General features: G+C 47.4%; 30 protein-coding genes and 2 long non-coding RNA genes across 65 annotated transcripts in view; 13 read left to right on the top strand and 19 right to left on the bottom strand.

The window, feature by feature from the left end:
• LOC119126660 (transducin-like enhancer protein 4) overlaps positions 1 to 6,221 on the bottom strand; it is a 21,779-nt gene extending 15,558 nt beyond the window's left edge. The window contains exon 1 of the mRNA XM_037257937.1: positions 6,202 to 6,221. The gene's annotated coding sequence lies outside the window, so the exon portion shown is untranslated. The remainder of the gene's footprint in view (positions 1 to 6,201) is intronic.
• Positions 6,222 to 12,184: 5,963 nt separating this feature from the next.
• Positions 12,185 to 16,932, bottom strand: psat1 (phosphoserine aminotransferase 1). The gene is made up of 9 exons (XM_037257991.1): positions 16,736 to 16,932; positions 15,833 to 15,893; positions 15,614 to 15,683; positions 14,961 to 15,166; positions 13,708 to 13,880; positions 13,351 to 13,520; positions 13,071 to 13,199; positions 12,610 to 12,747; positions 12,185 to 12,494 (listed from the first exon to the last, which is right to left on the bottom strand). The coding sequence occupies exons 1-9, from the start codon at positions 16,928 to 16,930 to the stop codon at positions 12,392 to 12,394; spliced, it is 1,245 nt and encodes a 414-aa protein (XP_037113886.1). The 5' UTR covers positions 16,931 to 16,932; the 3' UTR covers positions 12,185 to 12,391.
• A 224-nt stretch (positions 16,933 to 17,156) lies between these two features.
• Positions 17,157 to 18,788, bottom strand: isca1 (iron-sulfur cluster assembly 1). The gene is made up of 4 exons (XM_037258046.1): positions 18,634 to 18,788; positions 18,113 to 18,166; positions 17,910 to 18,015; positions 17,157 to 17,743 (listed from the first exon to the last, which is right to left on the bottom strand). The coding sequence occupies exons 1-4, from the start codon at positions 18,784 to 18,786 to the stop codon at positions 17,595 to 17,597; spliced, it is 462 nt and encodes a 153-aa protein (XP_037113941.1). The 5' UTR covers positions 18,787 to 18,788; the 3' UTR covers positions 17,157 to 17,594.
• A 689-nt stretch (positions 18,789 to 19,477) lies between these two features.
• Positions 19,478 to 23,487, top strand: rsrc2 (arginine/serine-rich coiled-coil 2). 5 transcript variants are annotated; one of them, XM_037257993.1, is made up of 10 exons: positions 19,478 to 19,616; positions 20,055 to 20,196; positions 20,308 to 20,348; positions 21,225 to 21,385; positions 21,487 to 21,615; positions 21,674 to 21,790; positions 21,941 to 22,011; positions 22,082 to 22,359; positions 22,475 to 22,564; positions 22,640 to 23,487. In XM_037257993.1, the coding sequence occupies exons 1-10, from the start codon at positions 19,611 to 19,613 to the stop codon at positions 22,823 to 22,825; spliced, it is 1,221 nt and encodes a 406-aa protein (XP_037113888.1). In that variant the 5' UTR covers positions 19,478 to 19,610; the 3' UTR covers positions 22,826 to 23,487. The 5 variants fall into 5 exon arrangements, with proteins under 5 accessions (XP_037113888.1, XP_037113887.1, XP_037113891.1 ...); XM_037257992.1 differs by having other exon boundaries at positions 21,487 to 21,618; positions 21,671 to 21,790; XM_037257996.1 differs by lacking the exon at positions 19,478 to 19,616 and adding an exon at positions 20,800 to 20,873 and having other exon boundaries at positions 21,202 to 21,385; positions 21,487 to 21,618; positions 21,671 to 21,790.
• Positions 23,488 to 23,803: 316 nt separating this feature from the next.
• si:ch211-110p13.9 (uncharacterized protein LOC562347 homolog) lies at positions 23,804 to 25,490 on the bottom strand. Of its 2 annotated transcripts, none has more exons than XM_037258016.1 (4): positions 25,122 to 25,490; positions 24,815 to 24,938; positions 24,562 to 24,695; positions 23,804 to 24,497 (listed from the first exon to the last, which is right to left on the bottom strand). In XM_037258016.1, the coding sequence occupies exons 1-4, from the start codon at positions 25,233 to 25,235 to the stop codon at positions 23,853 to 23,855; spliced, it is 1,017 nt and encodes a 338-aa protein (XP_037113911.1). In that variant the 5' UTR covers positions 25,236 to 25,490; the 3' UTR covers positions 23,804 to 23,852. The 2 variants fall into 2 exon arrangements, with proteins under 2 accessions (XP_037113911.1, XP_037113910.1); XM_037258015.1 differs by having other exon boundaries at positions 24,815 to 24,942; positions 25,123 to 25,489.
• A 1,094-nt stretch (positions 25,491 to 26,584) lies between these two features.
• arhgef28a (Rho guanine nucleotide exchange factor (GEF) 28a) lies at positions 26,585 to 51,202 on the bottom strand. 3 transcript variants are annotated; one of them, XM_037257909.1, is made up of 39 exons: positions 51,082 to 51,202; positions 50,520 to 50,566; positions 48,298 to 48,439; positions 47,716 to 47,825; positions 47,377 to 47,563; positions 45,936 to 46,119; positions 45,518 to 45,719; positions 45,291 to 45,366; positions 44,356 to 44,402; positions 43,708 to 43,765; positions 37,610 to 37,731; positions 37,095 to 37,423; positions 36,899 to 37,016; positions 36,544 to 36,691; positions 35,952 to 36,029; positions 35,565 to 35,607; positions 34,841 to 34,930; positions 34,311 to 34,434; positions 33,801 to 33,933; positions 33,609 to 33,664; positions 33,055 to 33,112; positions 31,685 to 31,820; positions 31,455 to 31,576; positions 31,248 to 31,388; positions 30,906 to 31,156; positions 30,704 to 30,829; positions 30,511 to 30,628; positions 30,136 to 30,390; positions 29,813 to 30,068; positions 29,627 to 29,745; positions 29,364 to 29,555; positions 29,115 to 29,225; positions 28,918 to 29,039; positions 28,784 to 28,831; positions 28,546 to 28,650; positions 28,332 to 28,484; positions 28,021 to 28,272; positions 27,526 to 27,901; positions 26,585 to 27,366 (listed from the first exon to the last, which is right to left on the bottom strand). In XM_037257909.1, exons 2-39 carry the CDS (start codon positions 50,550 to 50,552, stop codon positions 27,176 to 27,178), a joined length of 5,412 nt encoding a protein of 1,803 aa, XP_037113804.1. In that variant the 5' UTR covers positions 50,553 to 50,566; positions 51,082 to 51,202; the 3' UTR covers positions 26,585 to 27,175. The 3 variants fall into 3 exon arrangements, with proteins under 3 accessions (XP_037113804.1, XP_037113805.1, XP_037113806.1); XM_037257910.1 differs by having other exon boundaries at positions 33,801 to 33,945; positions 36,544 to 36,658; XM_037257911.1 differs by lacking the exon at positions 35,952 to 36,029 and having other exon boundaries at positions 33,801 to 33,945; positions 36,547 to 36,658; positions 51,082 to 51,201.
• A 520-nt stretch (positions 51,203 to 51,722) lies between these two features.
• Positions 51,723 to 55,460, bottom strand: utp15 (UTP15 small subunit processome component). Its single transcript, XM_037257974.1, has 12 exons — positions 55,279 to 55,460; positions 54,754 to 54,905; positions 54,548 to 54,640; positions 54,271 to 54,455; positions 54,008 to 54,186; positions 53,759 to 53,884; positions 53,476 to 53,611; positions 53,306 to 53,390; positions 53,059 to 53,214; positions 52,811 to 52,915; positions 52,603 to 52,736; positions 51,723 to 52,516 (listed from the first exon to the last, which is right to left on the bottom strand). The coding sequence occupies exons 2-12, from the start codon at positions 54,841 to 54,843 to the stop codon at positions 52,216 to 52,218; spliced, it is 1,590 nt and encodes a 529-aa protein (XP_037113869.1). The 5' UTR covers positions 54,844 to 54,905; positions 55,279 to 55,460; the 3' UTR covers positions 51,723 to 52,215.
• A 2,581-nt stretch (positions 55,461 to 58,041) lies between these two features.
• Positions 58,042 to 60,420, top strand: si:dkey-88e18.2 (interleukin-12 subunit beta). The gene is made up of 7 exons (XM_037259347.1): positions 58,042 to 58,128; positions 58,249 to 58,327; positions 58,660 to 58,908; positions 59,000 to 59,102; positions 59,276 to 59,466; positions 59,827 to 59,975; positions 60,085 to 60,420. Exons 1-7 carry the CDS (start codon positions 58,042 to 58,044, stop codon positions 60,205 to 60,207), a joined length of 981 nt encoding a protein of 326 aa, XP_037115242.1. The 3' UTR covers positions 60,208 to 60,420.
• Positions 60,421 to 61,224: 804 nt separating this feature from the next.
• On the bottom strand, positions 61,225 to 62,432 carry LOC119127410 (G-protein coupled receptor 183-like). Its single transcript, XM_037259344.1, has 3 exons — positions 61,908 to 62,432; positions 61,361 to 61,704; positions 61,225 to 61,299 (listed from the first exon to the last, which is right to left on the bottom strand). The coding sequence occupies exons 1-3, from the start codon at positions 62,430 to 62,432 to the stop codon at positions 61,272 to 61,274; spliced, it is 897 nt and encodes a 298-aa protein (XP_037115239.1). The 3' UTR covers positions 61,225 to 61,271.
• A 1,768-nt stretch (positions 62,433 to 64,200) lies between these two features.
• On the top strand, positions 64,201 to 80,449 carry hic2 (hypermethylated in cancer 2). 2 transcript variants are annotated; one of them, XM_037257958.1, is made up of 2 exons: positions 64,201 to 64,410; positions 72,889 to 80,449. In XM_037257958.1, exon 2 carries the CDS (start codon positions 72,971 to 72,973, stop codon positions 74,708 to 74,710), a length of 1,740 nt encoding a protein of 579 aa, XP_037113853.1. In that variant the 5' UTR covers positions 64,201 to 64,410; positions 72,889 to 72,970; the 3' UTR covers positions 74,711 to 80,449. The 2 variants fall into 2 exon arrangements, with proteins under 2 accessions (XP_037113853.1, XP_037113852.1); XM_037257957.1 differs by having other exon boundaries at positions 64,201 to 64,418.
• A 21,503-nt stretch (positions 80,450 to 101,952) lies between these two features.
• pi4kab (phosphatidylinositol 4-kinase, catalytic, alpha b) lies at positions 101,953 to 120,010 on the bottom strand. Its single transcript, XM_037258052.1, is given in 63 exon segments — positions 101,953 to 102,426; positions 102,506 to 102,589; positions 102,848 to 102,937; positions 103,042 to 103,201; positions 103,333 to 103,453; positions 103,533 to 103,658; positions 103,780 to 103,884; positions 103,954 to 104,060; positions 104,277 to 104,347; positions 104,432 to 104,575; positions 104,912 to 105,041; positions 105,128 to 105,248; positions 105,442 to 105,495; positions 105,573 to 105,740; positions 106,194 to 106,284; positions 106,397 to 106,596; positions 106,700 to 106,779; positions 106,860 to 107,018; positions 107,292 to 107,419; positions 107,502 to 107,609; positions 107,680 to 107,737; positions 107,740 to 107,807; positions 107,809 to 107,828; positions 107,899 to 108,060; positions 108,138 to 108,265; positions 108,334 to 108,490; positions 108,884 to 108,901; positions 108,903 to 108,961; positions 109,049 to 109,079; positions 109,570 to 109,638; positions 109,640 to 109,690; positions 109,807 to 109,896; positions 110,193 to 110,276; positions 110,351 to 110,432; positions 110,514 to 110,638; positions 110,702 to 110,772; positions 110,855 to 110,937; positions 111,103 to 111,236; positions 111,310 to 111,368; positions 111,371 to 111,445; positions 111,504 to 111,605; positions 113,292 to 113,298; positions 114,503 to 114,553; positions 114,646 to 114,814; positions 114,911 to 115,014; positions 115,234 to 115,417; positions 115,504 to 115,522; positions 115,525 to 115,598; positions 115,664 to 115,712; positions 115,715 to 115,792; positions 116,155 to 116,284; positions 116,452 to 116,552; positions 116,621 to 116,812; positions 116,885 to 116,981; positions 117,084 to 117,149; positions 117,228 to 117,379; positions 117,444 to 117,510; positions 117,577 to 117,848; positions 117,937 to 118,009; positions 118,086 to 118,174; positions 118,566 to 118,659; positions 118,968 to 119,084; positions 119,856 to 120,010. Coding segments are annotated over 63 exon segments (6,315 nt in total). The 5' UTR covers positions 119,961 to 120,010; the 3' UTR covers positions 101,953 to 102,374.
• Positions 111,791 to 114,209, top strand: serpind1 (serpin peptidase inhibitor, clade D (heparin cofactor), member 1). Its single transcript, XM_037257977.1, is given in 11 exon segments — positions 111,791 to 111,889; positions 111,972 to 112,064; positions 112,067 to 112,262; positions 112,413 to 112,566; positions 112,568 to 112,615; positions 112,617 to 112,673; positions 112,675 to 113,059; positions 113,145 to 113,293; positions 113,375 to 113,499; positions 113,562 to 113,706; positions 113,784 to 114,209. Coding segments are annotated over 10 exon segments (1,521 nt in total). The 5' UTR covers positions 111,791 to 111,889; positions 111,972 to 111,994; the 3' UTR covers positions 113,976 to 114,209.
• Positions 120,011 to 120,206: 196 nt separating the features above from the next.
• snap29 (synaptosome associated protein 29) lies at positions 120,207 to 123,038 on the top strand. The gene is made up of 6 exons (XM_037258030.1): positions 120,207 to 120,347; positions 120,897 to 121,151; positions 121,246 to 121,442; positions 121,720 to 121,805; positions 121,880 to 121,987; positions 122,119 to 123,038. The coding sequence occupies exons 2-6, from the start codon at positions 120,912 to 120,914 to the stop codon at positions 122,277 to 122,279; spliced, it is 792 nt and encodes a 263-aa protein (XP_037113925.1). The 5' UTR covers positions 120,207 to 120,347; positions 120,897 to 120,911; the 3' UTR covers positions 122,280 to 123,038.
• Positions 123,039 to 123,199: 161 nt separating this feature from the next.
• On the bottom strand, positions 123,200 to 138,109 carry zgc:63587 (uncharacterized protein LOC393431 homolog). The gene is made up of 11 exons (XM_037257999.1): positions 137,984 to 138,109; positions 133,569 to 133,692; positions 133,402 to 133,488; positions 133,072 to 133,195; positions 131,889 to 132,023; positions 131,659 to 131,776; positions 125,131 to 125,232; positions 124,831 to 124,976; positions 124,637 to 124,720; positions 124,489 to 124,546; positions 123,200 to 123,930 (listed from the first exon to the last, which is right to left on the bottom strand). The coding sequence occupies exons 2-11, from the start codon at positions 133,657 to 133,659 to the stop codon at positions 123,865 to 123,867; spliced, it is 1,011 nt and encodes a 336-aa protein (XP_037113894.1). The 5' UTR covers positions 133,660 to 133,692; positions 137,984 to 138,109; the 3' UTR covers positions 123,200 to 123,864.
• plpp5 (phospholipid phosphatase 5) lies at positions 134,433 to 162,866 on the bottom strand. Of its 3 annotated transcripts, XM_037258028.1 has the most exons (9): positions 154,609 to 154,846; positions 153,461 to 153,579; positions 153,197 to 153,305; positions 153,034 to 153,124; positions 152,686 to 152,749; positions 152,494 to 152,618; positions 152,189 to 152,359; positions 151,910 to 152,096; positions 134,433 to 134,451 (listed from the first exon to the last, which is right to left on the bottom strand). In XM_037258028.1, exons 2-8 carry the CDS (start codon positions 153,529 to 153,531, stop codon positions 151,927 to 151,929), a joined length of 801 nt encoding a protein of 266 aa, XP_037113923.1. In that variant the 5' UTR covers positions 153,532 to 153,579; positions 154,609 to 154,846; the 3' UTR covers positions 134,433 to 134,451; positions 151,910 to 151,926. The 3 variants fall into 3 exon arrangements, with proteins under 3 accessions (XP_037113923.1, XP_037113922.1, XP_037113921.1); XM_037258027.1 differs by lacking the exons at positions 134,433 to 134,451; positions 154,609 to 154,846 and adding an exon at positions 162,486 to 162,866 and having other exon boundaries at positions 150,748 to 152,096; positions 153,461 to 153,572; XM_037258026.1 differs by lacking the exon at positions 134,433 to 134,451 and having other exon boundaries at positions 150,748 to 152,096; positions 154,609 to 154,844.
• cldn5a (claudin 5a) lies at positions 139,141 to 140,316 on the top strand. 4 transcript variants are annotated; one of them, XR_005098684.1, is made up of 2 exons: positions 139,141 to 140,064; positions 140,165 to 140,316. XR_005098684.1 is itself a non-coding variant. In XM_037258041.1 (2 exons), exon 1 carries the CDS (start codon positions 139,365 to 139,367, stop codon positions 140,010 to 140,012), a length of 648 nt encoding a protein of 215 aa, XP_037113936.1. In that variant the 5' UTR covers positions 139,141 to 139,364; the 3' UTR covers positions 140,013 to 140,053; positions 140,145 to 140,316. The 4 variants fall into 4 exon arrangements, 1 of the variants encoding a protein (XP_037113936.1); XR_005098683.1 differs by having other exon boundaries at positions 139,141 to 140,068; positions 140,169 to 140,316; XR_005098685.1 differs by having other exon boundaries at positions 139,141 to 140,068.
• Positions 146,308 to 150,494, bottom strand: cdc45 (CDC45 cell division cycle 45 homolog (S. cerevisiae)). The gene is made up of 18 exons (XM_037257959.1): positions 150,344 to 150,494; positions 150,193 to 150,252; positions 149,776 to 149,868; positions 149,565 to 149,702; positions 149,325 to 149,474; positions 149,189 to 149,247; positions 149,052 to 149,100; positions 148,900 to 148,961; positions 148,782 to 148,832; positions 148,463 to 148,582; positions 148,259 to 148,390; positions 148,096 to 148,194; positions 147,867 to 148,028; positions 147,604 to 147,742; positions 147,462 to 147,545; positions 147,215 to 147,333; positions 146,959 to 147,035; positions 146,308 to 146,645 (listed from the first exon to the last, which is right to left on the bottom strand). Exons 1-18 carry the CDS (start codon positions 150,392 to 150,394, stop codon positions 146,581 to 146,583), a joined length of 1,710 nt encoding a protein of 569 aa, XP_037113854.1. The 5' UTR covers positions 150,395 to 150,494; the 3' UTR covers positions 146,308 to 146,580.
• LOC119126716 lies at positions 156,043 to 169,916 on the top strand. Its single transcript, XR_005098689.1, has 3 exons — positions 156,043 to 156,139; positions 169,139 to 169,141; positions 169,905 to 169,916. It is a non-coding gene; the product is annotated as an uncharacterized LOC119126716 (long non-coding RNA).
• On the bottom strand, positions 157,189 to 171,634 carry nsd3 (nuclear receptor binding SET domain protein 3). 4 transcript variants are annotated; one of them, XM_037257914.1, is made up of 25 exons: positions 171,177 to 171,634; positions 168,369 to 169,240; positions 167,546 to 167,785; positions 167,322 to 167,484; positions 167,097 to 167,251; positions 166,201 to 166,911; positions 165,883 to 166,045; positions 165,709 to 165,809; positions 165,347 to 165,392; positions 165,090 to 165,220; positions 164,812 to 164,937; positions 164,626 to 164,752; positions 164,363 to 164,563; positions 164,094 to 164,273; positions 163,456 to 163,602; positions 161,399 to 161,555; positions 161,097 to 161,299; positions 160,912 to 161,024; positions 160,493 to 160,642; positions 160,308 to 160,430; positions 160,107 to 160,223; positions 159,876 to 160,017; positions 159,705 to 159,811; positions 159,436 to 159,640; positions 157,189 to 158,905 (listed from the first exon to the last, which is right to left on the bottom strand). In XM_037257914.1, exons 2-25 carry the CDS (start codon positions 169,194 to 169,196, stop codon positions 158,625 to 158,627), a joined length of 4,917 nt encoding a protein of 1,638 aa, XP_037113809.1. In that variant the 5' UTR covers positions 169,197 to 169,240; positions 171,177 to 171,634; the 3' UTR covers positions 157,189 to 158,624. The 4 variants fall into 4 exon arrangements, with proteins under 4 accessions (XP_037113809.1, XP_037113812.1, XP_037113811.1 ...); XM_037257917.1 differs by having other exon boundaries at positions 163,456 to 163,479; positions 171,177 to 171,633; XM_037257916.1 differs by lacking the exon at positions 171,177 to 171,634 and adding an exon at positions 170,630 to 171,131.
• A 1,001-nt stretch (positions 171,635 to 172,635) lies between these two features.
• letm2 (leucine zipper-EF-hand containing transmembrane protein 2) lies at positions 172,636 to 178,460 on the top strand. 2 transcript variants are annotated; one of them, XR_005098679.1, is made up of 12 exons: positions 172,636 to 172,945; positions 173,483 to 173,544; positions 174,356 to 174,854; positions 175,202 to 175,345; positions 175,721 to 175,864; positions 175,985 to 176,188; positions 176,331 to 176,450; positions 176,523 to 176,642; positions 177,004 to 177,102; positions 177,245 to 177,313; positions 177,905 to 178,318; positions 178,364 to 178,460. XR_005098679.1 is itself a non-coding variant. In XM_037257979.1 (11 exons), the coding sequence occupies exons 2-11, from the start codon at positions 173,498 to 173,500 to the stop codon at positions 177,959 to 177,961; spliced, it is 1,503 nt and encodes a 500-aa protein (XP_037113874.1). In that variant the 5' UTR covers positions 172,636 to 172,945; positions 173,483 to 173,497; the 3' UTR covers positions 177,962 to 178,460. The 2 variants fall into 2 exon arrangements, 1 of the variants encoding a protein (XP_037113874.1); XM_037257979.1 differs by having other exon boundaries at positions 177,905 to 178,460.
• A 2,152-nt stretch (positions 178,461 to 180,612) lies between these two features.
• Positions 180,613 to 189,909, bottom strand: tut7 (terminal uridylyl transferase 7). 3 transcript variants are annotated; one of them, XM_037257919.1, is made up of 29 exons: positions 189,783 to 189,909; positions 188,457 to 188,869; positions 188,109 to 188,257; positions 187,614 to 187,730; positions 187,358 to 187,535; positions 187,191 to 187,279; positions 187,046 to 187,097; positions 186,859 to 186,928; positions 186,418 to 186,544; positions 186,230 to 186,349; positions 186,022 to 186,150; positions 185,743 to 185,920; positions 185,059 to 185,669; positions 184,845 to 184,995; positions 184,672 to 184,758; positions 184,501 to 184,601; positions 184,021 to 184,078; positions 183,848 to 183,951; positions 183,683 to 183,772; positions 183,451 to 183,564; positions 183,297 to 183,374; positions 183,038 to 183,215; positions 182,897 to 182,944; positions 182,710 to 182,801; positions 182,361 to 182,476; positions 182,097 to 182,281; positions 181,948 to 182,015; positions 181,801 to 181,867; positions 180,613 to 181,734 (listed from the first exon to the last, which is right to left on the bottom strand). In XM_037257919.1, exons 2-29 carry the CDS (start codon positions 188,851 to 188,853, stop codon positions 181,676 to 181,678), a joined length of 3,813 nt encoding a protein of 1,270 aa, XP_037113814.1. In that variant the 5' UTR covers positions 188,854 to 188,869; positions 189,783 to 189,909; the 3' UTR covers positions 180,613 to 181,675. The 3 variants fall into 3 exon arrangements, with proteins under 3 accessions (XP_037113814.1, XP_037113817.1, XP_037113816.1); XM_037257922.1 differs by having other exon boundaries at positions 183,451 to 183,486; XM_037257921.1 differs by lacking the exon at positions 189,783 to 189,909 and having other exon boundaries at positions 188,457 to 189,085.
• On the top strand, positions 189,892 to 192,183 carry LOC119126697 (cyclin-O protein B). Its single transcript, XM_037258024.1, has 3 exons — positions 189,892 to 190,665; positions 191,232 to 191,417; positions 191,545 to 192,183. The coding sequence occupies exons 1-3, from the start codon at positions 190,381 to 190,383 to the stop codon at positions 192,013 to 192,015; spliced, it is 942 nt and encodes a 313-aa protein (XP_037113919.1). The 5' UTR covers positions 189,892 to 190,380; the 3' UTR covers positions 192,016 to 192,183.
• A 2,077-nt stretch (positions 192,184 to 194,260) lies between these two features.
• Positions 194,261 to 195,496, top strand: LOC119127409 (multicilin). Its single transcript, XM_037259343.1, has 3 exons — positions 194,261 to 194,503; positions 194,703 to 194,807; positions 194,923 to 195,496. The coding sequence occupies exons 1-3, from the start codon at positions 194,261 to 194,263 to the stop codon at positions 195,331 to 195,333; spliced, it is 759 nt and encodes a 252-aa protein (XP_037115238.1). The 3' UTR covers positions 195,334 to 195,496.
• A 3,112-nt stretch (positions 195,497 to 198,608) lies between these two features.
• LOC119126718 lies at positions 198,609 to 202,177 on the top strand. Its single transcript, XR_005098691.1, has 2 exons — positions 198,609 to 198,922; positions 201,593 to 202,177. It is a non-coding gene; the product is annotated as an uncharacterized LOC119126718 (long non-coding RNA).
• On the bottom strand, positions 199,887 to 201,441 carry gpx8 (glutathione peroxidase 8 (putative)). Its single transcript, XM_037258042.1, has 3 exons — positions 201,204 to 201,441; positions 200,800 to 201,061; positions 199,887 to 200,407 (listed from the first exon to the last, which is right to left on the bottom strand). The coding sequence occupies exons 1-3, from the start codon at positions 201,402 to 201,404 to the stop codon at positions 200,244 to 200,246; spliced, it is 627 nt and encodes a 208-aa protein (XP_037113937.1). The 5' UTR covers positions 201,405 to 201,441; the 3' UTR covers positions 199,887 to 200,243.
• Positions 202,178 to 204,992: 2,815 nt separating the features above from the next.
• Positions 204,993 to 206,414, top strand: LOC119126698 (granzyme A-like). Its single transcript, XM_037258025.1, has 5 exons — positions 204,993 to 205,141; positions 205,206 to 205,347; positions 205,607 to 205,745; positions 205,851 to 206,126; positions 206,204 to 206,414. Exons 1-5 carry the CDS (start codon positions 205,000 to 205,002, stop codon positions 206,372 to 206,374), a joined length of 870 nt encoding a protein of 289 aa, XP_037113920.1. The 5' UTR covers positions 204,993 to 204,999; the 3' UTR covers positions 206,375 to 206,414.
• Positions 206,415 to 207,154: 740 nt separating this feature from the next.
• areg (amphiregulin) lies at positions 207,155 to 210,801 on the bottom strand. 5 transcript variants are annotated; one of them, XM_037258037.1, is made up of 6 exons: positions 209,939 to 210,801; positions 209,299 to 209,442; positions 208,998 to 209,211; positions 208,572 to 208,742; positions 207,572 to 207,692; positions 207,155 to 207,456 (listed from the first exon to the last, which is right to left on the bottom strand). In XM_037258037.1, the coding sequence occupies exons 1-5, from the start codon at positions 209,973 to 209,975 to the stop codon at positions 207,599 to 207,601; spliced, it is 660 nt and encodes a 219-aa protein (XP_037113932.1). In that variant the 5' UTR covers positions 209,976 to 210,801; the 3' UTR covers positions 207,155 to 207,456; positions 207,572 to 207,598. The 5 variants fall into 5 exon arrangements, with proteins under 5 accessions (XP_037113932.1, XP_037113931.1, XP_037113934.1 ...); XM_037258036.1 differs by having other exon boundaries at positions 207,155 to 207,445; XM_037258039.1 differs by having other exon boundaries at positions 207,155 to 207,445; positions 207,572 to 207,686.
• A 1,967-nt stretch (positions 210,802 to 212,768) lies between these two features.
• LOC119126711 (proepiregulin-like) lies at positions 212,769 to 229,915 on the bottom strand. Of its 3 annotated transcripts, none has more exons than XM_037258049.1 (6): positions 229,860 to 229,915; positions 215,491 to 215,622; positions 213,873 to 213,959; positions 213,472 to 213,598; positions 213,171 to 213,314; positions 212,769 to 213,072 (listed from the first exon to the last, which is right to left on the bottom strand). In XM_037258049.1, the coding sequence occupies exons 2-6, from the start codon at positions 215,522 to 215,524 to the stop codon at positions 213,006 to 213,008; spliced, it is 459 nt and encodes a 152-aa protein (XP_037113944.1). In that variant the 5' UTR covers positions 215,525 to 215,622; positions 229,860 to 229,915; the 3' UTR covers positions 212,769 to 213,005. The 3 variants fall into 3 exon arrangements, with proteins under 3 accessions (XP_037113944.1, XP_037113945.1, XP_037113943.1); XM_037258050.1 differs by having other exon boundaries at positions 215,491 to 215,627; positions 229,860 to 229,913; XM_037258048.1 differs by lacking the exon at positions 229,860 to 229,915 and having other exon boundaries at positions 215,491 to 215,749.
• On the bottom strand, positions 217,907 to 225,892 carry mthfd2l (methylenetetrahydrofolate dehydrogenase (NADP+ dependent) 2 like). 4 transcript variants are annotated; one of them, XM_037258009.1, is made up of 12 exons: positions 225,728 to 225,892; positions 224,720 to 224,904; positions 224,488 to 224,610; positions 224,181 to 224,333; positions 223,330 to 223,437; positions 221,466 to 221,558; positions 221,258 to 221,383; positions 219,448 to 220,846; positions 219,276 to 219,359; positions 218,813 to 218,936; positions 218,503 to 218,667; positions 217,907 to 218,208 (listed from the first exon to the last, which is right to left on the bottom strand). In XM_037258009.1, the coding sequence occupies exons 1-8, from the start codon at positions 225,868 to 225,870 to the stop codon at positions 220,731 to 220,733; spliced, it is 1,047 nt and encodes a 348-aa protein (XP_037113904.1). In that variant the 5' UTR covers positions 225,871 to 225,892; the 3' UTR covers positions 217,907 to 218,208; positions 218,503 to 218,667; positions 218,813 to 218,936; positions 219,276 to 219,359; positions 219,448 to 220,730. The 4 variants fall into 4 exon arrangements, with proteins under 4 accessions (XP_037113904.1, XP_037113906.1, XP_037113907.1 ...); XM_037258011.1 differs by having other exon boundaries at positions 221,276 to 221,383; XM_037258012.1 differs by lacking the exon at positions 225,728 to 225,892 and adding an exon at positions 225,449 to 225,559.
• On the bottom strand, positions 218,154 to 219,472 carry epgn (epithelial mitogen homolog (mouse)). Its single transcript, XM_037259342.1, has 4 exons — positions 219,448 to 219,472; positions 218,813 to 218,936; positions 218,503 to 218,667; positions 218,154 to 218,208 (listed from the first exon to the last, which is right to left on the bottom strand). Exons 1-4 carry the CDS (start codon positions 219,470 to 219,472, stop codon positions 218,154 to 218,156), a joined length of 369 nt encoding a protein of 122 aa, XP_037115237.1.
• On the top strand, positions 229,414 to 263,427 carry slc20a2 (solute carrier family 20 member 2). 6 transcript variants are annotated; one of them, XR_005098677.1, is made up of 12 exons: positions 229,415 to 229,777; positions 244,330 to 244,861; positions 244,950 to 245,090; positions 245,287 to 245,372; positions 246,643 to 246,739; positions 246,980 to 247,099; positions 247,865 to 248,101; positions 248,165 to 248,789; positions 249,116 to 249,301; positions 257,122 to 257,206; positions 257,923 to 258,007; positions 259,771 to 259,903. XR_005098677.1 is itself a non-coding variant. In XM_037257944.1 (11 exons), the coding sequence occupies exons 2-11, from the start codon at positions 244,573 to 244,575 to the stop codon at positions 257,412 to 257,414; spliced, it is 2,010 nt and encodes a 669-aa protein (XP_037113839.1). In that variant the 5' UTR covers positions 229,414 to 229,777; positions 244,330 to 244,572; the 3' UTR covers positions 257,415 to 257,466. The 6 variants fall into 6 exon arrangements, 5 of the variants coding, with proteins under 5 accessions (XP_037113839.1, XP_037113838.1, XP_037113834.1 ...); XM_037257944.1 differs by lacking the exons at positions 257,923 to 258,007; positions 259,771 to 259,903 and adding an exon at positions 257,271 to 257,466 and having other exon boundaries at positions 229,414 to 229,777; XM_037257943.1 differs by lacking the exon at positions 257,122 to 257,206 and having other exon boundaries at positions 259,771 to 263,427.
• A 531-nt stretch (positions 263,428 to 263,958) lies between these two features.
• On the bottom strand, positions 263,959 to 268,447 carry LOC119126686 (E3 ubiquitin-protein ligase KCMF1-like). The gene is made up of 7 exons (XM_037257998.1): positions 268,232 to 268,447; positions 266,794 to 266,961; positions 266,502 to 266,641; positions 265,930 to 266,031; positions 265,657 to 265,840; positions 265,025 to 265,328; positions 263,959 to 264,946 (listed from the first exon to the last, which is right to left on the bottom strand). The coding sequence occupies exons 1-7, from the start codon at positions 268,245 to 268,247 to the stop codon at positions 264,634 to 264,636; spliced, it is 1,227 nt and encodes a 408-aa protein (XP_037113893.1). The 5' UTR covers positions 268,248 to 268,447; the 3' UTR covers positions 263,959 to 264,633.
• Positions 268,448 to 270,033: the final 1,586 nt, after the last annotated feature.

Here is a 270,033-nt window from a genome sequence, read left to right as displayed (position 1 = left end):
CATTACAGCCAGAGCCCCCCTCAAGAAAACCATTGTGCACCAACATCAGCCATCTCTCAATGTGTTTGACAGTTATGATCTTAAGGTGCTTTTGCTTCGTCATCCCAAGAGAATTAGGGCAAATGACCAAGGAGGTAAGCGAAGCAGGGTTCCGCCCGCCCACCATTTTCACATTACTCTCTGCGTCATAAGACTACTCCCGTTACCAATTCCGAGGTATTTCAATAGGGCCTGATATTCTCAAACAGGGGCCATCGAGTGCCAATATGCGGCCTGCTCTTCAAAACAATCAACTACACTTGGACAGCACGACTTCATCTGTCTCCTCATCCTTTCTTTCTGTTACTTCACACAGACACCAGGCTGTGCACCCAAACACACACACACGCACACACACTGTCCAAATACACATCTCTTTCCAGCACACATCCAAACTAATATCTCAGGTAAGCACAGGGCCTAAAGTGACCCGCTGTCGTGGCGCGTGAATCCACTAAGGCTCAGAAAAGGTAATATCGTGCCCCCCTCCCACCCGCCCACTCCATCCTCTCCAGCGGTCGAACCGTGATGTGGGCGAGCATGGGAGTTGCTGAAGTGAGCGAGGCGGCGGGGGGGGTGTTAGGTGAGGAGGAATAAACAGATTTATTTGCCTGCGCCCGTCTCTGATTATTTTGCCCCCGCCTTTTGGTCCAGACCTTATGAAACCCAAATGTCAAGTGAGGCGAGGGCCTCATATCGAGCCCTGTCAATCACGGCTCTCTGCGCGCCTGAAACCCCGACGCCGGATTATTGGCTTCAACACGAGGGCTGCCTGTGCCGCCGGCCTCCGAGCCTCTGACGATTTGACAGACCGAGTGGGTTTTTCTTTTTCTGGGGGGGGGGGGGTTCTAAAGAGGAACTTCATTTGGCAGCTGATGCACAGGAGATTGCTCCGGAGAAGGTTTTTGAGATGGGTAGCAAGCTGGATATGAGTGACACTGTGTATGTGTGGTGGTAAGAAGGAAGCGGGTGCGGTGTGTGTGTGGGGGGGGGTCAGAGACTAACACTAGGCCTTTGTCAGGCTATGACTGCTTCTCATCACAAGTCGTCCCAAAAGGATGAACATACGTATGGCCATACATAGCATAGCCGATTAGCCATCGTTAGACGGCTAACCTGGCAACCCATTTCTCGGTAGCTTTAACTCATCAGTATGGGTAGTTTTTATTTACCCCGGGTGAAATCCTTAACCCAATGCATTGGGTATAAATGACGATTTCACCCAATTTGGGTTAGCCTCAAATAGAATTGCAGTGTAAATCTTGCTTAACTTAGTGGTAGGAGATCAATGTTGCATGTTACGACATCAAAACTCTGTGCTTCATTCCAACCACATCTGATGGCACACTTTTAAAGGTCACTGGAAAGTGTTTACTGTGTTTATTACCTGCCCTATAAACAGCAAACCTTGTCTGCGAATCAAATGGAAGAGTGGCCACGTTTCCACCCAGCAGTAAAGTTCATTGTGGTTTGCCTCTGTACTTTTTCAAAACGCAAAACCCTAATCTGGTTTGTATTTCCGTCGCGGTGTGGAGCTGCGACACGTTGGAACTCATCAGTGAATTCAATCAAGAAGATGACTGTCAACAAAACCAAAAAAGACATTTTCTCATGAATTTGACAAATTGTCGTGAAAAATCGGTTTGTGCCATGTGCATGTGTCAGCAAAACAATATGGGGACTTCTGCAGTCAAGGGTTGCTGCTGTTGAGTTTAAGGTCAGCGGGGTTTTCAAGGTATACGTATTTACTATAGGAGCAGCTTGCCACCACACTATTCTCTAGGCACATGCAACCTGTCCATCATGCTTTCTTTGTGTGTTGGTGTGTGTAGCGTGAGGCTTTGCCGACACCTAATCATACTTGGGTGCGCACTAACCGGTGGCCTGTGTTCTCAAATCTCCTGTCCTTACTGCAAGCTGCATCTAAATCCTCCATTGTCGCCCCCTTAACACGTCATTAATCCCCAGCGGTCGTCCCCTTTGAACGGGGGGGGCGCCCGTGTGAAGGGATAACCAGACAGGGAGACGGACGGAGAGGCGGAGGCAGCGTAGGATTTAGTCCGCCAGCAGCAGGTTAATCCTGCCTCCGCAGGGTGAAACCGACATGTGTGTGTACGACATTTAAAGATGGGCTCAATCACAGTGACATGCTTGGGGGAACATTCGATTCCCCCCCCTCAAATGCAAGATAAACCTCACTGCTACAGTGACAGCTTGAGACATGAGTCAAATTCGTTCATTGACCAACCCTCTTAACCCAAAGCGTTCATGTCTCAAATCATCTTTCCCCATAGAATTGAATGAAAATACCATTAATCCGTTCCAGGCCCCCATAAAACAGCAGCCAATAAATACATACAAACGATAAAATGAATAAATAAATAATCTTCTTATTTTTTTGGTGTGGGGTCTGTTTTGGATTCGGGGGATTTCCATTCATCTTCATTGAAAAAGATGCCATTCAATATATTCCTTTTTTTTTCCCAGAGCCCCGTTTCCATGATGATGAGTGTTTTTAACCGTGTGTGTGTGCGTGAGGCACACGCTTACCGCATGTCATTATATCCTGAGGCTCCGTGCGTGGGCCTGCCAAGGTTATAACAGCCCATCACAGAGGTGTCTCACTAAACACTGAGAAGGCTCAGTGCAATCCAGTCGTTCAAATAAAGTCAACCCACGTCCACCTTTGCTGTGTTCCAAGGGTTAAGCAACTTTCTGCCTCGACATTTTCTCCACGATAAAAAGTCCTTTGTCTGGGTCACCTCATGGCAGCAGGCAGACTTTTCACATCCCGTCTCCTCTTCCATCTAAAAGCCTAATCAGCCACTCGGCAGGGCCCTGGCCGCTAACCAGGACTAATTCTGCCTCCTGCCGCTCGGTGACACACGCTGGGGCCGCCATGATTGGCTGTTTAGCACCAGGGGGTACACCTTGATTGTCTGCTTAGCATATTTTCCCGCCTTATTCTTATGGCACATCTCCATGCTGCACACACCCCTCAGTGCACGGCGCGCAGACAAAAAGGAAAGGAGGACAACGCTGCAAAAAAAAAAAAAAAATGCCTTTGCGTCTAATTTCCACCAACACAAGTCTGTGTTCTTCATCTTCCTGCGAGAACGTCACCCAGACGAGCGGAGGCGAGCTAATTAGCGGTTAGCCGTGTTTGTGTTCTCCACCGATGACAGGATCATTTACTCTGGTCTCCAGCTGGCTGTGTTTGCTGGTGCCATCTCATTAGCATGGCAAATTAGTCCCGCTCAGTCAGGGTTCTGCCTCGCCCAACGAGAGGTGACTGGAATGGGAACCAATCAAGCGGGCGCCAGAGTGGCGCAACTGTGGAAACAGTCATGTTGGAAGCGTTGCCAACGCTGCTTTGTTCTGTTCACTAAATGCTGAAAGACACCAGTGATACTGAGCTAATGTGCCGTTGTTATTGGGATATGGAATTTAAAAAAAAAACAAATGCAAAAAATAGTTGATAACGAGTCGATCATCAAAATAATCCTTTGTGCCTATTTAACACACACCAACAAATCCATTTCAGTCGACACGGGCTAAATTTGACCAGGAACAGCCTTGGTGTTGGTATACAAGTCAAGTTTAATTGTATAGCCCTAGTCTCAAAGGGTATACCATCTATACTACAATGGAATGATGTATTTATATTTTTATTTTTGTGAAATTGAAGTCACTTTCGGAAAAGTCATCAATTTAAATGAGAAAAATGACATTTAGGGAGTTAAAGTAGCATTTAACCGGAACATTGAAAGGTAAACAAAACTACTAGCAATGTAACTAGCAAGTGCCTGAAAGTCTCCAGCGTGATCCATCAATGAGAGCGTAAAAGGATATCTTAATTTAATATGCCGTCATTTGATTTGTCTCCTTATCGGCAGGAAGTTATTGATCGCTGAAGGGCTTCTTGTGGATCTGCCAAAATTTTACACAAATGTTGCAGAAAAAAAACACTCACATAGAAGAAGCCGCATAGGTGAAGCGTTTCAACAACGGCTGGCGGCTGCAATGAATGTTGCCGGAGGTGTAGCAGCTTTCTGCTTTGCTTCCTCTTTCACCGTGTGCGTTTTACTCCTGCAAGTCATTCTCGGAAAGAAGCCGCCGCTATCTCCAGTTTCATTTGTCGGCAAAGGTGGGGATAAGAGGGGAGGTGGGGCGCTTGGGGGTTAGTAATGTAAGAAAATTGGAGGATTAGACGGCGAGCCCTCTTCCTGTCTGATGTCCCCCCCCCCCACACACACACACACTGCTGTCCAACTCAGACTATAATAACACGGCCCGACATTCTGATGATGGAGCGACCCCCCCGCTTCCCGAGCCTGCTCTCTCTTATCCTTAACAGATTTATCATAGCACGTCACCTTTTTCCTTTTTTTTTTGGCGCATATTAGAAACCCGCGCTTGTCGCATCCACTTAAAAGCGGGATTACGCCTCGGCTCGGCCTCCTCAATCGCTTGGTTCACCTGCTAGCTACTTCCTTCTTCACCTTTCGGAATCGAAATCATCCCGGATGTCTCAGTCCAACATATTTTCCTGGAACTGCGTTGCATAGTCATTGGCTGACTTTGAGGTTACTGTTTGCTGAGGATGAACCATTTTGAAAAATAATCCAATTGTATTTTTTTGTCATGACTGCAATTGCGATTTAATATGCCATTATTTTTGATATATACAACATTTAGAAATGCCACCATTACATGAATCTGTTCTACAATAAACATGATCAGTCCTAATACGGTATTCTGTTGCCATCTTTAGCCATCCCCGAAGGCGGCCATTTTGCCACTTGCATTTATGTTGTTACGTTTGTTCAATCAAGCAATTGAAAGTTCACCAGCAGCGGTCTATTGTTCTATGGGTGGGGTGGGGGATTCAAATTCATTCTAGTCAGTGATAGTAAGCTGCATTAAATTAAGACGAACAAACAGTCTGCGTCGAAAAATAATTGACCCAATTGCTGACAAATCACACCATGTTAAGCATGATGTGTAGTACAAGTATCATTTTAAAAAATGCATCAATTGTACATGCACATCAGAGCGAGAGAAAGGAACAAGGTCAACTTTACTAACTTGGCAGAATCCATTTTGCAAAAACATCTCTTTTTTTCTACAACACAGCTTAAGGAGACCGACCACATGATGCAGATCACGGAACTGCACAGTGAGCGATGAGGAAGGTTCTGACAATGTACACCGAGAAAGGTCTGAAAGGGCCTAAATGGACCCGCAATTGGACTCTCCGAGGGCGTCATCAACCCAGATTGGAGGCCATTAGGGCCTATTTCAAAGAATGACTTCCTGCATGCAATCAAAAACCCTGATAGGTAATCAATGGCAACAAGATCAGCGCACAAAGGCGGTCCATGTGTCTCAATCAGCCACCATTCAGCAGGACAAGCACACCGACCGGTCCGGGACAGAAAGTGGGTTCGCTCTGAATGCGGCTCGGACGCAGACATAACTGGAATACCTGAGGCAGGTGGAGCAAATACAAAAATAGCATCATCGCCGCAAGCGTATGCACAACAGTCATCTGCAGATGACAGTGATGGATCAGGGGACACGTGACACCCCCCATGAGATTTCAAGGGAGAATTACAAAGCAGAGGGAGAGAGACAGACAGAGAGAGAGAGAGAGAGAGAGAGAGAGAGAGAGAGAGAGAGAGAGAGAGAGAGAGAGAGAGAGAGAGGGAGGGACAAAAGTGGTAAAGAAAATATGAGCGCCGCCGACGAGTAATGGGGGAGTACTGCAGTAGGGGACAGACAGGTTGATTTATTTGACATTCTACTTAGCCGAGTCCTGTAAACACACGCGCTCACAAACACACACATCTGCCGCACCCAGTCAGAGTGATGAGCAGGGAGAGAGAGCTTTGTAATGCTGCTCAATGATGTGGAGAGAGAAAGCGTTTAGTTCTGTCTGAGTGCACAGTGGCCATGCAAGCTGCCAATGCAGACACACACACACACACACACACACACACGAAGGACGACGCCTGCTTCATTAACTGAGCTGAGCGGAACCTGCAAGCCGAGTTGGCCTAACAGTTCACGGGGCCCGAAGCAAAATGATACTTTGGCGGGAATTTGAATGCAAACAGTGGAGGAACACATGAAGAAAGATGATAATATGAGCAAACTCACCAGTATACATGCTCCCTGATTCGACTCAAATTAAAGAACAAGTGTTCTGTTAATTGCTCTTAAGCCCCCCCTAGCGGCCCCCCCTGCCCTAAGCAGGTGCTTAGCTGGCTTACGCCTTGAGTCGACCCTGCCTGCAGGCCAGGGAGGATTTCGCTACCTCCGTGGAGGAGGAGGAGGAATTAGCAGCCGTAGCGGAGCTGGAGAGATCACCGGCCGGCCGGCCGGCCGGCGGGGAGGTGCAAACCCATATGCAAACAGAGACAGCCGCAATAACTGGATTTATGAAGTTATATACACGGGTGCATATAAATGCAGAAAGCAACAGAAACAATAATGGCCCTGACACGATAAAACAGCGTCAAGAAGGGAAGGGGATATGAAACACGCTGCACACCTCCTGCAATAACATTACACACCATCAGCCCTCAGAAGGCCCGCCAGCGGGAGTCCCCAGTATAATAAAATCAGATTAAAGGACAATCATATTTATTTCTAGTATATACAATATATCAAGGTTGCTCTCGGCTGCGAAATGGTGAGCCAGCCTCTGTGTACTCTTTTTCTTCTAAGTTGACGTTAGGCTGTGTTTAATGAGCTCCACGTGTCAAGGACTTGGCCGGGATGCGTTGGCGAGGCTTATTGATTTATTGTTTCCTGACAAGTTTTTTTTCCTTGTTGTTTTTACCTGCGACTTTTCTTATTGCCTTGCTGTCACCGCCGCCGCTGTCATTTCCGAATTCTTCCAGGTGAATAAAAGTGTCGGCGCGGCGAAGCGGTGTTCAGTCAGATAAAATATTCGAAAAATAAAACGTCCCGGAGTGCTTCGTGTGAATTCTGACACCCGGTGGAACATAACGAAATGAAACAAGGAGTGATCAACAATATGTTGATTTGAAACAAAACAAAAAAACAACAACATAACCTTCTTCTAGTGTAAACCAGCTTTTTACTTTTGGTATCCATATTTGTGAATACAATTCTAGATTATTCTTCAACTCACAAATCTAAGACTGTTTAGAAACAACACTCAAATTTAAAATAAAAGACCTCATTTATTACATGTTGGCTTTAACAGATACGATGAACAGTCAGAGAGAATGTAAATCCAGCTTCAACAAAATGCCAGTGCTAGCAAAACTATGGTAGCATTAGCATTGTAAACAAGCCAACGTTAGCCACAGCTACAGCGCCAGTAGCACGACTTATGTTTAACGCAGCGAAGAACTTCACTTCACTAACTGTAACAGTGAATGTTTCAGGTTTTACGTATTTGAAAGGGAGAAATGTTCCTTTGTCTATTTCTGCTACACACAGTCAGTTGTTGGCAAATGAGATGAGGACTGTTCACACTTTTTCTTTTATTTTATTCTCGTAACATGATGAGTACATTTTTTCCCCTTCTCATGGCGCCTTTATACATCATAATCCTTGTTAGTCCCATCCCTTCTATTTCTAAATTGCTTTGATTCAGACCATTAACTGCAAAAATGACTTGCACGAATCTGTTCCATTTGACATTTTCATAACTATAGATCATTTTGCATCGCAAGACGCCATCGGTAAGCTGTAATTGTACCTAATGACGGTCAGATAATGTAAAGCACTCGTAGCTGTCCTTTTGCTGTGCTTAAATGCCACACAATTATGAGCGTCGCCCGGCCGGGCTTTGGCAGGCCAAGACGGTCGGTTTTGGTTGTCGAGGAGCGAGATTGCACGCGTGCATGCGAGTGTATGAACAGACAAGTCATCTTATTTACCCACCGAGGTGTTGGGGGTGGCCGTCGTCCGCCCAGCTAAATGCCATGCAAATGCTGCGGCCGGCGTCAAGCTGCCAATCACGCCGCCGTTGGCATTCACGGCGTGCCGTCGCAGCATTTACAGCAGCTGTGATCTTTTGGAAATGAGAAATAACCCCAGTCTGTCCGTGCCGGCCGACGACGTTTAAACAATGCTCCCCCCCAATCCCCCAATGGGCGACGACAGCGGAGGTAAGACGTCCATATTGTGTCAGAGGAACGATAACGATAACACAAAACGGTGGGCGCCGGGTTCGGTCGACTCCCACGCCACGCACGCACGCCGCGGGCTCATTATGACGATATGATTTGCAGCAGTCACTAATACTAGCTCCCCCGAGGCTCCAAACAGCGTCTGATTAAACTTCATGAAAGGCTTGGCTTTCCAATTTCGGAGTGTGCCTGCTGAGAACGCAGGCATCCGGAAGAAACGCTGCGGCATTACATCACACGAGAAAATGCAAATATTCTAAACGTTTTACACCTACTTTATTGACATTTAATCATTCAAAAGGACATGTGTTCATAAACTGTTTACTATCCGCAGGTCCTCGAGCCTAAAAAGTAGTGTAGTACACCCATTCCCAAATGAAAGAAAAATACGATTTAGTCAATTCCTACGTTTTTGGTTCGTGCGTTGTTAGCTTTTAAGGAAAAGCTGTCTGAATATAAACGGTGCTGCAACACACATAGACAGATATATAACGATCCCCACAGGCATACATTCTTTATCTATTATATTGGAGACTTTTCTATTGTATCAAATAGAAATTTTGATATTGTTTAAGTATGCAACAAATTTCATTTCACTCTATAAGCATTCTCATCCATTGTCATTACATCTCATTTTGCATAGCAGCGTGCAGAGGCACACACGCATTGTTGCACAACACAGCAAACACCAACACATTAGTCGCACGACGGTGCTGTGCTGACTTTTTTTTCATACCTCTCCTGCTAGCAAAAAAACGAGCAAAATACAGCTCATTAACTCCACTGTCTTTGCTGACATTCTGTTATCACACACCGACAGACACACACAGAGAGAGAGAGACAGATAAACAGGCACATGAAATATTCACTCAAGTATTGACGTTGGCAGACCGACAGTCGCATGCACACATGCAACGTGCACGCCAATCACCTGGCAGCAATTAGTCTCGGCCCATAAGACTCGTACATTTCACTTAGCTGTAGGTGCAAATTCAATTGATCGGAGCGCGCTGTCAATGATGAAATGTTAGCCTTACGCACTTACACACATGAGCACACACAAACACACCACGAGCTACAGAAAATGATCATTATCTTTTAGTGACATTTTGTATTCATAGAAATGAGTTGATTTCATATTTGAAGAAAATACGTTCCTATTATCAATCAGGGTTTGAAGATGCAGTTCACCCACCACTCGATGAAATCATTTGTCCAAGTGAAGAAGGAGTGCAGTTGAGCAGTCTCTCTCTCTCACGTGCTTAGCGTGGCACCAATGAGTGAGTCAGTAAAAATGACAGCGCAACACATCGATGGCGCCTGCTGCTAATTGACGACGCACGCGCGCACGCGCGCTAATTGTTGCTCTGTGATTTAGATAAATACTTGGACGAGTCAAGTGCTCTAATGATCCCAGGCGTGTTTGTGAGTGCCACCGCTTTCGCTTGAGAAGGAGACAAGCTAATTAGAAGCCATTTCCCCCCCCCCCCCCCCGCTCATTAATAACACAGGGGCAATTAAAAAGGAGCCACGGCGGAACGGAACGGAACGGAGTGCGCCGGCCGGGTGCTAACAAGATTAGCCGCACGGAGCGACGGCTTGATTTGATATTTTACACACACACAGCAAAATACAGTGAGTCGGCGCTTTGAAGAAAATTGCCTTGTCGCAAGTCATCTGTTTATCTCATCACAAATAGTAATGACTGGATTAAAGTAGAGATGAGATGAATGGCAGGAATGATTGCAATTCCGCGCGGCCGTAATATGTCATCACTGGCCACTGAATTTGGCGCACCTGCCTGCCTGCCTGCACAACATCTTATGAGATCTCATTCAAAAGCTGCATCAAAAAGGACACCTACAAAGGCAATAGACTGCCGTTTTGATTGACAACTTGTGCAAAATTGACTTTTCAAATTGCTTGTATACAAATACTTCAAATATTTCAATCATTTCCGCATTATCATTTCATGCCCTGTTGTAATTCATTGTGCTGCTCTTTGGTGTGTTTATTTCGTGAACAAAAATTTTGTTTTTTTTACTTTTAGTTGGAGTTATCTCGTTAGTTTTCGATAGCTGTAATAATGGGCACAAAATATGACGCCAAATGTCACGGTATTTAAGAAAGTAAATATGACCCCCACGTAGGGGCCAAACTCATTTCTCGATTCTCAATTTCTCGCTCCTGTTTATCTGCTAGCGTCTACCGCCAGAAATCCCATCGATTCAAGAAGATCGATTGACAGACGAGCGAGATGGAAGGAGGTAGGAATGTTTGCGGATCGTGACGTGATCATTCCTCGATAGCGGGGCGAAACGCATCTTGCCATACGTCCCTAGCCAAGCAACCAACCAAAGCATTCTTGCTTTAAGCTAGCTAACAACAACATCCGGGAATTCAGTGCAGTGCAATTGGAACCGTACTTGGGCCGCAACCGATGACATTTCAGGAGCTCACAAGGACGCAAGAAACTACTAAGAAAACAGCCAAAGACATGGGCGGCTGATCTGCGAAAGGTAAGGCTGCGCCGCTGTAGGAGTAGTCACAGTTCATCTTAATTGACCAAATCAAGACAGCGCCCTTCATTCTCATCAAATGCAGTGCACTTGTTTTGCATTCGAGACTCGACATGGAAGTGCATGGTGAAGTGGACACCCTGACAACTGTTCATGTCCCCCCTAACTGTGCTACTCAGTATTATGATTTTAAAAAGAACAACAACACAATGATTCAGGAAAAGCCTAACAAACATCCTCCCATAATATTCTGTAATGCACAGTGTGAGGATAAAATATAATTGTGGATGAATTTACAATTTCAAGAGCCTTTTCCCTCCTCAAGTAGACTGCATGTTCCGTCGGTATCTATACAAAGCAGTGTTGTGTGCGTATGTGTTGTGAAACGGAGCGTGTAAAACACGACAGTCACAGTCGTAAGTTCTCCCAGTGCAAGCATGTCGCTCTTGACAAGAGACTCAATCAGCAGCACTAAAGCCTGCCTCGGCTTCCCCGCCAGCCGGGGCCCGCTCCTTTGCTGCCGGCTAATCTCCACTGCAGGATGTAGAGGAGCCGTTTGATATTGTCTTCCCTGGTGTTTTTCATTACCGCAGCCTAACGCCGGCTTTAGCTTTCACATTAGCGCGGCCGGCTCGACGCCACGCCAATCGCCACACAATCCCGTGGCAACCTCCCGTCTTCCACTCTAACCCCACTCGCCTTGCAAAGCCCGCCTGCCTACTTTCATCTCACACTTGCAGGGTTTTTCTTTTCTTTCCCACATGCAGGGTCATAAATATCTTTTTTTCGGAGGAAAATTACCCACCAGAGAAGTGATTCACCACTACTGCACGTTAGATCTTCTGGGGACTGAGGAAAATAGCAAAAATGATTAATTTAGTACAAATGTTGTTTTTCTTTGTCCACTTATCTTTGCCAATGATGTACGTATAGTGCCAATTAAACAATTCAAAGCCCAACCACTAAAAAAACAACTGATGTTCTGTACAGCAGAACAATGGCTTTGTGGTCCATTTCAATGTACAAGATGCACGCGCATACACATTCATGTAAAAAGGACGGTAGTATACAAAACCATGAGATACAAGACGCATTCTACATATATTCGCGTAGCCAAACAGTCAAGCCCCAAATCATTCATACGTATCTCGGTTTGAAATAATGCCACCAGCGTGGCCGGCCAGCTATTGGAGAAGTGAAACACTGACCTCTGCTGTCAATTTAAAACCGCTGCTCTCACTGTTTTTCAAATATTTTCTTGAAAATCAAATCAAAACTAATGAAAGCTCATCTACCCTGAGTGCATTTGATCTACTTTATACTCGTTTGGACGTCGTCCTTGAGCTCTTGAAATCAGTTATTTAATTAAACAGCACCACCTGCAGGCACATTCAACAAATTCATCTTTCGCTTCTGTCGATCCTCATTTCCTAATAGGACCAATGAGACAACAAATGACACCAGAAAGAATAAAGATTGTATTGCAAGGGTTAAACATACTAATGGTATTTACATTAAAACAACATCAGTGGATGAACCGAGCGTGGCTGTGCACGTTCCAAGTGGTTAGCATCAAACAATGTCATCAACATCCACCTTTTGGCCCATAACCGCTATTTCATTTTATTTTTGTCGAAAGTGAACAAGTTATACCGGGATAGCTCATTGGTGTGCTTTTAGGAATTCCTTCATGTACTTGGCCAAAGCTTCCGTGTCCTCCAGTGTTACGGCGTTGTACAGAGAGGCACGGATACCCCCAACTGACCTGCAGGGGGAGACAAACAGTTATCACCACTGCAGCAGTTGGCAATCGTACAAAAACATAGTGTGGATATGCTACACCACGGTGCAGTACTGGGGAACGGTGGCAAAATTCTAACCTGTGTCCCTTGAGAGAGATCATTCCACGTTTGGATGCCCCGTTGAGAAACTCCTTTTCCCAGGCATCGTCGCCCTCTTTCTTCCCGATACGGAACGGAATATTCATGCGGCTTCGACAGTGCTCGTCCACTGGACAGCTAGTGGGTGGAGGAAACCCCATACATACATAAGACACATTTTCATTTTGATAGACACTTATCTATTGAAGTTTCATTTGTGGGCGTTATTTGGGCCGCCGCATAATTTTATGAGAGGACCTAAAAAAAATAAAAAAATTCTTTCAAGCACATTGGCCAACTTCCACTCTGTTGTTGACGTTGACATTTTTGCAAGCGTCATCCTTTATTTTAATACCTGTACATGTAACTTGTGAGGATTACAGAAGACAGCCACAATTTCTTGGCGTAGGTGTCAATGTAAACATAAACATGTCAGCAACAGCAACAACTTGGCTACTTACCAATAGAAGCCGTTGGAAGAGTTGATGATGTCATAAATCATGTCCGACTTCCGCTTGTTGAGCGCCGCCATGGCAGCTGCGCCGCCATTTTCTTGGATCCACTCCAGAACCAGACGCATGATGTAGATGCTGCGCATGAAAACACACTTTCAAACCACAACATTGACGATTGTTGGAATGTTATGTGGAATTGAGAGCGACGTGGGGTAGGGATTGAATCTGTGCTTTTAAATCTAGTTTTGTATTATATGCAAAATCATTCTTTTCAAGAATAAACGACCTGAAACAGGGCGGGGTGTTGTACAGCGACTTCATCTCAGCCTGCACTTTGTAGTCCAGGATGATGGGACACTCTTTCTGGGCATGGCCTATCAAGTCCTCGCGCACGATGACCACGGTCACCCCGGCGCAGCCCACATTCTTCTGAGTGCCGGCATAAATCAGACCAAACTGCAAAGAAAAATACACCGGAATCACTCCCAGGATGACACGAGTCGCTGACGATCCCTCTGCTCATTTTTCGGCTCCTCAATCGAGCCAAGACTTTGCACTAAGTACATCTAGTGGGGCAAAGTCACCAACGAGTGCCCCGCTGACTTTTGCCATTGCGGAATTTGTCGCTCGCAGGTGTTCTCACCTTGGAAACGTCCACGGGCCTTGACAAGAAGTTTGAGGACATGTCGCTGACGAGGGTCACCCCGTTGGTTTGGGGCGTGAAGTTGTACTCCACGCCATGCACGGTCTCGTTGCAGCAGTAGTACACGTAGGACGCCGCCGGGTTTAGGCTCCAGCTGCTCGGGTCGGGGATTTCTGGAAGAAAATGACACATTCAGCACGAGTACTCACCAAGACCGATACGTCTGGTACATTTGTGCTTGAGATCGAGATGAAAAAACAGCAGTAACTTGGCAGAATAGGAACGCAATGCGCATTGACACCATGATGCAACACATTCAGGGAGGCGCGAGCGCTATTCCCCATCCGAGTGCTAAATACAGGACCTGTTAGCACTTGAGTCCTATTTTTTTCGTCTTTATTTAGAGACAGAATGTCTCCGTTTGTGAAGAAAATAAAGTGCCGCGTGTGTACTGCAAAGCAGAATGACAGCTCACAACAGCACGTTTGCAATCGCCAACACAAATGAAAGCTGCAGCCAGGAGAAAAATAAATAAATACAGTAATCCCTCGTTCATCGCGGATCATTGCTTCCAAGACCACCCGCGATAGGTGAAAATCCGCAAAGTCGTGTCACCCTCTCATTTTTAACATACATATATTTTTGGGTGTATAAATAAATGTAGATTAAACCATACAAGTGCATGTTATTATTAGAACATTAAATAATAGTTCCAAACATGTAAATACTATATTAATAGTATAAATGGCATACAGAAAATAATGTATAAATAATATAGTAAATATGATACGTGTGTGTGTAACATATGTAGATGTAGTTTAAGTATACATACTGTAAATATGTTTATAGAACTCTTATCATAACTTTTTCTATACCAAGGTAGAAGTGTACATACTGTAAATATGTTTTTAGAACTCTTTTATTATCATCACAATATTTTATAACAAGGTAAAATACTGTAAATATGTTTTTAGAACTCTTAACAACACGTGTTCGTACTGCAATTGTGTGGGCACTCCCTGCCTTCTGCTGGCAACTTTTGTGCCATAATTCCTCAATTTAGAATTTTTTTTTTTTTTGGGAGGGGGGGGGAATCCGCAATGTACTGAAGCCACGATAAATGAACTGCGATGTAGCGAGGGATTACTGTATTAAAAAAAGGCTTTTCCATCATGAGGCATCAAAATTTTTTCTTGTTACACGCTAAAAGAGTATATGGGTTAACACACGCACTCACTCACTCACTCACTCACTCGTGTAACTATCCAGCTTGGGGTGAACTACGTTGACTTTGCCGTATTTCTCGGCCTCTTTGGCGGCCTTCGCTGACCACGTGCCCGTCACGATGTAGTCGGCGCATTTGTCCTCCTTTAGGGCCATCAGATTGAGGGCGATGCCGCTGAATTGGCCCGATGCGCCACCCTGCAGGAACATCACCTTGTAGTTGTCGGGAATGTTTCTGTGGGGATGACAGCGGCTCATTTTTGACATTTACTTTTTTTTTTTTTAAATTAGAATGCATTTTTAAAACTGCAAAAACAGCCATTTGTTTATTTTTCTTGATTGGTGATTGAATTTTTTTCTAAACTCACTGAATTAAAAACAAGACATTTCTCAGCAAAATGATTATTTATATGAATAATAATATGTCATGCACTTGTAATGGTTATAAAAATGGGTGTTTAAAAGACTAACATTTTTTTTTTTTTTTTTTAAGTCCCAATGATAGTCTCACACACACACCTGGGTGTGGTGAAATTTGTCCTCTGCATTTAACCCATCCCCGTGTGATTTTAATCTTTTAACATGAGGTATAATTGATTAGTAAACTATATACGTTTGTCAACATCACTAATACACTTCTTTAATTAACGTTGACGTAAAATGGGACCAGATTTCCACTTACAGCAACTCTCTAAGGAGACTCTCTGCTTTATTTATGATTTGGTTGAATTCTGGCGATCGGTGGCTCATTTCTGAGGGAACAAAAGTTATTTCATTGTAAATGAATTCATCAACATCCCATCTTTGATGTGATCTGAATTCATCATAACCTCCAAAAAGCATTATAAAAGTCAGACTTTGTCGTTAGGGTGTTCATAGAAAAGGGTGCACTTCTTCTTACCAAGAACACTGATCCCAAGGCCACTGTAATTGAGGAGCTCCTGCTGGGCTTGAAGCAGCACCTGCAGCATGTGTCCAAATAAAACAGGTCATGATGCAGTAGCAGCAGCAGCAAAAAAAAAAAAAGCTATTGATTTGCGAGAACACTGCAATGAACAAAATAAAAATTCAACCATGACTGCAGAAAAGAACCTGAAAACTACATATTTTTTCATTTAAAAACAAAATCCCAAAAGATTTTAAAAACAGCTGAGAGTGCTTCAGCGGTTTGGCAAAATTCAAGCTAAATATTTGACACGTTTCAGAAAACGAGTCATGCGTGCCAAGTGGTGAAAAAGTGAATGTTCGGTTGGCAGGCAGAAACGGATCGCACGCCGTTTCCACATGAATGATAATGAGAAGGGGAAGGAGAAGGGAGAAGGGGAAGGGAGAAGGAGGAAAGCTGATGCAACTCAACTGCTGCTTTTCAGCTTGTTGCTGAGCGATGCTAAAGTGTGCTTGCCGGCCGGCCGGGCGGCCGTCCAATGGCCGCCCGCCCGCCCTGCTGCTCTTGCATTTTTCCGATCACGAGCAGCCTTTCTTTTCGGCCCTTTTCAACGGAGGAAGTCAAGACAATTTATGACGCGTGCAATCCCAACAAACACACACCTTTATTTGAAGAGGGGAAGCACTATTTTGCACCATGACACACAGTCAGGCCAAAAAGAAGACATGCAGCAGTCCCATTTGGATTGCATTTACACTGATCTCGCCTATGGTTCTAACTGTGCTTTGTCCTCTGTGTTAACATTTGGTTTTCTCATGAATGAACAGTCCTCTAAATGCGCTCATCCAGCAAAAGTTGAATTTGGATCGCACTTTCGAATGGAGACTTGACGTCGCTAGCAAAAAAGCTCAAACTTACCGGCGCCGGGAGTTTAGCTGGACCGGCTCCGAAGTTGATGGTTTTCTGGTTGACTTGAGGCTCCATGGTGCTCGAAAAGGCGACCAAAAAAGAAAAAGGGGGGAGACTGAGAGCGAAAGTGGTCGCGACGTGGATGCCTTGCACTCGAGCTGCTTGCTGCTCTCCTCTTTCACCACTCAACCGAGGTGACGTCATGCAGGAAGGTTCATGGGGGCTCGGACAGGCCAAAATTACCTTGTGGTGCGTTTAAGCGGCATCAGTTACTCGCAGCCTCCCAATTCGCGACACGGCTTGTATGAAAATCTTTTGTGTGATCACGCTATTGTTTGTTTAGTTTTGTGTTTTGCTGTCATTAGAAGGCAAAGTAAAACAGGTTTTCTTATCCAACCAACATTATACGCTTTCATGTGACGCATACACAACATAACTTTATTGAGCACTTCTGTGGTTCTTCGTTTATTCACACTCTATATTTACACACAACGATAAATATTCTTTGTCCATTTCAAAAGACGATACAAACTGATAAAGCCATTTTCAAGATGCTACATCTTGAATTCATGTGAAAAAGTACAAGAATGTGTGCGTATCACTAAAACAGTAGACTGCCACTACAATGAATAAACATTCTCTTGCAAAGTAGGCGATAAGGAGGCTCCCTTGAAAAAAAACGACAGAAGTAGGACAAAATCAAACCAAAGGTGGTGGGTGGTAAATTGTGATTGGGTGCATTCGATTGAAGGTTTGCAAGCATGTGTGCGTAGTCTGCAGTGGTCACAAGACTGGCTCTCCATGGTCCACGCGGAGTCTTTTGTTTGTTGGCTTTGGACGGGACGAGGTTTGGGAAGGTGAGCCGTGCTCAGATGTTGAAGCTCTCTCCGCAGCCACACGTGCCCTTGATGTTGGGATTGTTGAAAACAAATTCGCTGGACAGCTTCGAATCCACAAAGTCCATCTCGGTCCCCAGCAGGGTCAGCTGGGCTTTCTTGGCGATGAACACCCTCACGCCTGCCACGGTGCACATGGAAGGGGTGGAAATAAAGTGTCTGGTTAAATCGATCACAAATACTGGCGCCAAAGAGCGAACATTGGCTAGCAAAGAGGAAAATCACAGATACTGCAACCAATGCAAGAAAATGTTAGGTAGAACTAATAAAAAAACAGGATAGCTTACCATTCTGCTGCACCTCCTCATCACAATTTTCCTTCTGCTTGGTGTATTCCAGCGTGTACGTCAGCCCGTTGCACCCACGCGTTCTCACGCCAACTTTCAAACCAATCTGGAAGAAACAAAACACTTGGGCTTCGTAACAAGAGCAGCTTTCACTTGCTTTTTGGGCCACACAGTACCAATATATGAACATAGGCATTACTCACATATTCTGGCTTGTCCTGCAACAAGCATCGAATCTTGTTCACAGCGGAAGGCGTCTAGAAAAAGAACATTGCATCAAGAAGCGCAATAAACGACGCCTTCTGACAACCAAAAAAAATAAAATAATCTTTGACGAGAACATAAATATAGTCCAAGTGCAATGCTTGCAAATAACCTATGACGACAGTGAGGGAGGGTTTGACAGATTCGTTATCTAAGCAGTTGGGCAACTCAACTGCCAATGACGTTACGAAACAAATAGCATGAGCGGCTAATAGCATAGTTGACGAGTTTTATGGGGCAAGTTCAGCCGCCGGGAAAAGCGTTCAATACATTTACAGGCTCAGTGAGGTCATTCAAAACAAGAACGACATTTAGAACTCGTCGTTAATTCGTCATACATTACATTACGTCACACTCTCCTGCTAGTTTAGCTTAGCTACGTAGGAGTGATACACAAAAGAGTTTCTTCTCGTTACATACTCGTCCCCATACTTTGCATAGCAAAGGTTTATGGACTTACTAAAGTGAGAGCAGCTCTAGTGGGAAGGATCCTTCTTTTACTGACCGCTCGGACGGTCGCTCGTACCATGGAGGCAGACATGTTGATCAAGCGAATATCACAACAATGGACTGCGCATGCGTGTAATATATGACTGGCTCCTTCGAGGACCATGACACCGTGACTCAATGACGCATATGTTGATTTAATTTAAAAACTACGCATATGACGTTTCGTATTCCTTCAACTCATCTTGCATGTCTGTTTTTTTTTTTTTTTTTTTTTTTTTTTTAATTAACCGCTCTCTGTAATTGTTATTATTCCACTTTGTAACATCTTAAAAGCCATCTCAACGTTACTCGGTGAAGTCACGTTACATGAATTTGTCCATTCGGCAATTCAAAGCGACGTTTTAGTTGACGTTCTCCAAAAAGTGTCAACTATAACAGTCTAGATATTAACCTGATTGATTTAGTATAAAGGCTAGGAAGAGAAAATAATCAGCCTGCCTTTTTGTCAACCCCACAAATGTTAGATAAATCAACAATTTCCGCACACCAAAAACTTAACACAAACTATAATTAAATAATGGAGTTCAGAGTCGATTTAAATCAGGACAACGTACTACTTTCTAATGTGGGTGATTACGCGTGCGTATTTGCGTCGTAAAGCGATTACAGTAGGTTGCCAATTTGGTTGCCTTTCAGTATTTCGTCGTGTCATAAAATGCTAAGATAATAAAGGCCAAAAAGCAGTAACACTTTGTATGAATTGAACCATTTATAAGCGTAGATATCGCTACGTACTTTGTCATCGCTGCTCTCTTCATGAACCAAACGTTAACTAACATCGGTGGCTTTCTTTTTTTCATGAAACCTGGCAACCCCGTTCGTTCAGTTCAGCTTCGCGGCTCGCAAGCTAAACCAGTTTAACATCCGAGTCACATTCTAGCGTCGACGAAAAGCCGAGTGTGTGTACGCAAAGAGCTTACCACTATTATGTCTGTAAGTCCAACTACATAATGCTATTTGCGATATACATTGACACAACACCATTGTAATGACTGTAGCGTCGCCTTTACGATGTTATTTAGACGTAAAGGTTCTTAAAAATGGCGAATAATGAATTACTTTGGCCGTAGAGGCCTAGTTAGCTAAGCTGCTAGGTGGTAATGATGGCCAACCATGGTTTTTAATGACCTTATTCAAGTTCAACTATTTTTTTTTGTAGTTCGGTCAACATGCTATTTGTTATTGAAAATAAAAAATCATAGATTGGATGTACCTAGACGTCAAGGCACACGACGGTAGTTTTTTTGCAATCGGGTATTTCGGCAAATTGGGCATTCATTTGAATGTACAAGTCTGCACCATAACTTGTCTGTGGCCCAGTGAGCCTCGCTGAAATGCCACTAATGTTTCTTTTTTTTAATTGAATTTCAGGCTAGTGGCGACTTTGTAGACAATACAAGAGCCAACTCACCGGTTCATCACAGCAAAAGGAAGAACACGGAATCCTCCAGATCGCCCAGAAGCTCCAAACAGCACCATTCACGTTCAAGGTCTCGATCCAGGGACAGAAAACGTGAGTAAATGCACCTGTACAGTTTGCAGAAATCCGCTGTAGACAAAAACAACAACAAGAGAGACAGAGCAAAACCAAGGAGTCATTTGCTCCACTTTTGTCCTATTCCAGGGAACAGGAAACACAGGCGGAGTCGCAGCAGGAGCACAGAGGTAAATAATCACTCGCTTCATTTCTTTAAATCTAAAGCACATTTTCATGTGTCTTTTTGAAGCGTATCGGTTGTTAGTACTTGTTAATTCGGTGGCCACGGTGAGTATTTCATCAGTGGTCCCCAACCATGGACTGCATATATTGCAATATTTTCCACTATATTCGTATTGGTGTCAGATTCAATCCATTTGGAAAGAATTTGCAGCATTTTGTCAAGGCTTTACGGTGGCTGCCTATGGAAGGTTAAAAGCAAAGGTTGGGGACCCCTGAGTGGGACGGACAAAATTAAGTCAGAAAGGAAAAGATGAGCGTGGGTTTGACATTTCATCCTCGGATATGTGTTATTTGCAACCATATTCTGTAGTGATGAGCTAAATCTTTTAGTTTTACTTTTGTTAAAATTGTGTGCGTAGACCACATGATAACATTTCTACGATAAATCACACTCAGCGTGCTAAAGCATGAAGAGACTGAACAGAGGAGGCTGCTGACATAGCAAAATAATATGTCTACTCCGGGGACAGGTAACTATTTGCTATTCAAACACTCATGTCTTTCTCACCTGTCATACGAATTTATAAGTCTAGTTGACGTTTCTCTGCTTATGTGTAATAAAGTGCCGTCTTGTATCTATTCAAATGGCCACTGTAGCATAGTGTCATACAAAAAAACAAAAAACAATAGTCCCTGATTGTGAGGCGGATACTATGAATAAGAAATGCTGACTGAAGGTTTCAAATATCCTTAAAGAGTCAGCGCCAATGATTTTGTCATCATGTCTGAATGTACAAGCAATTGATGTCCTTGCAAGCCATGGTACTAACTCTTTTTGTTGCACTATTTTCCTGAAAGAGACCCACTTCTTCTTGAAACAGGCACGAAAGAGAGAGCCGGAGAAGCCGTCCAAATCGCACAAGCAAGCGGACGAGCACCACCACGAGAGGCTCTCTGCCGAGGACGGCGACAAGAGGTCGCGGCGCAAAGACAGGAGGTCCTCCAGGGGTCGCAGCTCGTCCCGGTCGCATTCGCGAGAGAGGTAAGCCTGGCCAGTGCTTGTTGGCTTAAAACACAGCCGTTCCACGACTTTGCCAAGTACGCTAGTAACTTCATCACGGCAAGTCTGTTCCCCCCCATCAGGCGGCACCACAGCAGGAGCAGGGACAGGCGGCGCTCGTCACGATCGCACAGCCGCGACAGGAAGAGGAGGCCTCGCTCGCGGTCGCGCTCCAGGTCCAAACACCGTTACCGTAGCGGGAGCAGGAGCAGGTGACCATTACTGCAAACGTGTATGTCATGACCCGATGGATCATTGTGCTCACGCCAGGGAGCAAAGGAAAAAGAGCGAAAAGGTGCGCAAGAGGAGTCGAAGCGGCTCCGCTAATCCGCCCATCTTCCGGGGCCGCAACACAGCCATGGACGCACAAGAGGCCCTAGCCAGAAGGTACTTTAAGCGCGCTGCTGTCCCTGGAAGCAAGCCGCACCCAGTAAAACCACGGCTGAGCCTCGCTTCAAAACAGGCGTCCAATCAAAGTCCATCCTCATAAAGTTGGAAATGTCATCCAAATAAGCTTGCTTGCTATGTCTTTTACAGGTTAGAGCGAGCCAAGAAGCTCCAGGAGCAGAAGGAGTTGTCAGAAAAACATCAGCAGGAGGTTATCGGAGGTGAGGCTTGGGCTGCATGCTGCTGCTGCTGCTGCTTTTCTTTGCGCTGAAGGCCTTGATTTGTTCCCAGCAACCTCTCCGGTGGCCATCGCAGCCACCCCGACGACTGTCTCGGCCGTGGCCGCCGCGTCCAACCACGCCCTCAACGTGGCCGCCCTGCTGGCGTCGGGCACCCAGGTGACGCCGCAGATCGCCATGGCGGCGCAGATGGCGGCGCTGCAGGCGAGGGCGCTGGCAGAGACGGGCGTTGCCGTGCCCAGCTACTACAACCCGTCCGCTGTCAACCCTTGCAAGTTTGCTGACAAGGAGAAGAAGCGCAAGAAGCTGTGGCAGGGAAAGAAGGACGGGGTAAAATCTTCCTCTTTCTTGACATCAATGAACACAAAGCGACATCTCGTGATGTTTCGGTGGGCTTTTTTTTTTTTCTTCTCTTTCCCCATTGACGTCTTTTGATATTTTCCAGGACAAGTCCCAGACGGCCGAGTTGTGGGAGAATCTCAACTTTGGCAACAAGGACCAAAATGTCAAATTTCGTAAACTAATGGGCATTAAGGTGAGTACCTCCCTCCCTCCCGCCCATATTTCCACCTTGTCGACATCATGCCATTCCCGCCGTTGGTTCCGCCAGGGTGACGAGGAGGGTGAAGCGTCCAGACCACTCAACGACGAAGGGCTGAAGACCCTCCAGAAGCAGGAGGAGGTGTTCCGCAATCTGGACGTGCAGTACGAGATGGCACGATCGCAGACACACACCCAACGCGGCATGGGCCTCGGCTTCTCCTCCGCATTTTCTCGTGGAATGGATTCTTTCTAGGGGTCTGTGTGGGACTTTGTAATTTATTCCTCCAGGATGGTGTAAATAAGAAGTCCTACCGATGCATACATGGCTCAAAATGGACAACGCTGCGGTAGTATTATTATTATTATTTTTTTTTTTTTTTTTACACGTGCAAATTGAAACTTCAGTAATCCTCAAAAAGTTTGGAGTATTGGCCTTTTGGGTAAACCTTGAATGCACTGCAACCTGGTTGGCAAATAGAGACTTTTTAAAAGGCACAGAAGTCCTTGGAAATGTTGAGTTGATTTCTGATTTCAAACACGTTGTGAATTTATCCAACATGCGGCAAAAGAGTGGAAATACTGAAATGTTGGACGTGAATGCTGAAGTCTCCAGAAGGTCAAATTAAGTTTACTTGAAAAGATTTGTTCCGAAAGCCCAAAGTCGTTTGGGAAAAGAATGACGTGTGACCTGTTTATAGCCTTAACACCCATTCAAATCTCAAAACTGTTTGGAGCGGGGGGGAGAGCCCCTTAAAACATTTCAACCCACAAATACTAATTCTATAGAATTTGTTTGCATGTAGCATTTGAATTGATTTAAGTTGGACTCTAAAAAATGCTCCATTCTTTCCAAGAGTGCCACACGCAAACACAAGAGGCGATTTCAAACCTAAATAAATGACTGTTGGAAGGCTATATTTGACTCTTTGATTTGTGAGTGGGGTGTTTTTGTAAGTTCTACCAGTTACAAGCTTTTTTTTTTATTGATATTGTTTTGTGCTTTGTGTTGCGAGACATAATTTTAAGAGCAAACTTGGGATATGCTCCAATGAGGTTACAAATGGGTTCACATCCCTTGTTGGGTAAACACTAACAATATGTACGTGGAATGAGTCAAAGAAATTCTTGCCAGCTTCTAACTGTCGTACATTTGGGATGACGAGAGTCCCTCCTTGTGCAACCTGCAAAAATGGTTCAAATTGGCAAAAAAAGTGCTGTTTTTTTTTTTTTTAATAAATGTTTAAATTTCCTTCTATCCCTTTGCAATCCAATGAGACAACCTACTTGCAAATGAGAGTGGAGTAGAGCACATGTGCAACGCCAGTGATGAGGTTGTGGTTGGCAAACTCCAAGATGAGGAGCAGGATGGGATACTGACTTTGCCTTTCGGCCAAGTCCTCCTCCTGACTCAGCCCCATCCAATTCAGCAGCAGCGTCCTCATGGCGTCGGGGAACAGCTGCACAGCCAGCTCCTCGGCAGGCGGCAGCTCCCCGATCCTTTGGATGTGGCGCTCCTTGAAGGCCTCGACCCGCCGGCTTATGTCAGCGTGGGCCGCGGCGAAGCGGCGCCCCAGCCAGTCCGCCAGCGCCACCTCGGCCGCATCTCGCCCCTCCGCCGTCTCGTCCAGGCAGCGCTCGGCGTGCTCCAGAAGGAACAGGGCCAGTTCCAGGTTATGCTCCGTGAACTTTTTGGCTGCCACTTTGTCACTCAGACTCTGGAGCTTATTCCCAAATTGAGATGTGCTTTGAGAGCTCCGCTGCATGGAGTAAGCGTGATCCGTTGCAACGTCTCGACTCGTGTTGTCCGGCCGCTTGGGTGATTGTTTATCTGGCACTTCACTCCCGCTGTCCAATGGGTCTAGCTGCGCGCACAGGCTGTAACTGGTCTTCAGCAGGCTGTCGCTCATCTGAGATTTCCACGCATCCTGCAACAGACCAAAGGAAGGGTCTCAGTGTTTGTCATTTTGCGGAACAATCGTCTCATCCTACCTGGAAGTTTTCCACGACCAGCAGCTGCTCCCGCTTGGCATACATCTCAAAGGCAATGCGGAAAAGCCCGTGAATGGTGTAGAACCACAAGCCGTTGCTGGACGCAGCCACCTTCAAGCCGCGCAACCTGAAGGCTGACAAACATCAAAAAGCACACAAGACGCCTGCCTGATGTCACCCAAACCACTTGGATTGATGCCTGATGTCACCCAAACCACTTGGATTGATTGCTTTTTTGTCTTGTCGTGTTTACCAGAAGAGAAGTGAATTTTGGTGGCGAGGCCTTTTCTGGCAAACTTAGCGTGATGCCTGGGATGGTTCTCGGAACGGACATCCGTTTTGGCCAAGAGGTCGGCACCTAGAAAAAGAGGTACCGACTCCGGAAGAAATAAAAGGTTGAACTCTTTTTAGAGTTTGAGACCACATCTGTGAAAACTAGAAACATGCACACTTTAAATGAGCCATTCAGCCGTGGTTATCGTCCAGTAGTGATTAAAAGGCACGACTAGACTCTTAGCAAAGTTGCCCCAAACAAATATGGATATGGCTAGTCCACGTACCTTTTGGTGACAGTCTGTAAGTGTGAAAGCCGATTCGTTTGCCAAGTAAAGATAACGAATTTTCCTCGAGCCTACGTCCCTATGCGGCAATGACAAGTAGCGAAAGTTCGACATTGCCCCCCACCCCGCACAATACTAGCAGATTAGTTTGACATAAAGGGGGAACTGGAGTTCGACTCCCTCGCTAGATAAACACAGCACGCTTGCTAGCTAGCATCTCCTAAGTACGGTGGCCGATAAAGAGCTAACGCGCTCCTGCGTGAATTCACGATCTTCCTGGGTTGATTATGGGTCTCGGAGTATTGGAATTCAATTGTGTCGGCTGATTCTTGGATGCTGTGGTTTGAATAGTATTTTTTCCCCTCATTCCTCTCATCTAGACTCATTTGCTCATCGTCCCTTCTCCTCGTTGGAGTCTCAGCTTTTCTATGAGGGCGCTCCAATCCAATCAAACGATGCACCCTTCAAACTTCGACAAAAACTTTTAGGTCCAAGAGACGAGGGAAAGTTTCAATATCAAACGATTGTTTTGTAGCGTTTTGAACTCTTGACTAAAATGACGCTCACACAGGGGCCATCGCGGCCGCAATGTTCATTGCGATGTTACCGGGCCTCTATGCCGACCTGTGGAAATGGAGAGTGGTGTCACCGCCACCAAGGTAACAAATCCAGGCTAGCCTCAAAAGGACTCATTTTGCGGATTTCTCCCTTTCACAAACCGCCGGTAGGCGAGAGAGAGCAAGAATCCAGCAAAGAATGACAGTGTGACCAAAGGGTGCCATTAGGCGTCCTGTAAATGAACCGTTTTTCAAGGTTTTTTTCTTCCTAAATTTTGTGTGGACTGAAATGTGGGCGCACCACTCAGGAGCCCTCAGCTACCTGAGTGCAGATGACTGTTTGCACGTCCTGTCGGCTGGCTCCAAAGTGCTCGTTGTTCTGGTTTGAAAAATCTGCTGCTTTTGCTTTGGAAATGCTGCACGACTGACGGCTGAGCCCGCTCGCCCGCTCATTTAACGGTCTCTCTGTGCAAAAAGATTTCGTTTGATGATTCTGTCAAGTAGCTTCTATTTTGATACCTGAACAAAATCCCAGTAACTGTTTAAGAATAAGCAAGAATTTGAAAACAAGGGACCAAAAAAAGTGAAGCTGTAAAGTGGTATTTTCAAGCCATAATTTTAAGAGAATAACGTCAACGATCATGAAAAAGACATGAAAATATTTTTTTCTTGTCAGTATATGCCATTCATTCTGGACAAATAATCAATTTGATCATCCTTCCTTTGGAGGCATAAACTACTTTACCATTGTGTATATATATTCTTGTAAAACGTGACTTTTACTTTTGTACTGTGAATCTGAATAAATGTGAACATTTGTAAATACAAGAGTTTGTGCATAGCAGTTTAGCTTCATGCAAAAGCTCATTGTAAAAAGCTGTCCCAATACAAAATGTTACCGTCACGCACAAGCAATAATATGATCTTTATAAGGAGCCCCAACATTTACAAACATCACAGCAGTGATTACAACCAGGAAAAGAAAGCAAACATTGTGTACAGTGCATGAAGCCATTGAGGTACAATAAATTACCAAAAGGGAATAGGATTAGAAGAATTTTGGCACTTCACTCTTCCAACAGCGTGCGTCGGTAGGTAGCCCTTTCAACAAACTATACGCTACAGTACAATACTTTCTTCCTCGAATAAATATGATTTCAAATCACATGGCAATCTAATGTATGCATATGCCGGAGAAGAGCAGTTAATGCTGTACATAGCTTGCGAAGGCCTAAGCTAGCCTTCCCCCATATATTGGACCCTATTTGAAGTGTTAACGGAGAACATAACGCCATTGTTTGACAAGCAAGCAATAAAATAAGAATTCAATCTAATTTACAAAACCAAAATAGAATGACAGCGAGAAGGCACGACGGTTTGATGAAGCAGAAGAAGGCACATACAGTATGGATGCTGCTCATCTCTCATTTGATTATTCACAATTTCCCAACGCTATTTCCATCCATCACAGTCCAGTTTGATGTCCTGCTTCAAACATCAGATGTAAACAATGTTCTCCTCGCTTGCGTCCTCCCTAAGATGTCCTTCCAGAGACAGGTAGGACTGCTGAGGGAGGAGCGGCGTGAGGGAAGGAGAAGAGGAGGCGTAAGCGTCTTGGTAAAGTTCTTGGCCGGGCATCTCTGGCCTCCAGGCCCTCGGGGAATGGCTCTCCGACTGCGGACTCGAGTCTGAGGAGAGATGGGAGTCAGTCTTTGGAGGGTTTTGAGCATCCAAAGAGATAAGACAAAAAACACCATTTTTTTTTGAATGAGATGATATTATAAATGATGCTCTCGTGACATCTGACGATGTATTATTTCCATTCCAAATGATATTGCACGACATACATTTGCCGGCGCTCTGCGGCTGCGCTGTGCCTCTGTTAGCGAAGGGATTGGCAGAGGCGTCGAAAGGCTGGTCGCGGCCGGGATTCTTGTTGCCCAAGCTGAGAGCATCCTGAGAGTGTTTTCTGTGCGTTTGGCTCAGCAGGGTGTTGAGGCTGTTGTAGAGGCTGGCGCTAAGGCTAAGGTCAGCACCGCCAAAGGTGGAGCTTTGCCGGGGGCCGGAGAGCAGATACTGCTGCTGCGGGTTGTTGTTGTTGGGGGACTGCTGCCGCCGCCGCTGCTGCTGCTTCTGCTTCTGAAGAGAGGCGAGCAGAGCTGCGTCGTTCTCGTACGTCCAGCAGCTGCCGTCAAGGCTGCCTGAGCGACTGTGAATTGGCACCTGGGAGGGATGTTTCAAAGACAGGAGGTCAGATGATGGAGTGTGCTAGGACCACCACTTGACGTTTTGCAATTTTATCACTAAGTTCATATTAAAGGGCTGTCCGTCCGTCCCCATACCTGGTATTCATCGAGAGGTATGGTCACGGGCAGACTGCTCTGCCGGTTGTGTCTCCAACTCTGGAGGAGACACTGCTGGGCTCGGAGCTTCTCCTTTTCCCTGTCGACACTCTCCTGGCCGTCACGCAGTCTGTCCAGACTGTGTCGATATTCCATCAGCTGAGTTTCCAGCTCCTGGCGCTCACAACGCAGCCGTTGGGCCTCCAGGATGCAATGGCGCTCACGCTGCTCCAGCGCGCCTTCCTGCTCAGTCTGGACGCAATTTACACAACATCACACGGATGACGCGGTGAGCATCGGGGGGAACCTACCTGTCGTTTGTCTCTAGCCACACACTTCTTGTCCCAGCGCTGCTGCTCTAGTTTCAATTTCACGTGAAGTTTGTGCACCTCGTCCACTTCTTCCTTCTTCCTCTCTGTAGCCTTCTTCTCGACGTCCTCTTTCCTCTTCTCAACGGCCGTCTCCTGCAACGCAGCGCATCTCCTGTTAAGTGCTCACCACTGGGCGACGTGAGGGAACTCATACCAAGGTGTTTTGGAGCGAGGCAAGGCTCTTGAGCTGAGATTGGTCTCCTTCCTGAAGGAGAATGTTTTGGATCTCCAGGCAGCTGTCCTGGAGAGTCACCGCAGCCTGCGAATGGCAAATACTCACTTGATGTAGAGCGACTGCTTTCAGAAATAACAATTGAGCGTTTCAAGCCGCTTCGACGCTACTCGTGTTAATTTCTTAGAGTGAGGTTGGCAGTTTGTGTGTCTTTACTTACTTGCAGACTATAAAGGAGCTGAGTCAGACTCTGCACACTCTCAGCCACCTACAGAAGGAGGAGCCTCTGTTAGGATACAAGAAAATCTTTTCCAACTCCAATTGGGAAGTACATAATATCTATAATAGGCAAACCTTGAAGAGTGTTTCTTTGGTGTGACTTTGCTTTGGCTCCTCGCTCCACGAGATTCCATCCGTCCCTTCGCTGTCCGATCCGAGAGAAGTGGAGCTCATACTAAGCGTGCTCAGGTAATCGGCTGCGAAAACAAACGAGGCAACGGTGACATACGTACATTCCAGGCGTCCGTCACGCAGTGGCCAAGCTGGCTTACGTTCTGAGGGCGACTCTTGGATGCTGTTGTCGTCGGGGCACTCGCAGCCACGGACGGGAGAACTGTCACGTTGTCCGTCGTGAACCTGAAGAATGCCGATCAGGTTTTCCGCTACGCAGGAAGAGAGAGTCATTCAAGTTGACTTGGTGTCAGGCAGGCTCCCCCCGATGAAAATGCATTTGACAGTAAATGTGTAAACAAAGCTATGATGACTTCAATTTAGCCTTTGTAAGCAGTTGTGTCTGTCACCTTCTCGGAGTGCGGCTGCGAGCAGTGCGGAGGCCGGTCTTGGGGACTCGCTGTCAATTTCTGCTTGTACCAGCAGGTGGCGATGTGGAATGGCTTCTGGAGAGCGCAGCGTTAACTCTGTGAGCTCAGCATAGAATTGTAACTTCTCCTCCAAGCTGGTGCAGATACGCTGGTCCTGAATGAACAATGTCTCTACGAAAAGACATAAAAATGCTGATTCTAATGAATTCAGCAGCCAGTATTAGGTTCTTCTCAACTATTACCTTGGAACCTTGACATTTTCTGAACTTTAACTTCGGCCGCTCGCTTGGCCTCTTCTGTTTCGGTGCTACGCTGCTGCTCCTCCTCCTCCTCCTCCTCCTCCTCTTCTTCCTCTGGACAACTGCCATGAAGGTTAAGTAGGTTGGATAATGATAATGACACACACGCACACGTGGTTGAAAACAAACCTCTCTACAGCTTGTCTGATGTGTCTCATCCAAGCATTTCTCTCCTCTCTGGTGCTGGCGTGAACTTCATACATCTCCGGACCGGCTGAGGAAGCAGAGATGAGAAACATCCCGCGCTCCTCATTGGCTACTTCTCTCACGATGAGCTTTTGCAGTGGGATCACGGGAGGCTTCTGGTCCACGGCCGCAAATACAAAGCGTTGATCTTTCTCTTGCAGGAACACCACCACATCTGTAAGCAGGAGTGCCAAGGTATCTAGGGGGGGGGGGGGATACATTTTGATGAGTTGGCAAGTACACGAAAGCAATCCAGTGGTGCAAACCTTTTAGGCGGCCCGTGGCAGTCTTCCAGTAAAGCAATCCCTTGTGTCGTAGATGTCTGTGTTTGCTGTGCAGGTCCTGCTTGCGAATCACCTTGCCGCTCTTCAGTTTGGCAAAGCTCTTGTTCTCCAGACGGGCGAGCACTTCCTGCAGCTCCTGAGATCGCTCGTACTTACTCACGGTCAGGTCCACGGCGGCGATGATGTCACGAACGTGAGCCAGCGCGCTTGATAGCTCTGTGTGTTCTTGACTGCCTTCTGTCGGGGGTGAGGTCATTGATCCAGGTCAAGGTTTTTAAACAGTCATTTCAAATCAGATATTGAATATTTTACGATGATCAATTCCGCAAATCAACTGCAGTCATTTGTTTGCCTTGCCTTGAGTGTAATGTAAAATCCTCTCCAACAAAACCGGGTACTTGGTGATGCGCTGGGTGACTAAAAGGATGAACTCTGGAATCTCTCTTCTCCTGACCAGCAAGTTATTGCTCTGTTGCTGCGAGCGCAAAAAGGATTTCACAACGCGTCGATGTTGCGAGCGCGCCAGCCGTGTCCTGAAAGGCAGGCCTACTTTGACAAAGTTCTGGAGTTTTTTGTTATGCTGCTGAAGCTCCTTGAAGACACCGACAGCTTCCAAGTGGTGACTGCAGAAGTCTCCGTACACTCGCTTCATCGTCTCAGCGTTTCCATCGGAGAACTGAAAAGGTCATCCGGAAGTCTTTGGACGCTCACCATATCTTGGCAACGGCGAAGGGTAATTCATCAGCACCGACCTGTTGAAGAAGGACGTCTCCAATCTGGCAGATGAGGTAATTTCTCTGGTTGTCGGCTTGGGTTGCCGCTCGTCTGCGCTCCTGCAGGGATCCAAAAAGGTTCCTGTGGAAGAGCAGCAAGGAATCCAAGCAGGGGAAAATGCGGGCCACGCAATCCCAGCCTAGCTGCAGCTCCTCCAGCATGCCTCGTCTGAACACTTCGGACATGACCGTCAGAGTCTGGATGTGGTGCAGCTCCGTCTGCATCAGTTCTACAAAGTGGGCAGGGCAGGGCAGGGCAGGGCAGGGAAAGGCCATTAAAACCAGCAGCAGATTGAATGGGAGTGAAGGCCAGGGGCTCACCGTAAATGACATCCTGCCGTTTGACGGCACGTCTGTCGTGTTGCCTGCAGAAATCCGGACTGACCGCGAGGCTCCACGACTCGGCGTCGAGCCCCAGCAGGTCGGCCGACAGGTCGCTTAGTAGAGGGGCAACGACATCATCTACGCGACAAATGGTTCCGAATGAACGCTCATTTTATAAAAGACTTGCCATTGAGTCTCACAGACCCTGCGAGACGAGCGAAGGAAGACCGGCTCCGGCCGGAAGTGGAGCGCCCTCGTCCGGCTGTGAGCCGTACGGTGGAGGAATGGAATCCACCTCCATTGCTGCCGTATCACTCGGCCGCCTGGAAGCAGAAAAGGCAACGGAGAACCTCCGCTTAGCTTTGTCCTCGCAAACAGAAAAGAATGGCCAGGTCAAATGCAAAATGCTGAAATGGTGATGACGTTCAGCCTACCTGCTCTCCAAGGAGGCGGAGAGGCTTTTGGAAAGAGGCGTTTCTCCCTTTTCTTTGGTCGTTGGTGTAAGCGAGAGGGATGAGGGCACTGATGAGGAGGCCACAGGAGAGGTGGAAGCCATGTCTTTCGCAGAAGCTGAAGGAGACAAGAGAAATTTGCACAGTAGGTCAATGTTCAAATTAAAGTCCCCTGTGAGAAGGAAATAAATGTCAACTAAATTTAACACCACAGAGAAGAGCATTGTTAGACAATGTATGAAGATGTCCTCACTCAACCTCTCGCTCACACACACACACACACACACACACACACACACACACACACACACACACACACACACACACACACACACACACACACACACACACACACACACACACACACACACACACACACACACACACACACACACACACACACACACACACACACACACACACACACACACACACACACACACACACACACACACACACACCACACACACACACACACACACACACACACACACACACACACACACACACACACACACACACACACACACACACACACACACACACACACACACACACACACACACACACACACACACACACACACACACACACACACACACACACACACACACACACACACACACACACACACACACACACACACACACACACACACACACACACACACACACACACACACACACACACACACACACACACACACACACACACACACACACACACACACACACACACACACACACACACACACACACACACACACACACACACACACACACACACACACACACACACACACACACACACACACACACACACACACACACACACACACACACACACACACACACACACACACACACACACACACACACACACACCACACACACACACACACACACACACACACACACACACACACACACACACACACACACACACACACACACACACACACACACACACACACCACACACACACACACACACACACACACACACACACACACACACACACACACACACACACACACACACACACACACACACACACACACACACACACACACACACACACACACACACACACACACACACACACACACACACACACACACACACACACACACACACACACACACACACACACACACACACACAGTCAATACAATCCAGGCTGGATCCCCCACTGAGGCAGATTACAATTTAATCTTCTTTTTCTTCTTCTTCCTTAAATGGAGTCATATGGGTGAGAGTCAATGATTTGCTTTCCACAACAGGAAAACAAAGGAGGAGGAGGAGCGGTCAAAATGAAAAGAAGACCAAAGAAGTCATTTCAGACTCACTCACTCTGTGGGAGAGACAAGTTCTTGCTTTTCATCAACGATGCATTCTTCTCCTGCAGCTTCTGAGGAAACATGACACGTTCGCTTCAGTTGATGAGCAACATACGTATTTGTACAGGTAGTGCCTTTCAAATCAAACACATGACGCAACCCACAGGGTCCACTGTTATTATTTTTGGGCTTTTGAGAACATCGCATCATTCCAGGAATTCTTCTTGTCACCAAGTGTTGGGATTTCTTCTTCCAGGCTTTCGAACTGCCTGATTTCTTTTTTATTTCGCGTTCAGCCTTGGACAGGCATGGCAGTGGAGTGAGAGAAGAGGAGGCAAAGGCAATGATCTACAACATAGATCCGCAGCGCACAGCACTATGGAGTTTCCAGGAAGGACTTGGTGCCAAAGATGAGACAGTCTAGTGCCTAAAATTAAAAGGTGGGAATCCCATGGGTGTTTTATTAAAAAAAATAATAATACATGCACTGGCGTAGCAATAGGGGGGCTGCGGGGGCACTGGCCCCCCCCCAACTCAAATGCTGAATTATTTTTGGATGCTGCTTACCTTTGCGCATTGTGCAACAGAGTCTCGGCAGTTCTTGTGGACGTTCGCTAAACAGTCTAGGGAGGACAAAAAAAGAAAAAAGTGAACCTTTCATAAACAAAACAAGCAGTGTCCAGATGGCCGTCCAAAGTGCCCATCATTGTTGACTTTGTCGTGCAGAGGATATTGACACAAAGCCACCACAAGACTTACTGGAGCACTGCAGCGCGTCCTTCCCACAAATGGACTTATCGCAGGCCACACAGACAGCAGGAGCAGATGGAGACGCGGGCGCAAACTGATGTCCGTTCTTGTCCTTGCCATCCTTCACCTCTTTCCCTTTCACCTGAAAAGAAAGCTTATGAAGATTTTCCCCGCCTGCCCACTCGAGCGAGCGTGTTAACTTTGTTCTGGTCAAAGGGTAGCGCAGTCGTCGCGCTTTCTTTGTCCTTCCTAATGTTTCTTTTCAAACGATCAAACCTTACGAGGAAGACTCCCGAGTTCATGTTTGGTGCGCTGTGCGCGACGATACGACGGAGTGTGTTTTGGTTCCTTACGATGGTTTAAGATTATGTAAGAGGATCTTTTTCCCGTGTCCTGAGGAAAGGGAGTTTTTCTTTCTCCCTGGCCAAATAAAGCCACCCTGGACGGAACTCCAAGCCGGCCGGCCGGCCGGCCGGCTGAGCTATGTGAACTTCAATTGTACTTTCCAGGGCGTCTCACCTTGGTTTTGCCACGAGTGCTGGACATCCTGCTCTTGAGGAAACTGAAGGTCCGGCTCACTTTGTATTTCTCCGACTCCACCTTGGACGGAACGATGTACTTGTCCCACTCCTCGTCCTCGATCCTGTCGCAGTGTAAACATTTGCGTTAGCGGTCGGTCCTTCGTCACCTCGGTGGCACTTTGGAAGCAAAAGCCACGAGATGAGTCTTTTGAATAAGCTGGAATTCTAGCATCATGCTGACATGAAAGAATGTCCAGACGCTCTTCCACTGCTCTACTCTACAGACTACGACTCTTGATAACATGCTTGGCATGCTTGAGTGTGGATGCTATTTATAGCATGACCTTGGAGAGATGCAATTAATAACATGTCAACACTTGACACTAGGAAAGCGGCAGCAGAGCATCAAGTCGCAAATGACATGCAGCGTGATGTCAAAATTGGAGCTTGTACGTGTGTGCTGCACAACGGATGCAGTTAACGGAAGAGGTGGAGTCAGTCGCTCGCGCATGCACTTTGAACACATACTCTTTAAGGAACTCGGAGAGGGTGAGGTGTTGGAGTGATGCGCCGCTCTCCTCCTCTGCTGACTGGGCCCGCTTACGGAAACCCAAAAGCCTGCGTGATGGATATAGCACACCTTTCTTTTTTAGGTGGGGTCCATTGGGAGATTCAAGATGTTATCATCAATCCATAAATGAAACAAATCCAAATGAAATATTCATAAAGCAATATTTCACATGTTAATAATATGTCTAAGTGTCAGAACGTTATTTCTTACGACTGACTAGATTTGCATTTTCTTAAGGGAAACAAGGATGGTGACTTTCTTCCATCTGATGAAGTGCATTGAAACGACAGCATGATTGATGAAATTGCCAACGTAACACGATTACCTCAAATGTTTCCTCAATTAGCAATGCATGGTGATTAGTGAGCAAAATGCATTAGGACATTATAGCCTGTGACAAAAACCCACGACGACAACAAAAGGAAATGAATGACCAATAAAAGGGGTGAATAGAAAAGCTGGTGTATGGTGTTCAATTGCTAAAGGGTCACGGCAGGGATGTCGCTGTTTACGTCGAGGTTGCAAATCAGAGCATAAAGTGCTCCTTGCAACAGGAAGCGTGTCACATCCTGCCCAAGCATCGCAGCTAATCTCTTACTGCCGGCCCAAAAAGGCCGCAAGTCCGAGTAAGGCAGTCGAGCGGATGGCGTCCGTCCGTCCGTCTCAGATCAGTGGCGTTACCTCTTTTCCTTGGAAGTCTCGCTCAGGTTCAGCACACTCTGCTCTGTAACGTGTCAGAGAAAGGCAAACGAGTGAACATGGCATTCACGGGAAGGAAGTTATGACCAAAACCGAGCCAAGCCAAAGGCAGAGGTTGAAACTTTGATGCCATTGGCAGAATTGCAAAAAAGTCGAAATGCCACCCAACACACAAAGACCAACCGAATATGGCGCCAGAGTTTTGCCAAGGATTAACGGAGGACATCCGAAATAGAACAGCCACACCAAGAGGAGAAAAATAAAAAAGGAGTAACCTTGAAGTCACCTCAAAAGTGCTTTTTGATCAGACACCAATTGGATAGGAGCATCATATCTGAGCATCTTCTTGTTTTTCTCCCATGTACTTACTAACTTGGTTGAGTGGAGAAAGCGATTTGGACAGCCATAAAGCCTGAAGGAGAGAGCGACCGCTGCCGCCGAATGCACACAGTCGCCGTGTTGTCTTACAACAATGTCAACACTAATCGCATCCGGCACACTTCTGTTCCAATGCTAGTTGGTTTTGGGGCGTTTAAAAGAATGACACCAAAATGGATCATTTGAAAACATTTCCCACCGCACCACAACAGATTAGTTTGAACCCGCGTTTGAATGGGATTATTCAGCCGCCGCATCCCAGCGACAAGCGCCAGGTGCACACTTGTGCAACTACAATATTTTATGAATTCATATTTCTTTTCTCTGACCATTCAAACTTAGTCGTCACCATAGAAAAAGTTGGGAAATGACCGATCTTAGTCCATTTTGTAGAACACAAAAACCTGGCATTTGAACAGTCGTGCTTCGTGCTTTTTTTTTTTTGGGGGGGGATTGAATCAGCCGCACGCACCATCTGTTTATGACAGCTATCCGGCCGGACGCTTTGTTTCTATTCTATTCTATTCATCCTGGCAGCCAGCCACAGAACAGAGGAACAGGTCAGAGAGGAACAGAGTCCACTCACCTTCTGCCAGGTCGGTAACGGTCGCGTCTCTGTTTAGCGAGGGGCGCGAGGGCCTCGCCTTGGCAGAGGAGTAGGAGTAGGAGCGCAGTCGAAGCTCGCCTTCCTCCGGCTTCTGGATGAGAGCACAGGGCAGCGAGCAAACAGCCTGAGAACAGAACATTTTTCAATCATGCTGAAAAACTCCATCAATACGTCTTTTGTTTTTTAACCAGAGCATTGAGGAGCTGTTGTTGAGGTTTGCCGATGTGCGTATTTTACAACCGCACTCAAAAAGTTGTACTTTGCATCCCGTTTCCCTTCTTTTGAGCACACCATGGGGATAAGGTACGTATGTATTGACAAACAGCAATACCTTGGAGAGCTTTTGCGACGGGTTCAAGTCTGGCAAGCCGGACTGCAGCGTTGGGGCTGAGCAGGGGTACGAGTGTCCCGGTGTGTCCTCTTCTCCGCTGTCACACTCGAGACTGGGACTGTTGACGCAATCAATGCTACAACTTTTCAGCTCAAGGAAATCAGAACGGCTACCGTCAGAACGGCTACCGTCATACCTCAGTCCGCAGGCCGCCGCCGCCAGCGGCAAGTTGCATCGTCCGCCGTTCAAAGTGGGAGAAACTGGAAAGCTGCTTCGCGGCCGTCGCCGCTGACCTCCTTCAAACAAACGGAAGGCGGAAGCCAGGGGGGAGGACGGGAAAGATGGAGGGGGGGAGACGCGGAGAGGCGACTCCTTGGATTTCTGCCTTCGGACAGCTCTCTCGCCATTGTGCGCCTTTTCTGGACACGTCCTCCAGTCAGGGGACATCATGGAGAAAGAATCCCAGCAAAGGCTGCCAACATCAGGTGACGGGCCAGAGCGGTACTTCACATCAACATCATCGGCCTGGAATCGAAAAGTACAAATGTGAAATGAGTGTGCAAGATTTGAGTTATGCAACCAGTCAATGTGTTGGCTTTTGACTTGCATCCAAAATGATTTTGAACACTGTAAGCGCAGTGGCAGATGTCAAAAGACCCAAGCCATATTTTTGCTTCCACAACCTAAAGAAACACTCATCTCTCGACTCACTTGGTCCACCACCATGGCGTTGGCATAGACTCTGTCTTTCCCGTGGATCATCGCCGACAGCCTGGCAGCGGCAGCCAGAGTCGGCGATGAGGTCTGGCTCTCGCCCGTGGACTGGCTTTTTTCTGTTGGGAGAGCAGAGACAGAGACATTTTTCAACGTTATGGTCCGTTTCTACGGCGACGGCAAAATAATCCCTCACAAACACAGGAAGTGACATGGACATCCTGGGCAATTCAGCGAGCCGAGCAAGAGTGCGCCTGTGTGTTTGCCTCAAAGGCTCATTGCGCACGCACAAACACACGCACACACACACACATGTGAAGGGCTGTGTCAGGCGTTGCGCTGCTGCTGCTGCTGCTGCTGCTGCTGCATGTGTAGGCTGGTTTCTTCCCCCAGCCGGCCTTCGGCTTCCAGTGAGCACACAGTAGCATTGAGGGGAACCTTTGCGACACAGTGGAGCCACTGTTGAGTGGCAGCCAGGTTCTGCTGGCTTCTTAAAACAGGCACTGGATACAAAACAAAGCTTCTAAACACTCTTTCTAGGAAGGATTTCACGTAGTAGTGGTCGGAGTAGTTCCGTTTCGGAAGATCAAATAGTAAGTCAATAAATAAAAGCGTCACGCCGGGAAGTGTAGCAAGCAGCACGCTTGCATCCAAACCATTTCTTTGACAAAAATCAGCTGTCGATCAAACGGCAAAATCCCATAGCTACTGGCACCACACAGCAAGAGGAAAGAAGTCCACTTTTATAGGAGGAGCATAAATCACAGCAGCAAATGGCTGTAGTTCCTGTCGGCCGCGAGTCGAATAAATCGGAGAACCCGCGAGGACCTTGATGAGAGAACCAGATGATTCTCGCTTCATTCATGTCCAACGTAAAAGGGGCAGATGTTAAGTGGCGCATCTGTACCATGTCAAGAACATGCACCTTGAGCACAACTTCTAAACGACTTCAGTAACTGCGGGAGTACATTTACATGTCCTAAATCCCAAACAGACCACAATATAATATAATAAGCATAAAAAACAGAAAGTACTGTGCAATTCATTGTTTTGATTGGAACAACGCATCAATGATGATCTTCAACGTTTGACTTTGCATTGGACGAGGGTCAAACGCTGTTTGAAAGTGGCTATCATTTCATATAAACCCACTTCTGACAGGGGGGGGCGCTAATAATTCAACTGCTGGACCAAGTTTGAAGCCGCAGCTGGCTGCCACGGCCCGGATCATAGTGACACCTCGGACCCATTAAACGCTTGCCTGGTGATCATTACTGTCAGCCACTGAGATCTGTCTTTAACATTAGTTAACGCAGAGATCATATTCCTCACACTGTTGGGCAATGCGTGCATGCAGGTTGCCATTTCATCAAATGCAAAATAGCACGTTGGGCTATTTGTGTAGGATTGTGCCCAGAAAGGCTCCATGTGATATTCACAGCATACGTATCCCAGAGCGAGCGAGCGAGCCTATACAACAGTAGCGCTAAAGAGTGTCAGAGCTCTTCCAGAAAGTAAGACAAAGACGGCAGTCAGTGGCAGCCCTTCCGACCAGCGCAGTTAAACACAGAGTGACCCCCCCCCCCGCAACCTGGGAGGGAGAGAGGCAGCGTGCTTTGGGGGAGGCAGGTTTGTCACAAGGGCTCTTTCTCAAAGTCTTTGGAAGGTGCAACATAAACAGCGAGCGCTAGCTACCTGTCAATCGGCCCGACGCTTTTGAGAGCGCAAGAACGTCAATCATCTCTGCTTTGCTGATTTGATGACGTCACAAGCAGCGCATTAAACATCTGTCCCATTCAGGAGAGGCCGGAAATATTAAAAAGAGGGTAAAATCATAAACGCGGCCTAAAAATGGAGACAGCCACCCAAAACAAAGTGATTTTTTTTTTTACGCCAGGCTATTTATACAGAAACAACAATCTCCAAATCCACCAGCGTCAGTAAGGACACCTGCAAGCATCACATTGCGACTTTCCCTTCTGTTTACATTTCAGCTGACCGAGAGAATCCAGGGAGAGGAAAGCCTTGTGCGCTCACTTATCAGCCTTCAGAGTGAAGAAATAAACGCAAAGGCCATCACACCTGAAAACACACTGCCAAGGAGTTTAAATCCGTGCAGGTTGGTTCAACGACACGTAGAACTCCGGGGGCCGTTGGTCAAATCATCTTCCCCAATTGAAAGGAATGGAAATGCCTTGAATCCGTTACAGCCTCCCAAAGCCAAAACAAATGTTCTGAATGTGAAAAATAGACAAACCCATGACCAACTTCTCAGTAAAAGGCAGTAATAGAGGTGATTCTTCACAAAGTCGCTTGAGCCACAACACCGTTTCCGATCGTTAGATCATCTCTGGCAATTGCCTTTATGTGTTAGCATTAAGCTAGCACACAACAGTGTATGATTTTTCATCTGGAATCTTTCTTCACACATCCCCTGCTGGTATTTTTATGACTTGAAACTTGTCTTTGTCCAAGGATGCCGAGTTGGGCAATGATGTCATGCTATTCTTCGGAGTGCATCATGCAGATGATCAAGCATCAAAACTAGAGAGAGTCGCAACCGCAACAAGAATCTTCTCAACGCTATTGCCTGACCGTCGACGCTTGGCACAGCTACAGGGTTAGACTAACTCCAACTTGTAAGTCGGAATTTTTCATGGCAAACTTTTTCCACAGCTGAACTTGTTCATTGTCCAGATTGTGGATGCCGTCCGTCCGTCTGTCCGTCCGTGCGTGCGTGCGTGCGTGCACTTCAAATTCAAGCCTTTATATGGTCACTTTGATAGCGGAGTTCATTTTGGTTTTTGGCTTAGTAATACAAGCGAGCCGGCTTTAAACAATTTGCCAGTGTCAATCTCAATTATTCAGCAATAACGGGGATTGTGCTGCTGCTGAGGTTTCGAGTCGCAGATGAGGGAAAGTCATGGAGTCAAGCCATGACACAAACATGGCAGTAACTTGAGCTTCTGCTGTGTCTGTCTATGCGGTCACTGGGAAAACACAACTTTTGATCTGCTGCACACAAGCAAAAGTATTGAAATATAATTCCGTAGGGGAGTCGAACAACCGACGCGCTGAATCGGGGTTTGCTTTCCGTAAGGGGCCAAGCAAAGTGGTGACGTACTTTGTGACTGACATGGAGCCCAAAATGAAACAACAATGCTGAGAGTCTGCCCGGTGAGGACATCTGTCATTCGGCAACACGCTGTCAGATACATATCAAGTTACATCAGAGGCAAACAAACAGTTAGCTACTGCGGCTTGTGGAGAAGCACGTTTGATGGCAACAGGCTAAATTCAACTTTACGGCTTGTGGAGAAGCACGTTTGATGGCAACAGGCTAAATTCAACTTTACGGCTCCAAAATGTTCTCGCTTTTGGTTGCGGAGTGAAACTTTGTGCAAACGAGTCAGTCGTCTCCATGCAGTCTGAATGTTACACCTGTCCAACACGCAATGCTTTGAAAAGGTCCATTTTCACAACAATGCAGATGACAGACATCGGGTACCAAATAGGAGTTCTTGCAGTCATTTACCTTTTGGACGCATCCTCATCCTTGGAAAAGAGGGCCACGAGTAGTTAAAAGGAGACTCCGAGTCGGAATCCATGACGTGCTGTCTCGCTAGCGGCTCGAGCTTTGTCAAAAAAGAAGCCTCAGGGTACATCCATTCCCGCACGGTGGGAGGAAGAGGCTAGCTGCCGGCCGGCCGGCGGGCTGAGCGACTAGCTGCGTGCGGCGGCAATTGCTCCTTTCTTTTTCCAGAGCCCCGCTGTAGACACTTGAGCCAGCATGTTCCCCCTGGCTCCCCCAAGCACCCCTCCCCCTAAAGCCCTCCCCTTTCAAAGGGTCCAACTCGGAGCGCGGTCCTCGTCCTCCCTCAACTTTCCTTTTTCTTTGCGACTTTCCTAACTCGTTTCCAATTGTGTGCCTCTCAGTCTTTTCACTCATCTGCAACACAGTTTGAAGGGAGCACTGAAGTGAAGCCACGCTGGTAGTGGCAGAAGGGGGGCGGGGGCGGGGGGGGGTCAATGACGGGCCGGAAAAAGTGACTGGAGGAGGGAGGGAGGGAGAAAGTCAAACATAGGAGTGACTTCAGAACCTACAGAGAAGACAAACACCACTGCAGACAACCGAGTGGAGGTGACACTGGAGAAATCATTAACCCTGTGAGTTGTCTCGCCAAGATAGAATGAGCCCAGTCAGTCTACATTTGCTGGCCACATGGCATTGGCCACCGGGATCTCTCGGAATTGCTCTCCACAACATGTGCTAAACACGGGGATGTTGAAGAGAAGGAGCAAACTGCCAGGTCAGCAGACTCACCATGGAGACAACAGTGAGCGCTGTGGCTATTTTCTTCTTCTTCTTCTTCACCCACCCCCCTCTTTTTCGACCGTTGCCAACTTACAATTCCCCAGCACGAGGAGCGCAAGCTCAAGTAGACTGCTTGTCATTCGTGATTAGAAGAGCACTAAAAGCAGCACCATACCATGCCAAACGTGCATCAAAAGGTTGGACTGCATGCGTGAGCAATCCGAGAGTTCCCAGGGCAGAAAGCATCCTGGAAATCCCTCAGCTGGGGTCAGGGACTCTTGTTAGCATTTTTGGCGTAGCGCTAGCTCGTCATCTGTTGCCAAGCTATCCGTATCATAAATTGTCCATTGCGTTCTCACACCACTTTGCTGTGGTCCTCAGCTTTCGGGAAAGCCTTGGCAACCCCCATTCAGCCACAATCAGCCCCTTTTTGGCACACGAGCCTCGCTTTCGCCCTACTGCGCACATGCATGCACAAGCATGGCTTGTTTGTTCGGATACGTATATCCCACAAGGATGAAGTGTCATTTGCTGGTTATTCATCACTCAACTCAATGAGTGTGTTTGTGTGTGTGTGTGTGTGTGTGACTATTTGGGGGATAGTGTGTGCGTGAGTGTGCGTGCGTGCGTGCGTGCATGCCTTTTAGGTTGGGTATTTGAATTGGGGGGCATCGGGAGGGCAAAGAGGGGGTAGAGGGGAGGAATGAAAAACAAGAGAATGTTTTTCTATTGCATCAATTGGCAACCTGTCGTCAGTTGTACATTGAATTTGGGTGTCATTCATTTCAGCCAGTGGCAAGAAGAAGCTGATCCCAAGAAGGACACGGCAGAGAAAATGACAGCTAGGCTCCAAATTCCTCATTCCTTTGCTCTCATTGCTGAAGCTCTGACGGCAGAGATTCTGACTGACACCTTAGTTCAAGTCAAGAGTCCATATAGCGTGAGATAAAAACAAAGGACTCACTCTGGTGACAAAATAAGACACTTGCAGGAAACAAGATGAGCAATTCAAAGCTCATTAGCAATTACACAAAAGTGCTTTCCTGCCTGTTCAATTCATCAATTAAAAGGCTGGTTGTTTTTTTTCCAAGTCTATATTTATAAAAAGCATCCAAGGGATCAGTTGAGGTCACAGGCGGCTGTGTTCAAAGACAGAGAGAAGAAGAAGAAAAAAAGTGACTATCCCCATGCCGCTGACACGCACAGATGCACAGAGCAAAATGGCTAAAGCATGAGCATGGAAAACAACACCAGCCACAGGAAGTTCAAATTGCAGACGTCCAGTGCCAAGTATTTATAAAGCCCACAGATCCAGCTTGTAACCGCGACATTCTTACGCTCAGGCATCATTTGGCGCACCGGTGGTTGAATCAAGCCAATCGTTAAACCCGCAGGATGTCCTCCCCCCAAGCTGGAGATCCGAAGGAAGCCACCTACAGCCACATGCTTAGAATTCATTTGCGATCCAAAACATGCTGGCAGGAGCAGGATGACTCCGGGTCGGTTACAGGAGCGCTCTCTGCACGCTATTTTATAAAAATGCCTTCCATGTGTCCCGACTGTGGTGAACAAAGAGTGACGAGCATCCAAGAAGTCGAAAACGGAGCCCAAATGCAATTTGTCAAACGTTTCCTACCGTTGAGCTCCTTTAACGATTGGAAGCTACTTGGACACCTAAAACAACAATATACGTAGCCACATCCACATCTGAAGCAACACAAGATTTAAAAAAAAAACAATTCTGAAATGAGACGTTTGACATTAATAGCGGGTCTCTTACCAGAGTCAGACTGCTCGTCCTCTTGATTGAGGCAAAACATTAGCGGCTCCTCGTAGTCCTGTCCAGAGAAAAAGTGTTCACTGAGCAGCACGCGCATTTCCACAGCGAGACCTTTCCATCAAGTTGCAAGCGTTCCACTAAAACGTTAAAAAAAAAAAAAAAAAACATCTGGCTAAGTACAAAAACACAAGTGTTTGGCAGCGAGCGAGATCAATTAGGTAACCATCTGTAGCGTATACAACAGGTCCTGCCTGCAGAAACATGAAACAAGCTCACATTCAAGCCAAGTGTGCCAGGTGGCGCCTGCCTGCGACACCTTGACAATGATACCAAAACAATATTTTAGGAGCATTGAGGGGCGCCAATGAATGCAGGCTGGCCACAGGCCATATGACAAATACATAGTTGTTGCCTTTTCTGCTTTTGTCTCCTCAGTTGGACTTTTCAAAACCAAATTTCTTAGCAACTCTGACTGATCCCAAAAATGGTGCCCTGTCCCCATTTCATTCAATGGCTGAGTGGTTGTAGTTCTGTTGTAGTTGCCAAAACATCAATACGCTGGAAAAGAAATCATGATCAGCTCGTGGAAAAGAGTTTCCATACTTTTCCCGCCCATGTACCATTTCACGAGGTCATATTTATACTTACATGATCGTCTGCAGCTGAATTCTCTCCGCTCTTATCAGCAAAAGGTCCTGCAACAAGCAAAAGGCAGCATTCTCCTCAGTAGAAGTACATCTTTTTTAATAACTCAGACAATATTAGTACATTGCAATAACTAGCAGGCGGTGGGTGCTCACACCAAAACAATCAAGGTCGCATGGAACGGTCAAAGGAAATTCGAAATTCGTTTGAGTTATTCCAAAGTTTCATTTGGCGAAAAAGGACAAGGAATAAAGAAATGGGTTGAAATGTTAAATAGGTGGGGTTTTTTTTGTTTTGTTCCAGTGGGGTTAAAATATTCTTTAAAGATGGGAAACTTGTCGGCTTTTTTCTTCCGCATGGATATTGTACGAGGGACGGAGGGAGGGCAGGCGGCGGCGGCACTGTGCGGAGATCGACCGACCGACCGACCGACCGACCGACCGACCGACCGACAGGTGTTTGCCTGCCGCAATTGTTTCTCTTGACAAGATTGGTGGGCTTTTTATTCCTTTTGGGTGAATGTGGCCAATGAGGTCAGTATTGTGCTATTTGTTTTCCTTACATTTTCGAGGTGAATCCTCTTTATTTGCGAGTGAACTCAATTTGTATTGTCTGTCTCCTTTTCTTGGCTCTGACGTCATAGGTTTTGGTTTGCTTTTTTAACATGCAAAGACATGTGGACAACATTAAATGTCAGTTGAAACCCAAAGAACAAAGTTGAGCCTTGTTTACGCTCTTATTATTCGTGTTTTCTTCCTGAAAGCATCCCTCTTTTCATTTGGCAGTACCTCCACATTTCCACATGAGGTCACTCGATTCCTATTCAAAACTAACCGAGAAAAAAGTGATCCAAGGTTGCCACGTGAAGAACAGCTAAGTCTGGAAAAATGACAATCCAAAATCCCGGTGATGTTATGGATATGGATTGGTTAAATTACCGTTTTCTGCTGGATCATCCACCAATTGTTCTTGGCCGAAAACGCTCTCTGTTGGTTCTCTTCTTAACGCTTTAATCTGAGAGAAGGATACACCGCAATCAGCTTCTTCTTGATGAATCATATTTAATACAGCTCCTATTGAGAGTGTGATGATCCAGTTGCAAAAGCATTTTCAATACATTAGTAGGAGAAACCCCCAAAAGCTTCTCTCTCTCTCTCTCACTGACCTCTCGGAGGAAGCCCTCATCTCCAAGTCTGTTTCTGAGCAGCTGAATATCAGCATGCCGGCTCTCCTCCGAGCTCCACTTGAGATTTTGTCGGACGCTCAGTGTCAAATTCCCCGTGTCGTGACAGTATCTCAGCAAGCGGGAGCGGTCTGCCCACACCTGAGACAGTCCTGCGGGAGGTGTGGCTAGAGGGTTGGGTGGCCTGCCACAAAATGAACGTGTTGAAAATTTCGGACCAAACGCTGACTCGTATAGCCATTTAACATACAACTGGCAGTCGTTGGAGTGATTGTGCTACCTAGTGGGGATCTGTTTAATGACACTCTCTCTCCGTTAAACAATTCTACAAATGATCACAAATTCAGCAAGACTGAAGAATACAAAGATGCCACTGTTTGAACGGAGTTTCAAATCTTACCGCAGGAGGAGCTGGAGGAGTTCTCTGTTGCCCGATGAGTAGGCCAGCTGCAGCGGTGTGACGCCGTCCTCGTTTGGAACGTTGATGGCCATCAGACCTCCGGGCTGACAAAGCAGCAGCTCGGCCAGTCGACACAGACCCCATCGCACGGCCAGGTGGAGCAGAGAGTCTCTGGGGCTGCCATCTGTGGTGACCAGATTACCATCGAGCAGGTGAGTGAGTGATGAAGAGATTCAAGTGGAAATGACAAAACGGCAGCAGGATTTCAATCACCAGTGTGGTATTTAATGCGGATCTCCTGCTTTCTTAATTAGCATACTTGTCACAGATTCATTTGTTCTACGGCCCAGCACAGAATCACTTTGGCCCACTGACCCACTTTAAGACAGCAAGGATGTTTTTAATAAAAAAAAGAGGTGATCCCAGCCTCTCTTTTTTTTTGTCAGCTGTCAGCAGTGCAACAAGATCTTTTCAAAAATGTACACGCTGAACTATTACGGTTTGCTATGCTGTTTATAGCTGCATATTTTGGCCACAAAAAACAAACACACCATAGTTTTAGTTGACATAAGTTTCCTGTGCTCTTGAACCGGACAGCTTTATATTGTGACGTCAAGGCAACTGTGAGCACCTGTAGTCAGCCGTAGCCCTAATCAAACCAAAATGACAGCAGTTCTATTATACAGGTGCACCCGGTAATAAAGAATCCAGGGAGTATAAATCCATGTCATCAAATTGTACTGCATGGCAAAGCCAAACCTACACGGACGGTGTGAATGCATAATCCTTTTCTTATTACCCCCCCCCCCCCCGCCCTCCACATCACTCAAACTTCACAGGGCCAATGGATGGGACCGATGTGTTCTTAGGTAGGGTGTGCAAGTCAATATTAGCCTTGCTCTTTCAGCTGTCCAACGGCAGAAGTCAAACGCTAAACGGGTTGACAAGCGCACTCGGATTTACCGCAGACATTCGGAAGGAGACGCTGCTGCAATGAAACAGGCTACGCTAACCGCATTAGCCTGAAATCCACTTTGTTGCTTCTGGGCTGTAGGTGGCTGGAAAGCACAATTTAGTTGAGATGAACAGACAGACAGACAGACGGTGGTGGTGGTGGTGTCATCTCGCTAACATGGCGGTCAGCAACCGCCCGCCCGCCCGAATGGATGGATGGAGCTCCGCCTCAGGCAGTGCCCAGATGGAACGGCTCTATTAACTACATTAGCGGCTGCCTAATTAGCCATGATGAATTCAACGGGTGCACGCATGCGAGCGTGATCACTTCCGATTTCCATGCGGCACTGCGCCGGCTGGGAAATGCTCACGATGGTGGAGAAAGAAATGGCAGTGGAACAGAGTTGAAGAGTTCACCTTTGCAAAGGAAGGACGAACCAAGAAGCAAACGATAGCGGTCGCTGAGAAGATTGAGTGGAGCGCTCACCATCTCTGCTGGGAGTCCCCAGAATGTTCCAATTTGGAGGAATATCCAGGTTAGCCATGGCGAGAGCCACGCGTCGATCCATAGCCCAGCGGGAGCTCTGCTGGCCCAGGTTGAAGAGGCTGCTCAGCTCTGTGTGATCCAGAGAGTTCAGACTATATCCGCGGGTGACCAGGTGCTCTGCCAGCTCCTGGCAATGACAATGACCCATTCTTAACATCCCATAGCACCATACACACACCGAGAAAAAGTGTTTGGTGTAACCATGTTTACAACGTCAATCACGTTTCTTATAAAACAAGACTTGACAATAAAAGTCCATCCACACTGTCCGTTTCCTACCTGTGCGTCGTCTTGGACGTATTCCAGCATTGCGCCGCCCACCCATGTGAGAGGTGCGCTTTCGGAGCTCAAGTAGGCCTGCACAGAGACCACCTCGGCGAGGTTATGTCCTAAAACCAAACAAATCCATACATTAGTTCCACTAGATTCACGCGCTCCATCTGTTCTCCAGCCATAATCCGTTGGGAGGTCCGCCAAAAATGTGCTCAATAAAATAAGCATTTCATCAAAGCATCTTTACTGACTGGTAATTGCTACCGCCCGCCCGGGCTTTCATATTTCCTTCTGGTATAGCGTGATAATGATGATGATGATTTCTTTTCTAGACAAAGGCAGGAACCTTCAGTCTTTAGCAGCGTCGGTAGCGGGAAGGCTGGCCCGTGCCACCGTTGGCCGTCTCTGTCAAACTCTACTGTTGACGTACTGTTTCCCTCCTGAGAGGAAGTTGATAAGATTCTGTGCATTTCCAGACATCAAGTCACTGCTAGATGACTGGAATTTTGTTGATCACAGACCATTTTCCAGAGCAGGAGTTTTCGATTTGAAGAGGTTTAAACGAGGTTCCACGTTCACTTCCAGTACCGGGCACGATGAAGCAGAGCATGACGTCACTCTGAGCCCTGGTGACATGGACCAGCGTGGATCCTTCCAGAACAATGAAGACTTCGGCATCTTCCAGCATGGAATCCAGCCCGTCCAGTAATGCAAACACCTTGGCCTGGCCCTGATGTGTTTTACGAAGAAAAAAAGTTGAAAAACGACATTCATTGAAGGATTTAAACAGGCTCTAATTCAAAAGAAGGATTTGGGGGGGTAGAAATCGTTAATATTTCAGTGGTACACTAAATCTCTTGGCAGATTTGCTTTCTCTTGAGGGTACAATCAAATCTCCCCTCAATAAAAACAGGAATGCCTTCTTAGCGTCCGCCGCCGCAAAGACCTGCACTGATCCGAACAGAGCGGAACATTTTGGACGCCTGGTCTGAGGAGGCGCAACGTGAATTAGAGCAGAACCATCGACCGATGGGAGCCGAAAATTGCCAATCGTGCATGCAACAATATGTCTGCGTTACTCTCATTAGGCTACCAATCTGGAATGAGATAGGCCCGTGTTGACTTGTGTAAAATGTGGGCCGCACACATGTTACAAAACAAGTCGTGAGCTTTGACTCTTGCCGCCGCTAGCTCTCCTCCGCGAGTCACTTGCATTGGTCTGGGACACTTTTTGCCCTTTTGGTGACTGACTCACACAGCCTTGTTGCTGGGCACCAGCCGGAACACCAACCATCATTCATTGGAAAAAAGGCCTTTTCCATCCGACAATTTGGGCGAGATGAAATGACGATAAAATGATCAAAATAGAAGGCTTCAAAGACGTCACAGAAATGTTTGCAAGCAGACATTGAGAAAATGAAAAAAAAATGTAGCATTTATCTGACGTTTTTGAACATCATCTTGAGCCGTTCTCGCTCACCGGTTGCACCGGGGAAACAAAATCGATTGCAAAAAGACATCAAGCTGTGCGTGGCATCAATAGAGCGGACGGATACTGTGTGAAGTATTCTGGGAAACATCAAGTGATAAAGTGGCAGAAAATGACACAAGCTGTAGGCAAGACCAAAGTTCGAAGAATGACCTTGAAAAATGGTCGACATGGAATAGAAGCTTTGTGGGCGAAGAGAGTGTGGGATTCACAAAGTGTTTCCAGTTGTCTCCCATTTACATGCTTTGGTTAAGAGGGAAAAAAAGTCAGATGAGCCAAATTCTTCTGCACAGAAATAGGGACGCATTTTTTTCACGCGGAAACACAGCCCCCGGCCGCTTTCCCGTAGCCGTGTGATATTGAGCCAACAGGACTCGTTTGCGCATTTATGTCTTGATATCAATTCAAACATCAGCCTTGCGCAAATGGAACAAATTGTCATTTGGCAGATACAGGAGGGCTGCGCCACTGTGGGTGTGGTCAAAATGCCTTTAATCTTGCGCAGCCATTTCATTTCTTTTCCTTTTAATGGCGTGAAGGACTCTCGACCTGGCAGATGCACATGAACTCCAAACAAATTCAAGGCCGGCCAGTAGCATCCTTGCATGGGTTGTAGCACACATCTGCTCAATTAAAAAGCTCATGTGGTATAATAATAATACTACAACAACACCTGTTTTTTTTCCATCCCAATAACAAAAGTAACTCGTAAAGCCACTCTCCGCTTTAAAGGTGGGAAAACAACCAGCCTGTGGTTCAATGTCACAAATAGGATGTGCTCCTTCTTTGTGTAGCCGTGCAATGACCTCAACGTGAACAAACGGATCCGATGAAGTGAATACCACCCCTTTGATCCTCGTAATAGTCGCGGTCGGGACCAAACAGACTGAAAGAAAGGTGAAAAATATTTACACATCCGCTGAATTTTTTAACAGGATACAGGAAATAAATGTTCTTTTCTAACTGTGAGTAATTCAAGTACAAATAAAAAACAGTTCTGTCAATGACACTGATTTGCCAAGCTTTTATTCAGCGTGCCACTGACTGATGCTTATTCTTCCGAAGAAACAAAAGACAGACGTCTGCGGCATAAAAATACTTCAACGACACAAACTTTAACTTCTTTCTCCACGCCTACCACGTCTCCGCAATGTTCAAATTCCATATTTTTCAGACATCAAGACTGCAAATATGTTCAATGTTTGGGAGCTTAAGATCAGGGGATGCTGCTTTGAGAAGAATTGTCCATTTTTGTCTATGTGAAGCCCTTTGAGACTGCTTGTGATTTAGGGCTATACAAATCAACTTGACAAATACTCACATATAGGGGCACTTTCCTTCTGCTCAACTCCATCTTCGCCGTACCTGCTGGGAAAAAAAATAGCACTTCAAGAAGCACTTGAGAACAAAAGGACACTTGATGATTGTCCCCTTCATTGTTAAGTCTGCCTCGTCAGCTCTTGAAAGGATTAGCAAACACTATCTGCTTATCTTTTAATGATCATCGTAATTTTGAGACTCTATCCAAATGCATGCATGTAGTATATCTCAAATGGGAAAAATGATTGAATTTCAGTTCTGTTTTTAGTCAGACCGAGGAGCTTTATCTGTGCACAACTGAATTCGATTTGCCTTTCGCAGCACAGCAACTGATACACATTCAGACTAAAGCTACGTGAAATTGGGTGTTTTGCAGCAACTATTGACAGTGGGATCACTATTAAAATACATTGCCACTTTGAGTCATATATTTACAGGACCCAGATATTCTTCAATGTCTCGTGAAACGAAAATGTTTGTCACTTTTCTTCATCCAAGCAACCTCATTCAAACCAAACTAAGCAGATACAAATTAAATTCGATGATTAATGTAGTGTACTTACCTTAGAGCAAAAGATTGCAAGGCAAACCAGCAGTCCTCTCCACTAGTATGCCTTACCTTGGCTCCATTCCTTTTCGAAGTGTTAATAATTCACGTGGTGGTTGGTGTAAATGACTCCAGGTTTACTCGGCTTGGCTGCTATTTAAAGGGCGGGGAGTGACCAATGACGCCCCCACCTTGTCTTGGGGCAACGGCGGAGAGTGACAAATTGACACTTCCTCACTTGTCACATGGATTGTTTGAGTAACAGCGACCTCCAAAGCAAAAGGGCGGTACTGCAGTAAAAGATGAGTCACGAAATGTAGCTATCTATCTTTGTGAAACCTCATGATAAAAGGCTGTGCTAATATGTTGCTGTTGTGCAATCATTCCATTCATCTAGCATCTTTCAAGGGACCTAAGAATGCCTAATAACAAAGAAGGGGATTCAAATGTACATTAAAGAAATGCATCAATCAATGTAGTTTCCCTGCTATTAATTTGACTTTTGTGTGGTTTGAACTTTATAGACATGGTGACGAACCCAAGGTGGCGCTTTCTATTTCAGGTGCTCCTAATCGACATTCAAACGGGCGCTTAGTGGGAGTCAGCTCAGCACACACCTCGTACGTCTTTTCCCCAAATCAAGTTCAGACATTCTAGTTGGCTTTTCCAGACATTTTCTTCCATATTACAGCACAAGCCATGCCACAAAGCATTTCCATGGCCTCATTGTTCCAAGATATCAGTCAGACAAAAGAATTCCCAAACTGATCACAGAACGCAGTCATCATTTGATTTATCTCCGTTTCAACCATTTACAAAAACCTGATGTAGCTTTTGCATTTCACCGATGGTAAGTAGGAGTGAGCTAAAAGTTTATTCAGGTCTTAATAAACATTGGTCAATGTATAAAATATCAAAACATCATCCAGCCATTGGCAAATGCACACAGATTCATTAACAAGTATAGCTAAAATACTTTCACTTCAAAAAAAAAAAAACCACCATTGATTGAATGTGATGATTTAAAGGGGATCCTGAAACATGAACCAAACTGATATTATCAGTGAGTTGTGTGTCTTCTGAGGCAAGTTGGGGCTGTTTTAATACAATGTGTTGTGTTGTGCTGTGCTGTGCTCCATCTGAGAGTACATCAGGTGGCCTTAGGCTGAGCTTGTGAGCTACTTGCCTTTCCCTCCACCAGGCCGTTGGATATGTCAATACCCGGGCACGGCACCTCCTTCCTCGGGAGATGGGAAGCAAACACGGTGTCCAACATACCCAGCACTTCCAGGAGTTCGTGCTGGAAGTCCGTTTCTTTCTCCAGCAGGTCCTGGAGACGCAAAAGCTGCCGGTCCACGACGGCCGATTGTCCGATGACCGACTGATAGATGTCCAGGATCATCTCGGCCACCACGACGAGGACGGGGCTGAACCTGGTGTCGAGCATATGCCTGGAGAAGATGAAGGAAAGAGGTGAGCGTTGCTCATGAACCATTTCGTGACCGTTAAGCCAACGCAGGGCGTGATCGAGTCTCACCCGATTAAGAAAGTGAGGAGCCGATTGACGTCCCGCTCGTCCCGTCCCGCTAAAGCGTTTTTCAACGTTCCTCTTAGATCCAACTCCTTCATAACGGCAACTACAACTTCCGGCTTCCTGTATCTCGTCCCCACCTGCAAAGTTGCTTTCAGTCATTTCGGCGTTTTTGAATCCAATATAGACTTAAAAGGCATTGGCTTGCGAATACCTCCAGAGCTGCATCCAGAGCCTTGGAAACATTGAATTTCCTCAGCTCTTTGTCATATTTCGCCAGATGCTTTATCACGGCGGGCTTAGTGACGAGATAATCACCCTGGGAAAAATTAGAGACCCAACTTAGTGGTTGGTAGCTAGCCCACGTCAAGCGCAATGAACATTTTCATTATTTCATGATTTCATTTCAAATGATTTCATCATTTTCAAAGCATTGACTCACAAAATGCCGATAAAGCTTACTTGTTGAGGGATGTAATTCTTCCCTTTTACAAAGACACGATATGACGGTCGCCGCCTGCGTTGAGCTGACAGTTCAGTTGACTCCTCTGTGTGTTTCCTGTGTTTGATGCTTAGGACGCCGTTGGTCATACCCACAGCAATAGTCCCGTCGTCTGGCTGTAAAAGAAAAAAGAAAAGCCGCGTAGCGATTACCGGTGCAGTACGTTCAAGTTGCCGAGTTCTACAAAGTGAGACTTCATTTCCTTACAGCCAAAGCCAAACTGAGAATGGAGGTGGCGTAGTCAAAGTTGTGCACCACTTTGTAGTTGGTCGTGTTGTACACCTTCAAGTGTCTGAATAGATGAAAAATAAAATATTAGAAAGGGAAAAAGGACGACAGGCTTAAAAGTATTCATTGGTGTGTCGTATTGTACGGACCTGTCCAGGGAGGCCGACAGCAACCTTTGGCCGCTGCTGCCCAGACACACACAGGTGACTGTTTTGTGATGGTTCCTCAGTGACACCAGTGGCTGGCCACCTTTCAGCAGATCCCACACCTTCACGTAGCGCCCCCCTGGAAAGAGCAGTGTGGTGATAGAGTTGCGTTCACTATACGCATTTTTTCTTTCATGGCAAAAAAGTATGAAATGGCCCCTCCATGAATGAAAACAGCTCCGCTCTCATTATTTATTTGGACAAAAACACACCAACGCTTCCGTACCCGCTGAGACGAGGAGGCCCTCAGAAGGGTACAGGAGCACACTTTCCACTGGCTGGCCGTGATCCATAGTCATTGCAGACTTTTGAACTCTGGCATCAAACAGTTTGACCGTGTGGTCATACGACCCTGGAAGAAAGCAAGAAAGAAAGCAAGAAAGAAAGCAAGAAAGAAAGAAAGAAGAAAAAAGTAAGGTCACCCGTTGCACTTCATGGTGCTGCAAAAGCTGCCGCTTTGCTCCAATTTCATCACCCGTAATGAAGAGATCTCTGTTGAGTTTGCTGGTGACGCCACAGCGAATGTAATCGGTGTGTTCTTGGTAGCAGGTGAGCTCTTGCACATTCGGGAGGTCCCAAAGTCGGCAGGTGTAATCGTCCGAGCCGGTGACGATATGGTACTGGTCCGAGGTGAAGTCTGTCACGTGGACGGCCCTGAGCAGATTTATATGACGAGCGGTGTCAGAGAATTCCCCAGACCGGGGCGATTTGAAATGATGAAACAAGTCCATTTCCTACTTTGTATGGCCTCTGAATTGCCTGAGCGCCACCTTGCCGCTGACATCAAACAGCTGCACGAGCGAATTCTCACATCCGGCCACGAGGAGTTGACCGTCCGAACGGAACCTCCCGCAATATGCCGTGTCCTTAAATCGGGCAAATGTCTTCACTGGCTCCTGGGAGAACGGGCCATAAATGTGGATCTAAAAGGGTGAATAAAAACATATCAACACATTCTATTGAACATGCTATAACATTGGAAGCTAGTCGCATTTTGAAAAACAAGACTTCATACTCGTGTAAATGCTGTCACAGCAACGTTATGCGGGGCCACAGGAGAGAAGTCGATGTTTGTGACCGATCCAAATTGTTTTATCTGGATTGGAGCCTGTTGGAGGAAAATATAGCGACGTGTCACAACAGAGAATCAAATAGACATGACTATGGAGCATCATCATTAGATTACCCATGTCCATTTAACAGACCAAGAGACACACTCACCTTGTAGTTTTTCCAGAAGAGTGTGTCCTGGGTGACTTTCTCTCCAAGTTTAGGATAAACTGGAATTTTTGTCGGTTTAAATAAAGCCATTTCTGCACACGTGTGTGGTTGGTTGGTTGGTTGGTTGGTTGGTCACAAAATACTCTTTATCCCTGGGCATATTTTAAAATGACTAAGAAACACTTGACAGTCATACGAAAATGATCCAAAACATTCAAACAACCAAATAAAGTGGCTACGAAATCTTTGTTTCTATCTTGCTGCACAGTAATGTATTTCTTCCATTCTTCTAATAACGCGACAGGTCTGTACAGCACCACCGATTTAATTCATTTAGGTTTGGTGAACAAAAATGTGTTAAAATAAGGAATAGGTCCCTTGAAATTTGCATGGCAAAATAGATTTAAAAACAAACGTACGTACGTACGTACGTACGAAGCCAACATGCGCGTAAAAGCAGATTCAAGTTAGCAGACTAGTAGCACGTTTACATTCGCTACAAAACTACCGTCTGGGTTGTCTTACCTTTTAAAACACAAGTTCGGCAGGTGTGAATACTCTTAAATCTTTTAAAAGTAGAGGATGTTAAAGTACTTCTCGTGGAGGAACCAAAAGTTAGGCATTGAAACGATTTATCACGTTGCCGCAAGCTGCTGTGGACGCGGCCATGACGGTTCCTGTAACCACTTCCGCTTCTTTGTTCACGCAATATTACAAATGTTCCTTTTTGATGACTGACTATTTACATGTATTTAACAATATTTAAGTATAATATACACACTTATTTTAGGTGATCAAAAACTAAAACAATGTTCTCAATTATCTTATTTCCTCCTGAAGGAACCTTTATGCGTCACTTCCGGTTTCTGTCTCCCGAGCTTCTGTCGGCTGTGCGAGTTGACTTATTACTTCCGCTGTTTGCACAAATATTGGGCAAAAGTGGAATGTTTATTGCTTTGAAGCATATCAAGTGAAGTTTATTTGTGTAATGAGGGAGGCTGCGGCCTAAGGAGGTCAACACCCGATATTAATGATCATGTAATCAGGCAGCGTCTTTTCTTCAGGCAACATGGGGCAAAAAAGAGATTTAAGTGACTCTGAGAAGTCCCATAAAGTCTTTCAAAGGGATGCAGCACTCTTGAAATTGCCAAGATATTGTGGCGTCCAACGTTTTGTTGCATATAGTCAACAGGGTCGCAAGAAACGTGTTGAGAAGAAAAGACGTCAATTAAGGGCCAAAGATTTGAGAAGAATCAAACGTGAAGCCACCAGGGCCCCGTTATCCTCCAGTGCTGTCATACTCCAGAACTGCAACCTACCTGGAGTGTCCAGAAGTACAAGGCCAAGGTAAGAAAAGCTGTAACTACGTACTCCCAGGTCACTTCACGTCATTCTAGACTTGATCAAGTTATCCAAGCTCTTCATTTTTCTTGCACCTCCTTATAGGCCAGTGGTGGGCCACGTCGAAAACAAACACCTCACGGAGATGCTCCCGGGAAGCCGAAACCAGCTGGGAGCCGCCAGCCTCAGAAGATTAGCAGAGACGCTGCCCAAGCCAAGTACGATCGACTCTTTATACTCTCTCCTTTTGCCTGATTGAGTCCACAACCAATAACCTTTGGGGGTGGAGGGGTATCTAGCCGGGGAGAGCAAAGCACCCGTGGTTGCTATGGAAGAAGACAATGATGGAGTCTGTTTGTCCACAGCAAGTTGGACGTTTTGAGATCAAACGAGCAGAAGTGACCCTTCCTGTCCTGTCCTGTCCTGTCCTGTCCTGTCCTGTCCTGTCCTGTCCTGTCCTGTCCTGTCCTGTCCTGTCCTTTACTTTACTTTACTTTACTTTACTTTACGACACAGCTCGGGCTCATTGTACAAGTAAAGTATTTCATTCAGCAGTTGTTTGCCTTAACGCCGCCACTCCTGTTCTGTGATGCCCACATACGCAACACGTCCTAGTGGAACGAATCGTGGAAATTTCATCCAAATTTGGGTGAACTGATCCTTTTACAAAGGGCAGCTGTATGTTGTCATCAAACGGGGGATGTTTTAAACCGTGGTGGACGGTGACGAATAAGAAAATACGTTTCTTGACACTCATCGTTTAATCAGATTCAAAGTGGAAGTTTCGTAGCGCGGAAGAAAAAAAAAACTATTTTGACCTTCACAATCAAGTTGAAGATCACAAAACCACAAAAAGGAAAATGTCAACTCAAACCAAACGCGCATATTTAAAGGACGCGACTTTGTAATATCCATTCAAAAATAAATATGCAGTTCCCTCTCTCCAGTTTACAGTTGAAATGGCTGCTTGGAAAGTAGCAGCCAAGTGACATTCAAATGAAAAATACTGCTAGCTAGCAGACATTCATGTCACTTTATGGCCCTTGCATGACATGAACCACATTTGAACAACCATTGACAAATATGTTCAAATACTACCTTTGATTTATAATGCACGTTACAGGAAGAAATGTCAAGGTATGCTAGTGACCCTCCCATCCCTGATCTCACCGTGAATGAAAATAAAAAACTATGAGCGCAGCCAGCCCTGCAAGAAATGCGAGTCGCTGTTCACAACGTGAAACCGCAGGAAGTTGTTGCGTGCATGAGGAAGTCTTAATATGTCATTTGCCAGCAAATTGCTCTTGCCCACTGAGTGAGTTATAAGAATGGAAATTCCTCGGGCAATTATTTTTTTTTGGGCCATAGAGCCACTTAAATGTCACATCACTGGCGTCACTGTGTGATTGGGTGAAATTCTTCTTCTATTCAAAATTTCTGAGTGCTATTTTAGCACATGGGTCTAAAAGTTAGTTGAGGATTTGACTAAGCATGTTTTAGATCCTAGACCTAGACTTATTGATGAGTTAGTTACTAATAAATAGGTTATTCATGAATATATTACTAGATATGATTATTTGATTGTATTTATGCCCAATCATTATTTACATACAGCACATACGCAGTTTATCTTATGTTTTGTGGAAACGCCTGCCTCTAAAAGAGATAAAAAAATAAATAAATAAAAAGACCCTTCATGGTGCATTTAGCTGTATCTCAATCAAGGGCAACCCCCCCCCACCCACTTCTTATCCGATTCCACATCACCCCGCTTGTTCTCCTTCGTCATACTTGTAGAAGTGCACCGTCAAGCGAGTGATGCTTTGTCTTACTACGTTGCGTCCCTCAGTTTCGATCTGTCACTCCCACACAGGGATAGTAAAATGTTGCTGATGCTTGTTTATGTTCAAGAGTATAAAAATGAGTCTTTGCGCTCATTCGGTGTGTATGATCGATCAGCAGCGGCAGCAGCAGCAGCAGCAGCAGCAACTGCACTTTTGTTCTTCATTTCTTTTCAGTCTTTTCACCAGAATGGTAAGTGAAGGCCATTGGATGCTTGCTTAGAATGACTCTTTTGATTGTGGTGTTTCCAGAAATCATACAAATACTATATGCGTCTATTGAATTGCTAACATTTGTCCTCTGATCCCTCAGACATCAATGCGGCGGATATTTGGGCTTCTGCTCATCAGCCTTATGGGAGTGAATGGACTCAATTACTTCCCCAAATCATGTACGTATGTTTTGACATTTGAAGTACTTTTGTCCTTTCTTTGTCCCTCCCTGTATTTCTGCTGTTAGAAGTTACCATTTTAAGGTCGATTTTTCGGCATCCATTAAAATGCTTCTTTTTTTCTTTTTCTTTTTTTTCAAACAACTGCCAAGTATTCATGATGTGTTTTCCAAAAACAAACAAACAAACAACAACATTGCTTCAGTGATACAAATCCGCACTACTTTTTTTTTGAACCCAAGTATTTGATTCCTTATGCTTTGATCAGCTTTGCCACAGAATGAAAGGTTCATGATCATCTTCCTCAAATTCCTATTCTTCTGTCCATGCAGTTGTGACGGCAAAGATAAACGCCTCGGTCACATTGCCGTGCGGTGCAACAATCAATGGAGATGACGTCACATGGACGTTTAAAGGTAGGGACCTGGATGAAGATTACCAAGATGAGGTGCAGAAGGCTGGTGCCAATCTACTGGTCAAGGAGGTAGGCAGGCCCTTGCTGGGAGAGTACACTTGCTGGAGCGGAGGGGAGAGCGCGTCCGTTTATCTCCTGCTGGAGGCCGAGGAGGAGGGGGAACTCGGTGAGATGATCCTTGTCTGGCGCTGTTCAAAAATCGACTCCTATTTTATATGTGCTTTTACCTATTTATTTTGGAATCATTTGTTTTACAGATTCTTTCCTCACCTGCCGCGCCAAGTCCTACAACTGCGCTTTTAGCTGTACCTGGGTCGACAATAAGTACAAAGTTGTACGCCTCGGACTGGACCCGCATTGGTAAACAAACAAACAAACAAACAAACAAACAAACAAACAAACAAACGTAATTTGGACGTTTTGTTTCCTCAATTCCTAACTTATCAGAGAGCTGACTGTTTTCCCAGCAGAATGGCTGCTCCCTCATAGCAGGGGATGGCTTTCACACGTTTCTTTTTGCTTTCTCTCCACAGCCGTGAAGGAGGCGACTCGTGCAGCTGGGTCAAAAGCACCGTTGAGCAACAAGATGGCCGACTCCACTTTGAGCTGCGCCACTCGCTCTCACCCTACTCCGAGGAGAGCACCAGGCTGGAACTCACGGCCGAAGCCCTCGAAAACAACTCCCTCCTCAGGAGGACCAAGACATTTTATCTCAGAGATATCAGTGAGTCATTGTAACTGATTAATGGTGATTTTATTTTGGGTACAAAATATGGATTGCCATTAGGAATGTGTTTTACGCAGAGCATATGTGAATAGTATAGTAGTATGATCAACATTAGTAATATTAGCGTTCATATTGTAAACTATTGCTACTATTTCTTACATAAGAAAGCAAAAAAAAAAATACCTGTAGACATGATATTGCATTGCTGTAAGCTAGCTAAATAGCTTGATAGCTAGCAAGCTAGCTAGCTTCCAAGCGAGAGAGAGAGAGAGAGAGAGAGAGAGAGAGAGAGAGAGAGAGTGTGTCATAAAACAAAAACGATGCTGAATGGGAACTTGCCACTTGTGTTTTGCCCAGTTCAACCAGACAGTCCTGAAATTGTTCAATGTCAAGAAGTGGATCACAGCTTAAGCGTGACCGTCCGTCCTCCATCCAGCTGGTCCACCCCTCACAGTTTCTTCGGCCTGGAGCACGAGGTGGAATATGAGCGCAAAGATGACGGAAAGGTGCAACACGTGCAACGACTTCTTCCACAAAGCACATTTTTTTGGTGATTAAGTGCTCTGGAATGTTTCTCTTCACTAACTTCTGTCGCGTTTGCCCGGCTTATGTCAGAAGGGACGCTCGTCGCTCTCCTTGGTACCCAAGAAGATCAGCAGGTTGCGGGTTCACTCCCGGGACGAGCTGGTCCAGTCAGCCTGGAGCCAGTGGACTGAATGGACAACTGTAACCTGCTGACCACAGCGTCTGCTGCCTTTCCATCTCTTGCAACATACTATGTCCGAAAGTCAGTGAGGCCTTTGTAGTTTTACGGAACATTCAACACTGACACTCTGACACCAAACTATTTATTCATATGTTTCTTTATTGTTTCTTTATTTTAAACCAAGCAACCTGCTGTTCCTTAAATGAGGGTTTTGCTCACTTTCCCCCTTTCTTCTGCATTCATTGAGGTCAGTTGACTTTAGCCAGCCATTCGCTCACTACTTTTCTGTCTTTCTGTTCATTTGAAGTTTGGGGCTTCATAGTCAAGTGCCACAACAAGTATACCAGCTGTTGCTAGCTTGATTTGGATGTATTTATATTTATATATTTTTTAATTGGTTTATTTATTTGTTTATTTATTTATTGCAATGTGATCCAAATTTTGAGCATCACATACACCATCATGTGAGTGAAGTGATTACAAATTTGTCAGTTGTTAAACGTGGGCAAGGAGGCATATGTGCATGCACTTGTAGTCATTTACTGAACCGGAAACATTTTCAAAATACAAAATGGGAACAGTCGCTAAAAGCTGCTGTCACCCACAACCCGCGCCCAGACACTCACGCGTTATTTCAAAATGTCGGTTTTTGTGTTGTATTTTTGTGTCATCAACTCAGGGCCAAGGAGGAAAATGGAAGCGTTGTAAACCCAAGAAGACAGCAATGTATATTTGACTCCACAGATGAGTTGGAGATACATGAAGCTTTCCGGCAGATTTTCAATTGAAACATTGTAAAAACACCTCTTGCTATGAAATCATTTGAAGATGTTTGGTTAACGACATCACTTGGAGATGACTTCACCGAACCCTCATTAAAGTAAAGAATATGCATAAATGATGTTTAGCGTTGTCAAGTTCTTGAACAATGAGCAATTGGAATGAGCGAAATGGAATGTGCTTACGAGAATAGACAAGAGTGCCGTTGGTCCAGAAATATCGAGTCGCCCACTATTCTTAAAAGAAAAGCAAAAGGCGTAGCGCAGCGCAGCGCAGCGCAGCACCGTCGTAGAGATCCTGCTCCTTTTTTGGGGGCTCACACCTTTGAAGTGATATCGATTCTCCTGAAACGGAAAGACATGGAAGGTGAAGGTGAAAATAACTTTGAAATGTTTGAGCCCTTACCTGGCCCTCCGCCTGGGGCACAGGCACACCCGCCTCCAGACGATCCTCCACACGGCTCCCCTCAGGGCCGGGCTCCCCCAAATGTACAGTGCCGGGGTGACGAGCGCGTTGAGGCGCGCCATGATGGCAAACAGGTTGGTGGCCTCGTTGCGGAAGCGGACCCCGCTCCGGGTGAGCTGCCTGACGATGATGTTGACGAACGAGGGGCACCAGAGGGCCAGAAAGCAGATGACCACGAGAACGATGATGCGCAGCGACTCCCTCTTGTTGTCCCGCTCGGCGCTGGGCGGCTCTCGGGACAGGTGGTTGCGGGTGATCGTGTACAACTTGACCGTCATCAGCACCTTCAGCAGTGGGAGCAAGTACCAAGACGAATGTGACCGGAGCTACTTTGCACAATCAAACCATGTAAAAGCCCAAATGATTCAAACGCTGCTGCGTGGTCTACACTTCCCTTTTCCTTTGATATAAGCGAGCGAGCGAGAGGAGCAAATCGCTACTTTTACCCGACCGAAGCACCCGCACTTTTGCTTTTCCCAAATCTGACCTTGACCAACACGATGATCTGCAGCGTCATGACCCCGAAGGCGTTGATCTGGGCCGCCTTGGAAATGGGCACCATGTTCTGCACGGTGAGGATGGAGTAGGTGTAGGTCCAGCAGAAGATGCACACGCCGATCACGAGCGAGCGGCTGACGTAGCGGTCGTAGAAGAACGGGTGACAGACGGCCAGGTAGCGGTCAAACTGAGCAAACAAGAAGGTCAACACGTTGACGCCAAGGAAGGAGGGGAGGATGTAGAAGGTTCCGTTCCGGGACGGGTATCCCTCCTGGACGTCAAACAGGCCCAAGTAGTAGACGGAGAAGCCCGTCAGCGTGTCGCTGACGCTGGTGTTGAGCATGAAAATGAAGCGGTTCTGGATGCGCAGCCAGCGGCTGGAAGCGATGCCCACGGCCACCGAGCCGGCCACCAAGACGGCGCTGGTGGCAAACAGGATGTGGAAGATGAACACCAAGAAGTCACAGACAGAGTCCAAATCAACTGACAGAGGGATGGTGCAGTTCAGGGGCATGGTCTTGCCGCCCGTCAATAGAGCACGTCGGAGCTTCTACCGCCCCTTTTAAAGGCAAGATGCTGACCTCCAGGGGGGATTTGGAACACGCAGTGCATTGTCTTGTTTTTGGGTGAAGTCAAGCGCAAGTCATCATATGTGATGAGGAGGCCTTCCAACGGAGTCTCTCGGGGATCTGCAATTGTGTCTCCAGTGGTGCTTGTTGTCTCCTCTCAACGTCATTTTGTTAACAGGGGTGGGTGTCAAAGTCCATTTCCCTTGGAACTATTTCCATACACCGAGCCCAAGTTTGAATAGCTCTTCAAACGCAAACTCCTCAGGGGATGTTTGAGAATATTTGCCATTTTTCACATCACGTCCTGAGTGTTGTTAGTCACCGAAATGTTGAACAGAGCCTGTGATTGACCCAAGTCCAATTCCTTGTTTGGCACGCTGAAACATGGCGAATCAAAACTCTTGAGTCTTGAAGTGCCCCCCACCATCATGATCAACATGGAATTACAGAAGCGTAGTAGGTCCACGCACGTAGGTATTCATCAAGAACGAGGCAGATATTTGGTTGTACTGCCTGTATTTTCCGATTCCGAGTGCTTTTTTCATACCTTCCAAGATACATACAGCAAGGAGTCACGAGTGCAGCCAAAAGACACAAACACACGCACTGAATGAAACCACAAGATGGCAGCAGGAACTCTCAAAACCACTTTGAAGGGCTGACAAGAAATAAGCGGCTATTTGTCCTCGGACAGGCCCATGAAAGAAAAATAATCCACATTAAGTATAGGAAAGATATATATAAATCTGAAGGGGTCATTTTGATTCATGAATGCATTGACAGTAAGCACGACTTGAACTTCGCAGGTCTGGGGTCAGCAGTGGCACTTCCTTTAGCGACCAACAGATGTCAGTAGAGTGCTTTGGCACAACGCCATCCAGCCTCGACCAGAGAAACGTACGTTGATCTGAAATGATGATTCCATTTGAACACCTCATAAGAATGTATGTTCCACGTGACTTTGCTTCAGCAATTATGTCGAATAAAGACCAGCCACGATACGCTTGCAATTGGTGCTTTTCACAAGGGTTTGTTTGACACACTTATAGGTGGGGGGCGGGGGGAGGAGCCAATAAATAAGCAAGGCGGTTTCCGCACATCTGGTGCCCACTTTGTGACCCCCATTCCAACAATTCTGCTTGATTTAGCTCTCACTCGTCTGACCTAGGAGGTCACAAGTATCACCCAGAAAGTGAAAAGTCAGAAAATGCTTATGCTGCACGTTTCGCCTCATTCTATTGATAACGCGGCTTTGAAAAGAGTCATGTTCAAAACATTCGGTTGGAATGAATGAATGAATGAATGAATGAATGAATGAATGAATAAATAAATAAATAAATAAATAAATAAATGTGGCTTCCTCATGCCATGCAATAAAAGCTGCCAATTAAACAGGGCAAATCAGAAAAGGAGGGAAACGGACTTCCAGTTCACCTTGCTTTGGTGACATTTGTTTGGGATCACATTTGGCCTGGTAAACGACTTAAGTGTGTGGGCAATGGGCATCCTCCTCCCATCTTTGCGTTTTGCAGGTAGCGCTGCCAGTGAGCGAGCGGGGCGGGGCGGGGAGGGGAGGGGCGGGGCGGCCTGCCGTTCCAACTTGAAACTCTCCCACAGTGGGCTGAACCGTGTCTCTCTCTCTCTCTCTCTCTCTCTCTCTCTCTCTCTCTCTCTCTCTCTCTCTCTCTCTCTCTCTCTCTCTCTCTCTCTCTCTCTCTCTCTCTCTCTCTCTCTCTGCTGTTGCTGTTGCTGCTACCGCTGCTGCTGCCGCTGCCGCTGCAGCACTCCGCTCCGGGCTGGTTCCTATTCAAATGTGGGTCAGGGGTGAGGAAGCGTAACGTCATAAGCTTGCAACATGGCGTCCCGAAGGCTGTGAGATGAGCAAGAGGATGGTAAAGAACGCTTGAGAACCACCCTACCCATGTAAGAAGGTAATTTGCAACGATTCTCAATGTGTTTTCATGTGCATGTGAAACGGCTGCTTTTGTGGCTGGCGTGTTTGTTTCTTGCCTTGAGTGGCTTTACGGTTACGCTCGAGCGTTTTTTCCACGCCGTGCCAACAAAAAAAAAAAAAAAAGCGAGGGGGGGGGGGGGGGGGGCTACGCTTGTGCCGATTGTGTCTTATTGCTGTAGGCTTTCTTAACGCCGAAACCCAGATCCAAGTATTTCTGGTCTCCCTTACAATGATTGATAATGAAAGGAATGCCTTTGCAAATGCTGCACGATGGGCTACCAAGCGATGCCCAAATCACCGACAGACAGGCTGGCAAAACATTGCATCTCATTTCCTTGCTTTTATGACACGATACGCTCACAACATTTCCGATCGTCGTTTGCAATCTGTTCTTCGGCTCCTGCCATTCTTCTCCCTGTTGATGACGAAACGGTGCGGATTCTACTCAAGCGACGCATTTAAGAGAATGGTCAGCAATCGATACTGAATGGATGGCGCAACGTGCGTGCGTTGTTTATATTCAGGTTAATCCACCTCAATGTGCCGCCTAAGGCCAATGAAAGCGATTTAGTTGCAGCGACTGGCCGGCCATGAGAGTCTCGCAGCACTGTGTGTGTGTGTGTGTGTGTGTGTGTGTGTGTGTGTGTGTCTGTCTGTGTGTGTCTGTGTGTCTGTCTGTGTGTGTCTGTGTGTGTGCGTGCGCACGGACGGACGGACGGACAGCAGCTCTCATCGAGCACATCTTTGTTTTGCGCCCCAAACAGCGGTGCTAGTAGGTCTTTATTGAATCGAAAGTCCCAAAAAGCCCAACGAGTTGAGCCACAGGTGAGGGAGGGGAATGGCACTTTGAATTCTCAGGTGATTAGTGTTGCTGAAAGTACCAAGGGGCATGGAGATAATAAGGCATAGGAATGTCAGTAATGTAGGTTCACTTGACTGGCTCATGTTTTTTGTTACCAACTTGTTTTTAGCTGCTTTCTTTCGTATGCCTCTCTTAAGTGCATTTTCCAGTTTGGGATTGCCACATGCAAGTTGCTATTCACAGCTTGATGGATGGCACCTGGCAGGCTTGAAGCATGTTTGTGGTGGATTTTTAGTTATGTGGCTGCCATTGTATTTCAAGGCCATCTGACTTTATTTCCATGCCTTGTACAGAAAACGTGGCCATTTAGCATTGTACATCAAATGAGCCTTCGAACTTCAGCCCAAACGAATACTTGCCCGAGTCATTTTGAACCTTTGGGTCAAACAAGATAGTTTTCTTGATTGAGATCACCATGAACTAAGAAACAAAAAGACAAAGACACAACAATTTTTAGCAAGCGCTTCGGTATTATTATTTTTTTTTGGATACAACAGTAAAGTACTGAGACAGTGGCTAGCTACACTTGTCGATCCGAATAAATGTGTCCTTGTCAACGTAGCCAATGATGCTATTAACACCGCATGTGGCTTTTAGCTATTTGTTACATATTGCTTCTACAACGATTAATCAAATCACTTGAATAGAAGAAAGGTCAAAGAAATATATTGGCAGGGATGGGATTGTATGTTACTGCAGTTTCTTTGCACCCAAAAATAAAAGCTGTAAAAGTCACACAACACAAGGTATTCTTGTTAGCTCATTTTATATAGCCCAAGACTGCATTAACAGTCCAATGGGATTAAGTGTCAAATCATTTCTTCTAAAAGTATGCCATAGTCCAATGGGATGAAGTGTCAAATGATATCTTGTTGGAGTATTCCATAATCGCAGTCCTCGTTTCCAGCCCTTCCTTCACAATTTGAGTCTGAGGCTATTTTAGTGTGCTGTTCAAGGCGTGACGAGGCAAAAGACCATTTGTGTATAGCATCTTAATTAGAGAAGGCTTGTCAAGATGTTGGTTGGGGAGGGAAGAGTTCTCGCTTTGCCTCCAGCATTTGCTTCTACTGCAACATTAACAGTTATTCTTTGGCTTTATTTGCAAAGACGCTCATTAAAAGGATTCAGCATACCTGCAGGTGCTGCTTGGATGCATTTAATCCGAGTCTTCCTCCTTTCAGATGCTTAAATCGACGTGGCACCGAAACCACAGTGAGGGTGAACATTAGCCCAAAAAAAAAAAAAAAAAAGATTTGATTAAAAAAAAAAAAAAAAAAGCTGTCGCTATGGCTCCCTCCACCCTTTTGGCAACCTGTCATTTTCCAAACACGGACAAACATCAGCGCGGTGCGGCTGTGAAATAGTCAGCAGATGTACTTTGAGTGTGGATTTGAGGTTATTGCCCGAGTCAACTGATCAGTGTGACAAGCTTAACTGATCACTACGGACTACAAAGCTTGGCCCGGAGGTTAATTTGAGGCCTGTGTGTGCCTCATGATCCACTCCTCTTGATGCACACACAGTGCCTGCCCTGTGTACATTGCCATCGCGGAGGCAGCGCAATGCATCCATGCAGAAGGCCTTCAAGGACTTGAAGACCCGGCTGGCACTTGCGTCCATACAAGACATGGCACTTTGATTTGTTCAGTGTCCAGTGCCGGGTTGTTGTCGCTCTTCTTTGGAATGTATTTGTGATAGATAGCCAGAAGGTTGGGATGTGTTTAAAAGGGGTGGTAGCTGTGTTTAGGGGGGGGGGGGGGGGGGGGGGGGGGGGGGGGGGGGGGGCTTATAGCTTCAGGTCATGTGGGCGTGCTGCTTTTTTTATTTTTTTTATTTGATGAGGGTGTCTGGTCAGCCTTATCTCACCAACAAAGTTCATTCTTCCAAGAACAGAGTCACTTTATCTTAGCAATCATATGTTCACTGGCTGGTTGATTGCTTTACTTCCTCACACATACACACACAGGTACTCCATGATGGGCTCCTGCGAAAATGCATCAAAAGGTTGAGGCACCCTGAAGAACTTTGCTAAGGGAACTTGGGCTTTCCCTTTTTTGGTTCATCTACGTAGAAACAAATCGCAAGCCGGTAGAATCAATTGTAGATGGCAGTTTTCTTTTTGTCTTATATGAAAGTAACTGGTGTTCCATTCGGTGCTCCTCCATGAACATTTTGCGACCTGAACATGTGTGGCTAATCCTCGTGATGGCTTCACAAAGATGAGATGTTGGAAATGAAAATAAGATATTCAGTGCGGGCAGAGTGCTGGGATTTATCCCCTCTCCATGTGTTAATTATTCTCTACAACAAGTCACAAAAAGCAGGATCCAAGTATGGATGAATTAAGTCCTGTGTCCTCCAGCGTAAAAGTAACGGCATGTCTTCAGTCACCCGCCAAGCCTTCCTGTGTCTGTAAAGCCCTTTTTGTTATTTTTTTAATGCACCATATGAATTGTGGCCAGTGGCAACACGCATTGGATTGAATCAATTGGAACTTGTATGGGAAGGACGGAGGGAGGCAGGCAGGCAGTGCGTCTAAATGTGCGCCACAAGTTTCCTAGTTGACTTGATATACTTTATATCTCGATCCATTTAAGAATGACTTTTGAAGGTGTGTGTGCCATTTGCAAAGTAGGCAAAAAGAAACGTTTGTTCCTTGTCTGCATGTGAGCAAACCGGTTTGAAATCATGTATATGTACATGTGCCCCCTCCCTCCCTCCCTCGCTCCCTCCCTGCCTCAAGGTGATGAGCTACGTGTGTGAGACGAAGCCTTCCCTCGTCCTCCTACGCATTGTGCCCCCCCTCCCCCTCCCTCCTGTGATGAAATGGGTTCTTTTCATTCCCTTGCACCCTGGGCAGGACTTGTTTGTCTGCAACACGGCCCAACTGGCCGACACATGAAAATTGGAAGCTTTTGACCCTAGCTGCCGCGGTGGAGCTACTGTAATGCATGCGTTTCCCTCCCTCTTCACCGCACCGCCAGAAGGCCGGCCGGATCGCCTCACTCCACATTTGTATCCAACAATCGGATCGCAGTCTTCCTCCCGGAGATAGATGACTCTGGGAATCAAATTGGCGTTAAGTTTCCCCCCCTAGATGTCGGGTGTTTAATCCAGTCGAGTGGAGGCGAAAGTAAATTAGCATTGAAAGCTACGTTGAATTTGCATTGACAACGGTGACATTGAGTTCATTCGGTCGTTTGTTTTCGATGGGATTCTTGGGTGCTACCGCGCTGGGCCGAATCTTTGCATTTCTGAAACGGGCACGTTTCCAAAAACCGGACATTTTTGTCGGGCCGTTGACATTGCATTGTCACAGACTTTGGAGTGGGCAATCGTTCTTGAAAAATAACACATCTATGTGGGCTGGCCAGGCATTGTAGACGAGTTCAAAAAAAATCCAAGTTAAAACTCAAATGTAGTCTTATGCATAGTTCCATATGGATACGAACAGCAAAGAGTAACCAAAGAGTGCCTGCCTGCCTGCCTCACTGAGGCGAGCATCGTTGCTGCATTGGTGATCGCTTTGAATGCCAGCATGTCATTTTAGCTTTGTCAATATTACTGTGCGCACTGAAGCGTAATTTCCTCAAATATTTCTGCCTCCGTAGATCCTACTTATGTTTGGCGATGAAAAAAAACAAATACTTTGTATGCTACCTGAGCTTGCTGAGCCATTCCGCCCCGATGTTGGCACTTTGTTCAGACAATCTATCTGCACTTTTGGAGTAGGCGGCTGGCGTGGGATTCCAGACAATTTTCCCCAAAGCAATGCTTAAATGTGTGAATTTGTGCCTGACACAGCACGTCAGGTGTAAGGAGCGAGAGGATGTCGGCCGGTGGGGAAAATGGCCAAAGCTCAGCTGCTGTCTTTAATCTCCTTATTGTGAGCTTTGGCCAGCGAGAGAATTGAAACCTTGCTAATTGGCACGCGCCGTTCATCTCGACTGGGCTGGGCTGGGCTGGGCCGGGCTGGGCTGGGCCGGGCTGGGCTGGGCCGGGCTGGGCTGGGCTGGGCTGGGCCGGGCTGGGCTGGGCTGGGCTGGGCTGGGCCGGGCCGGGCCGGGCCGGGCTGGGCTGGGCTGGGCCGGGCTGGGCTGGGCTGGGCCGGGCCGGGCCGGGCCTCTGCTTGTCAGCCATGTTGAAATAGCTCGGAGGTACTTGCTCACTGTTTGTATTTCAAACTGGCTTTGTACCATCCCCCTAACCTAAGCCTTCCCCCAACTGGCTCTGCCCACCAGCGATAGATAGATACTCTGTGCTTGTGCTGTAAGTGCACTGTCTCCATGACGGGGGTCCGCTCGCTACCTTTTTGTCTCATCTGCCCACATTCCGTCTTTCTGCTCACTGTTTGTTGCTAAAGTAGCCCAGCCTAAAGTTGAGTGTGTTGTTCTTAAAGTCTTTATTATTATTATTATTTTTTTTATCTGTTAGATGTAAGCAGCTGACCTTTGGCAGTAGTAGGGTGTGTTTTGTTATTGCGCCACGGGACTTTGTGTCACCTCTGCCCTTTCGCCAGGCTCCCGGTCCTCTGTTCTGGAGATTAGCGCCACAGCCCACTGCTTCCTCCGTCAACTTGCCCGTATGAAGTTTGCTGCTGTGCTCTCCCTTAATCCTCCTTGAGAGGAATAAAAAGGGGATGCCGCGGCAGAAAGCAAAACCCTAACGCAGGGTACGGCCTCTAACGTGTTACATCGGTGTCGTTTTCGGGATGATTGAGAGCCTGAACATTTTTACAGCCACTCAAGAAAAAAATGCCTTGATGCTTGCCAAGTATATATGTCCGTAGAGACCAAATGAAGTCAAACCGGATCACCCAAATCTCTGCTATAGTAGATCATTTGCTGTTCTTCTTTCCTCTCTTGACACCTGATCTATTTTGTTTTCCGATCATGTCTGTCAAGTCAGGGAACACGCCCCTCTGTCAAAGAAGTCAAGGTTGAGGCGAAGCAACGGGGTGCGTAAGGGGTTTTAGCGGCAAGCTGCCCCTCGATCATGAAGTCACGGCCTGTTTTTGAAAAGGTCAAAACTGCAAGCAAGGTAAACTGATCTCCTGGTCGCTCGCCGCTTGAAGGGCAATGTCTACCCCTGCCTGCTCTCTGCTCAAAGCCCCCCCCCCTTGCCCTGACTTCAATTGGTATGTGTGTGTGGGGGGGGGGGTTGTTTGGTCAGAGCACGTCTTGTTTCTTAAGGGTCAATAATTCCTTGACATCTCTCAGCTTCTCTGCCAAGACCCATCATGGTTTTTAGCGGAGGGATTGGAAAAAGGCGGAATGAAGCCTGCTGGGAACCCACCGGCAATTATGCAACCGTAGCCGATTGTGGATATTCATCTCGCCGTGTTTCACTTAATGCGTGATGATCTGGATTTGGAGATATGAAGCAGGTCTATTTGCAATTGCAACCCCCCGCCCACCCCACCCCACCCCACCCACCGCCTGTTGGGCATCTCCAAAGGAACAGCAAGCAGCGAGGCCTACACGTGTCCTACCCTGGCTGCATATAGATCAGGCGTATTCCATTAGCGGCTCCCCGGAATCCAGCCGGCAGAGTAGCACCGGAGGGGCCGGGGGGAGCTGCTAGCCGCCACGTGGGTGATGGGATTGGACCGAGGATGAGAAAACGAGGGGGGTGGGGAAGATTTCTCTCTCCTGGCTCCCTTTTTATGTCCGTTTGGTGGAATAGCCCCCCCACACCCATAAAGTCCGCAGAGGTGTAAGCAAGCAAGATGCGGCTTCCCGGCATGACAGAAACATGTCCGTCTTTCCTCGATGATCAAGCGTGGAGGTCGGACGCAGATCCAGCCAGGATATTTTCGCCCTTGGCTGGTTACGACACGCTACGCGGTGGGGAGTTTCAACTCTCCCTGGCAGATCCGTGAAGGTTGGGAGGCAAGATGAGAGATTGGGGGGGGGGTGGGGACCAAGACCACGAGTCCAAGTGTCAAAGCAGAGAAGGCAAGCCCAGGCCTGGACCTGGCTGGCGTCTAATGATCACTTGAGCTGATTTCTATCAGCCAGCCAGCAAGCCAGCAAGCCAGCGCAACTGTTCTCAAAGAGCCAGACAGCTCCAGTTAAGCATTCCTGCTAAAGTGGAGTTTTGTTCCAACGGAGCTTTTGTGTTGGTACATAAGACATTGGAGTTATTGTCGGGTCGAGAGCTCCTTAAGAAAGCTGTGATGCAGTTTGTCTCGACTCTGCCTAGAGGCCGGTTTGAGCTTCAAACGGGGAGTTAACTCTAAGACCTGGATAAACAACAAGTTATTATTGTTGCTGTTGGAAAATGACGACAACGACGACAACTGCAAAGTCATTTTTGTGCGTTCCGAAACCATTCAAGCTGTACTCTTGAGTTGTTTTTACACACACTGAACTGCGACTTGGCAGTTTGCAAGCGCTCTTAAATCTCTCGGTCGACACTGAGCTGACACGGCTCGTATTGTCATTCGCAGTAAACGCTGATGGAGGTAAGCGGCGGGCGGCACTCTTCGAATCTCCGGTAATGCAGTACGCGGTGTTCCGAGAGGCGTTCATTTTGCGCGTCCGTATTACGAGCGGAGCCCACCGAAAAACATGTCGCAGTTGAGACTTCCTAGAAGCCTTCTGATCTGGATTCCAGTACCGCATCACTTGCCAATGATGTGGTTCGTTATTTAATCAATGTCGAGTGACAAGGAAATGATGTGTTAATTATCGTCGGGGAAAAAGTTGTAAGACTGGGTTAACGTCTTAGCTGCCGCGCATGCCGCCGTGCTACCTCTTTGTCTTGTATTGTATTTTCTAGATTGAAATTTGTATTTGGCGATTCAGGCCCACACTAGAAAGTGAGCAGGGCTGTTTTTTTAGGCTGTGAGGAAGGGAGGGCCTCTGTGGAGGATCGGGTGGTGCCGTCCTTGTCTTTGAGCCGCACCCTCCACCCCCTCCTGTGTAGTTTTACCTGCTCAAGTGTCACCTAATCCCTGCCGTGCCACCGAGCGAGCGAGCCCCAGACAATGGGGCAGAGCTGACATTACCATGACCTAATGGAGAATAGGACGGGAGGAGGGCATCCCACTGAAACTGGAGTTCTCACGACCGGGGAGAGGGAAGAGAAAGCCAGATGAGGCACCTAAACCAGTTACTTTAGTCCTTCTTTTTCCCCACCCTTTGCCTTTGTGCCAGAACATTGGCAAAATGTACAATCAGAATTTGATCTACGCGGGGTTTCAATTTGTTTTAAATGCAAGCTGAGAAGGGGAGACGGTTTCCTCTTTCCAGGTTGACGTGATAATGATGTGGTGGTGCATTTGAGAGCTTCAAGGTTAGATGATGGATGTGCTCGCAGCAATGGCGCTTTTTATTGTTGCTTCAAAGGCGCTAGCTGAGATTTGATTGCTGTTTCCACTTGGCGGACTGCACAAGTTGTGCTTTTATGGACGACTGTGCTGGGGCCTGAGCCAAGAAAACAAGTGTGAATCCACGCTCAGTAAGCTCTGTGAGAGTCGTGGAACCGGAAGAGCAAAATGTAACTACCATGGTGCGCAAGTGGTCAAGAAACCTTCTAGTGAGCGCAAACTCATCACCTTTTTATTTCTCGGTCTTTCCAGCTTCAGGTGGCGTTGGTGTAGGAAGAGAGCGAGCGACGCCGAAAGAAGGAAGGAAGGAAGGGCAGAAGGAAGGAAGGTGGAAATGGAACTGCCAAATCATGCCAAACAACTGCTGCTGCAACTCAACCAACAGAGAGCCAAGGGCTTCCTGTGCGATGTCATCATCGTGGTAGAGAATGCGCTCTTCCGTGCCCACAAGAACATCCTGGCGGCCAGCAGCATCTACTTCAAGTCTTTGGTCCTCCACGATAACCTCATTAACCTCGACACGGAGATGGTCAACCCTTCCGTGTTCAGGCAAGTTCTGGATTTCATCTACACCGGTAAGCTGCTCTCCTCCTCGGAGCAGGGCAGCGAGCAGAATTTCAGCGCCCTGTTAACTGCGGCCAGCTACCTCCAGCTCCACGACCTCGCCGCCCTGTGCAGAAAGAAGCTCAAGCGCAGCGGCGGGAAAGCCCCGCCCGGCAAGCCTTCCGCTCCCGGCCCCCTTAGCCGACTACGCCTCAACAACCAGCGCCTTTCCTCCTCCACGCCCGCCGGGCCCAACAACCACTATCAGGCCAGCCCTTCGGACGCCGAGCAGCCGCTGCCGCTGCCGGACGAAGGCCTTCGGGACAAGCTCTCCGACGACGAAATGTATATCGGCAGTTCGGGCGGGAGGAGCGCCGCCGCCGCCGCCGGCGGCAACGGAAGCAGTAACGGTAACCTCAGCAGCGGAGGAAGCGCCGGCGAGCCCGATCTCGGGCTGGACCTGACCAAAAAGAGCCCTCCCTCGGCAGGCACGCCACTCACCGACGCCCTGAGCCCCCACAGCAACTCCCAAGAATCCCCTCAATCTGCCTCAGTATCCACAACCAACAGTGCCTCCCTGGACGACTCTTCCACCACCCTCCACAACGCCGACGTCTGCAGCTCGGACGCCGCCGAGCTCAACTGCGCTTCGAAAGGCGACAACGGCCAGCACGACGGACCCCCGCCCCAGAAGAAGTATCGGCAGGGCGGGCGCAAGAACGAATGGCCCAAAAAGGAGGCGTCGGGGTTGAAGTCTGACGATCACGACAGGCCTCTGGTCAACGGGGTGATAGTGGGGCCCAAAGACGGCGGACCCGCCGGCAACGACCAAAGCCTCCGCTGCAAAGACGACGAAGAGGGAGGCGAAAACGGCCAGGACCACAGCGAGGAGAGCGGTCAGAGCGAAGGAGAGAGCGCAGGGGGCGGACCAGGCGGGGCCCACCAGAACGCCAACTACGTGTACCGCCAGGAAGGTTTCGAGCCGGCCTTCGGGGACAACCTCTACGTGTGCATCCCCTGCGGCAAAGGCTTCCCCAGCTCGAGCAACTCAAACGCTCACGTGGAAACGCACACCGAGGACGAGCTCTACGTCAAAGAGGAAGCGGGGGCCCTGGTGAAAGAGGAAGACGAGGAGGAGGCCGAGGACCTGTCGGCCCCCGTGGGGCCCTCCCGCTTTGGCTCGGAAGCCCGCCCTTTCAAGTGCACCGTTTGCAATAAGAGCTACAAGGACCCGGCCACGTTGCGGCAACACGAGAAGAGCCACTGGCTGACCCGGCCCTTCCCGTGCAACATCTGCGGCAAAATGTTCACCCAGAGGGGCACCATGACGCGCCACATGCGCAGCCACCTGGGCCTCAAGCCCTTCGCCTGCGAGGAGTGCGGCATGCGCTTCACCCGCCAGTACCGGCTGACCGAGCACATGCGCGTGCACTCGGGCGAGAAGCCCTACGAATGCCAGCTGTGCGGCGGCAAGTTTACGCAACAGCGCAACCTCATCAGTCACCTGAGAATGCACACCTCGCCCTCCTAGAAAAGCAACCAACGCATCAAGCCAAAGAACTCTGGGAAGAAATAGCAAGCGAAACACAGAGAAACAAACGCACAGTTTTGGATTGCGCTCGCTCGCTTTACCGCCCCTGCCCTGCCCTGCCCTGCCCTGCCCTGGCCGGCCGGCCGGGTGAGCGTTGTTGCCATCTTACCATGCTGGGCGCATTGACCATTGTCACCGTCGCTTTCAAGTGACATACGCTCACTCACCTCTCAGGACTTATAGAGGGACAGTTTACTCTTTTCTCTCTCTCTCTCTCTGTCTCTCTCTCTCTCTCTCTGTCTCTCTCTCTCCCTCCGTCTCTCTCTCTCTCTCTGTCTTTCGCTCTCTCTTTCTTTCTCTCAACCCAAAGTCATAAAGCCGTGGCGTCATAGCTTTGTGACTTGTGGTCTTTCAAGGCCGAAAAATGTGAATGTGGGTACCAATGTAATGTCCAGCCCTGCCCCCCCGCTCCCAAATGCGTCTGTCTTCTCCTCTACCTTTGGAACAGCTTTTCACTGGTTGTCAGCTGAACGATAGCTCAAGAGTTCCCTCTGCTCTCTGGCGCTATTCTGACCAAATAGATTCAAAGAACCCAACACTGGCAATAATAAGCGTTTTCTTGGGGTTTTTTTTTTGGTAACCGACAGCTTTACAGCCTTTTTCTTTTTTGGAGCGCTGGGGCATCTTGATTTAAGACGAAGGGGGGTGACTCGGCTGGGTTCGGGACCATGCTTTAACTGATGGAAGGTTGTAGGTGGGATCAAGGTTACGTTCTCTTGATGGCTGTTGAACATTCACTCTTTTCCCCTCTTGCCCGCTAGTGCAAACGTGGTTGGGAAAGAGGACTCCCGCCCGCCCCCCCCCCACCTTGAGGTACTTGTTTTACTTAAAGAACTTCTAATGTTTCCGTGAATGTTTAAACTGGAAGGTCTTGGGTTTTTCTTGTGGATTGGGAGGGAGGGATCTGTTTTTAAAGGGGGCTAATAAGAAGAGGGTGATTTAGACTGACCAATATGTTCAGTGGGTACGTTTATTTTGTCTGTATAGCTTTCCTCCCCTTGAGAGAGAGAAAAAAAAAAGAAGTCTATTTATATGGGCTTGTGACCGACCTCGCTACCTCTGATTACGAACTCTATATGTGGATTAGTTGAAAGTTCCGATGTAATTAAGTGTAAAAAGTGTGTAGATGATCTTCACCTGATGCTTTAACCTGCCCATCTCTCAACACAGTTTTCTATTCTCCTTAGCAGTGGTGGCTTCAGAATGGAATATAGCTTTCCGGGTTGCCCCGCTCAGGGTGGCGCCGCCTCAAAATGTACTGTAGCGTCTTTGCCAAGGCAAGGAATGATGGTTAGTTGGTTTTTAGGTGTAGTGTGTTCCAAAGATCTTGTGAATGTGGAGGACAGAGCTAACTAACAAACATTGCTAGATGAGTTCAAACCAAAGCTTTTTCAAATAAAAAGATGTACTTAAGATATATAGCATACTAAATTATTTCACTTTTGTTTTTCCTTTATTTTTGTTCCTGTATAATACAAATTTATGAATTATATTGTAAGTCCATTGAAAGAAATTCATTCTTGACCTGGACTTTTGGCCAATGACTCTGAGACAGATGGAGAAAGGTTGTGGTGGTTTGCAAAGGAAAGCTTGTGCTGATTGGTGGGCCGGTGAACTTTACCACCATTTTTTTTTTTTTTTGGGGGGGGGGGGTTTGTTGTCTTTATGTGCAGAGTCCTTATCACTTTATATTCCCCAACTTTAAAAACAGGACTTGATAATATGTTCTGTTCAGACCAAAAAGAAAAAAAAAAAATCTAGGACTTATAATCAGAAATTGAATGTGAAGTTCAAGTTGCTTGTTTTTTTGTTTTTTTTTTAGCCAGACTTGTGAAAACTTGTAACAAGAAGGGAGATGCACTGGACAGCTCCTCATCGGTCTCCTGCAAAGATCCTTTGTTATTGTCGTCTCTGACTGTGTTCAACTGTGTCGCATCATTTTTTATTTGAAGTTATTCAAACTTCCCGATGCATTACCTCATAAGCGAGCGAGTACATGCTTAAAATTGGGCCGCCGTTATTATGTAATCGGCGGGCGCCACACGTAGTCACTAAAGCCTGTCCAGTGTATCCACTCTTACACTGTGGACCTTCACTACAAGTTTTTGGTATAGGCATTCCTCTCTTTTTTTTTATTATTGTTGGGTTAGCCGTCTTCTTGAATTTATTTTGTTGTTGTTGTTTTTGGTTTCTTTGTTGCCCTCATGGTCTGTGAATTTATCATGTAAGGATGCGGCCACAGTTACAACCTGCATCCTGGAGTCCTGCATTAGTTACTACTTGGTCATGTTGCCGGTTATGCAATTACTAGTTGGCTAGTAATTGCACGGTCGGTACATGCCCCGCCCCTCCCCCTTGCTGTAAACCACAAACATGCATCCATCCTCTGGCGCAAGATGGAGTCCACGGTGCATTGCCTTCTCGTACCTGTCAGCACTTGATATGGGGTGCAGCTCGATGTATGTCATGCAACGGATGTTTTTTTGTTTTTGTTTTTTTTTCGTACAAGATATCCAGCCATTGCTGCAAAAAAAAAAGAAGAAAAAAAAAAAAGACTTTGTAGCTGCGTTTGAATGCTTGTTGTGGGACATTGCGAAACTCCAAACTGTGACAATACTACTACTAATACTTCTACTACTAGAGCTACGACTAGAACTACTACTATACAATTACTTCAGGGATAGTTCTGCATCTGTGAATGCAGGCTCTCAGCTACATTTGTAAGACATAGTATTGTATCAATTTCTCTGTATTTTAATGATGGGTGGGGAGAAGAAAGCAAAACACTAGTTTCATACATAAAACAAAAGGGTGGGGGGGGGGGGGTGTTTTCAACTAACACAAAGAGCCTTGACAAAAGGTGAGGCAGCTCAAACACGTCTACATTTTAGTCGATAACGCACTATGTTCATGAATAGTTGCAAAGTTGTACAAAGACCTAAAAAAAGAAAAGCTCATACCCAAAATCCACAAACTATTTTTTAAACCAAAGCACATTTGAATGACTATGGAACCATGTGTGGCTCGAGGAAAAGAAAAAAAAGAGAGAGAGAGAGAGAGAGAAACATATGTATTTATCTCATTGTTTACAAACTTTTCCAGTTTTTACAGACCTCAAGTCAAGGCCAGTCAGAGTTGTTTTCTGTTTGTTTTGCGTCTTTCTTTCTTTCTTCCTCTCGCTGCTGCCAAAGCAAAAGCGTGGGCTCGGACTGCTGCATATTCAATGAGGGGGAGGAGCATGTTTGCTTTTCGATGCACCCTCTGCCAGCTGGCTTTTGGGGTGACCCCGAACTCCCCCTCATGCCCTCTGGCCTGTCTGGGGGGTGGGCAGTGCATCCTTGATGTGTTTGTTTAGTGGGGCTGCGTGTGGTGCATATCCGTGTTTGCCCACATGCACTTGACGACCGACGGCCTCCTGGCGCTCGCTCTTCAGTAGTGGGAGGGGCCGGCCGGGGGCGAGGTCGCACGCTTTTTTGGGGTTTTTTTTTTTTCTTTTCTTTTTTTTTTTAATGATAATCACATCAGGTTGTTGGTAGCTTTTGATTTGGTCCTCTGCATGTACACGAGAATAATCTGCTAGTCTTAACTGTGAATGTTTTTTCTCCTTGCTTTGTTTCTTGATTTATTTGGTTGTTGTTTTTTTAAGCTGCCGGTGTTGTGTGGGTCAAAGCAGCACAAACCTCTGGCTGGCTGAGCCTCCTTACAAAGTTGGTGCAAACACTTATTGATGGTGTTTAGTTTTGTTTTTTTTAATCAAATGTCAGTGATGAATGTATTTATTTGCGGTCCTGCCCTCAACCCTGCAAAGAATATTTGCTCAAAGTGTGAGACTGGGGTGAAGGCAGGACCCCCTATTTTCTTTTCTTTCTTTTTTTCTTGAATGTTTTTTGAGGATTTCAAGCTGGGAATCAAAAAAATGCGAGAACAGCCATTTACTGCATTCTGTGATCTTTTCTGGGATTATGAATTTTTTTTTTTTTTTTTTTAAATGGATGGTCAATATCCAATTTGTCACTCACACCTGAATGTCTACCAAGTTTTAGTTCATGTATTTTTCGGCGGGTGTTTTCTTTTCTCCAACCGTATGTTGTCACAGAAAGCATCGTGAGCTGCGATGCAATTGGAGGCCACTGTATTATTATTATTATTTTTTGAACTCGCTCTTCCTGGGTGTTGCCTTGCATCTGCCATTAAATGACCTACCAAAACATAAGCAACGACATACACATCATCCACTCTTTTTAATTGCTGAGAATATTTTTCTCATTTTAAACCACACCTGCGTCTTTAACATGTTAGTTCCGTCTGAGTTTTTTTTTTATTCTTACAGAACCATAGGGTGAGATAGCTTTACGAAGTGCACTTTGTATGTTTTTCAAAAGCTCCGGCTCGGCCCGAGGTGCTTTCATATCACTTCCCGCTTAACAGACACTTCCCTCACTCGAGTCGTACCTCATCTCTTACTTGTGTTTGGTGGAAATAACTTTTCTTTATGCAGTGTTACAAAAGCTTTAAGAGAAAAACACATTACACAAAGTAAGGAAAACTGGACCTTGAAGTTTGGTAGTTAGGCCCCTTTTTCCATGACAACACGGTGGTACCTGCAGCTACTATCGTTTCGGTACCCGCTCAGCTAACGGGCTGAGTCCATTGAAGTAAAACGGAGGACACCGTCTACCTGCGTTATTTATTTGAGTTTGTTAGCACGTCAGCCTGTCGGATGCATTCCAAAATGGCATGGTTTTCGGTCCAGTGGAAAAGTAGCCCAAGGTTTTCAAAATGTTAGCTTTGTTAGCTTAGCTGGCATACTAGCTTTTGCCATTCAGACTAAACCAAAGGCAGTCTTAAGAGTAACGAAAAGGGCCCTCAAAGCTCGTCTTAAGCTTTATCGTCCCTCGCTTTATCGCTCTTACGCCCAAAGCGCTACTTTTTTTTAACTCCGCCATATCTGCCAGTGCATTTTACATTTCAGTATTTTCTGTACGTCCGTTGACTCGACACCAAAATACCTCTTTCAATGTTTACACAAATGTGCTCTTGTACTCTATTACACCTTATGTTCTTTTTCCGTCCACCCATGCCCAAAATAGTGATTATTTTGGTATCTACATGGGTTTGTGGCTGTTTCCAGAAAGCCATGACTAGCCGCTAAAACCTGTTAGCGAAACTAGCCGTTGACTTGCTTTTGGTTTGTTTTCTTGGGACAAAGTGCTCAATAATGTATCAGGGTCTGCGGCCTGAGAAACTGTGTAACGTCCGCACGCACACGTAGGGCCTTTCTTGATGACTAATGAAGCATGAAAAGCTTTCCCGCTGTCAAAGTGCGCACAACTGGGCTTCCTGCCCGTGCAAACACAGATAGTCTAGACTTGCCCGATGACACGCAACGCACACATCAGTATTTAAGGTGGTTTCCTGCGCGGCTTTGTGGGCAGCACCCAGGTGGGGCTTGGGCGGGCGGTCTCTCTCTCCCTTCATGTCCGCTCACTTGTCACAGAGCTCTCGTATTCAGGTCTGCCGCCGCCGTGCATTGCCAAGGGGCTCGCAAAAACTCAAGTGTCATAAAGTGTAATACAGCTGACCTCAGCATTCATAACCTTGCAGTCTTAATGTACAGCATTGAGGCAAATAAACTGTTATTTTACAATCTTTTCATTAAAAGCTTGATTGAAAACCAAACCTGTTGCTTGTTGACTGATCCCCATCTTTTGAGCAACATTTTGCAAAAGCAATCTCCCAAACACCTGGCTGAAGTGACTAAAAATGGTTGTTTGGCGTGAACAGAACGCTGCCGGCCACCAAAACACTGCAATAGCGATTACGGTGGTGGCGGCACTATTCTTCGATTTTTCTTTTTGAAATACGTAGCTGTCTGTTAGCACAAACAACAATTCATACAAGTTGAAAGATGTTAAGCAAACTCAACATACTTTTAAAAGGTAAAAGAGCGCCCGCCCGCCAGCCAGATTGTTTTCATGACCCTTGTTTCATTCATGATCTCCTGCAACCTTCTTGATTGAAGGCAGAACCAGCTGAGGTAAACAAAAGGTCCTTTTCCAGGCCACCTCAAGGCCTGCCTGCCTGCCTGCCTGCCTGCCTGCCTGCCTGCGTGGCTGCCTGCCTGCCTGCGTGGCTGCCTGCCTGCCTGCCTGCCTGCCTGCCTGCCTGCCTGCCTGCCTGCCTGCCTGCCTGCCTGCCTGCCTGCCTTCCTGCCTGCCTGCCTGCCTGCCTGCCTGCCTGCCCTGCTGCCTGCCTGGCTGCCTGCCTGGCTGCCTGCCCTGCTGCCTGCCTGCCCGGCTGCCTGCCTGCGTGGCTGCCTGCCTGCGTGGCTGCCTGCCTGCGTGGCTGCCTGCCTGCGTGGCTGCCTGCCTGCCTGGCTGCCTGCCTGCGTGGCTGCCTGCCTGCCTGGCTGCCTGCCTGCCTGGCTGCCTGCCTGCGTGGCTGCCTGCCTGCGTGGCTGCCTGCCTGCCTGGCTGCCTGCCTGCGTGGCTGCCTGCCTGCCTGGCTGCCTGCCTGCGTGGCTGCCTGCCTGCGTGGCTGCCTGCCTGCGTGGCTGCCTGCCTGCGTGGCTGCCTGCCTTCTTTCCTTCCCCTCCTCCAGCCCGACGGTAAACACGTTTGCAAAAGCACATGCTCACGCCCTACTCGGGTATTTAAATGAACCCTTATCAAAGATACCAGTGAGTTCAACTGTAGTTTGATGTGACGAGAGCCACTTTATTAACTTCCAAGCTCATGCTCTGCAATCCTTCCACCCCTTTTTTACAATTTTTTTGGTCTGCCCTTTGGGACACAACAGGGTACCCAATGTTGTGTCCCAAAGGACAGTTATTTGTGTTTATTAGAAACCTCTCGACTTATCTCAGTTGACTTACTCATGACTCAACTATTTCATTGATATTCATGTTGTATTATTTTCATGTTGTTAACCATTCATTTACAATATTGCATAACTGGTATTCAAATCTCTACAGTCAACCTTTGGTTTATTTCAATAAAGCTGTTAAGTTAATAAACGACGACCATAATCATTCCGTTTGAGGTGGTCAGATTGCTATTGATTTAACCCCTTTTTTGTTTGTTTGTTTTAATGCTGTGGAGAGCATTTCATTGATTTGAGTGTTTTGAGTCGGTTCATGATATCAGCCTTCACCACTAAGGTCATGTTTCTGGGGGGAGAGATGGCACAGCTATTTAGTAATGCTCTCTGCCCTTCCAGGCGTCACATGTTAAATGACCCCGAAGGAAACACAATAGTGCGGGTGCCGTTTGCCTTACCCAGCCCAGCCCAGCCCAGCCCTGCAATCGCCAACGCCAAGTCAGTCGATTCAAGTGCTTTTTGGGCTGGCTAGGCATGCCGGAGACAAAGTGTTGTTCAAAGTAACCCCCTCTTGCTTTCCTTATCCCAGTCTGCCTAGTGAGCATGAGTGGAATTCACCAGGCTCTCTGCCCAGGTGGGTCCAGACTTGCCTCTGCTTGTCTCGCTATCATCTGAGGAATGTGGATGTTGTTCCTGGCCTGGCCTGGCCTGGCCAGAGATGGACAACGTCTGCTCGCAAATGGTACGCACGCGCGCACACCCAATTTGGAGGGGGCCCACACCCATGGTTATCTCCCATGCCAGATGACCTCTTCCTTTGTGCTGATATTGGGCGGACGGGTTCTGGCCTTGTCTTCTTCACTGGCTTTGTGTTACTCTTTGACATGCTGAGTTTGTTTCATCTGCTTGAGAATTGTATCAGACTAGTGGCGATACTTAGATGTCTGGCACAATGAATATGACCAATGGGGGGGCGGGGCACTGCGATGCACATTCCAAATTTATAACATGCTTGTGAGGCAATTTAATTGGACCTTCAATTAAAGAGGCCTAGTATGCGATGACAGAATGTCTATTTTTTGCAGAGGGAACTGAACTGAATATAATTAGAATGGTGATCACATGCACTAACACACATTTACTTGTACAAGATACTACATGTACACACAAAAAACACTGACAAATGGCAACCAATACCATTGCCTTCTCTCATTTGTTTCATGTTGGAAAATAATCATGGGGGAACTGGGAGGGAGGGAGGGAGGGAGGGAGGGATGGTAGGTAGCCTTCAAGAAAGTCATCTCCTGGTAAAGAGACGAGGGATCCTTGTTCCTGTTGGTCATCTGGCAGCCCCTCCCTCCCTCCCTCCCTCCCTCGCTCACTACCTCCCTCCCTCCACTTAGTTAACTGTCTTCTCGGTTCTCTCCTCCTTGGGGAGAAGCGCAACGTGCCGTCCGTCCCACTGGGCCGACACGTGTCTCGGTACTAAAGTGCAGCGCTGCGGGCCATGGATATATATCTCCATTTGTGTTGCCTTTCATTGATTTTTCTTTGGCTGTGCGTGTGTGCGCACACGTACAGATGACAACACTTTTGCTTCGGAACCCCCCTCCGACCCCGGCTCATTATTTCAACACGCGCAGATGCCCCCCCCCCCCCCGAATGCGCCGGCCTCACGTTGGCGGCAGCGCTACAACTTCTTCATCAATAAGCCATCGGTATTGATGGACGGACGGCAGAGTACACTCTGCGCATCAATAGCTGATCTAATATTCGGGAGGCCTGTGTAAAGACATGAAGACAAGGCCAAAGCAGGGCAAGGCTGAGTGAACTGCTCAAGATATTTTCCACTGTACTGCACCAACTTGATCTCATTGCGAAGGAAATGATGCAAAAAGCGCAACGTATGCATGTCAAGGCTGCTGGTCGTTCTTCAATACCCTATGGACCATTTTGAAAATATTTGAAAACCCTTTTTTTTTTGGGCAGGGTTAGGATGGTGGAGCCAACCCTCATTTTTATGGAAAAGATATATTGAAGGCCGGAACAGATTAGCGGCATTTCCATTCATTTCAATGGGAAAAGATGATTTGTTCTTCGACCAGGTGTCGCTTTTAGCCCTGGGGATATAACACAAAGTAGTGAAAGCGCCTACCCTGACCGACTCTCCCGCTCACCAAATGAATCTTTTCGGTCTTTTATGTCCACCCCCATCCCTGAATTGAACCTGGATTGCTGAGTCACAGAGTGCTTGTCAGGGAGAAAAGCCCAGAAAGCGAGGCCGAGCCCGATGAAGGGAGAAAGGGGCTCGGCAGGTGGTGGGCACCGGCGCTGCTTCAGCCTGACGACCTCTTTTCAGCTGGCACACAACTGCTCGGCTGCCACTGAGGCCTGCTTTCCATCAGAATATTCCCCCCCCCCCCCCCCCCTCCCCCCACCTCCCCCCCCCTTGAAAGCATCAACGAGGAGAACAGGCTGGGGCCGGAATAATAGGATCTTTTCTTTGCGCCTCTGCCATGTGTGAGGACGCCAACAATGGGCCGGAGCGGGAGGGGAAATGAATGAAAAAGTGAGCTTTCACCTGCTCCCTTCAAGCTGGGCCGGGCCGGGCCGGGCCGGGCCGGGCCTTGCTCCCTTTCCACTGCATTGCTAATGCCAGTTCATCTACCAAACAGCACTACTGTACGCTCACACACAGACACACACGGATACACGCACGCATGCACACACAGACACACACACACACAGTTACACACACAACACCACTCTTGAATGCTCCCCCCCCTCTCTTTTGTATTGGACAGTTAAGATGATTGTACTGGCAGACCACCATTTTGGTAATAACACTCATTATCATCATTAAGCCATTTTCAGGGCTGGCTGGCTTTGGGCTAGTCTGTATTTCATGCTTTTTTCCTCCTCTCAATGAAAGTTGCTCGTTTCTCTTTTTCTTTCTTAGTGTCCATTCAGCACACCAACGTTTGAGATATTTCTTTCTACCCCACTCATCCATCTGTCTCGCTCTCTCTCTTCCTTGGGGAGAAAAAAGGAGATTAGAAATTGGCCCAAATCAGAAAGTGTTTGCTTTAAGCTTCCAGTCCCGTCAGCCAATGGGTGTGAATCTGCCACGGTTAATTGCATCTGGAACACAATTCAATTAGCAGGAGTGTTGCATAAATTGACGGCGCACGTCAAAGTGGAGCGAGCGCGGGTCAAGGTGTCCTCTGTCCATGTCCTGTAGTTTGTCATTCACCTGAGACATCAACAAAGATGCTTGTCATTGGGTGCTCTCATCTCCTCCCCTTTGCACTTGTGTGTGTGTGTGGTTACATTTTCAATTCCCTTTTTTGCTGAGTGAATTAAAAGGTGCCCTCTAATTTATCAGTCACAGCCTCACTTTAATTGTTAATATAATCCCAATGAAAGACTGGCCTGGCAGGCCCAGGAATTCAATGATAAAATTACCGCTCCTATAATAGCTCATTTAATAACGCCAGGCCGGCCGGGGACATTGAACAAAGCAGCGAGAAAGGCGGACGTGGCCATTTGTGATTCGACTTGTACACATAAATCAAAGGCTTCTTTGGAGGTCTGAGTATGGAATCCACTCATCACTTGAATGTGACACATTTAAAGGCTTGTGTGGCTTCATTTGTGTATTTAGCGCCACTCACCAGCTGAGATATTGTAGACAATCGAATGGATGGCTAAGGAGATTTGTAAAGTTTCCTCCAAACAGTAGCTTGATTGAACTCCTCAGCTCTTTCTTAACCTTCTTTTTCATGACCTTCATGATCTTGGTCTCCATGAAAAGTCACTTTTTGGCAACTTCTCCTCATGTCTTGAATTTCCAAAGACAAAAGAATGGGAATGAGGCAATGATGTCAGAGGGCAGGCACCGGGGTGGGAGGGGCAAGCTCCCTCCCTCCCTCCCTCACTCGCGACGCAGCCAACACCCTTATTGCCTTGAGGCCATCGGAGTGCATTGTGGGAAATAGGTCATTGGCAGCCTCACCCTTGGGAGAAGTGCTTGCACGCTCCTTCATAAGCATAGAAATAGCCATGTCCAAAGAGCTTGTCAGTCATTGACATAAGAATGCTATTTATAGCGCACATCGACTATATTTTGTTTTCTAAACTTCAATTATTGTTTGATTTTTTTGAACTCTTTTACCTTTGCTGATTGGGTGGGAAAAGTCACATGCTTCCGCTGCCTTATAGTGAGGCATGAAGCCTTCTTTAAATCAAACAATTCAATTAAATATGTCTCAGATGGGTTCTTCGCGAGGTTCCAAATATCCATTGATTGGATGGTTGACAACTGGACAGCCCCAATGTGATTTATTTATTTATTTATTTATCGTTTATTTGTTACAAATTATTTAACAATAACTAGTGCTGACAATAGCTTAAACTTAATAAATAAATAAATAAATGCGTCCGCTCCATGTTTCGTAGGTTTCACCGTCCCAAAACCCAGTCTGCATGTGGACAGATGGTCCAAAGAAGCTATTAATAATAAGATGTAAATTCCTTTTTTTACGTGGTCCATTTCCATGAATATCAGCAGGCCCTTCCTTCTGCATATAAAATGTTGCTTTGAGCCCCCCAGCCAGTGAGGCAGAATAGGGTCATTTTTAGATTTAAGGCACCTGGTGTGGTTCTAATAACATAAGAGCTGTTCCTGACCCTGTGCTGGAGACACCATTACTATGCTAATGCTTACACAGCAGTTGTGCCAGCATTGTTCAGGCAAAGCTTCCTTGAGCGTGCCTCCATGCTTTCATCGGCGAGGGGGGGGGGGGTGTAATGAGTGTACATGCACGTGTGTGAGTGTACAGTGCACGCAACCAGATAGCTTCTAGGAGATAATGCAAGATGGTGAGTGAGTGAGTGACAGGTGCTCCTTTTCCAGCCTGGCTCCAAGTTTCTCCAAGGTGCCCTCCCCCAAGTAGCCACCTAGCGCTCCTTCTCTGCTGCGGGCGAGGGGAGGATGTTTTAGTGTATGAATAATTGAGTGAGGAGAGAGCTGGCAAATGAGAGGCAGAAATGTGTAAGCTGACCCAAAGACTGCCTTCTGCACCGCACCTCCATGTTGAACACAAACACAGCTCATGTGATGCATTTTAGAGTGCTGGGAAGTGGAGCATCTCTCTGTCCAGTCCGCAATTTGGCTGTGACTCAACAGCAGCAAAACTTTGTACTATCAGGCGCTTACTATAATAGCTAGATCAGTCTAATCTTTTTCGTAGAAGCTAACACATCAAGCATGGAGAAACAAGGTTTTTTAAGGATACATTCTTGTGGGGGTTTTTAAATATATGTTTTTAGGTACCTGAGTGTCTGTGACGAGGTGGCACCAAATACAAAACAAACCCTCATTGAAAAAAAGTACCGTTGACTGTAGGATTGACAAATACCTTTTTTTTTTCTCTTCTCAATTCACATTTGTACAACTTGTCCAAGTATGTTAACTGTCCAGTTCCTGAGGCCTTCTTACACTTTTCCTCGTGTGAATTTTCTTGGAATGCTGCAATATTCCTCGGCGTCCCTCTTTTGTGTGTACATAGCGCGAGCATGCACTTTAATTCAGGCAAGGGTCACTTTGAGGTTGCTTTGCACTTACCCTTCCATTCCCATAAGACCTTCACATTCTGCAGCTGTGTGTGTGTGGGGGGGGGGGGGGCATGTGTGTGTGTGTGTGTGTGTGTGTGAGGCGAGAGCGTGCATGTGCACAAGTGAGTGGGTGAGCGAGTGAATGAGTTTTATGCTCCCCTGGTTTCTTTTTAAGAATGCCCAAGCAGCACAAAGGAAGAGGAGATTGTTGCCATGCAGGCTTGACCCTATTCAGCCCGTGAAGGATGTGGAGTGGCTCCAGCGCTGCCGCCGCTGCCGCCTTCAGTCCCCGCCTGTACTCCTCTGATGGGCACTGCACTGCTGCGGCGCCTTCAAAGGTGAGCCGGCACATCACATATGCTATGGATAGGTTGCCATGGTTTCCTAGGGGGAATGCGGACGGGCAAGTTGAAGCATATCTCTGGTAATTCCACCCTGCCTGCCTGGCAGCTATAGTGTGCGTGCGTGCACGTGTGTGTGTGTGTGAGCATGGCAGGGAGGGTGGAGGCCAATTAGGGTGGAGACACACACACACACATAAAGACAGGGCCAGGACTCGCATGTTTATGTTGCAATCCCAGTTCTCCTTCGACGAGCACACAAATGGAGTGTACATTCATCAAAGAAGGAACAATCGATGACGGCAAACATTTGAGCATCCCCTACATGTGATGCTTTGCAAATGCTATGTACTGTGTGTAATTAACATGACATATATAGTGATGTTGTTAATGATTATTGATCTGGTGTGGCGTGGGAGGAGGTGGCTGCTGATCAGAAGACGCACCGCTCTGGCATTTCTTATTCCCCCACTGATCTATTTCAATGAGGGAATATCGTGAAGCAGAATGTGTATCAAGGAGGTGTCAAGTCGTACTGACTGATTCTCTGCAAATGTTTGAACATGCCATTTGAAGGAGGCCCTTTCACACTGGCAGCAGAGGCTTGAAGATGGGAAGTGGCCTCTTTGCTTTGACTGCCAAAGCAATAAACGGCAAGTTCATTACGGCACGGCCGAGCATGTGCGCGCTGCACTGTAGCGCCCAGGCAATAAGCGGGCAGGCTATGAAACCATCAACTACCTCGAGGGGACAAGCAAACATACAGAAATGGATTTTAGTATTGTCACAGTGGCTTTATATATACACACACACACACACACACACTGGCACAGTGGATTAAAAGTCAAATCAGCAATTTTGACTTCATGAGTACACAAACTTGCATCTACTAACAGCAAGTGGCTCCAGGCTCCTTTGACCTTTCACCTGCAGTCATTCAAAGGCGGTTAAGCGCTTTTTTTTTTCTTCTTCTTCTTCTTCTTTTTAATGTGAGGGAATCCCAACACGTGATGTCATATTTGGGCCTCTTCCCTCATGGACTTTTCCCCCCCATGAGAAAATAAGATAATAGCGCACACTTTGGCCCGAGTGGGCTCGGAATGAACCCCGTAGCGTAGCCTCGTCTGCAATCCAATCTGCACAATCACGTCCAAGCGGCCCACCTTGAGCCTCCGCGGTTTTAGCCGAGTCGGCAGTAAAATGGTCATCAGTAATCAGCCTACGGGCGTAAGCATCTCCTCTCCCCTCACTCCAGGCGGGTGGGTTAATGGTTGCATCGCCGCTTTGGCGCAGACGAGCCTTCAGGTTCTGCGGGTTCGACACGGTCTCGGAGACATATTTGAAGGCGCGGGCGGCAACATCTCAAAGTTATTTGACTGCAGGGCTTTGAAGCTTTTGTTCCATTTCCAGCTTGGGAGCGTGACTTTAGCGTTCGTCAATGGAACCGGTAGGGTAGGGTAGGGTAGGGTAGGGTAGGGTAGGGTAGGGTAGGGTAGGGTGGTATGGAAGGTGTGGTCATCATATGTATGATGTGTCAGATATTAGCTAACCTTTATGCGTTGACGTATATCAGATCAACGTTTGCGAACACATCAGCTGCACTTGTCATTGTACGGCGAAGAAAATCAAATGATCGAATGAAGCAAGGTTTCTAATGGATGAATCAGTGATGCAAATAATCAAGAATTTGTATTCGCCATGTTTGAGCGTGCCAAACACTTGTGTTGCGTTTATCTTGTAAATATGTCATTGGATTGATGACGTTGGAGAAAGAAAGGTGTCCCAAGATGCATTGCACCTGCAGCAATGACATCTTCTATCTCAAGTAAAAGCACCCAAAGAGGCCTTGGGTGTCATTAGTGTTTCTGCAGCCACCTCCAGCACCCCCCACTCCCTCCCTCTTTTGCTCACGTTCTGAACAGCCCACCCCCACCCCACCCTCTTCTCATCTAATCCAGCCCAGATCCCGCGAAGCGGCACTAAATGATTTATTAACAAGCTGATAGAATCATTTGCTAATCATCATTCATGGACATGAATCCTTGGAGTGCTCTGACGTGACACTCACTCTACATGCATTCATTTCCTACACAAATAGGCGTTCGCTAGGCGGACGTTTTACCAGGGTCGTTGTTATCATCTCACCTTGGTTCTCTTTCATTTAACACGCTGCCGCCCCGGAGCGCGCCGCCATCTCGCTGGCTGCCCGCATTGAATCACGGCGGCAGCAGCGGCGGCGCTGACGCCGCCGCCGCTGCTGCCGCCGGCCGCGCTTTTGCTATTTGACACACAAGGCTGACCGCAGGGGGGCGAGTTTTGATGCTTTCAAATCACAATGTCCTCATTTTGTCATCTGTGTTGCGAGCAGAACGAAAGAAAAGAGATGGGAGGCTGGCTGTTTTTCAAAAGCCAGTGCCAGTCCATTCAATCAAATTTGGAAGACGCACGTCATGTGTAATATGATAAATCCATTTATCTTTCCGTTTCTTTCCCATTGCCCCAATTTGGCTGGTGAGTAAGATGGAGTAAGAAAGCCGTGACGTCATTCTCCATGAACCAGGAAGTAGCCTGCATTTAAACATTGGAAAAAAAAAAAAGAATCAATTGCCCAGATTGGCTGGCAACTAACTACTAGTCTAGGTTGAGCTCTCGCTCCAAACCGTGCGGAATAGGCAGCAGCTAGCTCAGCCGTGACCCTCGTCAGCTAAATCGCTAACGGTACTTGGATGTCATGTTACATCATACGCTGCATAGCAGAAAATGGACAGCTCAACCTTTGCGGGCTGGTGTGTTGCCAGTTGAGAATTAGCTTGATGCTCTCTGAGTGCAAAGCACCTCAACAACTTTTGTCACATGATGTTAGCGCAAAACAACGAAGGAATATTGCTTGGATCCATCATCAAAACAAGTGGTCATCATCACGGCCTCTTTGATTGGCGGCCCGGCCGACACCATTATCACTGGCGCAATCACCCGCTTGTCCTTCCTTCCTTCCTTCCTTCCTTCCTTCCTCTCTCCTTCACGAGTCTTTCCCCTGCAAAGTGGGCCGCCATCTTCGAGAAAGAGCGTCCAATCAATTACTATGATGACGACTGTAACAGATGACATCCACGTGACACATACACCGTTTTTGTTTCCTTTCTACGTGTATAGAAATGATGAAGCGCTCCACGAAGCCTGCTTGTCGTTTTTCTTTCTCAAAGGTGTTTTTAAAATCACAACTTTCCGCTTTCACGTCCTCCATCGGCCAATTCCAGACCACATGCTAGATTAGCAATGAATGTTTTCTGATGCTGGGTAGTAAAGTCGACATGTTGATTGGTTCAATCCTGATTATAGACATCCACTATTTTCCCAGTCATTCAGAGCTACGTGACTTGCCGCCAAAATGAGTGTGACGTGCCTGCTCTAACCAATGCTCTTCACTTCTTCTAAATCCTCCTCCTCCTTGACTGTTTGCTACAGTATGTTTTTGGTTTTATTTTTATGCAGAATAGTCCCTGATGCTGGCTGACGGAGCTCCGCTTGCTCAAAGCGGGTGGTCTGGCTTCATTCGTCTTTGTCAGGCAGCATTAGTGCCATCAGAGGCAAGTGTGTATACACACACAAACACACACACACAGGCATGCATTACTAGTACACACCGGTGCCTGGTCCCCCATGGGGAGGGGGTGGGCAGGCAGGCCGTGACAGCAGGCCTGGCCATAGCAAGCCAATGAATATAGATCACCTAACTCCTCTGGAGCACGGAAAGCCAGAGATCTTCCGTGGCCCTGTGGGACGCCCGCCCGAGCTCCCTCACGCCGGCTCGGTCAGGCTGGCCTTCATTTCTATGCCTTTTGTAAACATTGGGCTGTGCTGTCAGTACATAGAGCAAACTGTGCCATATGTGGCGCACTGCAATTTCTGCCCAGGTGGGTCCGTCCATCGGTCTTTCTTACTGTTAAAAAAAAAATAATCCAACTCAATAACATTCATCTACAACGTAGCGCCGCGTGTGCTTTGTGCGTGTGTGTGTCTCACAGCGGAGAGGGAATCTGGCTTGATGTATTGTCGCGCGCTATGCTTGCGTGTGCCCGATCCCCTGCAAGCAGGCAGGCAGGCAGGCAGGCAGGCAGGCAGGCAGGCAGGCAGGCAGGCAGGCAGGCAGGCAGGCAGGCAGGCAGGCAGGCAGGCAGGCAGGCAGGCAGGCAGGCAGGCAGGCAGGCAGGCAGGCAGGCAGCCACGCAGGCAGGCAGACAGGCAGGCAGCCAGGCAGCCACGCAGCCAGGCAGGCAGGCAGGCAGGCAGGCAGGCAGCCACGCAGGCAGGCAGACAGGCAGGCAGCCAGGCAGCCACGCAGGCAAGCAGGCAAGCAGGCATCCTAATCTGCTTGGAGAATCACTCGAGTAGCGCTAAGCTCAATGCTGCTGTTTTGTCTTCAGCAACATACCAGGAAAATAATGCAAAAAAAAAAAGATACAAAACATCAAGTCTGCTGTTTTGTTATGCAAACATTCAAACCTCATTTGTTTCATCACATTTGCACCGTCTTCGCTCTCATCGGGTGTTTGACTAAAACACGGCGACAATGTCTGAGTATGTGCGCAACGTGTCGTTTGCACGAGCTCATTTGAGCCGAGCTGCTAACGAGTGCCGGGCTCTCTGTGTGATGAATGACATTTGGATACTAGAAGCAAGTTAGTTAGTATTAAATTCCAGCCTGCATTCCATAATGAAGTCACAATTTAGGTTTCGTCCAATAATCATCTTTATATTTTGAATCGACACATCAAAACGAATGTCAGTGACTTGAAAATGTTGGACGTGTACTTAAAATCTGGCCGGACAAACGGAATTCAAAAAAAACAACAACAAAAAACGGAGCAGAAGTTGTGTGAATGTAAGGGGTTCCAAATCTCTTTTGGCACACGCGTACGCCAAAAAGCCATCACGCGCATTAGCGGCAGGAACCGGTTGACGAGGCATGTGTCAATAAGAACCCTCAGCGAGAGTCAGGTAGCAGGAGCATGAATATTAACTGTGTGACAGGCTGGATGCTAATACTATTTAGACAGCCCCAAAGCTAGTCAGGGCCACACTTGAAGACCTTTCATCATTTTTGAGCTGGCACGTCCCTGGGCTATTTGGGATTCAAACAGACAGTTCAACTGCTCACACGCACGCACGCACACACAACACACACACACACACACACACACACACACACACACACACACACACCTAGCCCAAGCATGCAAATGGCCCACGGGCCCTCGGGGAGGAGTGCAGAGGGTACCTATTAGAGGGGGAAGAAAAAAAAAAAAAAGAATAACAGATTACAGAGGGGATGTGAGAGAGAACGAGCCACATTCCTCCATGCCAGGGGAATCTTTTCTGCCTTTGTAATGGCTTCTCGCAAACCTGTGGTACTGGTTGCCCTCCTCGTGGCTCGCCCCAACTGCCACCACCGGCAGGCCGTAAATCGCAAAGCTTTGCATGTATCCATTGCTTTTGTTCTTCAATGTTCAAACTTTGACTGCGTGGCTCAGTAGGTTGAAAGAAAATGGACTTATTCTACTGCTTATTTCATCAATGAAACCAGGCATGACCAGTCTTAACTATTGTGATCAGTTCGACTCGTCTCATTTTGGGTCAAATATTTCCAGTGGCCTGGCGTGTACGGCGTCTATTATACGCTGACATCAACGTGCTAAAGCAATTTAAGTATGGTGTTGTATCAGACAACTTCAATGCTGAAAGATGTCAACGGTAATTGTCGGCGCGTTATTGGACAACATTTTGACAATTTTTATTGTCAAATTCCTGCTAGTGTTCCCAATGATCAATTTTATGAGCGTAATGTTGCTAAATGAAGGCTTCTTATCGATTGCCGTGTTTTCCAACAGGATTCTTCCTACCTGTGGGGCAAATCAAGTTGCGGCGCAGTTGCCATGGTTACCTGTCGTTGAATAGAATAGATCTTTATTGTCATTGTCACACATGTACAACGAAATTTAAAAAGTGCCAACCGATCAGTGCATAAAATAAAAAATAAATAGAATGAATCGAATAAAAAGATTAAAAAAAAGCGTGATTTACAGCCGTGCGATGACTGAGCTGTCCCGTTTTACTACTTGAAGCCAAATCGCCCATCAAAAAAGGAGGCTGCTTGTTATGCTGCCATTACAAACTGCACAAACAATATGGAGCCTTACACTCACATTGACTAGATGGACCAAGTAGGACCTGTGGCAAATTTATTACGTCGTGTTGTAAGCTGGCAAAAGTTTCAAGTCGTAGGAGCGCTTGTGTGTGTGTGTGTGTGTATAGGGAAAAGGAATGAGCGAGAGTTGTTGCCTGCTCCATGACCCCTCTCATGTAAACACGGACACACTCTGACGAGGTGCTGAATGGCAACGATTATGAGGAAGCTGGCTGGCCCCTTCACTGCACACACACACACGCACACACACACACACACACACACACACACACACACACACACACACACACACACACACACACACACACTGGGCGTTCTGCCAAGAAGGGAAGACCATCGGAGGAAGGCCTTACCGTGTATGGCTGGTTGCCAGCCCTCCTAGTGAGAATCACAGGGGAGGGAGGGAGGGAGCGAGGTGGTGCTCAGGAGTGCAGAAGAGAGGATCCAAAGATGAAGATGAAAGTTGGTCGATAACAAAACCGTGCTGCACTAAAAAGGAATGTTGGATAATGATGAGTGGAAATTGCAGAGCCCCATCTGGAGTCCTTTGACACCCAAGCCACAATTTCCCCCAAACAGTGAGGCGCTACTGCTAAGCTAGGCTGTTTGGGAAGACTTGGTAAAAAGCGGGCTGCACAAACAGCAGCATTGAATGACAACATTCCCAAATGTAAGCAGCCTGCCAGAGTTCTGTTAAGAGCCGATTGGCTGATGCTGGCCGCTTTCGTTCAACGTTGCTTAATGGGCTATGACAGAGAGGAAGGACTTCTGGCAGGTCCCATATGGTCTAGCGCAGTGTTTCCCAACCTTTTTTCATTCACGGGACACCTTTTCATTGGAAAAAAGAATGTCCATTTACCATTTGCCAAGGAAAGAAAGAACCACTCACTGAAACACCACTTCTTTTATGCACGTTTTCTCCAAGCTAACGGCTAACTCTATTGCATGAAGGGATGCGCCGTTATGCAACAACGGGGAGATGACGCTTCTCTTTGGGTCATCTTGATTTTAGAACACTCGTAGTAGTTTTTAAATAACGTGTATGCCTATATACGCCTAAATATTGTTATCCAATATATCTACTGCAATTTCACATTAGATTGCTGGTTTGAAATGTACTTTTAATATTCTTATTATTTTCAAATAAACCTTTATGTTAAAACTTGTCTGGTGTTTTATTCCTTGTTTTTTTATTCGCCAATTAAAACATAAAAATCAGACATTTGGTTAACTGCTTTATATGACAATATGTGTAGGTACACCTCATGGATACTTCAAAAGGTAAAAAATAAATAAATAAAAGCAGAAATAAGTAAAGGGTTAATTGTACAACAAAAGCACATTCTCACACCTGGGATCGAACAAAGTTTCTCCCAATCAAGAGGCCGTGTCATTAACCAGTCGGCAATTGCGACCTGGCACTCCATGGTTGTCTGCACTGTTTTGTACTAGTGATGTGCATTCCAGTTCTCTGAATTGAACTGAATCTTTAGAATCGGTTCAGAATATTTAACGAGGGAATCACACGGACACTCCATTAGGTACACCGCCATTTTCAAGTGTACCTAATAACAGGCCACTTTATGAGGGCAATATCATGGTCAAAGGTCACAGGTGTCAAGCTCTAGTCCTCGGGGCCGCGTTCCAACATGTTTTCCAAGTGACCCTCGTTAAGCGCACCTGCGTGAAAACTTTTAGGTCACTTTCACGTTCCGCAGGAGCTAAAACTTTTCACGCAGGTGCACTTAACGAGGGAATCACACGGACACTCCATTAGGTACACCGCCATTTTCAAGTGTACCTAATAACAGGCCACTTTATTATTTTGGAAAACATGTTGGAATGCGGCCCCGAGGACTAGAGCTTGACACCTGTGACCTTTGACCATGATATTTCCTTAATAAAAGTGGCCTGATAATAGGTACACTTGAAAATGGCGGTGTACCTAATGGAGTGTCCGTGTGATTCCCTCGTTAAGTGCACCTGCGTGAAAAGTTTTAGCTCCTGCGGAACGTGAAAGGAGCTAAAACTTTTCACGCAGGTGCGCTTAACGAGGGTCACTTGGAAAACATATTGGAACGCGGCCCCGAGGACTAGAGCTTGCCACCTGTGACCTTTGACCATGATATTTCCCTAATAGAGTGGCCTGTTATTAGGTCCACTTGAAAATGGTGGTGTACCTAATGGAGTGTCCGTGTGATTCCCTCGTTAAGCGCACCTGCGTGAAAAGTTTTAGCTCCTGCGGAACGTGAAAGGAGCTAAAAGTTTTCACGCAGGTGCGCTTAACGAGGGTCACTTGGAAAACATGTTGGAACGCGGCCCCAAGGACTAGAGCTTGACACCTGTGACCTTTGACCATGATATTTCCTTAATAAAGTGGCCTGTTATTAGGTACACTTGAAAATGGCGGTGTACCTAATGGAGTGTCCGTGTGATTCCCTCGTTAAATATTCTGAACCGATTCTAAAGATTCAATTCAATTCAGAGAACTGGAATGCACATCACTAGTACAAAACAGTGCTGACGAGCGTAGCGTGCCAGGTCGCAATAGCCGAGTGGTTAATGACACGGGCTCTTGATCGGGAAGAACTTGGTTCGATCCCAGGTGTGAGAATGTGTATGAAGGTGCTTTTATTGTGCAATGAACCCTTTATTTATTTTTTATTTTTTTACCTCGTGTAGTGTACCTGTTGAAGTGTCCATGAGGTGTACCTACACATATTGTCATATAAAGCAGTTAACCAAATGTCTGCTTTTTATGTTTTAATTGGCGAATAAAAAAACAAGGAATAAAACACCAGACACGTTTTAACATAAAGGTTTATTTGAAAATAATAAGAATATTAAAAGTACATTTCAAACCAGCAATCTAATGTGAAATTGCAGTAGATATATTGGATAACAATATTTAGGCGTATATATGCATCCACGTTATTTGAAGTGTTCTAAAATCAAGATGACCCAAAGAGAAGCGTCATCTCCCCGTTGTTGCATCACGGCGCATCCCTTCATGCAATAGAGTTAGCCGTTAGCTTGGAGAAAACGTGCATAAAAGAAGTGAGTGGTTCTTTTCTTTCCTTGGCAAATCGTAAATGGACATTCTGGCTTACATAGTTGACGCCAGGAGGGAGACGCACCACATTCCCTGACTGATCCTTTGATGCACGGGAAGGCACTTGACCCATGAACTCGTTCGCGAACGGGAAAGTCACGATTCGTTCCCTCACTGATCCGTTCTCGCGATGAACTGGAAATGCAAATCACTCACTCACTGACTCGTTGACTCACAGCTCCGTTCAGTTGGGGAACGGGAAAAGCAATTCTCGACTCGTTCGTGAACGGGAAGTGACATCATTTTCTTCTTCGTTTTGATTTACGGCGTGGTGGCACCAGCTTCAATGCGCATTACCGACACCCACTGGTTGAAGTCTTATGAACTGAAAAAAGAACGAATCACTTTAGGAAGTGTTTCGTTCACTGAAAACGAAACCGTTCTTTTGAACGAATAGTTCACTCACGAGCCAACCCTAACAGCAACACACACATAAAAGTGAGCATGTGCCGATGCACACTGGTCTAGCGGTTAGGATTCCTGGGTTGCGCCCCGAGTTCAACTCTCGGTGTGGGAATGTGTTTTTTACGTCCATCCACAGCAGCCGGAGAAGGCGTCGTCTCAGATGAACGCCGTCCTTCATTGCTCTTACTCTGTGGAGACAGTGAGTTGATTGCATCGTCAAGAGTGGGCAGCCATGATGTTCGGAGCAAGTTTACAAGAAGAGCTGAATAGTTGGTTTGATGCCATGTTGTTTGCCAGGTCACGCCTTGGCTGTCCTTTGCCCGTCTGGCTTCTTTTCTTATCAACAGCCTCTCTCTCAGCTGACTGCAGATGACCATGTGTTGACTCCCCCCACCGGACCCCCATGCGCATCATGTGATTGCGTGTTTGTCAGATGCACATGCTCATCTATCTTCCGGACACAACATGGAACAAGTGTGATCAAGTGGAGCCACTTGAGGTCACGCACGCTCTTATCAAGCGCCGGTTAATCATCCACAGGAAATGCGGACGCCCTGGCCGCCCTGGCCGCCCTGGCCGCCCTGGCCGCCCTCCCTCCCTCAAGTCACATCAACAGTCACAGTGTGGGAGATTGATCAATTCAAACAGCTTTTTCAGACGATGACAGACTGAGTGGCATCATGGTGGAGGCTGGGCAAGGGGGGCTATTTTGGGCAAGACACCATGGCAATGTGTGTTTCAGTCAACGTGAACTGGGATGAAGACGCAGGCAGCCACGCAGTCAGCCACGCAGGCAGGCAGCCACGCAGGCAGGCAGCCACGCAGGCAGGCAGCCACGCAGGCAGGCAGCCACGCAGGCAGGCAGGCAGGCAGGCAGGCAGGCAGGCAGGCAGGCAGGCAGGCAGGCAGGCAGGCAGGCAGGCAGGCAACCACTTGATCATCCATAAAGGCAACTTTTCAAAAGCGTCACATGCGGCACTCTCGAGTCTTTTATGCCCGGCCCGGGTGTGAATGGACTCCGTGTTATTTAATGGCTTGGGTGCAACTTGCAATTTGACCCACGTCAAACAGGAGCCAAACGGAAGACCTTCACGGCAGCCGCCCGCAACAATCCACAGAGTTGAAGCCCCGTGACCACCAACTCACTTTTATGTTGCCCACCGAGGGAGGGGAGCAACATTTTGTTCTTTCAAGCTCCAAATGGATCTTTTGACTTTTCACCAGCCTTTCCCGTGTGCATTTGTTAGGGTCTTCCAGCTTCAACTGTGTGCCACTGAATGGTTCAATTAATATACAGTAACCCTCGCGCTGCTTCCTCCCCTGCTGGCGAGGGGGGGGGGGGAATAATGCGTCTCATTCCAATTTAATGCATGGCCAATTCCCACCTCCACAGAGCAGTAATTAAAATCCACACGCAAAGCCCCATTCATCAGCACAGATGACAGATAGAAAAAAGGATGTGCGGTGGTGGGGCCATGGGGGTTCCCGGCCGGACGGGTGGGGCAAAAGAGTTGACGCTGATTTCTGAAGACGTGATATGGTGGGGGGGGGGGGTTTATTAAAAAAATAGACATCTTTTTTATTTCTTGGAACACCCGCATGCTCACAATATAAAAGTGCCTTTTATTTCAATAAAGCTGTGACGATGCTGCATTCTGTAGCACCTGATTAGCATATGCCCCTCCCCCTTCTCACCTCTCATGACACCCCTCTATGGCACATTTTGTTTTGACAACAGTCCTGCTGTGTTCTGCACTCGCACACACATCTCTGAAAACACAAGTCCAAATTGTTCTTTAGTGCTCCAAAGCCGGTATTCTGGTCCTTGGGATCTGAAGCAGTGAAATTTGTATCCATCTTGGGGGGGCAGCCATTTTGCCCCTTGCTGCTTAGCTTAAAAGCTGCTAGCAGTGTAACACACATGCTAATTAGCATTACCCTAGCAGACTAAAAGCATTATAGCGGTTTCACTGTTGAATCCGGCCATGACCAGTAAGTCCCAGTGATGGTGGCATATGTCCAAGAACCGCCCCCCCCCCAATCTCCCGCCCATCTTCCCCTCCAACCACTGCACTTGAGCTTGAATGCTCCAAGCAGCTGCCAAGACTCTGGGCTCCATGCAGACCCAGGGAAGGGGGGCCAGATCCTAATGAGATGCACAGTGTCAATGGCCACTCTCTCTGAAGAGGACACGAAGAAAAAGAGAGTGTTCCCTCGCTCTCGCTGTCTGTTTTTGGTGCCCCCCGTCCTGCCCTCCTCCCCAGCTGGCGAGGGGGCTTTGTGAGGCGCCAGATGATAGCCCAGATGCCCCGGCCTTTCAGCCACATCCACCAGCCTCCCCTCAGGTCAGGGGTCACCACCGGGCACCTCAATGGGTCTCCGTGGCAACTGCAGCGATGGCGGGCGGCTTCGGGGAGAGTGGCAGAGGGTTTTTGTTGAGGCCCGGTTGCCATGGGTGGCCGGCACTCAATGGAGGACAAGGACAGTTGCAAGCTTATAGCTGATGTTGATCCTGAAACACTTCATCAATATAATATCAATATATCCATCATCAATGGAACTTAATTGACAGTAGCAAAAACAATCTCTTGCTGGTCACCAACAACAAACAAAATGTCAGATATTGCTTTTGGATGGCTATATCGTACACGTCCGTCCGAGGAGGAGACTGCACTGCACTGCACTGCATTGTTTCCACTTTGGACGTATGTGTGCGTCACAGCGTCTGTTGGTCACCAAGTCCAAACAGATCAAAGGTCACATGATAAGGAGAGGGCCCACACAGGGCCCCCATTCAGCAGCCTGCGCCAATTGTTGGATAACACGTGGGCACCGACACATACCGCACACACACACACACACACACACACACACACACACACACACACACACACACACACACACACACACACGCAGACCACAAGACAGAAAGAGAGTGTTGTTGTTGTCTTTTTTTGGTAGCTGACAAGGCCTCACATGGGTGGTTAATGATTTGATACACTTAAGTGGGTTAAGGGTGCCCCCTCACTGTGAGCACTCAAACTCCGCAAAAAAAATCAAGACGAATCATAATGTTACTTTTTGTACATTTTTTGGGGATAGGTCTAATGCTAATTTTGGAGTTCAAAATGTATCTTCAAATGAGCTGTACTATGTAAGTCCTACTTGAGGAGAATGACCCTCACACATACTTAAACGCTGCTATTGAGGCCTGGATGAGCAGCGAGCGGCGTGTCATCAATGGACCTGACTGTCTGCCCGTGGCCGGCCTTTGGACAAATGGCCTTTTCTCTAGCTAGCAACACTTTGATGGTTACACATCATGAAAGTGGAAAATAGTCATTTATTTACTACCGTGGATGTCATCAACACGGTGCTCGCAGCCACCATCTGCCCCCCGAGAATAATGTCACGATCGTTGTCGTCGTGGACTTGAATGGTGAGTGTCAAGCTTGTTCTTCAAGTGAGCGAGACTGCAGGGATCAGATGAACATCAACACTCACATGTGCGGTCATGAAAAATACATCTACAGTATATAGATAGACGCAATGAAATATGAATCCAACGTGAAACGGTCAAAAAGGCATCGGCACTTTTTGCCCCAGTTCCACCCTTGTCACGTGAGCGCTCGTCTTCCCACCGTGCTTGCTTTTTTTTCCCCATTGAAATAAACTTCAACTATGCAGAATATCAATGTAACAGAGAGCCAGAATTAAAAAAAAAAAAAAAAAAAGAGTCTGTTTTTGACAAAATACTACCGAGAAAACACTTTGGTGTGCCCCAAATGATATACATTCATTTTAGTAGCTTGAAATGCATCATGCGATTGCAGCAACTGCTCGTCCAGCAGTGCTAACCTTTTATTTGTCTTAGTTCATATGACAATTAAAATAAATACATAAATTAACATTGCGCACAAATATTTGAATAAATTACAATATTTTACTCGGAAAACCACAAACAAACAAAACACGAGAACGTTTATGCTAGTGTTCTTGAAGGAAGCGCTTGGGTTCTCAGCGATTATTTTGATTGTGCCGCCCTCTCGTGGACATTGTGGGAAAAAGAGGGAAGACGAATTAGGTGACTGGATTGCTTCAATTAGGAGTACGTATAATGACTGGAATTGTTCCAATGAGGGTCTCAGGTGAAGGAGCCTATACCGTCAGATTTGTTTTGCAGGGCACATTTCGACTAACTGCCTTGAAGTCTTTGACAACAAATGCAACACGCACAAGTGTGTCTTTAAATCAATAGAATCTTTATTTGATGGTGCATGTTGGGATTCAAAAGGCATACATCTATAGAAAAAGATGACGGAGGATGGGTGGCTCACAGCTAGAAATGTACAAAGAGACGCAAAATCTTTCCAATCAGTGACGGTACGACTAACACGAACGAACGAACGAGTGCACGCCAGCTTTGACTGGTCTGACAAAACATTCACTGAAAAGCCACACGGCAAATGAACCCGTACACGAACGAGTGCACGCCAGCTTTGGCTGGTCTGAAAAAACATTCACTGAAAAGCCACACGGCAAATGAACCCGTACACCAACGAGTGCACGCCAGCTTTGACTGGTCTGAAAAAACATTCGCTGAAAAGCCGCACGGCAAATGAACCCGTACAGACCTTCTTAATGCACCTGCATTCAAAAAAGCAGCAAGCCTTCCCTTTGGATGCCACACAATATAGTGCAGCATCACCACGGCAACCATGACCCTCATCAGCACTGGATTAAACCAAACCAGTCGCGATCCTCCGAAAGGTCAAGCGCAGCAGTACCGTCGGGAACGAGAGGCCCGCTACTGAACCGTCCGTCCGTCACGTTTTCATCAAGAATGGTTTGAAATTGGCACAAGGAACGTGCAAACCGACATCAGATTAAAGTGCACACAAGTCAAGCTGCAACAAGCGCAATCATTTGTCAAGAGTGACACAGAAGGGGAAGAAATGATTGCATCCATGGAAAGACGCCATCAAGCAATGCAACATGCCAAGGAACCACGGTCATCATCATGATGATGAAGAAGATTATTGAAGGCACGCACGCACGCACATACAGTCCACACTCACGCATGCCAGCATGCTCAGGCACAAGCGTTTAGTAGGGGATCTGGTTTTGGTAGTACTGGATCATGTCGTAGGTTCGACTCCTGCGGGGGAAATAACAAAAGGCAATTGGCCTACAACAAGTCCATTGAACTTAAAAGATGCATAATGCGAGCAGCCGACCTGCTGCTCAGGAAGCAATTCTGGATGACTTTAATCATGAAGGCGGCTGCTTCTTTCTCACTTAAACCGGGGTTGAAGCGCTGCCTGCAACCAAAGCAGCAAAGGTTTTCAAACTTTTAGGGCAGTAGGGAGTGTTCAACTATACATAGAAGTATTCATGTGAGTAGCTTAGCCTGTCGATGGCATTTCCCATCATGTGCTAGCACGAAGCGAGAAGATTTTTGAAGGTCAAGCTTTTTTCTTTGGTTCATTGCAAAATGTCTTTGATCTGTGTGTCACGTTTGACCATGTAGTGCTGCTATTTTCTTCACAGAAAATGTGAACAGCATCTTTGTAACTCACTTGAGCAGCTTGATGGTTTGCCCTCTGAAACAGGGGAGCCCCGTGTCCAACATGAGGTTCACCAGGGAGACCACACCATCCATGTAGGGTCTAAATTCACCAGTTTGTCAGTGCCATCGCCGCCGCGTGGTGGTGGTGGTGGTGACAGGAAGTAGTTTTGGTACAGGAAGTAGTTTTGGCGCGACACGACTCACCTGACTGCGAGGTAACCCCTCACGCACATCTCCATGAACCACTTGAAGGGCGTGGCCTCCATCTTGCCCCCCATGATCATCACCATCTCGTCCGTCAGCTTGATGTCGGGCTCCCAGCCCAGGTTGCCGCCGGGGGAGCTTTCGAACATGAAGCCGAAGTCTGCCAAGGCGCATCAAACTCTTACGCTGAGGCCACTTTGCATTCAAAGAATTGGGCGGGTGGCGGATGATGAAAAGTGGCCATTTGCAAAACTCTTTTCTATTGGTAATCAATGCAAACAGGCAACATACCGATGTGGATGAGGTGGCCTTGGCTGTCCAGCATGATGTTGCCGTTGTGCCGGTCTTTAATCTGCAGCAGGAAGAGCAGCAGGCTGTACGCCGCCATGCTACGAATGAAGTTGTAGCGCGCCTGCAAGGAACAACACAAAGCGGTGGGTTGGCTGAGGCTCTACTACCCTGTGAGACTGCTCAGATGCTACAAACGCTACCTTTTGGAACGCCAGCGTGGATTCATCGCCGTACTGGTTGCGGAAATAGTCATACATGCCAAAGTCCGTTTGCCGGCCGAGCTGATCCCGAGACTTGCAGTCGGGAATGCACTCGATCACGCCGCACTAGCGTTAGAGAGAGCGAGACAGAGACAGACAGACAGAGAGCGAGAGAGAAAAAAAAAAAGCAATTTGACATAAGCACCAGCAAGTTGATTGGTCATCACTTTTTGAGGAGCTCTCTTACTCCTGGAGCTGTGGCCACCACCCTGTACGGGAACACATAGAGGTCCAAGCCCACCAGCTGGAAGATGTTCTTGAACAGGCCGATGATTTGAAGCGCAAGCATGTCCTAAACACATAAACAACATTTGTAAAAGGTCAAAAGAAAACGGCGGGAAGTTTCCAGCGGGGTCAGTACTTGTCGGCAGTCGTCGCCCACTTTAAAGATGGCCGCCTGCCAGCAGATCCGCTTGGCCTCTTCTTGGCTTTTCTCCTCGTCGGCAGAGTCGGAGCGGCAGCGCAGACCTGAAGGGAAGACAGCCGGAAGCCATATTCTCGCTTAGCTTCAAGCCGCGATAAACCTTGACGCGCGTTTTGAAGCGACACAGCTAAATGTGCAAGTTCAGGGAAGACAGCCGGAAGCCATATTCTCGCTTAGCTTAAAGCCGCAATAAACCTTGACGCGCGTTTTGAAGCGCCACAGATACATGTGCAACGTCAGACTATCTCGGAGGACAATACCTTCTTTTTCCAGCTCGCTGACGCCACATCTCTTGACTTTGAATTTGGCCAGGTAGGGCGCTTTGGCAGCACTGGACACATATTTGACGAGGTCGGTTCGGTTGTCGCTTTTTGATGTGTGCGCTAAATGAATGTTGAGCGTTCAGTGGCAACACCTTTGCATGGGGGTCCCTGATTTGTAGTCTATATCCAACACGATGGCCTCCGGGTTGCTGGGTAGATAGCAGCCAGGCTGGACTTTGATTTGGGATAGTGCCTCCAGGCAGGCCTTCTTCCGCTCCTCCCCTTTGGGAACAGGTCTGATCGAGACAAACAAGGTACTGTGAGTGAGCGAGCGAGCGAGCAAGTGTGGCTCTCTCACAGAATGACTTGACGCCGCGGGTGACAGCTCGCCTCTGTTGTTGTTGTTCACATTCACCTCTGGATATTTGCCATGCCATGATTGGCCTAATGAGAACTGAGGGGACTTTTGTCATCCCGCCGGAGTGGGACAAATAATGAGCTCTGGTGAGCTGCTTCCAATCGGCTCAAAACATTGGAACACACGGGAAAAGGCTAGATAGTAAACAAAGCCATTTTTGAAGAGGAGGCCTATGCGTCTGCTCTTCCCAGCTTCTTTAAACGTGTGTTCGTACTTGATAGTGGCTGACACGTTGGTGACCTTATTGAAAAAGTCAAACTCTCGCTGGTAGAAGTCCTTGGCTGGTCCAGACAAGCCGCCTGTGATCTCCTCCACCATTTGCTCCAACAGCTCGCCAATGTCGGCTGCAGGGGAGAGGGCGAGCGAGCGAGAGAGAGAGAAGATTGAATTTTGACGTGCCCATTTTGTTGCGAGATGAGCGTTCTCTTACGGTCTTTCTGGTGGGCCTCTTCATCCAGGTAGATGTTGGTCTTCATGTTCCAAATGAATTGATGGGCGAGGAGCTGGGACTTCTGAGCGGCCCACAGGATGTATTCTCTCACGTAACCCATCTAGACCAGCAGATAACCAGACGGAGTTGCGGTGAAAAGGAAGCAAAAGCAACGGCCGCTGCTGCTATGCTGGAGATGGACTGGGCCGTTATTAGCGACGGTTCCTTGGATGCCTGCCGCAGTGACTCAAAATAAATGCCTTTTGTCTTTATTGTTATGAAATGATTTCGCCTCGCTTCATATATTCATTCACCTTGTCGTAACGAAGCGCCTGGACAATTTGCGGAATGTAAAACAAGATGGCGTCCTAGGGGGGAAAAAAAAAGCAGTCAAAATAAGTTCAGCCCTGAAAAGGTCCACGTGAGAGTTGCCGTGTGAGCGTACAGGAGGAAAAGAGCGGAGTACTTTGACCCCGTATTGAGCCGTGAGCGGGTGAGGCGGGTACATGGAGGAGAAGTAGGACAGTCCCGTCGGTGGATCTGCGGGCGCCCAGCACAGGATGTGACTCAGCTCGGGAGAGTCGGCGTCGATCGTGTGCCACGTCACTAGGAACTGCGGACAAATCAACCCGTGTATGAATAGTTGTACACGCCGGGAATGAACGACAGCATAGAAAGCGCTGAATGATGAAGGCCGTGAGAGGGAGGACGTGTTGTCCTTCCTGCCACGTGGGAGAGGCTCATTATCGCAAAACGCTCTGGAAGGATTCTGGATGGAGTGGCGCGTCACCTCATTAAGAGACGCCGGGTCACGGCAAAGCAACGTTTTATGATAGCTTAGCACTTTCAAATGCTAAGGTGCTACAGGTCAAAGATGTTCAGCAGGAACCATTTAGCACAAGTTGTGCACAAGAACTACATAGGCGACAGTCTTTCCTTGAGCCAAAGACAAAAGGACGGGCAATCTTGGGTCACCTTTTAACGAATCCATTAAGGATTGAAGAATGGCGACAATTTTGCGGGCAAGGGCCTTTGCTGCTCTGCTTGGTCGAGGAGGAGAGCTCACCTTGATTGCCTCAGGGACGTCGCACACAGCGGCTGGATCCAAACGCACCAGACGAGTCACCTCCAACACAATGGCTTCGGTGTGTTTAAACCTGAGGACAAAGCGACAACTGTAAGTAAATGGAACACGGAGCTTATCTTACAACCTTCGACCGTTAGGGAAAGAAGAAAAGAAAAAACACATGCTGCAAGACGTGGGCATACCTGGCAGGAAGCTGCAGCGCCAGGTACGGCGCAATGCTCCACGCCAGATTGACGTTATCCTTCCACTGTTTCTCCGTCAAGCTGATGTATTTGGACCTCCAGTTGGTGATGCTGGTCTCCACAGACTGCTCTGTGGCGATGGCCAGCTCTTGAGTCGACAAGGGGTTGTACCATGTGGTCAGACGCTCAATCTCGCTGGCCTACGATACGGCACGGCACAGGAAAGGAAAGACCGAAAAACAAAGCGGTGAATTCATGCTTTTTGGTTTTTCGGTTTACGACACTGTGATCAAATAGAAATACCAGTAAAGCCAGTAAAAGGGTACGCCGTTTCATGTAGTACTTGTGCAGTTGAGAGCCTCGGTTGCTTTTTTTGGAGAGGCCTTTGACGTTACAGGAGAAACATATCAGCAATGTTGTTGTTGTTGTTGTTTTTGGACACAGTGTGATTTGCTTTCTCCACCTGATTTCTTGGATATGGTGGACATCCCGGAGGACAGAGGGTAGGTGTTAATCCATCCCTGAGCCACCTGCTGCCTCTGACCCATGGCCGCATCCAGGTTATTGCGGCTGTCCGTCACCCCCATCACTGTCAAGCTGTTCACCGACATGTCTTGTGGATCTAAACAAAGAATGGAATCACTGGAGGAAAGAACACAACACCTGCACAATCCAGACAGAGCTGTTTTGAAAAATACTTCCTTCCTTCAATTGAGCTTGATTGATTTGATTGAACATGTATTGATCCCCGGTGGTGGGGAAATTCAGGTACCCAGCAGTATTCATACCACAGAGCGGGTATACAAAAGACACACAGATGGCAATAGGGGAGCGGAGTGTATTTTGCAGGCGTACCTAATATAGCCTAGTGAATATGGATCGAAAAGGAGCAAACCTGGGGGAACCAGCTGGTTGGCAGCCAGATACTTTTTGTCGGACTGCAGGCAAGCGTAGAACTTGATCATGATGCTGATATCTTCTCTCAACCTCTGATCAGCTTGAGTGGGAAATTTGGGATTGACACTAAAACAAAAGCAAATGAGTCCACATTGACAGACAAGGCTTTGGCCCTGCCCTGCCCTGAAGCGACGCTCCTCTTTTCTACCTGAAATAGTCAAAAGCTGTGGAATAGATCTTCTCTCGCAGTACGTTCTTGACGGTGGTGTTGGTCACCACGTCAGCGTGCAGGAGAGTTAAACCCAGTGTGAGCAATCTATCGAATGAAGCAGAATGTGGTCATTGTGTTCAGCACGCACGCCGTTTCAAAGCATCAGACGGCCCACCGAAATCTCGGCCCGATGGCCGCCACGTGGGTGTTCAAGTGCTTTTGGCTTCCTCCACGCTCAGAGACAGCGACCTCTGCAGGATGGTGGTGAAAATCTCCACTTGGCCGAGCTGCTGTATTTGGCTATTCGAACCTCTGCACCAGAAACTGGTAGAAGATAAAGACAGACAAACACAAGCTCAGAGCGTCTCCCGATACAAAAGACACTATCACTGACCTCTATCCACAGGAAGTGGGGTATAGACGTCGGATGTGCGCAGGGTGCGGGCTGGCTCTCTTCTGACACAGCCAGGGGCCCCGCCTCCGCCTTGGCGACGGAGAACAAACCCATCTTCAGCTCGACCGTCATCTGCCAAGCGCCTGCCATCTCACGCATGAACTGGACACAAACCACAAGATTGCTTCCCCCGCGCGCGAACGCGCTCGCTGGTCATTTGGAAGCAGAGCGCTACGCACTGGCACTTCAACGCCGTCGTGTGCGGCCAGGAGCCACTCCCAGCACGCGATGGCCGTTTCCATGCCATGTTCGGTGAACATCTTCAGGGGCGACCAGCAAAGGTGGTGCAACAGTGGGGGATCGCAGTCTGACGGCAAAAAGGAGGACTCCGTTCAAAATGCTTTTACAGATGTTTACAGTGCAGAATGGGCTCACTTTTGGTGATTATTAGCAAGGCTGCCATCTTGAACATGGCCCGCGTGAAAGCCTCCGGATCTCGGCTGTCCAGAGCGCTCGTCATCAGCTCAATCATCAACTTGTTCAGGTCCGATTGACTGCGCGTCGCCTCGGAAAACTGGATCATCCCGGCAACCTGATAACAGACGCATTTTAGGTGCATTACCTGACATGTTTCGGCGGCTACTTCCGCAGTCAGTGTGTTTACATAAAGACTCAGAACTAGGTTGTATGACACATATCCAACATTGAACAGAGACAGCATTCTGATGAATATTGCATTTGTGGAATGGGAGTTAAGCAGCAAATCTCAAAGCGCTGCCATTTTGCCACTGTCCACTGAAAAGGACGGACGGACGGTCACAACCGATCACGGCTCAGCTTCGGAAAACAAACGGGTCGTGATCGGTCGCGACCTGCAACTGGATCGGAACGCTGGGCTCCACACAACGTTTGATGACAAAGAAATGCAGGGTTGACTTCTACTTTAAACTCCGAACATGACAAACAAACAAAAAGTACAGAATACCTCCCCAGTGTATCGGTTTACGCAGGTTGAGAGAGGCCATGAAGTTGGAGTAATCTTTTTTCACACACGCAGGTCTCTCTTGTCAGGCTGGGTGTTCTGGAGAGGCAAACAATGTCATTTGTTGCAGAGGACAATTGCGCCTTGCAAGCCCCCGCCTCATTGTACTTTTATTCAAACCAACCTGAGGGAATGCAGCCTACGGCGCGGGGCAGAGGGAGGGCGCCATAACAGTAGCCAAACAAGCCACCAAGCAAGTTTCATTGCGCCCAAGTAACCGGCAAATCCGTAAAGCAGCCAACCCCGACCAGTCCGGGTAGATTGACAGAGACAAATAAAACAAATGAAGCAAATGAAAGACGCAAAGAGCATCAAAGCAAGCCGGGAGAACACCTATGCCAAACGCAGGCATGACAAAAATTGGTTGTGAGCGCAAATGGAAATCAAACATTCTTCCATGTAAGCAATAAATAGACAATACCATGAACCCAAGTAAACACATCAACATGCAAGCGGCCAAAGAGCACATTTGCTGTTAGCCATTGAAAAGGTACAAGTGGCTTCAACGCAGCAGTTTTGCTAGATTTTCTACCGATGCAATATTATTGGCACGGAATACCCGCAACTGCACACAAAGGGGCCCAAGCGTACGTGTGTGTGTGTGTGTGTGGTGTGTGTGTGAGACTCACGCCCAGAGTGGTACTCTGCCTGTTGTAGCCTGCAAAGTGCAGGATGCTCTCCGTGGCCATGGCCAGGCCCGGTGTGCTGGGACAGACCCGACACCCAGTTCTGATGCTTGTTCAAGTACTCCTGCCCGCCCGACACACACAGGAGAAGATTAGAAGAGAAAGATTTTTTGGGGGAAACAATCACATGTTCACAGATACACGCTGGATCTTTTTCTGCGAGTTGGTTAAAAGAAAGACCTGCAGGTGTGACTTTGTGACCGAAGGGGCCCATTTCATTGCTTCTTTCAGGATCTCCCCACAGCGAGCAGCAAAGTCCTTCACGATGCTCTGAGAAGGGTGCAAATAATCGACAAGTGGGACAAAATAAATAAATGTGATTACCGCACGAAAAGCATTTAGATAAGCAGAAGAAAGAACTCGACGGAAGGTTGGGGTAAAAGTACCCAAAACAAATAAAGTATCACTGAATTAAAAGGATATCATTGTGCTGTACTACAGTACAAGACTTGAACAGCATTTGTATTTGGCAAATATGCATTCAGTTGCAAGTCTACCAGATTTTGATTCGCGGACCACTACACCAGGCAGCACAGTGCTGCCCTCTAGCGGACACAGTCACATACCTCTCTGGCCTCATACGTATCCGGTACAGTAATGCTGTATGGAGTATCGGGAATGTCATAATAAGGCTGGTCCTTGTGGATGTCCTGAACACGTGGAAAACGTCACTTGAGCTTCTATTTTGTGGAACGACAAAAACCGTGGCAGCCGTGATACTTACTGCACTTAGAGACAGCGAGAGCGTCTGCAAAATGTCTAACATGGTCTTCAGCACGCGGCCATTCCAAAGCAGATGCGGGAATCTGGTAAGAGCAGGAGAAACAAACATTCATTACAAACATGCTCGATGCAGTCAAGGCGACAGGAAGAGGAAGACCGCTCACGTCTCGGCCAAACCGGAAAGATATTTATCCGCCACTCTGCGGATCCTCTTGTGGGTGTGGTTGAAGTTAATCAGCAAGAATTGGGCATGACGCTCCAGTTCCTCCTCGTGCTCTTTGGTCTTTGGCTGGAAGAAGAAAACAAAACCAAATGTTGCTGATTCAAATGTCAAAGGAAAAGACACACTCACCTTGTCGGCCATCATTTGAAGGAAGACGTTCAAACACCTTGTCGCGACACAAATGATGCACTGCATCATTCCTGATGACACGGAACAGAAATTTGGGGAAGATCAAAAGAGCACAATGGCCAGAAAAAAAAGAAAAAAAAAAGAAGCCCGTACCGGATTTGTCTTTCTGAATGGCTTTGTCTTCAAAATAGCGAAACATGACCTGGAAGCGGTCAGGATCGTTGGAGTGTAGCATCCTACAAGAAAATCGAGCAAGCAAAAAGGCCTCGTTTAATAAAGGTCGTTTCTTAGGGGGAAAAAAAAAAAAGGATCAACTCTCGTCTCTGATATTCACGCTTCACTTTTGTCTTTTTTTTTTTTTTACATCAGCTGTCAGTTGGTACTTTCTGATTTTTCCTGACCTCATATACTCTAATCTGTAGACCGAGAGCAGATATGTGGACATGGCAAAATCAAGCTTGTTGATCAGGGCAGATGCTTCCGGGGAGGGGTCCAAGAGATTGTTGATGGTCGCCCGCAAGTCGTTCAACTCTGCCTGGAAGAGGAGAGGCGCTTTAAATATGCAAGCAAGGTGGATGGCAAGGCTTTTGTGGCCAGGCACTCGGTACCGCTGTGACGGTGTCATTTTTCAAGGCAGAGTTGTACTGCAGTTCGGAGCGAAGGGGCTCCCGCTGGGGAAGGTCAGCAGAGGAGACTTGGTGGCAATTTCACAAACACCTTCATACCACTCCTTGGGCCAGAGACCTGCAAAGAAAATAGGTTTTGCCACCACCATGTTTTGGAAAGCTGCGGTTCATCCAACCTGATCCTTCTACAGCAAAACCCATGACCACCGAGTACAACCAGAAGTCTCGAAACAGCTTCTGGAGGCGGGGCTTAGCTTCTTTGATTGGCGGCAGTCCGTCTGGTCAACTGTGAATTAAAAAGGGACGAATGAAAGGATCCATTCGGATAATGAAGAGAAAATCAAGAACAGAATCAATCCATCATTAGTCTCACATCTAGGTATTTTGTAGAGAATGAACAGCTGAAGAGAGTTCAGGCAAATGTTATTGAGTCACCGGACTTTTGGGTCTGTTTGATCTGGTCTGTTTGTTTAGGAGGAGAGCACGTCAAAGTTCAATTTTCTCTTCAATTCACTGCTTGCGTCCCGTCGCAAAACACTAAACAGCGCCGCACGGCCAAGGTAAGACACCGGAGAAACGTCGACAACTCGACAGCAATTTGTTACGTCTCATTTGATTGTATTGTGGCTACGTCGAAGGAAGGAGCTTTTCCACGTTGCCCCTTCAGATGCAGTTGATAGTGAGAGTGGTCTCGGTGGCCTGCTGCCTACTGCTCAGTCCAGCGCTGGCTGACATCAAGACCTCACGTCCCACTTTCGCCCCTCCGAGCCGCAGCCCAGAGGCTTCCAAGCCACGGGGGCAGGGGATATGGACCACGTCCCCTTGGAGTTCCACAAGGAAAACACCGTCACCAATGACCTGCTCTTTGACGGCTTTGAGGACCAAGATTACATTGATTTTGATAAGATCCTGTTGACGGGCAGTGACGACTACATGTGATGTAGTCGACCATTTCACAATATTTGGGCAGTGGAATAATAAACACTAAAAAAAACTGCACGCACGCACGCACGCACGCACGCACGCACGCACGCACGCACGCACGCACGCACGCACGCACGCACGCACGCATCAACATTTTCCAGCGAAGGAGACGAGATCGACGAGATCGCCACCCCCGCCCCGGACATCGACATATTCGCCGAACCGTCCGACCCCGAAATCCGCCGCGCCAGACTCCTGCGCCTCTTCCACGGTCGTTCCCGCCTCCAACGCCTCAACATAGCCAACGCCCTCTTCGGGTTTCAACCTCTTACGGAGTCTCCGTAACGACGTCAACCAGAGCGACAAACATTTTACTGGCGCCGGCCGGGATCTCCATCGCCATGGGCATGATGGCTTTAGGACGGCGGAGCCGCCACGCAGGAACAGATCTACAAAGTTCTGGGCTTCGCTGAGTTTGTCAACGCCAGCAGTCACTACGACAACAGCACGGTGCATAAGCTCTTCAGGAAGCTGACTCACAGGCTCTTCCGGAGAAACTACGGCTACACGCTCCGCTCCGTCAACGACGTCTACGTCAAGAAGAACGTCTCGGTTAAAGATGCTTTCCGCGCCGGGACCAAGGCTTATTACTTTGCCGAGCCGCAGTCGGTGGACTTTAGCGACGCGGCCTTTTTGAACAAAGCCAACCGTCGAATCCTAAAGCTCACCAAGGGACTGATCAAGGAGCCGCTCAAGAGCGTGGACCCCGATGTGGTGCTGATGCTGCTCAACTACTTGTACTTCAAAGGTGGGCCGTAGGAGAAAAATGGAGGGAGGGAGGCATTTTTCACTTCCCAATCGTATAACCAACCGCATCGCATCTACCTCGCCAGGCACATGGGAACAGAAATTTCCCAAAGAGATGACCCACTACCGCAACTTTCGAACGAGCGACAAGACGAGCGTTCGAGTGGCGATGATGACCAACAAGGGCAACTACCTGGCCGCCGCCGACCACGAACTTGATTGTGACGTCCTACAGGTGAGCTGGAGCACTCCTCCGTCCATTTTCCTTTTCTTTCATCCGGCGAGAGCAATCGAGGCCAATCATTTGCCTTTTCAGCTCCCCTACTCGGGCCACATCAGCATGCTCATCGCTTTGCCCAGGAAGATAACGGGTATGAGGAACTTGGAGCAGGAGATCTCGCCCACGGTGGTCAACAAGTGGCTCGATAACATGACAAACAGGTCAGCGGCTTCCTTCGGACATTTTCAATATCTCAGATGCTGATTTCTGGAGTCCCCCGCAGGACCCGTGAGGTGGTGATTCCTCGCTTTAAACTGGAGCAGAACTATGACTTGATCGTCAATCTGAAGGAAATGGGTCTCACGGACTTGTTCCAGGACGGGGCAGACTTTTCCGGAATGACCTCGGATAAAGTCGGCTTGAACAAGGTGAGTGGGAAGTAGTCGGGAGAGGAGAGAAGTGGCTTTGTCTGACACGCGCGCGCTTCTTGGAAATTCTCCTCAAGCTTAAGCACCAGGGAAGCATCACCGTCAACGAGGAAGGAACCGAGGCGGCCGCTCTGACCCAGGTGGGCTTCATGCCCCTCTCTTCTCAGATCCGCTTCGTAGTGGACCACCCTTTCCTCTTCCTCATCTACGAGCACCGTACAAATTGCGTTGTGTTCATGGGCCGAGTGGTCAACCCGTCAAATAACTAAAGAAAAACGCACTTCAAATTGTTCCAGCCAATGGTAATGCCGGGAGTGGGGGGGGAATATGAATTAACACATGTCTGTTGGTGTAAAATGAGGAGAAATGATCTAAGCGTGTGTTACTTGAAACTTGAGATTGCCCGGGTGAGGTCACGCACGTTTTTCTGGAACTCGTTGTTATTTTCTAATTATTTTTGCGGAGATATTTACTCTGTCAAAATTCAGAGTTTAATAAACAAACAAAATATATATATGTCATAAAAAATTCCAAGAATGCCCACGACAGAAATGGAAACTTCTTGTCATTTGCAAACTGAATATGGGTAAAATATTTACTCTGTCAAAATTCAGAGTTTAATAAACAAACAAAAAATATGTATATATATATATATATATATATATGTCATAAAAAATTCCAAGAATGCCCACGACAGAAATGGAAACTTCTTGTCATTTGCAAAACGAATATGGGTAAATATTTCTCCAGTATGCAGCTTGAACTAATATTATTTGAAAAGGCATCATCCACTCACCACAGCGATGACTGGGATGAGAACGCCAAGATTCCCAGCACTACTCGATGCCTGCAAGAACAAGAAACGATGGATTTTTTTGGGTTTTGATTTGCGATCGACAACAAAGGTAATGCAGTGCAAATGTGTCCACACACACATACTTTGAGCGCTGGCCCCTTATCTGACGCCCGCTCACTGGCTCGCTTCCCTTCCAGGCCGAGCTGGACAAAGAGTTCCAAAAGGTTCATCATGAGTTCATCCACCAGCTGCTCCCCCTGCAGGTTGGCCGCAATGTTGGCCAAAGCGTTGATGACGGCTAGCGAGCAGTGCCTTGTGAGGAAATACAAACAAGGCCAGCATGACCAAAGGCTCGATCGATGATGAGCAACCGAATAGCAGCTTGTTTCGGTAGACGTGCCCTCTGACCGGTAGCCGTGATCTCTGGAGTCTTTCGTAGCCGAGTAGACGACCGAGCTGGCCTTCACGCTGATTTGTTGGAATAGGTTCCACACTTCCTGGTAGATGTATTGCTAGCGCACAGAACAAAACATGGCTAGACTATTTCAAACCATTGAAACAATCGTACAAAAATGAAATAACACTACTAATAAGAAACAAATACCTGGAGATACATACGAGCACTCGCTCTATTTGGACTCAAGTCCAATATGACTGAGAGCCAAGACGGACGGACGGACGGACGGGTCTTTTAAGTCGAACAAAAGAGGCAGATGGTGGTTGGGACTCACATTCCCTGTGATGACCATGCAGCCCAGCTGGTCTATGATGAGTACGTCCAGCTGGGACGGAGGTTGACAGAACTTCTGCTGCAAGATCTGCAGGATGTGCTCCATCACTTTTGGCGTGTCTCTCAGCGCCACGGCGATGTGGCCCAGCGTCCGAATGGTGTGATCTGGGATGAGGTGAGCGTCCCTGAGGTTTTGGGTGGGAATGGGAGCTTTGAAAGAACAACGATCCGCACCACCGCTCACATTTGACGCGATAGATATGTGACTCACTTGTCATTCTCCTGCGAATGTACAAGCGGTTCGACAGACTGGCCAGAAAGGCCTCCACGATCACGTTGTCCATGGTCAAACCAGCTTTCAGACATCTGGGCCGACAAAAGGTTGCTCCATCATTTTTCTCTCCACCGAGCTGGATCTTTTCGCGACCGACCTGCAAATGTTGTCGATGGAGATATCTCGGAGCTGCTCGTACATGGATGTTGGTCCTTCTTGCTGGACAGAATGTTGATTGTGGACTGAGCGTGCTCGTTGGTGACGTTGATTCCGGATTCTCCAGTGCCTGGATTTCAAACAAGACATCCGGACTTATTCTTCCGTTGGACATTTACGTAAGTTTTATTGTACAGTAGCATCTGTTCCGTTCGATTTCGACATCAAATGGAGAGAAGCGCTATGTATGAAAACACCTTTGACTGTTTTGAAGCTTCGCTCTTCAGTTCTTCTACGACAGTTAAGCTCATCAAAACGTGACCCTGAACTTTCCTACGGGAGTCCGAGGTGCGCTCGTCACATTGTGTTTACAAAGTCAGAGGCGACGGACCGATTGCAGCGGGTGACGTAGCTTTCGCCGCTGGTCAACGAACACCGCAATCAATACCGGGACGGTGTCGACATCTAGCGTGCACGCCAGACTTGTGCTACCTGCGCTGTACTGGCTGTGGTACTTGTAGAGTTTGATGATGACGGGTGACGGAACCACCAGGAAGTCCCTGAGGGATGTCGTAGCAGAGTGCGCCACCACAGGAAACCTCTCACAAAGACGCCCCAGGCCCTGACAAGCACAGGAACAGCAGCAAAATGGGAAGAGAAGAAGAGCGCCAGCACAAAAGTGAGCAAAACGGATCCTTTTAGCTTTGTAATGGCAGAATTTGCATATTCCTCAAAGATTCCTAAATGAAGTTCTCATTATTGATGATTTGAGCAGCACAATGGTTTTACCTGCAGACAACAGATGAGCAAGGGCATGTGAGCGATGATGACTTTACTGGAGGTTTTGGACTGCAGCTTCTCCGTCAATTTGCTGCACAGGTTCTCAGCTCCTGTTGAAACCACATTGCAAGGGGTCGAGTGGAAACAAAGCGCCCTGGCCAGCCTCCTAACCAATTACCTTGCTCATCTTTGACGGCCCACACCATGAGGTCCACGCAGGCTGCGTTGGCTTGGCAACGTAGCTTGAGGGGGCTCGGTTCCCCCGGCAACCCCCCCGCGTCACGAAGGACGCGCTGCAACTCCGATTGGCTGCTGCTAAATTGTTCCAGGACAAAGTCGTGGACTTCCCGCACGAAAGCCGCTTGTAAGGCTGGGATCCAAAAAGCAGCGCAAAGTCAAACGGCTTCAAATGAGGATTTCGGACAAAGCGCGACTCATTTACCGTTCATGTTGTACAGCGTGTCCCTCAGCATTTTGAACACGCATACGTAGAGAGGGTCACTGAAGGTTTTGTAATGGAGGTGGGTTCCGGGATTGGACTTCAGTAAAAACAAGAAATCAGCAAATCGCTCGATTGACTCTTTTTTTTTTTTTCTTTCTTTTTTTTTTGCTCCCCTCTCCGCAACGCACATCCCCTTTACCTCCATCACTTCAGCCACGGTCGCGTCGAGGGTTTTCAAAAAAGATTCGGAAACAAACACCTTCACCTGAATGGAGACAGTCAGAGGAGAAGATTTTGGGGGCGCGCTCGGCACGTTGGGCCGGCATCAGCGGCGGACGCAAACCATGCTGAGGAGCTGCCTGAGCCGATCCACCGGCACCTCAATCTCATTGTCTACGGCTCCCAAGAAGAGAGGAGACACAGAGAAACTGGAGCCGACTGTGGAAAAATAGTAGTCGGGATCCACCGCGCGGCTCTCGGGGAGGTAGGAGGAGCCTGGAATGACAGACACCCAACGGTGGAGGCTCTGAGGAGAACCCGCATACAAAAGCATTTCTACCTTCAAAGTAATGAGGGCCAGGCGTGGTGGGAGAGCAGGGCGAGTGGCCTCCTGCGTCAGCGCAAACCTGAGACAATAAACCCGCTTTCAACCTCAAGCCCACGACGGCAAAATCAAAAGTGGCCTGTAGGACCTGTGCGGCGGACGAGTCGAGGTTGGCTGCAGTGCGACGATGGCGCAGCGTGTCGCTCTGGTACACGGTCAGCAGGGAGTTGGGAATGATGGAGCGGAAGTCATTGAAGGATCGGCGCCGCACGCCCTCCGTTTCCTCCGCCGGTGCGCAATGAGTCCGAGGCCAGTGTTTGGGGAACAACTTGGACAAGAGGGCTTCGTCGGTGACGCTGTAGCGGCCAAACGCTCGCGTCATGCCCAATAAGCTGGGCACCGTGTACCTGCACAGGTACACTACAGATGGAGAGAGCGAGAGAGAGACTCTCAGGGCTTCTGTAGGCGTGACTTGCCCACCATCAGTGATCCATGCGTGTGCTCATACCTTTGTCATGATTATCAGGCGTTTGGCACATCTCCTGCAACGACTGCATGACTTCCATGATGGTGTTCAATATCTGCAAAACATGGGGAAAATCGAAGCATAGGATTGGGTCATCCGCTTGCGTTGTCAAGCTGATTCGGCAGACTCACCTCTGGCCTGTTGTCTCGGTCCCTCTGAGCCACATCTGCTAAAAGAGTCACTAAACAGAAGCTGAAGTTTTCGGCGACCGGGAGGAACTCTGGAGAACAGGTGGCGACACACAGAAACATCATTCATTCATTCATTCAAGGACAACAACTCGCCAAGGCAGTAACAACGTACTCAACCTTTGCAAAACACTGCCTTTTCAAATGACCAAATCAATCAATAAGTTGAACTTTTCTGCATTGAACAGAATACTGGCCGGCCGGAGGAGTTCCGATAGCAGAAGTCTGCCTGGGCGGATCTGAGCTGCCATAAGTGACGTCATGTTGTATTTCTTTAGCGGTCAGAGGAGGCGGAGACACTCAAGCCTCAAAAAATGGACATTTCAGCCTACAAGAACTCCGTTTGACTTGTATTTGATTCGAAAGTATACATTTGGGGCCGTAACAATGGCATTGGTTCCCTTGTAAGAGGATTGTCCTCACCCTTTCCTTTCTTTCCCAAGCCGTCTTCGATCCACTGGACACGTGGGAGGCCTCTCAGTAGGCTCAGCAAGTAGGGAACAAGCGTGTCTTTGTGCTGTTGGTGCCAGGCAGGCAAATCATTACACACAAATGAAAACGACCGCACTCGCTTTGAAACAATAGGTGAGGAATACGAAGTCGCTAAAACACTGCAACACACACCGAAACAAACATTGACAGGGAATGAGATGGAGGATTCCAAAATGTCAATGCAATGATGGATTCCAAAGGTGACAAGGTCTGATGCGCGGCTAATCGCGGGTTGAATGAGATTAAAGGTATAAGCTTATGGTGGTGATATCAAGTCAAAGCAGTCAGTCCCGTGTTTCAAGTACAATCGCGCCGTCAAGGTACATCGCCGACCTGTAAGCCAGACTCCACTAAAAAGACAGCCAGGGCCACGACGGCGTCGATGCGGCGCACGTCGAGTGAGAACACGCCTGGCGACTCCAATGGACACATACATTGTAGCTTCTGAACCTAAAAGGACACAAACAAATGGATTAGTCACACTTTGACGCAGGATTGCACACATTATAGCGTCCGTCCGTCCGTCCGTCCCCTGCCTGCATGTATTGTACATTTTGCTCCCATTTCAAAGTGATGACAGTTACAGGCATTTTCACATTCAAAACGTCACTTCTCAGGGGCATTTCAAATTCCACCCAAATACCGATCGAGATTGCAATGGCTATTCAATATCCATATCGCACGATTTTCCAGTATCGTGCAGTCAGCCATAGAATATGCGTGGCGTAGTGCGGTAGTCGTTCTTTTTCATCCTTCCATGTGGTTTTTTTGCTTTTAGTTTTTTCCCCTCATCGTGTCAAAAGGTGTCACACAGCCAGCGGATATTTTGAGCCCACAACGAATCTTAAACTTCCGACAGTGCAGCCAAAACAAAACAGCCTTAAAATAAGATGGCAACAAAACACGGTTCCCTCAAACCTGTTTGACTGCATGCACTGCTTCCCAACACGGACTATTGATTGCGTCCGTCTCTGCGGTGCAACGCCAAACGAAACGGTTCTTTTCCATAGCTCGCGACACGGCGAAGAGAAGCGCAAAGTCAATGAAAGCAGAATTACAGGCAATGAACACCGGTCAAAAGTCAGCTCGTCATCAATGGAAGTCGCTCGCCTGGAGTGAGTGCGGAAGCGGGCGGGCAAGCGGCGGGCGGACCTTGTTTGCCGTGTTGCTCCAGCGAGCATGTTTACGCTTCCAGCGAGACATGTTGCTGCTGTGCCTCACCTTTTCCACCGGTGCTGGCTGGTGTGCGGCCAAAGAGCGTGCCAGCGACAGGACTGTGTTGAAATAAAAGCCTCTGTGGTCGCCGCCACCTCCTGTCACCGACATGTTTCCCTCCCTCGGCAAGCAATTCTCCGCGCCGCGTCGCGTCGCGTCGCGTCGAGGAGGGGAGGGGAGGGGAGGGGGAAACAGGCGAGTGACAAACGGACGCCCCAACTCGCGCTTTGGAAACCGCAGTACGGACAGCCAAGGGGGACATACTTCATAAAACCCTAACCCTTCCGTAATAGCTAATCATTTCCGATAAAAGCAATATCCTTAATTTACACCTATAAATTATAACATGTTCACAATTTGTACCGTACTAATAATTGTCATGCAACTTTAAAATCCTGCTCTGCGAGGCTCGGTGACGTCACACAGGAAGTCTTCGTGCCAGTCAGTCAGTCAGTCATCTGACCTAGCAATAAGAGCAGATCGATCGGGCGGCCAGAGGTTGGTTCTTTTAACGACTTTTGAATCCTTTGTGTCGGACATCAAATGTGTGGATATGTTGACAGGCACATCGCTCGTTTCTTTCGGCCTGTTGTGCTTGTTCTCTGGCACTTTTCGTTCAGCGAGCTTCCACTCGAGTCGTTTCCACATAGCATTCTAATCGTGTCAGCAGTTTACACCGAATCTTCAATTGTATCCGTCAACGGTCGGAATCTAGCCAATAGAATATCTTGACTGATCACATAGGCAGGGTGCCTACTTTCAAATCAACACGTGTCCGTTGATGCTAGTAAATCCTCTTCTACTTTTTTGCTCTTTCTTGCGTGCGTGCGTGCCTGCCTGGAGCGTTGACTTTTACAAGGAACGACGACGGAATGGAGTGACAAACATATTCACAGGGCAAATGAAATTCAACTGTGCTGTTGCTCATGATGGGAGGAAGATGAAGTTCCATGCCTGCCTGTGAAAGAACTCTGGCAAACAAAGCTGCAATCCAGTGTGTCGCGAAAGCTCAACATTATTGTATTGTATACTTGTGTGCCCCGTCAGGTCAGATCAGATGAGATGGCGTATCCAAAGTCCCACAATCCGTTTGCAGACGACGACGACGACGAAGAGAGCTTCCGGCCTACCAACAGGGCCTCGGACGGTGACCATGGCGACAGCCAACTGAGCGATGCCGAGAGGAGACAGCGCTACCTCCAGCAGGAAGTGATGCGCACAGCTCAGTCCGCGGTGGACAGCAGCTACCGTTCAATCGGCCTCATCTATGAATCGGAGAAGATGGGTGTGGAAACGGCGGAGGTAGTCATATGTCACGCCAATCCCATTTGTCCGGCATGAGGAAGGAAGGAAGGAAGTCATCCTAACCCTCAAAACCTGATTGTTGTTTGTGTAGGAGCTGATGCGTCAGGGGGAAGTTCTACAAAGGACAGATAAAATGTTGGACAATATGGATGAGGACATGAAGACCAGTCAGAAGCACATCAATAGCATCAAGAGTGTTTGGGGCGGCTTGGTCAGTTACTTCAAGGGCAAACCTGAACAGCCCAAACCTGCGCCAGAGGAGCCCAAGGCCTACGAGGCCAATGACAGGTGAACCCCGAGGGCAGCCGTCCGAAAAGAATGCTTTTCTTCTAGCGTGCCTTCAAACCAGAATTCTGTACAACACTTGGAACACATATTTGTTTTGCTAATCACCCCTGGTCCAAGCCCAAAAGCACGACAAATGGGACACTAGCTTGACAATGGCAACTTTCAAATGCAAACAAAGAAGCAGGACTCATGTATTTCAAGTCAGTGCAGTGCCCCCCGCTTCTGTCTTAATGTCTAACGTGTCATTCATTTCTTGACAAGTTGCTCTTTTCCTCAGGTTACAGAATGCCTTGGCCACTAGCAAAGGGCAAGAAGACAAATACCAAGCCAGTCATCCCAACCTGAGAAAGCTGCAGACAGGAGGTACGTACACCGTGACGTGGAATATACAACCTGAGGTGTGCTCTGACGTCTGCTTTTTGTTTTCTCTTTTTAAGGGTTTGGAGCCACGGCATCCGTAGATGGCGGCGGCTCCTCCTCACAAAATGCACCCCCTCAGAACAGACACCTTCGACAAGCTCACCAGACCTTGGACAACAATTTAGGTAAATTCGTAAGACATCTACAGTGAGCTTCCGTTCATTGTGGGAGTTATTTACAAGTATCAAAAAAAAAAAAGAAGCAAACTTTATCTCAACTCAAGCTTGATCTATGTACTTGTTTTCACCTTGTTTAGATGAAATGGCAAACGGCTTGAGCCGCCTCAAGAACCTCGGCTTGGGTCTGCAATCTGAGATTGACAGCCAGGAAGACTCCATCGATTCTCTGCTCAACAAAGTGGACAAGATGGACACCAAGATCAACAGCACAAACCAGCAGATTAAAAAGCTCAAATAAAACAAACTCTTTGGACTTCAGACCTCACTGACATCTTGCGAGTCATCACTTGATTTTCCGTCCTGTCCCAGTGAAGAATAAACTGGCACGTTCTTTTTTGCATATTCATTGTGTTTATTATAAATGTATGTCCCATCTTAGTCTATTTGACTTGTGTCCATTAAAGGGAAGACTGTTTGTATTTGTAAGTGGTCTTCTCCATCAGTCTATACACATGCATCTCTATAAATGACTTTTGTGTGACAATTCAGTTCAAAAATTGAAACCCAAACATTTCCGACAAACATACGTATATCATAATTGGATTAAATAAAATGAAGCCTTAAGATAGCAAAAACACCCAAACCACCATCTTGAGAAATACATAACAGTCACTAGGATTTTTATGTTGAAATTATGTCCAAATTGGTTGGCGAAAAGAATCACTTTTTGCTCAAACTACTGAAATAAATGAACTTTTCTTTGATCGTCCTGTTTATGGAGATGCGGCTGTGCCTCCAAACAATGTGTATAAAAAGATGTTGCCTTACAATTTAGACAGATAACTGTTGACATTTTCTCTTGTTCTTTCTCATGTCAAGGAGCTCAACAGCAGTTGGACTCAACAAAAGTCTTTGGTCTTTGCTTTCTTACTGAGCCTGTTGTGCATTGATTGTTTAGATCAATTGGAATGTTTGAGAAGGATACAGGATAAATGTTACTGTGAGCGAACTGGAATCATTTGACGATTACATGGAATAAAGTTGAAGAAATATTCCCTGAATCATCCATTTGATTTGTTTTGGGAAACATGGAGCAGCGGCGTTAAACCACCACTAGGTGGGGGGGGGGGGCTGCTGAGAACGTTTGGCTTGGTATTCCTTATCAAGTGCTCTACTGAGACCCTAACCCTGAAAAGGTGAATAACCAGCAAGTAGACATGTTTTCTGCAAACAATCCTTTATTGCAGTGGAGCGGTACAACTGGTCAGTCATGGTTAAAGAGTGTCCGTTGGCATGACGGGATCAAATAGTCATGTATGTGACCGGCAACATCATTTATGAAAGTCCACAAAACGATATATTTGACAGGAAAATACCTACATACTGAGTACTGCTTAAAAAATGGCCATGACCAAGGTCCCACTGTAATCTAGATTAGTTGGCAAAAATAATAGCACCAGCTGTGAGCATATCCCTTGTGTCTGTCTGTCTGTCTGCCTGCCTGCCTGCCTGTCTGTCTGTCGGTCCTTGGGATTCTTAGAAACCTTTGTGGCTGCTGGATAAGGCGACATTAGGCAGGAAAATGACCTACTATAGGGTGGCTGACTTGAAGAGAAGCAAACAGTTATAAAGCGTGATCATGTCAAAGTGCTCATAATAGATTCTCATTAAGACTGGAGTGGGACAGTACGGTATGATTATCTGGCAGATGATATGACAAAAAGGAATCCACCAATGACTTTGAATTCCCCGTTAACCTGTAAGGGGCGAGCTATATCAAGACAAAAATCAACTAAAAGGTCATACACAAGTGGAAAGTGGGGGATTCTAAAAACACACTTGTATAGGGCGACAGACAGCACGGTGCGGTGCGGAGTGTGTGTTTACTCGTCTGATTTCATCTTGATCTGCGCCTGCATCTTAGCGATCATCTCTTGCATGCGTCTCAGCTAAAAGAAAATCAAAGAAGAGCAAAACATGACCACGACAGGACATTTGGAAAAATACAAAGCTCCGGGGCTATCTGCTGCCATCTTGTGAGCAGAAAGGAGAACATCCCGAGGTTCACGCAGAATTTCTTTTGCACCGGATTGGTTTGAAATTGTGGTGGAAATTTGAAATGGTTAACTCATTGGAAAAAGTCTTTCTTAGGCTTGCTCACAATGCCCACCCGATGGAACTTGCTCTTATTTTTGGGATGCGTTTCACACAAACTTACAAACTAACATTGCATTTCAAGAGGGCCATTGTCTGAGCTGCTTTTTCTTTCAAACGGAGGTCATTCCCATCATAAAAGTGGGCCAGGACATCCGGACAGGAAGTGAGGTCACACACTTGCCGACGTATATAACATTGTTTGCAAGCAACTCTGATTGCTGCCCTCTGGTCAAGATGGTAAGATTGTAACACACACTCACTCAGGATCATTAGGAAGCTTGCCATTGCCAAACGTTGGCCGCATGGGTATAAACAAGACATACACTGAATAATAACGTGTTTGCGTGTACCTCGGCCTCCTTCTGTAGCAGTATCTGGTCTTTATCCATCACGTCCTCATCCACAGCTCTACGGGGAAGCAAACAGCAGCCCAGGATTAAAGGCGCAAGTGAGCAGCTCGTCGTCTGCGTGTTGTTCCCCGACGTCATAGCGTCTTACCTTCCAGCTCTCTTCAGCCTCTCGGAGCGGAAGTTCTCGTAATGCAGATCCTGAGTGACCTCCTGCAGGTCTTGCATGTGCGTCCTGCAACCAGCACAGCGGCACGCGAGCGAGCGAGCGAGCGATGAGGTCTTTCGGCTCTCGGGGCGAAGGAAATAAGAGCTCCGATTTCTGAAGTGGCCGGAAGGACTCACACCAGCATGGTGCGCAGCTTGAGGAAGTCGTTGTGCTCAGGGTTCTCCACCTCCACGACCCCCCACGGGTACAGGCGACCGCGGATCTTCTTGTCCTTCACCTCGATCAGCTGATTGGAGCCAATCACGGCAAAGGGAATGCTGGCCTGAGTGGAGATGACGCATCTCAGAGAATGACTAGCAAAGTAAACATTGGACAGAAAGGATTCACGTCCTGAGCACATTGCCTTCAGGAAGTCCACTAGCTTCAGCTGAAGGTCAACTTTATCACCAGCAGGTGGAGACAGACGTATTTACAACCTTCAGGACTCTGGTCTGCTCCTTGAACTCCTCATCCTCGTCCGAGTCGGCGTCAGGTAGCTGATAGATTCGAATTCCGTGCTCGGCGATCTCATCCAGGATCTAAAATGCAGAAGGAGGGCGAGGCCGGCCCGGGTCATGACCACTTTGCAAACACTCCCTTCTCCCCAGTCAGAATTTGTGGAAACCCCAAAAATGTTTCATAAAAGTAATACTCCAAGGATCACCGACACATCCACACTCAAACAAAGGTCTTTGTTTCAAGGCCGCTGGCCCGGCGGGTGCTGGAAATGCAGCTGCGTTTGACAGCCATAAACCGAGAAGAAGGTGGGCGGGATGAGTGGAAGGCACGTATTTGTGTTGTTGCAGCAACACACAAGTCCCGCGGAGGACACGCAAAGGGGGTGGAAGGTGAAAATTAAGACTCCCGTCTGTGCGTGCGTGCGTGCGTGCGTGCGTGTCTCAGCGTCAACTTCTCTGGCCGTCTTTCATTGAAAGGCTGCCGAGACTATTGGAACAAAGGCCCTGCCTGGCTTTCTTTCCCCTGACCATGGGACACATGTCAGTATTTATTATTCTAAACATCAAGGCACCATTTGTCTTTTGTATTCCCGTAGCGTACTGTATTGTTATGTAAGGGAGCCAAGAAACGTCAAGCGGCCTTGTTTTCTTGACTTTTGGGGCCACTTTCATGTCGGGAGGGAGGGAGGGTTGGGAGAGCGGTAGGCGGGTGAGTCGGTCGGTCGGTCGGTCGGCTCCGATCCCGGGAAGTGACAGCAGCGGCTTTTCCAGCTCCTGTTTGCACACTTGTTATGGCTAAACTTTGTTTTCTCAGCCAGGCATATGTGCGTGCGTGTTCAGGTATTGTTGTGCTGCAGATGTCAAAACAAACGCGACACAAGAGCGGGGCTTCTTCTCAACGCCTCCAAAATGCGACTTTGGTTCAAGCAGAAAGTCGGCACTTTTGGGAAATTGCGCGCTCGGTGAGAAAATAAACTCGCTCCACACAATGGCAGGAAACAAACAGCAAACGTACAGCGGAGGCTGATCTCATTGGATTCATTAGTGCTCTTATCTTCATTTCTAGAGAGCATTTGAGTCCAACCATTCACCAAACAATTTCATACCAATGGCTTTCTTTTCTCAGTGGCAGCCAATGTAAAAAACATTTGGGCATGAAGCTGTGCCAAGTATGCCACCCAGTGTTCCAAGCTGGCTAGTAACACACACACACACACACACACACACACACACACACACACGCATGCACTGATAAGAATCATAGATTCAATGCAGTGTTTGGAAAAAACATTTATTCAACAAATTCATCCTGCCCATTTCCTCTTGATAAAACATGTTGCCACAACGAAAGATAAGAAATGGGCTCTCGTCACTATTGCCGCTTTCTTGCCCACTGTCAAAAGCGGGAAGGAGCAGGTCAACATTTACACCGCTGTACCTCGAGTCAACCGTCACCAATTGGAGGAGATGGACTCTCCCTTGACTTAAGACCTGATGACGAAGCAAGCGAGCCCCAAAGGGCGCACAATGCTCTATGTGCTGGTGTACAGGATGACCGACCGCATGTACGTGTACGTGCTGAGCAACTCAACCGGTAACTCCAATCTCCAACAGGTGCCACAATCACGGCCGGCCGGCCAACCTTCCTTCCTCCAAATCTGTGTTGACTTGGCTTAATCCCTCTTGCTCTTGCTCTTGCTTCACCGCACTACTCCCCTCCTGGTCATTTTGTATTTTTGTTGGCAGCGGGAGCCACGGTGATTTTGTGACCATCCTGCGCAGCTCCGAGACTTTGCTCCGAGACTTTACTCCGACCTGTTGTGCTTGGCTGCGCAACTCCGCTCGGTGTCGTTAAGACGGCCAACAATGTGCCCCTCGAGAGCCCGGCGCAATATTAATTAGAAAAGGAAGCCTGAGCTTCTGGTTAACGCTGGACCTTTAATATCAAGCATTGTTTCTGGAAAAATATCCAGGAGACATATTAGGGTGGAGGGAGCCTGATACCATTTTATGTCCACGTAGTCCAATTCCAGTAAGATGAAGCCAAACAATAGCTTACCTACTCACTAAACATACAACCAGAAATGCTCAGTCATCATTAAAGCAATCGACGATATAACCCTGCAGAAAGAATCCTATTTCTTTCTCCAAAACACCCCTCGCACCTTCTGTGTTGACAACACAACAAGGGAAAGAGAGCGACACTGGCCGCGACTGTAATAAACAGTGAGTGCGCGCGCACACAACAACACATGTTTGAAATCACAGTTGTTGAAGAGAGGACAGAGGCAGAGGCGGAGGCGAGCATCCTGCCTGGCTGCGTGGCTGCGTGGCTGCCTGGCTGCCTGGCTGCGTGGCTGCCTGGCTGCCTGCCTGCCTGGCCTATCGCTGGGAAACAATACTTGGAAGTAGAAAGGAGCGCTCAGAGGGAGGGAGGGAGGGAAAGAAATCGCTGCGAGCGAGGGAATCCAAGCAGAAAAAAAAGACAGAGAGAGCACATGAAGAGGTCCATCGAGAAAAGTCCATCAGAAAAGCTCTCCAGCTGCACGTGCTCCTGAGGAATGCGCACCGCAAAAGAGCAAGAAAAACAGCAAGAGCGACTCCAAGTAACATTTGCGTAACCTCCCAGCTTCTGCGGGGATGAAAGCTATGCGGAACATGAACTTTATGAGCATGTCGCGTCATGCGTGATAAAAATCAACTTTTGGGAGCGGATACGGAGGTCAGCAGAGGAAAATGATTGTCTTCAAGATGGAGACTCATGTGTCAATACGAGTCAACTTCAAACAGAGATAAGGACACTGGAAAAGCAAGAGAAAGAATGGGATATTTTCACAGGAATCACATTTCAGAGACATTTATACTGCTGGGGAAACAATTGGAAGAAGAAAAGCATCAGTCCACAAAACGTTTGCACTCTGAAAGTATCCATTTACGGCTCAAAGTTCCCGTCGCTCGAATGAAATGATCACGATCAACCCCCCTCCATGACCGGACATTGCCGCGTGTCTTTGGTGTTGGGAAAGCACTTAAGTGAATATTTTTGTCAGTTCCAAAGTCAAGTTAAAGCAATTCCAAACTGTCCTGGGATGCACAAAAAGTCTGTCTCTGTGTGTGTGTGCGTCTGTAAGCAGGAAAACAACGGTCAAGCGAACTTGCGTTCCCTTCCCGCCGACAAAGGGTCCTCAACAATACCTGCTGATGAACAAGAGGCCACCACCTCACTCCCCCGATCTCATGTGAACTGGCGTGAAAAAACAGTGGCGGGCGGGAGGGAGGGAGGGAGGGAGGATTTTTGTGCAAGTCTCGCTCCTTGGCTCCCTCCCACCTGAGTGAGTGGCACAGTAAGAAACAATAGGATTAAAGGCGCACATTCCAGATAGATCCCATCAGGGTCTGAAGGACAGCTCAGACTGGAACAGACCGGACCAGAACAGCTGGATTTGTTCTCATGGGAAATTACGTCCGTCCGTCCGTCCATGTGTCACATGACTTTGGACGTCCCTCCCATTGTCTTGCTGAGACCACCCATTTTGTCATCTAGTGTTTGAGGAGGGCATCTTTGGAAAGGGGAACGAACATGCATTTGACACCAAATCAAACGGAGACGCAAAAGTGTCGCCCGCCAGCAGATCATCGTGTGCTCAAGAGCAGCTTGCCCGCCCGATGAGGACAAGTGCACATTTATTGTTTGAAACGGACGACATCGCCTGAAAAAAGAAATAGATCTGCCAATGGGTTTCAAACAGTGGCAGGAAAGAGAGCCGCACACGCACACGCACACGCACACACACACGCAGCTTGAAGCTTCTGATATTGGGTTTGAAGAAAACACAATCAGCCGGGACTAAAAATGGTGTCCTTGCAGGAGGGGGGCGTAGGATTTGTTCACACAGCAGCGCATGCTCCAGTGCTTTGGGGAGACGACATTGAGGCAGACAATGAGGGGAAAACTGTGACTGCGCCCCGGCCAGAGTTGAAATACAGCAGCTGAGTGGACAAATGTGTGTGTGTGTGTGGGGGGGGGGGTCAAGTCCAGCGTGGGAGGAAAAGAGCCAGCCGGTGCAATAAGGATGGGGGGGGGGGCAAAAAAGGTGGCTGAGAGGGGATGAGGACGTGGAACGGGAAAAGACAGGACACAGGAAACAGAAGGGAGCCCAGAGGACAAGTGCCAAAACACGTGATTAGCCCGCTAGCGCATGCCAAACTTGTCGTAAAGATATACAGCCAAAATCCAACACCCTGGATTGTGATCAACACTGAAAGGATGGAGCCCTCCTAAATGGTGAAAAGCTATCAAACATCTGCTACAGTCTTGCATTACACCTCCACTCCAAATTCATCTTTCGGCCTTTCCGTTGGAAGCGCGTCACATTGTCACAAACTCCCTGACTTTCTCCTGACTGAAGCTGAAACTGACAAGTGATGAATAGAATACAGACATTGAATGAGTGTTTTTCCCGGGCTTCCTGGATGAGCTATCAATTGGACGGATGCACTTGAAGCTGAAAGATTTGACCTTGACGAGATCGCTCCCGCTCTTAAAAGATTGCGCCAGTAAAATGGCGCACAAGATGATCAAGATCCCATCAAAGGCAGATGTGCTTGAGACGGCAACAAAAAAAGCAGTCAAGCTGACTGAGACTCAGCCTAACCCTAACCCTAACCCAGCAAGCAGCCAGCAAGCGGCCAGCCAGCCGGCCAACCAGCCAGCCAGCCAGCCAGGCAGGCCCACACAGGATATGAGTCTTAAGGCCCCAGACTGAGAAAGAGGATCAGCCGTTCTCCTCTGGGCAATTTTGGAGCGGGAGGAAATTGCCATTGGGGAGGGAGGGAAAGAAAGCAAAAGGTAGAAGAGCGGCAAACAAGTGGAGAAAGAAACAATCGATAGGGGGGGGGGGGAGAGAGAGAAAACATTTACTACCAAAGTACATTTTCTTTGTCCAAGCTGCTGGCGGCCACGGGCTAGGTCGTGACACATTGCAGGAAATGTAGATTGTTCTGTACAAGCTGTTTCCCGTGGCTTTAACAAGAGAACGTGCATACGGCTAACGGGGGTCTCCTTTAAAAGCATAGACTGTGGACCAAATTCTCCAGGTTATGCATCACCCTTGACATTATGACAGGATGCGCGCGTGTACCCACCAGAACCACTTCAGCTAATCTGATCCAAGCAACAAAATGCAACTTGAAAACATTCTTATGGCCATGACTTGTCATGCACCCATTTGTTTTTGAAATATATAAATTGCCCCCCATCAGTCCAATGATAGCAATCCCTTATTGCACGATGAAATCCTTTCACAATTGGGAGGAAGATTTCTCAAAAGTCTACAAACAATTGTTGACGCAGTGTCCTCAAAAACCTGCCTGGCAAAACAAAATCACCAGCTGCAACTGGAACATTTGTTCTCTTAATAAAAGCAAAAAAAGCAGCGGAATGGGCTGCAGCCACTTTGCACACTTGTAAACAGATGGACAAGACAGCTTACACTGCAGTGAGACATCTGCACACACTGCTGCCCATTTCACAACTGTGAGATTGGTGCCAAACCAACCAACGGGATGGATGACCTGCCCGCCCGTGTTGACACGGACAGCAAATGGTTCCAGGAAGTTGCAGCAAGGAAAACAAGAAAGAAAAAAAAAAAACACACCAGTCAATATGCATCACGAGATTTGTGACCCCACCTCTAACAATGTCTTTTCCAGGAACCTGTTTTGTCATTGACAGCCAGTATATGTCAATACTTGCATGTGATACGCTTTCAGAAGTTTAGGACCGAGCGAGGTCAGCTGCGACAGGAAAGCAAAGTTGGCCGCAGGAAGCGTCGGCGGAGGTCGCAACACAAAGCCATGCCACCCCACAAAGTACACCCACCCCCCTTCACGACAATTGCAAATGTACAATGGAGGAATTGCACATTTGATGTGAGAACCGCTCGCTCGCTCACACGTCCACTCCAACTGTGACAGCCAGCCCTCGGCGCAGCATTGCTAGATGGAAAGCATTTCAAAAATGATGAGCTTTGAGTCCGAAACAATCGACACAATGAAATGATGTTGAGACTACAATCCTATCAAGCTTGCCATGGCACAAAATGCCTCCGCCTGAGTGATTTTCAAGCAAATTTCCTGCAAAAGTCAATCGACTCCTTTGAGCCTGTCTGTCTGTCTGCCAGAGCACCGGCCGGCTCCAGAGCCTGAATGAGGCACAGGAGGGGAGCTGTGAGCTTTCAAAAGGTAGCCGGCCGCTCCAATTAAAAAGGCCCCAGGTTGAAAAAGTGATTTACTAGCGCAATCAAGGGCAGGAAAAGCCTGCCGTCAGCCGTGACGTACGTGTTGTCCTTCCAGCTATCGTCAGCAGGAAACTCGGGAGCGTGCTCCAAAAGGAAGGAGCGAGTGGATGAAATGAGCTCATCGACGTGGCAAACGGCCTTAGGCCCCGATATTGTTCTCAAAACACCAGATCGACATCCCCTTATTTAGTCCCAGAGCAGACCTTACCCGTCTCTTCAGGCGATCCCTCTCCTTCAGCGTCAGCGTGTCGGCCTTAGCGATGACGGGGACGATGTTCACTTTGCTGTGGATGGCTTTCATGAACTCCACGTCCAAAGGCTTGAGACTAAGGGGAAGACCGTGACAATATGAGCAAAAGAGCCAGCTCAGCTAATGACACAGAATGATGGCTTTGGTCTCAAATCAAAACAAGAGCAAAGAAATGCCTGCCCACTTACCCGTGTCCAAAAGGCGAGATGAAGTAGAAGCAGCAGTGCACGCGGTTGTCCACTATGTGGCGGCGGTTGAGGCCGCTCTCGTCGTGGAGGTAGCGCTCAAACTGGTTGTCGATGTACTGAATGATGGTCTTGAAGCTTTGCAAAAGAGAAGTGAGTGAGTGAGTGAGTGAGTGAGTGAGTGAGTGAGTGAGTGAGTGAGTGAGTGAGTGAGTGAGTGAGTGAGTGAGTGAGTGAGTGAGTGACTGAGTGACTGAGTGAGCGAGCAGCTGCAGATGCCCAAACCTGAAACTGCGTGACTTGGTGCAGGACTGTCACCCCAAAACAAAAAACAAGAAAAAAAAGAAAAAGAAACAAGCTTCAAAAAGTCCAAGTCAAAGCGAAGAGCTTCCACTTTTCCATTGCTTTTCATATGATGTATTATTTGTGCCCTCTCTGCATCCATTGCAGCCTGGTGATCCTGAAAGGGAGATCCTTCCATCTGTGGTCCCTTCTCAAGGTTTCTCATTTTCCCCTGGCAGGGTTTTTGAGTTTTTCCTTGCCCTTTTGGGAGCTTAAGATCAAGGGATGCTTTGAGAATAATTGTCAATTTGTTTTGTCTATGTGAAGCCCTTTGAGACTGCTTGTGATTTAGGGCTATACAAATCAACTGGACTTGACTCACATGCACACCAAAGGGCAATTTAGAGTCTTCAATTGACCTTCACATATATCCATCTTGAACCAGCGTACTGTCCACACCTGCCAAATGGACAATCATTCCAAAATGACGAAAAGAAGCAACTCGAAATGAGCCACATCTGATATGAAGAGAAAGCACAACCTACAGCGTCAAAATCCACTTCATAAAGATATCACCGTGATGAACGTTTTCCCCACGAGAAAAATTTCAAAGTCAATCGGCAGTCCCGGACAGATTGCGCTCGACCTCGGAAGCTTCCACGCGAGCCATTTACAACAGGACGTATCCTGTCATTAAGAATGATAACTTTTTCCACATTGATAACGATGACTGGCCCGAGAACGCTTTTGTTGGACGCAATGTGTTGGTGTAACACCACTGGAGGGAGGGAGGGAGAAAGGAGTCAAGGAGGAAACTTGAGGACGGGAGGGAAGAAGAAGAAGAAGAAGAAGAAATGTTTTCCCTCCCTCCCTCCCTCCAAGGCAAACAAAAAGAAAGACACACCAGTCCTGGCTGTTGATGGCGTCGCCGTAGCCCGGTGTGTCCACCACGGTGAGGCGGAGCTTCACTCCCCGCTCTTCGATCTCCACCGTGGACGCCTCGATCTGCACCGTCCTCTCGATCTTTTCTGCCAAGCGGGGGAAGAGCGAGTGAGCGCTTGACAAAGACGGCCGCTCTCATCATATTTGTCATTTCCGCAACGGGTCGTGTGGTGCTTTTGGTCATATCCAAAGTTTAGACAGAATGAGGGTGGGGGCCATTCCCAGCATTCCTGCTGAACTGTTGCTCAGCTGGAGACAGTGGAGCAGACATGCTGCTATGATTACAGTTTACCTGCGGCGCCAGGAATGTAGCGTTCAGGGTAGAGATCGGTGAGGAACAAGCTGTTGATAAGTGTGGATTTGCCCAAACCCGTCTCCCCTGAAAACAAAGACAAAGTGACGCTATGAGCGAGCGAGCGTGGGGGAGGACATTGAAAGCGCTTCAATGGCGACACCCACCTACAACCATCAGGGTGAATTCAAAGCCCTTTTTCACCGACTTTCGGTGAACTTGGTTGGGGAGGTTCGCAAAGCCAACGTAACTCGACATTGCTGAGGTGTACGCCGGAGGAGGCCCCTCAAACCTGCAGTACAAGACAAGAGAAGACATTCAATCCATCCGATGGTTTGCAAACGTTTACAAAATACATACGATGAGATGATCATGGCTGTATCATGCTTGTTTGTGCCCTTCAAGCTGGAACACTTTTCCTCTCTCCTCGGAATCCATTCACGCAGAAGAACAATTGAAAGGTCACCGATGTGGAAAAGGACCCGCTGGCTCACGAGCTCTGTGCTTTCCAACAAAGTCGTGAGCGCGCGCGCGCATTGCTATTGAAAATGTCTGCTATCGAATGGGATTTTACACATTGATTTCATATCCCATTTATCAAAAGTAGGAAGCGTGCGTGACAACATGACGAGCCAGCTTTCTTTCAGCAAAGTCTGAAGATCACACTCTTGATATGACCGTGTTTTGGTACTAAAGAGCTCCCCGGGCGCCACATTTCTTCCGAAAGCGGTCGTCGTCTCCCGGCAAGATAAATTAGCCACGTAATGAGCGAGCGCCAAGAACAGGCTGGCTGCATTTGATCATCAACACACTGGGCGCCCTTTGACATGTGGCGCGTGATAGATAAGGAGGCACAAGGAGGCACAAGGAGGCAGACGGCTAGTGCGTGCACTCACGGTGGTGGCGGCGTGGGAACCTTAGCGGACCTTTCTCCACTGGCATGTGACACATCGGTCGCTCGCTCGCTCGCTCGGTGGGCACATTTCACACGCTTGAACTGAATTAGACGGTGGCATCAACATGATAGTGAGCGAGCGAGCGAGCGAGCGGACTATCTATCAAAGTGACAATGTGCTTTGGGCACAGCTGCTTGTTGATTTGTCTGCTTCCCAAAAGTCTTCCTTTCAACGTTGACATGACAACATGAACCTCAGTCTTGGTACCGCGACCTTTCAGTACTGGACCAACGTGATTCGTACCAAAGTGGGAACGTGACATTCACAGCTTTGGGTCAAGGAAATACTAGGAGATGATTGTCCTTCCATTTTTATACTGACTTGCACTGGGCACCTGCCAAATACAGAAGATTGGGAACAGGAGCAACAGTATTCCACAGATGCCAATGAATAATTGTTCTAATTGTTAGGAAGAACATTTTCATAGGAAAAAACGCTATGGTCACAACAGGGCAAACAAGCAGGAGGCACACACCATTTCAAAAAATGGCCATTTCATCAGCCGAAGCCAGACGTGTGTGTGGGGAGCTAAATGAAAGAATGCCACCTTCGGGGAACTTGCCCCCTGTAAAATGCTTTGACGGTAGTTTTCAGAGGCAGCTGAGCAGAACTACTCGCCGCCAAAGCTCTAATGGAGAGATTTGAACAAACACCAGAGTAGTCGTTATTTTACGTCTTTCATCTGGCAACACATCATGGGAACCCTGCGGATACTTCATGAAACAAACAGTCCAAAGAAATGTTTGGAACAGGTAAAGAGGCACTTGATGACAGACAGGGGTTATAAATAATGACTTTGTGTGTGGGTGTGGGGGGGGGGGGGGGTAGCGCTCAGTGGTGGGCAAGAGTAATAAAGACACCATATGAGTCCGTAAGCCGCGCTTTAGGCGACACGTGAAAATATGAGCGTGGAGGGCAGGAAAAGGTTCCACAATAGGCGGGATGGGAAAACCTTTCAAGCGTTTCAATGGTGAGCCGCCGGGCCTCTTCACAACACAAACAGTTTCAAAGACTGCAACAAGTCATATGTTGACGCTGCTGCTGCTGCTGCGTCCAAGGAGCAAATCTCCCACATGATATTGCGTCGACGTAAACACCTGCTCCTTCGGAGCTGGACATTGTTGGTTGTTTGCTTGCTGGAAAATTCCTTCTTAGAATAGAAATGGATTCTTGGCTTCTGCAGCCCATGGGCGGCGGAACAAACAGTTCCGTGCTCAAGTATGTCACACATCTGTTGAGGGAAATAGGCACACCGTTGCGTCGGTTCACTCCCCAAGCGGCTTGTTAAAAGCAGTTCACGTTCAACTCGTTTAATATTTATGGTGGCAAATCCGAGAAAATCTGCGCTATGACAGACAGACAGACACGTGTGGGGAGGGGGATCGGCATTCTTGCCGCTGATACAGCGCCACATCTGCACTTGGATTTTCCTCCGCGCTTTCTCACCTTTTCAAAATGGCTCACTGTCATTTGTGTCTTTTCAAAGCACTTCACGGCGGTCCAAAGAACAAGCCAGTCCTCTCGCTTTGCGTACGACTTGGATTCGGGTAGAACGGGAGAGCCTCGACACAAATCCGGCAAAAAGGGATTTCAAGACGTTTGTGTTTGTCGTTTCCAGATATTGTCCACACGCAGCATTGTACTGCGTGGTTCTTTTCTAGCAGACAATGCAATGAATATAAATAGAACGGGTGAAATCTTGTGCTAAATTCAAATCAAACTTATGCAACGAGAGCACTCATTATCTCAGGAGTAACATGAATCATGTTGTTTTTCCATTCACAGCACAGACAAGGGCCTTCCCTTCCCTTCCCTTCCCTTCCCTTCCCTGCGTAGCTGGTAATGTCGAGCAGATGTCTTACTTGGCGCTCCTGTGCCGCTGCTTACCGTTTAGGTCGCGGGAAGGAGAAAGGTCAGAGAACGGTGAAGGAGCTCAGCTCAGCTCTGCTCAGTGCCGAGACTCACTCCATCGTTTGCTACATTGTGGCCCCGCCCCGGTGATGGCGCACCCACCAGCTAAATTGTTGTCCAAAAAATGCCAGCTGACAGCGAGAATTTGCACCAAGTGAAAGAAAGCGCAAGTCCAGATGGATGATAATTCCTCAATAGTGGCCCTCTGCCACATTTGGGACAATGAAAATACACAATTGTCCCCCCCCCTCCATTATTGTAGCGGAAGACATTTACATTTGCGCCACTTTACAATCAAAGGTCGGGGATTAATCGAGACGTTTGAAGGCAAGAATGTTACACAAGAGGGGATTTGCGGCCTGACGTGTCAAAGTGGATGATTTGAATGGCTTGTAGATTAAGCTTTTATGCCGGACTGATTTAGGAGCACAATGGAGTGAGCGGCCGTTGTGTACGTACAAAGCGGCCGGCGGGACAATGGCAGGCATGAGAGAAATGAGCTCTGTGGAAGCCAAACGAGACCTTGGCGCCTTACAGCCAGGGCACTCATATTCCGTGCAGTGTGGCGGCATGACTTGAGAGGTAGCGCATGTGCCTGAAAGTTGAGCTTGAATCCTCGGGCCTTTCTATGCGCTGTTTTGCCAAGCGGGCACGGCGGCATCTGGCTCTCAAAAGCAGCCGGGCGGGCGGGCGGGCGGGCTCCCATCCAGCTCATGAGCAACTAAGCACTTGAGAAAATAATGGGTCAGCACTCACCAAGTGCAGTCCGTCCACAGATTTACTAGAAAATATGGAAAGTGGAAGAGATAAGGCCAGTGATTTGTTTGTATCATTGCTACAATCTGATTTGTTTGACAAAATTGTTGCAGCAAGTGTTGACTGAGAAAAACAACAATTCTCAAAGAGTCACCGATGTGGAGATGAGTTGATGTTGTTGCTTCAGGGAGTCAGATTTCGACACGCACACATTTTGCCATTGTGATATTGACTGCTACTTTTACAGAGATGTTGGAAAAGTTTGGATAAAGTAGCTTTTGTGACGGCTTAGCACAATGATGTTGTCATCTTAAAGGAGATATAGAAAGCTGGAGAGGAACATGGCTGGAACAAACAATGAAATGAAAATATTTGTTAAGAAATCTTTGATTAGCTATGCAGCAGATGTCACATTTGAAATGTAAATCAGGTTGATTTAATTGCGGCTGCTCAAATCGTGATGACAATGAAAGGGATTTTCATCCCCTATGATGACAATTACAGTAAGGAAACGTTTGTCCGTTTTTAAAAAGACTAATTAGTGGGCTGCACCCGAGACCGGTCGCAAGGGAATCAAATGCAGACTAATAATGATGTTAACATGCATATTTAAGAGGTCTTTGTTAAATAGTTGACCCCCCCCCCAATCTGGGACGTTGGGAAGTCACCACACCCAATTTGTCTGTCAGACACGGACAATCGAAACAACTCAACTTTCATTATTAGCCTTCAAAATGTGTCATATTTCAACTAACTGCATTCGGAATGAGTATCTGAATCGTGGAAAGTTAACGACTTTGAGTTGTTACTTTGGCTGCTGTTGCCAGCCAAGTTGGACTGTGAGCTAGCCTCGTGCTGGTGACTTTTTTCTTTTCTTTTTTTTTCCCCCTTAACGCTTTGGCGCTAACGCTTGATTAACAAACAAAAGCTACACATTACTGCATCCGCATTCACGCCTTACCTGAACTTTGAGATAAAGTTTGTGAACAAGAGCGTTTCGTTTGATTTCGCTGTCCCAGCCCAGGAAAGGAGACGCGGAAGTTGCTCGCTCGCTCGGAGACCGCCTTCCTTCCTTTCCTCCCTCCTTCGTCTCGTCTGCCGGACGCCATTCCGGCTCAGTTTCCCGTAGCCAAGCGTACAATTTTTCAATCCAACATGGCTGCCGACGTGTCACAGTTTCTTTGACTGTCATGCACAGGTTTTCCATGAGTTAAAAAAAAAAAAAATGAGAGAACAAAATATTCGTCAGCATAAAGTGGAATACATTTAAAATAACACACAACAGAAAGAAAGAAAGAAAGAAAGAAAGAAAGAAAGAAAGAAAGAAAGAAAGAAAGAAAGAAAGAAACTTACAGCGAGAAAATATTTTGATATATGGAAATATATTGTATACTATATAGGTTACGACATTATCCTGCCTTACTACCTTCAATTTGGTTTTCTTGCACAACTTTCGTTGACGATTTCATTGCTTTTGTGTATTTCATGTCAAGCCCAAGGGTTCAAAGAAGCGAAATAGACCCAGTAGTAATTACTGTCTACATATACTGTTGAAATGGAAGGGAAACAATACCATCCTAACAGTGAAGTAAAAGCATGAATTGTGCTTCATCAAAATATTTTCAACAACGTGTCAAGGTAAAGTGAATACATTGTAATATTCTTTGGTATATTTGGTTGCTTTTAAAAAGTGAACGTCGGTGGAAAGTATTTAAAGCCCATCTTTCGATAAAAAAAAAGGGAACGTGGATAGTATTTGATGCGCTTTTATGTCATCAAGGTTACATAAAAGTTAATGACACTTGCTTTGCTTTTTCATCCTTTGTGCTTTTCATCTTTGATGTCACAAATAGCCAATAAACAGGCTAAGAGGAAATGCTTAAGTACGAGCCTATAGGTGCAAAAAAAAAGAATCATCTCAAACTCCCTAGTGGTGCAGTCCAGTGCGTTTCATCTGGAAGCCCCCCCCCTTCATCGCAAATTATTCTAAAGTGTTCAAAGCGCGCTTGATTCAGCCTCCCAACTGGCCCGCCCTCCCATTGGTCCTCCGGGGATGCGGCTGGAGCTGATTGGAGGAAAGTTTCACACATCCCCGCCCCGCCCGCGTTAAAAAAAACAAACCCAAAAACATCAGTGTTTCTGCGAGTCCAGTTGTTTTCACATTCACACAAAGGAACTGAGCGCTGCCGTTGCATAGAGAGAGAGAGAGAGAGAGAGAGATGCGCAAATAAGAAGGCACTAAAGAAACGCCTTTGAGAAGCCAAGAGGAGAGCGAGAGCGACTTTGCCAAGTGCTTTTGGACGCGTCGCTGATCGGGGGGAAAAGAAAAGAAAAGCGAAGATGGTGTCGGCCGGCTTGGAGATTCTGGGACTGTCGCTGTGCGTGGTCGGCTCTCTCCTGGTGATGGTGGCGTGCGGGCTGCCCATGTGGAAGGTGACCGCGTTCATCGAGGCCAACATCGTGGTGGCGCAAACCATCTGGGACGGCCTGTGGATGACGTGCGTGGTTCAGAGCACCGGGCAGATGCAGTGCAAGGTGCACGACTCGGTCCTGTCCCTCAGCCACGACCTCCAGGCGGCTCGGGCGCTCACCATCATCGCGTCGGTGATGGGCGTGCTGGGGCTGATGGTGGTGATCGCCGGAGCGCAGTGCACCAACTGCATTCGCAACGACCACGTCAAGGCGCGGGTGGTGAACGCCGGCGGCGTGATCTTCATCAGCAGCGGCCTCTTCGTCTTGGTGCCCCTGTGCTGGATGGCCAACAACATCATCTCGGATTTCTACAACCCGCAGGTGCCCGGCTCCAAGAAGCGAGAGATCGGCGCCGCGCTCTACATCGGCTGGGCGGCCACGGCGCTCCTCTTTATCGGCGGGGCCGTGCTGTGCTGCTCCTGCCCGTCCGGCGGGAACGCGGGATACTCGGTCAAATACGCGCCCACCAAGAGAGCCACGCCGAACGGGGACTACGACAAACGGAATTATGTGTAGCCCCGCTCGGACTTGGCTTCTTTCTTGCTTTCTTGCTTTCTTGCTTGCTTTCTTGCTTTCTTTCTTTCTTTCTTTCTTTCTTTCTTTCTTTCTTTCTTTCTTTCTTTCTTTCTTTCTTTCTTTCTTTCTTTCTTTCTTTCTTTCTTTCTTTGTTGCACCTGCCTTCCTTTATATCCTCGACTCGTTCAATAAGCTGCATGGACGGACGGACGGACCAACCACGTTTTTCCTATCAGCGGGACTTTTCCCGTCTTCTTTTGGAAACCTAAAACTACATCAAAGGACTACAGTATTAGGTACATGCTTTTGGAATGATTGAGTTTTTTGTTTGTACATGCTTTGCCTGCCAATCTGTACAGTAACTGAGAAAAAGATTGCGCTCCATGATAATGACATAAAAGAGATGTATTAGTCAGAAAACTGAAGGGGGGGGGGGGGGGGGGCGGGGTATTTTTCAAAACCCAAACTCTATGAGATTTTAATACTTTGTTCACTGCGTGGGGGGTATTTTTCAAAACCCAAACTATATGAGATTTTAATACTTTGTTCACTGCGTGAGAGGTCTCACAGTACCCAATGGAGTTTTGGACTCCCTAGTTTCCCCAAGATCAAATGAACCCGTTTTGAATGACATCCAAATGGCCACGCAGACCGAGGATGTGGATGAAGGCAGGCTGGCTGGCTGGCTGGCGTCCAGAGGGATTACTTCCAACAGGAATACTCGTAGTGGTTTGGCTTTGAAATCTATCTTTTATCATGCCAGTCCTGGAACTTTTTGGACACACTCCAAAACTTTTATATGGTTGACATGCTGGGATTGATGACTGCGACGTTTCTGTCTGTTATTATTCCCAGCACCTGCCGGCATGGAGCGGCCGGCGCAGGAAGTCTCATTTCTTTTCTCCACTTCCTGGAATTGTTTGCTTTCCTTGTTTGATGTAGTGATTCGTGTATAAGAAGATGCAATATTGTTTCCCTTTTTATTCCAATTAAACTCACTATACTTGTCTGGAATCTGCATCAAGTGTTTTTCTTCCTGTTTTCACTGCGTATGCCTAAAGCTCCCCCTATGCACAAAAGTATTTTGGGGCTCCATAGAAATCCAGATGACAATGGCCATTCAGCTTGAGTGGGGCTCACAATGCTCCACAACCCCCACCGTGGTCTTTTCAGAGCGAGCGAGCCCGCCCGCCCGCCTGCCTGACGCCCACCCACCCACCCCAGGACCATCCATACACACAGCCAGTGAAAAGGCTTCAAATGAAGACTGCGGAGAAGTTGCTGGAAACGCTCTTCCCTTCCCGTAAGTCACTCCGTCGGTCAGCTGGCCGGCGGCTCGCCACGAGAGAATCCAGGCGCCAATGAGATGCAAGAAAGGAGATGTGGAAATGATTGGTTTGCTCTTCCAAGTTCTAGTCAAGCGCCACCCGAGCTGGTGTTAAAAGCGTGACTGAATTCCAAAAGCTTATCCATACTTGTTGTGCTGCTCACTTAAGAGTCTTAGCGGGTCATATGCTCTCTTCAAAGTTGAAAATATGGATGGCGATGCATACAGTCGGCCAAGTCGGAAGGGGGGAGAGAAGTGACTCCATAGCACAGCACGTCGGAATGATTTGGAAAAAGAATCCATTTTTTTCACTCAATGATTGCAATTTATGATGCAAATACTTTTTGAAGATGTCTTTTTGAACAAACACAAGCCCTCAATTCATAACCTGGGTTACAATAAACAAATGAACCATTAATGATGTTAATTAGTTGTGTTCATTTAATCAGTCACTTAATAAACCAAGGGGGGGGGGGGGGGGGTTAGCTTACACCGTTGCCACGGTGATGGATTTACACTTTTACAACTTCCTGTCAACACAGGTGTAAAAAGTTGAGCGCAAAAGTCACATTTTGACCTCGGAAATGGCACTTTCGGGAACAATAGCAAGTCAATGCTCGCTTACTACAAGTTTTATGGCGTTAGTGGGACGCTTAGCAGAGAATATGAATGATCACAACAAGTGACTTTTGTTTCAGTTGAAGTGGACACATACGTACAAACAAACCGACCGATCGGCAACAAAAAGCCATGTCGATTAAAATGGAGAGAAAATGTGGTTTAACTTAACACAACTGATTCCAATTGGTGAAAAACTTTTTCAGGGTAAAAAAAAACAATTCAAACAACAACAACAAGGGTATTTCAGTGCTAAAAGTTAAACAAACATCCATCTATTCATCCATTTTCTACAGCATTTGTCCTCATTTTGAGACCAGCCAGGGCACATATGTAGAAACAAACGATTCACAGCCACAGTCATCACTGTTGAAAGTGTTCAATTTGGAAAGTGGAGGGAAAGCGAGAGGGAGGAAGCTGAAGAAAACGGGAACAACATACACACTCCACATAAAAATGAAACCAAATGGAAAAATGAAGTGGCCAGTGACTTTTGGGACATGAATACGAGCAGAGTACCTTGGGCTACAAGTGACGGCACACTCAAAAAAAAAAAAAAGGAGCGTTAGCTACAAGATCCACTCAGCTGCAACACAAAGACTTCCTCGCTTGGTTAGTTTTTGTCGCATTGTTAGTTCCACGGCTTTGGTCACTGCAGCGAGGCCGATGTGTGTGTGTTGGGGGGATTGTAGTTTAACACAAAAAAGGGCCTCATTCCAATGAGGAGGCCAGGCCAGGCCAGGCCAGGCCAGGCCAGGCCAGGCCAGGCCAGGCCAGGCCAAGCCAAGCCAGGCCAGGCAAGGCAAGGCAAGGCAAGGCAAGGCAATGCCAGGCAAATAGGGCCAGCAACGTCACTCAATGACATTCTCCATGGTAACCAGGGAGAAGCCGCTGTTGCCACGGCTACCAGAAGCTTGTATGGATGGTCCCAATAAAAGCGCCAAGCGCAAAACATTCCTGACAGGCAGAGATTGACTTCAAGCTTGTCACACATATAGTGAGCTATGCAACGTGTCGCCGGAGAATAACAATATGCCTCAAGATCTTCCCCTCTGAACTTGACCTCACCTAGCCCGGGGTCTCATGACACGACCTTTGCCTTCTTAAAGTGGCCTCAGGTCACTTCCCTAATGACCGCCTGTGAGCCAAGCTATCATAAAGAACCTACGGCTTTATGTTTGAGTCATGCTCGTCTTGATCTCATCAGTCACAACGCTAATTGGACCTGTACCGTCTCATGTCATGACTCGTGTCAAAATACAGAAAAGTGACTTCCGCCTTGGCCCGACTGTCAAGAAATGTAATTGTCTCATTTTGTTGATTTTTTTCTCCATCCTACTGTTGAATTCCTGAACGCTGTGCTGACCATTTGACGACATTGGCTTTACATTGTGAGAACCAGCAGGTGCACTCCCGACCAAAAGCTACTCACAAATAGCAAAGCCAAGAGTCAGCAGGTGGTTGCTTCTACACGGAGGACAAATGTAGCATTGTCTGACAAGTTAAAACCCCCCCTATGAGGTGTTTGTCTGAGAAACAAAGGCGGGTCGGGTCGGGGGGGCCAAAATCCCCTTCACAGGTTCATGGTGACTCATGGCTTGAGTCACGGCCCACTAACACCGGCACTTCCTGAGCAGCGGACAGTGCAACAGGAAACAGGAAGGGACGTGGGCGGGCGAGGGCCAGGGAGTGGCGCAAGAGCGTGTGTGTGTGTGTGTGTGTGTGTGTGTGTGTGTGTGTTTGTGTGCGTGCGTGCGTGCGTGCGTGCGTGCGTGCGTGCGTGCCGTGCGAGCGCCAAGCCCAATTAGTCCGATTTGTCTGTTTGACCACTCCTATTGCTATTTACAAACACAGTGTAAGCACACTGCAACCACTGGAGAGGAACTTTCACATATAGGAAGTATGTTCACTTTCATCATCCAGCCTGCTGCCCAGGCCAGGCCAATGTGCACACGTAGCCATCTTTTTTAAAAAGGTGGGACTCGGTGAGTGACGCTCAGGTTAGCGGCCGGCTTTCACTTTCGTCACATTATAGTCCACTGCAAAAACGACGTACAAAAAAGTAGAGAAGGGAAAGATGAGTAAGGCGCATACCTGAAGCGGGAGACATCAATTCAAGCGTAATCTTGCTTTGTCCTAATATTTATAAAGCAAAGTTACGTAATTTAGAGCAATCTTTAAAAAAAAAACGGACAAATTTGCACAAGTTTCTTCCAACGGAATGATATAGGGATGCTTTTATCTCCCAAATATGAGCGTTCAAATGTGTGGGGAGTCAAGTACTTTTCGTGCCTATAGCGGAGTACTCCATTATGCATCACAAGCGCAGGTGCAAGCACGCACGCACGCACGCACATGAATGGCAGCTGCCTGGCTGCCCGGCTGCCCGGCTGCCCGCCTGCCCGGCTGCCCGCCCGCCCGCCTGCCTGCCCAAGCCCGCCCGCCTGCTGAGGCCGTCTGAGCTCTGGCCAGGATCAGGATCAGGCCGCATTGCCAATTAGGCACGCTCAGCACAAATTGTTTCAAGATAAATTGGCAATGCGGCAGCTTGCCAGTGGCCGTCAAGGATGTCCGCACAGGCCACTGCGCTTTGTTTGGGAAATATTGCTTTTCCATTATCAAGGACATTCGTGGATGGACTCGACATACCAATCTACTCCTATTCCAGCCGCTCTTTGTATCCAAGAGTTTTCTTCCAACCAGCACAGATGAATATCATTCAATAAGAAAAGCTCATTTCAAAGAATGACACGCCAACAGTGAGTGGGGTTAAAGGTCACAGAGGGCATTAGGGGGGCTGACAGCTTGACGTGAGGCTGACAACAGTGTAAGGCTTTTAAATTGTACTCGCAATGTTCGAAGTTCCCACGCTAAGCTACTAGCTGTGGATTTTCAGCACGTTGGGTTACTTTTCCCCAAATTTGAAATTGGATTCGGGCGGGGCGAAGAGCTGAAACGGGTGGCCATTTTTGCCGCACTGAAGTGGAACTATGTTGACTGTAACAATCTTTGAAAATGTTGCTGCTTTGAATGGCTCTGTAGGTAACATTGCCGAGTTTGGAGACAGGACAGGGTTGGGGTTGCCGTTCAAATGGAAAATGGCCAACACTTGCAAAGATATCACGCCAGTGATTTGCTGTCATGCCCGCTAACAGCTATTTGAACAGGTGGTGGTAATCACATATTTTGAACAGTATTTGGTATCACGACAGCATGACTTGGGGTACTTTTCCCTTCCTGAACTTCATATCGACTTGTATGGGAGTCAGCAAAATCCCCTCCCACTAAAAGCAACAGGACAGACAGTCTGTGAGGCTTGCCCGGATCACTACATGGCTGCATGATCATGCCTTGTGCGGGTCTCGCCCCTCCCCAAGTGTGTGTGTGTGTGTGTGTGTGTGTGTGTGTGTGTGTGTGTGTGTGTGTGTGTGTGTGTGTGTGTTGCATGCCACATTCCTCACATGCAGAGTGGCGGAAAGGGCAGCGGCCCCTCATGGGCAGAGGTGTATGGTGTGAGGGAGGGAGGGAGGCTGCGTAGACGCGCGCAGTGATTGATGGCCGAGGCCAGACGACCACATGAGCAAGCAAACAGATGCTTGTTGAATTACTGTAACTATGTTGCTTCTTTCTCATTTCTTGTAAGACAAGCAGCAACATTCTTCCAAGCATTTTGGGGAGGATTACGGTAAATAGGTTTGTGATAAACCTAATTTTAGGCCCAATGGTGTAGACGAAAACATCCTGAATGGGAAGAAACTAAATGATAAACAACTCAGTAAGGGCGCAGTAATGAGCCATTCATGTGTCATTTGACATAATTACGTTGGTGGAGATAAATGTTAAAAGTGGATAACATCACTCCAGCCAGCTTGTTTCAACAGAACCATTAGCCAGTGAGTGGACGGGCGGGCGGGCTGGCTGGCTGGCTGCGAGGCACCCAGTACACCTGCATCAGAAAACCAACCAGGAAATTTGTCATTAAAACGGGAAGCTGAGGAACTAAAAGTTCAACACAACTTGACGCGAGCTGCGCTACCTTATGTTGTGCAAAATAATGTTAGCATCGGTATTCGTTAGCCCATAGCACACAAACACTTCCACTTTCAAGTGGCGCCGTGGGCCGACAACAAATGCCCACCTGACCTTCATTCTGGCTCCAGCGTACGCCAAAGATGTCCGCTCGACTCGGACGAAGTTCATTCCATTTCACCGACTCGTCTTTGACATCAAGGCCAACCAAAAGATGAGATAAAGCATTTAACTGTGAATGATTTTTCATCGCTACACTAGTCAAGAATCAAGATGGATGGCCACAGGAATGTACATGGCTGAAAGAACTTCACTGAAATGTTACTTTGTTACTTAAGACCTCGTGATTTATTAACATGCATAAATCGTTACAATTGATGAAAGTCTGACACACAGGCATGAGTAAAACAGCAGAATCCACAACATCGATACATTTATAACCCACTGTACAATATCCACGGAACCGGATTAAAAAGATCAAAAATTAAAAAAAGAATCAGAATGGTCACACTGCTTCTGCTCGAAGATGTAACCACCATTCATATGCTGTTGCTCAGTCACACGCACGCACATTCATTGTTGAGTTGAGATGCCTCAGGACAGAAGCGTTATGAGTGCATCCAGGAATTTGCTGCGGTCTTCTGTCTTCAGTTCAATAACTGCACAGGAAGAAAAGTGAGAAATGCTCAGCTTAGTTGGTACAGTTCTGTCATTTCCCTGCCGCAAAAGAGATGAAAACTTGCTGGGGGGGGGAAAAGGAAAACAAATCGGTTAAAAATAGGACACATACCGCAAAATTCCAGTCATATTTGCAATAAGCTGCAAGGCTCAAAAAGGGTATTTCTCACCTCTTTGCTGCTATTTACTGTCTTGCTTTTCGATCGTATTTGAAGTGAAAACACTGCTGCCCCCATGTGGCCACATAAAAACTTTGCCCCCGTCTCCAATTCAACTGGACATGAAACGACTTACTGGATGTGTCAAAGTGGTCGTGCAGAGTTCTGGAGCTGGTGCTTTCTGCAGCTTTCTCAAACGCTCTGCCGAAGAAACTAAGAACAGAGTGAAGGTTTTGGTTTTTAATCGAAGCCCTAGACGGACAATCGTCTCGGTCGATGAGATCCAAATGTAGAACTGAATGAAGAAAACTATAACGGAGTAAATGTGGCACATTACTAAGTTTGCTGCAGCAAAGGACAACTCCGACGAATAAATAAAATAGTGAACGTACTTCTTTTTGTCAGATGTTTCAGACTCGGGTGGGATTCCCAAGACGAGGACGGTGCCTTTCTCGACATCTTTGGGAGCAGCCGTGATGAGGGGAAGCAACCTGCACCGCTTATTCCTTGTCTGGCAAACAACATGAGGAGGAGGAGGAAGAAGAAGAAGAAAAAGGTGATTTCATTCCATTCCATGATCAGATTTGTTTCTTAGGTCAACCAGCAGCAACGACAAGTGTCGGATCATGAGCTACTCACTGATTGGATGAATGCTTTTAGGAGGTACTTGGACAGCAGAGTCAAGGCCATGGGCTTTGAAAAAAGCTTGACGTCGGGCGTGCCCTGTGCGAGAAGGCACCGTGACTCAAGTGGCCAAGCAAACACAATCACGTGCACGCACCTCCATGAGGTAGCAGTAAAGGAAAGGCCCTTGGGACAAGATGAGGTTGGTGCAGATGCAGCTGGCCACAGTCTGTTGGATTGCAATCAGCTTCTTTTTAGCCATCTCCATGCCCGAGTGCAGATGCTCCAGGTTGCTCCTTCCAAAGGGAGAAGGTGTCGTGAGTGAGTGAGTGAGTGAGTGAGTGAGTGAGTGAGTGAGTGAGTGAGCGAGCGGCTGAATCAATCAGGGTTGGTTCCAACCAACCGTAAACGGGGTCACACCTGGAAAGCGAATCGAGCGCCTCGATGAAGCGGCCTGACGCGTTCTGCTCCTTCTCCGTGCTTTCCAGTAGAGCGGCGGTAGCGTGCACCATGTCAGCGGCCAGGAAACGATTCTTGAAGCCAAAGTGGACACCGAATGTCTGGATGCGCATGTCTTTCATTCTGTCAGAGGGAGGGCAGAATTGTCAGCGTGGAGCAGTCAAAAGAGCTCAAATGAATCCCCCCCCACCCGTATTTATTGGAAGACTCCTCGATGACTTCCCGCAGGTTCTCTTTGATGGACATGTCCATGGAGGTGAACTTTTGCCGCACTTGCTTCAGAGGCAGCCTGGTACAAAGGAGCACCCTCAGTAAACCCGTCTTGACTTTTGCAGCTGCTCTACTATTGTTACCCCATGTCAGCCAGAAACTCCTGCAGCTTCTTCTGTCCGTGTAATGTCCACAGCTTGAAGTGGCACGAGGTGTAACACGAATTACGGATGCTCTCGTACAGAGACCAGTGCTGGTAGAGGCTCAGACGCAGGCTGGAGCAGAAGGTGAAGGAGGAGGTGCTACAAAAACAAACTTGAAAGTTGTCCTCGGACGACAAAGGATACTCGTACTCAAAGGAGATCCTCATGCAGTCGATGGACAGGGAGTTTTCCTCGTCCTCGTTTCGATGGTTATGTCGGGAGACGTGGCGCTGCATGGCGGCGATGTCCGTCACGTACTTCATACTGAAAGACAGAAAACAACGTGTTCCGTTGCACAACTGCAATCAAGCAGAACATTCCAGATAGTAGGGTCAATCATTCAATATCAAAAAAGGGAGTAGGGAATCGAGATGGTTGCACTTTTGAAATTGGGCTGCCTATTCAAATTCACTCTCCACACATTTCTCAAACAAATAACAATGGAATGAGGCTCATTTCTTACTGTGTGATTTTATCGTGAACCCACTGATCGGTCAGCCCGATGACGGCCCACCTGTTAACAAGAAGAAGAAAATAATTTTTGCCACAGTATTGTTGGGGGGGGGGGTGAGGCAACTTACCAGAGCATGTCTTTAGTGTCTTTAGTCAACACCCAGGCAAGCTCAAAAAACATCATGGCAGCCTAAGACAGAAAAGAGAGCTTCTTTGCTCAAACTGAAAAAAATGCCATGGCTGCCGAACGCAGAAAAGATCAAGAGAGCCGCTCACTCACCGATGTTCCGTGGTATTCATACTGCTCGTAGTCAAACAAGATTTCCCTCCTGCCAGGAAAGCAAAAGGTGAATGCAAATCTCCTGCCTGCCTGCCTGCCTGAAGCGCCAAAGGCAGTCCAAATGTGACTCGATTCACCTTCGCGCTTGCCACTCCCTCTTCTCACGTCGCCTTTCAATTCTTCTCTCAATTTCCCCCTGAAATAAAACAACAACATTAAACACCCAATTCCTGTTTGACTTTGCACCGGGTATCATTTTGATAAACAACATGCTTCATCAAATCTCCTCCGCTTCCCAGACGGCTCGGAGCCTTCGGCGCTTTCATTTCCAGAGTCTCCCCCTTCCGCCTCGTCGTCGTCTCGAAATATTTCATCGTACGACGGCACGCCCAGATCATCGTCTTGATTAATCAGCAGTTTGATCTTCAGAGAAAGAACAAAATATCGATAAGGATGGATCGTTCCACTCTTCTTCCAACAGAGGAGTAAGCATTGGCATAAAGTCATTGTGACCTGAGTGTCATTGTAGACATTAACCACATCGACAGGCCGATGAGTATCGCAAATGAAGAAGATGGAGTCGTCGTCCGGCTGCAGCAACTCAAGGAGGTCCACGTTGGCACCGCAGTTGATGAGGACAAAGTATTGAAACTGGAACAACGACAAAAATCATGATTTTACCGCGTAGAAGACTGAAGCATCGAGAGACTGAGGAGTTTCATACTTGGTCTTTGTGTTCGAGAAAGGCAGTGCCAAGGTCCTGCCATCCCGCCATTGGTAAAAGGGTGTACTGAACCTGATCGCAGTGAAACAAATCCTGAGGAAGGGGGGGACAACACAGTCATTCTCAGCCGGGGGGTCAGGACCAAAGAGGGTGACGCAGAAAGCTACCATCTTGAGCTTGTGAGATGGATGGAGCGCAAACAAGAAATGCCAAGCATACGTTACACTGTTCCTTCAAAGAAGCAAAAACGATTGCACTTTCCCAAAAGAAAAAGATCCATATTTGAAAATGAACCCGTTGACACATTTGTTATTGTGCCTCAGAAACAGAAAGAACCTGTAGCCCTCGACACTGCAGAAATGTCTGCACAGCAAATTGGCCAAAACGAGAAAGAACGTTTGCGAACAGCTAACTCACCTGAAGGATCTTACAGGCGCAAAGAGCATCGACATCTGACGCCACCAGGAGCGCAACTCTCTGAAAAACAATTCCACAATGTTAGCAAACACCGTCCCTCCGTCCGTCCGTCAACACTTAGCTCATGCATGCTTCGCTCAACAACGGACACCTGATTGACAACAGCTTCATAAAATTCTTTCCGGATGTCCGTGACAAACATCTTGGAAGTCCTCGACACAATAATCGACGGTTGAGCGTATGGTACAAAAACAACAGACGCTAAGATGTGCGGGCTTTTGTGACAACAGTCGACAGCTGCAGCGCCGCCGGTGGAAATGTGGCGCCAAAAGGCCGCGTCACACCTAACCAATCAGAAGAGGCCAAAAGGCCGCGTCACCCCTAACCAAACACCTAGCCAATCAGGAGAGGGGAGGTGGGCTACGTCACGCGCACGACGCGGCACTCACCAAAGCAGGAAAACACAATTACAGAAGAATTATTTGATCTTGAAAACTAACTTTTGGCAGTATAAATACACAAGCGAACAGAGACAAAAGACGACGCACACGCTGCTTCTGTACAAATATGATTTACTGCGACCAAATGACATCACAGCATCAAGTGCTTGCTCATGGTCCTCCCTCACGAGGCAAAACAAAGACGTGCCTGACAGTAAAAAAATCAAATAACGATAATGCTAAGTCTTTGTACTTGACAAAATACGTAGTATTAGAGAGCTATTCAACAACCTGATTTAAGACCAGAAAAACAAAATAAAAACACACTTTCCAGTAACGAAATAAGAAAGTATGTGGAGAGACTTTTTTTTTTTAAATATACATACATGGGGAAACATGCAAGATTTCAAGTGCCTACGGCATTTGTTTAATTGGTCAAGGGACCCGTGCTTCTACAAACACGATCACATTTTGGGCAAACAAACACTGGAAGTTCAAGTCAAACTTCTACATGCCCCAAATTTGGAACAGATGCTCATACAGTACACCATAAAAAAACGGCTATAGTGGAATTATGAAATTCACAAATAAATTATAAATAACGTTCCATTAAGATATCCCATTTCTGTTTCGAGTTAAAAAAAAAAGTATTTTTTTTTAATCGATGATTTTTTTCCTATATGAAAAGCATCATGTCACATTTCAATAATCATTAGTAACAATGTCAAAACCTGAACAAGGATGGAATGAAAAGCAGTGTACATATCACAAGCGGGACAATGCTGGAAATAAAAAAGGCACCAAATCTTGGCCAAGTTTGGTCTGATATCAACTGCAATCAGCGGATTTGAGCTGCATTCACAGCGGCCAGCAAAAGTGCTTATACCCTGCAAAACTTTGGCTGATTTCACCCCCCCGAAAAAAAAAATCTGAGGTTTGCCTGTTTCCTTTGACCAAACCAACTTAGATTAGAACCCACAAAAAAGTGTGCATACATCACCCTGGAAGTGGTGTCAAATATGAACAGGATTAAAATGGTGACCGATAGGCGCAGCATCACCTAGCTAGCAAGGTTGCATCAATGTCCCTTCCAAAAGACTTTCTACGGGCCTTTTTCCTGCTCTCATACGCTCCAACTCAAATGTCCTTCTAGTACCGGCCTTACCAAAGGTCCAGCTCCCACAGTGGACACTTTCAAAAGAGTCGTGATATGCGACAGAGGAGCCAGCGAGCCAGCCAGCCAGCCAGCCAGCCAGCCAGCCAGTACGCCAGCACGAGCGAGCGGGCTGATGTTTTACATGGGCAGGATGTAGTTGGAGTTGGCTAGCTTGCGTTGCTGTGCGGCGGGGACAAGCTCATGGTGACTCAGGGGGCGGTGGCAGTCGGTGTCATGAAGCGCGGGGTAGTGCTGCCTGTAGCACAGCCAGGCAAAGGCCAGGCCCAGCAGAGAGCCCACCAACACGTCTACAAGCGGGACGACAAAGCCAACGCAATAATGACTCATCAGGGAGCCGGCCGGCCGGCCGGTCGCAAGGAGGGAGGGAGGAAGGGCTGACCTTGCCAGTGGTGTTTGTAGTCGCAGGTTCTGGAAAGGGCGATGGTCAGCGCTACGACTAAAGGGGTGAGGAAAGCGCAGAGCCGCCACGCCCTGCCTCGGCCGGCCGCATTGAAGCACCGCAGCTTCCCGGCGATGTAAAGAGCTGTGAAGCCCAGCCCTGCAAAAGCAACTAGGAAGAGAATATCCAGGGACAAAGATTCAATAAGCAACCCCAAAGAAGTCCATTTGAATGGGATTCATGGCCAAGCCCTCGACTCGACTCGACTCCATCCGCAGCACAAATTCTCGGTGAGTACGTCTTACATGAAGAGTGTCCGCTGGGAAAACTCTTTCTTCCCTCCATGACCACATCTGGATCACCGCTGCAGCGTAGCTCCAGGTTCATTTGGCCGTCTGGGAAGCAGCGGTAGAAGAAGTCCGGCCTGGGCCTGATGCAGAGACACTTGTTATTTGGACTCGGGTTCGCCGACAGGGTAATCGTCCGCGTGGTTTTACCTGCCCACGGCGAGTTTGATGACGTTGGTAAAAACGCCATTCAGCACCAGCGTCAATGTCACGGCTGGATGGCAGAAGGAAGGAAGGAAGCGATGAGGACGCGGTGCGGTGGGGGGGGACACGTACGCTGCGCTACCTTGACTTGGAAAGCAGCGAGCTTCATCCGAGCGCAATGCAAATAAAGCAAGAAAATACGCTTTCATGCCTTTCGAAAATGGAATTCCACTACACAGCACGGCAATGTTGACTTGAATAGATCGTGCATACAGACTGCTGGAATTGGGTGGAAAGAAAGCTTGTTCTCAAAACAAGTCAAGGTGCCACCGCCCTCCGACAAGTGTTTCTCACCCAGCGACGCCTCCTTGGCGTCACCTCGCTCTGGCTTCGTCAGAACAGTGAAGAGCGTGATGACCGTTAGCGGCGCGAAGACGGCTATGCTCTGGTGTGGAAAAGAGTAGAAATTAAAGTCAGGTTCAAAAGACGACAACGACGCCACTGTTACGTCACTTACAAACATGAGAAGTGTGGGGACGTGATCTTGCTCTACCCGGTGGAATTTATACAACCATATCTCCTCGGGCTGGATCTCTCGGTAGAAAGGCGGAAGCTGCTCCGTCACCCTGAAAGAATCAAACTGTCTTTATCGTTTTGTCTCCTCAAATACAGGCAGTGTGTACTTTTCCACCTCAAGTGGGACACAGTGGGAGTACTTTGAGCACCCTTGATAATACGCATGTCTGCTTGAAACAAATGCAAAGAATTTGAGTGGATTTACAGGAAAACCACAAGGAGCGCCAAGCGGATGCAGATTTCCGACAGGAGCCCACGAAGCAGCCTTCTCTTCATTTTGTCTCTCGGTGCGGACTTCGGTCAACGCAGCACATCACCTCCGGGCTTAAGAAAGAAAAAAGGGCGTCTTTCAAATGAACCTCTATTGTGACTCGATCAATACATATTTGGAGGAAAAACTCACAGTACAGCACCAAACAAAGTGTTTCCAGCGTGTTATGTAGCAGTGTGACTTTCAACTCGACACAATGATTGGCAACGAGTGCCTCTTTTACTTGATGTCGGTGCTCAATCCCTAGAAGCAAGTCAATCATTTGACAGTTTTTTCAAAGTCATTTTAGAATGACAAAAATCAGACTCGACATCATGCGTGGCACCTGATCATGTGTTTGGTCTCTACCGCTACTCGTGGCACTTGTCTTTCTTTGTCTGTTATTTAGCCATTTTGACGCTTGTATTCTTGCACGCTGCTGTGACAAGTACATTCCTCCGCTGTGGGATAAATAAAGTTCGATCATGTCGGTTGGCACTAACTATGGTTCAACCCCATTTTCTGCATTTGTCAGTTGTGGGACGTGATTTAAACGGGTTACAATTGAAACCATCCGCGTAGGATGAAAACTTGGCAACCACTAAATAGCAGCAGCAACATTACTAATCTCTATGAACACATTTCAGTAGAAATAGATCAGAACATTGCTGATCTCTATAAACACATTTCAGTACAAATCGTGTCAATAGGTAGCTATTAACCACCGTATTGTAGCCGTTTGACAATTCCATAGCCACATGCCACGACGCTTTGACATGTTATGTGACTTGAAAGTGACAGACAGACAGACAGACAGACAGACAGACAGATAGACAGATAGATAGATAGCTAGATAGCAGCCAACGTTTCATCGCCTGTCTGCCAATGGAAGGAAGCGAGATGATAGCAGCCGAGGCTAAGCTAGCAGACAGACAGACAGACAGACAGACAGATAGATAGCAGCCATCCTTTCATCGCCTGTCTGCCAATGGAAGGAAGCGAGATGATAGCAGCCGAGGCTAAGCTAGCCGGCTGGCTGGCTGGCACATCTGTCGCACAACATAGCTGTTACTAAAAGAAACAAACAACGGTTCACGACTCACCTTCACTAAGGTTGTTTTCTATCTTGCTATCCTCATGACCACGCCGGTGGTTATGTCGAAAAAGGCCGCAGCATCTTCACTCATTTGAGACGCTTCATCCAGTGACGCCATTAAGCGACTCACTAAGCTTGCATGAAACATATCCGTTCCATGCTTTTCAAAGTAATCAGGTGTCGCATTGAATTCCACAATAATAAAGTCGAGGTTCAAATATGTTGTGCCAGTAAATAAGCAATTATTCGCATCGTTAAATACCTCAAGTATAGATCCCCATGTATACATTTGCGTTTTGAATCGGCATTCGTGAAAGCGGTTTTATTTTGAAAGACGGAAGTTGTCTTAAAAATGGTCTTTTTTGACACATGGACGCAACACGCCACGTCACGTTAAGTATCGATGAGACTCGATTGGACTCCAAATCCACAACCGTCACTAAAACTAGAAAACATGCCATTCATAGATCATTCAAAGTGGGTGTCCTGACGCATTTGCTCTTGACTCATTCGTGTTTTCATTGTTTGCATACGTCAAGTCCAGTTTATTTGTATAGCAGTCTCAAAGGGCTTCACATAGACCAAAATGGACAATTCTTCTCAAAGCATCCCCTGAGCTTAAGCTCCCAAACGTGGAGATTTGCATATTATTATTCATTCACCCTCAAATGAATTGATGCTCATTTAAAAGACTGCCAAAACTCGCGCTTCACTGAGACAGAGTACAGCTTTATTAAAGTCAAACTTCAGGCATGTCTGAACTCTCCCAACTCAACTTTTCAATGAAACAAAGGACAGAGGTCATATTTTCAAATAAAAAGACAGTCATGTACAAAAAGAGTGTCTTCCCAACAGTCACGCACATTTATAAGCGGAATTGTACAAGCCGAAAAATCAAACAAAAATAGCACGCCACAGTAACATGATCCTATGCAAATACGATGCAAGACTATTTACAGGTTTGCCAACAATATGCAGTAACACAGGTTCAACAGTAATCAACATGGTGCTCGTGTTCATCCACGTTTTTCACTGAAGCAACACCAAGAGAGATAGATATGACCCCAGTTAGTAACTCAAATGTATTCTACTACAAAAACAATGGAGTGCTTTTTGCAAGTGAGTTTTTATTCAGCACAACACCAATTCTTCTCGGACTGCCCGTGTCAACCAAAAACTCAACATCAGTCAGCAAAATTGCACCAAAAAAGAGGAGCAGAAACTTTGAAGCACTAAGGGTGGTTTTTAAAAAAAAAAAAAGAATTCCATGATGCTCTGAAGTCACTCTGAAGCTTTCCGGGTCACCAACAAAGGAACAAACATGCTGGGGGGACTTTCCACAAATGAATGGCACTAATAAACAAAACGTGAGTTGTTGTTTTTTGAAGCAAATGAAATGATGCAACATACAAATGATTGCGTTGTAATGCTGCCACTGGAAAATGGCACTTAACGATGTCATGCAATCACAAGTGCAAAAACAAAAAGGCCGCTGTTTTTATTCTCAAAAAAATAGAATAAAGGAACACAATAATGCTGTTTAAAACTCAAACGTGCAGTTCAGCTTAACAGTCGCCTTGAAAAAACAGAGACCAGTCATGCTATCATGATTCCACAACGACAAAAAAAGCCTGTTGTCCACACTTAATAGACCACACGAATAAAGAATAACATTCAAGTTTGGGTGGTGACATGCTTGGCTGTTAAATGAACCTTGATGACCGATGACTACGTGGAGAGGACAAAAGTTGTGTACTGTGCCGAGAAAATGTTGCCCTCTCCTCAAATTCTCTCTTATTTTCCCCCCACATTAAGTATCATCAAACAAATGTAAACATCAGAGCAAGATGTAACGCGCACACACGCGTCTGAGAAAATGAAGTCGGCCATAAGATCACAAAAAGCTGCCATCCAAAGAAATTCAACAACAGCCAAGTCAGACTGCTGGAAAGGGTTAGAAAGCCATTCCGAAAGCAGGAGGACCCCAGACAACCAACAAAGAGTGAAGAAAACGCACTCAACGGCCGAGAAAAACAAGCCTACAGCACAGCAAAGACCTGGGGCAACGTGGGGGCGCCTCCCTCGCCTCAGCTACGGTCAGTGTTTGTGACTCAACAATAAGCCAACCCCATACCATTCATCCCGCTTGTATGATGATGGAAAACATTCAAATGAGGAAACTAGGCAAAAAAAAAAAAGGTTGACAAGGGGGGGGCAAATACTTTTTCATGGCACTGTACACCACTGAGGGAAAATGGCAAAACAAATGAAAAGAAGTGCAAAAACAACATGAAGGAGACATGGCCCGTTTAACTGAAGCCAGAATTTGTCCGCTGTCAATTGGCACCCCCCACTCTTTTTGACCTCTTTGACACAAAACGTCCTTAATAAGTTGCTCGGCGTTGACACTAACTTAAGTGTCACCAATCACCAACAAAGTACCCGGGGGGAAACATTGCAATACTGAACTGCTTTAAACAGCAAATACAGTCACCACACATGAGCAGCGGCTAATGTGGAATCATTACACCTATGTAGAAACAACAAAAAGTATGCACTAATTACAAGTCGAATAATACCCCTTCTTTTTTTTCCCTCTTTTCAAATGTCACACGGTGGTAACAGGGAGTACTGCACTGGTGTTTGACAAAGCAATTGGTATAAAATGTGGTGCAATAAATACAAAAGATTCGACAGATGAGCAATTTAAAAACACTGTACAGGTTGTATTTTGTACACTATACTTACTGGACTGTGTATCATGGTAGCGATTCATGATTTCTTCAACACGAGGCTGGCGGTCATTTAAATTTTGCCGCCCCAAAACAGATTTTTTCTTTTTGGTCACAACACATTTGAAATTCTTATGTCACTGCCAGAAGAAGAGGTATCCATTTTCAAAACACTTATGTTCCTTTAATATACATTTCTGTATATACGTACGCGAGCTAACGAAAAAGTGTAATGACGAGGCGTGTGAAAGTGCTTTTCAGAGAAGTTTTGGCAAAAAACATCAGAAATCAAACGGTCACAGTACACAAACGTTACTGGAACGGATCTGGGCAGTAGTTCCTAAAGTCATCCCTTAAGGCTGATTAACGCTACTCGGATAGCAGTGCTCACTGGCTCGGCCCGGCCCGGCCCGGCCCGGCCCCCCTTTTCGTGTTCAAAATCAAGTGTGGAGACTGGGCGGTGCCTCCCCGTTGCTAAGTACTTTACAATATCATGAGCCAATTATGTACAGGTGAATGAGCAAAGAAAAAGTCACAAGTGTCATGTTATACCAGTACGCTATATATATATCATGATACAGTATTTCACCTTAATAGGACGATTTTCACAAGGAGCTCTGCGCAACACCTAAAAACAAAGAAATACACCACTCACTGAGATGAAGTGAGAAAAATCTGCCTGTAAACATGAACAAACATAGATATGTATACAATTATATTCATCTATCACCAGAAGTATATCAAAAACATGGTTAAAGGAATGTTGGAATGTAGTGTGGGCCTAAAAAAACAATTGCACAAAGTGTCGCCCCTCCAGTTTGAGGAAGGGGAGGGCGTGTCACGTGAGGCAGCCCAAGTGTGTGTGTGTGTGTGTGTGTGTGTGTGAGAGACGCCAGCCACCGCCGTGGCGTACAGCAGGTCAACAGGAGGAGGAACGGCGTGGCGTGGCGTGGCTTGGCATGGCGTGGCGGCACGGGGCGGCACGGGGCCGCGTCCCCACCCTCCACCTCGCTTCACTCCCTTCAAAGAGACAGCTACTGGCAACACTCGGGATTATTCCAAAACGAGGTGTTGGTCTTGGAGCCGAGCGGTGGGTGTTTTATAGCCGGCCGGAGAAGCGGAGAACGCCGCCGCATGTCCTGGCCTCTTCCAATCTCACAGCGCTTGCCACATCAGTTCTTTGACGTGTCTCGGCGCCAGCCAGGGAGGAAAAAAAAACCACAACAACAAAAATCGGAATATATTCCCTTTAGCCAGCGCAGGTGGGCGGAACGCCAGCCAGGAGTGCGCTTTACAGCGAACGAGGTAACGAGGGCGCCACATCGTCTCCTTGCGGTTCCTCTTTGACCGTGACGGGGCTCAGAGAAGAAGATGGCGGCTTAGCAGAACCGGGGCTAGAGCCCAAGGGGCTGAGCGGGTTGTGGCCGGAACAACAGGGCCGGCCCTCCAGCGAGGAAGCGCTAAGCGCCCCCTCCTCGTGATCCGGGCAGAAGGAACGAGGGCAGAAGTCACACAGCGACGAGGCCGGCGCGCCGCAGATGCTGCAGTCGTGCCAGGGACACTCCCAACGACCTGCCAACGGGCGGCAAAAGCAAAAAGATCCAAGTGTCAGGATGAGCAGCAAAAAAAAAAGCCTTCATCGCTAAACAGATCCCTGTTCGATAGCAAGCTGCTGGTTTTATTGCATATTTAATATTTCATGTGCATTCATAATCATCGTTGTGCCCTCGTGAATAATAACGATATCATGGACCGACCGACCGACCAAGCAACCAACCAAGCAACCAACCAAGCAACCAACCAAGCAACCAACCAAGCAACCAACCAAGCAACCAACCAAGCAACCAACCAAGCAAACAACCAACCAAGCAACCAAGCAACCAAGCAAACAACCAAGCAACCAAGCAACCAAGCAACCAACCAACCAAGCAACCAAGCAACCAACCAACCAACCAACCAACCAACCAACCAACCAACCAACCAACCAACCAACCAACCAACCAACCAACCAACCAACCAACGCTATGGTTGCGTGTCCAGATTGGAAGAGAAGCTCCATGCTTTCAGTTCTTTTGGAAGACTGGATGGAGAGATTTGCTCACCATATGGCGGCTTGCTGAGGTTGAGACACAGCAGGTGGTACGCTTTGGGACACTCCTTCCTGTCGCACATCACCAGCTCTCCTCCCTCTCCGCAGTTAAAGCAGAAGTAGTCGTGCGCGTGTTTGCCCTCCAGGCGCAGCTTGCGCTTTTTCTGCCGCAGCTTGGCATTCCTGGCCTTCTCCTCTTTCTCCTGCACCACAGCACTCTGGGATTTGCGAGACAATGAAAAGACGGCAAGGACAATTTGGCCGAGCGGCACGTGCGCTTACGGTCGGCTGCACCCCGAGGAAACCTGAGCAGTTGTCCGATCCGCAGCGGCAAGATGTTCTCCTGTTGCCCACGCAGTGCAGGTTATAATTGAAGGTCATCTCCGCGCCTGCGCAGAGACAGGAAGACAGACTTTCATTCGACTCCTCCGACCCGGATGAACGCCAACTCACCAGCTTCGATATCGCAGAGAGCAAAGAGTCCGATGCGGACGTCGCCGTTGACCGTCCACTTTTGGGTTTCGCAGTTGGGGCTGCAGCTGTGGTTAATGAACCGCGACGAATTCCCTTTCGGACCGGCGTCGATCACGCGATCCTGACGTACGCAAAGATGCGCATGACGTCGGTTGAGGAGATGGTGTGGTTTTTTTTTTCTCACTTTCTTTTCCCCCTCAATGGTGTTACCTTAGTCAAGGTTAGCATGTAGAAGTTGGTGACGTGGTTTTCATGGGCGCGTTTGATTCGCTGCTGGCACTCGTCCGAGTCGATGACTTCTCCGACGTACTCGATCACAAAGTCACCCTGGAGAGAACGTTTACGAAGGGCCATTTGCGCTTGGCAAATGTGAAGACATTCAGCCTCGCCGTTTCTTTCTCAGAGCCGTACCTTTCTCAGAGCCTGGTTTGTTCGGAGGCCCCATCCTCGGCCCTCCGTCTTTATCACCTCCGTCTCGGCATACAGGCGCTTGGAGAAACACTGGTTCTCGCAATTGTCTCCCGCGGGACATACCTGCGGCGCCAGGCGAGGAGGTTAGCAGGCGCCACTGGGAAAGGACGGCGAGTGCAACGGACCTGAGGGTGACACTCGTACTGGAGCACGCGGTTGAGACACTGAGAGTCCAGGCCGCACGGGTGCTCGTCGGCAGGCCGGCAGTTGCAGCGAGGGATTTCCGACAAGTCGGCGGCCACGTGCATTTGCACTTTGCCCACGGCTTTGTTGGACTAGCACAGGAAATGACAATTTACTAGCAACGCCTCACCAAAGCGGAGGACATGAGAGAGAGAGAGAGAGAGAGAGAGGATGTCCAAATTGTGGCCCTGGAGAGCCTGCATGGCTCAACAATTTGACTGAAGGGCACTTTGTTGTTATTTTGTGATGTCAGGAAAGGGTGGAGCCTCCGGTTCCTCAGGGCTCGGTTTTAAACCGGAGCGCTTGCTAGCAACTGAGCTCATTGAGAAGTGATGCCATGATACATATGATTTGCTCTTACCTTGATGAATTTGTAGGGTGGCGGTTTGCGAGAGTTGCGCTCCTGCTCTAAAGCCTCCCTGCTCTCCCTCTGGGCCTTGAGCTCCTGAAACCTCCGGGCTGCTTCATCCAGAGCTGAAACACCCCGACAACATGTTGTCAGAAAGGATTCGACGGTCAGGCCTTCCAGAACCTGCGCTCCATTACCTTTCTTGAAAGTCTTGTTGATGTTGATCTGACCGCTGACAAAGTTTTTGTCGTTCTCCACGTAAGGGAAGACGCGGCCCTGATTGATCCAGTAGTAGTCGTGCGAACCGAAGAAAAAGACCGGGAAGTCGCCCACGTCGTGACGAAGGCTCTGGATGTTGGACGGCACCAAACGAGGGTTGCAGATCTCCGCCGGCCACCACCTTGCGAGACGAGGGTAAAAAGGAGCCCAAGCGCCGTGCGCAGGAATCGGACAACATGGCCCTTTCTCATTGAGTGTGTGTGTGTGTGTGTGTGCATACCTGTAGTTTCCCAGTTTGACCCAGACAATTTGTTTGTAGTGAGGTTTTTTGCCAGCCCTACAATCACTGCAGGACCAAGGCCCCTCGGGCATCTCCATCTCCAAACACTCGGGGTGGAAGGAAGCCGGGCACGAGTCGCAGCACAGCAACTTGCCTCCTACAGTTGTTTGTATGGATGGATGGACACGGACATGAGTGTGTGTGCGTGTGTGTTTGATATGGGAAATGAGTATGCAAAGAGAGGGGGCAGGGGGGGGGGGTATCATTAGGCTTTAAGAATTTCAAAGCTTGACAAACTCTGAATCTCGTTGGCAGAGCAGCCATTGTGAAAGATATCAAAAAGCCTCAGGAAGAGTGGAACCTCCAAAGTGGGCAAATCTCAAGTTCAGCTGCCTCAAAAGCCAAATCAGAATGGGAAAAATTCACTTTGATTTCACAATTTAGTACCCTTGCTGTACTCAATGACAACCACCAGGTGCCACCAAGGAGGGTGGAAATGGTGGTGGTTTCCACACATCGGTTATCGCACGTCTTGCAATGAGATTCAGAGCGCCGTAGCGTAGCGTAGCGTAGCGTACCGAGGGCTGGTCGAGCGGATACACATGCAGCAGCGGCAACACGGGCGGACTCCAAACAGCCAGTGATCAGGGGTTGAAAATCAAAACAAAAAGCAGGCATGCAGTCCTGCCAATAAAGCAAAGTGTTCCCCATCACACATACTGCACCTTGCTTGTATGGAATTTTCACAAGTCATTCGAGGCCAATAACGCATCATTGAAGTCTCTCTCGCTCGTTTCACTCGAAACTCGGCCTGTACTTATTTCCAAATTGTGATTTCATTCCATCCAAAGCAGGTCAAAGGTGTCCAAATAGGTAGGAGGAGATGTGCCCCGACTGACAATTTCAGTCAGAAACAAAACTTACAATTGAGGTCAGGGTTGAAGCAGGACACGGCCTTTTGCGTAAATAAAAGAAGGCCGCCACGGTGCTCAAGCAGAGAAGCAGTGCACCTCCAACCCCCCCCCCCCCCCCCCCAACACACACACACATACACACACAGAGCGAGAGAGAGAGAGAGAGCATGAACCAACGCAGCGCATCCAGCCTCATTGCGCTATACTGCCGTCCGTCCATGTTCTGAAACCGGGCAGCATTTGCGAGTCACTGCGCAATGGGCCGCATGCAAGTGCCGTTGATGGCGGACAACCTGTTGCTTTCACCGACAAATAGGAATAACAATGAATGAAGAAATGCATGTTGAGTGAATTGATCTCTTTTTGTTTGAGCAGATGTGGAGAAAATCGGACACTACCGCATTGCCCAGGGCAGGGCAATGCATAGAAACGAGAGGCCATTCATCATCGTCACATTTCTTTCTATTTCAAATCATTCTATATTGTAGAGACAATAGATGACATAACAATACTAACAAACTTTCTACACTACAAAACAACGCCTAGTTCTAATGCTGCCTTCTTTTCACCAAATCTACCTGCATGAGTGCAACACACTGCTCCCTGGAGGCCTCAGAAGCAGCAGAGATGCCTATGGGGAAGTGCCATAGTAGACTATTTGAATGGAATCGATGGCATGTTTGTGTTTTTCAACAAGATTAAAAGTGTTTAAAACGAAAAAGGAAAACAAAAAGGGAAACATATGCCATTGCATTTTTCAGAGCGTTGTTTCAGCACTCTTTTGGGGAATTTGGTCACTGAGTGATGATGACAATCAAAACCGGATGGAAGAATACAAATATATATCCATATATATTTCCCTTTGGTGAAGCCAACAGGCACTTTTCAACAAGATTAGATGTGTTTTGCATGCGACCCAGAGTTCCGTGTTAATTCAAAGGGATTCAGGCTGAGGTTATTGATTCAATGCACAACTCTGCACGGCATGGCAATCGACCGCAGATGGAAGCGCTCAATTAAGATGGCAACCACCCACCCACCCAAAAGCGGCATTCAAAATAAAAGGAGAAAGTGATCGGGATGGGAGCAGGCACAATACAAACACAAACCAGCGCGGGAGAAAGAGAAAAACGGTTCAGTTACCTTTGCCAACATTCTTTTTGGTAGCTGACGAAGGAGAGGGAATCATAGGTAATTTCAACTCAGCACGATTTGACTCGGTCAGAAGGTAGTGGGACTTATAGGCATATGAACTTAATATGGTGTCAGTAAGGTCTTGCACTAACAGCCCTACACAAGACACACAGGAAGAGACGGGGGGTGAGCCGCAGTCACACTTAGAAATCAAGACAAAAGAACAAAACCAAAAGAAGAAGAAGAAGAAATCACCCAAAAAGAGAGAAAGGACACGCACCGTCTCTCACGCATACTCACGACACAAGTAAGAAACATGTCAAACCGCAAACGCTGGACTTGTTTACAAAAGGAAGGAAGGAAGGAAGGAAAGAAAGAAAGAAAGAAAGAAAGGGGCCATGGACGGTTGTTGACGTCGACGTCCGGGAATCTTTCAAGCGGAGTGAGTGCAAAGGAACAGGCTTGGCAAACGTCAAATCGCATTTAGCAACGGAACGTAAGGGGGAAAAAAAAACCCACACACAAAAAACAAAAAGGCTTCCTTCCCGACAGCGAATACGCCATGGAGAAATATCACAAGTCCCCGAGTTCGAAGGATAAGATACTCCATCCATCCATGCGTGCTAATTCTTTGGGGCGGGGCTTACCTCTGGCGCACAGGAAGCACCAGCCCACGTTGACGGGGGACGTTTGGAGGCCGTTGCGCTTGGTGCTGCCGTGGCTGCTGCAGATCATGATGTGGTGTGTGAGGATGGCGCTGCCCGCCGCCACGCAGCTGTCGCCTGTGTGATACGCCAGCGGGCAGCGGATGCAACGCATCAGGCGACCTAGACGCCGGACAGTCAAGTTGACACCAGGGCAGACTCACCCAACAAGAATTCACAGTCCGTCCGTCACTCAGTCACGGCGGCTTCACCTTTGCTAGCTCGCTGCAGGTCTCGCTCCAGACAGCAGGTGGCGCAGCTGTGCTGAGGGCAACTGAAGCCTCCGCCCGAGCCGCTCGTAACGCCCGGGAGTTTTCGGACGCAATCCTCATGGTAGTAACATCCGCATCCGGTCACGGAACAACGCCTCACCTCCTGGCTGGCTTCCTTACAGCTGAAGCACGGGTGAGTGCCTAAAAAGAAGGGCTCGGGAAAGACTGAGGATGCGTCACCACGCCGCCGTCCACTCACTTACCGTTTCGACATTCCAGGCACGCAAACTTTCCTTCAGGTAGGGACGGTAGACCGAGACACTCGAGGTGGAACTGCCTGTTGCAGTCTCCTTCGCACGCCACCAAATTCTCGGCGTACACCTCGCATATCTACACGGAAAGAAGTGATGAGATGAAGATTTGCAAAATTGTCCCTCATTGGTGTCGACCTGGCAGACGGTGTCCCTCTTCCCGGTGCTACCGTCCTGACGGGACAGGCCGGAGTCCACAGATTGAGTGTCTGAGGCATCCGCATCTGCAGCGGCCGGACTATCCAGACTCTTCCCGAATAAACCCTTAGAGAAGGACAACGGCTTGCCGTTACGGTGCGTGTGACGGATGACATGTTTCACAAGTGGTGCCTAGCAATAGATGAGCTCATTGCTATCTCAAATCCGATTTTCTCATTGAAATGCCATCCCAATCAGCTCTTCTTCTCCGAGCCTACCTGCGGATCATTGAGGCCTCTGGAGTCGGAATCCGACGTGTCTCGATACTGAGAGGACGCCATCTCCACGTCGGTGGATGCTCGACTGCGTTTCTTCAGCGGTTTACAGGCGTCCGATATCTCGCTGGCTCCTAGGCCATGGCAAGAACGCAATTCAGGAAAAGATCCGAAATGGAGGCAAAAGCGGAAGCAAGGGAGCAAGCAAGGAAGGAAGCAAGCAAGCAAGGAAGCAAGCAAGGAAGCAAGCAAGGACCAACCTTTCTGGGATCCCGCCCTTGGTGTGGCCTCCGGCGCCATTTCGGCCTGAAATGAGATGGTGAAATAAAGCGTCGAGTGGCTGCCGCTGCTGCTTTGACATTAGTCTCCAGGAACGGAACAAGAATTGGCATCGACAATCTGGATGTACGGATCATAAATCGCATAATGCATTTTCCTTTGACGTCATGTCGTGAAAAGAGAAGCTGACGGCTGTGTGGTCTATTTATAAAGCGTCTCATTGCATATTTAAAAGTCAGTGTCCTAGGTTTTGCTTTGCATTTTCAAATGTACCACAACAGATCCTCCTGTTGTTGAAAATGTTTTTAAAGGTCAAAACAAGACTGCAATCTGGTCTGGATACCTGATCCTTTTTGGTTTTCTTTTTGGGGACGGGGTCATTGCCTCTCTCCGACTCCGACCTGCTCCTGACCGAGCGCCGCTGCAGCTTCCTCTCTTGAGAACCTGAACGAGCGCGAAAACAAACATTGAGCTGGGCGGCGTGGTGCGGCGTGCCCCCCGAAAATCTTCTCCAAACCGTGTGGACTGCTGTGCTGAGAGCCAGGAGAGGAAGCGGGCTGCGTTCCGCCTTCTTCGCTCCTCCGACTGGCGGGAGATTCTCTTCTCTCCTCCCCTTCTTCCTCCATATCGTCCACATCTTCGTCCTCTTCGGGACTGGCCTCGGGTTTGGCTCGGTTTTCCTGCCGACGCCGACACACAGAGCCGACAGCGTTTTGGAGTGTGAGGACAAAGAATGTGGTCCGCCTGTGATTTTGCACCGTTTGCATTCAGCTATTGGTTGCTGAAAGGATAACAAGTCAGTGTTGGTTCTGGTTCATACTTGTGCTTGACCCACCTCAGGTGAACAGTAGCCGAGGTCAGGCTGCCTGCCTTCTCCCTCCACTCTCCCCTCCTCCACCTCCTCGTCCTCCTCCTCTTCTTCTTCCTCCTCCTCCTCCTTTTCCTCCTCTTCCTCCTCCTCTTCCTCCTCCAGCTCCTCCTCCTCCTCCTCCTCCTCTTCTTCTTCTTTTTGAGGTGAGGGAGCCATTTTTTGCTTTTGCAGGAGAGGCCAGTCACACTTTGTGATCTCCACGTTCAGCCTCTTCATGGTGATGGAGAGCGGCAAGAGCTTTCTCGCCGCCGCAGTTTTCCAGGCCCTGACCGGTGCCGGAGAATCCGGCTTGGCTCCCGAATCAGAAGCGGCATCCTCTTTAGGGGAGTCAGACTGACGACCGGAGTTTTTCTTCTCGTTTGAGCCATCGGCGTCCTCCGCGTTGGGAATACTACACTGCCGACGCGGCAGCTGTCTCCTCGGCGGCTGATCTCCGTCGGGCGACTTCAGCCCCCCGTCGTCTTTCTTATTGGCCGAGCCGCTGGAGCGCCGGTTCCGCTTCTCTGGCCGGCCCACGGGTTTCTTGGCGACCGGGTTCTCGTTAGGGAGCGGGTCGACGTAAATGAAAGTGTAGTTGTCGATGCGCTCCTGACGCGTCATCAGGAAGGCGTCCTCTGCGTGGCCCACGCCGACCTCCCACTGAGCGCGCTCTCTCTGAGGGATGGGCTTCAGCAGCTGCCAAAGAAAACGGCAAGTTGAGCATATTTCGGTTTGTTTGTTTGTTTATTTCAGGACACCCATGAAGAGACGTTTTACCACCCATTTTGACACCATGTTGATAAGAAGTGACTGATTTTCTTTGAAGCTGCGCCCACAAAAGACATTCGCCGAGGAAGAAAATAATCCCGTCGTTGACGTACTTTGTGTTTTTCCACAGTGTTTGTGGTCTTCCGCAGCGTGTCCGCCTGGAGCTCATCAAACTGCTGCTTGCCCTGGTATATAACGATCCTCTTCTCGTGGATCCACGCGCGCTCGGCGACGCTGCCAAAAAACTGGACGTGGTACTCCCTGTGGCCTGCACGTCAAATTGGAGCAGAGTGCTTTTTCTCTTCATCCTTGTCTACAAAGCGCCGCCGCGCACTTACCTCTGGTGTTGATGCGCGTGTGGACCTTCATTTGCGGGTCGGACGAAACCATGCACGGCCACCACGGGTAGGTGCCCACCTTGGACCACACTAGATCTCCAATGACAAACTCTTTGCAGAAGCCTGTCTCTTGGATGACTGAGGGTTGATTGACTTTTGGAACCTGGGAACAAAATGGCCGCTTAACTTCCAAAGCAACGAGAGATGAGACTTTGAGGTCTTGCCTTTGGTTCAGTTTGGATAACGGTCTTGTGAAGCTTCTCCGTCTGCTCCAGCGGAGGCTCTCTTGGCTGCGGCTGAACGTGGGTGTCCTCCGTCTGGCCCGTGGCACCTGCCTGGCCTTGGACAGGCTCCAAAGTCTGCTCCTGGATGTGCGGCTGCAACTTTGCGTTCTTTTTCCTCTTCTCCTTCTTCCTCTCGTTTCGCCGCTGCACCTGAGCCGCCTCGTTCTTCTGAGATTCCTTCTGAAGATGAAAATAAGACCGAGACGGTGGGACATCAGTCGGCGTTGCCCTTCGCAATCCCATAATGGCCGCCGCATCTTCCCTATGCAATTTGGCTTTCACGTTGCATTGTGAGATGCGGCGGCGGCGGCCATTCGAAGAGAGCTCTATCAATGGTGAACATAAATAAACAAATGTGTTAAGTCCTCCAGTCAAAGACTTGTTCAAATGAAATATAGGGAAGGAGATTTACAAGGAACTATGAAACCTCATTAACACAATCGCCAGCTGTGTTTCTTCCCGTCTGTAAATGGATGTTTACTTGCCTGAGTAGTTAATAAAGCAAAGAAAAAGTGGCAAAACAATTCATTTAAAAAATATTATACATATATATATATATCATATATATATATATATATATACATATATATGATATATATATATATATATCATATATATATGATATATATATATATCATATATATATGATATATATATCATATATATATAATAATATATACGTATACGTATATATATATATGTATACGTATACGGGAAAAAAATAGATATCTCTATCTATAATAATGAGTGTTGATTGCAATACCTGCAGTTCTTGCAGCAAATCTCCACACAGTGCCGTTTCAAACAATTCTTTGCCGTTCTGATACGTCTTGATAATCTTCAGCTTGATCTCAGGGGAACTGGTCTTCAGCACTCCCGTGGTAGCGCTGCGAGGAGGCTGGACAGGCTGTGAGGAAGGGGTACTGTCCACCAGGGAGGGGGGAGGGCTGGAGGAGGGCAAGTGCAAGGGCGCTGGAGGAGGAGGCGGCGGCGGCGGCGGCGGCAGCGGCGGCAGCGTGTGGGTCATGATGTGAGGCGTGTGGGGAAGGTGGTGCTGGGTGGGCAGGGGCAGCGGGCTCTGCGGGTGACTTTGGATGTGGGGCGTGTTTGACAGGAAGTGGTGCGCGTGGGGGAGGTGATGGTGATGATGGTGGGGGTGGTGCAAGTGCGGGTGATGCGTGGGCAGCGGGGGCGAAACAGGCGAGCGGGGCCTTTCCTGCAGACCGGGACCCCTTAGCACCGTGCTCTCCCCCGGCAGGAGGAGCCCGTGCTCGGCGTAGCTGCGTATGGGACCGTAGCCGTTGGCCGAACCGTTGGGGAACTGCGAGTACATGGAGAATTTGGACTGCGGTTCGTACATGCCCAGACCCGGCGGGTAGCCGTTGGAGACGTGCGGCAGGTCCTCGGACGCTGAGGGCGGGTAGAAATCTGCATCCAGGCTGGCATCGTAGGAGGGAGCGCCATCCTCGCCCGGGTCACTGCCGGTGTCGCAGGTGCCGTCCTGTCTGATGTTGGCCGAGTCAATAAGCTGAGGGGGTTGCTGAATTGTATTTCCCATGATCCCTTGCATGAAAGAGAAGGAGAAATCCATTGTTGGGCTCCGGCATCCTTAACTTTCTTTTTCTTTGACTGGACCTGTTGGGAGTGACGCGTGCAAATTGTTATTTTGGGAGCTAAAGATTGATATCAACATCAGGTGGCGTTAAAATACCGTAATTTTCGGACTATAAGTCGCACCGGAGTATAAGTCGCACCAGCCATAAAATGCCCAAAAAAGTGAAAAAAAACCCATATATATGTATATAAGTCGCTCCTGAGTATAAGTCGCCCCCCCACCCAAACTATGAAAAAAAAACGCGACTTATAGTCCGAAAATTACGGTAATCATTCAAAAAAAAAAAAAAAAAAGACATCAAATACTTGACAATTGATATCTCACGATGACAGGGTGCACAAGTTTGACATTCCGCGACGCAAATATGTCAAGTATTTATTCCGCAACTATTTCAAGAGGTTTCAACATGGACCAAACAAAGACAAGATGCTGTCATGTCACTGAAAACATCGACGATATATTATGACAGGTGGACAGCAATTTCAGGAACACGTGCAAATGGTCAAGTTGATCATGAAAAGAGAATATTCATCATCAAAATGTCACTTTTCAACAAGAAAAGCATGCATCAAATATTGTAACTGTTTATTACACATGCTGTATGTAGTATTTAGGACTTTTAGTGTTGTGAACATGCAAAAATCAGATACATCCGAAAGGGGGTGGGGGGGGGAACAAAAAAAGATCAGGCATTTTTAGGAGCGGAATTAATTGTGCAAAAGTTTGGCCACTTTGAATAATTCCTCTGTGGACACCAAAGGCACTTGACAGGAATATTGAGTCAACTCAAAAGATTGAAGTAAAATGCAGAAATGTTGATTGATTCTTTTTTTCAATCAACAAACTGGCACACCATTTCAGCTTGGGAAAGTGTATACATGTTACGTAGAAGTAAATTGTGCATGATAATACACATAAAGGTATCACCCACCCGTACAATTTGAATAATCAACGATGACTAGTGAATGTCTCAATAAGTCATCTTAATAAAGTCCCACTTTCAGTAGCATGTTCATTCGAAAGAGACTCGTCGTCATAACAAACCCGATGAGCTTGCTTCTAATACTTGCTGTTGGTAAATCTCGACGCCGTCGTGTTTTTGGCGGCCAACACAAACAAATGGCAGTTTTGTTAGTTATCGGAGAAGAAAACAAAGCGCAGTATCCGCTCTCTTTTTCGCACCAATTTGTTGACACTTTTATTACGTTTCAAGTGTAAAGAAGAGGCCGGCTGCCTGGCTGCTTGGCTGGCAAGCTGCCTGAGGTTCAGCGTGTACACGAAGGTGGATAATGGTGATGTAAACATCCGTGTGGGGGGGCCGTGAAGCGCTCACTAAAACATGAAAAGCGTGTAAAGGGATTTCTGAAAAGAAATCGGATATAGTGAGTGAATCGGAAATGCTTGTTTACAGATGCGTGAAGGAAATCGACGGGGGGAAAACATCTGCGCGGACAATTGTCTCTCTCGCTGGATATGATGATCTTGTAGCCTTGTGGGATGTTAGCTTCCGAGCTACCTAGCTAAAAATGATTGTCGGAATCATGTGAACTTTAGTGGCGGGCGCTGAGAACGCATACGTGAAACCGTGTTGGCATATTTCATGTGTCCACACGCGCAGCGCAACGCGTATGTTGGAGCACACGGCAGGCAGGCAGGCAGGCAAACGAAATAAGATGAAAAGGGGAAGGCTAACGCTAGCTAAGCTAACAGTACATTGCCAATATGGCTGCCTGTCTGGCGTGATTATTCCTCCATCACTGGCGCTTTGGGGAGAATGTGCTTGAAAAAGCAAGCAAGCAGCCGCTGCAAAAGGCTTGCACCGGCGACGGGTGGACGAGAGCATGCATCGGTAGCGGCGCTCAAACAAAAACATGCACAAAAAGAAGAAGGGAGAGATGCAGGATTTTTTTTTTGGACGGGGAGTCGCGAAATGCAGGCAAATAAAAACGTCAGTACCTTCAGCGTGTCCCATTCTAAACACATACACCAGCCAGCAACGCGTCCTCGTTTTGTATAGAAGTGGGGGGGTGGGGGGAAATAAATCAAAATCAACAAATGGGTTCTCTTAAATGGATAAAGCGCAGGCCTATCCTTTTTCGTTTTAACGCAATTCTCCACAGAGAGGAGGAGGAGGGGGATGTTACGCTATCTGCTCGCTACCCAATCCCAAAGCCGGGCTCTTCCTCAGCGGAAGAACTGGAGATTTTAATGACACCCTGCTCAAAACAAGAGCCTTTCAAATTGGTGCGCTCTTCTCAAACTCCGGGAGCGCCTTAAGAGACGGACGGACGGACAGACGGACGGACTGCCAAGGCGTTAAATCTGCAGGGGCCACTGCAAGTGGCACATCGGGACGTGGAGGTTGGTTACTGTTCATTTCATCCATGCAGCAGCTGCCAGCACTTCAGGTCACAGTCACGCCTCCACCCAAGTGAAAGAGGAAGTATGTTGTGCAAAAGGTGTCATGCACATTGTGCCTCCCAACACCTATTTATTGGCACAGCACCCATTTGATAGGACACGGCCGGGTTCATTCATTCGAATTAGGACTTCATGAAGTCATCATTCTGCAGAATCAGCTTTTCTCCCACTTCTCCTGCATTCCCCCACGCTCCAAAACCATGTATGTTTGAAACTCTCACACTAATCCCAATATTGCCACAATTAGGACTCGAAACCCTTAAAAATGGCTAGTCTCCAAGGAAAGGCACAATGCACAGTTTATTGAAGGAAACTCGATCGGATGCTGCTACATCCACGTAGCTCTCTCAATTCCAAAGTCAAAGTCTGCTTTATTGTCAATTTCTTCACATGCCAAGACACAAAGAAATCGAAATGACGCTCCCACTATCTTCACGCATGCTACAAGAAATGTATGGGGACAGGGACAATGTCGGATTATTTTTTTGAGTTCTGTGCACACTCCATTGAGGTTGTGTATTTTGACCTCCCCTCTGAAAAATGAATCGTACAAGTTATGGGGTCGTGGAAAAGGTTTTGAAATGATTGAACTTTGTCTTCTATTTTACATCACAAAAAGATGCCATTTGAACGAGTGCGGGGGCATCTTATTGTCACTGTCCAAATATAACTAAGTTCAGTCCTTTCCGACCTTGGCACAGTACTGTCACCTAATCATCCATTGCGCTCCATTTCTTGCTTTTTCATATCCCCTTTTTCGTAACTAAAATGTGCTTCTGTCTAGAATAACCATGAACGTCATATGGCTGTGTTTGCTAAAGCTCTAATACTTGCAGTCCTTTACCCAAAAGAGTTACATCATGACGTGCGCTGATATGGCTCAGTAGCTACACGTTTTTTGGAGTTGATCAGATTGAGGTGGTAGGTTGGCCACAAATTGAGCGAGCGAGCGAGCGAGCGAGCATTGCACGCAGCATTTCCGATCTTTGTTGTCGCGCCACCGCCGCCGCCGCACATGCGCACATGGTCGTAGCTGTGTCAACACAGCAGGTTAGCTAGCCTACGTCGGGCCGCTGCTGTCTTTGGGAGAATCCGAAAACTGACACTCAGACGGAGGACTGAGCACGCAACCGCCCCCGAGCAGACGCCCGGCCGGAGTCTCCGATGGATTTATCGCCCCTGCGGACTCTGACATCGTCGTCGTTGTTTACAATGGCCGCTTGTTGAGAATGGATGGTATTTGTCACGTCGCACCAAGGAACGCCCTGTCAGCAACGACGATTCTTGGCTCATTGACGTTGGAGGTTAGTGGGCTCGCCATTTCACTGGCTAGCATAGCGCGCTACAATGGCCAGCTAACCGGCCGGCTAGAAACAGATCGATCGTTGCAAGTCGTCGAATACCTATCACACGACTTCTACCGTGTGTGTGTGTGTGTGTGTGTGTGTGTGTGTTAAAGAAAGAAAGAAATTACAAATGAATTTGGCATTGTGTCTTCCAATTTGTGTGATGTTCACGTGAGTGGAAAATAACCCAAAGAAATGCGACTGGACTGTTACTTGAGCGTTACGTCGGTGCATCAGAGACTTATTCAATAAGGACCTAATTGATCTGGAATCGACGTATGTACATTCATTGTCATCTAAATGTTCCTTTTAATGCCGATTCAAACTCATTTTGACGTGTCTCAACTTGGCTGGCACTTTCTTATGTTATGCTTCTGACATTTCTGATTGTGTCATCGTTCTCGGCTACCGTGAAAGTTGCTTGATTTATTTCATGTTCATTCTTACTGCGTTGTAATCGGATATCTCTATCTCCGCTCCTATTCCTGTCCCCAGTGATCTACCCATGCAATGGCAGTCTTTAGCCACCAGGTGCTCTTTGCTGTTACGAGATCCAGGTAAGCGCTTTATTTTTCTTTTGTACGTATTTACTCTTATCGTATAATAGTCATTTACATAAGCATGAGCAACTCACTTGATGTTGCTTCTCTGCTAACATATCGGCACAGTGGACATTAACTATTGAAAGTCGCAGGTTTGAATTTTGCTTTTTTTGGGATATTTCCCCCCTCTGGTAATTAATTATTTGTTGGCGAGAATTATGTGAGAAAGAAAGAAAAAGAAAGAAAGGTGCTCTCACTCACTCACTCACTCACTCACTCACTCACTCACTCACTCACTCACTCACTCACTCACTCACTCACTCACTCACTCACTCACTCACTCACTCACTCACGTTAATCATTTCAGTACAGGATCCATGGAAGATGTTACATAAGTCTTCTGGCCAAACTACTACAATTCAGATTCAATTATCTCGGTCCCTCTATCAATGATATAACTGTAATCTCTATTGTCAACCACAGCGTCGTTAGAGTTTCTGTTCAAGAATTTGCATCAATTGGCCAGCACGTCACTTCTCATTTGATCGATGGTGTGAGTGTGAAGAGCAAATCCGGTGACTGTCAAAGACTGTGGCATAGCGTTGGAGTCATGGCGCAATGATCAATTTTGAGTAGCTGCACCCTGCCCTGCGGGTTTTGCCATTTTTCCATGTAACACGTTGCGTCCTCTGCTTGCAGGTGACATTTTCCAATGTGTCGTTTGTTTTTGTCTCAACTGCACTTTCTAACTCGTTGAAGGTTTCAACCTTTGCGTCGTGTCTGACCCCATTTTTTTTTTATTATTTTTTTTTATCGTTGCCCACAGGGGGTCGTATCTGTTGTCCCAGCGGCACGGCTGCTCTTCTCTGTCTTCGAGAGCTTACCTCCACGTAGGGGCTCCGCGCAACATCTCGTCATCGGCCTCCCCACTCAGGCACTCCCGCTACGGCCACCCTCGCTGTTACCGATCCCGCAACCTGGGCTGCGGCCAAAACTCTGCCCTACTGGCCCGAGCCCTGCACAGTTCTGTCGTTTGGCTCCAAGACAGTAAAAATGGGGAGACTAAAACCTCACCTTCTGCTCAAAGTCCGGCGTCGGACGAGAAAAAGGACACGGCTGTTGTCCAAGCGCAAACGCCCGTCGCTGCTGCTCCTGGACCCACGGCGCCGGCCGTGGCGAAGAAGGCTCTGCATCTCAGGATCGTCGACGAGCTGAAGCATTATTACAATGGCTTCCGGTTGCTCGGTATCGACACCACGGTCGCAGGAAGGATGGTGTGGAGTCTGCTGCACGGACACATCCTCACGCGTCGGGAAAGGAGAAGGGTGAGCGTTTACATTTTTGCACCATTAAAGGCAGCGGCACACAAATCACCTCAAGTTGAAGCCAGTCTGGAGCGTACAAACACTGGCTGAATTCTGAATGTCAAAATACAACAGCTTCATGGAAAGCGTGACACGTTGGCCAAGTCACTTTTAAGGCTAAGCGACCGTTGTGCGGCTGGAACTTTATGCTGTGGGATATCCTCACGCTTGACCTATGGCGTCATGAGAGCGCATTATGCACCAGTGCCGCGCTTGAACTATGTTTGGCACTTTGCAGAACTTGCGTACCAGTGTACCTGAAGATGGGAAAGACAAAATAGCACAATGTTTTCTTTTGGTGTCCTCAGCTGATGAGGACGTGCGCCGACCTCTTCCGTCTGGTGCCCTTCATGGTGTTCATCATCGTCCCCTTCATGGAGTTCCTCCTTCCCGTCTTCCTCAAGCTCTTCCCAGAAATGTTGCCCTCCACCTTTGAGACAGAGTCCAAAAAGGCATGTGGGCATGGACGCACGCACACACACACACACACACAGAGAGATTATGTAACTTCAGAAATAGCTGGCGGCATAAGTATGTCTGGCCCGCAAGGCAGCCGAGTGGTCTTATCAAAGCAATTTTCGTTGGAAGCCACGGCTCATACTTTGAATCAGTTCGTAGCGTCACCCCGACGACGGTCGTTATTGAGCGCGACTCAGATACGAGGCAGCGGCCTGCCTGGTAGGACATCATACGCAAAGTTTTGAAAACAGAGTTGGAAACGCTAATAGCAGCGTTTTAACTTGGCCGTGACTTTCAGGACGCTGGCGTCTGAGTTACGGTGGTTGACGGCATCTCAATGACTTTGGTTTCAATTTCCTTTTGTGCAGGAGGAGAAGCAAAAGAAGGGCCTTGCCGCAAAGCTGGAACTCGCCAAGTTTCTCCAAGAGACCATCGCTGAAATGGCTCGAAGGAACAAGGCCACGGCTCAGAGCGAGGATGAGACTCAGCGCTTCTCCACATATGTTCAGAAGGTACACGAGAGAGCAAACTTTGACTTTGCTCCGTCATTGGTTTGCGGCACTTTGAAGTCGTTAGTTATCGAAGCCATTTAGCGGTTTGCCACGGCGTGAACGTTTCTGTGTCCCAATCAGGTCCGGGGCACGGGCGAGCAGCCCACCACCAAGGACATTGTTCGCTTTTCAAAGCTGTTTGAGGACGAGCTGACGCTGGAGCACTTGGAGCGCCCCCAGCTGGTCGCTCTGTGCAAACTGCTGGAGCTGCAGCCCATCGGCACCAACAACTTGTTGCGCTTCCAGCTGATGTTGCAACTCAGGACCATCAAGTCAGACGATGAGGTGAGAGGAGGAGGAGGAGGAGCGAGAGAGAGAGTTGGGAGGAATGAGTGAGAGATGGGAGGAATGGCCGCGCCACTCCCTGACGAAACGTTGCGCTCTGCTTGCGCTCCTCCTACTTAACAGGCCTTTTCTTTTGGTACAGATGATTGCGGCCGAGGGCGTAGCGGCAATGAGCGTGTCAGAGCTCCAGGCGGCTTGTCGCAGCCGCGGGATGAGATCTCTGGGTCTTACCACGGATCAGCTCCGTCTGCAACTGCAGCAGGTAACCGATGCGATGATTTGATTGGATGGCCATACGGAGAGCCACTACAAACACCACCCTTGTGGCCCCCAGTGGCTGGACCTGCACCTGAATGAGGACGTTCCTCCGTCGCTGCTGCTGCTCTCCAGAGCCATGTACCTGACGGACATCAAACCCAAGGCCCCGGTCATCCCGCCTGTGCCGAAACTTGAGGTTTGCTCAATTCCTGATGGTCTGCAACTAGTTTGGGCGAAATGGCTAGTTAATGGTTTGGCATGACGAGAGACTACGGCGCAGCTTCCCAAAAAGGAAGTTAGGGTTAACAATTTGGCCGACCAGTTTACGAGTGGCTAGTCCAGTTCAACCGTGTAGCGTTGCGTGCGCTGGGCTTTATTTGAGGTCTGAAACACACCGATTAGAGCAGAGCAGAGGAGCGGTACGGCACGGCACGGCACGGCAGGGCAGGGAACCTTAAGTAGTTGCACTCGAGCCCGGCTATTTGGGACATTCCGTTCAAGACCTTTCCGAGCTAAACGTAAGCCACTGATGAATTTCACGGCTGCTATTTTTGCAGAAAAGCACTCCAGTGGAGACTAACGGAGCAAACGGGGCCTCGGTCGGCTCGGACCTGCTGTCGGACCCCGCCGCCGCCGCCGTCATCAAAGACAGGCCGGTCCGTACCTTCCGACGGCACGCCACGTTTTGCCATTTGAAATGACTTATGTTATAGGAAGTCAAGTCAAGTGAATCCATTTCTAAATGCTCGCTCGCTCGTTGCCACTCTGTCTTGTTGACGTGTCATTGTTATGTTGCAGGCTGAGGAGATAAGGAGCAAAACTCCTATTATGTCAGACAAACCTTTAACTGCTGCCGAAGTCCTTCAGGTGAGTGGAAAGATGGGATCAAATGTCTTGCCAAGTTACCATACAATTTGAACTCAAACTGGCTCACGATTCAGCCTCACCGTGAGCAAATAAATAGTCACTCATTTTGTTGAAAGGACAAAGCAGTAAAGCAGCTTTTCTATCCGTCCAATCAGTCCTTCCTGGCTTTGGCCTTTGACACGTACTATTCTGGAGCTGTTCATTTCAAAACCAAACGTGGAATTCTGACGTTGTTGGGAGACGAAACGTTGAGTGTACTGGTCTCTCAAAAGCACCAGCACCCATGTCAAATGGTTCCATTTAAACTTTGATCAGCGCAGTGCGCGAGATCTTAAAAGAGCGGCTATTCATAGAGCTATGGCCGTCACCCGCACCCGCTCGAAAGGTGAAGTCACTTTTAACTGCGATGCCATCAGAAACCACGAGAGCTGCGCTCTAAATCCTTTGATCCGTTAGCTTGTCTTTCGGTAATGTTTACGTCAAGGTAATGGAATGTCTGTTGATTACAATTTGGGGTTGTTACAGTAGCTGAGTTTTTTTTCCCCCCCCTCTCTCTCTCTCTCTCTCTCTCTCTCTCTCCCCCTCTGGCAGGCTAAAGCAGCAACCGAAGTGTCCCAGAAGAGTAAGATGAGCGCCAACGGTGTGTAAAGAGGAGCGCTCGCGTCTGGACTCAACAGGGGAAATGAATCTCGGCAGCCCAGAGCCATTGACAAGCTATCAATTTGTTTCCATCTTTCTTGCGCCTAATTGAGCCGAGGGAGGGTCGCTGCAGATGTTAACTGGCGCTCTGGATTCCAGATCTGCTTTCTTGCCCCCCCATAACTCCCCGTTGCCAGCTTTCACTTACTTGCAGTTGCAGGTTCTTGACCTCCAATTTGTGCCAGTGGCAACACTCTCCAAATTTCAGCCGGCGCAGCCTGGCTACTGCCTCAACGGGTGCCTCCCTCTTGTTGGATTCCTCCTCCTGTAAATTTGTAAATGTTGTGTATAATCGTCATTGGTGTCTTACGTTATCTCAGCAGCAGCTGCAGCTGCAGCAGCAGCAGCGTTGTACGGTTTGCTATGCAAACTCGAGACATGATCAAAGCTCCCATTGTATGCCCGTTGGTTGCTCCTGCTCAACACGAGACACAGAGATACTTAACACGTCCAGCTCATGTATTGATCTGCAGGTTCCATGGGTTGACAGGAACAGGTTCCACGGTGATGTATTTATCAAAAGAACTGTTGAGGGCGTTGGCTCCTTTCACGCAGACAAGACTGAGGCAAACTAATCTGCCTTACTTCATGTGATTATACCACAATGTAAAGTTTTGTTTAAAATGGAGAGGCTGAAGTGAATATATTTGATGTTATTCAGACAAAAAATCTATTTATAGATCTCAAAACTCCTAATATTAAAGCATTCTTTTTTTGAATGTGCTTTCCAACCATGTTCAAATGTCCCAATGCGTTGACCTTAAATCTAAAACCCTAATGTTAAGCAAAGTCCACTTCATAGTGTACTGTATTTATTTGATTTGATCAGGTTTCGTCACCCAAGTCGATATCATTGGATGGATTTTGTGTTTATCCATGGGCTGGTGCCGTACATGAATTGCATTGATTGTTGTTGTAACTGTCTTCAGAGCGCTCATTTGCACAAGAGCTATTGTTTGGCCATGTCATTCATGCAGTTCTTGAACCTCAGAAACAGTTCCCAAACATCTCACAAAGTCCCATCGTTTTATGTTAACTATTTTTACAATAGTTGAGTCGTATTTCTTTTCATAGTATAGTTAGTCCTCTGGGGAATGGAAAATCATCAGAAATTCATTTAAAAGGCACAAATGGCTTGTGATCAGAAAAAAAGGTCCTTAACCCTAGATGTAAACTTGATTGAGAGAATATATTGTTTGTTTATATTGCATATTTGGTCTCTGTCATTCTGAGTGGATGTGGATTTCAGAAAAAGTTTGATTTGCTGAACTAAGAGACTTGTCAAGTTGATACGATGCTCCAAGTTGATCTCTTCATTTTTTCCCCCCATTTAAACTTGTTAGTACTATGTACTGCTTGATTAAAGTATACGATTATGGTAACAGTTTGATGTTCATGTTATGTTTCATCTATTTGGTTTAACCGCATTTCGACCGCTCCTGCATTGGAAATAAACAAATGTACTCCGTCCTAGTTGTTGTTTTTTGCACAAATCCATGCTATAGATTCGTGCTTAAAGTTTTTGCGAAATGTGTAAATAACTATAGATGGTTCTTATGGCCGTTTAAAAAAAAGACAAATTCCTGTTTTATAATGTAAATATATAAATGTAATAAAAAGAAACTATGAAATACACTTAGCGTCATTTCCATACCGTACGTAAGCCTTAGGGATTTCAAACTTGTGGTCCCCAACCGCCACGGAGCGGTTACGTGTCAGAAATATTTTCGCGGACCGGCCTTTCTATACATTTAGATGAATAAATCAATCATACATTTATAATAAATACGATGATATCAAATGATACGACTGGCACAAAAACAAGTCGAAACGACATGCAAATAAAACTCACCATTCCGTTCCGAGCGCTGAGCAGCCTGAGCTCGTTTCTCAGAAACGTCATCGGAGACAATGACACCCCAAGTGGTTAAGGGTTGTCTTTGAATCCGGGTTGTCTTTGAATCCGGGTTGTCTTTGAATCCGGGTTGTCTTTCAATCCGGGTTGCTTGCTCTCCATGTGCCCAAGCACTTTGGAAGGCTTCATTGCCTGCCTCGTTAGCTAGCCTGTCGCCACATATTATATGCAGAGCGGGCGGGCTTGCTTGGCGCGTCAGAGTCACCTGTGGCGGCGATAAATCCATATTTGCAGTAGGACTCCGGAAATTAAATGCAGCTTTCCTTTTCTTAGACGTCGTAGCCTCTTCTCCTTCATTGGGCTTTCCCCCCCCCCAAACATCTCTATTTCTTGCTCATATTTGCATGCTTCGCGGGCTGGCCTGAGGTGACATGTCACGTGACCGAGACGAGCGTCTTGACCTGAATTAAGGTTAATTCAAGAGACACAGCTGCACCGACGGATGTCATTGGGAGAGAATCGCCACATTTTTCAAAATAAATTCTTACTCATTTTTGCTAGCTCGACTGGGGAAACATGTCACGTGACCGGGACGAGCGTCTTGACCTGAATTAATTGATCGTCAATAAAGAAATAAAAATGTTTGTTTTGTTTTTTCTGTGCGGCTTGGCGGCCCGGTACCAAGTGACCCGCGGACCGGGGCTCAAGAACACTGCTCTGGGAGAGGAAGCATTTCGGGAAACAGTTTGGATTTGGTTTGAATTTAATGACTGAAATGGAGCGCAAAGCCAAAGCCAAAGCTGGCAGGTCCGGCCGGGCGGGCCCGTCAACGGCACACTAAACAACGACAGGTCAAGTCCGACGCAAAAGAAAGAGTAAGGCTGCGATCTTCCAAAACAAACAATATCAACCACATTCTTGAGGAAAATTCAACCTGACATCACAACTGCAAAAAAAGCCAGACAGTCTATGAGTGACAAGCTTCTTTTTTTTTTTTCTTTTTTAACATCTAGCAACAACATAAATGGAGGGTGTGGACCCTCACAGTGCAGCTACCTACGGTATGTGTGGCTCCATGTTAACAAAAGTGTACCTTTGAGTCCGATAAATACACAATACGCTCTAAATTGAGGCCTTTAGCGTGATTGCATCCAGCTCTAGCATTTCATTCCGCTTGCTTCAAAAGGGTGAGCGAGGGCGGGCGGGTCTGCGTGTTTTGTTTATAAAATAGATGGACCGGCAGTCTCTTCAAATGAAACAATGATCCTAGAATATTTACACATCTACACACACAGAGCAAGCTGCTTGTTTGCAACTTTTAAAGCAGATGATGGGCAAACGATGGGGCTTGCGGGCGGGTATCAGTGCAAAGGACAAATCAAGTTTAAAACATCCAAATCAAATCTTAAAAACAAAAATACACGGCCAGGTAAAATTGAAGCTCGTTTCGCCATTGAGACATCCATATAAATAGAGATGAAGAAATCAGCACGCTCATATCAAACTGTTTCAGGACAGTAGCAAATGAATCGAAATCAACATCGCATGTTTTCACCGGCTAGACCGAGATCCAGTTGGCTTGCTGGTTTTGCCATTCCATTTGGCTTAAAAGTATCAACTGCTGACTCACCTTGCTAAAATGAACATTTTAAAAAAAGGGGGGGGGATGACATAGGAAAATAAAAACATCAAAAGGCCCAAGATGGCTTCAAGTCAAGGTGTCCCGGCTTTGGCTTGAAACGTCAGCCCGTTTGCCGTCTGCCAGGACACAAGTACTAGAACCTTCCTTCCTTCTGTGCGGCCGTTGCTCACTCCACCGGGCTCTTCCTGTGACTGGGGCGACCCAGATTGCGGGTAGCTAAACTACCTAAACCACAAGCAGACACAAACATTTTTAAAAGGTTTTACAATGTTCACGATTGGACGCGCATACCTGCTTGTGGACTTGGCATCACATGTTGAGGCCTTTTCTCCTCCTCCTCCTCTTTTAACAGTGAACTCTGGAATTTCAACACAAGTGTAAAAAGAGTGTCCAAAAAGGTTCCACATCTCATTCATTGACTTCCAATTCAATTCGTACTTGTTTCTCTCTGAAATTCCTCAAGAGGCCCGATGAGGAGGGAGGGAAGTTTTCCATTTTCATATTTCCTGCCCGACGAGATAGGAAAGGAAATGAAAATGGAATCCGTCCGTCAGTGGCATGAAGACGCAATTTGTTTTGAAGTGAACCTCTGTAGAGCTGACAGTCCTTCTTGATGTGAGCGCTGGAGCCACACAGGAAGCAGCAGCGCGGCTCGGGAGCGTCGCGCCACCGCCAGTGTTCGCTGTTGCGTCTGGACGCCGGGTCCTCGGCCGCGTCCGCTCGCTCAAGCGCGTTGTCGGGCCTTCTGTCCGAGTCGTGCCTGTGCCTGGACCTGCAAGGAAACACTGGCGTAGCGCTCCTTTGGGTTCCCAGCCTGCGCTGGCCGGCCGGCCGGCGGCGGCGACACTCACTTCCTGCGCATGGGGCAGTCTTTCATGAAGTGACCGATCTTGCCGCAGATACGGCAGCAACGGTCGTTGGGGGCCACTTCTCCTTCGGTCAGGACTTGAGGGTCGAAAAAGTACTCCTGGGGATCAGGCGGACAAATGGCGTGGCCAGACAGCAAATTCGAGTTAGCTTCACGTCTCTGCACTTGAAGCCAACAATATATTTTGGACGTAATGAATCACAAGTGACTTTGCCCAAAGCGAAAACCGTGACCAAAGTGGCCGGCCTCGATCTTCTGCGCAAGTCGTCGGCAGAGATGACGTTTTGATTTTGCTCTTTTGAGGAGGATGAATCAGAAACAGAAACACCAACCATCTGACGAGCGTACTCGGGCAGAAAGGCCTGGACAGGGGTGCCGAACACAGTTCTGCCATTGATGAAGGCCTTCATGATGAAATTGGTCACTGTATTGGTCAAAGTGAAAAAGACGACGTCAAGCGAGACCTATGGGAGCGACAACGTGAACAAAACATGAGAATGGAGCAAAAGGAGCTTTTACTTTTCCTGGACAGACCGGCACCCAGATTGTGATTGAGGTCAAACGGATCTGCGGTGCAAAAAACAACAACAGTTGACGGTCAACAAACGGCACCAAAGTCAACCTTTTGCCAACGCTTCCTTCCCAGCTGCTCTGCGGCACCTTCGATGACGATGTATTTGGACGTCCACTGCTTGTTGAAGGTGGTGAGCCGGGCTTTCTGCCGGGTGCACACCACGTGCTCTTTAAAATCAAAGTCCTCCGTGTAGAAGCGGAGGAGGCCCAGCCACAGTTGGCCCACAGTCTCGGTGTTCTTTCCGTACTGCGGCCAGCGACTAGGCTGCGGGTGGAGCAAGGGTGAGCAGTCAGCGGGGCGGGGCGGGGCGGGACGCGACGCAGACACGAGCCAGATACCACCGACCAGTGCTTTTAAATCATCAAAGAAATACACGTTCCAGCCGTCGGCCAACACCTCCGGCTTCTTGTCACCGTCGTAAAGCTGCAAAACACACAGAGGTGAGTGAAGTGGCTTTGATTTCTTTCTTTTCTTCCTGATTCATTTTGTTGCAAGGTACCTCCTGTAGCACGGGTATAAGAGGTGGTTCCCTCTGCTGAAGGAAGAAGAGAACCATGAGGGTGTAGGCGTAAGACGAGAGACTGCCTCGCGAAGCGTCGCCGATGTCGCAAATCTGGAATGGGAGCCCAATGACGAAGAAGCAGCAAACATTCAACCGCAGGCAGGCAGGCAGGCAGGCAGCCACGCAGGCAGGCAGCCACGCAGGCAGGCAGCCACGCAGGCATACGCACCTTGGCAAACACCTTCATGACGTAGCACAGGATCTTCACTCTCCTGTCGATGGCGGCGTATAACGCCAGCAGGCGCGTGTTGTGCAGAGCCTCGGGGTGAAAGCCAGCCTCAAATTGCGGGTCCTTTACACTTGAGTGGGAAACAAATTGCTGTGAACTTCCTACCAGTCTGTTGTAAAGGCTTATGTCTCCCTCCAAACCGGTGCGGACGTGGTAGAACTTCACAATGGGCACTTTGGCGGTGGTAATTGGCAGGATGTTCCTCAAATCTGAGGACAGACGAGATGATGATGTGGCACAAAAAAAGAACCCACCACAATGGATCCAATGCTCTTTACCTGGATGTTTCCTGAGGAGCTTTGCAAGACGCTCGATCACATTGATGCAGTCAACATCCTGAGGAGGAGCGTCTTTACTTTACGGTCAATATAGCACGGTCATTTTTCAAGTATAGCTTTTGGCGGGCGACACAATTCACGCTTTTGGTTGCTGCTTTTAATAGTTGGTGAGATGGGTGGGATATTTTTAGAATCAATGATTCTATCAACCACTGATGAATGGGATACAATTTGATTTGCACAAAGTGTATCCAGAAGACATTTTCCCCGATTAGACTGTTTTTGAATCAATGATTTTGTTGGCTTGGTATTATTTGGTGATTAAAAAACAACAGTTAAGCAATTTCACACAGGAAAGATTGATTACGATGATGATGATGAGAGTGGTCGGTCATTATAACGCTGAGGTGAAGTTGATACCATTTCATGGCTGACACTTTTCCAAGCACAGCATGTAAATATGACACGAAGATGACGTACGTCAATGTTGTCCTGGCCCTCTCGCACCATACAGATGTCCAGGTCACTCTGTCGGAAGCCAAAGCCATTTTTGGAAGAGCCAAACAGCTGCAGACGTGCACCTGTCCACAAAAGAAACAGTTGAAGTAGGATTCGAGTCAAGATTGAAACGCTGCTCACGGTTGACTTCACCAGGGAACTGTCGCCTGACAAAGATCTCCAGATCTTGCAGGATGCGCTCTCTGACGGCCACTTCCAAGTCATCCGGGGCAAAGTCCACTGGAAAGACAGCGGTTTCATCTCTCACCGGTCAAGTCGTCGATGACGAGCCGAGAGTGCGCGTGCGTGCGCGCGCGCTCGCTCACCAAAGCACTGCTCACACACGAGGTTCAGCACGCTGAGAAAGTCGGCCGTCATCGGGGGCAACGGCTGCAACTCCACCTTTTTGAAATCCTCTGGACAATCTTTCTTCAAGTGGCCGTCGCGCTTGCACAAGCTGCACACGACCATGTGTGTCTGAAAGCAATCATCATCATCGTCATCATCCTCATCATCCTCATCTTCATCATCATAACCCACCTTTCCTCTGGTGAAAGCATGCTTGCTGAATTGGTATGACTTTGTGCTCTGCGGGTGGACTTTATTTTCTGGGAGCTCATTTTCAACAGTGTCCCGTTGGCACGCAGGTGAGGCCGCCTCTGCAGGCGCCAGCTCTTCCTCCTCTGAAGCAGGCGTGTCCAAATCCGGAGGTTCCTCATCAGACAAAAGCTCCTCCCCCGAGATCTCGTCCACGGGGAAAATCTCCTCATCCTCCGTGGTGAAGCTGTCCAAGTGACGTCTGGCGCCGTGCGCCCGGGCGTCGTCGTCCTCTTCTTCCTCGGAGAAGCTGCTTTTGCCCAAGTCCGCCTTTTCCTTCTCCCCTTCTGAGTCGCTGCCTTCTTCAATTTCCTCCTCTTCCTCGACGATGCAGTCGGAATCTTCGGGGCCGTTTTGGGAGTCGATGCTCAGCTGAGTCAAGTCGGCGCCGCCGCCCGCCTTGCCCTCAGCTGCCGCTTTGCCATGGGCGCCCCCCGCCGTGTCGAGGGGCAGCGCAAAGTACTTGTAGGTTGTTTTGAGGCAATGGAGGATGTAGTCGTACATTTGCTGGCTGTTGACAGAGCGCGCCACGTTCCTCTTGACGGCAAACGGGTCTGGAAAAGGCAGGCGCAACCGAGTGTTTGGTACCGAGCGGTGCACGTCGGCAATCGTGCAAATCCTCTTTACCCTCCACGGCGATGCGTTTCTTGGGCCAGTCTTTCAACTCCCGAGAGAGGACGGCGCCGGTCCGTACGCCGATGACGTTGTCGGCCATGTTGAACTCCAGGGAATAGAAACGGAGCATTTCCAGCCAGAGCGCGCCCATCTCCGCAGGGGGGCCAGGGCTTTGGAAAACCAGCGGAACCTAAACAAATTCAGACGTGGAATTGTCATAAGTACTGTTCAAAAAAACAAAAGGCATCAATGACACCCAATGTCGACTGTGATTGAGCAATTGTCTGTTACCTTTCCCCTCACGCAAGAGCTCTCTGCTGGCTGCGGCGCGTCCTTGCTGGAACAGGTCCACTGCAAGTGTCCATCCTCCACACACACAAGGTTGAAGTCTGAAAGCTTGCTCAGCGAAAAGGTCTTGATCTGAAAAAGGAGAAAAAAGACGCACCGTCAGAATGGAGTGTGAAAATCGGACCGGACGGACTCAAAGTGAACCACAAACCGCTTGATTGAGATACGTTGGCAAGAGGGCTTCCTTGCGCTGTTGTAGAAAGAAGATGACCATGAGGGCAAAGACGTACGGGGGTAGCCCACCCTCCTCCGCGCGGTCAATTTGACAGATCTAAAACAAACACAACATTTAGCGCTCTCCTTTTGGGAAAAGGACCATTGGTGGAGAGCGTTCATCACCTTCGCCCAACGTCGCAGTCCAAGAACCAGCGGCGGGAGGAGCTGCTCCCGCTTGGCGAGGGAAGCCAGATAAGCCGTGGTTTGGAACGCATTTTCATTCCCGGCGCTCACTTTGCACAGAAGACCACTGTGAAGAGAAGGGGGAAAAACAGTCCAATGTCATTGTTGAGTTTACGGCAAAGTCAACTCCATGCTTCGTTGCCCTTGAACAGCTGGCAGTGCTAAACACGCACGCAGGCACGCAGGCACGCAGGCAGGCACGCAGGCACGCAGGCACGCAGGCAGGCACGCAGGCACGCACGCAGGCACGCAGGCAGCCACGCAGGCAGGCAGGCACGCAGGCAGGCACGCAGGCAGCCACGCAGGCAGGCAGCCACGCAGGCAGCCACGCAGGCAGCCACGCAGGCAGGCAGCCACGCAGGCAGCCACGCAGGCACGCACCTCTTCTTTTCTTTGCACATCACCACGGGCACACGAGCATGAAAGTCAGCTTCCAGATCAACAAAAAGAGCTGAGGACAGAAAAAGAAAGAGCGTCACTTGCGTAACATTTGTGTTGTGCTCAATAGAATCGAATAGATTGTACATGTGTGACAATGACAATAAAGACAAAGGACAAGGTGACTCACGGCTCCCGGCCAGGCACTCCTTGACCGACAACAGGACATCTGGCTGATGCATCTGTGAAGACATTCCATTTCAAAGCCGTCATATGAAAAGACAGCGCACAAGCCACATTCAACAAGTATCGGCGTGCCCGGCGGGGCTACTCACGTGAGGCGGATACCGGATGTCCACGTTGACATCGGAATCCTTGAATCCAAACTTGGTGCAGGATGATCCGTACAAGCGAAGCCTGATCTCTACCCATTGGCCAGACAAGGAAGTGCGTCGGTAACCAATCCCGGTCGGCGGTACGTTTGCGCTCGATAAGCACTCACCGGGCAGGACGGAAAGGAGAAGATCTTGCATGAGGGACACGACACCACGCCTCGTCTCCACATCGCCGTCATCCATTCCGTGCTGGCTGACCGCAGCCTCTAAGGCGGCGGTCAACGCGCCAACGTGCTCGGGGCCAGGCGGCAGGATCTCGGTCAGCATGGTGTGCTCTTTCTTCTCCTACGGACAAAAACATCACACGTGGGCATCGGGTTTTGTCGCGCGTGGCCGGCCGGTCGGTCGGCTATTCTCCCTCACCCTGAGCCTCCGCTTGTGCCGCTTGTCTCGGACGTGCCGGTTAGCATCAGACAGCGAGTCCAGAAGGACGTCGCAGAGGGTGCAGGTGTAAAGTGCGTTAGGCTTGCTGTTGGACTTCTGTTTCATAGAAAAAGGTGGACATGTTGGATGTGCAAAACAAGAATTTACAGGATAACCCAAAAGGATTGGTACATAATCAGTCATTTCCATGAACAAGCAAATATCCCACGTCACAATCGATATGTCCTCACTTGCCTGATGCTTTACATTTGATTTTTATGTTAATTAACCAATTATGTAAATATAATGGATGGATGGATGGATGGATCAAATCTATTTTAGTTGTAAAATATTGTCGCAACTAAAATAGGTTTGAGAACATTATGCACAACTAACGTGATTATAATGAAAAAAGATTTCTTTCAATAGCAAATTGGAAATCTTTGTGCAGTACTTTAAAAGAAAAAAACATTCAGTCAAACTGTGCGCACGTACCTTCTTGTGAATGCCATCTTTACCGAGACGCATTTCAGCTTGCCGCAGCGCTTGCAGATCTTTGGCTGAGAGTGACGACTCTTCGCTCGCGAGGTCCTGGTCCTCTTCAGCAAAATTTCTGCGCTTGTGTCTCGGTCGACGTCTTCTTCCTTTTAGAACAAAACAAAACAACGTTTGCCAGATGAGAAAGGGACTGGCAGCGCATTGACTTTTTCAGGGAAGGAAATGTTCAAATTGCCCGTTAGCACAGCCTTGGTCTCGAAATAAAATGTCCAGACTTCCTCATTTGATTGTGCAGGTGCCACAGAGCAAGGTCATCCAAAACATGCATTTTGCCTGAAATCCCACCTGCATTTCCTCCGTCAGAGGTATCCCTCCTCCACGTGTCCCTGTCCTCATATGGACCTCCATCACGGACACTCTTCCCCCACTGTTGTTGCATATGCTCTCTCCAGGTCTCTTCTCGAGTCCCGCCACTGTTTTCCGGACTCCAGAACCGATGTAGATCATCCCTCTGCAAGGGGCTGTGGCCGCCTCGGAAGGCTCCGGGGGAATAAGCCAAGGGGCCGAGTCCCCCCCTATTGGGGCTGGACCAGTACGGCCCTCCCTGGTTCTTCTTGCCTTGCACTCCTCCATCCATTCTGAAGGGCTGTCCTCGATTGTGCTCCTGGTTCCTCCGGCCATCTGAAGCTGCTCCCCAGCCACCTGGCCTTGCCCAGTTGTGCCTGTCCGAGTTCTCCATCATGTGCTAAAAGCTAAAACTATAAAGCAATGAAAGGTTCAGTCAACACATTAATCATAATTCCCTTGTGTGCCAGTATGTTGACCATGAGCGATTTCAACCAAAAGTAGGACCCTGAAGAAGTTTCACTCTCTCTCACGAGTCAAATGTCACAGTGTGACTCTGGATCTGTAATTGTTCTGGGAGAAGTGGTTATCTGACGGAAGCAGAGAGAGTGGTGCCAATGTTTTTGCCTTCCATTGTTATTTGAGAGTGTTATTTGTTTTGTTTTGTTTCTTTTGGATGTTCGAAATAAAGATATCAATCAATCAATCAATTTACATCTCTCGAGTGATGAAACATGTGGTTTAGCATTGAGAAGCAGCCAGCAAGCCAGCCAGCCAGCCAGCCAGTCAGCCAGCCAGCCAGCCCCTAACGACCATGTCGTCAACAAGTTTCAATCCCCCGATTCAAGCTATGCAGCGTGCCGTAGTCAAGATACCGGCCGGGTCTTGTAAACGTTGTCATTTGAATCTTTAGCACCGAGCGCTTGATGGTGAGAGAAGCCAAATGCAGCCCCAACTAAGAGTCCAAACTCTCCTTCTTACGAGATTGTTATGTCATGGCGTTAGGGTGGACTAGCATGCTAACGTGTGCGCACTAGTTCGGCTTCTGACTTTCGCTTCTTCTTCTTCCACGAGTTGAAGGAGGATCATATTCCCATTGAACGTGCACGGAAACAAACGAATAACACAAATGTAGGGGACCGTTAGATCAACAATCACGGTGAAGGCCGTTGTTAGCCGTGTAGCATCCTAAGCTAAGCTACCTATTGCTAACACCTTAGCAAGTGATGCTAGCTTTGCTTTGCCTTGTTTTTCTAACAATTCAGCTCGTAAGTAGGCCAACGACAATACGCCAGTACTTGGTAGATATAAAGGTCACGTCCGTACCTTTAAAATGTGGATAGAGGACATACTTGAAGCCTGTTTGTGGGCCGGACTTTTTTTTCTCTTTTTTTTCCAAAGCCGCGCTAGCATTGAGTTTTGAAAGTGCACGGCTTGACTGGGGACAGGGCAGGACAGACAGACAGACAGACAGGCAGGCAGGCAGGCAGCCACGCAAGCAGCCAGGCAGTGTTCTGTTCACGTTCCGCCCACCACAGCAAAAAGCAACGCACGACTGTTTCGTTTCATCGCGACATTAAACAAACAAACACACACACACATGAATAAATATCGCTAAAATTGAAAAGCAAACTAAATCTGCCACCTTCTTAAATGCCATCCTTTATTGATATTTGTGTTATTTTTGTTTGGATTCTTCCGATGTAATATAACGTTATTATTTTTGGAACCCCTCGAGTTGGTAAGCCTTGTTTGAGTTGACATACGGTGCCCATGAGCTAATTCCGAGTTCAATTGTTTTGGTCCTATTCTCATCGCCATGGTAACGAGGTGAGTGAAGCGGGGAAGACCCCGGGAAACGGGCGGGCGACTCCCTCTTCACCTTGCACTGGCTTGCTCCATCCTCGTCTGGGCTAGAGTCAAGATGGTGCTCGTGAAGCGGGGCGACGGCGGCGGCGGAGGTTCCACACGGGTCCGGGTCGAGCGCTACCGAAAGCAGAAACTTGTGTCCAGATTGAGTGACTCCGGTTTCGAGGAGGATTTGGCAGGTTCCCCCACTCCTCATACAGCTTCGTCACCTCTGCGTGTGGACGAACCGGAGGGGGAAGCGTCCAACTGGTACCTCCAGTACGGTGATGTCGGCTACAGGATCCAGAAGGAGAGGGAGGCTCTGTTTTATCCGTGCAATAGTCTTGCTCTCCAGCCACAAGTAGGTTCCCATTCAGAGGAGGACCAATGTTGTCCTTCAAATAGGACACCACATTTGTGTCAAAAGTAGTACCGCCGATTCAACTCCTTCGCCTGTGGAAAAGTAACCAAAATGGATCTCAAATGATTCTTTCCCCATTCAAATGGATGGAAATCGCATCAATCCATGCACGCACTCCCCCGAATTAACACATTTGTTATGAGGGGAAAAATAGCACATATTGTACTTTAGACTCGACTCGTTTTAGAGTAAAAACGATCATTCAAGTTTCGCTGTTCTCGCCTTGGCCACCAGGAGGCAAACACAAACCAATTTCCATCCATATTTCTACTGTACTCCTAAATCACTTGGCAAGATGCAGAAATATGAGTTATTTTTCAAAAATAAATGTTGAGTATTGTCACCTGTCCACGTTTTGTGCGCATTTGGATTTGTGGGGTTTGTTCCTGGATTGTTTTTCATTTCATGGGGGAAGTCATATATGTCGAGTAATGATGCACATACTGTCTGCTTGCTTCTACCTAGAGTAAAGCCTGATTCTGTAAATCCATCGGTTTGATTTACAGGTGACAGCCGAGGCGCGCTGCAAGCTGGTCAGCTGGCTAATCCCACTGCACAAGCACTTCCGCCTATCCTTCGAGTGCTGCTGCCTGACTGTAAACATCATGGACAGGTTCTTGGCGTGCACGCCGGTGGCCGACGACTGCTTTCAGCTTCTGGGTGTCACGGCGCTGCTCCTTGCCAGCAAAAAGGTAGTCTCCGTTCAGAAGATGGAAAGTCAGAGGCATCTGGCCGCCGCCGCACGCCGACTCTAAATGACTTACAATATGGCTGAATGGCATCCGTCCGTCCGTCCGTCCGTCCATCCATCCATCCCAGGTGGAGGTGTGCTCCCCTAGCATCAGTCACCTCCTGTCCCTGTGCTGCAACACCTTCACCAGGGAGCAGCTCTGCAACCTGGAGTGTCTCATCCTCCTGCGCCTCCACTTCCGCCTGGGCGCGCCCACCCTGGCCTTCTTCTTGGACTACCACGGCAATCGCACGGAGGCCGCCAACGGGCCTCGGAAGCGTTGCCGCAGCCTGGCCCAAAAGGTGTGTGAGCTGAGCCTGGCCGATTACGCCTTCAATAAATACGTTCCGTCTGTGACCGCCGGCTGCGCGCTGAGCCTGGCACGCGAGTTACTCCAGGCTGATCACGTCAGCTGCCATCCAGAGGGTGAATTACACCACTGCGTGATGGAGGAACCGCGAGGCAAAGCAGAAAGCACTTTGGCCCGGGAGTGCAGAGACAATCTGAGGCTGCTGCTTGCGCTTAACAAGGAGTCGCTGAGTGGAGATGAATACGTTTAAACAGCAGCACATGGTCTGGAAATTCTGGCCATAGCCATCCATACACACTAGTCAGTCACGCAATCGATTTGGTGTTCGACCACAAGCAAGCCAACATTTCACACTGACTACATTTGTCAGCGCATTGAGACCATTGTTATGATTCTTTTTTCACTATTGATTCTTTTTCCTGGCATTTTCTTTGGTGACGTGGTTGCCGTGAGATCTTTCTAATGTAAACAAATGTGCCTTGGCTCACACATGCTCTTTTTGAAATGTCAGTGTTGTCCAAATGTTTTGATTGGAGTGATTGTTTCTAATACTAGGTGGGGGTGGCCGCAATGAAGGAGCAGACTAAAGTACTCGGCAAAACGTTCTTTGTGAAATACATTTCGGAATAAAATGCTTTGTCTGAATAAATGAGTCATTTCAACAGTCTATTTCTGCATGGGATTATGATATGACCCACAATTTGATGAAATGAAAAAAACCATGAGGCTTTCTGAAACTGGAACATCGTTTTCCATTAAAGCTCATCATCGTTTGACTGAAATGATGATTGCAGTCCTAAACATGGTTGTTGTATTCTTCCACTCCACTTTATCTGGCTAATCCATTACGCGTGGCAGCTCGACCTGCTGACCACACAGGTGCATTCAGCGTGAAGGGCCCACTGGACTTCTCCTCTTGTTTGTTTGTTTGCTAGCTTAAGCAATTGCTTGCTGGTGGAAAGGCATCTATCTGTCACGGCCGTGTTTGCCCAACTGTCGCTTTTAATGGCCCTTTTCCCTTTCCACATCTCCTGGCCTTGAACTCCTCTCTAGACGCGTACAAAATACGCACCGGACAGAAGTGCAGCTCCATACAAACATCTCGGATGATAAATTGGTCGTTTTTACGCACGGAATATCAGGGCTGTCAAAAGGGCCGTAAACGCACGCAAGTCTTTGTGCATTCCCAACGCCCTGCTTGATACTTGACGGCGTGCGCCACAGGCGTTGCGTTTGCCACGAAGTGGAGCTGAGCTGAGCTAAACTGAGCTGAGCTGAGTTGAGCTAAACTGAGCTGAGTTGAGCTGAGCTGAGCTAAACTGAGCTGAGCTGAGCTGAGCTGACTCAACCGCTGCGGAGGCGCCGCGCGCGCGCGCGCGCCCGCGCCCTTTACGCGCGCGTCTACTTTCCACTCCAGCCCTAAAAAAAACGTTTGTCCCTTCCCTTCCATCTTAATCTCCGAGGACGCCTTCAGTCCCTGGAGACGAGCCTAATACGCACATCTGATTGGGCCGGAACGTGAATCCGCGCCACGAACCGGGAGAACGTGGCCTTAAATGAGCCCGGGATGGTGCCAACCGAGGTGGAGGGATGAAGATGCACGGCGAGAGAAACGTCTTTGGGGTCTTGTGTCACAGGGCAGGAGGGAGAGTCCCACGCCGTGTCGACAGGGCATGGAACACCGTGCCTAATCATGTCGATTCAAAGTCGACATCTTGCAAGTCGGCGCAGGATCAAGTGCCCAGAAGCAGCAGTCCAGTCTCTGTTTATGTGGAGCTGCCCAGCAGCATCCAACAAGGTTTGCGCATCTTGCCAGGCACCTTCCTGCCCCGAGCCCGCCCGCATCCAAGCAATGAATGACTCGTGGTTCCTCCTGCGCTCTCGTTTCAGCTTTTCCAACGATTGCATGGGATGATTTGGAAGACTGCGCCAGGAAAAACGAGAGCGATTCACTCGGCTCGCAGGTAAGGAAATGTCGTTTGTTTCCAACCAAGCACTTGTCTTCTCTCGCTGCATGCTTAATGGCACCTTTTATGCATACAAGAGGAAAAACAAATAAGGTGGCAGATATGCAGTTGCGCATCACTCAAAGTCGGTTAATGTTTGACAAGGTGCATGCGCTGGAATCCTCCACAAATAGCATCCATCGTAAGTCAGGCGACCAAAAACGCGAGCTACTTTTACCCTGCTGCCCTGAACGCATCACGCTCATTCTCCGAGTCATGATTGCCAGTGTTTCCGTCAAAGCACAATGCCCTGCCGGGTGGGACTTTCAGGTAGATGTGACCGAGCTCTTTGTACGTCTTCTCAATGGGCACATTTTAAACACGCCTTTTCGTCATCTCAACAGGTCAATGGATCTGATGCGGATGAGCAAAACTGTGGGGAATTTGCTCTGGATTTTACAGCAGGTAAGGCAATTCTGCAAGAATTGCATGTGAATGTAGCCAGAATTGGCTTGTTGTTGTTGTTGTTGTTGTTGTTTCTGGGATAACATGACTGTTGTTCTGTCCGATTCTCCAGCCGCTCTGGAGAGCAGCCTGTCCCCTGCTGAGCTGGTCCCCTTTCAGGGATGCGTCATCCCCCCGCTCACCCCTCAGCATGTCTCCTCTCCGGAAAACGACGACGTCGTCCTGCTTCCCAATCCTTCCTGCGCACATGACCAGGATGGGGAACTTTGGACAGGCTTCAGCTCATGTCAAGCCAGGACGGGACATGCCGTGGAGGCCAATCTCCAGGTCGGTCTTTATCCATGTGGCCCAATCCATCAAATCAGGGCTTGTGATATTCATGGGAATCACTTAAATGCTTCTCAGAGCAGACATTTGGACAAATCCATTGAAGCCACAAAAGTTGCATTAGCATGGGTCTAAGGTGGATTCTGCTTGGTTACGTTTTCTAGGACTGTCTGATCGATGATCACATTGTGCCTTCTAGCAGGTGCATGAGACTTTGCAGCACACAAGTGAGCCATCTGAGGAGGGAAGCCTTCACCTGAGGCAGCTTGCGTGCCGAGCAAAGCTCCTGGCATCCGTGCTGGAGGTGAGGGAGAATTGGTTGATGGAAAACGCATTTACACTGATTGATGGCAGGGAGCTAGCTACGCTCCAAAAAGGGAAAATGTCCAAATGTCCTCTTTGCATGTGTCCTCTTGGAGAAATTAATGGCAGACAGAAAGGTAGATACCAGCCAAGCGGCGAGGCCTTATGGCGCTAAATCCAGCAGTCCCTGCAAGAGGCAGCGACTGGACGACGGCTGCCAGTCACCCGACTCGGTGGAGGAGATCTTGAGAGACGTGGGCACGCGCTGCCACGCCGTGCTGTGCGCCGAAGCGCCGCGACGGGACACGGACGCTATCCCCGTGTACGGGTCATTCTCGGGCCTGCAGACCTCCATATGCAAAGACAGCAGCAGCAGCAGCAGCAGCGAAGCGGACACGTGGTCTTTTCGCACCACCGTCAAAGAGCACGGCACCATAAGGACACGCGTGTTCCCTCACGGCCGAGCCTTCACCTCGGGCACCCGACACGGAGGATACCGCTTCCGCTGGGTTCCCGACAACAACTGAGAGTGTGGGTGGGCTGATACTGTTAATGCCTAACTTGTAATCTGCGGCGATATCGGCAAATGATTACATGATGTCTTCCTCCCTCCCTCCCTCAGGTAGCTTGTAAGCTCATGGGTCAGAGGACACAAAACTGCCTGCCTGCCTGCCTGCCTGCCTGCCTGCCTGCCTGAGTATTTGTTAGCATTACGCTGCTGTTTACATGCCTCCAATTGTAATGTTCTCGGGCCAAACGCTGTCATTTGGTCAACATTTACTTGTCTTTTTTGACCTCCTTTTCCGGTTCAGAGAATCCACTCGAACAACCGCCCGCCCGCCCAATGGCATTTTATTGTGAAACGAAGGACTTAGGAAAGGTAAATAAATGATTTGTGTGCTAACTTTGCTTGTTTGAGCAGCCAAACAAATGTAACCCGCTGACCTCTGAGGAGCACGGACGGGCTTCCTTTCCTTTTGTCTCTCAGTCGCAGCGCTGCGTCATGATGCGCATTGCGCTCAACATCCTTCTTTAGATCCTTGTTTTTCACATTTGAACTTTGTACACAAACAACATAAGCCGCTGTGCTACAGGTGTCAAACTCAAGACCAGCGGGCCACATGCGGCCCTGCCAAGTATTGGATGTGACCCGGAAAAACACAAATGGTGGAGCAACAAATGCAGACAGATAATATCACCCTATATTCTGTCGATATAAATGACTCATACTTGCACCTTATGAGTGAGCCAAGGTGTACACACTGGTGGGAGCAGCTCAACATCCATTAAATTGAAGCAAGAAACGTGGCAAAATCTGCTCATTTTTTTACAATCTATTGAATAGTCATGAGTGTCGTTTTTTTTCTACCCGTTACTGCTGTGCTCGCCCAAAAAGAAATAAAAAACGAGTGATTTTGCACATTCACTGTTTGTTCCCTTACTCTACCCAATTAAAAGAGTTCATTGTTCCGCCATCAAGACTGATGAACGTGTGTAAATAATGTGACCTTTGGCCCTCTCCCGCTGATGGCATTTACAGTGGTGTCAACCTGAGTCGATCATGTCGGACCTCTAGTCAGGCACCTGTTTAAACGTCCCCAAAGTGAGTGCGCTTGCTTTGGGTCAGCCAAGACACACTTGACAAAAGCCTTGCGCGGCCAGCCTCAATGAGGAGGTGACCGTTTTTCACCATGGGGTATGAAAAATGGATTTAGTCCACGTTGGAATTTGGCTTGTAACATAACAAAAGGTGGCTAAAGTGAAGCACTGTGCCAAAAGATGAGGTACACGTGCATATTCTCAAGGTCTCCAAAACATAATGGGTATGAAAAATTCCACTCTTATTAAACCAAAAAAAATAATAAAAAATGCTTAACAGCTCATGTTTCTAATTGTGCCCTTGACTTAAGCGGCATGAATCAAAAGTGAGCACGAAAGTCGTGTTTAATATCGCAGCTTGTACAGTGAGACGCTTCGTGCATCTTGTATCGGATTCCATGCAAACAAATGTTTGTTACCGACAGACAGCATGCAGGACAAAAAGTGGGGCCGAGTCTTTTCCGTCTCACTTTCTTTTAGGATGGATGCAAGTAAGACATTTGAGCGCTTCAAGCTAGCGCCAAACTGCGGGTGATCACGCGGGAGGGAGGGAAATGTACTCACATGCGCTCATCTCATCTGATCGCACAATGGCTTTGTTTCTAAGGAAACTCAAAGCAAAGCTGCATGCGCGTTTCAGGCCGGCCGATCCTCCGCGGGACAGCGACTCCATGGAAACATCACATCCAAGTCTATTCAGTTGAAAATCAGGATCATGATGGTTATATATACATTTAATGCTATTGATTCATTGAAATGCATTTTGATGTATTTCATATTCTAAATTGGATAACAGCATGATTTAAACAAGTCCTTACACAATTAACGATCATAATAAATAGCTGAAAAAGAGGTTCTTAATCTCAATGGGACTTACCTGGTACAATAAAGGCTGGGTAAATAAATAAACAAACAAATAAATCAATAAATACGTACATGATATAAATAAGAAAAAAAAAAAAAAGATTACAAACAGAATTTCCGTAAACGAAGTATTAAATAATATTTTCTCAAAAACTAATTACATTTCACTAAATTTGTATTTCTAAACGGTATTATAATGTGATTGGGAAAATAGTAGGCCTACTGACCACAATAATAATAATAATGAGTAGGTCTATTGGAAAACGAGTTAGCAATTACCGAGCGAAAACATACTTGTGTACTCTACATAAATCAAGTTTGCTTATCTTGTGATTCGTTTGTTGTAAATAATAACATAAATAAACCACTGGGAACATTTTTAACTTTGACGTATACATCCTAAACTGCAGGCGCATCATGGCTTAATTTGAACCCATATTGGGTTATTTTCAACCAGCAGTATTGAGTGTGTCAACTGTTTCTTTAATTGGTCAAATATATGATTACATGAAGTAGTTTACGGACAAATTGGACTTTTTTTAAAATCTAAATAGGCTGGCTGATCAAAAACAAAAATCAAATGTGGCCCTTGAACACCATAGGTTTCCCCACGTGATTAGAATTTTCGATGTCAAATGTGAATTTGTTCTCGAATGTCAGTTGTGCGCTGGACCACAGGTGGCCAACTAACAGTTACTGTTCGTTACAAAACCTACTTGAGCTCATGCTCGGGTTTTCTCAAAGCACTTGTTCAATTGCTCGTGCACGCTGCGGGTGGGCACATATGGAAGTGGCAGGTGGCATCCACTCGCGCCTTTCAGCCCACTTAGCGCCACAGACCCGCGTTGCGAGGCGGCGCATTCCACTTCCATTGTTCAACCCTGATGACTTACAGTACGTACCTCACTCACCTCGTGGCATACCAGAAAAATGTGTGCAAAAAAACCAAACAAACAAAAAGTATCCACTCCAAAAAGAGATGTATACAATTAGGAATAAAAAGTAATGGGAACAATTCGAAATAACAAATGATATTATATATTGTTGAATGAGGTCAAATGCATTCTATTTTTAAAAGGTAATTATAAATAAGGGAAATAGAGTTCAATTTATAACCTAGAATTCTTGTTGCCTTTTCATGAGAGAAAAACAACAAATCGTGCAAACTTTGAACTGACATCAAAGTGGCCTTCAACTGATAGTTGCTGTTTTTCTTTAACTGCTGCGTCCATGTTACTAGTGGAAACCAAGACGCGGAGGGAAGGCAATCAGGAGAAGGCGCACTTCATTTAACACAAGAGAGAGACAGAGAGAGAGAAAAAGCACACACAAAAAAAAAAGCTGCCAATCACAGAGGAGAAGCAAGAGTTGTTTCCCGCTGCAGAGAGCGCCCAGGGGGGACTATTTAGTAGCTAGCGGCGTCCAGGAGAGAGCGAGAGAGAGAGAGAGAAAGAGCAGACAACACACTGCAGGTGCACAGACAGAGCCAGAGCCAGAGAAGACGAGTTTAGGAAACCTGGAGCCTGGCTGGCAGCCAGTGAAACACACACACACACATTCAAAAAGGTTTCGTCTACGCCGGCGTCTAGTGTGCATGTGCAAGATATGCAGCCGGATGTGGCAGGAAAGCGGAGGAGAAACGATCCTTTCCAGGTAACATCCTTCAAGTTTTGCTCCCGCTGTTTTTGGATTGACAGCTGTCACTTGCTGCGCGGCGACTTGTGACTTGTGACTGGTGAGCAGGCAGTGTCATGTTAGCTGGAGTTGCTTGTGCCAGCTCACAGCGCTCTGCTATGTGAACAGTTCACCCTTTGAGACAAGCTGAAACGACGCGCGCTCGCTCGGGATGCTCCCGCACGTCATCGAGGTTCACGCTTCACAAACGGCTTTTTTGGCGCTCTTTGTGAAACACCCTGAAATTCCACAAGGCGGCGCCAGAGTCATACATCTCGACTGTGAGACAAGTTGCCCACGTCTTGCTCAATTTGGCCTGGATTGTGAGTTGAAGTTTCAGTCTTCACCAGAGATAACGTTTTCTTGTTTTGTTAGTAGCAACCTCAGTCGTTAGAACAGAACAGAACAGGATATGGCTCTACATCAACCTGTAATGTCGTTTTGAATGTGACCTCAACAGGTGAGGCATTATTGTCCGTTCCTCTTCTTCTGTGGACGGTCGTGAGGCAGTGTCTTGTTAGCTGGTTTGTTGCTGCGTGCCAGCTTACCTGCTACTGCCCAACGACTGTCCATGCAACCTGCAAACACACGAGACTGCAATTAGTGCCGGTTTTGTTGTAACCATAGCAACAAGCTTTTGACTCAAGCTCATCCAATTGCTTTAGATTGTTGTGTGCAATTGTGTGAATGTGCAAGTGGCAGTGTGTGCCGTCCATTTGCTAACTTATTGACATGACTTGGCCGTAGCAGACAGTTTGCATGAAAATACTTCTGATTCTGCAGGTTGAAGCATTCAGAGTGCAAAATGAGATTTTCAGATGTTGATGCAAATAGCTTACCTGAGAAATGACCTTACACAATTCAGCCGATGACGCTAAAACCAAACAGCTATGAATTCTCGTCGGTGTATACCATATCGACATCAGTAACGCTACACAGATAGTGTTCCACCGATGTAGAATTTAATTTGGATTAAAAAAAAAAAAAACGTTCAATTGAGCTGTTTCAAGGAAGAGCACAGGACATCCATCAGTAAATGTAACACTTGAGTGGCTGAACAGCCATCAGTGGTCGAGGAAAACTCACGATTGACTTTTTTTCCCCATCCAATCCACTGGCCGCGCACACAACAAAGCCGTGCATCCTTTCTAGCCGTACATTGCTTCTACTGTCTAAAAGTTTGGAGTTATGGTCCAACCACACTCAATGTAGTTCAGTCCTGCCGGTCCTGGTCGTCACGGCGCACGACAGGTTCAGGCTGCGCGTCCGTCCAATCAACACCTCGGAGTATACGGCGCCGTCATAGCTCGGCACGCTTTTTCACGATAATCTCCCGCACAAGCGTGGCCACTTCTTGGCGAACACTCTCCATGGGCTCGTCTGCTCGCCAGAAGCGCACCACTTTGCCCTCGGGATTCACGAGAAACTTCCAAAAGTTCCATTTGGGAATTTTCTGCACAGAATCTGAAAAACGAAGATATATTTGACAAGATTTAAAAAAAAAAAAAAAAAAAAGACTGTACACAAAGAACAAAACAGAGGGTGCTCTTTTTACGATGTTCCCGATATACGGGTGCCAAGTGAAGTGATTTGCTTCATTCCCTATGCTGAAGTAACTCAATTTCTGTCTATTTGTGTAGTTACTGCGTGCCAACTGTTTGCACTGAATTGTTTGATAGTCGTGGACTTAATGCATCCATCCGTAAAGGTGGCGTCGCATTCAGGGACACTCGGAAATCATAGCTTTCGCCGCCGACTACAGTAGAACGCTTTTTTCTTTTTTCGGAACCAGACAGCGACTGCATACACGAACCAAACATTCCCTTGCTTGACGTGGTGCGTTCAGGTACTCGTACCTGTGAGGAATTTGAAGGCCGGTTCTGCCTCGGAGCCCATCATTTTGATCTTGCCGAAGAATGGGAAAGTTACGCCGTAGGTGGACTTAGCGAACGCTTCGATAGAACTGCTAGTTCCCGTCTCGGTGTCGCCGAACTGTCCGCAAGGGAAGGCCAGGACGTTGAAGTGAGACGTGCCCAGCTCCTTGTGGAGCTCCTGGAGGGACTCGTAAGCCTCCTCCGTCTGCTCGCTGTGGCTAGCCACGTTGACAACCAGGGAAGCCTGCATTGAGGGAAGAGTTGAAGAGCTTTCTCACCCAAAATAAAACAAAGAAAATAGCAGCACATTGAGCACGGCTTTGAACCAACGGAACGAAAAACCTCGCTTGGGCTTGTCCTCAATCCAGTTGATGATGTGGACTTACTTTCCCTCGGTACTTCTCCAGAGAGACCGCCCTCCCTTTGGCGTCTTTCACCTCAAAAGAATAAAAGTCCACCGGCTTTCGGGGCTTCAGCGGCTGCAGCAGGAACAAGCAACCCACGCCGACCGTCATGCTCAACAGAACCGTCAACTTCCTAATTTTGGGCCCGGAGGACTTGACGGGGTAGCCCCCTAAGGCCTCCATCTTGGAGGAGGGATGAAGGAAACCGTCTAGGGCTGGAGGAGGGAGCCGCTGGAAATACCGCAACAATCGTTAAGATCGCTTCAAAATAAGAGCGAAAGTACTTCACTTAAATAACCTACTAGACATGTCTTTCCACAAAGATAAATTGGCATCACTAACTTGATCTATTTTTATAACCGTTTTTGTAGAGTGAACCCGACGCGCATGTGACGTCATACAAGCGCTTTCGGACGTGGCTCATCCACAGATGCAGTCGCGGGAGTCCCACTGCGAGTACGCCCTTGACCGCAGGGCGGCGCTCTAGGCATAGATTCAAGTTAGACGGAGTTTGTCAGAGACTGGATGGAGTTAGATTCTCCCTCGAGGCATCAGGACACAGCCCCGACCGAGAGCGCAAGGTAATCGTAGCAAAGTGTGGATTTGGTGTCGTCATGAAAGGAAAAATCAAATAAAAACAGACATATTTTGGAATTAGCGTCAAGACAGACTGTATGCATCAGCACCAAAGACAGGATGCATCATCCCAAACTCCAAAAGATATTCAGTCATGTTTAATGCGCCAGAACAGGTTTGTTCCGAGAGCATGCAAAGAAAGAAAGAAAAAAAAAAACACACCACCACCTGAGGGCAAGAATAAGGGTGTATCTTTATGATTTCTTTTCAGAAATGGATTTGGACTGTACAAAAAAGGTGGAGACGCACAATCGAGTGGTAAACAGGCCTTTTACTCTGCATAGAAGTGATGATGGATTGGGTAAAAAAACTACATACATATACGTATGTATGTAGTTTTTGGTAAGTAAATAAAGAAATAAAGATCCCCCAGTCTGCTTCTTTTTAGAAAAAACAATGATTCATTTTCCACCAGTTGCTGATGGGTGTACTATGTAGTAAAGATCTTCTTCAATGCACAGCTGAATCAGCAGTGCGATGTGTACGTACGCGTATTGACTCACCAGTTGTGGGACAGAGGCAGAATGTGAGGACGCTGCCGTCGCACCAGTCCGTGGTGCGAGGTCTTTCCTGGAAACAGCAACTTCTCAGCAGATGACGACTTAGCGTAACCGTGGTCGGAAGCCCACCAGCGGTTTACCCACAAGGCTTTTTTGTCACTTCAGCACGTATGTACAGAGCTGCATGGCATTCTTGTTTAGCACCTACAGAAAGGAATCATTCGTCATAGATATGTTGATGATACTCTTGTCAGTGGCTCTATGCTGGGACACATACATCACCACGACTGGCGAGCTCCGTCTCCTCTGGTGGGCCTTTGCAGACGGCCTCCTCAATATTTGGGACGGCACGGGCTCCGACGGACCGCTGGCCGCAATGAAGCAGCCGAGCGCTGTCAAGGTGTCGATCACATTTCATCTCGTAGCCTTTTGTGTATGGATGTGTTCAGGCAATGAGATGGTGTCCGTGGAAGAGGAATGCCATTGCTACAGGTGGAGGATGGAAAGACGGGAAGCTTCGAATTTGGGACACGGAGTCGGTCGGCCTCTTGCGTCAGTTGGGCCGACACCGACTCACGGGTGCGCCGACGCTCTGAAAGTCACACAAGCTCTGCCACCGATTCAGCTTTTCCTCTTGTGACCACCACCACCACCACCACCCTGCCTGCCTGCCTGCCTGCCTGCCTGCCTGCCTGCCTGCCTGCCTGCCTGCCTGCCTGCCTGCCTGCCTGCCTGCCTGCCTGCCTGCCTGCCTGCCTGCCTGCCTGCCTGCCTGCCTGCCTGCCTGCCTGCCTGCAGATCTGCTCTCTTGACTGGGCGGAGGCCACCAGACACCTGGTGAGCGGGCACGGCCGTCCCCATCATAGCGCCATTTGTTGGGACTGGAAGTTCCCGTTCCTCAGGCCCATTTTGAACCTGACAGGTAGAAGAGCAATTTGATCTCGGCTTTTATTTCCCATAGCTCTTGTCCTCCTCCTATCTCACCTTCAGACAATTTGGAGCAGTGGTTCTCAAAGTCATTCTCATAAATGACATTGACTACTCATGTAAGATAGGCCTGGTGTGAACATGAAGAATGTGCTGAAATCAAAATAAGAATAATACCATAGTTCTATAGGAAGGTATTAAAAGCTGAATAAATCCCAACAGCTCTGGATCAATTGCACATGAATTGTTCTTAAAAGTTCTAAAAAAAGAACGTTCCAATTGTCATTGGGTGATCGTTTGACTGACCACTAGGTGGTGCTTGTGTGCCACAAGTGTCCAGCGGTGGTGAGTAATACCGCTACTTCTTTGAAAAATCTGCTGCTGACATTTTCACGTTGACTGTTCACAACATTGTCAAGGTCTCTGCAAATGCTCGATATGAGGTCAAATGTTTCACATGACGTTATCTCGATCGCTATGCTAGCGATCCTACAAGATATTTTGATCATGACATATTTGAAACCTTTTTGAAAGCCACCTTGGGTTGGCCTTTTTGATGTGCAGCAACTTGTTGTGGTTGTGGTTGTGGTTGTTGCTTTTTTCAGGTTGTCAGGGTCGGGTGTCGCACGTGGCCTCAAACCGTGACACCAAGCAGCTCTTGACCGTGGGAGCGGATCAGTGCCTTCACATGTGGAACGTGTCATTTCCCAGAGCTCAACGTTGTTAAGATTTCTTGCATTTCGGTCACCTTTGCAGACGACGCTACAAAATGCAAACTTCCCGATAACGCTTGTGCTCCGCCCACCACAATGTCTCGGTGACAAATATAGCTTCATTGCATCTTCTATTTTCACAATATCTGAAATCATATCCATATACTTTTGATATCGTTACTTGCAATCTCTATCTTTGTTATTGAGCCACTCTTATGTTTGCCGAACGTTTGTTGAAATGTCTCAATGCGAGCGAGCTATGTCTCATTTATGTATAGGCCACAAAACCACACGAGTAAGACAAGAGCAAGAAGACACACAGCATTTACAAAGAAGAAATAAAGACTTGTTCTTGGCCCGCTCTCTTAATTTCTTCTGCATTACCTGCCAATGAAATCAAAATGTAAATAAATGCCGGACGGCTTTTTGTTAACTGAGTCAGTCAGACTTTCATTGGCGCTCATGACTGATGAGGCACTCACTCCCTTCTCTAGTGTCTGTCTGTCTGTCTGTCTGATGGAAAATGATGAAGCCCAAATTGGGAGATGAGCCTCTCTTTGTATTTTGAATTCTGCACCGTGTCGTCTTTTGCTGTGTTTTCCGACAAATGATCTATTTTACAAAACACAACATGTTGCTGGAGAATTATATTATCATCATTATTATTGTTCTGGTTACTAGTGGACTTCAGTCGTGACATTTGTCTGTGTACTTCATCGGGTCTTTTGGAGCATCTTTCCATGGAGCCATGGGTACATACTTTATGTTTCAATGAGAGTCAAAATGGAATTTCAGAAAAGATCTGCTTCAATCAATTGTGCAATGTGAAAAACAGGAGAATATTTAACATGACTCTGATTTCTTTCTTTTCCAGCCCTAACGACATGTCCCAGCATCGCTACTCATCAATTGTGCAAGATTTGCTTGCTTTTTCTCGTTTCATTTCTCGCACACACCGACCGCACAGGCCTTCTTGAGAAGTACCACAAAGCAACGTGAGGGATGTGGCCGGCCGTTTTGCTGACTCATCTTTTTGCATCCCGCAAAAGAATAAGAAGTGCGAACCAAGGTGGGCTTAACACAGAAGACAAAATGTTCTCGGTCGGCTTCCTGTCTACCGTGGCTCTTCTCTGGGTCACGCCGAGTGAGTAAAAGCCATTGCAAAGCATTACGCAAAGCTGATTCTGATGACATTTTTCATTTGACAGGCCGTGCAGCAGAGATCATCGGTGGGAAAGGAGTGAAGCCCCACTCGCTGCCTTACATGGCGCTGCTGGCGAGACCAAAACCCTACTGTGGGGGTGTTCTCATCCATCCGCAATGGGTTCTCACCGCTGCCCATTGTAATGAGTAAGATATGCATTTATACTCCTGACATACAATTTTGTATTTAGATATATTTTTGCACATGTATATAGATCGATCGATCGATCAATCAATATATATATATATATATATATATATATATATATATATATATATATATATATATATATATATATATATATATGTATATATATACATATATATATATATATATATACATATATATATATATATATATGTATATGACCTTCATGTTCCACTTGCTCGCCTGCTATGTTTGCAGAACAAAGAGCGTGTGGCTGGGTGTACACGCCATCGACAAAAGTGAGACGGCATCTCGGCAAATAAGAAACGTCCAAATCGAAGTTCCTCATCCCCGCTATGATCGCCAGACAAAGGTCAATGACCTCATGCTGCTCAAGGTGAGGTGCATTCCAACACACTTTCTCTTTCAATTGGGATGATAATGGTCAAAGAAAGCATGCCGCCGCCCCCGCTTTGCTTTTTTTCAACTCTTCCAATTCCAGCTGGATAAACCTGTGAAGAAGACCAAGACGGTGAGGAGTTTCAAGGTGCCCAAGAAGGCCAAAGACCCCAAGGCCGGCAGTCGCTGCACGGTGGCCGGTTGGGGCAGCGTGAGCGACAAGACCGAGCGCATGTCCAACGTCCTCATGTCCGCGGCCGTGACCGTGATCGACAGAAGAACGTGCAACTCTGCCGAGTATTACAACGGAAGGCCGGTCATCACGGGGGGCATGATATGCGCCGGCTCCAAGGGTCAAAAGGTGGCCGACACCTGCAAGGTAAGTGCCCTTCCTTCTTGTACCCCTTGTTAGTTTGTCAAGTAAAAGTCAAGTCTCACGCAACGCAATGTTTCCAGGGAGACTCGGGAGGTCCGCTGGTGTGCAAAGGAGACCTGGTAGGGATTACGTCGTTCGGACCCAAGACGTGCGGCCTCTTGAAGCGACCCGGAGTCTACGGCTTTCTCTCTGCCGAGCACCTAAAATGGATCGCACAAAGCATAGGTGGAAATGAAATCCAACATCCCTGAGCGTTTCAATAAAAATGACAAGACACACATTTGCAATGCATTTCTTGGTATTTGTGCGCAACAGCTTGCATATACGTATGTGCACCTTATGAAAGAGGTTCCAAGCTCGCTCTTGTCTTCTCCAAGGGCTTTGAACCTCTCTCATCGTTTGAAAACCTCGTTCACGTTTGAACGAGAGAGAAAAATGTCGGAGCGCTCGGCTTCCTTCCATCAAAAAAAGCTGAATGAGCGATCCACACCCTGCCTGCCTGGAAATTCCAGGTGTCCTTTGTTTGAACTCGTAATGAAAGGTCTCGGAGTGACCGCCCGGCCCTAGCGGCGGGTGTGTGTGTGTGTGTGTTTACCCGGTCGCCGTGGTGATAAATACAAAAACACACCCACATAGAGCTAGCTATTTTCTCAAGTGCATCAAAGGAAGTTGGAGGTCCGCCTGCCTATGCCGCGGGGGGGGGGGGATCCCGCACTCACTCACCGACGCATTGATTTGTATCTCCCCATCAAAAATGCGCCATTACCATTTCGTTGGATGTGACTCATTGCCACAGGATCTGTATGACGCAGCGGCTTTTCTCTTTCCATTTCACTCTTATATAGAGCGCCTTATCAGTCGGATCTGTCAGATCGTTTGATTGCTATCGGAATCCATTCAGTAGACACATTTTCAAAATCGAAATTGTCCACTTCAAATTGTTTCTTCGCACACAACATTCTGAAAATGTGTTATTGTCCCTATCTATAATGTGTCGCTCCGGTGTTGAAAGAAAGACAAAAAGTCAGACCCAAGTAGCACGGCGGACGCTTTATTGTGGTTTAAATGTCATTTTGAGATGACAACAGTTATCACAAGAGCAGTACAATCAATAAATAAATAAAGAAACAAACAATTCAGTCAACAGACAGGACTGAATGCTCAACATCCCCACATACAGACATTTGTGTCATAATAATAATAATAATAATAAACACGCATACAGATAAATAATCACAGCAAATAAATTAAACGCAAACAAATAGTGGACAGTTGACATTGCATCGAATGAAGCATTTATTCAATCTTCTGCATCTGCTCGTCTGTGATGCGACTGTGGACAGACAAGAGAAATGGAGCATTCATTTGACTTGATGAGACGCGCTCTCGTTTACCACACATTTGTCATTTCCTGTGAAAAATTGCTGCGCGCACGTTTCCCAATTGACCTCTTCTTGGCTGGCTCTCTGGCTTTCTCACACCACCACGTCGCTGGCGGGTTTGTGCAGCTTCTGCTGCTCCGACCAGCTGCCCAGGTAGGACGCCAGGAAGTTTTTATGCCACCTGTAACTACACAAAGGTGTTAGTTAAACGTGAGAGAGAGCTGCTGTGTTCCATGCATTCATTGGTTATATCTTTTCTTATCAAACTTTCTTTCATTTTAACTTGAAATCGGAGGGAGACACCTTATAAGCGCGTCAGGGTTTCTAGTCTTCCTTGCGCATGACTATTTTCTTTAAAAAAAAAATGTCTTCATTTGACATTTGTGTTATTATGTGTGTGCTAAAAAAAATTGGGTGAAACCAATAAATCACCTTGCAATGATCACTTTTTTTATCATCAATGTGGACTTTGGTCCTGCTTTGAAGCTACGTATTTAGTTACATATTGATAAGAGGATTGCAGGTGAGTTGTCACGCTATCCGGCTTAGCTCTATCTGCAGCTGTAACATGAGCTCCTTCCTGTGATGACAGCCGCCCCCGCCTGCCTGCCTGCCAAATGAAGGTGCGCTGGCTGGCTGGCTGGCTGGCTGGCTGGCTGGCTGGCTGGCTGGCTGGCTGGCTGGCTGGCTGGCTGGCTGGCTGGCTGGCTGGCTGGCTGGCTGGCTGGCTGGCTGGCTGGCTGGCTGGCTGGCTGGCTGGCTGGCTGGCTGGCTGGCTGGCTGGCTGGATGGCTGGATGGATGGCTGGATGGATGGATGGCTGGCTGGGATGTGTTGTGTGCTTTCTGATGTGTCAGCATATTTAGACGGCAACTCACAGGATGTAGGTGCCCGTTTTAATGGTTTGGCTTGGCTTTTTTTTTTTTTTAATTGTTTTTATCTGATGTAATCTACACACAATCACGACAGGCGAGTCACCTTACATTGCTTCATTTTGGCTTTGAAACAATTCGCAGCAGTTTGATTGAGTGGACGGACGGGTGGCTTGCTGCTGTGGTTTACTCACTGCGCGCAGGCCATGAGCAGGACGGCGGCGCAGCTGATTAAAGACAGAACCACGGCCGTGACGACTAAGGCCATCTGGAGCCACTCCATGTCGCTGCTGCGCTCCAACTTGGTCCTGAGGATTCCCAAGGTTTGGATCCCACAGCGCTCGCCGTCGTAGCCCTTCATGCAGCTGCAAAAAGGCTCCAAACGGTTAAGGTGGCTGATACGATTCAAATCCCAGTGGAGTTGTTTTCCAACCCGTTTGCTGGGTAGCGTTGGCTTTTGAGCTTGCTTGCTCACTTGAACCCAGAGTTGGGTTCATTATCTGAACCCAACAAATTGGGGTGAAAGTTGGATTTGACTGCATTTTACGCCTTTCTGCAGTACTTAGGCATCTTCAAGTATCTGTCACTTCCAACGGTATGGCTGAATGCGAGTCACTCACATGCACACGGGCTCCTGCAGGCCCTCCATGCGCTGGCAGTAGCCATGGATGCAGTAGTCCAGGTGGGTGGAGTTGCAGGGGTCCTCGGTGGTCTCCATGGCGGAGGTGCGGCCTTGAGTGGAGAAAGAGTGCTCGGGGTTGAGCGCAGTGGTGCTCCTGCTCTTCTGCTTGTTCTTCTTCTTGCCTTTGCCCTTTCTCTTCTTCTTGTCATCAACTGGAAGAAAGTCATTTTGTTGTCTAAGCAACAAATCTCGTCTTCTGTTAAGACTGCACTTTTCATCAGACAGACAGACAGACTTACCCGCTGCCAGTTCCTCATAGTCGCCGTCGGCATCGCCTTGTAGAACCCGGAGGACCTCCCCTGAGGCCGAGCCCACGGTTCCGCTGCTGAGCTCACCCGAGGACGACGCCTCAGATGCCCGAGTGGCCAGAACACTGAAAAGTACTGAAAATGCAACAAAGAGTACTTTAACAGTACATCCGAGAATGTGTAGCACAATCCTGACATTGTTCTATGCATAAGATTTGTACGATTTTTTCTTCTTCTTTTTATTTGAGATGTTTTATTTTTATTTATCCGATACGATTTCTTCTGATTTTAAGCTTTTATTTATTTGATTTGTTCATTTCTTGTCATCTTCCGTGTCACATATTCTGACCTATATTCGAGAAGAGGAGCAGATCAATTGTTAAAAAGCACACGATCGTAATCATCAGGTTCTTTCTCTCTCATGTGATATATATATATACTATATATACATATTGTGTCACATGTGGTCTGCGTGAGCCAATTGGCCTTTCAATCCCGGCCGGCGCTATCCCAAGTGCAAAACTCCTTCTTTGCGCAAGACGAGTCCTTGCCTGAATAGACATTCCTCATTTTCACTCTTTGGCCCGCTTTCCTGATTCCTTGCGCCAACACGAATGGGAAGTCGACTTACCCAAGCAGAGGAGGCAGGTGAGGACGAAGGTGTTCATATCCTAGGACAAAGAGTGTGCGCCGCCGGCAAGTTTGCTAGTCCGACAAGTGTGAGAGAAGGAGATTGTGCGGTGCGGTGCGGTGCTGTGCTGGCTTAACTTCTGCTGGGATTGTGCATGGCGCGCGCGCGGCCTTTATAGACGTAGCCTTGCCTTCCCTTTGTGTGTGTGTGTGTGTGTGTGTGTGTGTGTAATGATTAACAAGCCCCGCCGGGGGCAACAAACACATTTTGCATCCCCAAACCTCAAAAAGCAGCAATAAGGAATGCTAAGCAGTTTATATCCCATTTATTTATTCCGTCGGACCTCTCCTGGCCATTATGGCTGGCAACGTTTTGGCCTTCCCACCTTAATTGTTATGACTTCCTCTTTCCTTATATGGTCACGGAACAACACTTTGTCGGTGGCCATTGGTTTGTCATTCAAATTTGGCAAAAGCTGCCTTCTCTGTGGTGTGTCAAATTGACAAGATCTTTCTGTTTTACAAGGACACTGCGTTTAAATATAGCAAAATAAAAAAGTATTCCATTCAAATGTATCACGCACATGTCATTAAAACCAAGATATTGTAATTGCGTATGTGCATGTTACTATTTGTGTACATTCTGGGGGCGGGTCGTGGAAGGTCAGGGTTGTTGTGTCTACGCATCGTCTGTGTCTCCTCGGAATCCTCCCGTGTGGAATGCTGGGAGTTCTCGGCGTGTTTTGTTTTCTCACCCCGACGAGGTTGTCGTGTCACGGCGTCGGATGAACTTCACGATATGAGTGTGTCCGGAAGGTAGGTAGGTAGGTCTCCCACAAAGCCTGGAGGGAAGTTGCCGCCCTCACTCACTCACTCACTCACTCACTCACTCACTCACTCACTCACTCACTCACTCACTCACTCACTCACTCACTCACTCACTCACTCACTCACTCACTCACTCACTCACTCACTCACTCACTCACTCACGCACTCACTCACGCACGCACGCAGGCAGGCTCACACTGAATATCAAGGCAAAATATAAAAATAGCTGTCATCTCTCAGCACAATGGAATGGCAGCTTCTGTGTCATTAGGAATCATACAGCGGAATTTCGGTTTCTTTGTGTGTCTTGACATATGAAGGATTGACAATAAAGCTGACTTAGACTTTGACTTTGACAAACACAATCATGACATGGACTCTGGTGTCCTTTCGGTGGACAGAAATATTCCAATTTAGAATCATCTAGAAAAGAAAGGAACACCCTCATGACCCAAAGCATACCACATCAGATTTGATCATAGAAGACCATAGCGACTAACTTCATTGATAACGTATATAGGCCTGCCTGTGAGCATTGTCACATTGGTGTTTGAGAAATAGCCATTAAACATGCAAAATCCACTTATGTTTTGATCCATCTCCGGGGGCAGCCATTTTGTCACTTGCAGTCGGTCGATTGAAAATGACATCATAGTTGCCTTAGGTGACAACCAATCAGGGCTTAGCTTCAAAAAAAAACAAAAAAAAAACATTGGTGAGCACAAACATGATCCCAATACTTACTTCCGCCAAACCGTACGTGTCAACATCACTTATTCCAAAACGTGCATCGGCTACACGTGTGCGCTTTTTAAAGTGTGTCACAATATATGCAAAGTAAGTGACAGCAACAATAGGATCAGAACCACAGCGTGCAAGCAAGCAAGCAAGCAAGCAAGCACCGGCGAGAATCGGAGAAGGATGCCACAAATGTCGAGTTAATCATGCCATAGTATATGCAAAGATGCGGAGGACTGCAAAGTTCGGTGTGACCAACCTACGTGCGAGAATTGCGCAATTCTCGCGAATCGGGGAAAGATGCTACGAACGTCGAGTTCAGAGGCGTAGCCAAGCCGGGGCGAGCCGGGGCGGCGCCCCGGTTAGGACTCCCTGCGCCCCGGTTGAAAAAAAAGAAAAAAAAAAAAGAATCGAGCTTTTTCGATTCTTCATTTTCATGCCGTTTTTTTCTTTCGGTCTTGCGCGAATGTGCTTGCGCTATTCTATGTGCGCGATGTTATCCATTCACCGTTTGCCTCCCGGACCCGGATGTTGTTTTAGCGATCAGCGAACGGCGTGGGTGATGTTGGATTTTTTTTTCCTGTGGGCGCGCGCCTCTACTGGAAAAATTCCTGGCTACGCCTCTGGTCGAGTTAATGATTAAGCGTGCTTATCGGTCCAATTAGCATGGAGAGCACAGTGACACAACTAATTCAATACTTAGAAACAGCTGACTGGGTCCAATAAGGGTGCGTGGACTACAATGGTGCTTATATATTAACCCGGCGGGCACACGAACGTCATGATGTATGCATTATTTTGCATTATGCAGTGGACGGTGAAACCACAACATTTGTATCGCAAATCGTCTTTCCCAACTACGGTTCTGTTTTTTTTCTTTGTTTTGACCTACTTGAAGCGTCTTTGGGTCATTGAAAAGCGCTATATAAATTAAATGAATTATTATGATTGACATGTTTCGGCGACTTCCTGTAGTCTTCCTTGGAAGCGTCACGAGATGGGGGCCCTACAGGAAGTAGCCCAAACATGTCAAATAGGTCAAAAATGGTCCCTGTCTAACTAAAAGAACTGTTTCAAATAGTGAATGAAAGAAGACGGTATGAGCCTTCACAAAGGATCTTCCCCAATTGAATTCAAGTTTATTGGCGTTCAACAAAATAAGTCAAATTGAAGAAACACTTTGTAAGCAAAATAAGCCGAAAGAACGCAACTGGATGTAAAAAAGCAAAACTACGTGTGTACAGTACGTAAAACACATGAAGCAGTATAAGACAAACTATTTTATTGGTTTGGGGCAGAACTTCCAGTGTACACGTAAAGTCTTTCTAAGAATAAATTATCAACATCCTTGTTCAGGGATAGAAAATGCAGAAAGGTATAAATAAATACTAGCTCCACCATGCCAAAAGCTAAAGTGCAGCTTTTAAATTAAAAACGTAGCATTTCTTAGAAAAAGTTACAAAAGGGCTCATGTGTTCATTTCCAGCGTGGACACTCCACAGCTACATTGCCTGCACTCCTTTGTAGCCTTGCCGCTTCTTTTGCGGATTGCATTTATTCTTCTTGTACCTGCGGCACAAAGACAAGAATCATTGAAAGGAACGAACGTGTTTTGCTCGCAAGATTGCACAAATCTCCTCGTGAAGACGCCACGCCACGCCACTCACTTGCAGCAGCAATAGACAGCTCCAGCCAGGCCCATGGTGAGCAGAGTCACACAGAAGATGATGAAGATAATCTGCTCCTCTCCTATTGGCTTGAAGACCAGCTCAAGGTTGCTACAACGGGGGCCGTAGAAACCGCTGTGACACCTGCCGAGTCGTACATCGTTTAGCACAAACAAACAAACACAAATAAATCAACAAATACATCAAAACAAAGAAAAGAAAGAAATACACACATACATACACATGTATATTGTATTTAAGTGTGCAAACACCCCCCCCCAAGAAATATGAAGACGCTTACTTGCAATGGTGTTCATTGACATCCACCAGCAGCATGCATTGACCTCCGTTCATGCAGTAGTTAGCGTAAGAGGAGTCACAATGCTGGGTGGAGCGTTTCACCACATGGAGGCGCTCTTCACCATGCCCTGAGGTGGAAGCAGCCACAACATACAGTACATCGATAACCTACAGGACTTCATAGTTGAGATGTCTATCTAGGAAAAGCCTACGAGAACACCGGAACTTTATCTGAGGCGCTTAAATAATCACTTCTCTTGAAAAGCTTTTCATTTTCTTTCCATTTGGCTTGTCAAATGAACAGTAGACGTTTTTGAATGATTTATTCTGGTATCATTAACATCATCTGCCATTTCATATCCTGTTTATATCCATATCGAACTCTGTATCTAGCCAGTGTACCTGCAGACATGGAGGAGTCAGCGTGTGCGGTGTGAAGAATGGATGTGATGCTTTTTGTCAGGACTGAAGGCCACAACAGTATGACACCTGTTGAACACAAAATACTGGATCGAGATGGCATAAGTCACACCATTACAGCGTGAGAAGTGAAGCCATGCTACCTGCGTTCAAGTCAGGTAGAAATGTATCACAGCTGGTTAGTAGCGCCCTTTAGTGGTCAAAAGAGTCAACTGCAACTGAGCATGCCGGTTCAATGCAGTCAGTCAGTCAGTCACAGGTCAAATTGGATTGAAAAAGCAGACGAAACGCACGCGCGGGCGCGCGCGGGCGCTGAATGAATGATTTCTCCTCAGGCCTCCCCCTTTCTTTTTGTTGCTCCATATATCCCGTTGCCTCCTCGTCATGTTTTTACTTGTTTGACGACAACGCTGGAGACTCATTTGTGCAACCGGTAGATATTAGCCAACGCCAGGAAAACCGCATGATTCTGGTTTTCCATGTCTATTGTAGATACTTTACTCATGATGTAGCAAAAGCCAACCCCTGTTCTGATGATCTTCAAACGTGTAGAACTTGTTGAGGGACAAAAACAAAATCTCTGAATTCACTTGACAAGGTCTTTGTAACCCACCCATTAAGACTATTGATGTTGTAAGAATGAAAAAAGTCAACACAAATGAAAGAATAGGAACTTGAAAGTGTTATTGGAGGCTGTTCACATTGTCTTGTCACTGTTTCCCCCCTTCCCTTTGCTATTGTCTGAGCACAGAAAAGGAGAAAGATGAATTGCTCCTTTTGATCTGGCACACAGCTACGTATGTCTCAGTTGTTCAGAATGTGGGGACAAGTGGAACTACTTCATTTGAACGAACAGCTCAAATAAAAAAGTGAAAGGCATATTTTACATTGGTTAAACAGAGTGAAATGTTTCATTTTAGATGACGGCTTACAGCGAGCAAAAATACAAATGTATCATCTTGATCAATTTGACGATTACACCATTTTATACATTGAAAGGATTTTTAACAAAGACAATCGGTAAGAATGGGTCCGATAACTCGTACTTGAATTACGTTGTAATTGAATGGAATTGAATGTTCATTTGTGGGATCATTTGCTTGCGTATTGCAATTAAAATCAATATTGTGTATAAGGTAAGACAGAAACAACAGAAATGTGAGTATAAACTCATGTCTAAGCAATACCACTCATTGGTGCTACTTTAAATAATTGAATACCCGAGTCACTTCAGTCATCATACCCGAGTATCCCAGTCTAAATGATTTATTCCCTTATTTTAAAAATGTAACATTGTCGATCACATGAATAGTTTGGGAGTTTTGCTGCTAAAATCCACCATTATATGCTCAGGTTAGGTATCACAGAAACGCTCCAATTACAATTGGTCTGAGAAATTGCACTTTTAAACTACAATTTAGCAACACGAGGTGAAAACATGAAATGACCAACAAGATGACATTCTTTTTGAACTTGATACGGTTTGTTCTAACGTTACTTTTTGCACTTTCATCACGATGGGCACGATTTAGCATTACATTTGAAGGAGTCGAGTCTTGCCAAACGTCTTCTATAAGCATCTTAAGAAAGTCACACTTACCGAAGATTGAGAGGAGCGCTGACAACTTTGCCATTTGGAGCGATGACGTGCGCAAATCTGCGAAAATGTGCAAAATACCTTCCACGTCTCTTCACTGCTGTCTTGTCTAGTCTTGTCTTGTGTTGTGGTGTGGTGTGGTGGTTGTCGCTAAACAACTAACTTATCGGTGAGGTGAGGTGAGGCGAACTCAAGTGGCCAGACTGACGGACGGACGGACGGACGCGGGTTGGCTGGGTGCGGTCGAAAGGCAGACAGGCAGGCAGGCTGTCATTGGCTTGGAGACAAGAAAGCAAAAGATCCCGCAGTTAGACAAAGGCCCTGAAGGCGGCATCATCGTCATCGTCGTCGTCATCATCACCACCACCGCCGCCGCCGCCACCATTCATTGTTTTTGCGATACGTGAGCGTCCGTAATTGGCGGCTTGAAACGTCCGTCCTGTCCTGGCAAAAGTACACTAACCACACACAGATAGATAGATAGATAGATAGATAGATAGATAGATAGATAGATAGATAGATAGATAGATAGATAGATAGATAGATAGATAGATAGATAGATAGATAGATAGATAGATAGATAGATAGATAGATAGATAGCAGGGACGTGCACTCATAGGAGGCAGGTGAGGCAGTGCCTCACCTTGCCACCAGGGGCAGTAAAGGGCTCAACATGGTTTCCTCAGCTGTCACCATAAGTTGTTAAAAAATGACTAATATAATAAAACATAATCTAATATCTGTCCTGTGGTCTATGCTTTTAATGCAATTTTGGTGTGTTTCCTATCCATTTGGATCATTTTCATCGTCAAAATAGCTGTATTTCTTGTTCAAATAACAACGGGAGACGAGAATCATGGAGGCTGCGGCAGCGACAGGTTGTGCCGCTCAGGGCGTGCGTGTGAGCGTGTGCACCACTCCCACACTGTAGTGAGCGCGTGCAAACGGCGCGTGCTTGCTTGCAGTCACCGGGCGGGTGAAAATACGAGCCTTGAGGCAGCCAGTACCTTTGCCGCGAAGATGGGGCGATAGTGAGCCTCCGGCTAATAGTTCACGACACGAGTAAATGCGAGAGTAAATGAAGAAGAAAAACAACCAACAACATTCGGTGCTAACGCGTTGCTATTTGGCTTTGCTTTCCCTGACAATGGAGGATATCATCTCGAAAATAAGGAATTTTTTAAAACTTGACTTTCAGTCAAAGCAAGAAACCATAAGTAAGGGAAGACCAACGCCAGATTTGCGAGGATTCATTCAAACTACGGGCCTCCCGGGACGGACTACAACACGTTGGTTTCAAAAGGATTGGTACTCTAAAAAAGACTGGCTTTGTGGTTGTGCTGCCAAAAATCGACTTTATTGCTTTCCCTGTCATCGAGATCTTCGTCCAGAAGGACAGGAGAATGGACTTCATTTACAAGTAAAGGTAAGAATACTGCAGTGGTGTGTTGAATTGTACAGTGGTGTGTTTAAAATGTTATTACATTTAATCAAGAATGGGATAACAACCATGTATGCATGGAAATCGGACTTGTGAGTCAGTGCCTTAGCGTCATACAGTACGTTTGTAAATCTGACTGTCAGTGCCTCACCAATACCAACCCTCACCGCACGTCACTGATAGATAGATAGATAGATAGATAGATAGATAGATAGATAGATGGTTAGATATTCACTCCAATTTGATGTTACACGGATAACAAGGCTCCCTTTTGAAAGGTGTAACCAAGAGCAATGAACACAACCTTCAATTTTTCATGCTCACATGGTCCGTTTGAGGTCGATTTGGACCCAGAATATCTCAGCTACAGGTCTTGTATTCATTGGACGTTAAAAATGGACGACTCACACTTGATGTAGAGAGGAAATAAAGACTCTCTTTTGTCCCATTTTAAACCATTGCTGATGCTTCTCAATGAATCACAATGTTGCGGAACATTTCGATTTCAGTGGTTCAATTCAAACAGCGAAAGTCGTATCAAGAAGATTCTCTACATAGAGTCGAGTATTTCATGATTTTCTACCATCATTTCGAAGAAATGGGTGGACTTACAAGCAGTCCGCTAAAAACGGAGTCATACACTTGAATCATACAAAATAGATAGTGATACACTTGAAGCACCTTTTAAACTGAATGGCTGTCACACGTTATTTAACCAAATGAAATTTCAGGGGCTTTGTCTCTGAGAATCCCATTTTCTTTCCCCTTCTACTGTCACCTAAAAATCCAATCGGTATTTTCTGTGCCATGTAAGCTACAAAAGCCTTCTTTCACAAATGGGGCTGGCTCATTTATTTATTGCAAAATGTTATATTGACTGAGAAGAAATAAAGGTGAGGAACTCATTTGTGGATGTTGTTGAACAATATGCAAGGGTTGTTGATGATTTGGGTTGAAAAAGAGATAGTAGACGCATTGAAAATGTCATTCATTTATTAGTACAACATTAAATAAATGGAACAAAATAAATTATAACAATAAATAGTCCAATTTTATTTGAAGGTAATTACACAGTGCTTTGTTACTCTTGGCTGTTTTGCTAGAAAATGACAGGCTTTTTGTTCCGATGAAAAGAAATGTTGCTTTCTGTCTGTTGTGTATGCTAAAACGTGGCAGAGATGAAGAACGTTGAAGAGTGTCGGGAGGGAGGGAGGGAGGGAGGGTGTCACACTGTCACCTCACAGGGTGCAGATTCCATTTGTTTTGTTGATTTTGTATACCTGAGAACAAAAACACAAGAGGTATGTTTCAGAAATAACAAACAAGTGCATAAGAAGAACCGTTACAAAACGTCGTCCAACAAGCTCTTTGTCTTACTTGAACAAACGGTCCTTGTTTTGTTTTGTTGTTTCCGATTTCAATTGTGCTCACCGTAATCACAGAATCAATCATGTGCCAATCGATTGAAAGAAAGCCACTCACTCACTCACTCACTCACTCACTCACTCACTCACTCACTCACTCACTCACTCACTCACTCACTCACTCACTCACTCACTCACTCACTCACTCACCTCCTTCGGATGACGCAGTAGGCGATGAAGACCAGAATGAAGACGACGATGGCTGCCCCGCAGCTGAGAGAAATGAGGTGCTCCACAGCTATGTGACGGCGAGAAAACATGGTGTCCACCTCGCGGTCATAGTGGCAGCGATTCCCGCTGAAGCCAGACGTGCATCTACGCAGGGAATAGAGAGAGAGAGAGAGCATTTCAGGGAGAAAGAAAGAAAGAAAGAAAGAAAGAAAGAGAAAGAAGGACAACACCGAGCCACGACTCCCTCCGACGGACGTGTTGCTTGGAGTGTCTCTTTGAAATCTCTCACATGCAAAAGGGCTTGCTGGTATCTTGGGGGTAGATGCATGTGCCGCCGTTCAGACAGAACTTCTGGTCTTGGCTCCCGCACGGCCTCTGGGGACTCGAAAGTAGAGGATCCTCCTCCGTGCTGTCTGCGGCACAAAATGGATATGAATAATCGCTTCTCTTTACCAAGAATCCAGGGAGCATGTTTTTGCTGATGTCACTTCGAATTCCAATCAATATTTACGGGCTAAAGTACTAAACTAACGCTACAGTAGAACAATACAAGGGCTGGCTGTCTCGATACGTTTGGAGGCGCACGATTATATTGGTTCAAAAGGCTGGCAATTCATTTAGATGAGTCACAATATTAGAACGTCAATGTCACGCCGAAGATTCAGCGTCACTTCTGTGTTAGTGCCCGCGCGTTATTGCGCTCGCTCGCCCGCCCGCTCGCAGAAGAAACCCAAAGAGCAATTGATAGTTACTCTTTTGAAGCCGAGTGGGATTTCTTGTGCTTTGTGCTGACTGGCCCGACACAGCCAGGAGAAGAAGAAGGGCTGAGAGGACACCTGGAAAACGAGCATTCCATCTTTAAAAGATCTCAATGCATCTTTGCTATTTTACCTTTCAGATCGAATAAATCAACAAAGAACTCACCCTCTTTGAGGCTCTGCGTTAACATTTTGTCTTGCTTTCAAAATCGGAGCTCCTATGTAGTGCTACGGAACATCCTCCCAACTTTATATAGAGCACTCTCGCAACCGTGGGGATTTTTTTTTTTTTTTTTAAGTGAAAGAAAAAAAAAAGAAAGAACCCAAGTTGCATCATACTTCCTTTATTCCCACGTATTTTGCATGCACAGACAGGTCCATCTGGGCTGATGAGAGCGGCAGTGGGGGCGGAATCATCCCGAGGCCCGTTTCAAGGCGGCGGCGCCGTCCGCTTTACGACCACTCTTCCTTGGCACTTGAGATCATTACAAATCCTTTTTGAGAGCATCTGAAGCACGGTTGATTTCATTTTCACTTTCCTGTGAAACCTGCTGTGTTCCACAAAGAATGCAAATGTCCTCGGTAGAAAAAATATGAAATCTTATCATAAGAAATAAATAAGAGATGAAAAGGAACATGGTATAAATGTCTCAAGTAAGCAGGTATGGAGTCTCGATGCGCTTGTATAGGCACCAGGCCACTTCCGGGTGGCAGAACGTGATTGACGGAAAAATGTGTCCGTAGAAGCAGATGAATGGATGGATGGATCCAGTGGAATCGATGCGTTGGATAAGCTCAAGGGAGCAGATGTTGTCAACGGTTGTGCAGTGAGAATGCCAAGAGGTAGGTTAGGTGGGTGGGTGGGTGGCTATGTAGCCAATGTTTGGTTGCAAAACATAATGGCTAGCCTGATAGCTAGCGTGAGCTCAACATCATGCTATCCAGAGCCTATGTCTGCTATTAAAGGGGAAGTCAGCTCAAACAGTTTCAAAACAATTCCAAGTGGGCCCACTAGTCGAAATACGGTATTGTGCTTCACGACTTCTTTTTATCCATCGATGGGATTTGGCCACTTTCTGTTGAGAGAAAATGACATGATAGTTTTACAGGTATCGCGGCTCACCTGCTTTCTGAGTTTGGTCATGTGACATTCACAAGATGAGCCACGATTGACCTGAGCAACTGCAATGTGAGTGGCAAAAATGGCCTCCTCAAGTCAGATATTTATCAAACTACAGATGGAGAAAAGGCTCAAATCACCATGGCAGACATTTTCTCAATGGCTCTGCCGTGGTCAAATGACTTATCGAGGTTTGTTCATGAGTGAGATTAAAGATGGCTTGAGCTTTTGCCACCCGGAAGTATGTGCGACGTCACGGTGAAAAGTGTGTGCGTCACGTCGTGTGTGTGTGTGCGTGCGTGCGCGTGTGTGCGTGCGTGCGTGTGGTGCTAATGCATCAGGGCGTTTCTGGCGGCGGTCACAGTGTTCTTCATCAACATGGCCACCGTCATAGGACCCACGCCTCCAGGAACAGGAGTGATATAGCTGGCCTTCTCTTTTACGCCTGCAACAAAAAAGCACAGTTCAAAAACCTCATTTGGCACTAAACACGCCCATCCATCATACAGTAGATCTGAACGGTACACTTCCCAAGAAAACTCAGTCTCCCAAAAATGATCCTACTTTTCCAGTCCAATTGAAAAAGAAGCATACCTGTTCAACTTGTCGAATAAGCACTTTTGGAAACCTTACCGGTTAGTAGTTGACAATAGCGACAAGAATGTCAAACTGAAATCTTTCTTCAAGTGTCTTTTGGCCCCGTGTTCACTTGTGCATATAGTGAAAAAGCAAGGTTCCGAGTTCAAAGTTGGGGGAAGGAGAAGAATCGTCAAACTCTTATTCCAAGTCACTATAAAAGCAAATAGCCACGACAGAATTCCCAATTTGCTTAAGACAACTCAAAGCAAGTCATCACCCTCAAAGTCCACATCACCGACGAGCCTCAGCTTCCCCGTTTTGGGGTCCAGACTGCGGTTGATGCCCACGTCAATGACCGCCGCACTTTCTTTCACCATGTCTGCCGTGATCAGACCGGGAACACCTAAAGGCCGCACACAAAGACATGAAGTCAGTGGCGTGATGAGCATTTCTCCGTCCGTCCCAATGGGCGTCTGTCTCATGACCTGCAGCAGTGACAATGATGTCTGCCAGGCTGCTTAGCTCCTTGAGCCGCTCTTTGGGCGTACATCTGTGAGCGATGGTCACTGTGGCATCCCCTGAAACGAAAGCAATCCAATCAAAGACGTCACATATCACAACATTGCTTCATTCCACTAGGACTTCACTCACTTTAGAGAAGAAGTCGATATTTTTAAAGGAGCCCACAATGGAAAAAACCCCTCACATTACAAGTCCCCAAATACATTCAAGCCAACAAAGGCGAGACCACACTTTTCTCATACCATATATTTTTCTTTCAATAAGGGTTCCAAAATTTCGGAATGCCATGAGTTTGCCCGAATGACATATCCTCAGTTCATTTGGACGACTACCATGCGTATTCCTACGCGGCGCATCCGAGGCGAGCGCACAAGCCGGGGAATCGGAAGCAGCGGCGGGCGGCAGCGGGGAAAGTGAAGGAGAAGTCTGATCCACTGCTTTCAAAGCACCGCTCCATCCTCAAGTACACAAAAGCGTTGACACCATTGGCACAATGATCTTTTTTTGGGTTTGTTTCTTCCTTCAATAGTATGCATGCCCTTCAGTCATAGCTGAGCTGAGCAGTAACAGGGAGATTAGGCCTGCAGCCATCTCAAGGAGCGTTCAGAGGGAATCTGGCGGAAGGAAGGAAAGGCAAGTCGCAGCGTGTCGCCAGCATCACATAGCAGGCATACCTGCGCCTGTGCCGCCGGTGAGTGGTAAAAATGAAATAAGCGACTCTTGGAGTATATCATATGTAGTCCTGTGCAAATCTATTGGACCGGCCGGCCAACCAACCGCATGCTTTTTTGGCTTGGATGTGACGTAGCACTTTTTATTGCCTCGTCAAGTTAGGAAAAGTCCACAAATGAATAAGGCAAGTGTATGTATGTGTCTATATGGTGGCTACTCAAAAGCTAATTCCTGTAAATGCCTCAGCAAATGCCTTTGGAACTTCCTGCAACCTTATAAGGTGGCCTGATCCGTTTGAGTCCCCCCTCATGAAGCGCAAGCGCTTACCTTTACCTTTCCGGTAAACATCTGCCGGCGGCAGTGTGAGTGGAAGGGTACACTTATGAAATAAGTCCAATGTTGAAATATGAAACTTGATGTGCATGATTAATTGTGGTGAGCGTTTAACATTCTTCACTTTCAATCTGTTCATTTCTTTTCTTTTTTTTCATGGGCTGAAGATCTGCTTGGTAAAAAATGGCTTAAGGTACTTTTAGATTGACAGATATTATCTTTGACTCCGCCCCATATTGTGCAGAGACATCAGCCAGCGCTGCGCGAAAACCCATTGCCGTGCTAGCTGCGTGTCATTTTGGCTGAATCTTCAGTCCCCCCCTCCCTCCGGGGAGAATTTGGGCAAATATCTAACATCAGGCTGCGGGGTGAATCGAGCTTGTGTTTTCCAGTTCCGTGGCCACTAACTAAATTAGAAAAGGACATAAAAGTCATAAAAAAACGGAATTGCAATGACAATGCAACGACATTATTTCCCAAAATGGTTCAACATTGACTGCTATGTTGCGACTAGCTCGGAACTGCAGACTGCTCATCGGCTCAGACTGGCGTGTGTGTGTGTGTGTTTGGTGGGCCTTCAAGATTGTTCCGATTTTTATGACCTTGCCGGTGTTCGAGCGTGAAGGTTTTATTGCAATACGCTGGCTGGTTTGCGCAAAGACAACAGCACATCTGTGATCATGGCTCATATGCTCCATTCAGCCACTTGTTGGAAATAAGAGTTATGTTGACACAACATCACTCACTCACTCACTCACTCACTCACTCACTCACTCACTCACTCACTCACTCACTCACTCACTCACTCACTCACTCACTCACCGCCAGGGCGCTCATGGTTCCGATCGGTATGCAGCAACATGGCGATGGGCATCCCCACATTTTTGGAGCGTCCGGCAACCAGCACATTCTTCCCCACCGTCTCAATACCTGCGCCAGCCACACATTTTCAAGGGGAAATAGTTGAAGGGGAATGAATTATGCCTGGCACCTCAGGGAGAACAACTCCATTTGTCCTAGTCCTTCCTCTCAAGGATAAAAGAGGAGGGGAAGGGCTATGATAAGCATCCAATGACTGCATGTGCTGACCCATATCTGACACAGATGAAGACAAAAAGAAGAACAGTCAAATTCTTCATATTTGGATCCTGCTTGAAGTTGTCAATGTGCATCATGATTCATTTTCTTCTCTTTGTCTCGATCAAGGTCACTTGAAAGATGGAGTTCATCCCAGCTGACTTTGGTCAGGAGGCCACGGATTTGTCCAAAAACTCACCAAATCTTGTAAACCTCCAACACACACACATCCATCCATATGTAGTCAGTCCGCCATTTTGATTTGAATGTGCATTTTGTGGCTCATTTCGAGTTGTTATCCCGACCAGAGCACATGCCGCTGTTATTGTAATACGATACAACTCCAAATGACAATGGAAAAGGTTTGAGGATTTGATGGTTAGTTTTTTGCAAGACTACAGGAAATAGAAAATGTATTGACGTATGATTCAGTGTCCATTGCAGGGTAAACAAGTATTATTGGGCGCCATCTAGTGGACTTGCTGTCGTAAATTGAACGATACTGTTTGAAAGACATTTGGATGCCAGTCGATGATTGTACTTTTCATATTTCACCCGTCTTCTAAAAAAGAAAGCCTTTTCTATACTTTGCTTACCTGCTCTTTTGATGATCTCCCAGACAGCTGCAGGCGTGGCAGGCACCATGGATCTCTGGTCAAGACACAGCTTGCCGATATTCACAATGTGGAAGCCGTCCACGTCTTTCTCTGGAGCAATGGCATTACACACTGCTCTTTCATTGATGTGCTCTAAGTCAAGAGAGGCATGAACGACATGATTGTCATTGAAGATGGAGCAGCGTTGCCCGACGACGACAAGAATGACCGGAGCCGTGAGGTCAGAGTGAGCCGGCCGGTGGCCGGCCGGCCAGCCAGCGCACGGCACGCTTGCGTCGGTGTTTACCGGGAAGTGGCAGCTGCACCAACACGCCGCTGACCCGCCAGTCTCGGTTCATCTTGTCTATTAGATCCAGCAGCTCCTCCTGAGAGACGGAGCTCGGTCGCAACACCGTGTCGCTGGAAATACCTAGTGTGCAAAAAGCACGTTCCTTTTCCTTGAGTATTTGTCAGGGTGTCAACAGCTGTGTTACTTTTCATCTTAGTCACAGAGTGTTTAGAAAGGTGTGACATCTGACCCAAAGTGCTGGCAGCGCGTGTTTTGTTCCGAACGTAAGTCCTGCTGGCCGGGTCATCCCCCACGAAGACCACTCCTAGATGAGGTCTCATGTTCCCCTGAGCAACGAGCTCTTCCACGTCACGTTGGATCTCTCTGTGGAGCTGACGAGCCAACGCCGTCCCCGAAATCACCACGGCGGCATGCCTGCAAATGGTCAAATCTATTTGGCAGGTACGCACGCTTGCTGGCGTCAACGTTTCTTTGTTACGTGCACTCCACTACAGTCTATTTGCTAAGTGCATGAAGTGCAGTTCACTGTTTTCAAGTACAATAATACATTTGCAAAATATAAATACAATGGTTGTATTTGGAAGCAATTTGAAGAAGCACTTCATTAGTCCGCTCTTTTGGATAGACTGGGAAATGGGCTGCGATGATAGCAGGGCGACCTGTTTACTTGTATCAATTGTAAAGTCACAATCGCAGCGGGTTTTCTGTTCATGCGTCCGTCCGTCCATCCATTTACTGTGTTTGAAATGGATAGATGACGTTCGGCAATGCAAAGTGACATTGACTGGCTCAGGTTAGCTTGCTGCGGTGACTGCTTTCTTCTTTGCTCCGTCTGCAGTGATCATTCCTTTCGGACAGCGGCTGGTGGCATCCATGCGGCCACACTAGCTGGCTTCTCTCATTTGTCGTCTTTTTTTGATGACCTTCTGATACGCAACGCCAGCAAATACGGCAGCACCTGCAGTCGAGCCGCATGGCCTTCCCAGGTCTGTCCGTCCGTCAGTCCGTCCGTCCGTCCCCCAGCTCCCCTCCCATCATCACCTCCGCTTGAAAGTAACGTCCGTCCGTCAGTCCGTCCGTCCCCCAGCTCCCCTCCCATCATCACCTCCGCTTGAAAGTAACGTCCGTCCGTCCGTCCCCCAACTCCCCTCCCATCATCACCTCCGCTTGAAAGTAACGTCCGAGTATGCTATTAAAAAAAGCCTTGACTCCAGCGGACACTTTTGAGTGGTTTTACCTCGTGGTCGATTGATGCAGGTGCCTCCGTTGACTCTCCCATTTTCTGTGGATCCGCAGCTTGGCCCGACAGGAGCGGTGGGGGTCTGCCAACCTGCTATAAAGTGCCCAGTAGGAGCGGAGCGGGGATACGGAGGCAGCCATGTTTGCGCGCGCGCACGCGAGAGAGAGAGAGGGTGCGCGTGAGCGTTGTCATAGAGACCGGGAAGCTAACACATGCTAGGTGCTAGCCGACAATGTCGTTCGTATACAACCCTAACACATAGAGCTACGACCGAATATAATGATCGGGTATTCAATTATGCAATAAAGAGTAATGTCATTAGGAGTGAATAAAATAAGAGCTCACGATTTGCGTACACTGTATATATTTTTTGTTTTGCAGTGTGACGACGTCACATTTATTCAAATGTTTGTGCCTTTGGATTGTCAACGATGTAATGAATGATTCCATGAAGTCATGTGTCACATTAAAACGACTGCTCGGTCGCATTTTAACCAACGTCTAATGGTCACACATCCTTTGGAACTTGCTGTACCGATCGGTAGCTTCCAATCAAGAAATCGCTTCACAACGTATTTCCGCCGCCACTAGATGGCAACAAATCCGAGGAGTGCTCTCCCAAGACGTCATCCCAGGAGCATCAGGTGTCTCCTCCCTCTCAAGGCAATTTTGTCAACACTATCGGTTGAAATGACCCAGAGGACATTTTGATGTTGCCCTTCATTCCCCAGGAGAATGTTCAACAAAGTACGTGGCATTATCTGCATGAGACAATCCAGGAAGATTTATTGATTGCGGCAAAAAGCAACCTTTTCAGTGCACACTTTTTCAAATGACACAAGAGTAGCAGTCTGTCTTGATGTGAAAGCACACCTGATATGAAAATCTGACCATGTCTCAATTGTTCACCTATATTCTGATGAATGAAAGCTACCCATTTTCTTGAATCACTTCTCCTCATTAGGTGAGCTGGAGCGGTGTGAATCATGAATAAGACTTAGACTTAGACAGAACTTTATTGTCATTTTGTCAACACTAGGTGTGTACAAAAACGAAATTTCGTTGCATACGGCTTTCAGCAATGTAGAGGTATTTCGGCTGGTTAAAAAAAAAAAGTGACATTCTATATAAAAATATAGAATATATTTGTACACCTAGTGTTGACAAAATGACAATAAAGTTCTGTCTAAACTTCACACGCGTGTTTTTGAAATGTGGAAGGAAGGAAGCCGGATTTCCTGGAGAAACCCCGCACGCACCAGTACTGGGAGAACATGCAAATGCCTGCCGCACAGGTTCGAACCCAGAACCGGTCTGATGTAAGCCCCACGTCTATGCTGACCACAAGTCAGCCACGCTGCATGTTGAGATGAAAAGCCAGTTTTGAGCAATGTGGTCCATTGTGGGCTTTGTTTGAGGATTGGGCTTGTTTTGATCAAATGTGCATGGTAAACACCACACCCCAAAGGCTTGTCTAGACAAGAGACTGAAGAAAGGTTGCTGGCAGCATTTGTCCTTGTTTGCTCAAGTACACCGACGCTCTCATGACATTCATATTTCTCTTTGAAAGGAAGCCATTGCATGCTAGCTGGATAAGCTAACTTACGCATCATTTTCCTCTTATTTGAGTTCTCCATTTAGAGTCGCATAAAACGTCAAAGAAAGTTGAGGTTTGCTTAGGAAAAAAAGTTTTCACTTGGCAAGCACTTTATTCCCTCGTACGTGACTCACTTTTACAAACCAGTCCAAGCTCGGTGTTTTCTTTTAAAGTTGGGAGGAACGTGATATCATGACACATCGCCCTGCTTCATTTTGGCACCGCATATTGACAATAGTACATACAGTTGGCCGTATGAACTCAACTTGTCATTGTTTTTTTAATTTACCACCAGACTGAATTCATTACTTGTGGTGACGCTCATCTGAGAGCAACTTGTAGTGCTGAAAAAAAACAACAACAGAAGAAAATGTCATAATCACGAAGTGTCAAGAAGGTACGGAAGAGGATTAGGGCCAGTGCCGTAAGAAGGGAACGGACGGATCCCAGCCTTTTCTTCTTTGTATAGTGATCGAGATTGCTTACAACAAACATTGTTTTGAAGTATGAACTGATCAAGTATTTTCCCATACGTATGGCTGTTTTTACTTGAAACAACGCAGTTTTACAATCCTGACAGTTTGACCTTATGATGGATTCATTCCATTTCCCCACTACTAAATATGTATTTGCCCTTTATGTTCAATACAATTTAGCATTAGGATGCGTTTTGGTCCACGTGTTTTGGCAATAAGCCCAGCACCTTGTACAAATGAAATGTCGCTCTAAATCGCGTGTGGAACACGTCGGCAGGCCCAGCAGGCGTGGGTGAATACTCTGCGAGTCATTTGTTCCACCCAGCTTCTGAATGGAACGAGGTCATGTCTCGACAAGACACCGCCTTTATACAGTTGAAACGGAGCTTTTGACTCTCTTGTGTTTATCCCTTTTCTGGACTGCTTGTCCTCGTCCTTTTTGATTGCGGTTGACTCGGACTGACATCAAAAATATTAGAAAGCACTAACCTATCTTTACAGCCCAAACCAAATGTTTGCCGGTTGCTACGGTGTCCAAAATGACTATTCTGATTGAAAATAACTACGATTCAAAACATTCCTTACGATAAAGACAAATACTCTTAGACTTTGCATTCATACCAATTGTATATTTATTCTTTGAAAATACTGTCGTTTCAAGGGATCTAATACAACACAATAAAATACATCTTTATTCATATCGCGCTTTTGCAAGAGCTTTTGCATAAACACAAAATAACAATGCAACACAGAGCACATAATTACAAACATAGCTATCCCTCCATCCTGTCGTTTGAAGCGGATATACATATGTAGATAGATGAAAGAAAGACAAGAGATTCCAAATCTCTTTTCGGCACTGTAACAAATATTTAATGTACAGTATTTTCAAACAAACTGCTGAAATCACTTTGCAGGCAGGCTCATTGATACACAGTGACTGGCTGAAAATGAAATGGAATAAATCAAACATCTTGTATTTTCAAATGATTGTTTTATCCCTCAAAAATTGAAATATAATGTCACGTACTTGGTGCAGCGCTGTCTTTAATTTGCCCCTCTCACATACATTTTACAAGTACACGTTAAAGCCGACCACGTTTCTGTTCTCAGGCAGCCCCACGCACGCACGCACGCACGCACGCACGCACACGCGCACACACACACACACACACACACACACACACACACACACACACACACACTGTTGTTGGCCGGTTGGACTGGTTACGTAACAAGAAGCCCCTGTGCACATGTCTGTTACTACAATGGCTGCGTGACACATTTAGCGCGATTTAACATGATCACTGATTCACTGTTGACATGATCCTTCCTTTATCAAGACACAATGTGAGTGACGATGTGTTTTGGAGCCACTGCAGTGCTGGAAATAATGATAATAAAAAAATGATCTTCCAGCGAACCACATTCAACTCACCGCTATGCACCGATTGTGAATTTGGAACAACTAGGTTAAAGACATTTTGTTCGTTATGATCAGTGTCCCGCCCCCCCCGTACAGTCGAGCTGAATGACCACCACTCAGCCTCTGACGACCGCCCCCTTCCTTCTTTCCTTCCTTCCTTCCTTCCTTCCTTCCTTCCTTCCCTCCTCCTCCCTCCATCCATCCCAAAGCTGTCATCCCTCCCGAGTGTTCTCGGCTCAATCCTCTGAACGCCCGGATGAGAGTCGAAGCCCAGTACCAGGCGACATTGGCGGCGTTGGCAACATGGTGGCGTGAGAGAGGCTCCGAGTGAAGCGGGCAAACAGACATCACGCACCCGAGACAGAAGCAGAGCAGAGCAGGGCGGGGGAGGCGACCGACCCGACCCGACAGGCCGGCCGGCCAACCGACCGCTGGAATCCGTGACATTTTTCCACCGGAACCTCTATAGGGGGAACGAACATACGGACGGCGAGAGAGTCGAGACTCGGCGCTGAATACTTCTCGCTTCGAGGCGTTTGATCCATTCGGTAAGTACCTTGTCCGATATTCCCTTCAACCCGCCTTTGTTGCTAGGGGACTGTTTCTCTTATTAGGAGCTAGCTTGCTGTATTGTCTTGTGTTGTGTTGTGTTGTGTGTGTGTGTGTCCGCCCGCCCGCCTGCGTTCAAGGAGGAACGGGGCCCTGGGCCGAATGCGTTCGTTGTACGCGTGGATTACAAATCAGACGCCGTGCGTGGCTCCAAAGTCACGCAGCTTTTTCTCCGTGCAAGGACACGCTCGTGTCTCATTTGGAGATGTTCTGTGTGTGTCTGTGTGTGTGTGTGTGTGTGTGTGTGTGTGGTGTATGTCCGTCCGTCCGTCCGCTTGTCCCGTGGCAGCAAGTAAAAGCACGCCAAAGCTGGCACGTGCGGGACTTCCCCAACCCACAATAGCGCACATTTTGGACTAAAAAAGCCGGCTGCGGCTCCAAGTCCCCGCTAATGTGGGAAAGTGGACCATATAAGCGAGGGCGAACGCTTGGCTGTTTTTTTTTTTCTTTCCCAATGATTTTTTTCGGGTTTGTATACGGCTGTTCGTTTGACTGTTAATCACGCGAGTTCATTTCACTCTGTTGACGCCGCAAGAGTGTGTTCGCTGCGCATGCGCAATGTGCACCGTGGCAAAGCGGTCGTCATCCCCTGCAGCAGGGGTCTCAAAGTCCAGTCCTCGGGGCGGGCGGGGGGGCCGCATTCCTACATGTTTTCCAAGTTTCCCTCGTTCAACACACCTGATTCAAGTGATCAGTTCATCCTCACGTTCTGCAGGAGCCTGATCATTGAATCAGGTGTGTTGAACCAGGGAAACTTGGAAAACATGTTCAGGTGTGTTGAACGAGGGAAACTTGGAAAACATGTAGGAATGCGCCCCCCCTATAGTGATTTTTGCGATTTTTTTTTTTTTCAAGGTCCTCTTTTTATTTATTTATTTTAAACAAAAGCTATACATCTATCTGTATTCTACCAAAGAGTATTATGCCCCGATGTGCCGTCATGCCAATTCTAATCTGCTCCAAAAATGTACAGTGTGCTCTCGCTAAAAGCCAAGATCTTGTTTGGGCCTCTGCTAGCGTGTTCCCTATTTTATTTAATGAAGTCCCTGTTGATTGCCTTTGAGGAGCCAGACACCCATTATGTTCTTTCTACCAAAGAGGGAGGGAGCCAATGCCATTGTCAACATGATAGATAGATTTTCCACCATACAAAAGGAGTGAGTATGCAGGAGGTGGAAAGAATCGCAGGAACACCCTGCATCACAATCCATCTAACAGCGACAAGACAATCACAAAATGCAAAAATATGACAGTCTATTTATAGCAAGACTATTGTACTGTGTTGATTGTGATAAGCAATCAAAGTGGACACCTACTGTACGTATCTAGCTCCCTACTGGCTTCTGACAAAATTCAACATTTCCAGTCAAATCCCAATGTTGGTCACCAGTCAGAGGTCAGATTAAACATTCGAGCTTGTTTCCTTATTTATTTGAATCATTTCAAACACTGCACGGTGGTGTTTTGATTGAATGAAATGTCATTATTATTCGCTACTATAACCACAGCAACAAAACATACTGGCAATTGCAGGGGCAACAAATGCTCAGCGTGGAGTTTGGGAGTTAATAATTAATCATCATCTACTGATAAGAAAGCAGAAAAGGGCCTTTTCGGTTGTTTTCATCCAAAGAAAAAGGGGTGTGTGTGTGTGTGTGTGTGCGTGTGTGTGTGTGTGTGGTGTGCGTGTGTGTGTGTGTGTGTGTGTGTGTGTGTGTGTGTGTGTGTGTGTGTGTGTGTGTGTGTGTGTGTGTGTGTGTGTGTGTGTGTGTGTGTGTGTGTGTGTGTGTGTGTGTGTGTGTGTGTGTGTGTGTGTGTGTGTGTGTGTGTGTGTGTGTGTGTGTGTGTGTGTGTGTGTGTGTGTGTGTGTGTGTGTGTGTGTGTCACCAACGGCTTCACGCCTCTTGAAAACTTGATCAGAACTGAAAGACACAGATTGTAAACGTTTTAAAGCAGACATGAAAGCGCATTCAGATAAGATAGGTAGATGAATGACTTCCGTCTTTATAGAATAGAATAGAATAGATCTTTATTGTCATTGTCACACATGTACAACGACATTTAAAAAGTGCCAACCCATCAGTGCATAAAATAAAAAATAAATCGAATAAATCGAATAAAAAGATAAAAAAAATAAGAAATAGGCAGCTACGTATGCACACACACCAACACGCTGGCGTGATGCCATGCAAAGCCGTGTCCGATATGGCGAGGAAGAGCCCGCCGTTCCCGCCTTTTCCTTTCCTGTACAACATGGCTGTCTTCGACAGCAGTTTATTTCTTCACACCCTCTCACGGTCTCACCTACTATGTTTGTTGAGCAGATCCCGCCCGCCTTTGTGCGCACAGGTGAAAAGAGCTGTTGAGATGCGTGCGTGCTCTCACGCAAGGATTTATTGATTGATTTTTTTGACTCAACATGTTCCGACTATCGTAAAGCCTTTATTAACTTGGGGCACGGCCGGTTACATGGACTGAACCAAAAATGAAGCACTGAATCTTTCCATCACAATGCAGATGTTAAAATAAGTCAAAAGGGATTGAAACGCTGACTCACGTCCTTTTCTGATGATTTAGCGGCATGAGCTGAAAACGAATAAGGTGACCCAAGTGAGCAAAACGAAACTTGACTTGCAGCATCCTCAATTCGGAGTCAATTTGGAGTCTGTGATGAGTGTATTTAGCGGCCGTTTTACAGGCTGGGCGAGTAGAATCGACTGCATGCGTGCCATGAATGTACCCGTGCAGCATTTTGTAGCCGTATGTCCAAACCAAGCCTTTGTTTGACGGACTACATGGAAAAAGTGCCGAGCCCTCTTCAAAAGTCCAATCGAGTGGGATGGTAGCTGGTTCACATTGAGGCAGGCGCGTTAGAGACTCTTACGTGACTCTTGTCTGACCTTTTTGTCAAGGAAAAAAGATTGAAGAAAAGATTTTCACATGAGGATCCAAGAACATAACTTTTGGAATGTTCTCATTTTTGCTCGTCAAAAGTATTGATGGAGCGTTGACCAAAGCAAAATAGCTTTGCATGTGTGGGGGGGGGGATCAGGTGCTTGGAGTCCATTGTGTAATGTTTTCATGTTGAACGCAATGGTGAGAATGCAGAGTCAGAGCAGTTTTCATGGTGGTGAGCTTACTTTCTCGGTAGCCCGCATGTTGACATGTTGGAGGAGCTTTGCTCACTTTGTTCAAGTGACGAGACACCTTGTCTCGTCACTTGAACAAAGTACAGAATGTACTACTTGATTCCCTCCCCAGGTTCCTCAGACGGCCGGCCGACCGGCCATTTGATGAACACCTTAGTGAACACACTGGCTTCATTGTGGTCACACTTAAGTTGCACTCGTGACCAAAATCCAACTCTTGTTGGATGCGCTCCGACGATAACGTTCCAATTCTTACAATTCGTACAATTCTTTTTTTTTTGAAGAAGAAGAAGAGGAAGAAAATCTCCCTCGAAATAAAACTTGAAATCACCTTTCTTCTTGTTTGTTGTCAATCGCGCATCGCATTCAGCCATCCTGCCCAACACACTTCGTCAGTAAAATTCATACGGAGGCCGCCATTACAGATGTGCAGAACGGATGCGCAAGACACGTCAGCTATATAAAGATCGAGAGTTCAGTTCTCTACCTAAATGCGTATTACAGGTAATATTTTATTTCACAACAGTTTGGGTGCGTATTATACATGGGTACAGGCTTTTTTCCAGCATCGACATGCCATTTTTAGGGTGCGTATTATACATGGAAAAAACGGTATTTATTTGTATTCATGCACTGATGGGTTGGCACTTTTTAAATTTCGTTGTACATGTGTGACAATGACAATAAACATCTATTCTATTCTCTACAGCCGTGACGGTCAAAGTCACTCTGTGACGGATGGCTTTGTTGCTTTCGGACTTCTTTGTCGTCATACGTATTGTCCGGTCGAGTGGATTTCAAAAGAAGGTGATTTGGACTGGGCCAAAGTTGCCATTCAAATTCCTCCGCTGTTTCAAATGCACTTTGCAATATCATTCACTTATAGCAAGCTAGGTGTGTACTGTTGAACGCACCTTTATTTTAAATGGCTGAAAGTTTTTATTTCCTATCAATTGATGTTTCACTATAGTTGACATGCTAAGCCAGGTGACACAGATCACATGATGACGGTTCTGAAATCAAATATTTATTCTGCAACTATCCACTGTATTAGCAGCCTCCATTGAAGAAAGACACAATGCTGCTTGTCATGTAAAGTTCGATTTTCTGAAAGGCGCAATTTCCCCGTAATGACAGCGTGAATCTCGTCAGTTGTCCAATGACAATCAAGTCATTCGATTCGATATGCTTTTGTTATCTTCGCGCGAGCCCCCCCCCCCCCCCCCCCCCCAAAATGGATGAGCAGGAACAAACAGGAAAAAGAGAAGGCCATGCATAGAAAAGGCGTTCTCTTCTGGTTTCCATGACAATGCTGCGGGACGCCGGCGGGCTTCTCGTTGCTGGCGTCTGGCGGTGTCAGCCAACAGTCTGCCACCTCCCAGCGTCCTTGAAGCACAATCGTGCGCTTATGTCCTCCCTCGCCTGTCATCGCAATGACAACACGGCATGACGACGACGGCGGCGGAGAGGAAACGCTCACGCTTGATGTAGGGCTAGATATGGTACGTCGCCGCACGTGGCCTACAGCGTTCCTTTGTTGCGGTTGCCATGAGTCATTTCGAGCTGACAACATTTGACATTGTCGCTCCCAAAAGGTCAAACAAACAGACAGCAGCAGGAAAACATGGCTGGAAACTGGAAGAAAAGCATTGTTGTTTGAGCTTTGCCAGCCAAACGGCAAGCTTAGGCCACGTACTATACACCAGACTATGTGCTGAAAAGGTGTCACGGTTTCATATGGTAGACACCAAGAGAGGCTGAAAACAAATGGTGAGAAATGGCAGCTCAGCTTTTTCATTTCAGTGAGAGCAGAGCAGGGCAGGGCAGGGCAGGGCAGCAGTCCAATTCATCCAAAGCATTTCTGCAAATTGGTGCTTTGCATCAGCCTCCAATTACCTTTGAAATATTTGTGCTGTTATTTTGCTTCCAGGAAATCGTTGAGCAATCATTGATAGCGTTTGTGTCATTGTCGCTGCTCCGTGATTCAAATGTGTGTGTTTGTGTGGAAAAGAATTGAATGGTAATCACGCTCAGGTCGATGTGTTGTCATACTGCCTGCCTGCCCACGGTTAGCTGGCTTCCGTTCTTGTCCTTCTGTATGTCTGTATGTTAAGCTTTGCTCCTAAAAACAGGACAGCAATGTTTTCTCCTTTTCTTGCTGTTTTTTGGCTCAATTTCACCCTCTCGACTGGGTCCTGGAGAGCCTTTAGTGTTTCTTGTGGGAGTCGCACGCTCCCCATCCACGCACGAGCAGAGCAGAGCAGAGCGTCTCTTGTTTGTCTGCCGTGCCGACCGACGTGTTGTTAGCCACGCTAATGACGAGGCCGATCCAACGAAGACGCGCTTTCTTTTTATTTCCCGACGACTCTCCCTTAGTCTGAAGTCTAATTGGGAGCGTCCGCTCGACTCGGACGAGTCACGATTTCAAGGCTCGGGCTCCGGGTCATTTTGGGTGGTTGAGGTAGCAAAGCATTGTCAGAAACACCCAGTGGAAGTCGGGAAACATTATTGGCCTGTGTATTCTTGAGTCAGGTTTGTCCTTTTTCAAGCTGCTGACGCTGCGCTCGGTGCTGTTAGGCCGCCTGTCTCCTTTGGTTCACGTGGTTTCTGCTCCAGCCCAGCCCAGCCCAGCCCGAATTTGACTGGAGGGTCAGGGCAGGGCTCCATGTAAGGACGAGCAGCTGGCTCACCGGCCATGTCACGTTGCTATTTCCAGCCAAATCGTCAACCGACGTCTTTAGCGAGCAACACGACACCTCGGGCCGCGGCGGCGGGCGGGCTTGGGAGGTGGCTGGGGCTAGTTTGTCTGGTGGTGGTGGTGGTGGTGGTGAAATTCAGCGAGGGGTTCGACCAAAGACAATTTAGTGCACATGACTCAAGATAAGAGAGGAATGAAGTTATGCGCTATGCACTGAAGACCAGAGTTGAATTTGTTCTGCTAACTGACACACAACCAACCAACAGAGTTGACATCAGTCCGTCCTCAATGGTGTCTCTTCCTTCAAGTCCTAAGGGCACACGTGAGCTGGTTGAAACATAAACAATTGCCGCTAGTACACTACTTGTATTTCGTGACGCAATTCCCTCAGATAAGACATTCTAGTGACATAAAGATAGCATCAAATCAAAGTCAAATCTTCTTTGGGTTCATCTTTTTCAGTAGGACAAGCGCCCGCCCGCTCGCTCGCTTGAATGTCGTTCCCGTGCCAAACAGCTGCTGACATCTTGCTAAGGTTTCACACGTTCTGATGATTGCGGCTCCAGGACGGACGGGAAATGCTGCGGACGCTCTTTCTTCAAAGCTGTCCACGTAATGTTTGCACATTAGCACCAAATCCTGTTCTTTTCCTGTCAATGTGCGCATGTGCCCACATGGAAACAAGTGCGCATTTGCTTGCTTGCTGTTTGTTTTGTTTCCTGTGAGGATTACGGACGGGTGCATTCCTTTGAGGATTCTTGTCCGATTGTGCCGTACCGATAGTGTCACCATTGTTGAGTTGCACGGGCAAACTTCCTGCTTACCCTTTTCAATAGACAACAATGGAGGAAGAAAGCATCCAATTTGAAATCATAATCAACCACCATGTCATTTGAAAGACGATTGACTTTCGTCATGACTGAAGAGAAGTGACATTTAGTCATGTATGTACTACACACTTTTGAACAAGTGCTTTACAATAATAGGAATCCCGTCATGAACCAGAATGAAATGTGTTTTCAATGAGACGGAGGCACATCCTAAACATTAGGAAAGTCCCCAGCCCTCCAGCACTAGCCATTCCATTTGGAGCATTACCCTTGGTTTTGACCTTCAAATAACAGCGCGCCCATTTAGTCATGTATGTACTACACACTTTTGAACAAGTGCTTTACAATAATAGGAATCCCGTCATGAACCAGAATGAAATGTGTTTTCAATGAGACGGAGGCACATCCTAAACATTAGGAAAGTCCCCAGCCCTCCAGCACTAGCCATTCCATTTGGAGCATTACCCTTGGTTTTGACCTTCAAATAACAGCGCGCCCAAGTTGCTAATCCGCTGACCCACTGAGCGGCCAACCTAATCCGAGCGGCCTCGTGCCTAAACGGTCGTGGGAGGGAGGCCCTTGCGCGCCGGCCAAGGTCAAATGCGCCGTTAATACGGGCCGTGCGTCTGAGCCCAAGGAAGCCATTGCTGGAGGTGTACGGGACCCCCCCAGGCCCTAATCAAAGCGCCCCCCTCTAATACTGTTAGCTGGGTCATGTGCTGAAAGCCAGGATTAGGAGCAGGAGGGCACAGGCCAATAGATCCAGCTTAGCGGGGAAACTCTCTCTCTCTCTCTCTCTCTCTCTCGCTCTCGCTCTCGCTCTCTCTCTCTTACTGTACGTGGCTGTTTGTCTATGTAGATACAGACAGCGGATTTTACAAATCCTGAGAAGGCCGCGACATTTTATTGCAAGTCATGATGATAATAAATCTTAAATCTTTTTTTTCTTCTTTTGTTATGTAAGACTGACTTTTCCACAGCCCGTATACAAATATTTGGATGTATGTAGTGCCCAGAGGCAGACAAAGTAAATCTTGCGAGCTGCCTGTTTCCAGAAGGATGATTGTTTGTCGCTGATATTTCTATTGCTGACCAGGCATGATTTATAATTAAGGTTCTTTGTACCCGCAGTTTGGTCGCCATTCTGAGTGAGCTATTAAAAGCAAGACAGCAACAGATTCTTTGTGTGTGTTTAACTTGTGCTTGGGAGAGAAGCTCGAAATCTGTCATGTTGATTTCAAAATCAACAGTGTCAATCTGGTGGCGGGCGGTGGTGGTGGTGGTGGTCTTCTTAAAAGCAGACTCTGGTCACGCGGATCACCTTTCACTTGCCCGGCTTATGTAACGTGACAGTCATACGTGAACATTTGTTAAAGACATTGAGTAGTCCCTTCTCAAGAACAAGTCATTTGGCACTTATGTGTTAAGTTGGGTTAAGAAGCCGGGGGGGGGGGGGGGGGTCACTCAATCCCCCGGAGTTTTGCTATGAAATGTCACCATTGACGTGGCACTTTGTTCTCGATGCCACGCGTCTTCACTCGCTTTACATGTTGGTACAGAGCTTTGGCCATCTTAGATGACCAGGCTAAGCTTTGGGGAAGCACGTCGCTATGTCGAACTTTCTGGCGCTGCTGTACTTGTGAGCCCACAGCCAGATTAACATTTCTCTGCTGCGTACACAATTTACTCATGAGATGGTGGGGGGGTGAAGGCATGAAGCTATCCAGTTTGTACAGCTTCTGGTTCTTGGAAGAGAAGTGCTTCTGGGCCATGGCAACGGAGGCGAGGAAAAAGCTTGCATGGACACAGGACAGAGAATACAATTCAAAATGGAAGAAGGCAGAATGATTGATAGGTATGGATTGGGAGTTGTCTTGAAAAGAACGGGGCCTGCACTCTTGGTCAATGTCGGTCGGACGTTATGCGCAAAACGATTGACCATACAGACCCAAACCAAATATAGTGAAAAAATACATCTCAACAATCGTTGGAAGTAAATGCGTATCTTGCACGGCCGCCGTCACATACATATCTCGCAAGTAAATGTCACGAGACCTCGGCCTATTTTGTCTGCCCTCAGTTCACCAAAACGTTTGTTTTCTCTTTTTGTCATTATTTCCATGAGCAAACTGTTGATTCTGAATAGAATAGAATAGATCTTTATTGTCATTGTCACACATGTAAATCCAAACAGATTGTCCAACAATAGACTGTGTTCCACTTTGTGCAGCATCCTATTTTGGATGCTCTTTGAAACCTTTTCCAACAAACAGAAAGTAGAGTGTCAAGTGAGAAGTGACTTTGCCATTTGGGAAAAGGCGAGTGAAACCAAAGAGAGCTGACCTTAAAACGCAATTTGAACAGAACGTAGCGCGTGTTGATTGTTTGCTGTTGTAACGTGGTCGGCGTCCTTGTTTGTTGCCGAGGCCGGCCGGCGGTCCGTTCTTTGGAGTGTGACGCTTAATATGGCCACCCAAAAAAAAAGATGGCTCCAGAGTTCTTGTTGTTGTTGCGTTTATGACTAATAGCCTTTTTAAAAAATCGACATTTGAAACAAATGTCCAAAAAGCCAGTCAAATGTATGTATTGTATGAGTCGATCAAGTCCAAAGTGTGGATGATTTGGTTTTCAACTGAACTTGACAATGTGCTAGCTAGCAAAATCTTGTCGCTTGCCAAACTCCCTTTCCGTCCGTTACACAAGATACCTTTCTTAATGGACTCGATAGAATTTCAACTCTCGAAAGATGCCCGCCAGCTTGTAGCTGAAACGAGATATTAACAACGATGGTTTTATTGCCATCTCATCCTAGTGTGCAAAATACGTATTGGGTGTATTTGGCCGTCCAAACAGTCTCTCCAGCAACTTGTATACATTTACCGCAAAGAGTCGCCAAAATATTCATGTCACATACACAACGGTATTTAAGGAGCTATGCGTATGGCAACGTTCTCAAATAAACCAATTAAATGTTTGGACAAAAGTCAAGAGGCTGTGGTGAGATCACGTGAGAGGCAGCGAACATTTTTGCGCGCGTGTGTAGGCTTTGGACGCGGTGTTGAAACAGACATGCTTATTGCAGTCATGCATGCTGTTGTTGTCGTCATTCTTGAACCCATCACCACCCCTCCCTCACTCGAGCGAGTCTGACTGAACACACAGAATGCGCGTGCACTTGGCTCGTAGGCAACAGCGCCCCCCCGCTGCGGAGCACTTGCAGAGTCCGAGTCAGCAGGTGCAGCTGACGCAGAAAGGCTTTGGAGCAGGCAGGGCCAGTTGGGGCACGGAGAGGGACAGGACAGGAGAGGACAGAACGGCACGGCACGGCACGGCACGGCACAGGAGACGAGAGCAGAAGAGCCACACGAGCCACGGCTCACAACTCTCGGACGCAAAGGACAAATCAATGAGAGGAGAGGAGAGGAGAGGAGAGGACAGGAGAGGAGAGGAGCAAGGCGACACTCCACCGGACCTCATGCAAATACCTTTGCTTCAGTCATGTATGTAAGTAAGATTTGGCTTTGGATGAATTGGGCTGACGGAAGTTGGGAAAGGATCAGTGAAGCAGAAATCATTTGATTCGATGCATTTATATCTGTCATGAATTGCAAAATATTACAGAGTTGAGGTCTGGAAGGAAGAACAAAAACAACAACCCCCACCTCTGACTGGTTAGTTAATCATGCGGGGCTCACTCCTGCAGCAGGCAGTCAAGTATTCCTCTGGCATTGTTGTCAAGCATAAGCCAAGCGGACTCCGCTGTTTGTCTGGAGAATGACGACCCCGCTGTGACTCAGGCCCCGCCGGGTCGACAAAACGCAGCCACATAGAGACGCACGCACTTGCCCATGTTTGATTGAAAGGAACAATTGTGGCAGAGATGGCGTGCCTGCGATCCGTCGTGCGCAACCAGGCCGAGTAACCCAGACAATGTCGCCACATCGGCATCATGGCCTCCTGCTAGGAGGTGAATGACCGAGAATTATTGTCAGAATGATAGGAAATGTGATTGGACTCGACCTCAGGGCTGCAGCCATTGAATCGTTTACCAATGGAATCTTCCCCAGATTGTCCTGTTAATTGAGTTTATTCAATCAAAATAGATTGGAACCAGAAAATGCATGTGTACGGATTATTGTTGGCCACTTTAGGTGGTAACTGTAAGTGTGCTTTGGAAAGGTGGGATCCAGCCAATGAGCTTGTCAAGACAGCAAGCTGTTTACTAGCTAACCGTTAGCTAGTCAGCGCCTGTGGTGAAAGTGTTTACTACTTCCGCTGGAGCGATATAAAGATCACCGGTGGCCGTGTCTATTCTTGACCACTTATAATGCATACATTGTAACGAGCGGTAGGCCCTTTTGAATTAGCGACCGTGTGTTTGCGTTCTTGGACGCCTTGTTGTGCTAACTTAACAAATTCACTTTGTTGCTTCTAAGTGTGAAATGTTGGACCTGACCTGACCTGCCAGAGACCTGTCCATTCACACGTGCTCACCTTTTTATCAATGGTGAACGAGTAAGCGCTGCTCTCCGTTTGACCCTTGAAGACAGAATGAAAGCACACTCGGTCGGTTCCACGCTGCCAAGTTGATGATCATCGTGCCCGGCGGAATTTCACAATTGAACAGATCCACAACGTCGCCCTCCTCATCACACCACCTTTTTATTTTTAGGATGAGAAGTTGTGGCTTTCAATGTCCACACCGACTATCAGCTGGCACGTTTCCACCACTGACTCCCTCCCGATTGGCCGCCTCCCGCTCTCACATCCACCCTCTCTGCACACCGACAGCCGCTCATTGGCCGAGCGGCCGGCCCGCCCGCCCGCCCGCTTTCGACGTGGAGATTATCTTTGGGAAAGGCTGTCTGGACTGGCTTTGGTTTTTCTTTTCTCTGGCTGGCTCTGTTACTTGGCCTCTCCTGCCGAGGGAGCTCTTTTGGATCCATTCACTGCTCCTGTCATCATCTGCGCGCTCTCTCTCTCGCTCCCCCTTTTCCTTTCCCGTCAGTGGCTCATTTTGGCTTTTATCTTGCCCACTGTGGCGCTTTCCCCCCCAAATGTCTTTTTCACAGATGTGGGTACACTCGAAGGTGAGTGGAGTTGACTTTCAGGATTCCTCTCTCCCCACATCCCTGTCGCATCTGTTGCAGTGTCCTTGGACGTCAGGTGTATTGCGCTGTTGCCGCCGCCGCCGGCGTGAGGCATTACCCCGCGCTGGCTGCGTGCGACTCTCGCTTCTGGTCCTTTCAGCGTCGGGCCACGGTCCAGCGCGCGGGAGGCGGGACCGGCCGGGGTGGAGCGTGCCGCCGCCGCCGCTGGCGTGTCAATGCGTGCCCGAGCTCGTGACACGCTGTTTGGCGCCCGCTGCAGTGGCATCTCAGGCAGATTAATGAGCATTGTGCTGCAAAGAGTGAGAGGAGGGATGGCATTGTTGCGCTTCCACAGGCTGACGTTGTAGCTTCACGTGCTAGTCAGGCGCTCATTGTATTCTTTTCTGCAAATGAAGCTACTGTAAGCTTTTTTCAAGTGTTGTCGTAATGGAGCTAGGGCACAAGCGCCATTGGCGGAGCTGTCCGAGTTGCAACTTGATTTTCCCAAGCTTTTTACTATCCCTGCATTGCATCACAAACTCCAATGATGGGTGCATTTCGTATGTGTCTGTGTCTCCTTTGTCCTCCGGGAAGAAATTGTCTCTGCTAAAAATAGTTCTCCGGAGCTTTTCATTTGTTTTTTTACGACAGCGACAAATTGGCTCAGCCGTCCTTATGACCTGCAATGTGTAAACATTGGCCGGCTAAGTCGATTTTTGGCAACCAAGTACGGACTCTGCAGATAAGAAAAGGATCGGAGCAACATCGGGCAGCGCCAACGATTGCAGGACAACCAGCTGCCTGCCGCCCGCGCCGCCACCCAAATAGGAAAGTTTGTGTTGTGTCAACAGGATTTTTTTTGTCAGTATCAGCACTTCGGACAGTGGTTGTGCAGGAAACCGTGTTTGGTGTTGGTCGGAGCTGCATTCGTTTGAAAAGATCCTGCTTTTTGTGGCAGGAGTGTGGAGACAATGCTGAACAACTTGACTGCAGCGTCCTGAGATGTGTTGAAATAGCACCATCTTATTTGGAAGAATTGCCTCAATGCTGATTGCATAAGTTCGTATTTTTTCTTCCATGAATTGCTTTCAAACAGCCATGAGTGAGTTTCCATGACTCATCAAGTCGTTATGCAACTTGACCAACTTGCGTTTGCTGAGGTTTCTTTGGTGCAGCTCTGTTATTTTGACTAGCTGCTACCTACAGGTATGCGTCGTGGCGACGGCATTCCTGATTGGTCTTCAGCTGGAACTAGTCCTCTAGATAAGGTGGTGATGATGATGATAATAATGAATACATTGATTTGTTCTCGAGGTTTATTTTGAGAAGATTTTCCAAAGGTGGCGACCACTTGTCATGTCGCAACCAGAATTGCATTCTTTATCCTAATTTTGACCGCTGGGCAGTTTTAGACGTACTATAAGTCGCTGTTCTTGAATATGGTCCGAACTGGCATAAACGGTCGAGTCCCACGGACCGTTCGAATGCAATTAGCGTCCCACTGGTATCACGTGACGTTAGCTGCGGTACGGCGGCCAGCGTGAAAATCCAGCTTGAAGATGCAGACAGAAATGGGACATTTGAGCAGGCGCATGGAGGCAGGAAACCCAAAAGGTTCAAGTCAAAGAAGAATAGCACTGTTGCATACTATTGTAAGTCTGTCTGTCTGGCATTTCCTTCCCATCATTCAACAGGAAGTGTTGTAAGCTGTATTAGCTGGTTGATGTGGTTTTGTGGCAGTCAAGATTGTCACGGACGGACGGACGGACGGCATCTTATCTGCCGACGCATTCCCACGATACTTGTCACTTGAATTGACAGCCTTTCTTCGACATTTGGCGGCAAACTCTGAGCATGCTTGAGAGCCTCTGCGTGCGCAGAAGGAGCAATTGAATTCTTCCCAATTAGATAGCTCTGCGCGTCCGTCGAGATGGCACACGTGTACCGATCCGTTGCGGTCCCAATCGAAGCCACTTGAGCTTTTATGTGTCTGTGTGTGTGTCAAATATGGGCGAAAGAATAGTGTGTGTGTGTGTGTGTGTGTGTGTGTGTGTGTGTGTGTGTGTGTGTGTGCCCTCAGTACTTCCAGATGGAGCAAGAGGCTAACTCGCCATGAGCTGTGCACAGCTCATGCTGAGCTAATGGACTTGTTTACACGGAATGCGCTCTGTGAACAATCGACACGACCGTAGAAGGCGACAACGGTGCCTTCCGCTCCTCGTTAAGGCAGCGAGCGGCCTTTTTCTTTATGCTTCCAATTCATGTCATGAGCATACTCCATTCGGTGGGATGGCGCTTGGAATTGACTGGGATCCTTTCAAATGTGACTCTTTCAAAGGAATGGTTGAAGTTAACCGTACACTCCGGAGGGGAGGGGCCGCTCGCTCGATGGAGGACTTCCATCTCTGTCCTTCATGTCTATCACTAAGACGTTTGAATTGCCATCATAGATCAAGAAAATTCTATTTTGCCAGTCATCGAGGTTATTGCGGTGAACAGTATTTTGGAACCAAATAACAAATATTTGGGTGACCAAAGTGCTTTGAACAAGTGTTTGTGACCTCTTTTTGATGATGTTTGACCTTGCACTGGAAAACGACCCCGTGTACGTCTTGAAAGAAACTCGTACTAAAGTAAAGATCCGGCCGTTTCCACCAAATCGAAAGTAAGAAACAAAAGCAAGTTTCTCTAATCCCTCCCTGTCTCTCCTCCTTTCTCTGGCAGGTGAGGGAAGGTGCGGCGGCGGCGGCGGCGGCGGACAGACTGTGTCTCACATGAAAGCATGGAAGGCTCTCTGCACCCACCATCACTAGTCTCCTCCAATCTTTGGACTCGCCTCCAAAAGCTTCGTTAACAGCTGAGCGCGGAAAAGGAGCGGCGGGACCGCCGGCCGGGTCGCCTTTGGCTTTCTCAGCGTACGTCAGCTTTTCTTCGAATCGAATCTGGTGGACGGACGGGCGTATCAAAATGGATCTGGATTCCTATCTGTGGATGGTCATTTTCGGCTTCATCATCGCCTTCATTTTGGCCTTTTCGGTGGGCGCCAACGACGTGGCCAACTCGTTCGGCACGGCCGTGGGCTCCGGCGTGGTCACGCTGAAGCAGGCCTGCATCCTGGCCTCCATTTTCGAGACGCTGGGCTCCATGCTGCTGGGGGCCAAAGTGGGCGAGACCATCCGCAAGGGCATCATCGACGTCAACCTGTACAACGAAACGGTGCCCGTGCTCATGGCGGGCGAGGTCAGCGCCATGGTCGGTGAGTTCCCTCGGAAATTTGACGGCCAGCGACTTGCGTGACGCCGTTTGCTCTTTGTCACTTGCTCTTTGCGGTGTGGTCCTCGCAGGCTCGGCAGTGTGGCAGCTCATCGCCTCCTTCCTCAAACTGCCCGTTTCCGGAACCCACTGCATCGTAGGCGCCACCATCGGGTTCTCCATGGTCGCCATAGGCACCAAGGGCGTCCAGTGGATGCAGCTGGTGAAGATTGGTAAAAGTGGCAATTGTTAGCGTAGCTGTTGTGAAACTGTTTTTCGATTGATGACCGACGAGCCAAGCGGGTTGCTCGAGTTGCACCCCCCATGAGGCGTAATGAGTTGACCCGCCGGGTTCACGTGAGCTGAAGAGAAGAAAGACAAGTCCAAAGCAATTGAGTCCTTTTGTGCGTGTCTTCCTGTTGCGTGCAGTGTCATCGTGGTTCATCTCCCCCTTGCTGTCTGGACTCATGTCTGGAGTCCTCTTCCTTCTCATCAGGAACACCATTCTCAACAAGGTAGGTTGGATGTTGGCAGGACCAGTTGAGCTCCCTTATTTGCTTGCAACTGTGTTTGGGCGCCATTGAAAGTCGGTCAAGGCACGCTCGAGCTGTCCAAGAATAACTTGTGGAACTGCAACTTGCGCTCCATCATCATCCCCAGTTGTGAAAAGAAGCCTTTCGTTTCAAGGGGCTTTATTGGCGGAACCTGCTTGAAATTGTAAGGATCAAAATCAACAATGGGAATGTGTGAGCTTTGAAGCTCTTTTTTAAACTCCGAATCCCAAAAAACGTAGCTTCAGCACTGATCAAATTTCACTTTACATAACAGGCAAGCTCTGGCGGGCGAGGTAGGAAAACGTGTGGCGGCGGCGGCGGCGGCGGCGGCGCATCGTAAGGTCACGAATGGATGAGTCGCAGGACGATCCGTTCAATCCGACTGCGGAACTGCAGAAATGGAATATACTACATGTGACAGCTGACCAACAGAACAGCAGCTCTGTTATTCAACAATAGCAGGCAGCTAAAAGAGGAAGACCGGCAAGCCCTATCAGACAACTATTTGCTAAACAAGTCTGACATGGGAGAAGCATCTCATCAGCTGATCTGAGTCAGCAGAGGCGGGCGGGCGGGCGGCCGGCCGGCCGGGGCGCGGGGATTCCGCTCTTGTTGCCACGACGATGTCGACGGGGATTGTGGCTTGTCGCTCTGATCTCTCTTTATATATCATGACAGGTTGTTTCCTCCAAGCTCCATTGATTTGGTTTCATTGTACGTGGACGACCGTAGCGCTTAAGGGCGTACATTTAGTGTCGTGCCGTTGAGACGTTTAACGATCTAGGGAAGCTCCGCTACAGAGGCAAAACTCAATGAACCCCCCAATGTTTTGTAATAGCCTATTTGTGCCACAAGATGGCAGCAAATAACTGCTTTTGTCTGCAATTCTTTCCCCCTCAATTCAAAGTGTGCGTCGCGGTTTGCCCTTGAGCGCATCGTGTGGCTTTCGCAACAGTCACGTGCTGAGACGTATATACAGGAGACCCTCATTCTTTTTGCTTGTTGCCTGTTAGCTGTTTCCCACGGGACTATGTCCGAGTCGAAATCTCACCGTGCGTGCTGTGCTGTGCTGTGCTGTGCTGTGCTGTGCTGTGCCGTGCTGTGCTGCGGCGTACGACTGCCCGCCCAAGTCACGTTACCTTCACATTGCTTCCGATAAGAATCAAGATGACAGAATGGCGCAAATCATATCTCCTAATCCTAAAATTTGATCCCGTCTCTCTCTTTTCAGGAAGATCCCGTTCCCAACGGCCTGCGAGCGCTGCCCCTCTTTTATGCCACCACCATTGGAATCAACACCTTCTCCATCATGTACACGGGAGCGCCATGTAAGAAGTCTCACACCAACGTAGCATCCAATTATCACGTCGCTGCCGCTGTAATGGGCTGGCTCCAAATTCCAGCTGCGGGTGTGATCAAAATACTGATAGACGAAGAGCGTCGTATGTCGGCGCAATGTTGGCCATTGTCAATGAGAAAGTGTTCTCAATCGCCTTACCTGGTAAAACGTTGAATACCCAAAAAAATGTTCTTACCTGGTGACTGCGGCGTACGCTGATTGCTTGCAGTGCTGGGGATCGAGATGCTGCCGGTGTGGGCCATCTTTCTCATCACCTTGGCAGGATCGCTGGTCTGCGCGGCTCTCGTTTGGATCTTCGTGTGTCCCTGGATGAAGAGGAAAATAGCAAGTAGGTGTACGGAACCCGCCGTCTTGCCGAAGCCTCCCTCGCAAAAGCGTTTGTTCTGCTTCTATGTTTTTGTTTTGACATGCACATTACGATAAATAAATGAGAGGACTTCATTCCAGTAGTTGAATGGGAAAAAAAGCTCTCTAAAAGCCTGATAACCATCCTGGTTGATGATGTGGGATGGATGGATGGATGGATGGATGGATGGATGGATGGATGGACGGACGGACGGACGGACGGACGGACGGACGGACGGACGGACGGACGGACGGACGGACGGACGGACGGACGGACGGACGGACGGACGGACGGACGGACGGATGCAAAACAGGCTGGATAGTGGACTGAACTTGCTGACTGACCCCTGCTGTATACTATTTGTAATTGAGCGAGTGACATTTCCATCTTGTCATCATTTATGAAGACGCACCTATAATTGAACTAATGAGCGTAATTTCCTCCAAGCTCACAATTCACCACTGGCCTTTAACCAACTGTGCACAAACACGCTGGATGGATGCCTGCAAGGATTACAGGTGACGTCAGTCGGGTCATTACTACATCCGCCGTGTCTAAAATGAATTAGGGAATGGCTACAGGTTGTGTTTGGATCCACTGTTCTTTTTGAACGAGTTGGCTTTCAACCAGCCGACGGCTGAACTTGTGGACTGGACTGTACCGTCGTTTTTTGTTTTGCTTTGTCCCCCCCCCCCCCCAGCAGCAATGAGTTTTCCAAATTGTGATACGGTTCCAATCGTTCTCCAGGTCGTCTAAAGAAAGAGCAGGCTTTGTCCAGGATCTCTGACGAGAGCCTGGACAAGATCCCCGAGGAGGAGGAGGAGACCCCCGTCTTTAAGGAGCTGCCCGGGGCCAAGGGCACAGACGAGGCGGTGCTGCCGCTCACCGGCGGCGGCGGCGGCGAGAGGAACGCGCGCACCTCCAACAGCGAACTCACCAACCTGACCAACGGAGGCGCCGTGGTGCCAAATAGCCGAGTTTACGGTACAACCTTTTGGCGACTTGTGATGTCAGAAATAGATGCTGACTTGCCGTTTGATCACGCAGGCCGCACGCACTCCATGACCAACGGCTGCCTGAAGTCGCCCGTCTCCAACGGCAGCTTTAGCTTCGACGGCCACATGCGCAGTGACGGCCAAGTGTACCACACGGTGCACAACGACTCGGGTCTGTATAAAGACCTGCTGCACAAAATCCACCTGGGCCGAGCGGACGACAACGAGCGCCCCGGCGGTGCCGCCGCCGCTCCCGACAACAACTACCGCCTATTGCGGCGCAACAACAGCTACACCTGCTACACGGCGGCCATCTGCGGCATGCCCGTGCAGCCGCTCATGCGCACCGAGTCGCGCGACGACAGCGAGAAGCTGGTCGGGGAGGGCCGCAGCAACAGCGTGTCCTACTCCAAGAAGCGCATCCGCTACGACAGCTACTCGTCGTACTGCAACGCCGTGGCCGAGGCGGAGATCGAGGCGGAAGAGGGCGGCGTGGAGATGAAGCTGGCTACCGAGCTCAAGGGGGCCGAGGAAGAAGGGGGCTCGGCCCCCGTGCCCCTGGACGACCTGGAGGATCACGAGGAGAAGGAGAAGTCGGAGGTCTTTCTACTTTTCCATTTCCTGCAGATTCTCACCGCCTGTTTTGGCTCTTTCGCCCACGGAGGCAACGATGTCAGGTGACGACGGCGGGCGCGACCGTTGCATGAATCGTCCGTGTGCCCTTTCCCAACCTTGGGCGAGGCGAGGCGAGGCGAGGCGAGGCGAGGCGAGGCGAGGCGAGGCGAGGCGAGGCGAGGCGGGCGACCGACCGACCGACCGACCGACCGACCTGTCGTCTTTCTCCTCCTATATTTTTAGTATCTCACTCAATTGTGGGCAATAAAACGTGAACATTGTCAGATCCCCGGATGACACGCGGCGGCGGCGGCGGCACAGTGGTTGGGAAAGAGCGCACGAGCCGACGCGGCGGCAAAGGTCTAAGCCACTCCTCCCTCCTGTGCAGTAATGCCATCGGACCGCTGGTGGCGCTGTGGATGATCTACGACCAGGGTGGTGTCATGCAGGACGCCGCCACCCCCATCTGGTTGCTGTTCTACGGCGGCGTGGGCATCTGCGCCGGCCTGTGGGTGTGGGGCCGCCGGGTCATCCAAACCATGGGGAAGGACCTGACTCCCATCACGCCCTCCAGGTGAGAGAGAGAGAACGCGCATGGGCAAGTGTGGCCGTATCCACATGACAATCTTTTTATTCGATATGTTGAAGTATTTTCATACTGATGATTTACTGCCCCGCTAGCTTTGCTTTATGGTAAAGTACTTCCTCTTCCTGTCATTTGAAGCGAGTGATTCGTGCATAGATTTGCGCTTTATCACCGCTGCAGGAACAAAACTCAGGACATGTATTGGATTATAGGTACGTGGAAAGTCTAGGAACTTTACGCTATGCCGCCCTCCAAAAAAAATGAGGGTTACGATGAACTTAAATCATCCATTGACCTGATACGGCAAGACATTACCACACTTTTAGAGCAGCAAGCCACCCTGCTCCAGCTAACGTCTGAGCTAACGGAGCTTAAGAACTTATCGAAGGAGAAAGACGAGAAAATCCTGTCGCTTGAACGGAGAGTAGATGCACTGGAGCAGTACTCCCGACAAGAAGACCTCATAATCACGGGTCTAAAAACATCTCACCGCTCCTACGCCAGGGCGGCGGGTCCTTCGGATCCCTCGACAGATGACTCTCCATCGGACGAGCTGTCAACGCTCGAAGATCAGGTAGTACAGTTTTTCGAGAGTAAGCACATGGAACTCCAGAAAGGAAACATTGCCGCTTGTCACACACTCCCAAGAAACCGAAAACGACCACTGGATCCTCCGAAAATTATCATTCGGTTCGCAAATAGGAAACATAAAGTGGATCTTTTGAAGCAAGGGAGGAAGCTACAAGGAACGGGTGTTTACCTAAATGAGCACCTCACTAAGAAGAATGCTGAGATAGCCTGGAACGCACGCAAACTGAAGAAGGAAAACAAGATTCTCGCAACGTGGGTCAGGAACTGTAAAATATGGATTAAAACAAACGGAGCAACACCAGAAGATGTCAAAACTCTCGTTGTGAGTGAACTGGAGGAACTGAAGAAATGTGGCCTGGTGGTGGGGGAACCAAACATTTACAATGGCTGAACTAATGACCATTAACTGGTACCTATGGACCCTCCGGACGAAAATAATGGATTACAGCGAAGTACAACAAGGCAAACAGAGACTGGCAGGGAGGACATCCATCTCAGGTAGACAGTTCCCCTACACTTTTCATGCCATCCAGTGACATTCTCACAAATGCAGGAATTTCTGTCCCACCGAATCTTGACTCTTTACTATTTAATTCATTTGACCTAGAGAATGCTAATGCTGGTATCTATGAGTCCTTCCTTAACCCAGATACAAATTACACTCCCTTAAAATCTGTTGAAATGTCATGTGAATATTTTTCTGAAGATATGTTTAACAAACTGTGCAATACTCCTCCTGGCCACTGCCAAACAAATGTATTCTCCACTGTCCACTTCAATGTACGGAGTATCTCTAAAAATTATGATGGTCTAAAAACCTATTTATCAACCTTAACACATTCTTTTTCAGTAATAGCTCTTACTGAAACTTGGATGGTTGATAATACATCTAGCTATCCTCTCTCTCACTACACTCCTATACATTCCTGTAGACCAAACAAGCAAGGTGGAGGAGTCTCACTGTATGTGATTGATAACTTAAATTTCTCTCCCAGAAAGGATTTAAGTGTCAATTTTGACATGACTGTAGTAGAATCTGTGTTTATAGAACTCTCCTCTTGCTCACTTATAAACAACAAAAATGTGATAATTGGATGTATATATAGACCACCAGACTCTGATAAAATCACCTTCAATGAAGCCCTCGACTCTACTCTAGAAATTATAAACAAAGAAAACAAATTATGTGTCTTACTTGGTGACTATAATATTAATTTGCTTGAATCTAAGCAGTCACATACAGCAGACTTCCTTAATACATTATATTCCAGAAACTTTTTCCCTCTTATCAACAAACCCTCCAGGATCACAAGCTCAACGGCCACTCTCATAGACAATATCCTATTTAATTCTCTAGACTACAAGATAACATCTGGCCTTTTGATCTGTGATGTATCCGACCATCTACCTGTCTTCCATCTCATCCACAATGATAGTAGTCCTGAAATCAAAGATCATATTGGAGATCAAATGAAATTCCGCAAATTTACTGAGAAAAACATGGTATCTTTTATATCTATCATCAGCTCTGTGTCATGGGATGAGGTTATCCTGTTGCAAGATGTCAACAAAGCCTATCACTCCCTTCTAACAATACTCACAAATGCATTAGAGTTCTCCTTTCCTTTAACTTCTAGTCGTAAAAATAACTCTAAGGGGAAACCATGGATAACGGATGAACTAAAAAAATCTTCACGTAAAAAAAATAAACTATATAGAAAATCTATTGCAAATCCCATCCCTATAAATATAGAAACATACAAGAAATATAAAAACAGATTTACAGCTTTACTAAGGAAAACCAAACAAACTTACTATGCTGATAAATTTACACAAGCCTCCGGTGACATCAAAACAACGTGGAATCTTATCAACCATTTATTACATCGCAAGAAATCAAAAACATCGACCCCAAATGAGATGCTGGGGAAGAATAGAGCTCATTCAAACCCAATAGATATTTCTAATGGTTTCAATGATTTCTTTGTAAATGTTGGCGCTACCTTGGCATCTAGCTTCTCAACCTCTGATACAAGCCCCTGTTGCCTTATTAAAGGGCAGTTTCCTTCACTCTCCATTCTTGACCCTCCTAGTGTTGAGGAAGTTTACAACATCGTCATGAGCTTGAAAAACTCGGCCCCTGGCCATGATGAGATCAGAAGCATACTTATTAAGAAAATTATTCATTCAATAATAATTCCACTAACACACATTTTCTCCTTATCTTTAAAATTTGGCATTGTACCCCAAGAATTAAAAATTGCTAAAGTCATTCCTATCTTCAAAGCTGGTGAGACTAATGAATATGGTAATTATCGACCTATATCCGTACTTCCTTGCTTCTCCAAGATTCTAGAAAAACTGGTTTACTCAAGATTGGCAAAGCACCTAGAAACAAACAATATTCTCTATAAACATCAATACGGTTTCCGCAAAAAGTTTTCTACTGAGCATGCACTGCTTCAGCTTGCCAACCACATCTCAACGGCTCTTGACAATAAGAAATTCGCTCTTGGTGTCTTTCTAGATTTAAGCAAAGCATTTGATACTGTCGACCATAAGATCCTCATCGCTAAGCTAGAGAGATATGGAGTGAACGATTCTGCCCTGAAATGGTTCACAAACTATCTCGCCAACAGAGAACAATATGTATATATAAATGGTTGTTCTTCCAACAGATCTAAAATACTATTTGGGGTCCCGCAGGGCTCAATATTGGGTCCTCTATTATTTTTGGTGTACATAAATGATTTTTCCATGTCTTGTTCAAATTTTCTTCCTTTGTTATTTGCGGATGATACCAATCTCATTGCCACCCACGAGGATTTTAATTTCCTCATTGCACGTGTGAATACTGAGTTGCACGCTGTTACAAAATGGTTCAAAATAAATAAGTTGTCACTCAATATAAACAAATGTAACTTCATGATCTTCTGCAATATAAATAAATCTTACCCCAAAGAACAGGCCAAAATTTACATAAATAATAACGAAATCCATCAAGTTACTAGCACTAAATTCCTAGGAGTTATAGTAGATAAACACTTAAACTGGTCTGAACACATTGATTTGGTTTGCAAAAGATCCATGAAAACGCTAGGTATCTTACGAAAAGTTTGTCCCTTGGTCCATCCGTCTGCTCATCTCACTCTGTATTATAGTTTCCTCTTTCCTTTACTCAATTACTGCAACATAGTCTGGGCAGCTACATATCCAACATACCTCAGCAAATTACTCATCATACAAAAGAAGTTCCTAAAAATGATCTCTTTTTCAAATAGATATGAACCATCGGCACCATTGTTTAGAAACTATTCATTACTGCCAATTGATAAAGTAAATATTCATCAAACCTGTCTACTCACCCATAAATATATATACAGGAAACACTGTCTTCCAGCCACTTTTCATAATTTCTTCGCATTTGTATCGGAATTACATTCTTATCCTACAAGACAGGGGGACAATCTCCACCCACCGTCCTGTCGAACATCACGCCATCAATACAATATCCATTTTAGAGGGCCCTCACTCTGGAATGAGCTACCAATCCATATTCGATCCATATCTTCACAGGTTGCTTTTAGAAAGCACCTGAAACACCACCTTCTCCACTCATGATCCTACCAGTCCAAAATTACTCCACCGCACTCAGCTGATCCATACTAAGAACATCAACTTAAACCACTATTTATACCCTGATTCTTCCTTGTTTTGTTATTTTCTGTTTGCAGTTCTTCTGCTTCCGCTCAGCTATTTTCTTACCTGGTGTTTTTTGATTGTTTCAACATCACTAAAGTGTCAAATTTTGTTTCTCTTGTTTCTCATTTTGTATAGTGTATTTGTTTATGTATGTATACGTTCACTTTCGTATATATGCATATATAAATATGACGATTTAATATTTAGCTAGTTATGCTTGTGTTTATTCATTGATGTTTATTCATTTATATATATATATATATATTATTATTATTTTTTTTTCTTTCTTAAACACTTGAATAATATTTGATGTCACAGCACTTTGTTTGTTGTGCACTTTGATTATACAGGAGTGGAGCTCCTTACAAGCCCTAGGCTTCGTCTCCCTCCCTGCACTGTTATTTGTTATAATAATATGTGCTAAACAATAAACTAAACTAAACTAAACTAAACTAAAGTCAATTGTGGCCGGCGTTGCAATGGATTCCCAAGTCAACTGTCCAAGTCGAAGTTGAATGACCGAGTTGAATTCAGGTTCACGTAAATCCACACCAATAGCCAGCCGTGGCTGCAAAGGAATTCCAATGGAAGCACGGAAGCAGTAGGATGACAAAGTGAGCGAGCGCATTTCCAAAGGTTTACTCATGAAGCTGCACTCGTTTGTAAATGGACTCTAATGGCCGGAATATTACTTTGGCCTTCAGATAGAGGTTGAAGTGGGAGTTTTTTCACTTGTTACGTAATAATGATGAATATACGTCGTATCAGAATGGGCCAGTCCTTGAGCGTGTGTTCCTGCGAGCCGGGCTCCCGATCCATACTGGCTTGGCCTTTTAAAAGCCTTTGTTGGGTGTCTAAATTCATATGTTGTGGCTGGCTAACTCACTGTGGGTGAGCACGCCTGCCTGCCTGGCTGCCTGCTTGCGTGGTTGCCCGCCTGGCTGCCTGCCTGCTTGCGTGGTTGCCCGCCTGCGTGGTTGCCCGCCTGGCTGCGTGGCTGCCTGCGTGGCTGCCTGCGTGGCTGCCTGCGTGGCTGCCTGCGTGGCTGCCTGCGTGGCTGCCTGCGTGGCTGCCTGCCTGCGTGGTTGCCTCCCTCCCTCCCTCCCAGTTGTGAGCCAGTTCCCGTCAGGAGTTTGCGCTGGTGTGGGTCGTTCCGAGGACCCTTTCTCTCACTGCTGTTGTCTCTTGGGGTGAATGAGTCTGAATGGTCGACTGGCTGGCCAACAGTCCGGACGGGGGTGTGTGTACCTTGCCACTCGCTCACTCGGAATAAGTTCCAGCTCACCTGCAATGGAGGCAAAGCTTTTGGAAAATGCTGCTAATTCCCCTCAAAGGTTTCTTGTAAACAGGAAAGGGCAACGTTGGTTTTATGCGAGAGCGTTTTTTAGCTTGCTTGAACACCAAGTTGGCGTGGTCACATTTCAAGACTCGCATATCAATTTGGACATTGAGCTTCTTTTCTGCAACTTCATTTCTTCTTGGAATGGAAAGGGTTCTTCTGCGGTCCATTTTAAGATGTCATGAATAAGTCTGTTCATTTTGTGAGCACGGGTCGTGAATGTTGAAGGCTTCTCCCTCCCTACCTCCCTCCCTCCCTCCCTCCCTCCCTCGGCATGTGCATTTTTGCATGTGTGGGAGCATCGCGAGGGGTTGCGGGAAGTACTTTGGCCTTGCGTGTGAAGTGAAGTGTACCAGTGGAGGAGGGAGGGGGTCGCCACAGTCGGGACGCTGGCTGGGGTCCACGTACCGGACGAGGGACGCCGGCCCGACTCGTCCTTTTGCGCTTCGTTCCGTCCCTCCGTCTGTCCAGTGAAGCTCTTAAATCTGTGCTTAATGTTCTTCCAGCAGCCCTCATGGCTTTGTCTGGCTTTATTTTGCTGGTCTCTCACCTCTAAATGTGGTTCCTTCCCACATCATCTGTGAGTCATTCTCACGGTCTCGTGGTTTTCCTCTCTCCTTGGCACCTTCCTTCCTTCCTTCCTTCCTTCCTTTTCTTTCCCAATCTTGCCCTTTCCATCACTGTCACAGCATGTTGCCAGCGCGCAAAGACAAATTTGCTCTGGTTCCGTGTTGTAAAGGCGCTGTCTGTTTCTATGCCACGCTGTGCGGGCCGGCTCGGCTTCGGCTTAGGCCAGAGTGTTCATGTGCTTGACTGGTTGCGCCTCTATTATGCGCTTTGGACACTGCAGATGCACATTGCAAGGGTTTCATCGTTTCTTTTCTTCATTGTCAGCATCTGTTGCCGCTCGAAGAAGAAAGTAGCGCTTCATGAAAGTCCAGGGACTTTCAATGATTTTGGACCTCTCAAAACAAATCAAGTTGTTGTTTGACCTTGCGAAAGAGCTACATGCAGAAAATAGTTTCACTGCTTATTCCCCATTCCTCCATTTTGTGGAGGAGCACTTATCCTCACCGGAGTTGCAGCCGCCCTGGGGAAATTGGTGTCTGTACCAGCTGACTTTGGGCCAGTGAGAGGTGGGGTACACTCTGCGTCGGTTGCCAGACAGACAATCAACAGTTACTTTGGCTCTAATTAACTGAAGAAAATGGAATTGAACAGTTTTCAAATTTGAACTTTTTCAGGCTTCCAAACACAGTTGCCATGTCAATTAACAGCCACAAAGACATTTGGTTTTTAGATAAATAGCCTCAAGTCAAAAAAAGGAAATAACATTTTTCTTCTTTTTGAGAACCAATGAATATCAATGAGGCTGATTATTGCAAAAATGCTGCTATATTGTGAATAATAGCCAAATACACAAATTCCACTTGTGCTAACATAATCATGTCTTTTGTTAGCGTGTGTGTGTGTGTGTGTGTGTGTGTGTGTGTGTGTGTGTGTGTGTGTGTGTGTGTGTGTGTGTGTGTGTGTGTGTGTGTGTGTGTGTGTGTGTGTGTGTGTGTGTGTGTGTGTGTGTGTGTGTGTGTGTGTGTGTGTGTGTGTGTGTGTGTGTGTGTGTGTGTGTGTGTGTGTGTGTGTGTGTGTGTGTGTGTGTGTGTGTGTGTGTGTGTGTGTGTGTGTGTGTGTGTGTGTGTGTGGTGTGTGTGTGTGTGTGTGTGTGTGTGTGTGTGGTGTGTGTGTGTGTGTGTGTGTGTGTGTGTGTGTGTGTGTGTGTGTGTGTGTGTGTGTGTGTGTGTGTGTGTGTGTGTGTGTGTGTGTGTGTGTGTGTGTGTGTGTGTGTGTGTGTGTGTGTGTGTGTGTGTGTGTGTGTGTGTGTGTGTGTGTGTGTGTGTGTGTGTGTGTGTGTGTGTGTGTGTGTGTGTGTGTGTGTGTGTGTGTGTGTGTGTGTGTGTGTGTGTGTGTGTGTGTGTGTGTGTGAGAGAGAGTGCGTGTTGAGCATATTTCAAATGGCAGTTGCGTGACTGGCCGTATTAAGCGTGCTTTTGGAATATGGTCAGACGGTGCCACGGGCGGCCCGGCCAGGCCCGGCCCGGCCCCTCCCCTCCCTCACACGCTGGGGGCATTTCAATGAAAAATGTTTCTTTGCTCCTCCTTGTCTCTCCCCCCTTCACAGTGGATTCACTATTGAACTGGCGTCCGCACTCACAGTCGTGTTGGCTTCCAATATCGGAATCCCTGTCAGTACCACACACTGCAAGGTATGGCAATCCAGTGGGCCCCCTCCTCGCTGGCCCCTCAACTCAAGCCTTTGTCCTTCTGCAGGATTTGTCCAAGGGTGAGGAGGGCTCGCTCGCTCGCTCGCTCGCACGCACGCACGCATGCACTTCTTCCTGGGTCATTAGGCTCAAATGTGCACTATTTTGGCTTTTTAGTGGAACCATTCTAAAACAATCCCCTAAAATTTAGTGTGCAGCTGGATTTCTGGTAGCCCCTTACAGATGTGCGTGCGTGCGGGCGGGCGTGCGGGCGTGCGGGCTGGCCCTCTCCTCCACCTCTTTACAGGAATGTCGGATCCAGAGCAGAGCATACGGGACAGCCCCCCCTGTCCCCTGTCCCCCGCCCCCTACCCAAACAGCATGGTGTCGCATCCTGTCTCATTCCTCTTTTGGCATTTCTCCTTGTCAGCACTGGCATGGTTTGGCGTGTGGGCCCTCCACCTTCCTGTTGTTGGCTGCCAAGCAGACCCTCCCTCCCTCCCTCCCCCGCCATCACCAAAAGACCTCCCCCCTCCCTTCTCTTTGCATAGCCCACCCTGCCCACCTGTCACAACTTGTTTTCCACTTTTTTTTTACCTCTCCCATCTCTCTCCATGTTTGTCTCCCCCCCCCCCCTCTCTCTCTCTCTGTCTCTCTCTCTCTCTCTGTCTCGCTCTCTCGCTCTCTCTCTCTCTCTGTGTCCTCATCTGTCTTCACAGCGGATTTTGCATTGAAGTAATGAGTGCACTAACAGTGCTTGTTGCATCAAATGTGGGCATCCCAATAAGCTCCACCCACTGCAAGGTATCTCAGCCTTTGGTCACGAAGCCACGCTTTAACAGAGCTCGGCGTCACGCATAGATGACAGTCGCCAATCACAGCTCCAGAGTTGCGGTTTTGGTCCTTTGTGCAGTTTTTCCTCAAAATGGCAGACAACTTAACCCATTGGCGTGGATAGAAAGAAAATACTGTGATGATAAACATGCAGAAGCAAACTGCTAATAATCAGCTATTTTGTATGGAGCAAAAAACTAAACAAAAACAGGAATGATGATTTGGGGTGTAACCAAAACTGATTTGAATTTGAAAAATACCTCTAACACATTTCTTGAATAAACATAAAAGTTGCACTTTGACCATCGTAAATCAAATCAAACCATAATCAAATTGAATTACGGTTAAAATACATTTTTCGGGGGGGGGGGGGGGGGTGCTGCACAAATGTCAAAACTGGTATTTAATTGAGCACTAATATGTTGATTCATCAACATCATCACCTCCCTCACATTAACATTCCCGTCCGTATCACTCCTTAATACACACTTATGGCAAAATGCTTCACTCTTGTCAGGTTTAGAGTCTGTGATTTCATTGATTGATTGATTGATTGAACGATGGTGTCCGGGGAACCCCCTCAAATTGTCAGACTGAACTTAGATACATAGCTTGATTCACCATCCAATTAGACAAGATTTAAGAATAGTTGCAGTGTTGACAGCTTGAGAGGCCGTTCCCCAGGTGGCCCGGATTGACCAGAGGCCCTGAGCCACTCCCTACCTCCCACCCTCCCTCCCTCCCTCGACAATGTGCAATGACTGCAGGCCGGCAATGGCACAGAGGTCACGTCAAGTTGGCACTTCATCCAAGCCGCCGCCGCGTCCTTCAAATCAAATCAAAACAAAATCTCGTTTGGCCTCGGCGATTGCATCAGCACGCATAGATCTAAAACGCAAACGGCGCGCGTGCCAGCGGACACGTCCTCCTTGCCTTGTGATCACACCCGCCGGCCTGCGGGCATTGCACCTCACGTGACCATTGTAAATTAGACTCCGGCAGAAGAAAAAGGTGAGTGGAGGTTGTCTCGGTGGAAGTCTGACATGAGTTGCTTGCTGTTGTTAAAAGTCAAATGAAGAAGAAGAAGAGGAAGAAGAAGAAGTAAAAAAAACAAACAAACATTGAATTTGATGCAAGTGCTGATTTCAGACTTCCGCAAGTTTTATAGCGTGACGATTTGTTTAACCAGCATGCTCAAACTAACCAGCATGGATGAAATTTGGATGCAGGCTGCAGGCTGCTTTTGTACTTTTCTTTCAATACAATTCTTTTTGAATGACGTACTATATTGTTTGAATATTAAAGACCTATTTAGTGTTGAAAATACATCCGCTTGATAAATTATTTGCATAGATGTTCATTTTGGGCCAAATATGGGATAGTATTTGATTGTTCTCATTATTATGTTTTAGTGTCTCGTTACATTGACAATTATAATATCTTATTTTACTTTGTTTTGCAGTAAGCAGGCATCCATTTTAAACTGGTTCAGAATTAGTTGAGCGATTTCAACACTGAAAGGTACAATGATGGCAATCCTTGGGTAGCCATTGGAAGGAAGGAAGGAAGGAAGGAAGGAAGGAAGGAAGGAAGGAAATGTGCATTTGGAGCTTTCAAATTTTCATCGCAGCACGTACAGTCATGAAATCAAATCCCCTAATCAGCCTGCAGCTCTGTGTGGCATCGTTTGGCTTTCCGTAGCGTGAGCGCTGACGCCATTTTCCCGCCCGCAGGTGGGCTCGGTGGTGGCCGTGGGCTGGATCCGCTCCAGGAAGGCAGTGGACTGGCGCCTCTTCAGGAATATCTTCCTGGCGTGGTTCGTCACCGTTCCCGTGGCCGGCCTGTTCAGCGCCGCCGTCATGGCCGTCTTTGTGTACGGCATCCTGCCCTACGTGTGAGGGAGAGCGCCGCGGAGGAGGAGGAGGAGGAAGAAGAGGAAGGATGACAAGCGAGTCCGAGAGGAAAGCCAAAGAGTTGCTGGCTTGCTGGAAGTAAAGGAAGCAGAAGAAAAGGCTGTGAGGAAGGTTGGTTGGTTGGTTGGTTGGTTGGTTGATTCAAAATCTACAATACTGTACATACAGCTCAAAAAATGCTGTGCAAGCAATTATTACTCCAACTGTACATATTATTCATATCAATATGCAAGATTTGGTGTGCTCAACCAACTCATCTCATGTTAGCCAAGTGGAAAATGTGATGATGGAGGGCTGATCAGAATTTGGGACTTTCTGTGCTTCTTGATTTTTGATCATGATAGCGTACAAAAAAAAAAACATGATTCACTACAGAGTTGATTTGTGTGTGCGCGTGTCTGTTTGTATGGATTTTTAATGGATGTACTATACCGTAAATCTGTACTGTAAATACTGACCTTCAGGAGTTTGAGGGTGCGAGTGGGAGGAAGATCATGTTTTGTCGTATTTTTTTGGAAGTGTCAGGAAATGGCTTATTCTCGGCACCTTTTCATCATATTCAGAGTATGTTTCATCGTCGATCGGAAACGAGAGACTATTTGCTCCTTGGTGTAAAATCAGGGAAGCACAATAGGTGTCAGTAGAGCATCGCTCAGACTGTTGCTAACCGCCAATGGAATCAAAAGAAGAGGACCTATTAGCTGCTAGTTAGTTTGAAGGCGGCTGTATTTGAGAAAGAGAGAAAAAAAAGGTGATTCTTTCGGGATTCTTCACCGTGCCAAAGGCAACTATTTGAATGGCCATGACGACTTTTCAAAAGGTGTAAGGTGCAACGAGAAGCCAACACGACACTACAAAAATGCTCCGAACTGCCTTGTTTTTTGGTTGGGTCTCGCTCGCGCGACAACGAGATGCCTCAATGTGTCATATCGAAACAATAGTACAGTGTTATTATTCATCTGAATATTAATATGCAGAGCTTACTGTATCTTATCCTCCAAACCTGCTGTGTGACTCCTAGCAAAATGTCACCAGTACTGATCATCACCAGCTTTTTAACTGGGTCATGTGACCTGGAGATGAACAAAAGCATTGATCTGAATTTGTTTGAATTGATCTGAACGAAATCAACTTGCTTGTGGTCTTCGTTTTTTCTTTCTTTTCCTAAGAACAAATCTATGCTTTTGTGGTGCCCATTTGCCTTTCGTAACACCTTTGTTCCTTTCTGCTCAATCATTGCGTACTGACTGCGGTGTTTACATTGTAAACTCCCAACGGGTATTAGGGCCAGACATGAAAACAAAGTTCGATTTTTTTTGTTGTTGTTGTAATCTAATACAACATTGCATCCAGTAAAGTGTGACTTGTACGACAACTTTCATCAAATTGAAAATGTCCGACTTTACTCTTGTAAACCGTTCGAGCAAACTTGAGTTTCTCTTTTGTCAGTTTGGCCCTAACACTCTTTGTTGGGATCCATATCATAACTGGAGAAAAAAAAAAAAAAAACGTCAACTTGCCTCACAATGCCAACAAGCGTTTTCACACAAACCGCAAGTGTCTCGTGAGAGAGAAAAGGAATGTTATTTTTGTAGCTGCCGCAGCGCTAGAACGTCCCCACGCCACTTGAACGCTACGACGAAAAGAGTTGAACTCGAGAGCTTTCATCAAAACGATATATTTTTCTACAATATTTTAACTGGGGACAAGCTGGCGATAGTTTGAAATGGAACCTCCCGTGCTTGATGTTGTGGATGACGACATACTTTGTAATTTTGCTTCCCTCCTGATTGGGGAAATAGGGCAGGCCCGCCCACCCGTGGCCCTCTTGCTAGCATTAGCCGTGTAGCCATTTGGCCAAAAAGGAAACAGGACAGTGGTCACAATATTTTACTGGGGGTGGTTACTCATTTGTGTGTGTGTGTGCGTGTGCATGCGTGGGGGGTCTGAAATGACAGCAATGGCGACACAAGTGTAAAAGTTACGCAATGTGGGTTAAAGTTGAACTGGACTGTGTGTGTGTGTGTGTGTGTGTGTGTGTGTGTGTGTGAGAGAGTGAGAGAGAGGGACGGGACGGGACGGGACGGGGTGCTCAAATACAGCAATAATGGAACAGAGTGACTTGTCAAAGACGCGTGGTCGGAATTGGTTAGCATTTGTAAGAGGACCATTGTTAGCAACGTGGGCTGATGTGTAATGACATGCAAGTAATCCCCTCCTCTTTTGTTGCGAACTCCCACCCACCACCATTTTGCAGTTTGGCATTTGTTTCAAAAGGGACGCCGCCGCACGTACGCCGCAAGTGACGGTCGACATCGACCTCTGGTAGCAAGCAGTGTGCGTTGAATACAACTAATGGCCGCTAAAGATAAACGAGCTAAGCATTGAATATTTATGATATTTGCGACGGTACAGCGAACACTCGAAATGAAACGCACTTGCCTTTGTTTTCAAGATTTTTTGGACATACATCGATTTAATTGTTCATACAACATTCATCATTGTAAAAGGTTCAAATGTTGTACAGATCATGTTCGAAAGGACATTTGAGTGCAAAAAATCATTACAACAGTTCCAAATGCAAATTGTTCAGATTTGGATCTTTTGGACCATTGGTCATTTTTTGCTAATCAAATGACAGTGGCTTGCTTCCCTTCCCTTCCCACATTTTCAATGGGTTCTAGATTTTGGGATAGTTTTCATGAAATGTAATCATTCAAATGTATTTGCTTTGTGTCACCTTAACGTGTTTATTCACTCGTGAATCAATCAATGCTTGTGGACTTTTCAAGGATATTTTCTGTTTCTTTTGTTTTGTTTTTGGTTTTCGTCTACGCCACGGGCCGAGTGTTGATTGACTACGTCGTAAACTAATAGCAACTAACTCTCGCAAGGGATTTCCTTTGCTCGGTACGAAATAGCGCTCATGTCATGTGATTGTCAGTAGAAGGCGACATTTCTCCATTGCGATCACATTCAGTTGACCTCGTCGGTCGGGACGGATTGTGGCATCGTTTTCGAAACATCAATTTGCCTGCACGAAATTGTCGATGTTGCCGTGTAGCTCCGCCCCTCCCCTCCCCTCCCCGGTGCGCGTGAGTGGAGCTGCCAATTTGAGTGTGATTGACGTGCGTGCATAATGTGGTAGAACGTCATAGTCCCCTGTCCTCCCTCGCCTCGCCTCGGCCGGCCGGCCTGCCTACCTGCCTGCGGGCTTTTCCAGCTCTGTGTCGTCTTTTGAATGTTTCGCGCTATTTCCTGTTCGCTCGCCGCGTTGCGTCTAATGTGTGGATTTAACAAACAAACAAACAAACAAGCAAACAAACGGGGGGAAAAAACTGTTGCCTGCTTCAACAAAATCTTACTCTGATTTGCTTCTGTCGTACTGTAATGTCTTTATTTAAGATTTTAGTGAGGAAAAACAATGCTTGCATTTAAACTAAATTATGGGAATTAAAATTACAAAGAACAGTTACATTTCATTGTGTTGTGTTTTTTCTTCTTCTATTTTGTGCCCTTATTATTGCACATAAGTTACTATGATGATGAGCGCTCTGGCATCTTGCTTGAAATGGAGAACTTTTGTGTGACGACAAAGGCAGGTCTGTAAAAAAACAATCAATGAATTATTCTGCCACTGATACATAATTTTACTTTTAAATCAATGCCTTCCTGGATTATTCATGAAACGAAGCTTGCAACGCAGTTGAATGTCGCTTGAAGACAAATTGCACGGGATATTCAATATGATGTCTAACACGTTTACTTTGCATTTTTTTCTCTCTAAGGCATCTTCCTGTTTTTTAATGCACTCCCAACTTTGAGTTATTTTCTTAGTGTTATCAAAGGCTTCTGGGAAATTGAGTCCTCAGTTTAAGGACACTGCACTGGGACTTCTAAATGCAAATCTGTACTATACACTCACAACCTCTCATTTATACGCTTTATCTCACACTTGCATCCTGAACCACACACACAGAGAGGAGTCCAGTCCAGTCCAGTATTTTGTTAGTTGATTTCCATCCAAAACAAGTTTATTGTGGTCCACACTGAAAGGTCGACTGAGCCCGCAAGTTCATACATTGCACGTCTTCTTCATGAGGCCTGGCACACTTCCATTGGAGCGAGGAGAAAAGTTAGCTGGGAAAAAAAAAAAGAAAAGAGCATACAGGATTTCTTTCCCCGCTTCACTTCCTTTGTGGTCCTCTTTGCATTTACGAGGCGTGGAGACCGCACACGCAAAAAAAAAAAAAAAAAAAAGGTCCAAGTGAATGGTTGTGTTTGATAAAAAGTCTTGTAGTGTGTCCAGTCATTGGAAAGCCACGTGATACAAGAAGATGGGACACGGGTGCGGCTGTCAATCAGAGTGTGTGTACATGAAGCTTGATCATGCGTATTAGCTTGTAACAGCAGGGGGTTGGCTGTTTTTTGGGGGGGGGGGGGGGCACCTTTCATGGCCAGCGTGTGAGTTAAGTGATTATCAGCTTTCATGTAGATTTGTTTTTGCTTTTTTTTTTTTTTTTTTAATAATAGATTTATATATTTCTTTGTCACATTCACTCGTCTAACTCGTATTTCACGTACGCACGGACGTGGGGGGGGCTGAAATGACAAAATCAGAGAGGAGTAAAAAACAAAAAAAAAGGGGGGGGGGGGGGGGGGGGTTGCAGTCTTTTTGCTCCATCAAAGGGACGGAGAGGGGGGCTCTTTCTTGGCAGGAGTGGCGGCGGGATTGCTCTCTTTGAGGTTGAGGTTCTCCAGCGCCACGTCCAGCGTCATCACCTCCACGCAGCCCATGGACTGGAAGTCGAGCAAGTTTCGCAGCGACCCGGGACGGCAACGACGGCGGCGGTGGTCGGCGGTGGCGTCGTCGTCCATTTGGTGGTGGTCTGCCAGAAGCGTGGACAGCAGCAGCTCCGTCACAAACAAGCTTCTGTCCGCCCATTGCGCCTCGCACGCTTGACGCTCCGCCTCGGACACGCGTGCTTCGCTCAGCCTGCCGAGAGCACGAGCGGGGGGGAAAAAATGAAATGAGGGTTCTGCGACACCTCACAATTGCTTGAAAGCAACTCGCCTGCTGAGTAGAAAGTGCGAGCTGTGCGCCGTGTGCTGGGCGAGGCTCTCCGAAAGCCCGCCGTTGCTGTTGGCGCTCAGGTTGGGGTTGTTGGCAGCGGCTGAGTTGGCATTGAGGATGGCGTTGGCGCGCCCGCCGCCGCGCGTGGCGTTGCGCGCCGTCTCCAGTTGCTGCCGCGCCGCCTGCGCCTGCTGCCGCTCGAGCTGGAGCTGCATCTGGAGCTGCTGCAGCTGCGAGGCCGACGGGCCCGAGCTGAGCTGGCCGCCCGTCGAGCGCCGCACGCCCGACAGCTGCGATAATAGCTCTGCGGGGAACCCGAAACATTTGCTTCAATTGGACTGGAATTCAGGGCAGGCAATCAACAAAAAATGCAGACTTGTTTGATGGCTATCATATATCTGCGCTGAGCTTTCGACGAAGGAAGGCCTTCATTTTGACCGCATTGCGTCTGTCTCCCTGCTCCTCTCCTGCGGTTGGAATGACTTGAAGCGGCAGCTCCCTCCACAACACATTCTGCTTAACATTGCAGCGGGCGGGCGGGCGAGCGAGCGGCGACGATTGACCCTGGTTGCAGGGTCAATTGCCGCCTCGCGCCCTGGCTGCGGCGACAGACATGGTGCTTTGCGACGCACCTGCGATGGGGTCCATGGCCTCCCGGCTGTAATTGGAACTTTGAGAGGAAGAGTTCTGACTGGTGGAGAGCCCCCCGCCTGTGTTGCTGGTGAAGTGCATGTTGGACCTGCGGGCGCGGGGGCCGCCCAGTCCGCGCCCGGGATGGAACATCCGCCTCACGTGCCGCACGCCGCTCGACTCGTCGTGAAGAGCGCAGTTGAGGAAGCAGGTAGACGTACCAAAATGAAATCATTTCCCATTCATTTATCTGCTAATACTTGGGGGAAGGATATCATATCTCTGGGTGCTCTGTGTTCAAGTGTAAGGTGGGCGGCAAAATCGTCCGTCACGTGATTGGGGTCTCCGCCGGGCAGCGCCGCGCATATGGGGCAGATCTGCAAGACATCAAAGCAGACCAAGTGAGCTGAGCCAGCCGGCCGAGCCCAGGCCAGGCCAGGCCAGGCCAGGCCAGGCCAGCCCAGCCCAGCCCAGCCCAGCCCAGCCAGCCAGTGTTAATAACTGCAAATGATTTAGTGACAGGTGGCCAGTGCAGTTCACGCAACTGATTTGAAGTGAATGGCAAAATAATGGATAAGGCCGTTTCCACCGGCACGTCGTGAGTTGAGCATATTGCGCATTTGCGTCAACAGAGTGCGAATATGAAAATGAGTGACTCGAATGAATGTTGGTCTACTCATGTAAATAGCCCGAAGGTCAGTCACAAGCACATGTCGCCAAAGAGCGCCTCAGTGAGACGCACATTGAAGGCGGGCGGGCGGGCGGACATGGCCTTCCAAATCGAATCCACATTTCTCAGAGGACCGTCGCCACTCTGCTAACGTTGGGCGTCTCCAGAATGACGTACCACTTCTGTGGAAGTCTCCGTGTGCTCGGCGGCCACGTGCTCCTGCAGGGACATCTCCGTGTAGCCCATTCTGCCACAGTAGGGACACGTGAAGGCCTGGGGCTGCTCCACCGAGAAGGCCTCTCCGCCGTAATACAAGTCTGGAGGGAGAGAGGTGTTAGCACCCACCGCAGCATTTCAGCTCAAGCCAAGTATTGATTATCTAACAATCGCCAAGCCAGTTGAAGAGCTAGTACACATTGATTGACTTAAGGTCTTCCACCCCCTAACCAGACCGGCGTGCGCTACTCACCAAAGTCGACCCGTGTCAATATACACTGCACGGGGTGCTCCGTGGTGTGTCTGGTGGTGGTGGCGCCGCTCTCGTAGCACGACGCGCACAGGTCGTAGTCGTAGCAGATTAAACATTTGTAGCGGCGGCCCCGGAAGTTGCCCTTCAAACACGCATCGCAGCTCACGCCTGAACATGGAAGCAAAACAGGGCGAGGACATTGCTTTTAGTGCTAGACCCGGAGACAGAGTTTTTTCTTGTTGATTTGGGTGATAAATAAAAATAACAATGATGAAAGTCGATACAATTGTCTTGTTAAGCATTAGACGAAAGGTGGGGGGTGAAAAAGCCTCAAAATATTTAAGCCACACCTTCTCCCAATAGAGGCAGTGCACTTATTCGCCTGCCTTTTCTTTCTTTCTTTCTTTCTTTCTTTCTACAGTCAATACACTCGGAGAAGAGCCGCACAGGAGGTGCTGTCAGCCACAGCTCTCGCCCAGACACACGTGTCCCACATGTTAAAGGTTTTTTAACAAGGCTGCTTCCCCCCCTTTTTGCAGGTCCATTGAGAAAATAACACCTGCTTCAAAAATGGACATGTTTGACAATATACAGTTGTCATGCTGATCATGACATTTGTTTCAAACAAAGGCTATGTTTGGGGCTATCATGCAACTAAAGTTGACATGTGCCATGTGCTGACACTTGTGGAGATGAATTGGAAGAAGAGGGTTCATTTCGGGCCGCCGGGCCGGGCCGGGCCCCGATGAAGCAACCTGCAGCAATAAGGCAGGCAGGCAGGCAGGCAGGCAGCTTTTAGGCTTTGGATTCATCGAAAACGACTTCTTCATGTAGTGTAAGGTGGCCGAGTCGAAGTAGTAACCCGGGCAAGGTTGGCCGCAAGGACATGCTTGTGCTGACTATTTGTCTGTCTGTCTGTCTGTCACACATTCGCTCTGACGGACGGCAGGATCGCCCCCGGTCTGCCGGTCGGTCGGTCGGTCGGCTCTCGGCAATCAATCGGCACTCCCCCGCTCGACTTCAGCCCAGTCTGGTAAGCCGGAGCCTGGCTTCCATTAGCCGCCATGCTAATCACACAGCGCGTTAGCTCCCCATAGCAAGACGTTCCGTTGCGTTGCTGTGGGCTTCTTCCGCCTATTTGACAGCGCCGTGTGGGGCTCCAATTGTCATTGAAACACGGACGTCAGGCATCATATCGCCGCCGCCGCCGCCGTCCAACTTGTCGTGTTGACTGACTGCTTGGACATGACACGTCGCGGCCGCCGGCGCCGCCGCTAACATCGCCCCAGCGACTACTAACGAGTACAGTCTCGATTAGCTTCGCTTAGCCGGTCGGTCGGTCGGGCTTCACCAGCCAGCCCTCACCGTCAACGTTGTGACAAACGCCGGCCGGCCGAGCGAGCGACCTTGCCCGCTCCATCGCCGCCGTTTTTCTTACCTTCATGACGGGACATCCTACGATGCCCAAAGCGGCCCCTAGCTCGGGCCTGGTTCGCAAAAGCGAAACGAGGAATATGTCAGAGATGAGAAGGAGAAGCCGGGACTGGCTGTCTGGCTGTGTGGCTAGCTGTCCCTGGCCTCTTCCCTCATGGAGGATCCGGTGAGCTGCCTCTGCTTGCTGCCCTCCCTTCCTCCGTTCCTTCCTCCGCCCGCCTCCTGCTGTGTCACCGCTCGCTCGCTCGCTCGCTCGCTCGCTCGGCGCATCGCTCATCCAGACACACGATGGCGGTGTTGTCCTTGCTATGGAACCACAGCCATGGACGGTTCTGACACTGGATCGTCGTCTAAAATAAGGTCATGCAATATCATATCGGATTGATTCTACGTCTTCTCCTGTAAGTGGAGACAAAGGTGCTAAATGATGTCTCGATTCAATTACGCTTTGATTCGTTCATTTTTTTGTCAGGGGCAGAGCGAGATGATGATCAAGGGTGGATATGGCCAATGGCAGCCCCTGTCACTCTGGCCCCCCTCACATCCAGAGGAAGATCTTGTTTAGAATTCTGAACAATGAAGTGCTTTTTGTCCGAGTGTGCCTTTTTTACATCTCATTTGAATGGACGAGTGATTGATTGATTGATTGATTGATTGATTGATTGATTGATTGATTGATTGATTGATCACAGTATGGTGTTGACAGATGATCTTCTGATTTACTGTTAGCTAGCACATCAGTGCATGAGGAAGAGCAATGGCAACAAAAATGCATTCACCTCAGCAAAACTGCTCTTTTCTCTTGGACTTGTTCCTGCTTGTATTATGAGTGCATTGAACAAGATTCTGTTGATGCCTGTATTTTATTTCACCAAAGCCTGTCTGTGATCAATTACCAAGAGGCCAGTGAGATTTTGTGTCACCTTGGCCAAGCCACTGAGATATTTCTGGCTGGGCCCCTCGTTTGGTGGACAGGAAAAACAAAAAGGAAAAAAATAACAAAAGCATTTCAACTGAATGAAAATGTGCATGGCATCACCAACCAGAGCCAAAAGGACTTTTCTTTTGAACATTGTGGGACGTTGTCAAATAAGTGACATGACGTAGAACAGAAAGAGGATGTCTCCACTGACGCCTATGTCATCTGGAGAAAGCAAACATGTGCTTTTTCCATTTGTCGTAACTTGAAGAGTGAGGAGTGGCTTGAAGGTCATGCTGTATTAAATTGTATCATCTCATCCCCACGTTAACTTTCTGCAGAGATACAGTAGCGTGCTCATTCTGCTATCATTTCACCAGCTGTAAGTTCTATTAATACATCTGCACTTGAGCCTTGCGTAAATAGGTCACATGACTTTTGGAAGAGTCTCTCGTGTGGGGAAAGAAAGAGAGAGAAAGAGAAAGAGAAAGAGAAAGAAAGAAAGAAAAGTTTCATCTTGTTCGAAATTTGCAAAAGTTGATAACGGAATGATGCCAAGTGACAAAATGATGGGCGAGGCTGCTCGCAGCTCTACTTTGTAATTCTTTTGCCAGCACAACTCCAGCTCCTTTGTCAGCATCATTTCTACTTCTTCTCAGCCAGCATCTCGTTTGTCTCTCCATCTATGTAACTTACTTTTTTTGAATCCGGCATGGTTTCAACGCCTTATTTTGCCAGTGGAGCTTCTTCTTCTTCTTTTGCTAGTACAGATTCCACCATTTCTTTGCACTCCTAATTCTTATCGATGGAATTCTACTTGCATTTTCTTTGCCCGTAGCTTCAGAATAGCCAAGAAATGTTTCCAAACAGGGCAGTGTGATTGGATG

Source organism: Syngnathus acus, chromosome 9 (genome assembly GCF_901709675.1).
Source record: "Syngnathus acus chromosome 9, fSynAcu1.2, whole genome shotgun sequence".
Taxonomy (NCBI): Eukaryota; Metazoa; Chordata; class Actinopteri; order Syngnathiformes; family Syngnathidae; genus Syngnathus; species Syngnathus acus.
The sequence above is the reverse complement of the archived record's forward strand: the minus strand, read 5'-3'. Positions and strand labels throughout refer to the sequence as shown.

Coding starts and splice junctions, on each gene's coding strand:
- LOC119126698 (XM_037258025.1), top strand. CDS start 205,000: ATGTGGCCGGCCGTTTTGCTGACTCATCTTTTTGCATCCCGCAAAAGA. Junction 205,348..205,606: donor ACCGCTGCCCATTGTAATGA/GTAAGATATGCA, acceptor CTATGTTTGCAG/AACAAAGAGCGTGTGGCTGG. Junction 205,746..205,850: donor ATGACCTCATGCTGCTCAAG/GTGAGGTGCATT, acceptor TTCCAATTCCAG/CTGGATAAACCTGTGAAGAA.
- si:ch211-110p13.9 (XM_037258015.1), bottom strand. CDS start 25,235: ATGTCGAACTTTCGCTACTTGTCATTGCCGCATAGGGACGTAGGCTCG. Junction 24,943..25,122: donor CTTACAGACTGTCACCAAAA/GGTACGTGGACT, acceptor TTTATTTCTTCC/GGAGTCGGTACCTCTTTTTC. Junction 24,498..24,561: donor TGGTCGTGGAAAACTTCCAG/GTAGGATGAGAC, acceptor GGTCTGTTGCAG/GATGCGTGGAAATCTCAGAT.
- zgc:63587 (XM_037257999.1), bottom strand. CDS start 133,659: ATGTCGAGTTACGTTGGCTTTGCGAACCTCCCCAACCAAGTTCACCGA. Junction 124,721..124,830: donor AAGCTGCGCACCATGCTGGT/GTGAGTCCTTCC, acceptor TGCTGGTTGCAG/GACGCACATGCAAGACCTGC. Junction 123,931..124,488: donor TGCTACAGAAGGAGGCCGAG/GTACACGCAAAC, acceptor ATTTTCTTTTAG/CTGAGACGCATGCAAGAGAT.
- psat1 (XM_037257991.1), bottom strand. CDS start 16,930: ATGACGTCACCTCGGTTGAGTGGTGAAAGAGGAGAGCAGCAAGCAGCT. Junction 15,167..15,613: donor AGTCTCCTTAGAGAGTTGCT/GTAAGTGGAAAT, acceptor TCATCCCCACAG/AAACATTCCCGACAACTACA. Junction 12,495..12,609: donor ATCTCTCTCAAGGGACACAG/GTTAGAATTTTG, acceptor CTCCCCCTGCAG/GTCAGTTGGGGGTATCCGTG.
- LOC119126711 (XM_037258049.1), bottom strand. CDS start 215,524: ATGGCAAAGTTGTCAGCGCTCCTCTCAATCTTCG. Junction 213,599..213,872: donor TGACTCCTCCATGTCTGCAG/GTACACTGGCTA, acceptor CTTCCACCTCAG/GGCATGGTGAAGAGCGCCTC. Junction 213,073..213,170: donor GCTGTCTATTGCTGCTGCAA/GTGAGTGGCGTG, acceptor TTTGTGCCGCAG/GTACAAGAAGAATAAATGCA.
- cdc45 (XM_037257959.1), bottom strand. CDS start 150,394: ATGTTTGTCACGGACATCCGGAAAGAATTTTATGAAGCTGTTGTCAAT. Junction 148,962..149,051: donor ATGAATACCACGGAACATCG/GTGAGTGAGCGG, acceptor TTTCTGTCTTAG/GCTGCCATGATGTTTTTTGA. Junction 148,029..148,095: donor GAGTCTTCCAATAAATACGG/GTGGGGGGGGAT, acceptor TCCCTCTGACAG/AATGAAAGACATGCGCATCC.
- mthfd2l (XM_037258009.1), bottom strand. CDS start 225,870: ATGGCTGCCTCCGTATCCCCGCTCCGCTCCTACTGGGCACTTTATAGC. Junction 224,611..224,719: donor ACGCGCTGCCAGCACTTTGG/GTCAGATGTCAC, acceptor TTTGCACACTAG/GTATTTCCAGCGACACGGTG. Junction 221,384..221,465: donor CATCATTGTCACTGCTGCAG/GTCATGAGACAG, acceptor TGCGGCCTTTAG/GTGTTCCCGGTCTGATCACG.
- hic2 (XM_037257958.1), top strand. CDS start 72,971: ATGGAACTGCCAAATCATGCCAAACAACTGCTGCTGCAACTCAACCAA.
- rsrc2 (XM_037257992.1), top strand. Junction 22,012..22,081: donor TCAGCAGGAGGTTATCGGAG/GTGAGGCTTGGG, acceptor ATTTGTTCCCAG/CAACCTCTCCGGTGGCCATC. Junction 22,565..22,639: donor GTAAACTAATGGGCATTAAG/GTGAGTACCTCC, acceptor TGGTTCCGCCAG/GGTGACGAGGAGGGTGAAGC.
- cldn5a (XM_037258041.1), top strand. CDS start 139,365: ATGGTGTCGGCCGGCTTGGAGATTCTGGGACTGTCGCTGTGCGTGGTC.
- letm2 (XM_037257979.1), top strand. CDS start 173,498: ATGGCAGTCTTTAGCCACCAGGTGCTCTTTGCTGTTACGAGATCCAG. Junction 174,855..175,201: donor CGCGTCGGGAAAGGAGAAGG/GTGAGCGTTTAC, acceptor TGGTGTCCTCAG/CTGATGAGGACGTGCGCCGA. Junction 176,643..177,003: donor CGCCTGTGCCGAAACTTGAG/GTTTGCTCAATT, acceptor CTATTTTTGCAG/AAAAGCACTCCAGTGGAGAC.
- areg (XM_037258035.1), bottom strand. CDS start 209,975: ATGAACACCTTCGTCCTCACCTGCCTCCTCTGCTTGG. Junction 208,743..208,997: donor CTGCAGGAGCCCGTGTGCAT/GTGAGTGACTCG, acceptor GCCTTTTTGCAG/CTGCATGAAGGGCTACGACG. Junction 207,693..208,571: donor CTGCTCATGGCCTGCGCGCA/GTGAGTAAACCA, acceptor ACCTTTGTGTAG/TTACAGGTGGCATAAAAACT.
- LOC119127410 (XM_037259344.1), bottom strand. CDS start 62,432: ATGCCCCTGAACTGCACCATCCCTCTGTCAGTTGATTTGGACTCTGTC. Junction 61,705..61,907: donor AGATCATCGTGTTGGTCAAG/GTCAGATTTGGG, acceptor CCACTGCTGAAG/GTGCTGATGACGGTCAAGTT. Junction 61,300..61,360: donor TGCCCCAGGCGGAGGGCCAG/GTAAGGGCTCAA, acceptor TTTCCGTTTCAG/GAGAATCGATATCACTTCAA.
- plpp5 (XM_037258027.1), bottom strand. CDS start 153,531: ATGAAGAGAAGGCTGCTTCGTGGGCTCCTGTCGGAAATCTGCATCCGC. Junction 153,306..153,460: donor GCGCTCCTTGTGGTTTTCCT/GTAAATCCACTC, acceptor TGATTCTTTCAG/GGTGACGGAGCAGCTTCCGC. Junction 152,750..153,033: donor CGCCAAGGAGGCGTCGCTGG/GTGAGAAACACT, acceptor TCTGCCATCCAG/CCGTGACATTGACGCTGGTG.
- utp15 (XM_037257974.1), bottom strand. CDS start 54,843: ATGGCTTTATTTAAACCGACAAAAATTCCAGTTTATCCTAAACTTGGA. Junction 54,187..54,270: donor CAATTCAGAGGCCATACAAA/GTAGGAAATGGA, acceptor AAATCTGCTCAG/GGCCGTCCACGTGACAGACT. Junction 52,517..52,602: donor CTCCTCACTTTCTTAATCGG/GTGAGACTCGAT, acceptor CATCTTCTCCAG/GCATATGCTCGACACCAGGT.
- snap29 (XM_037258030.1), top strand. CDS start 120,912: ATGGCGTATCCAAAGTCCCACAATCCGTTTGCAGACGACGACGACGAC. Junction 121,443..121,719: donor GCCTACGAGGCCAATGACAG/GTGAACCCCGAG, acceptor TCTTTTCCTCAG/GTTACAGAATGCCTTGGCCA. Junction 121,806..121,879: donor GAGAAAGCTGCAGACAGGAG/GTACGTACACCG, acceptor TCTCTTTTTAAG/GGTTTGGAGCCACGGCATCC.
- tut7 (XM_037257919.1), bottom strand. CDS start 188,853: ATGATGGAGAACTCGGACAGGCACAACTGGGCAAGGCCAGGTGGCTGG. Junction 187,536..187,613: donor GGCACAAGCGGAGGCTCAGG/GTGAGGGAGAAT, acceptor TTTTGTCCGTAG/GAGAAGAAAGAGCACACCAT. Junction 187,098..187,190: donor ACATCCGGTATCCGCCTCAC/GTGAGTAGCCCC, acceptor ATGTCTTCACAG/ATGCATCAGCCAGATGTCCT.
- si:dkey-88e18.2 (XM_037259347.1), top strand. CDS start 58,042: ATGATCGATCAGCAGCGGCAGCAGCAGCAGCAGCAGCAGCAACTGCAC. Junction 58,909..58,999: donor CGAGGAGGAGGGGGAACTCG/GTGAGATGATCC, acceptor TTTGTTTTACAG/ATTCTTTCCTCACCTGCCGC. Junction 59,467..59,826: donor ATTTTATCTCAGAGATATCA/GTGAGTCATTGT, acceptor TGTTTTGCCCAG/TTCAACCAGACAGTCCTGAA.
- gpx8 (XM_037258042.1), bottom strand. CDS start 201,404: ATGGAGGCCTTAGGGGGCTACCCCGTCAAGTCCTCCGGGCCCAAAATT. Junction 201,062..201,203: donor TGGAGAAGTACCGAGGGAAA/GTAAGTCCACAT, acceptor CCCTCAATGCAG/GCTTCCCTGGTTGTCAACGT. Junction 200,408..200,799: donor GGCCTTCAAATTCCTCACAG/GTACGAGTACCT, acceptor TTCGTTTTTCAG/ATTCTGTGCAGAAAATTCCC.
- slc20a2 (XM_037257939.1), top strand. CDS start 244,573: ATGGATCTGGATTCCTATCTGTGGATGGTCATTTTCGGCTTCATCATC. Junction 246,740..246,979: donor CATGTACACGGGAGCGCCAT/GTAAGAAGTCTC, acceptor GATTGCTTGCAG/TGCTGGGGATCGAGATGCTG. Junction 248,790..249,115: donor CACGGAGGCAACGATGTCAG/GTGACGACGGCG, acceptor CCTCCTGTGCAG/TAATGCCATCGGACCGCTGG.
- nsd3 (XM_037257914.1), bottom strand. CDS start 169,196: ATGGATTTCTCCTTCTCTTTCATGCAAGGGATCATGGGAAATACAATT. Junction 167,485..167,545: donor TTATCCAAACTGAACCAAAG/GCAAGACCTCAA, acceptor TTTTGTTCCCAG/GTTCCAAAAGTCAATCAACC. Junction 160,643..160,911: donor CACCCTACAAATTCATCAAG/GTAAGAGCAAAT, acceptor TTCCTGTGCTAG/TCCAACAAAGCCGTGGGCAA.
- LOC119126686 (XM_037257998.1), bottom strand. Junction 266,032..266,501: donor CGGAGACTTCCACAGAAGTG/GTACGTCATTCT, acceptor GATGTCTTGCAG/ATCTGCCCCATATGCGCGGC. Junction 265,841..265,929: donor ACAGAGCACCCAGAGATATG/ATATCCTTCCCC, acceptor TGCGCTCTTCAC/GACGAGTCGAGCGGCGTGCG.
- isca1 (XM_037258046.1), bottom strand. CDS start 18,786: ATGGTCCTCGAAGGAGCCAGTCATATATTACACGCATGCGCAGTCCAT. Junction 18,167..18,633: donor CTAGAGCTGCTCTCACTTTA/GTAAGTCCATAA, acceptor TTCTTTTTCTAG/ACGCCTTCCGCTGTGAACAA. Junction 17,744..17,909: donor TGAGGAGGTGCAGCAGAATG/GTAAGCTATCCT, acceptor GCACCGTGGCAG/GCGTGAGGGTGTTCATCGCC.
- epgn (XM_037259342.1), bottom strand. CDS start 219,472: ATGTTAACGCAGAGCCTCAAAGAGG. Junction 218,668..218,812: donor ACCAGCAAGCCCTTTTGCAT/GTGAGAGATTTC, acceptor TTCCCTGCGTAG/ATGCACGTCTGGCTTCAGCG. Junction 218,209..218,502: donor TACTGCGTCATCCGAAGGAG/GTGAGTGAGTGA, acceptor TTTTGTTCTCAG/GTATACAAAATCAACAAAAC.
- LOC119126697 (XM_037258024.1), top strand. CDS start 190,381: ATGGTGCTCGTGAAGCGGGGCGACGGCGGCGGCGGAGGTTCCACACGG. Junction 190,666..191,231: donor GTCTTGCTCTCCAGCCACAA/GTAGGTTCCCAT, acceptor TTTGATTTACAG/GTGACAGCCGAGGCGCGCTG. Junction 191,418..191,544: donor TGCTCCTTGCCAGCAAAAAG/GTAGTCTCCGTT, acceptor CATCCATCCCAG/GTGGAGGTGTGCTCCCCTAG.
- arhgef28a (XM_037257909.1), bottom strand. CDS start 50,552: ATGGAGTTGAGCAGAAGGAAAGTGCCCCTATAT. Junction 37,732..43,707: donor GGACGAGCAGTCTGACTCTG/GTAAGAGACCCG, acceptor CTCTCCCAACAG/AAAAAAGCCAGTCCACGGGC. Junction 37,424..37,609: donor ACGCCATGGTGGTGGACCAA/GTGAGTCGAGAG, acceptor TTTCGATTCCAG/GCCGATGATGTTGATGTGAA.
- LOC119127409 (XM_037259343.1), top strand. CDS start 194,261: ATGACTGTTGTTCTGTCCGATTCTCCAGCCGCTCTGGAGAGCAGCCTG. Junction 194,504..194,702: donor CCGTGGAGGCCAATCTCCAG/GTCGGTCTTTAT, acceptor TGTGCCTTCTAG/CAGGTGCATGAGACTTTGCA. Junction 194,808..194,922: donor TCCTGGCATCCGTGCTGGAG/GTGAGGGAGAAT, acceptor GTCCTCTTGGAG/AAATTAATGGCAGACAGAAA.